We start from the raw sequence: 288,358 nt of genomic DNA on the forward strand, positions 1-288,358 counted from the left end.
CCTTACAGTACTGTCTCCAGGTCCTTGGGGCCAGATTCTGCCCACTTGTTCCCATTCCCTGTTAAGCTTTGAGAATCTTTGTGTTATCCTGTGAAAATTGACCACCACCTCTTCCATTGAACAAAAACAAAGTTGCTGGAAAAGCTCAGCAGATCTGGCAGCATCTGTGGAGGAGAAAACAGAGTTAACTTTTTGGGTCCAGTGACCCTTCCTCAGAACTCATTGTTCCTCTCCCATTGACTTCCACACTATGGTTTTCCACATTGTATATGTGAAGAGATTTTTCTCTTCCTTGGCATTATTTTTATGGCTGCTACTTGCGACTGGTGTCTTTGTATGCAGTCCCCCTTTAAAAGGGAACAGCTGCCGTTAAGAAGAGTAGACTGTCTGCACCGGATGTTGCTGAGTGCACATCCACTGTGATGATTCTATGGCTTTCAGAGGTGTATGTTATCCTGGTTTTTTTGAAAAGAGGTTTTAAGACAACATTGCCAAGCTATTTGAATCTGATAATGTAAACTGCTTATGAGGCATTGTGTCTTTTTACTAAATTGGAACAAAAGATGCGGCCTAAATGGGTGAGGTCAAGCTCCCTTGAGCTAGGAGTTTTAGTTTTAGTTTCTCAGCAGTAGCTGCTGGGGTCTTTAAGCTGGGTTTGGAAACTGTAGTACATCTCTCCATGCTACTCTCTCTCCCAGAGTTTTCTCTTGATCATTTTTGCCTCCTGCACTGGAGAACTGCCTGTGAGGCAATCTACTTTACTGAATTTGCCTTTGTCAAGAGTGCATTTATGAATGTTACTATATTGGAATATTTACTAGTTAACAGTAAATAATCTATTATTCTTTAAGTTTTCCAATAGAGATATTCTAATTTCTTCTTTCTTTTGTTGTGTTTTAACTATCGAGTATGAATAAAGTGCATTTTTATTAATATTAAGTAATTTGAATAATCGAATTGCATCTGGATCACAACACCTCATACTTACATTTGAATTAAAAAACATTCCAAGTCCAGACTATCTTATGAATATGTTTTGAGGGGGTTTGATCTAGTCCATAACACCATGAAGCTGCATGGGCTCTGTTTGGTTGGCCCAACTGTATAATCTTCCAATTGAGAATCCAACACAAATAACAGAAGAGGGAAAAAGCAGTCAGTGCAGGAATCCCCTGTGGTCGTTCCCCTGGTAAACAAGTATACCGTTTTGGATACTGTTGGGGGGAGACTTACCAGGAGCATGCACTAGGGTGCAGGTCTCTGGCACAGAGTCTGTCCCTCTTGCACAGAAGGGAAGGGGGGAATAGGAAGAGAGTGATAGTCATTGGGGACTCAATAGTTAGAGGGACTGATAGAAGGTTTGCCGGGAACGAAAGAGACTCATGGTTGGTGTGCTGCCTCCCAGGTGCCAGGGTCTGTGATGTCTCGGATCGTGTCTTTGGGGTCCTGAAGCGAGAGAGTGACCAGCCCCAAGTCGTGGTCCACATAGGCACCTACGACATAGGTAGAAAGAGGGATAGGGATGTAAGGCAGGATTTCACGGAGCTAGGGTGGAAGCTGAGAGCTAGAACAAACAGAATGGTTATCTCTGGTTTGTTACCCATGCGACGTGATAGCAAAGCAAAGAACAGGAAGAGATTTTAGCCGAACACGTGGCTACAGGGATGGTGCAGGAGGGAGGGCTTCAGGCACATGGATAATTGGGGCTCATTCTGGGGAAGGTGGGACCTGTACAAACAGGATGGTCCCCACTTGAACCAGAGGGGCACTAATATCCTGGGTGGGAAATTTGCTAGTGCTATTTGGGTGGATTTAAACGAGCTCAGAAGGGGGATGGGAAACTGAGGTGTAGTTCTAGTACACAGGAGGATGAGCGTAGGGAGGACATGGATAGGACCTCACTGTCACAGGAGTGTGCTGGCAGACAGCAAGCTGGATTGAAGTGTGTCTACTTTAACGCCAGGAGTATCTGGAATAAGGTAGGTGAGCTTGCAGCATGGGTAGGTACCTGGGACTTCGAAGTTGTGGCTTTTTCAGAGACATGGATAGAGCAGGGTCAGGAATGGATGTTGCAGGTTCCAGGGTTTAGATCTTTCATTAAGGTCAGGGAAGGTGGTAAAAGAGTGGGAGGTGTGGCGTTGTTAGTCAAGGACAGTATAACGGTGGCTGAAAGAACTTTTGCTGAGGACTCGTCTACTGAGGTGGCATGGGCTGAGGTCAGAAACAGGACAGGAGAGGTAACACTGCTAGGAGTTTTTTTATAGGCCTCCGCAAAGCCTCAGCAAAACTATTCTGGGCAGGAGTGAAAGGAACAGGGTGGTCATTATGGGAGACTTTAACTTCCCTAATATTGACTGGAAATGCTATAACTCCAGTATGTCGGATGGATCAGTTTTTGTCCAATGTGTGCAGAGGGTTTCCTGACTCAGTATGTCAAAGGGCCGACAAGAGGGGAGGCCACACTGGATCTCGTACTTGGTAACAAACTAGGTCAGGTGTTTGATTTCGTGGTAGGTGAGCACTTTGGAGAGAGTGACCATAATTTGGTTATGTTTACTTTAGTGATGGCAAGGGATAGGAACATGCCACGCGGCAAGAGTTATAGATGGGGGAAGGGCGATTATAATGCGATTAGGCAAGACTTAGTAGCCATAGAACAGGTTAGCAAAATGCAGGGGATGGGGACAATCGAAATGTGGAGCTGGTTTAAGGAACAGATATTGTGTGTCCTTGATAGGTATGACCCTGTCAGGCAGAGAAGAAGCGATAAGGGAACCGTGGCTTACTAAAGAAATTATATCTCTTGTTAAGCGGAAGAGGGAGGCTTATGTGACGATGAGACGAGACGGTTCAGATGAGGCGGTGGAGAGTTACAGATTAGCTAGGAAGGATTTAAAGAGAGAGTTAAGAAGAGCAAGGAAGGGACAGGAGCAGACATTGGCAGGTAGAATAAAAGAGAACCCTAAAGCTTTCTATAGGTATGTGAGGAATAAGAGGATGCCTAGGGTAGGAATAGGGCCAGTCAAAGACAGAAGTGGGAAGTTGTGTACGGACCCTGTGGAGATTGGAGCGGTGCTAAATGATTATTTCTCATCTGTTTTCACTGAGGAACAGGAGAATATTGTAGAGGAGATGAGTGAGTTACGGGCGACTAGAATTGAAAAGATTAAGGTGAGTAAGGAGGAGGTGTTATCAAATTCTAGAAGGTGTGAAGGTAGATAAATTCCCTGGGCCGGATGGGATTTTTCCGAGGATTGTCTGGGAAGCTAGGGAGGAGGTGGCGGAGCCTTTGGCCTCGATCTTTGAGTCCTCATTGTCTACAGCTTTAGTTATCAGAGGACTGGAGGATTGAAAATGTTGTGCCCTTGTTCAAGAAGGGCAGTAGGGATGGCCCAGGTAATTATAGACCTGTGAGCCTTATGTCTGTTGTAGGAAAAGTTTTGGAAAGGATTATAAGAGATAGGATTTATAATCATCTAGCAAGCAACAATTTGATTGGAGACAGTCAGCATGGATTCGTCAAGGGCAGGTCGTGTCTCACAAAACACGTTGAGTTTTTCGAGAAGGTGACCAAGCATATGGATGAGGGAAGGGCAGTTGATGAGGTCCACATGGGCTTCAGTAAAGCCTTTGATAAGTTTCCACATGGTAGGCTATTGGAGAAAATACAGAGGCATGGGATTGAGGGAGATTTAGCAGTTTGGATTAGAAACTGCCTTTCTGTAAGAAGGCAACGAGTGGTGCATGATGGAAAATATTCAGCCTGGAGTCAGGTCACTAGTGGTATGCTTCAAGGAACTGTTTTGGGACTACTGCTGATGGTCATTTTTATAAATGACTTGGACGCAGGCATAGGTGGGTGGGTTAGTAAATTTGCAGATGACACTAATGCGGATGGAGTGGTGGACAGTGTGGAAGAATGTTGCAGGTTGCAGGGAGACTTGGATAAACTGCAGAATTGGGCTGAAAGGTGGCAAATGGAGTTTAATACGGAAAAATGTGAGGTGATTCACTTTGGGAGGAATAATAGGAAGGCAGAATGACGGGTCAATGGAAAGATTCTTAGTAGTGTGGATGTGCAGAGGGATCTTGGTGTCCATGTATATAGATCCCTGAAAGTTGCCACCCAGGTTGATAGTGCTGTTAAGAAGGCTTATGGTGTGTTAGGTTCTACTGGTAGAGGGATTGAGTTCCGGAGCCGTGATATCATGCTGCAACTGCACAAAACGCCAGTGCGCCCTCATTTGGAATATTGCGTGCAGTTCTGGTCGCCCCATTACAGGAAGGATGTGGAAGCATTGGAAAAGGTGCAGAGGAGATTTACCAGGATGTTGCCTGGTCTGGAGCGCAGGCCCTATGAAGAAAGGCTCAGGGACTTGGGTCTGTTCTCATTGGAGAGAAGGAGGCTAAGAGGGGATTTAATAGAGACATACAAGATGATCAGAGGATTAGATAGGATGGACAGTGAGAGTCTTTTTCCGAGGATGATGACTTCAGCTTGTACAAGGGGGCATAGCTACAAATTGAGGGGTGATAGATTTAAGATAGATGTCAGAGACAGGTTCTTTACTCAGAGAGTGGTAAGGGCGTGGAATTTCCTGCCTGCCAATGTAGTTAACTCAGCCACATTTGGGGCATTTAAACAGTCGTTGGATAAGCATATGGATGATGACGGGATAGTGTAGGGGAGGGGCTTAGATTAGTTCACAGGTCGGCGCAACAACAAGGGCTGAAGGGCCTGTTCTGCGCTGTATTGTTCTATGTTCTATAACATGATTTGGCCATTAATTCCCAAATCTGGTGAGACATTATAAACCTCTTTTTATAAGTTTACAGCATAATTTTGAGACTTTTTTGCCAAAAATAGCTTACTATTCCATCTAAGGTGCAAAGATGGTAGTTACATGGCTCTCAGTGAAAACACACACGGTCATGTAAAATCCAGGTCTAAGGGTGTTTTACAAGGATAAATTGGTGAACAACTCACATCACACATCTGTATGTCCTTGTTTTCTCTGATCTGTCTGTACTGCTCACAAACGAAGCTCTTCACTGTACTAAGGTGCATATAGCTACAATAAGTCAAATCAAATCAAGCCAAATTTCCATTAAGTATGGATCTGTGCATCAGACAGATATTCTCCAAAGACCAAATTTAAAATCATAGGCAAAAAGAACCATAGAAATATTATCACACATAAGGAGGTCACTCAGCCCATTGTGTCTGCACTAGGTGAATAAACCATTCGCTTATTCTCGTCCCACTTTCTGACACTTGGTCCACAGCCTTTCAGGTTGCAGCACTTCAAGTGCAGATCCAGATTCCTTTTAAATTAGTTGAAGGTTTTTGTCTCAAACACCAATTGTTTGATTGGCAGATTGTTAAAAACTACTCAATATAACCAACATCAATATTACTACTTGTTAATGCAGAAGCATTTTAGCTATTGCTGTAAAATACCAGATAAAATTAACTCCCAGATGTTCACAAACCGTTTTGTTTATGGTATAGCATATGATTCTATCCTTTTAAAAGGATGTAAACATCAGATTGGGCATGATATTTGAAATAAAGTAAACTAGAACCCTGTTTAAACCTTTCAGTAAGCTTATTGTGTTGTGAACAGGTAGGATATACGCTTTCTTGTCTTTTTGCTTTGAAAAAGATATCACCTAAAATATTTCTACCTTATGTCATTCTTACAGCATATTAAATAATTTTTTCTGCTCAAAACAAATGCCAATGGCTAGTCGGTCACTGCCTACGCCGCAATGTTCGAAACAATCTGATGATTACATGCCTAAATGAAATCCGTAATATCTTGATTGGTAATGGCCAGTATGAACTTACTGTTAAAGACCACTGCAATTAATCTTTCCATTCAACCTGGAATAGTTAAATTGTTAATTATAAGAATTCAACTGAGAAATACATTTTGAGGTACCAAGATCCAAATCCTGACTGTAAAGAGTACCAATCTACTGAAGAAAACCTTTAATGAATAGAAATATGTGTATTACCATTTCAAAATCCTCAAGTAACAGTGATACCAATTTAAATATGATGTGTGCATTTAACATGGTTTTTATTGGACAACATCTAAGATTAAAATAAATTTGTTCAAAATTAAGCATTTTAAATAATACTTTAAAAGTTAACCATCTTATAAAACAACTAAAAGAACAATGAATATAATTCTTTTTTTCTCTATTAAGTATGTTTGCCTATTGGCTAAGAATTTTATATCTTTAGCGAAATAAACAAGTAGTTTGCTGATTAAAATATAATCAGGAAAATGAAACACGCGATGATACTTTTAGATGAACTCTATTGTTCAAAAATGAGTATACTCCCACTTGGGCAAAACTGTTTTTCTCTTTAATAAATTGTGCAAACACAGAATATTTCTGACTTGAATGAAATGCAAAATTTGTTTGTAAATGCTGTAAACCATTATAAACATTGCTCAAATTTTCTATTATGTATATCTTTGCTTATTTTTACTGTCTTTTTAAGTAATATTTGAGATTCTGCTGCATATTTGTATGTCCTTATTCAAATACACGGTCAGATAACAATTTAAAACGAAATAAGTTTCATTTAAAAGCAAAGGACTCTCGATTTACAGAACAGACCCCTTAAAAACAAACTTAAACTTACAGAAAATAATAGCTTTTCTGGATTTTAAAACTAACAAACATTCATCGTATTTTGGTTTTTCAGAAAATAATGCATTGAGGAATTCAACTAACAATCCTAGATAATTTACTTTCACAGGAAGAAAAGGTGATCAGCCAATCCTAAGTCAGGTTCTCTATGAACATTCTGAGCCACCAGAGTTGTAAGTTTGAAGGCATATTGGCATGGAGCTGGCACACGAATTACACCCTATAAAAGAACAAAATATGTGCATTTTAAAATGGGAAAGATGTGAAGGGGCAAAACACTGTTAAAACTGGCTACAGTACACAAACTTTCTTCAGCAAGTGGATAGGGATGATTGTTACTGCGGTGCTCAGGTAATCCAAAAAGATCGTAAATGAAATGAATGCTCTACGTATTGATGAGGAAAGAACCAAATAATTCCATGAACCTCCAGATGAGTAATATTGTTTTTCTTTAAACAGAGTTCATTCATATTGACTCAAAGATGAGAGTATAATTACCAACAAGAGAGGGATAAGCTTTGACAAATCACAAAATGGACATTACACAAGCCATTGGAGTGATAACTTGTTTCAGAATTGCATGACTTTGTGGTAATCTCCCATGGTATTAATTTAAAAGGAAATGAAAAGTAACGAACACTTTTTAAAACAGAATGCCTTCGAGTAAACTAATTTCAGCAGCAGGTAAATCTATGGACAAAACTGCAATTGCTACCAGTGTAAAATTGCATTTTGCTTCATTATTAGGTCTCCAAGACGAATTCTGTTATTGACAAGAGGGGGTTTAATTTAACTTATGCATCAGAATATATGTATAATTGTTGAATGAGGGAGGGGTTCTCTTGTTCTAATCTTGGCTTCTTTCCAGAAATTTGTAGCCGTAAGTAATTTTAAAAAAAGGTAAGGAAAATGTCTATAGAATGGTGTAGTATGAAAGACAGTAAGAAGGTATTTGGCTGAAGTGCTTTCACATTTTCTTAATTCTATATTTTCATTAAGGAATACGGTGTGAACCATATACACATATATATAAAAACTCTGTTTTATACTATGCTTAAAACATAATAGAAGTTACATCGTTCTGAAGTGATATACCTCATATCAACTGCTTGTCATGTAGGAAAGTACAAACGCCAATTCCCATTCTACAGAATAGCACCCAGGACTTTAAAAATAAAAATCCTTGTGTTGTCACTTTAATTTAATTGCAGTAATTGCCCTATTTTTAACTCCAAACTGCTGGTAGAAAAATGGCAGGAGAAGGCAGTTAATATTATCCTACTGGCCACCAACCAGCTTCTGATAGAACATAGAAAATACAGCACAGTACAGGCCCTTAGGCCCATGATGTTGTGCTGTGGATTAATCCTAATCCAAAAATAAAATAACCTAACCTACATTCCCCTCAATTCACTGTTGTCCATGTGCATATCCAGCAGTCGCTTACATGTCACTAATGACTCTGCTTCCAGGACTACCACTGGCAAAGTATTCCATGCGCTCACAACTCTCTGCATGAAGAGCCTCTCTCTGACGTCTCCTCTATACCTTCCTCCTAACACTTTAAAACTCTGACTCCTCGTGGCAGTCAATCCTGCCCTGGGGAAAAGTCTCTGGCTATCGAATCTATCCATGCCTCTCATTACCTGGTACACCTCGATCAGGTCACCTCTCTTCCTCCTTTTCTCCAGAGAGAAAAGTCTGAGCTCAGTCAATCTCTCCTCGTAAGATAAGCCCTCCAGTCCAGGGAGCATCCTGGTAAACCTACTTTGCACCCTCTCCAAAACCTCCACATCTTTCCTATAATAGGGCGACCAGAACTGGACACAATATTCCAAGTGTGGTCTCACCAGGGTTTTGTAGAGCTGCAGCCAAACCTCGCATCTCTTAAACTCGATCCCCCTGTTAATGAAAGCCAAAACGCTATATGCTTTCTTAACAACCTTATCCACTTGGGTGGCAACTTTAAGGGAGAAATTGGTCAACATCTTTAAGTAGATAACTTAAACTAAAAATATGACATCTGGTCACAATTGCATTTTGAATCAGTGACTAAACTGTGAAATAGTGACAGCTCCCATTTCGGGTAACTTCAAGTGGGCGATGAATTGTGATCCAGAAAAAGCTAAGGCAGATTAGGCAACATTGTGGGTTGGGAGAGGAGGATGTGTTTGTCTGAATCGCTCAGGCCTCAGAGGCTTTGGACTCTGTTGCTCCATATTCTCTGTTCTTTCCCAATTATGATCAACATTTCCAGCTCATTCCTCCTTGACTTATCTGACTATGGAGAACACAGCCATGCATGCTCAGCAGTAAATGGCGTCTGAATTCCTGCTCCCATTTTGTTAGTGGATTGTGTTGATTTTGGCTGGGCATTTGAGTACTTGCAATGAATGAAACTTCACCAATACCCGGTAATGATTTTGAGACTTACCTGGTTGACGTATTAAACATTTTTGCATGACTCCCTGCACAACATAACTAGAGCCCAGCAAGTTGTTTCGAGGGAAACCTGAGGGACAAAATTTACATGTACTTGGAAAGCAGGGACTGATCAGGGATAAGTCACATTGTTAAGAGCATGGGAAATCATGTCTCATCTGACTTAATTTGAGTTTTTTGAAGGAACAATGAAGAGGATTGACAAATGAAGAGTGGTGGATGTGATCTATATATTCTTCAGGAAGGCGTCAAAAAGATTGCACATGGTAGACTAGCTGGCGATGTTAGATCACGTGGAATACAGGGAGAACTAGGCAGTTGGATATAGAATTGGCTCATATGTAGAAGACAGAGGGTTGTAATGGAGGGCTGCTTTTCAGATTGGAGGCCTGTGACCAGTAGTATGCCACAAGCATCGGTGCTGGGTCCACTGCTTTTTGTCATTTACATAAATGATTTGGATGTGAACATAGGAGTTGTGGCTAGTAAGTTTGCAGATGACACCAAAATTGGTTGTGTAGTGGACAGCGAAGAAGATTATCCCAGAGTAGGTGGCAGGTGGAGGTTAATTTAAATAAATGTGAGGTGCTGTATTGTGCAAAGTCAAATCAGGGCAAGTCTTATATACTTAATGGTAAGGTCCTGAGGAGTGTTGCTGAACAAAGACCTTGCAGTGCAAGTTCACCGATCCTTGAAAGTGGAGTTGCATGTAGATAGGATAGTGAAGACGATGTTTGGTATGCTTGGCTTTATTGGTCAGTGCATTGAGTATAGGAGTTAGAGGTCATGTTGAGGTTTTACAGGACATTGGTTAGGCCATTTTTGGAATATTGCATCAAATCTAGTCTCCCTGCTGTCAGAAGGATGTTGTGAAACTTGGAAGTGTTCAGAAAAGCTTTACAAGGGTGTTGCCAGGGTTGGAGGGTTTGAGCAATAGGGAGAGGCTAAATAGGCTGGGACTATTTTACCTGGAGTGTCGGAGGCAGAGGATGACATTATACAAGTGTATAAAATCATGAGGGGCATGTATAGGGTGAATGTCCAAGGTCTTTTTCCTAAGGCAGCAGAATCCAAAACTACAGGGTGAGAGGGGAAAGATTTAAAAGGGGCATGAGTGGCAACTTTTTCATGCAGACGGTGGGGTATGAATGCAATGAGCTGCCAGAAGAAGTGGTGGATGCTGGTAAGATTACAACATTTAAAAGGCATCTGGGTCAGTATATGAGTAGGAAGTGTTTAGAGGGTTACCAGGCGCATGCTGGAAAATGAGACAGGATTAATTTAGGATATCTGGTTGGTATGGATAAGTTGGACCAAAGGGTCTGTTTCTGTGCTATATAACTCTTAAGTAAATTTTCAGGTGGGAACATCGGGCCCAGCAAATTAAAATGGAACAAAACTCGACATCTCATTTAATGAGGGTGTGCTGCATGCTTTACAGCCTAAACTTTGTATCCCCACATGTCACCACTGCTCCCCTTTTTATCTTAGCACTGAAACATGAGACGATAGCAGTAACAATCTGTACGTCTGAGTGATATCAGTCAAGCCTTATAAATCTTTGATTTTTGAAGCTGCTTTAATTTAGTTTCATTTATCATGGGGAAAATTCAAATTCAGCTTCTAATATTCGATTTCAAACTATATTAAAGAATTGTATTATTCTCACAAGTTATAATTATCCTGACAGATTTGAATTAATTGACCAAGTCAACAATAAGAAAGTCCTGTTCAGAGGGTCAAATAATTCAATATATTAAGTGGCAATTTGCATGCACCTATAAAATGTACGGGCTAAATTTTACAAAAATCAGCTCAGTATCAATTTTGGAACATTCCATAAAAGGATTCTTTCAGTGTACTATCTCACATAATCCTTCACTGCTCACTCCATTACGTATGCACCTTGCCTGTATGGTGCTGTGCTCACGGGCAGTAGACGGAGTCGCCACTGCTGGGACATTATGGGATTTCCAGTACCAGTGCCAGATTTAAAGTCCAGCTATGCACCAGGTCAATAATGGCCAGCCACAAACAGCATTTCACAGTCCACAGAGTGGAAGCTAATGAAAAGGTGCAGTTTGTGAGGGAACTTACATGGCATGAATGAGTCTTCATCGTAAATAAAAGCTCACACTTGGATATGTATGTCTAATTTACATCACCATCTGTCTGATTGACAGCTACAAAGATTGAGCTTTCATGGATTACCGTTCCTTAGCATTTATGGAATTGCTACTCCTTCCATAATACCCAGTGTAACATAACATCTTCTCACTGTTCAACATAGAAGCTTTCAAACTGTGGAAAACGTTAAATTGCTCTCAACAACAGGAAAAATAAAGAAAAAGGAAACAGAAAACACTGCATTCACTTTTGGAAACAGTGTAATATTTTAGCAGAGAGAATATTCAGTTTAGAATAGAATCCTTACAGTGTGGAAACAGGCCATTAGCCCAACAAGTCCACACTGATTCTCCAAAGAGCATCTTATCCAGACTCACCTAATCCACCTACCCAGGAATACTATGGCCAGTTTAGCGTGGCAAAGCTACTAAACCTACACATCTTTAGGCTACGCAAGAATGTGTAAACTCCATACAGACAGTCAGCCAAGGGTGGAATTGAACCCAGATCCCTGGTGCTGTGAGGCAGCAGTGCTAACCACTGCGCAACGTGTCAAAAAGCTACATAGATTGACAAATCCAATTGCTGGAAACTGAGACAGTGTCAGATTTATCACGAGTAACAGTTACTGAAAAATAGAGTTTTATGCAGAAAAGCATGAGGTGATTCACTTTGGAAAGAGTTAACAGGAATACAGAGTACTGGGTTAATGGTAAGATTCTTGATAGTGTGGATGAGCAGAGAGATCTCAGTGTCCACGTGTATGGATTCCTGAAAGTTGCCACCCAGTTTGATGGGACTGTTAAGAAGGCATACAGTGTGTTAGGTATTATTGGTAGAGGATTGAGTTTCGGAGCCATGGGGTTATGTTGCAGCTGTACAAAACTCTGGGGCCGCAGCTGTTCACCTTATATATTAATGATCTGGATGAAGGGACTGGGGGAATTCTGGTGACGTTTGCTGATGATACGAAGATAGGTGGACAGGCAAGTAGTGCTGAGGAGGTGGGGGAGCTGCAGAAAGATTTAGACAGTTTAGGAGAGTGGTCCAGGAAATGGCTGATGAAATTCAATGTGAGTAAATGTGAGGTTTTCCACTTTGGAAAAAAGAATATAGGCATGGACTATTTTCTAAATGGTGAGAAAATTCGTAAAGCAGAAGTACAAAGGGATCTGGAAGTGTTGGTCCAGGATTCTCCACAAGTTAACTTGCAGGTAGAGTCCATGATGAAGAAAGCAAATGTAATGTTGTCGTTTATTTCAAGAGGGTTGGAATATAAAAGCAGTGATGTGCTTCTGAGATTTTATAACGCTCTACTTAGGCCCCATTTAGAATACTGTGTCCAATTTTGGGCCCCACACCTCAGGAAGGACATACTAACCCTACAGAGTGTCCAGCGGAGATTCACACGGATGATCCCTGGAATGGTAGGTTTAACGTATGATGAACGGCTAAGGATTCTGGGATTGTACTCATTAGCGTTTCAAAGGTTGAGGGGAGATCTAATAGAAACTTACAAGATAATGTATGGCTTAGAAGGGGTGGACGCTAGGAAGTTGTTTCCATTAGGCAGGGAGACTAAGACCTGTGGGCACAGACTTAAAATTAGAGGGGGTAAATTTAAAACAGAAATGAGACAAAATTTCTTCAGGCAGAGAATGGTGGGCTTGTGGAATTCATTGCCACCGAGTTCAGTGGAGGTCGGGATGTTAGATGCCTTCAAGGCAGAGATCGACAAATTCTTGATCTCACAAGGAATCAAGGGCTGTGGGGAGAGTGCAGGGAAGGGGAGCTGAAATGCCCATCAGCCATGATTTATTTGGCGGAGTGGACTTGATGGGCCGAATGGCCTTACTTCCACTCCTATGTCTTATGGTCTTATGGTGTGACCGCACTTGGAGTACGGCACACAGTTCCGGTCACCACATTATTGGAAAGGTGTGGAAGCATTGGAAAGGGTGCAGAGGAGATTTACCGGTATGTTACCTAGCATGGAGGGAAGGTCTTAACAGGAAAGGCTGAGGGACTTGAGGTAGTCTTCGTTAGAGAGAAGAAACTGAAGAGGCGACCTAATAGACACATACAAGATGATCAGAGGATTAGATAGGGTGGACAGAGAGAGCCTTTTTCCTCGGATGATGATGGCTAGCACGAGGGGATGTAGCTTTAAACTGAGGGGTGATAGATATAGGATGAAAGTCAGGGGTAGGTTCTTTACTCAGAGAGTAGTAAGGGCGTGGAATGCCCTGCCTGCAACAGTAGTAGACTTGCCAACTTTAAGGGCATTTAAATGGTGATTGGATAAACATATGGATGACAATGGAATAGTTTAGGCCGGTTGGGCTTCAGATTGGTGTCACAGGTTGGCACAACATTGAGGGCCGAAGGGCCTGTGCTGCGCTGTAATGTTCTATGTTCCAATAAGTAGACATTGCAGAGTTGAACAGAAAAAATGAGAACAGTCAGAAAATAATAATCAATTCATTTGTTCAAAGTCTACTCACTGGCCAGTTGTAATAGAGGTGACACATCTTGTAAGTTAATCTCTGTACATGATCTGGTTTCATGCTACTATTGTCATATACAACATGGTAGTATGTTGGAGAAACAGTGCCTTGGTGTGCACATTGGTTGATTTGGAAGAAGTCATACCTGTCAATATGATACAACAAATTTAGTTCACATTTCAGAACACTTATCACCTCAGAGAGGGGCGATCTACAATATTTGATTTTTTGTAGGTAATGTATCAACTTATTACGAGTCATTTTTGACTTTGTGCTTGTGCTTAAGTGGCAAAATTTCCATCTCTTGACAAGAATGCACCTAATGCTCTAGAATCATGGATTATGACTCCCTAAATTGGTAGACCCTAATTCCATGATTCATAAAGCACAGAGTTTGGTCCTGGAGGTTTCAATGCCTTGAAAAAGGTCCAACTCAATTGTATATCGTCATAGACACGTATAGCATGGAAACAGACCATTATATCCAGCTTTTCCATGCCAAACATAATGCCAAACTAAACTAGACTGCTCCTTGCCCTTATCCCTCCGAACCTTTCCTCTTCATGTACTTACCTAACTGTCTTTTAAACATTATGTTGTGCTCACATCCACCACTTCCTCTGGAAATTCATTCCACACGTGCAGCATGCTATTGCCTCCTAATATGCCCCTTGTCTTGAAATCTCCCAACCTAAGAAAAAGACACCTGCCATAAACTCTATTTTTACCCTTCATGATTTCATGAACCTTTTTAAGATCACTTCTTAAGCTCCTGTGCTCCAGTGGAAGAAGTCCCAGTCTACTCAGCCTTTGTTTATAACTCAAACCTTCCATACCCAGTAACATCCTGATAAGTCTCTTTTGAAACCTCCGTAGCTTAAAAATATCCTTCATATAACTGGCCGACCAGAACTAGACACAGTAGTCCAGAAGAGGCCTCACCAATATCCTGTAAAACCTCAACATGATTTCCCAACTCTTATCATCAAAGGACTGAGCAATGAGGTCAACCATATATCTATATCTGATGCAAACTTCAAAGAATTATGCACCTGAACCCCTAGGCCCCTCTTTTCTACAACACCATCCAAGGCCCTACCAAATATTGTGTAAATCCTCTGATTGTTGTACCAAAATGCAATATCTTACATTTATCCAAATTGAACTCCATCTGCCATTTTTCAGCTGATTGACCCATTTGATCAAGATCCATTTGTAATCTTAGAAAACCTTCTTCACTCTCTACTATGGCACCAATTTTGCTGTTGTCCACAAACTTACTAACCATACCTTCTACATTCTTATCTAAATCATTTATATAAATGACAAAAAAGAGGACCCAGAACCATTCCCTATGGACCAATGTAAGTGATGGGCCTCCAGTCCGAAAAACAATCTTCTGCCACCACTCTCTGTGTCCTGTTGTCTAGCCAACTATGTGTCTAAGTGGCAAGCTCACCCTGAATCCCATGAGACCTAATTTTACTAGTTAATCTACTATGTGGAACCTTGTTAAAGAGGTTATTAAAGTCCAAGTAAATAACTTGGCAAGGGGATGGCAGGGACATGGTATCTCAGAGAAGAGTACCAAAGTCTTTTTCTGGAAGCTGCCTAAATTATGACTGTTTAACATTAACAGAAGGAGGTGCCCACAGATGAGTCTGTATCCAGGTAAATCCTCCAATCCCAATAGTCTTACACACATTTGCTCTCATTCCCTGTAATGTCAGGTGGACTTTCTTGACATTTGCAATCCTTGTATAACTGGATTTTCAGTGACAGTTGTTTAACGTGAAAATGTTATATATTCATATATAATTTTAACAAACCGTTCAGGATGGGTAGCCTCGCTATCAATCACAGTGCCAACTGGTGGATTTTGAAGCAGTCCATTCACATTAGCAAAAAATCGGCAGGTACCTTTCTTCCGAACTACAATGATTGTTACTTTGGGGCTAAAAGAAACAAAAGTTCTCATGAGAACTGAGGGAGTGCTATAGTTAAATGATTATTGTCTATTTTTGCTCATTAAAGACTTTATCAAAGGTAATTAAATTTTACATCACACTCCAGCAGATTACAAAATCGACCATTCCTTCTACCGCAGCACTGGAATTTATACATAGAAGTGAATTGAAATTTGCCTCACAGTTATACTAAGAATGGCAGCATTCCAGAAGATTATGCAAAGTGTAAATTACAGGCAGATCAATGAACACTCCAAAAGGAAGTGTTCCAAACTGAATTTACTTAAACTGGAAATCAGCAAATTCAGACATACTTCGGACAATCTGTTACATCAAGATAATTTATGAAGATTTCTCGAACAAGAGTTTCAGATGGTAGCTGCTGTGTAGAGTGTTTGGGAAGTGATAGCAGCAGAGGCAGCAGTGGTGACTTTCTGTCAAGGAAAGGGAATATAGAAATGTTAAACCTGGACTCTCAGACCAATTGGTTCTCCAATAAGTTTAAAGCAAGGCTTTCTCTGGGGAAAGGCAAGGGTTGAAATCCTGAGAAAGCCTCTCAGGAAGTAGGCTTAACAACTAAACTGCAAAGCTGGTAACATTCCGATCCCTCCCTAAGTCATACACTAAAATAGATATAAATAATGAGATTAGGAACTAAAAGTGAGAGAGTAAGGCTAAGAAAAATGGAGTCACACATGTGTTTAATAAATTTCGATCTAATGCAAAGCTTTTTTTTTACACTTCTTTTCATTTGTTAATACTGTCACCTCTGATACAGGGGGCTATGGCTCAAGTCCTGCTCGAGGGCTTGATCACAAAACTCAAGGTTGACATTCCTGCGCGGTATTGAGAGAAGAGCATCCATAAAACACATTAGAGGACTTTTAAATTAAACTGAATTTATTTCAATGTGAGAGCCCTAACAGGTAAGGCAGGTAAACTCAGGGCATGGTTGGCAACATGGGACTGGGATATCATAGTGATTATAGAGGTGTGGCTCAGGGATGGACAGGATTGGCAGCTTAATATTCCAGGGTATAGATGCTCTTGGGAGGATAAAAGGGGAGAAGATAGGAGGGAGAATGGCGTTTTTGACTGGGAACAACATCATGGCTCTATTTAGGGTAGAACTGTGAAATAAGATAGGGATGATGACCTTGTTGGGATTGCATTATAGACCCCAGAATAGTCAGCAGGAAATTGAGAAACAAATTTGTAACGAGATGTCAGTTATCTGTGTGAATAGGTTAGGTGGATTGGCTATGCTAATTTGCTCATAGCTTTCACGGATGTGAAGCTGACGTGGGTTATAGGAGATGGGTGGGATGCTCCAAAGGTCAATGTGGACTTGTTCAGCCGAAGGGACTGTTTGCACATTGTAGGGATTCCATATCTATGCCTATGTCTATTTCTAATAATAGGGTTATGGTAGGGGATTTTAACTTTCTAAACTTAAATTGGGACTGCCATCGTGTTAAGAGCTTGGATGGAGAGGAATTTAAGAGAGTGTACAAGAAAAGTTTCTGACTCAGTATGTGGATATACCTAGTAGAGAAGGTGCAAAACTTGACCTACTCTTGAGAAATAAGGCCAAGCAGGTGACTGAGGTGTCTGTGAGGGAGCACTTTGGAACCAGTGACTATAAATGTATTAGTTTTAAAACAGTGATAGAAAAGGATAGATCAAATCTAAAAGTTAAAGTTCTAAATTGGAGGAAGACCAACTTTGACGGTATTAGGCAAGAACTTTCAAAAGTTGACTGGAGCGGATATTTGCAGGTAAACGGATGACTGGAAAATGGAAAGCCTTCAAAAACGAGATAACGAAAATCCAGAAACAGTATGTTTGTGTTAGGGGGAAGGGCAAGGCTGGTAGGTGTAGGGAATGCTGGATGACTAGAGAAATTGATGCTTAGGTCAAGAAAAAGAAGGATGCATATGTCAGATATAGACAGCAGGGATCAAGTGAACATCTGGAAGAGTATAACGGCAGTACAAGTATACTTAAGGAGGGCAAAAAGGAGACATGAGATAGCTTTGGCAAACAGCACGAAGGAGAATCCAAAGAGATTCTACAAATACATTAAGGACAAAAGAGTAACTACAAGAGAGCATAGGGCCCCTTAACGATCAGCATGGCTGCCTATGTGTGGAACCCTAGGAGATGAAGAGGATACTAAACAAATACTTCGCAACAGTATTTACCGTGGAGAAGGATATGGAAGATAGAGAACGTGGGGAAATAAACAGCCACATCTTGAAAAATGTCCATATTACAGAGGAGTAGGTGGTGGACATCTTAAAATGCATAAATGTGAATACGTCTCTGGGACATGTTCAAGGTATCATGATTTAATGAAGGTCTGTTGCTCAGGTGGTGGTTGGAGTTGTTGGTTGGGTTACTGAGCTGACTGGTTTTTGTGCAAACGTTTCTTCTCCTTTCTAGGTGATTTCTTCAGTGCTGTCTAGCCTTCATTGAAGTGCTGTTGTTCTGGCCCGCTTTGAATTTATCTGGTCCAATCTGTCATGGTGGATAGTCTTGTGTCCAGTTTTGTACCATAGTGGTATGTAGGTGGGGTATATTTCAACATGTTTGTTTATTGCACCAGTGGTTGAAATCCGGGTCTCCAGGAATTCTCGTGCTTGTCTTTGCGTTGCTTGTCCTAGTACTGTAACTTTGCCCCAGTTAAACTGATGTCCTTCTATGTCGGAGTGTATTGAAATGAGGGAGAGTTGGCCACACTCTACCCTATATTAAATCACATCAGAACTGACTACAAGACTCCTACGACCTCTTAGAATAAGGACAGCACACAAACCTACAACCACACTTCGCCAGTTACTGTTAAAAATGAAAGACCTCCAACCCATAATGAGCAGGACAAATGTGGTATACAAAATACCATATAGCAACTGTGAGAAACACGACATAGGACAAGTGGGCAGGAAACATGCCACCAGGATTCATTAACACGAACTCGCACCAAAACAACATGACCAACTCTCCCTTGTTTCAATGTACTCTGACATAGAAGGACATCAATTTGACTGGGACAAAATTAAAGTTTTAGGTCAAGCAAAACAAAGACAAGCACAAGAATTCCTAGAGGCCTGCTTGCAACCACCGTTGCGATAAACAAACATGTTGAAATAGACCCAGTCTGTGCACCACAATGTTACAAAACTGGAAACAAGGCTACACATATATCTAGTAAGAGAGTATGGTGGAGACTGGTATAATTACAACATTTAACAGGTGTCTGGATGGGTAGATGAATAGGAAGGGTTTAGATGGATATGGGCCAAATGCTGGCAAATGAGACTAGATTTATTTAATGTATCTGTTCAGCAGGGATGAGTTGGACCAAAGGGTCTGTTTCCATGTTGTACAGCTCTATGAATCTATGACTCTCTGACATTAGTCACGAGTGACATTATCAAGTGGCTAATATTTCCCAGACTGTTTTCCTAGCATAAGTAAAACATTTACAAAAAATCTGTAAGAAATGTAAGTTGGAAGTGGCATCTTTCAGATGAGAGGTTAAACCAGTTTGCCACTTGTTCATTCATTTGGATACAAAAGATCACATGGTATTTATTTTGAGAAACAGAAGGGGAGTACCCTATCCCTTGGACAACATGTTCATAGTCTGTTCATCATCTGTTAAATTCTGTTCAATATCATATTGCTGTTTGTGGGAATTTTCTTACATCACAACTGCTTGACATTCAATTGCAATTACAAACCCATATTCATCACATACATTTTATTCTTCAAAAGTAAGATTTAAATTTAGGAAATCAAGAAATATTAAGAACACATAATTCCTTTATGTAAGGTGACTGTGCACATATATTTTAGCGCCTTTAAATGGATATTGTGTGATTTCAATAACTCACTGCTTACATGTGTAGCACTTCAGGAAAACAAATTTATACACCTTACCTGTAGGCTGAGTGAACCATCTTGAAGCTGTCCAATATTTGGGGCACTTCATAATCAACTAATGTCATTAGTTGCCCATCCCCTACACCATCACGATAAATAACAATACGGCTAGGCAGTTCATGATTCACTTCAAGCCATTTGTTTAGAGCACCTATAAAATAACACTTTAATCATCAAGAGACATAATCAAGGGAGTAACAATTCCAGATCCTTTTACTAACACATGTAAAATATTTAAATAAAGAGTCATTGATTTATACAGTATGGAAGCAGACCCTTTGGTCCAACTCAGCCATGCTGTCCAAGTTTCCCAAACTAAACTAGCCCTGTTTGCCTGCATTTGTCATTTTCCCCTTGAAATCCAACCTGTACATGTACCTGTCCAAAGGACTTTAAACTGTTGTAACTATACCTATGTCTATCAGGTTCTCCGGCAGTTCATTCCAGATATGAACCATTCTAAGTGAAAAAGTTTCCTCTCAGGTCCCTTTTAAATCTTTTTCCTGTCACCTTTAAATTATTCCTCTTGTTTTGAACTCCTCTACCCTAGGGAAGACCTTTGCTTTTCACCTTATTTATGTTTCTCATGATGTATGGGCCATAAGTTCATGATTTTTTGTGATGAACGGGACACTTGTGTTACTTGCTATTCATTACATGGGAATCCAGTGTTAACACTAAGAATTCCCAGAGATAATGCACTTAAAGTTTAACATAGATCATGGCCGAATTTATACTGCAGCCTAAATGTTCATGATCAAAGTTCACAAATTAGGTCTCTTTATTAACATTCATATTTTGACCCTTACATGAGGCTTAAAGGAAAGAAGACAGAAAGAAACTGAACTTCATTTGCACAATATGGATTTCCAAGGTGGTTCCAGAAATGGGCACCACTCCATGCAGTCAGAGTGCAGATGACTGATCATGATCACTTGACTGGCAGTCAATTAATGAGTTGAACATGTGAGGCCCATCCAATGTTGACAGACAATGGGCAACAAGGCATCAATCTTAGCAATACCTGATGAAAAGGCAGACTCTGGGTTATCTCTAAAGGACTGCACGCTGTACTACCTTATTCATCAGGATCTCAGCAGCAATAACATTGAATATCCACTTGGCTGAAATCTGAGCTAGTCCAGCTTAAATTGCATTGAGGAGTCGTAGATCTCAGAAAGCCAACTGAGGAACTAAGGAATGGACAAAGGGGTTGCTGACAACTTGCTGGAGAGAAGACACCATGATCTGATGGCTCAGGGATGTCTCTTCACAAATTCGCCTTTAGGCTGCATAGGAGATAAAAAGCTCTTTCCAAGGGATGACAAAAAAACACCAATATACCTAACCAAGGGAGGACGAACATGTTCTAAGTGACATATGTTCAATGGTTTCCACAGATCACGTAAAAAAAAGGTTTTCGCTATAGAGGTAAAGGTAATGTGATTATGCCAAGGCAGCCATTGCAAAATTGTAAACAAAACCTTAAAAAAACTACAGATACTGGAAATTTGAAATAAAAACATAAATTGCTGGAGCATCTCAGTGGGTCTGAGAGCACCTGTGAAGAGAACATTTCAGGTCCTTTGACCCTTCTTCGGAACTGAGGTCTGGAAGGAGGGTCACTGGAATGGAAAACTTAAGTCTGCTCTCTCTCCACAGATGCGGCCAGACATTGAGTTTCTGTTTTTGAAATTTTTGTTTTTGTTTCAGATTGCCAGCATTTGCCTTTCTTTGTTTTATATTACTGCAGTTCTGCAAATGTCCCAATCTTCATTAAAGTAAACAAATAAACATTCTACGTACTCTCATTTGCAGTTATTATACACATTATCCAAAATACATTGTTATGAAGCAAACTATCATTAAGAAACTGCATGTTAACTCAAATCAGTTCCACTTCTGACAGTCTCTGCATGTATGGTATGCATAGTCTTTAAATCATGCAAGCCTCCTAATGGCTCTTATGCATGTTTCCTCGACTGTTTGTCTGGGATCCGTTCTTTGAGTGATTCTCATTCCTGTGGCAAGTGCTTTTACCATGTGAGCTTTGTTGCTGATTCATTTCTACTGCTGAGGAACACTGGAATTCTAAGACTGGTGGTTGTGCTGTACCTTGGGCAGATAGTGAGATGACTTCCCCTGATCCATTACCTGCATTGAAAGCACAGATCTAGGCGTATCTAAACATCTGCATTGCAATGGTATTTCCAGTCATTCACATTCACCATGTATGATTATATCAACCACTATTCCAATCAGGTCTCAAGTTCCCAGAAGAGGGCAGCAGAGTGGTGACGCTGATTGGCTGATGTGGGGAAGATTTGCATCAGTGTTGTCACTGCTTCCAGAAGGTGGTTTGCAGAGGGGCTGTTATCAAGTGACAGGTCAACTCTAAGTACACATACCACAGTGAGAATTTGACGTAAGTGTAAGGGAAAGATTCAGAGAGCATCCTGGGAAGCTGTGCGAGGTAAGATCTACCTTGGGTATTTGCAGTGATAAGTAAGGGTAAGTGTTGAATAAATTTTCTCAAATAGCTTAATTGGTGATAGAAATGTCAGTCAGCTGCATATGCGGGATGCGGGATGCGGGATGCGGGATGCGGGATGCGGGATGCGGGATGCGGGATGCGGGATGCAGGATGCGGGATGCTTCCGGCATCTCGGATGAAAGTGAATGCAGTTGCAGCTCCTCACAGACCACAAGTTGGTGTGGCAATTGGATGCACTTAGGAACATGTGGGTGGAGGAAAGCATCATAGACAGAGTAGTTTTAGAGATGCCAAGGTGCAGGCAGATAGTTGGGTGACTGCTGTCAGGGGCAGGCAGCCAGTACAGGAATCCCCTGTGGTTGTTCCCCCTCTCTAACTAGTATACCATCTTTAGATACTGTTCGGGGGGATGACATGTCAGGGGATAGCAACAGCAGCAGACTGGTTGCACCATGGCTGGCTCTATTCTTAAGAAGGAAAAGACAAACAGCACTGGTCATTCACAGGTATTGCTATTTAGAATGGATAGCCAGAGACATTTTCCCAAAATGATGATTATGAGGGGACATAATTTTAAGTTGACTGGAGGAAGGTATAGGGGAGATGTCAGAAGTAGGTTCTTTACACAGAGTGCTGGGTACATGGAATAGGCTGCTGGTAGTGGTAATGGAGTCAGATACATTAGGGGCATTTAAGCGACTCTTGGATTGGCACATGGATGATAGTAAAATGTAGGGTATCCAGGGTAGTTTGATCTTAGAGTAGGATAATAGGTTGGCACAACATCGTGGGCCATACAGCCTGTACTGTTCTATGTTCTAGCAGTAGTTATAGGGGACCCTATAGTTAGGGGTACAGATAGGCCCTTCTATGGACATACAACAGACTCCAGGATAGTATGTTGCCTCCCTGGTACCAGGGTCCATGATGTCTCTGAACAGGCAGAAAGCATTCTGAAGGAAAAATGTGAACGGCCAGAGGTTGTGGTACATATTGTATCAAGCCATTAATGACATTGAATGATGAGATTCTGCAGCAGCAGTTAAAAAGCAGGATATCCAGGGATCACTCCCTGTGCCACGTGCCAGTGAGGCCAGAAATAGGAAGATAGTACAGCTCAACATGTGGCTAAACAGATGTTGTAGAAGGGAGGGTTTCAGATATCTGAACCTTTGGGATCTCTCCTGGGACAAGTTGGAGCTGTACAAGAAGGACGAGTTGCATCTAAACTGGAGGGGCACAAATATTCTGGCTGGGGGATTTGCGGGTATCACTCAGGAGGATTTAAACTAGCCTGGCAGGGGGTTAGGAACCATAGCAAAGGAGAATTGACTGGAAGGGAACTAGAGAATAAGGCCAGTAACACTGAGGAAGAGCAGGCAGGGTGGGCTTGTTGATCAAAGTGGGTCTGGTGGACTGAAGTGTATCTGTTTCAATGCAAGAAGTGTAACTTGTGAGGCAGTTGAATTTAGAGCTTGGATTAATACTTGGAACTGTGACGTTGCTATTACAGAGACTTGGTAAAGGGCGGGACAGGATTTTCAGCATAACGTTCCAGGATACAGATGTTTCAGGCAGGATAGAGGGGGATGTAAAAGGTGTGGGGGAGTTGGAATACTTGTAAAGGAGACTACCACAGCTCTACTATGGGAGGGCACCTCAGATGGCTCTTACAGCGATGCAATACGGGTAGAGCTCAGGAACAGGAATGGTGCAATCCCAATGTTTGGGGTTTACTATAGGCCTCCCAACAAGGCCAGAGGGAGATAAAAAGACAGGTGTGTCAGCAGATTTTGCCAAGATGTAAAAGTAACAGGATTTTGTCGTGGATGATACTAACTTCCTTTATTGACTGGGACTCAATTAGTGCTTGGGGTGTGGAAGGGGCAGAGTTTGTAAGGAGCATTCAGGAGGGCTTCTTGAAGCAGTATGTAGATAGTCCAACAAGGAAAGGGGCTGTACTGGACCTACTATTGGTGAATGAGCTTGGTCAGGTGGTCACAATTCAGTATGTTTTAAAGGTACTGATGGATAAAGCTAAGTGTGGTTGTCAGGTGAAGGGGTAAGGATAATTACAACACTATTAGGCAGGAACTGAAGAATGTAGATTGCAGACAAATGTTTGAGGGGAGCTCAACATCTGGTATGTGGAAGGCTTTCAAGTATAAGATCATAGGAACTCTGGACTGGCACATTCCTGCAAAGATGAAGGATAAGTAATGGCGAGTTTAGGGAACCTTGGATAATGAGAAATATTGTGAGCCTAGTCAAAAAGAAAAAGGAAGCATTTGTCAAGGCTAGGGGGCTGGAAACACATGAAGCAAGGGTGGAATACAAGGAAAGTTGAAAGAAACTTAAGCAAGGACTCAAGAGGGCTAAAAGGGGTCATGAAAAGTCATTGGCCAACAGGATTAAGGTAAATCCCAAGTCTTTTTATACATATATAAAGAGCAAGAGGGTAGAGAGGTAGAGGATTGACCTACTCAAGGACAGGGAAAGGAATTTGTGTGGAGCCAGAGGAAATGGGCAAACTATTAAATGAGGTTTTTTTGCATCAGTATTTACCAGAGAGAAGAACTTGGTGGATGATGATTCTGGGGAAAGGTGTGTAGATTGTTTGGGTCATGTTGAGGTCAATAAGGAGGTGGTATTGGGAATCCTGAAAATCGTTAAGGTAGATAAGTCCCCAGGGCCTGATGGGATATACTCCAGAATACCCCAGGGACAAGGGAGGAAATTGCTGGGGCCTTGAGAGAAATCTTTGCATCCTCATTGGCTACAGGGGAGGTCTCAGAGGATTAGCGAATAGCCAATATCTTTACTTTGTTAAAGAAAGGTAGCAAGGATCATCCAACTAATTACAGGCCAGTGAGCCTTGTGTCAGGGATAGGAAAATTATTGGGAAGGATTCTTCAAGACAGGATTTACTCCTACTTTGGAAATATGTGGACGTACTAATGAGAAGCAACATGGTTTTGTGAAGTGGAGGTCGAGTCTCTCTAACTTGATTGATTGAGTTTTTAACAAAGTAGTGGATATGATCAATGAGGGTAGGGCAGTGGATGTTGTCTACCTGGGCTTCAGTAAGGCCTTTGACGAGATCTGTCATGGTAGGCTGATACAGAAGGTAAAGTCACACAGTATGAGAGGCTATAAGCAGAGGTTGAAGAAACTTGGGTTGTTCTCACTGGAATGACAGAGGTTGAGGGGCTACCTGTTGCAGGTCTACAAGATTATGAAGGACATGGGCAGAGTGGTCAGTCAGAAGCTTTTTCCGAGGGTGGAAAATTCACTACGGGGCATGGGTTTAAGGTGCAAGGGGCAAGGTTTCATGGTGATTTATGAGACAAGCTTTTTAGAGGGTGGTGAGTACTTGGAACTCACTACCAGGGGAGGTATTGGAAGCAGATACGATACTGACTTTTAGAGAGAGACTTGACAAATACTTGAATAGGATGGGAATAGAGGGAAATTGTCCCCGGAAGGGTAGGGGGTTTTAGTTGTGACTGGCACACGTTGGTGCAGGCTTGGAGGACCGAAGGGCCTTTTTTTTTGTGCTATAATTTTTTGTTCTTTATTCTTTGCCGGGCATGGTGACTTTTGACAGCACAAATGTTTGGATGCTTTCTGGTTTGCCAATTCTCAGTTTTGGCAAGTGCTTGGCCATTTTCTTAATGAATTTGGCTTTCTATCTTTTTACACTGAATTTGTCACTCACATTTAATACTACTTCTGGCTTCAGGCTTTTAATTATCAGAACAGTCGTTTGCACGCAGTATGGCATTAATCTTTGTAATGGACTACATTCCATGCATTCAGTGAGTGTATTTCTCTACAGATCTAGCTTCTCTTCCCTTGTATTCACCTGTGCCAGATATGTTTGATTCTTTTATGATCACTTTCACTGCTTTATCAACTCTTCTATTTGATAGAAGATACTGTGGAAATAATTGGCGATTTTGATTTTCCCAGTTCTTTAACAAGTGACCACATTTCTCATGGATTATGGGCCATGGTAACTCATCACCATGTAAAAAATGTAATAACTGAAGTATGCTTTCATGCATTCTACAATGTCACTGGATGTCACCTAGTCTAACTGCCAGTAGTCTGAATCGTAATTGATAGTAATAATCAGCTTCTGCAAGAGTGCAGAGACATGCACAAAGCTTCATCTGAAGTGGCATGCTTCATAAGTGGCTCTTTAGTTTGCTTAGCTTGGTCTCTGTTACACATACTGCATTAGCTCACTTGGTCCTTGACTCATTGCTCATGTTTGGCTGATTGAGCACCTTGACTTCTTCGTAGCAGACTCAATACCTTGATGGCTTGCGTGGATGTGCTTCAGCATTTCTTTTCTCATTTTGTGAGAGATGATAATCCTACTTCTTTTAAGAAAGATGCCATCTTAGGATGTCATTTCATCTCTGCCCAGCACTCATATGATAATGGGTGTAACCTTGCTGCTTTCAGGCTATCCTTTCATCGCTACTTCCTGCAGCACGCGGAGCGTTGTATATTGTGTTGTTTGCACAATTTGGGCAAGATGTTTCTCTGTCAGATTCAATGTCTCTGCTGAGTTGATGACATCAATAACACATTGAGTTTTTACTTTAATTGAATCTGAAAAATGTTACACTCTGTCTTAGCATCTGCAATCACCTTCATAGGAACTGTCACTCTCAACAGAATGTCTGAGAACACTGCAGGTCTGATTTCCTTGCTTGGATGTACTGGGTGGATGATACCTCTTCCAATGAAGCAACACTGTTACATGAAGTAACATAGAAACAGTTTGCGGAAGATGTTTTGAACTGGTTGTAGTTTGATTCCGCATCAATTTGTCACTCCCATTTATGTCATGATTAAAAATAGCCACAATTAAAGGCCACAGCCTGGTAATTTGTACTGCCTGAGCGTATGACATTGGGTTTGAGTTAAAATGTAGAATTCAGATGCAGCTGTCTGCTCTTGCTGTGTTTAGGGTTGTTTCAAGTCCTGTCTTGCAGTCATGATAATCCTATGATGACGTAATTATTGACATGATACACTCTCTCTCTCTCTCTCTCTCTCTCTCTCTCTCTCTCTCTCTCTCTCTCTCTCTCTCTCTTCCCCCCCCCCTCTTCTCTCTCTCTCTCTCCCCCCCCCCCCCCCCAAGCATGGGGGGGATCACCAGTTTATTTAGATTCCCTTCAGTGTGGAAACAGACCCTTCAGTCCAACAAATCCACACTGACCCTTAGAGCATCCCCCCTCCTAATCTAGGCATCCCTGAATACTATGAGCAATTTAGCATGACAAATCCACCTGCCCTGCACATCTTTGGGCTGTGGGAGGAAACCCATGTAGACATGGGGAGAATGTGCAAACTCCACACAGACACTCGCCCAAAGGTGAAATCAACCCTGGGTTCCTGGCGCTGTGAGGCAGCAGTGCTAACCACTGAGCCACCGTGCTTTGAATCTTCTGAGAGCTACTTCTTGTTCTGTGTTCCATTAGCACAACACTTCCTTAACAGTGAGCTTGTGTAGATGTTCCTATACTGACCATAAATTAGGCAAGAACTTTGCTAAATAATTTACAAAATCAACAAATCCCTGCATTGCTTTTACATCTGTTGATCACTGCTCTTCGCACCTTATCAGGATCTGTTTAAATTCTTGTCACTGTCAGTACACAACTTACATAGCCATTTTCAAGCATCTTTAATTGCAGCTTGTTTTTTCATTCATCTTTTGGATCATCTGTGAGCAGTCACACAAGATTCTGATCATTGTACACGACGACTCCCTTCATTATGTCTCCACATCCATACCACAAGCAAATCATTCACAGTTGCTTCCATTCTGGGAAGACTACTATCTCATGCTGTCCATGTTGATACTTTCCTGGAGTAGCAAGTGGAAATGTCAAACAACATGTGCAACCATCTGTATCTCTCGAAGAGCATCCAGAATGTAATTCGAAAACCGAAGCTTTCATCTAGCTTCATTTGCCATGAAACATAAAGACAAATGCAAAAACTTCTGGAGGTGTGTAAAAAGGTGGCCGGGGGCGGGGGCGGGAACCAAGTCAAATGAAACCATTAGAGGGGAGTTTATATTTAGAAACAGAGAAATGGCAGAAAAGCTATAAATAAGTATTTTTCACAAAGGAAGACACACAAGCTGTCCCTGAAATAATTAAGATCCAAGGATCAAGTGACAGTGTGGAACTAACAAATTAGTATTATTAGAAAAAATCGCATGGAAGACCTTAATGGGATAGAAGGTTGACATCCCTGAGACCTAATAACATTGATAGTGTTGAAAGAGCTAACTACTGAAATAACTGATGTATTCGCTATTATCTTTCAAAATTCTATTAATTCTGCTACAGTGTATGATTGGTGTAGACTGAAAGGTCACAATTGTAACTATACTGTTTTGAGAGGATGAGGAGAGAAAACCGAGAACTACAGACCTGTTAGCTTGACATTAGCTGGGAACAGGGAAAGTATTAGAACCTACTGTTGATGAATGTGATAACAGGATATTTAGAATACGATTGGTTGGACAGAATCAACGTGGATTTCTGAAGGGGAAATCATGTTTGACAAAAACAGAAATTGCTGGCAAAACTCAGCAGGTCAGGCAGCATCTGTTTGAAGAAAGTGGAGTTAATATTTCTAGTTTGGTGACTCTCTTCTTCAGGAATTTGGAACTTTAACTCTGTTCTCTTTTCTCAGGTTCTGCAATTCCTGTTTTAGTTTCAGGTCTCCAACATATACGGTTTGTTCTTTTATGTTTGACAAATTTAACAGAATTTTTTGGGACATTACTAATATAGTCAATAAGGAAAACTGGTGTACATGACTTATTTGGATTTTCTGAAGGCTTCTGATGAAACTCTACACAAGAAATTAGTAAAGAAAATTTTAAAGTGTGTTGGATTGAGGGTAATATACTAGCATGGATTAAAGATTGGTTAATAGGCAGAAAGGAGAATCTAGAGAAAAAAATGGATCTCTCCCACATTATTAGGTTTTGACCAATTGGATATCCTCTCGAACAGTGCATGGGCTCCAGCTATTCACAATCCATACCAATAGTTTGGATGTGGGGACCAACTGTAACATTTAACCAATGAGAGCATGTAAGAAAAATGGAGAACAGATATAATGTGGTCAGTTTCTGAAATGACTGAACTCGAGTGTTGAGAGCTTCAGGCCTTGGAGTGCCTAAGCAGAAAATAAGGTGTTGCTCCATTGGAACACTGCAGTAAGTCCATGCAGAAACGTTAGCATGAAACAAGGACTTTTTTTTTGAAACGGTGAGCAACTGAGAGGTTATTCTTATGAACAGAATAGTCATGTTCCTCAAAATGGGCACTCAATCTGCATTTGGTCATGCCCAAATAAAGGGGACTTCATTGCTGGAGCCATGTCTAGGCCAAGCCAGGTAAAGATGGCAGATTCCTTCCCTAAAAGTGAACCAGGTGCATTCTTATGAGAATCAGTAGTGGTGAGGCTAGTTTTCCAGATTTTTACTGAATTCAAACTGCACCATCTGCTATAGTGGAATTTGGACTCATTGTTGTACACTAGACCAAAACACTCAAAATATATCAAGGAGACAGATTAGACCCTAATTTTTGTCTTAAAGGCAAATGTAAAGTGCTATATTCAAGAAGTGACTTGATTGGTTAAACTAACAGGCTTTAAATAAAACACACTTTTCTTTTTAAACACACTTAAAATACAAAGAAAGAAGAATTGGCTTAACTTTAACTCTATCAAAATACTTAACAATAATGTATATTTTAACTATTACTCATCAACTGTTCCAAAATAGCAGCATCTTACAAACAGACCCTTGCTAAAGGCAAATTCAGAAAAACAGACTTCCATCTCTTGCCAACTCCTCCAGTCCAAGAGAAGGAATACCAAAAGAATGAATGAATGAATCTAGCAGCGGTGACAGAACTCTAACTCTGCTGCAGCAGCAGCAGCAGAGACGGCTATATCTAGCAGCTTCAACTCCAAAAAAACTTCACTTCAACAACTGAAAGCAAAACTAAAACCTCGGGCTTGTGTCAGCCTGATTCCATCCACTCTGTTGCTTTTGTTCAGATGACGTCAACTTCAACAAGGGAGCCTCTGAAATGTCCATCTTCTGCCTCAACTGAGGATTCCCCAGCACCATTATCGACAGGGCCCTGGTGTTTAACCCAAGTGAAACAATGATTTTCCTACACTTCCTGGAATCTAGCCTGCTGTATTTGCTGCTCAAAATGTGGCCTCCTCTACACTGCGGAAAATGACACAAAATAGGTGACTGCTTCACAAAACTTCTGCATTCTGCTCACCAAAGAAGACCCTAAGCGTCCAATTGCCTGCCACTTTAACACACCAACCTGTTCCCAGGCCAACATCTCTGTCTCAGGCTTGCTCCAGTGTTCCAGCAAAGCTCAGCGCAAGCTGGAAGAACAACACCTCATTTTCTGCTTGGGAACCCTGCAGGCCTCTGGGCTCAATATCAAGTTCAGTAACATTACGGCCTAACCTCTTCCCTATATTAGTCCCCTAGCCCACACACCAAGCCTTGTCATCACACAGCTTGCCATTACATACTACCTATTGTTAGTCACTAAAAGTCCCTATTAACAGCTATTCACCCTCCTAGATCGTTATCAACTCCTTTTGTCTGTCCAACTGCTCTTCTCTCTCTTTGGGCTCTCTCCCCACATATCATTTACTCCCTCTCCCTACCCCCACCCCCTCCATATCTTCTGCACATAAACCAACATTTTTTTTAGCTACGATCAATTCTGAAGGGTCACCAGGCCCGAAACATTAACTGATTTTTTTTTTCTTCACGAATACAGCCAGACCCGCTGAGATTTTCCAACAACTTCTGTTTTAGTTTCTGATCTACAGCATCCAGTTCTTCCAGTTTTTATTTAGTATTCCACCCACCCCTGTTTCTTTTGTCTAATCTTTTAAAAAGAAAGATATTTACAATGCTTTCCGTACAGCAGACATGGCAGCACCAGATTTACAAAACCCTTCTTCAAGAGACACATAAGGAACAAATCCTGCTTAAAGGCATATATTGTTACACCAGATCCCCAGAACATTTTGCCTGGTTACTAAACTACTAGTCCAATGATGTTCCCACGATATGTATATCCTTTACCAAGCAAAATTTACAGCACTTATTTTTATGGGGCTAAATAAGTAAAAAGGAACAAAACTCTGTACCTTTCATGCAAATCTTCAAACAATCAGCTACCTCTTCACTGGAAGACTGGAAGACACAGCGAGACAACCATCTACAGAAAGCCATCCATTCAGTCAATAAATTTAATACTTACTTCAAATTCTTTCTGAACCATTCTGATTAACCCATTGATTCAACAATAGGAAAATGGGATAAAATCTACTTTAAATGGTTGAACTTTGTATCAATGTTGATGCATCAGACAGTGAACTGTGAATTAACTCTTTAATGGCACAAAAGAAATTCAAATGTCAAATTATATCTGGAAGTCAAGCCATGTCTTTTTGGATTAAGGAATGCTCATTAATGTTCCTTTACATTATACTAAATGACAGTGGAAATGTACAAGCAATATAAAAACAGGACAATCTTCATTACAAATCTTTCATCAGACATTTGGTAGTAAGTCACTGTCAACAACATTATTGCTGGTTTTCCGTATGTTGTAAACATTTCAGCAATGTTAGATTGTAGGATAATCCCAATAAACTAACCAGGTAGACAGAAGACAAATGGAGTTCAGTCTAGTGAAATGTGAGGTAGTGCACAATAAATGGTTGAATACTGAGAAGTATGGAGGTAGAGAGGCTTGGGAGTTAATTTCTACAGAATTTTGAAGGTGGCTGAACAGGTTGATAAAAGTGGTTCAGAAGGCCTATAGAATAGCCAAGGTGTAGAAGGTGACCTAAAACAAATAACCGACTGCTGAAGATCTGAAACAAAAACAGAAATTCCTGCAGAAACTCAGGATAATAAAATGTGAGGCTGGATGAACACAGCAGGCCCAGCAGCATCTCAGGAGCACAAAAGTTGATGTTTGGGCTTAGAGAAACTCAGCAGGTCTGGCAGCATTTGTGGGCAGAAAGCACAGCGAACACCTCTGAAGGGTCATTGAATTGAAATGTTTAATTCTGCTTTCCCTCCACAAATGTTTCCAACTGGTTGAATTTCTCCAGCAATTTCTATTTTTTTTTGGTTTCAGATCTTCAGCATCCACAGTTCATTATCTTATTTTCTATACCTACATTTTTACATAGAAATTACAACCTGGGAGGTTATGCTGGAACTATATAGCAGTTAGGCCACAGATGGAGTAATGCATGCAATTCTGGTCACCATACTGTGTCAAAAAAAGTGACTTCATTTCACATTATTCCTGCTGTCCATTTCCTTTATTGCACACCATGTTTTACCACTGGCTGCAACATCTCTTTTTATCTTGCAGGTTCTGCCAGCCTCCCATGAGCTTTGCAGACAAATTCTCCAAGAAGCACCCTCCTGATCTCTGACATCAAGAGTATCGAGGCCACACAGTAAGCATCAGCAAGGCTGTTACTTACACTCCCCACCAACCCAGACGCTGATGCCTTGGGAAAGTCGTCATAGCAGAGAGTGAGGTTACACAATCTGGTGAGTGTTGTGCTTAAAAATTACATGTTCAAACCAGACCATTGTTGCCTGTCTCTGTCTGAGACAACAGTTAACCGCTATGGAAATGAGGATAGAATGCACAGAGCACACTTTAACTTAACCAATTCTCTGTTTCATTCTCAAAAGTATCAAGTATCAAAAATATTCCCAAACATAAATCGTAAACAGCTAGTCTGTAAACTTGGTGGGTTTGATTGCGGACGTTTCAGCACCCTGCCAGGTAACAACATCAGTGCACTTCCAGTGAAGTGTTTCGTCCTGCTTACTATTTGAGTTTTCATTTATCTCTAGTATATATTATGTAGATTAAAGTAATAAATTTGCATTATATTCAAGTGCTCGTCATCTTGTAAACATTTTGCTCAGACCTTTAAAGAACTCAATTTTCAGCCTAACGATACAGTGAAACATCTCACAGCAACAGTTCTGTAGCTGATTGAAGGAGAAATGACTCGGGCTGCTGGCACTCAGAAGAATGCTGTACACCAAGCACCTGGCCAGGACCAGGCAAGAGATATAGGATGAAATGGCCCTCACTGTTACAAGGTACATCAGTGCAATGAGTTATGCGACTGTTCCCATTGACAGACAGGCAGCTGCCATGGGGAGCTAGGTCCAGCACCCTCGGGGCTGCTAGTGGGATGCACACCTCTCCATTCCACGGCCCTACTCATTAATTCACAGGACCAAAGGCATGGCAACAAAGGGTTGAGAACCATGACCCCAGTCCAGGTGACTCCTCCTCACAAGGACAGGGTGGTACCAAAAGGCATTCAATCAGATCTGGAGCCAACACAGAGGTGCCTCCACTGAGGACACTATGACAGTGATTGATCCTCTGCCAATGGCTTATAGTGTCTGCCTGTGTGTCAGAGTCCCCAAATGTCCATATTCCCTCCCTATTGGCTCATCCTACATACTGCACACACTTCATACTTGCCCAGGTCCTGACCCAACACACCTGAATGTACCTACAGCTGCTTATCTTGCCCAGCCAGCTGTTGATACAAGAAAGTGTGTCTGAAGTGATCATTCACTGCCCTTCCTAGAATTTGTGTGGGAATAGTATGGTAAATGGACCGCAAAGGTTCAAGAAGGCAGCTGACCATGGCTTCTCCAAGCAGGTAAGAATGGGTGAAAATGCTGATTTCATCACTGAATAAATAAGAATCTGCAATCTTAAATTTGCATAATAAATGCAATACCTAATGTAGCAGAATTTTGGACACAGAATTAAAACTGAACTTACTTTGTGACTGTACTGTTGATACTTGCAACAAATCCAACATATATCCCTTTTCTGAGGGTGTCATAGTTAATGTCAATGCCAATCACCATCAAAAATTTCATCTATAAAATAAAGTTTAATTTATGTAATTATGACAAAATCCTCATTACTCAAGTGTGTATAAATACTAATAATCAGATTAGTATTTAAGAGCATTTTTTTAACACCAGTGTATAAAATGGGCAGTAAGCTTGAGTTTCCTCCCTCTAAGTTCTGAATCACACTGTCTTTCTGTGCATCTAGGAGTACGATTGAAACAAATATAGGATTGTAAGCAAGCAGAGTTTCTAAACAGACAGCTGATGGCACCTAAATACTTGGAAGTTCTGAGAATGGGTCACCGGACCCGAAACATTAACTGTTTTTTAACCTTCACGGATGCTACCAGACTTGCTGAGCTTTTCCAGCAACTTTGCTTTTGTTCCTGATTTACAGCATCCACAGTTCTTTTGGTTTTTAATTACTTGGGTGTTTGTGATAGATGCCATGAATTTCTTTAGCTACATGTATAGTGGCACGATATGCCCCAATTCGCAAAAAAAAATGAAACTTGAATAAACAATCCAAAAAGGCACACATGATGTACTGGAAACAGAATGTAGGAGCAGGAAACTTTCCCAGTGAACCTGCTCCACCATTCAACACAATCATGGCTGATCCTCCAGTTCAATGCCACAATTCTTCTCTCTACTTATACATAGAAACATGGTGGGGGGGGGGGGGGGGGGGGTGGGGGTGGGGAAGCAGGAGCAGGCCATTCAGTCCTTTTTAGCATGGCATGCACTGCCATTAAATATGATCATGCCAGATGATTCAACTGATAGCATGTTCCTGCTTTTCTCCCATATTCTTTGATCCCATTAGACCCCATACCCAAATTTTAGAAATCATACAATATATTGAACTTGACTGTGCTTTGTAGTAGCAAATTCTACAGGTTCACTACTCTAGGTGAAGAAATTTCTCCTCCTCTCAGTCCTAAATGGATTATCCCATATCCTTCGACTGTGGCTTATCTGCCAGGAATATCCTTCCTGCATCTACCCTGTTCTGTTCGAATTTATAGGTTTCTCTAAGATCCTGGCCTCATTCTTCTTAACTGCAGCGAATAAAATCCTAACCAATTCATTCTCACATTATACATCATCCCAGGTATCAATCTGGTAAACCTTTTCTGCACACTCGATAATAACAATATCCTTCCTCAGGTAAGGAGACCAAAACTGCACACAATATTCCAGGTGTGGTCTCACTAAGGCAAAATACCCCTCCGTTCTGAGGACAGATCACCGGACCCAAAACATTAACTGTCTTTTTCTTCACGGATGCTGCCAGGCTTGCTGAACTTTTCCAGAAAATTTTGTTTTTGTTTTTTCACCCCGATTCTACATCCAAATCTTTTTACTATGAAGGCAACGTGCCATTTGCCTTCTTTGTCACCTGCTGAACCTACATGCTTAACTTCCTCAACTAGTGTATGAGGACATCCAGGTCTCATTGCACATTCCCTTTTCTTAAATTTTAGCCATTCAAATAATTATCTGTTGACTCCATCTACGTTTCTTGATGCTTTGGAAAAGCGCCCAACATCAAAGACCACACCCATCCCAGTTATAATATTTTCCAACCTTTAATCAGGCAGAAGATACAAAAGCATAAGCGCACGTACCAACAGGTTCAAGAATAGTTTCTTTCCCACAGTTATTAGACTTCTGAATAGACCTCTCAAATTTCAAATCTAATGTTGATCTTGCTTTTTGTGCACCTTTGCAGCTGTAACTTCATATTGCTTGCTCTGTTCAATCACCCTATGGTCTTTATGTTATGATCTGCAGGTAAAACAAAATTTCACTGGGGGATTTTAGCTGTGAAGACAGGTGGGATAGACTGGGTTTATTTTCACTGCAATGCACCAGGTTGAAGGGTGTAGAAGTTTAAAAGATTTTGTATGTCATGGATAGAGTGGCAATAATGAAGCAAATCAAATACTGTCAAAGTGGCTAATTTCACATTTATCCACATTATCTTGCATCTGCTATGTTACCACACTCTCAGCTTGTGCAAATGACAGCGAAGCATCCCTGCTACCTCCTCACAATTCACCCTCCAACCCAGCTTTCTATCATCAGAAAATTTGGAGATATTGCATTTAGTTTCTCCATGCAATTCATTAACATATATTGTGGCTATCTGGGGTCCAAGCACTGCAAGTCCCAAAATTTGCTGGCTGCCATTCAGAAAAAGGCCTCACGTTCCCACACCCCGCGCTTTCCTGCCCTCCAGCCCGGCGCCCCGCGCTTTCCTGCTCGGGGCCTAGCGCTGCGCGGCTTCGCTTTCCCACCTCACTATTCACACGTCCACATAGCTTTGTGCCATCAGAAAACTTGAAAGTACTCCCCTTTATTCCCTGACGCAAATCATTGATATGTAATGTGAAAAAGTGGAGCCTGAGCACTGATCCCGGAGGTATCCCACACAGAAAAAGTTTAATTTTTCCTCCTTGCTTTGTCCAGTGTGCCATTCAGCTCTTCATCCAAGCCAGTTTATTACTACTCTATGTGGATCTCTTGATCCACAGTCAGAGTTTACATTTCTAATATAGCTCTTTTTCAGAATATGTTTTCATTTGCTGTCTTTTGATACGTTAAAGATCTGTAGTCAGGTACATTTCAAGAGATGAATTATACTTCTCAAAATATATAACACTGCCACGTGATTAGATTGTTTAATGCAGCTTAAAGGATCAATGAAGACTTTGAATTCAATGAAACACGAATAAAAACAAAGTCTTCAGCTTTAGACAAGATACAGAATTGAATACTCACAGGAATCTCCACCATCCACAATTCTCCCCCTGTTTTGCAAGCCATCTGCAAAGCAATTTTGGTCACGATACTCATCATATTTGCCTTGTTCAGTGTACGGGCCACCACACACTGACTTGGAATTGGCTTCTCTACACACAAGAATTTCTTCATACAATCATAATAATTCTTCTGATTTGAGGGTAGAATGCACAACACCTACAATTCAAGAAAAAGATCAATCAATTGGCCAGAGCGCATAAAAGAAATTCTGAAAATCAAATAAATGAGATGAAAAATCACCTCTGTCTACAGATGGACAGCATCTGTGGACATCAGAGCATTGCGTTCCCAGAATGTTCTGTTTTGATTTGGGGTAGAAATTAATGTGTTGTTGCCCCTTAGCAGGCACAAAAAGGGAACAAAAGCATATCAGCTTAGCCGTGAGATAGCTTGTACATTGTCGGGGCAGATATTGGGCTCACTGTCAAAGTTGTGGAGTTCCTTTTTATGTGCCTAGGCTGCCACTTAAACTAAGCAATGGGCCTTTTTAATATCTATGTTAGGTATCTAAAGACTGTAAAAGGATGCCTTTGGCAATACAGACATTTCTTTTGTTGAAGCTTTACCAATCCTTCTCAAACGAGGCTGGCCAAACTTTTCTAATGAGGTCAGTGGGATACATTTCAATTCTTCTCCTTCTGAAGCTAAATTAGCAAATTTCAGAAAGATAAGGGTTGCCACAATGGCGAACATAGAACATTACCGCACAGTACAGGCCCTTTGGCCCTCTGTTGTGCCGACCTGCCATACCGCTCTCAAGCCCATCTAACCTACGCTATTCCATGAACGTCCATATGCTTGTCCAATGACGACTTAAATGTACCTAAAGTTGGCAAATCTACTACTGTTGCAGGCAAAGTGTTCCATTCCCTTACTACTCTGAGTAAAGAAACTACCTCTGACATCTGTCCTATCTTTCACCCCTCAATTTAAAGCTATGCCCCCACGTGCTCGCTGTCACCATCCTAGGAAAAAGGCTCTCCCTATCCACCTTATTTAACCCTCTGATTATTTTATATGTTTCAATTAAGTCACCTCTCAACCTTCTTCTCTCTAATGAAAACAGCCTCAAGTCCCTCAGGCTTTCCTCGTAAGACCTTCCCTCCATACCAGGCAACGTCCTAGTAAGTCTCCTCTGCACCCTTTTCCAAAGGTTCCACATCCTTCTTATAATGCGGTGACCAGAACTGTACACAATACTCCAAGTGTGGCCGCACCAGAGTTTTGTACAGCTTCACCATAACCTCTTGGTTCCGGAACTCGATCCCTCTATTAATAAAAGCTAAAACACAGCATGACTTCTTAACAGCCCTGTCAACCTGGGTGGCAACTTTCAAGGATCTGTGTACATGGACACCGAGATCTCTCTGCTCATCAACACTACTAAGAATCTTACCATTAGCCCTGTACTTTGTTTTCTGGTTACTCCTACCAAAGTGCATCACCTCACACTTGTCTGCATTAAACGCCATTTGCCACCTCTCAGCCCAGCTCTACAGCTTATCTATGTCTCTCTGTAACCTACAGCATCCTATGTCACTATCCATGATCTTCATCAAAAAACAAAGTAACAAATTGATCATTAAAAAAATGAGCCATTGATAGAAATGATCCTTAATAATTGCCAAGCAGCTGAAGAGAACAAAATGATCAGTATTGACTCATGATCACCAGGGAAGGGGATGAGTTCTCGAGCCGGGCTCGGAAAAATTGTTTAATTAACACTAACCTTGGTTCCTCTAGTGGGGCAAGCTTTGAGCTGGCCTCAGCTGAATTTGCTCTAAAGTATGGTCAAAAGTAAGTGACTTTTGACTTGGATTTTCCTTCTTGAATTTCCTGTTTTCCTTCTTCCCCTTTTCCTGTCCTACACTCTTCCTGTGTGTATGTGTCTCTCTGTCTCTGTCTGTCTCTCTCACCTTTTTCCTCCTCACTATACCCCATACTATCTGTTACCCCTCTTACCCTCCCCACTTTAACGCTAAGAAAATAATCCATAGGATTTTGTGCTCAGAGTTTGCACCAGCAGTATTACCTCACCACCACCTCAAAATGAAAGTAGTCAAATCGGTGATTTTTGCAGACGGATGCAAGAGGAATTTCATAAAAGGTGTTTTTTTAAAAAAAAATGAAACAATAAAACAATTATCAGTTACAACCTAGCACCTGACTATCATTCTCTCCTCATTATCTCTCATCAGCATGACCTGAGTCACAGGCCGCCTCTGTCACCTGGATCTCATTGCCTTTTCCCTGTGGTGTGACTCTCATTTCCTTCCCCTTACGAACAAGACATAGTCTCTCTGAAAACCTTTTATTCCCAGACCCAATTGCTTCTCCAATCACAGACTGGTAACATACTGGAGAGAAAGAGACACTGACTGGAGGAGCAGTTCCTTGCAAAATCTTCCACTTAAACTTACCTGTATTTGAAATTTCAACTAAAAAGAAACATAAATGCAAAGAACAAAGAAAATTGCAGCACAGGAACACGCCCTGCGGCCTTCCAAGCCTGTGTCGATCCAGATCCTCTATCTAAACCTGTTGCCTATTTTCCAAGGATCTGTATCCCTCTGCTCCCTGCCCATTCATGTATCTGTCTAGATATATCTTAAATGATGCTATCGTGCCCGCCTCTACCACCTCCGCTGGCAACGCGTTCCAGGCACCCACGACCCTCTCCATAAAGAATTTTCCACACGTAATACTTCAAACTACTAAAATATTTTTAAAAACAACAACCTTTCACTTTGTATTTTTGTTTCCTGGGCTATGATCCTTCTCATGAAAAGGTATGTAATTATTACAGGAATCCTGTGAATGAACTATAAATTCATCTATCACTAATGCTGATGCCAGGTGCTATGAGATGCTCTGGCTGTCCATATGTGTTTGAGGGGTCCTAGGTTGTCTATTCAATCTGAAACAATAAATACTGGCAGTCTAAAAAATTACCAACTGGGTACTGGACTCAATATGATGCCTCAGAGCTTGTATGAAGGATGTAGGGCGTTCATTTACTTGTATCCTGTAAACAAATGACAAGCCATCAGGAAATAATTAACACAATTGGTTTAACAACTCAAAAGTTATGGTATTATAAAGCATGCAAAACTGAGAAATGACGATAGATTGGTGAAGTTGAGACAGTTTTCCCGGGAGAGGAGAAGGCTAATAGGAAATTTGATTCAATTGTTAAAATCATGATATGTTTGGGCAGAGATGTAAGAAGAAACAATACCAATTTTTAAAAGGATTAAAAACAATTGCACACACATTTTCACTGATTTTTAAAAGAAGTAAATGTGATGTAAAAAAATGTTATCACACAATGAATGATCCAACTCTGTAATACAGTGCCCAGTGTGTGCTGGAAGCAAGTTCAATTAAGGCATTCAAAAGGACATTGGAGAGCTATTCAAACAGAATTCATGTGCAGGATTACAGAAACCATAATCCATAACTGAGCAGCTGGCTAGTACATGACCTGCTATGTGTTTTTGGTAGGAGGCTATGCAATATAGACCTGCTATCCAGCCCAAACAGCTTCGCACCCACCCGTAAGTTCATCTCTATAATACCAGAGCTTGAAGAAGGCATAGGCAAGTGCTGAAATTAGCAGAATGCCCACCTTATGTAAATAAATAATTAATTAAAGATTAAGGTGCTTCTTATAAACTCACCTGACCTTGACAGTACACTGCCAACACTAATATACAGTTGTGATAACAAGGTGTTCAGAACAACCCTTCAGAAGAGGAGCAGAAAAGCTGACCTTTCTGGCCTGGACCCTCCTTCAGAAGAGGAGCAGGAAAGCTGACGTTTTGCGCCTAGACCCTTCTTCAGGGTCTAGGCCTGAAACATCAGCTTTCCTGCTGCTCTTTCGAAGAAGGGTCTAGGCCAGAAATGTCAGCTTTCCTGCTCCTCTGATGCTGCTTGGTCTGCTGTGTTCATCCAGCTCTACACCTTGTTATCTCAGATTGTCCAGCATCTGCAGTTCCTACTATCTCTAATATACAGTTGGCCTGGATAGGTGAATGGCATTGTGATTCCCAGTTTTTAAAAATAAATTTATGAAGTGGTGGGAATGAGGAAGTGCATAATATCTTCCAAGTGTGCTTTGTGTATTTTATGCCCATCCTCAAAGATAGTACTCACCTTTCTTTCCATACACCTGCTCTGCAAAGCCCTGAACAAATACCCTGCCTTAACCACCTATCAAATTCCACTGCAGCACCTCACGGATCTGCCCGCAAAGGAGCAGTTCCCACCATTGAGTTTGTGGTGCTGTTGGCCAATCATATTAGTCGTCATTTCCAAAGAGCAGGGTTTGCTCTGCAGCGAGGTCGTAAGTCTCACAGTCAAGCAATTTAGCCTGTCCACAGTGTCTTATTAGTTTCGAGGCTTCCATTAGGTAAACAGGCTTCTGGTCAACTTTGCTTTAGAGAGGTTGGTGGGGTGGCAAGAAGTTTGCCATAGCCCCCACACCTACCTATAATTTCAGCACCAGGATGAAAATGATGATCACTTTGAAAACATGAAATGATAAATGATGACCAACATGAACTTGTTAAAGTCAAGTCATGTCTGGCAAACCTGATGGAATTTTTTGTTAACCTGGCCTAATCAGGGAGCCCTTGCTAAGAGACATTAGCAGGAATACCAGAGGTTATGCTCACACTGAGAGCCTGCTGTGAGGATATAGGCCAGTGTCAAGTACTTTGCATGTTAAATAAAGAGTGACTTGGTGATGGAATACCACCCTCTAGAGTTATTTCAATTGCGTGAACAGAAACAAATATGCTCTTGAAGAAATTCAGCTCGCAACAGTCATCTTTGACTTGGGTTAATTATTTCTAGCATTATGCCACTATTTGGCAAGCTTGATTCATGCCATCCTGCCATCAAAGACAGGACCCAGCAGGGGGAAAGGATGCATTACTTTCTCTGGGCAAATGACACTGGGGGAGATGAAATGCAATGAGTAATTCTGCCTACTTATGGACCTGCAGTATTTTCGGTTATTAGAAGCCTAACATTCTCGAAGGCACCAGACACGAAAACCGTTCAAGAGTTGGCAGGTTTAATTAAGGAATGTTACATCCCCAAGCCTTCTCTATTTCTGATATGCTATCGTTCTCTCAGTTTCACTCAGCAGTTTGAGAACTGAGGAATCCGTATTAAAATTTTTGATGAGGTTAAGATGATTTGCAGAGGCATGTGAGTTTGGGTTAATCCTGAATGAGATGCTGCGAGGCTGTTTGGTGTGTGGGATTAACGACATAACCATGAAAAAGCACATACTAGCTGAAGTCCAAATGGACTTCAAACATGCTCTACAACTGATTTTGTCATTAGAAAATGATACAAATGGAGCATGTAAGCTACAGAGTATCCCAATGGATGTGGGCATCCTTTCCTGTCCAAGTGAGCTTGGGGAACACCACTTGAGTGTAAGCAGTCAGATACCCTCATGCAAAACATATCCTGAGCAGAGCGGCTCTAGATTAGCCCACAGCAAAATCTCAAAACAAAGCCAAGCCTTGACCAAATGGTAACATGTTCTTCAGAATCAAGGCTGGCAAGCCATTGTAGATGCTGCTGGTATGCAGACTCCAAACAGCAAAGGAGTTCTACAAGACCTGACTTAAGTAAAATAACTCACAAGGCCAGTATCCAGGATAGCGCACTCCCTGGGAAATGGTTTGGAACAGTTAGATTGCTTTGTAACATCAGAATCAATGAAAATAAATGTCTAGTTAAGTGACCACGCGGTTCTAATGAAGGTCAACACTAGCACATCTGCATCAGTCAATGCAGAACCAGTCTTCAACAACATTCGCTGTGGACTCCAACCCTTAAGTTTGTGCAAGATCTCAGCCAGACTGAGAATATTTACCAGGAACCGTTACAGATTTAGGGTATGATTTCAGTTCTGGTCACCCATGAGGAGCAGTTGATGCAGTTCCACTGACTGTAGTAGAAGTCTCAGGCTCAAGCATGATGAGGTGGAGCTGGTTGAGAAAGATTCACCTTGATTGTCTCAACATTTCTTGATTGGAAAATAGTTTCCTGAGTGAAGTCCTGATTAAATATGCAGAGGTTTTTTAGGAAGATCTCGGGACCATTAAAGGAGCTAAGACCTCCTCACATGCTCACCAGGAACAAATTCTGGTGCAAGGCCTGTTCAGTGTTATTTGCCTTATAAACAAAAGCAGAGGGAGAAATCAGGAGCTGGAAAGCAAATAATCATCAAACCTGTACACTTTGCAGAATGGGCTGCACCAGTCATACTGACTGAAAAGCCCGACGGGTCAAATTCGCCTTTGTGGAGATTTTAAGCAAATGATAAACTCCTTCCTGCAGCTGGATAAGTATCCAATCCCACAGATACGGGACACGTATACAAAACTGGCGTGGGGGTGGGGGCAGGGAATCATGTCTTTCATGAAGATGAACATGAGCCATGCTGGTATGCAGACTCCAAACAGCAAAGGAGTTCTACAAGGCCTGACTTAAGTAAAAGAACTCACAAGGCCAGTATCCGGGATAGCGCACTCCCTGGGAAATGGTTTGGAACAGTTAGATTGCTTCGTAACATCAGAATCAATCAAAATAAATGTCTAGTTAATTGACCACGCGGTTCTAATGAAGGTCAACACTGGCACTTCTGCATCAGTCAATGCAGAACCAGTCTTCAACATAAGGAGCCTACATAAGGAGTCCCAGAAGTACGCCATTATGGTATACCAATAACAAGACTGCCATTTGGGGAATCATCAGCCTGTGCCATTTTCCAGCAGTTGATGGAAAACATTTTATTAGGTCTACCCCAGGTTGACATTTATCTGGATGAGAACATAGAACAGAACAGTACAGCATGGGAACTGGACCTTCAGCACACAATATTGTGCTGAACATGATATCAAATTAAGCTAATCCCTCCTCCCTACCCTTGGTCCATATTCCCTCCAATCCGTGTATTTTGATATGCATATCTAAAAGTCCCTAAACACCCCTATCATATCTGCCTCCACCAATGCTGGCAGCATATTTCAGATTCCTACCACTCTGTGTAAAAAATTACCCCTCACACTTCTTTGAACTTTCTTCCTCTCACCTTAAACATATGTATGCCCCTAGTTTTAGACATTTTAACTCTGAGAAAATGATTCTGACCATCTACGCTATCTGTGCATCTCATAATTTTACAGACATCTATCAAATCTCACTTCAGCCTCCACTGTTCCAGAGAAAACAATGCGGGTTATTCTAGCCCTTCCTTGTAGTTCATACCCTCTAATCCAGGCAGCATCCCATTAAGCCTGTTCTGCATCCTCTCCAAAACGTTCTTATCCTTCCTGTAATGTGGCAACCAGAATTTCTTTATTTATTTATTCATTAACTCTGAGAATATCGCTGACTAGGCAGCATTTATTGTCCATCCCTAACTGCCCAGAGGGCAGTTCAAAATCAACCACATTTCCATGGGTCTGGAGTCATATGTAGGTCAGACCAGGTAAGGATGGCAGTTTCCTCCCCTAAAGATATGACTGAACCAGGTGGTTTTTTCTGGCAATCCACAATGGGTTCATGGTTATCATTAGATTCTTAATTCCAGATATTTTTCTGAATTCAAATTCCACCATCTGCCATGGTGGCATTCAAACCCAGGTCCCCAGAATGTTATCTGGGTCTCTGGATTAACAGTCCAGTGATAACACCACCAGGTCTTTGCCTCCCCTTTTTTTTTAAAATGAACACAATACTCTAAGTGTGGCTTAACCAAAATCTTATAAAGCTGCAATATCATGTCCTGACTCTTGTGGTCAATTTGCCAAACAATACAGGTAAGCATGCCACATGTCTTCTTTACCACCCTATCTGTTCACATGACAATTTTCAGGGACCTATGGACTGAACCCCAAGATCTCACTGTACATCAATGCTATTCAGGGTCCGGCCGTTAATTGCAAACTTTTCATTAATATTTGATCTCCCAAAGTGCAAGGCCTCACACTGACCCGAATTAAACTCCTTCAGCCATTTATCCGCCCATATGTTTAACCAACCTGTATTCCACTGTATCTTTTGACAACCTTCTACACTATTGACAATGCCAATGATCTCTGTATCATCTGAAAACTTACTAACCCACCCATCTGTAGTTTCATCCAAATCATCTGTATATATCACAAACAGCAAAGGTTCCAGTATGGCTCCCAGCAGTACACCACTGGTCACAGGCCTCCAGCCAGGAAAACACTCTGCCTTCTATGGGCAAGCCAATGCCGTATCCACACAGCAAAGTCACTGTGGATCCCATGCAGCTTGAGCTTCTGGATGAGCCTGCTATGAGGGGCATTGTCAGAAGACTAACTAATATCCATATAGATGACACTCCCTCCTTTACTCTCATCGATCACCTTTGTCACCTCCTTGAAAAATTCAATCAAGTTTGTAAGACATGGCCTGCCCCGCACAAAGCCATACTGACTGTCCCTAATTGAGCCATGCTTTTCCAAATGGGTACAAACCATTTCCCTAAGAATTCTCTCCAATAGCTTGCCAACCACTGATGTGAAACTCACTGGTCTATAGCTTCCTGGGTTATTCTCATTTCTCTTCCTGAACAGAGGAATGACATTAGCTACTTGCCAGCCCTCTGGGGCCTCCCCAATGGTTAGTGAGGATACAAAGATCCTGATCAAGGCTCTAGTAATTTCCTCTCTTGCAATGAATAACCTTGGGAGGCAGATGGAGTTCAACCTGGATAAATGTGAAGTGATGCATTTTGGAAGGGCGAACTTAAATGCTGAATATAGGATTAAAGGCAAGATTCTCAGCAGTGTGGAGTAACAGCGGGATCTTAGTGTTCAAGTGCATAGCTCCCTCAAAGTTGCCACCCAGGTGGATAAGGTTGTTAAGAAAGCATATGGTGTTTTGGCTTTCATGAACGGGGGGATCGAGTTTAAGAGCCGTGAGGTTATGCTGCAGCTATACAAAACCTTGGTGAGACCACACTTGGAATATTGTGTCTAGTTCTGGTCACCCTATTATAGGAAAGATGTGGAGGCTTTGGAGAGGGTGCAAAGGAGGTTTACCAGGATGCTGCCTGGATTGGAGGGCTTGTCTTACGAGGAGAGGTTGACTGAGCTCGGACTTTTCTCTCTGGAGAGAAGGAGGAAGAGAGGTGACCTGATCGAGGTGTACAAGGTAATGAGAGGCATGGATAGAGTCGATAGCCAGAGACCTTTCCCCAGGGCAGGATTGACTGCCACGAGGGGTCATAGTTTTAAGGTGTTAGGAGGAAGGTATAGAGGAGACGTCAGAGTGAAGTTCTTCACCCAGAGAGTTGTGAGCGCATGGAATAGTTTACCAGTGGTAGTCGTGGAAGCGGAGTCATTAGTGATATTTAAGCGACTGCTGGATGTGCACATGGACAGCAGTGAATTGAGGGGAACGTAGGTTAAATTATTTTATTTTTGGATTAGGATTATTTCACGGCGCAACATCGTGGGCCGAAGGGCCTGTTCTGTGCTGTACTTTTCTATGTTCTATGTTAGGAAGATACCACTGGGTCCTGGGACTTATCCACCTTAAAGCTCTTCAAGAGAACCAACACCACTTCTTTCTTGATCTCAAAATGCTCTAACATGTTAGCATACTCCATACTAATCTCACTATCCTCCATATCCTTCTCCTGGGCAAATACTGATTCAAAGTACTCATTTAGTATCTCACCCATATCCTCTGTCTCCGAACGCAAGTTTCCACCTTTTATCCTTGAGTGGTCTCACCTCTTCCCTAGTTATCCTCTTATTTTTAATCTATGTATATCATGTGCTAATAATTGGACAATGGGCATTTGGAGAATTTGGACATAGTGCTTAAATGTTTCTCCCATACAGGTGCACAGCTCAGAAGGGAAAAAGGTGTGTTCCATACACCCCAAGTGACCTACTTGAGCTACACATTGACAAGACTAGGTGACACCCGTTGGAAGATAAAATGAGAACGATCAAACGTTCCCTGTCTTCCACATTTGTACTGGAGCTTAGGTCTTTCCTTGAGTTGGTGAATTACTGTGGAATAACTTGGCATCCATCTTGGTACCTACTGAAAAAGGATCACCCTTGCAAACTGTCACATTGCCAAGAAACAGGTTTCAGGGAAGTGAAGATGCTGCAAATGTTTATGGAAGCATTAGCTCAATACCAGCCAAAGCGAAGTGTGGTGCTGACATGTCATACCACCCCGTGTGGTATCAGGTTTATGTGGATTCACCAGTGACCCAGTGGGGAGGATGACCTGCAGCACATGCTTCCCAAACTTTGGCTGATTCTAAATGCAAGAATGCCCAGATAGAGAAGGAAGGTTTGGTGGCCAACTTTGGTATGCGAAAGTTCAACCAATACCTTCATGGATGTAAATTTGTAATAGTAACAGACCACAAATCCCTGCTACTGTGATTCAAAGAAGACTAGGCTGTACAGCACATAGGGAGAGAGGGGGAGGCAGACTGAAGATGGATAGAGGAGAAGAAAGGTGGAGAGGAGAGAATGGGTGGGGAGGTGGGGAGGGGATAGGTCAGTCCGGGGAGGGCGGACAGGTCAAGGGGGTGGGATAAGGTTAGTAGGTAGGAAATGGAGGTGTGGCTTGAGGTGGGAGGAGGGGGATAGGTGAGAGGAAGGACAGGTTAGGGAGGCGGGGACGAGCTGGGCTGGTTTTGGGATGCAGTAGGGGGACGGGAGATTTTGAGGCTGGTGAAATCCACATTGATGCCATTGGCATGCAGGGTTCCCAAGCAGAATATGAGTTGCTGTTCCTGCAACCTACTGGTGGCATCATTATGGCACTGCTGAAGGCCCAGCATGGACATGTTGTCTAAGGAATGGGAGGGGGAGTTGAAATGGTTTGCAACTGGGAGGTGCAGTTGTTTACTGTGAACCAAGCATGGGTGTTCTGCAAAGTGGTCCCCAAACCTCCGCTTGGTTTCCCCAATGTTGAGGAATGCCACACCGTGTACAGCGGATGCAGTATGCCACATTGGCGGATGTGCAGGTGAACATCTGCTTGATGTGGAAAGTCATCTTGGGGCCTGGGATGGGGGTGAGGGAGGTAGTTAAGGGGGGCAGGTGTAGCACTTCCTGTGGTTGCAGCGGAAAGTGCCGGGTGTGGGCACCTACACTGGCCCAAAACCCCACCTCTTCCTCCGTTACATTGATGACTGTATCGGTGCCGCCTCATGCTCCCAAGAGGAGCTTGAACAGTTCAGCCATTTCACCAACACCTTCCACGCCAACCTCAAGTTCACCTGGACTATCTCCAACACATCCCTTAACTTCCTGGACCTTTCCGTTTCCATCTCAGGCAACCACCTACAAACCGATGTCCATTTCAAGCCCACTGACTCCTCCGCCGCATCTGCTCCCAGGATGAGACATTCCACTCCCACACATCCCAGATGTCCTCGTTCTTCAAGGGCTGCAACATCCCCCCTGCAGTGGTCGAGAACGCCCGCGACCCTGTCTCCTGCATTTCCCGCAACTCATCCTTCACACCCCGCCCTCGCAATAACTGCCAAAAGAGAATCCCCCTCGTCCTCACATACCAACCCACCAACCTCCGGATATAACGCATCATCCTCCGACACTTCCACCATCTACAACCCGACCCCACCACTAAAGACATTTTTCCCACCCCACCCTTGTCTGCCTTCCGGAGAGACCACTCTCTCCACGACTCCCTTGTCCGCTCCACACTCCCCTCCAACTCCACCACACCCGGCACTTTCCCCTGCAACTGTAGGAAGTGCTGCACCTGCCCTGATGGGTGTTTTCCTGGTGATGAGAAATATAGAATAAAGTGCTTTTTTTTTAAACTGAGTCATTACACGTACATACACAGCTACAGGAGATGTGAAGATAAAATTAGCAGAAATAAAAGACCAAAAGAACAGGAGCCTCAGATATTCTTTTCAACACTAGGGACTGGCTCCTAGCTAGCTGGTCAGAATCCACTTACTATGCATGTGTAAATAAAGGGTAACCTGGTGACAGGATACCAGCCTCTGTGGAGTTATTTCAGTTACATAGCTTAGAGGTCCAGATCAAGGCTTCATATTAACCTCTTTGTGAAGGCAAAGTGAAACCCAAGCTTGGAGGCATCCTTATATGATAGATCAACAATGTTGAAGAAGTCAGCATTTACAAAATTGTCACTAAGCATAGCACGAACAGAAACATGCTGCACAGCCTGCAGTGGAAGAAATCAGTGAAGATCCACCAAGGAGATGAAGAAGAATAACTAGACCCCAAATATACCAAATATAATGTTGATATTATCTGTAGCTCCCCACAAACCAATTGGAGGAGAAAACAAAGGATGCCCTGGGAGGCCATCATTGAACTGTACCATCTGCTACAGCAGGGCTTACGTTCAGATATATTGAGTCTCTATCCTGTGCTGGTGGCCATCAAGGTTACAAGCAGCTTGTTCCAAGGAGCAACTGGGGACCTGTTTGGCAGCTCCAAATTGTTGGTTCACAAATGCATCTGCATTATCACTACAGATGCCATTTTCTCTGGATTAAGGCAGGTTATATCCTTCCTTGATGACAAGGAAAACCAATCAGCCAACATCACTGGCTTCAATCAGCTGCAGGATGTTTTGACTGTATCCACATTGCTTTGAGAGTATCCTCTCACCAACCTGCAGAGTTCATCAACCAAAACGGCTTTCATTTGATTAATTAAAAGTATACTACCTTTAATTGTTGGAAATTTGCCCTTGAAATGTTAACATGCTTCTCCAGCCCCTTCTGTTTTTATTCAATTTTGTGAATGTCCAACCCACCTGGGTGCCAGATTTTGGAGCAATGCACGAGATATCCTCGGAGCTGCCATGATGTGTATATGCTCATGAACTCACAGGATCATGTATTTTTCTAAGATCCTTTAGCTGCTGGGAGACAAGTGCTATTTCATCCAAATGTAGCTTATGACACTTTTTAGGAAACCCTCAGGCTGATGCAGATTAGGAGTACAATGCTGCCCATGCTTCCACCAGGGCCATAGCAGAACAGATCATAGGCCTCCTTAAGATGACTTTCATCTGGTGCCAGGTGATTTTTGACCTCCTTAAGATGAGGTTTCGATATCCAGGTCACACTATTAGGGTTGTGCAGCACAGGGGGTTCTGCCATAACACTATAGTTGGGTTCGTGCACAACACTGCATTATAGAAAATCAGGTTATAGAAATGACAGGGGCCTATGGGAAAAGTAGGGATACAGGCAGACTATCAAAAAGAAATCACTCAAAATCGATCAAAACTCACTCAACAGCCAACACAAAAGACACAATAAACGTTTGGATAAATGTTTAATCCATATCTAATGATGAAATAAAAGTAAATATACACCTTATGTTGAAAAAATGTCAAGATGACTTGATGGGAGAGGAGGTTTTGAGTTGTTCTGTTGTTAATGCAGGGCTGAGGGTCTTCATCATCATCATCATCACATCCAGTTGTGGTTGCAGGGACAGGGTGAAAAAATAGTCACCCAGATGTGGATGGTTATAGTTCATTGTCTTCTGACTGTTTCTTGAGAGTTGGCTTAAAAAAGCATCCAGTTTTGGCTGCTTTACCCTATTTCCTCTTTCATGAAAAAGGTGTTCATAGGGTCCCAAGTAAGATCTTATTCTATGAACTGTTAGTCTTCTGTGTTTTGCATTTTAATCGTTGTCCTCCAAGAGCTGCAACTGCTTCTCAATTTCCCACAGGACAGAAGTCAAAACAGCAGTGGGAAGTTCTTGTGGTGCTGCATCCTAGACTTCATCTTCTTCATCTCCAGCTTCCACTTCCATCTCAGCAACAAGATGTTGTAGATCAGCTGTAGAGAGGTCTCCACAGTGACACTCAAGCAGCTCTTCAACATCCTCAGTCTCCACTCCTTCAAATCCACTTGCTTTACAAGTGGTAAAGCACTCCTCTGATAGATCAAAGGTTTTAAAATTTTGAAAAAAATCTGGCAGAAGCTTCTGCCAAACTGCGTGTAAGCAGTCCTTACTGACATCACCCCAGGCCTCCATGATACAGGTAGTTTTCCTATAACGTGACAGTTGTGTTCTTGTGTGACCTGAGACCTACAATGCAGAACATTGTACTACAGAAAATCACGTTATAGGGAAATTGCTACAGAAAATCACTATACCTCTACAGCAGAAAGTCTGTGTTATCCAAACATTGTCCACTATTCATCAATCACGTTACAGCCAATTCATATTAATGAAACGCACATTATAGCAGAACTACTTGTAATGTCAATTGCATTCTTGATGTTAAAGCTCTTCCAAAATTGAAGAATACTCTCCTCATCCCCCTCAGTGGCTGCAATCAGTCTCTTAAATGTGCATCTGAAATAATAAGCTTTAAAAGTAGCTATTGCACCCGGGAAGGAGAGAGGTTGTGTTTGGGGGCAGAAATAGCAATTTGATCTTTTCAGAAAGCTCACCAATGGTGGGAGGAAGGCTTGGTGCATTATCCTGGACAAACTTTTCTTTTGACCACCTAGCCCATGAGCACTCTAAATTCACTGTAGGCAAAATGAGGAGCTAAGTTCCCTTCCTACACCATGATCTCCATGACAGTTGAACAGAACACTGTCAAGAATGGAGAAATGCCTGAAATGCTGTGGAGCTGAAGTTTTAATAAAGTACCAACGATGCAAACATTGCAAAATCCCAGCACAGTTACGGGCTACTAGAATTGAAAGGATTAAGGTTAGTAAGGAGGAGGTGTTATCAAATTCTAGAAGGTGTGAAGGTAGATAAATTCCCTGGGCCAGATGGGATTTTTCCAAGGATTATCTGGGAAGTTAGGGAGGAGGTGGCAGAGCCTTTGGCCTTGATCTTTGAGTCCTCATTGTCTACAGCTTTAGTTATCAGAGGAATGGAGGATTAAAAATGTTGTGCCCTTGTTCAAGAAGGGCAGTAGGGATGGCCCAGATAATTATAGACCTGTGAGCCTTATGTCTGTTGTAGGAAAAGTTTTGGAAAGGATTATAAGAGATAGGATTTATAATCATCTAACAAGCAACAATTTGATTGGAGACAGTCAGCATGGATTCGTCAAGGGCAGGTCGTGTCTCACAAAACTCGTTGAGTTTTTCGAGAAGGTGACCAAGCATATGGATGAGGGAAGGGCAGTTGATGTGGTCCACATGGACTTCAGTAAAGCCTTTGATAAGGTTCCACATGGTAGGCTATTGGAGAAAATACAGAGGCATGGGGTTGAGGGAGATTTAGCAGTTTGGATTAGAAACTGGCTTTCTGTAAGAAGGCAACGAGTGGTGGTTGATGGAAAATATTCAGCCTATAGTCAGGTGCCTCAAGGCGTGCCTCAAGGATCTGTTTTGGGACCACTGTTGTGTGTCATTTATATAAATGACTTGGATGCAGGCATAGGTGGATGGGTTAGTACGTTTGCAGATGACACTAAAGTCGGTGGAGTGGTGGACAGTGTGGAAGAATATTGCAGGTTGCAGGGAGACTTGGATAAACTGCAGAATTGGGCTGAAAGGTGGCAAATGGAGTTTAATATGGATAAATGTGAGGTGATTCACTTTGGGAGGAATAATAGGAAGGCAGAATACCAGGTCAGTGGAAAGATTCTTGGTAGTATGGATGTGCAGAGGGATCTTGGTGAGCATGTACATAGATCCCTACAGTTGCCACCCAGGTTGTTAGTGCTGTTAAGAAGGCTTACGGTGTGTTAGGTTTTATTGGTAGAGGGATTGTGTTCTGGAGCCATGATGTCATGATGCAACTGTACAAAACGCTATTGCAATTTGGAATATTGCATGCAGTTCTGGTCGCCCTATTACAGGAAGGATGTGGAAGCATTGGAAAAGGTGCAGAGGAGATTTACCAGGATGTTGCCTGGTCTGGAGCGCAGGTCCTATGAAGAAAGGCTGAGGGACTTGGGTCGGTTCTCATTGGAGAGAAGGAGGCTAAGACGGGATTTAATAGAGACATACAAGATGATCAGAAGATTAGACAGGGTGTTCAGTGAGAGTCTTTTTCCGAGGATGATGACTTCAGCTTGTACAAGGGGGCATAGCTACAAATTGAGGGGTGATAGATTTAAGACAGATGTCAGAGACAGGTTCTTTACTCAGAGTGGTAAGGGCATGGAACGCCCTGCCTGCCAGTGTAGTTAACTTAGCCACATTTGGGGCATTTAAACAGTCCTTGGATAAACATATGGATGATGACGGGATAGTGTAGGGGGAGGGGGTTAGATTAGTTCTCATGTCAGCGCAACATCGAGGGCCAATGGGCCTGTTCTGCGCTGTATTGTTCTATGTTCTATGCAAAGGGATCTTAGAATATAAACGCAATAGCTATAGTAACAGAAGTCAACGAGAAGTGGAAAAAGAAGCTATGCTAAATTTGCATCAAACATTGGTTAGGCCACATCATGAGAATTAGATCAGATTCCCTACAGCGTGGAAACAGGCCCTTCGGCCCAACAAGTCCACAGTGCCCCTTGAAGCATCCCACCCAGACCTCACACACGCCTGAACATTACGGGCAATTTAGCATGGCTGATCCACCTAGCCTGCACATCTTTGGAGTGTGGGAGGAAACTGGAGGACCTGGAGGAAACCCATACAGACACAGGGAGAATGTGCAAACTCCACTCAGATAGGTGCCCGAGGCTGGAATTGAACGCAGGTCCCTGGTGCACTGCTAACCACTGAGCCACCGTGCTGCGCCTAAATTCTGGGATGAAAATGATTCACAAAGATGATGTCAGGAATGGGAGATCTGCTCATCCAGAAATGAACAATTTGGGTCTCTTTTCTCCTGAAAATAAAAAACTGAGGGACTGATCTCAAAGTCTTTAAAATTATGGAAAGTTTTGAAAGAAGGGGTACAAAAAAAAATTCTATCGGAAAGCAGAAAATTAGAGGCCACCAAGAAATAGTCCCCAGGAAATGTAGGGAAATCATAAGAAACTTCATTGCCTGATAATTGCATGAATGTGGAAATTGCTGCCACAGAGAATGGTTGAGGTGAACCATATTGATGCATTTAATGGGACACTGACAAGCACATGTGGGTGAAGGGAATTTATAGATGATAAGGTTTAATTGGGAAAGAGTAGGCATCTGAAGTGGAGCATAAACACCGGCACTTCCTGGTTGGGCTTAATGCCTGTTTCTGAGTATTTTTTTATTCTGTGTGTCCAGGAAATTGGAACTCAAATTGGCGACCCAATAATAATGCAATATCTCCATCATCCTAGCAGAGAGAAATGGTGGTGGCTTAACCTGAGGGTCACCATGCCTCAGATGATGGGAGAGGACAACTCCTTCATGGTAAACTCAGCCAGTGCAGGAAGTGAACCCATACTGCTGACATCACAAGCAGTCTGTCCAGCCTTCTGAGCTAACCAAGCAATCTTGTAGTCTGGTATTTACTTCACATTAAAGAACCATTGATAACCTTGAATAATAAATGAACATGTTAACTAACAAAATCTGAAACCTAAAACTATAGCTGAAAATATTTCTAATGGCTGATATTTTGTTTCCAAAGTGTTTATCCCTCACTCATAAAGCAATAAATAGTTTCAAAGTTGACAATATACCATCTATTTTTAATCCATACTTACATTTTTGGATTGTCAACCAAAAAGCCCATTGGTGGTCCCACTTTCCTAAGACATGCCAAAAGCTGACCAGCAACTTCATAATTTCTGTGACTGAAAACCATCAGCCAGTCTCGGAGTGGCCGACTGCCAATAATTCTTGATTTTCGAGTATCTCTAAACCAGTCTACAGGTGACCCTGGCTGACACTGCAAATGGGGAACAGAAAGGACAAATTGTTTATGTTAAATGGCTATTGCCTTTTATTAAAATGACACGGAATATGCAGCCCTTAGACAGCCATTTGGTCCAACCAATTCATGTGAGTATTTATGTTCCATTTGAGCCTCACCTCATTCTTCTTTACCGAAGAAGCACTAATGTCAATTCCAAGCACTCCTATATGTTTACTTAGTTTTTGATTAAAAGCACCATTTACCGAAGCACATCAAGTTATGTGCTCTTGAAAGTCATGGTTAAGTGAAACAATTTTAGGTGACTCAGGTGTTCCAAGAGGAATTAATGTTGATACTAGAACATAGAACATAGAACATAAAATAGTACAGCACAGGCCTACGATGCTGTGCCGAGCTATTATCCCACTCTAAGATCAAACTACCCTGCATAACTTACATTTCACTATCATCCAAGAGTCACTTAAATGTCCCTAATGTATCTGTCACCTCTACCATTGCTGGCAGCACATTCCACACACCCACCACTCTCTGTGTAAAGAACCAACCTCTGACATCTCCATCCTACCTTCCTCCAATCACCTTAAAATTATGACCCCTTGTAATAGGCATTTCTGCCCTGGGGAAAAGTCCGTGGCTATCCACACTATCTATTGAGGTTGGTTGGCTCGCTGAGCTGGTTTGCTGTTCCGCAGACATTTCGTTACCGTGCTTGGTAACATCCACAGTGCAGTCTCTGATGAAGCGTCAGCGTGTTTTCCCGCCTGGTTTTTAAACTGTGGGGTCCGTTGCAATGGATTGCCCCACTTCCAGGTTTCCTCCATAGTGGAATGTATATGGGGTCGAGTTCAACGTGTTTATTAATAGCATGCTTCGTGGAGTGCCATGATTCCAGGAATTTTCATGCTTGTCTCTGCCTGGCCTGTCCCAGGATCTTGGTGTTGTCCCAGTGGAAGTGATGGTTCTCCTTGTCCAATGTGGATTGAGATGAGTGAGTATTGGTTGTGTCTTTTTGTAGCCAGTTGGCATTCATGTACTCTTGTTCTTTGTTTCCTTCCTGTTTGTCCGATGTAGTGTTTCTCGCAGTCTCTGCAGGGGATCATGACAATGACATTGATCCTGTCCATGGCGGGGAGTGGGTCTGTAGTTTGGGTGAGCACTTGTCATAGGGTTTATGTGGGCTTGTGTGCCACTCTGATGTCTAGCAGTCATAGGAGTCTTGTGGTGAGTTCTGACGTGTTCCTGATGTAGGGTAGTGTGATGGCTGTGTTGGGGTGTGTAGAATCTTTTTGATGCTGTTCCTGTAGGCATCTCCTGACTCAGTTCTTTGGATATCCATTATCTTTGAACATTCCTCTTGGCGTAGTTCCATGTTGCTGCAGTATGTTGTTGCCCTTTTAAATAATGTTCGCATGCAGCTTTGTTTGTGTGTGCTGGGATTGTTACTATTGAACTTCAATACCTTGTCTGTGAGTGTGGCTTTTCAGTGTACTTTCATTTGCAGTTCTCTAATTGTCTTGTGCTCTACCATGGCGTCCAGGAATGAGAGTTGTTTGTGACTATAATAAAGGTCAGGGAGTTGTGATCATTATCACCGAAATGTTCTCCCACTGAGAGATATGACATCTGGCCTGGTTCGTTGCCAAGCACTAAATCTAATATGACCCCCTCTAGTTGGCCTATCTACATATTGAATCAGAAATCCTTCCTGGGTACATATGGCAAAATCTGCTCCATCCAAACTATTTGCACTTAGGAAGTTCAAGTTGATATTGAGGAAGTTGAAGTCACCCATGACAAAACCACTATTATTTCAGCACCTGTCCAAAATCTGCCTCTCAATCTGTTCCTCAGTGTCTCTGTTGCTATTGGTGGGAGGGTCTGTAGAAAATTGCCAATAAAGTGATGCTCCTTTCCTGTTTCAGACTTCCACTCATACTGACTCAGTAGAAAAACTCTCCTTGACGGCCTTCCTTTCTGTAGCTGTGATACCATCCCTGATTAGCAATGCCACTCCCCCACCTCTTTTACCTCCCTCCCGGTTTCTTTTGAAACATCTAAATCCCGGAACATCCAACAACCATTCCTGCCCCTGTGTTATCCAAGTCTCTGTAATGTCCACAACATCATCGCTCCAAGTACTGATCCATGCTCTAAGTTTGTCACCGTTAAACCTGACACTTCTTGGGTTCAAATAGACACACTTCAACCCATTGCACTGACTTCAACTTTGCCCTATCAACTGTCTGTCCTTTCTCACAGACTCTCTGCACGGTGTATCTGCCTGTACACCAGCTACCCCATCTCTGATCTGTAGCTCCAGTTCCCATCCAGAGTTAGGCTCCTTGGACATTACTCGGTCAGAAAATAGGTACCAAATATGTGCAGCAATGTCCATTCCAGCTAGAGTAACTTGCGATAAAAAAAATGCATCACTAAATATGTAGTAAAAGAAATACAATAGTTACAGCTCACAGAACAAATAAAATAATTGCTCAACACACACGTGTATTTTTAGATTGCCTAGGCTCCATCTAGTGATATAAATTAGTCAATGTGGCTATCAGTTGGAGTCCTTGAACTGTCTAAACTCTGCCACTGGATTGAGCCCAATCTAGATTGAGTAAATTCAAAAATGAATGAAGTCAGGACTTAAGGCCAGAAGAGAGGGTGAGAGACAAGGTTGAGGGTTGGACAGCATAAGGAGCAAGGACAAGACCTGGTCTAGGAGACACGCAAGGTTCAAGGAGCCAGGGCTGGAGAAGAAGCAAGATCAAGAAATAAGGCCTGGGGTTAGGTGAGGCTAGAGTGTGCAGTGAAGTTGTCAAAGCAGGAGCCAGGGCAGGATACAAGGGGTTGTAGAGGGATGGAGGGCTATAATGGATGTAATGGGGCAAGAGGTCATCTGGGCAGGCAGACCACAGAACGGGTATTCTGCAAATGGCATTAAGGTGAAACTGACACTGTTAATTAATGATATTGATACTAACTTATTTATAACTTGAAAACGAAAAACCATATGAAATGAATCAACTTTTAGCGGAGACTTACTGTAATGAGTTCCACATTTTCAAACCAGAGTAAAGATTGGTGATTAACGTATATTGGAGGCCTCTAGTTATGCACTTCTCTATCAGGGAATAATAGTCTTTGCTGGTAAAATTAAGCTTGGTAGCGCTGTTGGTGCTGTGAAGATCTAAAATGGCAAGAGAGATAGCAAGAACCGCAGATGCTGGAGTCAGAGACAATGCAGTATGGGCCTGGAGGAACACAGCAGTGTCCTGACCCAAAACGTCAACTTTCCAGCTCCTCTGATGCTGCCTGCTATGTTCTTCCACCTCCACACTGTGTTAGGCTGCTATCTGAACAGCCCACATGGGTCCATTCAGTTAAAACATGTGTGTGGTGAATATATACCAGGAATTACAGTAGAGCTCTTATCATGTCCCATTTGATGTGATATTTGTTTCACTTACCTGGTTTATGCATGCCCACTGATTGCATGTTGTAGCATGAGAATCTTCCCAAATCAGTTTTATTTAAGATGTTAACTACTAACTTGTACATGCAGCCCTTTTGGTTCAATGATACTGTATAAGATAGTTAACCCCCTCAGGTTCTCATGTATTCTTTCTCCTCTTGCCTTAAACTATTGCCCTCTAGCCCTCGACTCCTCAGTCCTGGGAAAAAGACTGAGTGCATTCACCATATCATTGCCTCTCATGATCTTATACACTTCTATAAGACCCTCCCTCAGTCTCTTACACTCTAAAGAATGAAGTCCTAACTTGTCCAACCTCTCCCTTGAGTCTTGGCAATATCCTTCTAAATTTCTTCTGCACTCTTACCAATTAATAACATCCTCCCGAACAGGTGACCAAAACTGAACACAGTACTCCAAGTGTAGCCTCACCAACATCCTGTACAACTGCAACATAATTTCCCAACTTCTACACTCAATGCCCTGACTGATGAGGGTCAGTGCGCTAAAAGCCATCTTCACTGCCCTCTCTATCTGTGACACCATTTTCAGAAAACTGTGTACCTGAACCCCAAAGTCCCTCTGTTCCACTACACTCCTTAAGGCCCTACCATTCACCATGAAACTCCTATCTCGAATCGATTTTCCAAAATGCAACACCTCACACTTACCTATATTAAAATCTATTTGCCACTTCTCGGCTCACTTCCCCAGCTGATCAAGATCCTGCTTCAATTTCTGATAATGTTCCTTGCTGTCCATGATACCCTCATTCTAGTGTCATCTGCAAACTTACTAATCATGCCTTGTACATTCTCATTCAAATCATTGATATAGATAAGCAATATGCTAATTCATCTGAACTTCATGCCTCTATATTAATTTACACATTGTTTGGGCAATAATTCAGTGATTATCACCCTTTAGAAATGTTGTCCATGCTTTGAACATTTTGATCAGTTGAAAAAACACTTTACTCAAGTCCTCTTGTCAGTGAGGTGGACAAAATGAAACAGAATTCAGTTTGCAATTCAACTTGATTTTATCAACAAAATAGTCCTGTTTCTTGTGCTTAGACTGTTACTTCAAAGACCCATAGAATGTTCTGGCGACCTGGGTTCAAATCCTGCCATGGTAGATGGTGAAATTTGAATTCAATTTTTAACATCTGGAATTAAGAAGCTAATGATAACGATGAATCCAGTGTCAATTATTAGGAAAAACCCACCTTGTCCACTAATGTCCTTTAGGGAAGGAACTGCCATCCTTACCTGGTCTGGCCTACATGTGACTCCAAACCCACAGCAATGTGGCTGATTCTTATCTGCCAACTGGGCAATTTGGGATGGGTGATAAATGCTGCCAGGCCAGCACACCCTATCCCATGAAAGAATAAAGGAAAAAATAATGCAGCGCGGTGGCACAGTGGTTAGCACTACTGCCTCACAGCACCAGGGACCCTGGTTCAATTCCAGCCTTGGATGACTGTCTGTGTGGAGTTTGCACATTCTCCCTGTGTCTGCGTGGGTTTCCTCTGGGTGCTCTGGTTTCCTCCCACAGTCCAAAGATGTGCAGGGTAGGTGGATTGGCCATGCTTAATTGCCCATAGTGAACAGGGAGGTGTAGATGAGGTCAGTTAGAGGGGATTGGGTCTGGGTGGGATGCTCTGAGGTTTGGTGTGGACTTGTTGGGCTGAAGGGCCTGTTTCCACACTGTAGGGATTCTATGAAACTGCCATGTGAGTATTTCTCAAATGTTGCCACATTGAGGGGATGTAAAATGATTGCAGTCATAGCATCAGGAAAGTTTGATCAACACTTCTCCAATGCATAACCTCTTTGACCCTGCTTTCCACTGTTCTCTGTAGCCATGAGCTGCTGTGTGCTGTTTAATTTGGCCCATTTTCTATCATTCCCAATTTCTCCAAATGTGGATCAATTTAGGAATACCAATTTTAGGCCCATGGTCACGCAATCACAGTCAATATCATAATAGTGAAGATTGGAATTTAAGTTGAGTGCCCTAAGCAAATGTCGGATAATACCTCAAAGGGTAATTTCAACTCTCTTGTCTTAATGCTTTTGATGTATAATGTAAATATCAAAGATGTTCTTTAGAAAATGTACAGGACTGCAGAATTTCAAATAAAATATGATTGTTACATGCAATATTACATTTTGTACAAATTGAATAATCCACTGGAATTCTGATTTAAATGCATAACTTATGATAACAACGGATGAATACTCACCGAATGATCAAGCATTTGAATTTTCTCAGGAGGAAGGACACGGCCTACCAATGAAATCTGCTCATCAAGGTGTAAGCCCCAACCTTCCAACTCAGTCCGTGTTATTTTATTTCTGTAAAAAGACAGTCAGAATGTTATGCCTTTTTTGTACTTCTGCTATTAAATAGACACAGTGCCAAGATGGGAGACAGAAATCAGCTTGTTTTTATTTCAGCAACGTACCTTTAGCAGAGCACAGTTTCAGATTTTCCTAAATATAATCGCTTCAATTGATTGGAGCTACATATCCTATCCAATTACAGCTTATTAAGTCAGGATTGGAGGAAGTTTTCAGATACCCAAAGCAGCCATATCAAAGGTTACGAGCTGTCCTGAGGAAGGATATTTGTGGCAGTGTGCCGCATGGGATCTGAGCTGTTACAGTGGAACCACAGACCTGTCATGAGCAAGGGATTGCAACAATATTTTCCTCCTGGAAGATATCGGGAAGAGGCCACCTTATCCTCAGTCAAGGCATCATCTATTATCTGTGTGAGGTACCAGTGTGCAATTGCCTGTGAGCAGCTGCAGCAATTCACAGCTGACAAGGATACAGATATCTGTGATTCTCTTCCTCGAATGTTGCAATTGCCTTCAGCACTAGTTCTCAAGTATCTATAGATCTTTGCCCGTTCAAATCAGGTATTGTGTCCTTTTCCATCATCCCCTTTGTCCTTCTCCTCTGGCCTTCTAATGTCAAGTGAACTCTTTCCTCTGTGAGCTGCTGCTCCTCATCTCTAATAATTTCCATTTCTGGAGTAAAACATCTACTTCCAGTTATAACGTTTCCGTTGCTACAAATGAGTCCAAGCATCCTTGCCGACGGCCACGAACCCCGCCCACGGCCGACGGAACCCCGCCCACGGCCGACGACCTCATCGCTCCGCCCACAACCTCCACAGCCAGCAACCCCAGAGAAGACAGCCACACTGAGCCCTGCCGCATCTTCACCATCCCCCCAGACCTCCCACTGACTGAGGACGAACGGTCAGTCCTTAGTAAGGGGCTCACCTTTGTCCCCCTACAACCACACGTCAACGAATACCAGTCACGGTTGGACATAGAGCAGTTTTTCCGCCGTCTTCGCCTCCATGCCTACTTCTTCAACCGGGAACCTAACCCTCCTTCCACTGACCCCTTCACCTGCTTCCAACACAAGTCCTCCTCCTGAACACCACCCCCAGGCCACCTACCCTCCCTCGACCTCTTCATCTCCAACTGCCGTCGAGACATTAACCGCTTCAACCTCTCCACCCCTCTCACCCACTCCAACCTCTCCCCCGCAGAACGGGCAGCCCTCCGCTCCCTCCGCTCCAACCCCAACCTCACCATCAAACCCGCAGACAAGGGTGGCGCAGTGGTAGTATGGCGCACTGACCTCTACATCGCCGAGGCCAGACGCCAACTCTCCGACACCACCTCCTACCACCCCCTCGATCATGACCCCATACCCGAGCACCAAACCATCATCTCCAACACCATTCACGACCTCATCACCTCAGGGGACCTCCCACCCACAGCCTCCAACCTCATTGTTCCCCAACCCCGCACGGCCCGTTTCTATCTCCTTCCCAAAATCCACAAACCTGCCTGCCCTGGTCGACCCATCGTCTCAGCCTGCTCCTGCCCCACCGAACTCAGCTCCACCCATCTGGACTCCATTTTCTCCCCTTTGGTCCAGGAACTCCCCACCTACGTCCGTGACACCACCCACGCCCTCCACCTCCTCCAGGACTTCCAATTCCCTGGCCCCCAACACCTCATATTCACCATGGACGTCCAGTCCCTATACACCTGCATTCCGCATGCAGATGGCCTCAAGGCCCTCCGCTTCTTCCTGTCCCGCAGGCCCAACCAGTCCCCCTCCACCGACACTCTCATCCGCCTAGCTGAACTCGTCCTCACCCTCAACAACTTCTCTTTTGACTCCTCCCACTTCCTACAGACTAAGGGGGTGGCCATGGGCACCCGCATGGGCCCCAGCTATGCCTGCCTCTTTGTAGGTTACGTGGAACAGTCCCTCTTCCGCACCTACACAGGCCCCAAACCCCACCTCTTCCTCCAGTACATTGATGACTGTATCGGCGCCGCCTCTTGCTCCCCAGAGGAGCTCAAACAGTTCATCCACTTCACCAACACCTTCCACCCCAACCTTCAGTTCACCTGGGCCATCTCCAGCACATCCCTCACCTTCCTGGACCTCTCAGTCTCCATCTCAGGCAACCAGCTTGTAACTGATGTCCATTTCAAGCCAACCGACTCCCACAGCTACCTAGAATACACCTCCTCCCACCCACCCTCCTGCAAAAATTCCATCCCCTATTCCCAATTCCTCCGCCTCCGCCGCATCTGCTCCCACGATAAGACATTCCACTCCCGCACATCCCAGATGTCCAAGTTCTTTAAGGACCGCAACTTTCCCCCCACAGTGATCGAGAACGCCCTTGACCGCGTCTCCCGTATTTCCCGCAACACATCCCTCACACCCCGGCCCCGCCACAACCGCCCTAAGAGGATCCCCCTCATTCTCACACACCACCCTACGAACCTCTGGATACAACGCATCATCCTCCGACACTTCCGCCATTTACAATCCGACCCCACCACCCAAGACATTTTTCCATCCCCACCCCTGTCTGCTTTCTGGAGAGACCACTCTCTCCGTGACTCCCTTGTTCGCTCCACACTGCCCTCCAACCCCACCACAACCGGCACCTTCCCCTGCAACCGCAGGAAATGCTACACTTGCCCCCACACCTCCTCCCTCACCCCTATCCCAGGCTCCAAGATGACATTCCACATTAAGCAGAGGTTCACCTGCACATCTGCCAATGTGGTATACTGCATCCATTGTACCGGTGCAGCTTCCTCTACTTTGGGGAAACCAAGCGGAGGCTTGGAGACCGCTTTGCAGAACACCTCCGCTCAGTTCGCAACAAACAACTGCACCTCCCAGTCACAAACCATTTCCACTCCCCCTCCCATTCTCTAGATGACATGTCCATCATGGGCCTCCTGCACTGCCACAATGATGCCACCCGAAGGTTGCAGGACCAGCAACTCATATTCCGCCTGGGAACCCTGCAGCCTAATGGTATCAATGTGGACTTCACCAGTTTCAAAATCTCCCCTTCCCCTACTGCATCCCTAAACCAGCCCAGTTTGTCCCCTCCCCCCACTGCACCACACAACCAGCCCAGCTCTTCCCCCCCACCCACTGCATCCCAAAACCAGTCCAACCTGTCTCTGCCTCCCTAACCGGTTCTTCCTCTCACCCATCCCTTCCTCCCACCCCAAGCCACACCCCCATCTACCTACTAACCTCATCCCACCTCCTTGACCTGTCCGTCTTCCCTGGACTGACCTATCCCCTCCCTACTTCCCCACCTATACTCTCTCCACCTATCTTCTTTACTCTCCATCTTCGGTCCGCCTCCCCCTCTCTCCCTATTTATTCCAGTTCCCTCTCCCCATCCCCCTCTCTGATGAAGGGTCTAGGCCCGAAACGTCAGCTTTTGTGCTCCTGAGATGCTGCTTGGCCTGCTGTGTTCAGCCAGCCTCACATTTTGTTATCCTTGCCCAATGCTCTGATGTCCTCTCAATACCTTGTGATGCTAGAAGGGTGAGGAACCCCTGAAATGGCAGAGCTCTTAACTCTGTTTCTTCCCCTGATTTATGATGTGCTGCTGCAAATTTAGCTTTCAAAAGGATAATTTTCCTGCATTTTGGAAAGGCAAATCAGGGCAGGACTTATACAATTAATGGTAAGGTCATGGGGAGTGCTGTTAAACAAAAGAAGCCTCGGAGTGCAGGTTTATAGTTCTTGAAAGTAGTTTCACAGATGATAGAGCTGTACATCATGGAATAGACCCTTCAGTCCAACACTTCTATATTGACCAGATATCCTAAATTAATCTAGTCCCATTTGCCAGCATTTGGCCCATATGCCTCTGAACCTTCCAATTTGTATATGCAACCAGATGCCTTCTAATACTGTAATTGTACGAGCTTCCACCAATTCCTATGGCAGCTCATTCCATTTGCGCACCACCTTCTACGTGAAAATGTTGCTTCTTAGGTCCCTTTTGAATCCTCTCTGCTCACCTTAAACATATGCCCTCTAGTTTTGGACTCTGCTACCTTGAAGAAAAGACCTTAACCCTATCTATGTCCCTCGTGATTTTATAATCTATAAAGTCACCCCTCAGCCTCCGATACTGCAGGGAATCAGCCTCAGTCTATTCAGCCTCTCCCTACAGCTCAAAACCTCCAACCCTGGCAACATTCTTGTAAAGCTTTTCTGAACCATTTCAAGTTTCACAAAATCCTTCCTACAGTAGAGAGACCAGAATTCAACACCAAATTCCAAAAGTGGCCGAACCGACGTCCTTTACAGCCTCAACATGACCTCCCAACTCCTATACTCATTGCACTGACCAATACAGGCAAGCAAACCAAACACCTTCTTCACTATCCTGTCTACCTGTGACTCTATTTTCAAGGAAATATGAACCTGCACTCCAATGTCTCTTTATTCAGCAACGCTCCTCAGGACCTTTGCTGATTTGCCCTTCCAAAATGCAGCACTTCACATTTATCTAAATTAAACACCACCTGCCACTTCTCAATTCACCAGCCAATCTGATCAAACTCCGGTTGTGCTCTGAGATAACCTTCTTGGCTGCCCACTACACCACTAATTTTGGTGTCAGCTGCAAATTTACTAACCATATCTTCCATACTCACATCCAAATTATTTATATAAACGACAAAAAGCAGTGGATCCAGCATTGATCCCTTTGACAAACCATTGGTCACAGGCCTTCGGTCTGAAAAGCAACCCTCCACCGCTACCCTCTGTTTCCTACCTTTGAGTCAGATCTGTATCCAAATGGCTAGTTCTCCTTATATTCATGTGATCTAACCTTAGTCTACCGTACAGAGCCTTGTGGAACGCCTTACTGAAGTCTACAATGATCACAGCCACCACTCTGCCTTCATCAATCCTCTTTGATTAGTTTAGATTCCCTACAGTGTGGAAACAGGCCCTTCAGCCCAATAAGTCCACACCGCCCCTTGAAGAATCCCACCCTGACCCATCCCCCTATAACCTACATACCCCTGAACACTATAGGCAATTTAGCATGGCCAATCCACCTAGCCTGCACATCTTTGGACTGTAGGAGGAAACCCGAGCAGCCGGAGGAAACCCACACAGACACTGGGAGAATGTGCAAACTCCGCACAGACAGTTACCCAAGGTTAGAATTGAACCTGGGGCCCTGGCACTGTGAGGATGAAGTGCTAACCACTGAGCCACCGTGCTGCCCTAAACGTTGTTACTTCCAAAACTCAAACAAGTTAGTGAGACATGATTTACCACACACAAAGCCATGTTGACTATCCCTGATCAACCCGTGACATTTTAATACATGTAAATCCTGTTCCTCAGGATCCCTGACACCACCTGATCTCGGACTCATTGTTCTATAGTTCCCGGTCTTTTCCTTACCAACTCAGACAGGATAGTGAAGAAGGTGTTTGGTATGCTTGGTCAGTGCATTGAGTATAGGAGTTTGGAGGTTTTGTTGAGGCTGTAGAGGACATTGGTTAGGCCATGTTTGGAATACTGCATTCAATTCTGGTCTCCCTGCTATAGAAAGAATGTTGTGAAACTTGAAAAGGTTCATAAAAGATTTACAAGGATGTTGCCAGGGTTGGAGCTATAGGGAGAGGCTGAATAGGCTCAGGTTAGTTTCCCTTGAGTATCAGAGGCAGAAGGATGCCCTTAGAGAAGTTTGTAAAATCATGAGGGACATAGATAGGGTTTGCCCAAGGGTAGAGGAGTCCAAGACTAGAGAGCATAGGCTTAAGGTGAGAGGGGGAAATTTTAAAGGAACCCAAGGGCGAACTGCTTCACACAGAGGGTGGTGTGTGTATGAAATGAGCTGCCATAGGAAATGGTAGAATTACAACATTAAAAGACACCTGGATAGGTGTATGAATGGGAAGGGTTAAGAAGCATATGGGCCAAATGCTAGCAAATGGGACCAGATTAAATTAGGATACCTGGTCGACATGGCCGAGTTGGACCAAAAGGTCTGTTTCCATGCTGTACAGCTCTATGATTCTATAATAGTCCAGTGTTAACTACTGCATTTCCCAAATTAGTCTGCTCTATTCATACCCACTACTCACATAACACAGTGCTGTAATAATTCAGTTTGCATGTTCATATTAGAACACTTAGTTGATGGGTTAAAACCTTATGTGGAACTGGGAAGGTGTGGACAAGTCCATTGATGACTCAGATTTTGTTCCATCTTCATTTGAGGGCATGCCCCATCTCTGTGCATGGCCTGCCAATCAGAAGGCTGGCAGATTTCCATGCCCAGCAGCACCACCAGAAGCAGAGGCTACTACTGGGACTGCAGCCAGTCCCCCACATGGAGGGGTGCTGGAGGCTGAACAGCAGGTTAAGTGGACAGTTTCACTGGGGCCAGTTAAGTACGGGTAGGGGAAGAGGACGTGGGAGAGTTTAGGCCCTAAAATTATTGAACTCGAAATTGAGTCCGGAGGGGTGCAGGGTCCTCAAACAGAAAAGGTGTTGTTCTTCCAGCTTGTGTTGAGCTTCACTGGAATACTGCATCAAGCCAGAGACAGAGATGTTGGCCAGGGAACAGGGTGGTGTGTTAAAGTGGCAGGCAACAGGTAGTACAGGGTCTTTTTGTGAGCAGAGCATTGATGTTCTGCTAAGCAGTCACCCAGTCTACACTTCGTTTCCCCAATGTAGAGGAGACCACGTTGCGAGCAGCGAGTGCAGTAGACTAGATTCTGGGAAATGCAGGTGAAGTGTTGCTTCACCTGAAAGGTATGTTTGGTTCCTTGGACAGTGGGGAGGCAGGAGGTAAGTGGGCAAGTATTGCACCTTCACTGGTTGCAGGAAAGGTGCTGTGGGGCTGTCAGGGGGTGTTGGGGGTGAACGAAGAGTGGGCCAAGATGTCCCGGAGGGAACAGTCCCTGCAGAAGGCAGACAAGGGAGGGGAGAGAAATATGTATTTGGTGGTGGCATCTCACTGGAGGTGGCAAAAATGGAATCTGCTGATCTTCTGGGTGTGGATACTGGTGAGATGATAGGTCATGACAGGGGGAAACCTATCACTGTTGCAGTAGGGAAGGGAAGGGGTGATGGCAGAAGTGCAGGAGATGGTTTGGATTCAGTTGAGGGCCCTGTCAACAATAGAGCTGGAGTACCCTCGGTTGAGGAAGAAGGTGGACATTTTGGAGGCTCCCTTGTTGAATTTGGCCTCACGTGGCCACATGTGACAGAGATGAAGGAACTGAGACAATGAGATGGAGTTTTTACAGGAAGCAGGGTGTGAGGATGCATAGTCCAGGCTGCTGTGGGAATCAGTGGGTTTACAGTGGACATTGGTGGACAGTCTAACTCCAGAAATGGAAACAGAGATGTTAAGGAAAGAAAGGGAGGAGCCATAATTAGAACAGGTGAGTGAGGGCAGGGTGGAAATTGAAAGCGAAATCGATGAACTTTTCCAATTCGAATGAGACAGGGAAGCAGCACCGATGACATCATCGATATAGCTGAGAAAGAGTCGTGGGTGGGGACCAGAATAGAACTGGAACAAGGAATGTTCCACATACCCCATGAAGAGACAGGCATAACTGGGGTCCATGTGGGCACCTATGGCCACCCCTCTGGCCTGAAGAAAATGGGAGGAGTTAAAATAGAAGTTGTTGAGGGTGAAGATGAGCTCTGCTAATTGGAGGAGTGTGGTGGTGGGTGGGGACGGTTCAGGTCTTTGCTCCAGGAAGAAGCGGAGAACTCTAAGACCCAGGAAGTGGGGAATGGACGTGTAAAGGAAATGCATGACCATGGTAAAGAAGAGATGGCTGGAACCCGCAAACTGTAAGTTTTGAAACTGGTGTAAGATGTTAGAAGAATCACAGATGTATGTCAGCAGGGATTGGACTGGGGAGAGAAGACTGAGTCAATGTAGGAAGAGATGAGTTCTGTGAGGCAAGAGCAGGCTGAAACAATAGATCTGCCCAGATAGTCATGTTTGTGGACTTTTGGAAGGAGGTAGAAGCAGTTGGGGAGAGGTCACCAGATGAAATTAGATCAGTTACTGTGGTAGATACAGTGGCCTGATGCTTCATGGTGGGGTCATGGTCCAGGGGAAGATAGGAGGAGGTATTTTAGAGCTGGCGCTGAGCCACTGCAATATAGAGGTCAGTACACCAGACTACAACAGCACTACCCTTATCAGCAGGCTTAATAATAACGTCAGGGTTTGGTGTAAGTGCATGGAGTGTAGTCTGTTCGGAGGGAGATAGGTTGAATTTGGTGGCAGGAAGGGAGGGGTGGGGGGCAGAAAAATATCACTTCGATAGCTCTCAAAGAACAGATCAAGTGCAGATAAAGGCCAGAGGGAGAGATCCAGGTGGAGGGAGAGCGTTGGAACGAGGCAAAGGTGTCCGTGGAACAAAAACAGAAGTTGCAAAAGCAGAAGAGTTGTGCATGGGGGTCGCAATAGGATTGGAACAAGGAATGTTCCATTTATCCCGCGAAGAGACTGACATAACTGGGGCCCATGTGGGTACCAATGGCCATCCCGCTGACCTGAAGAAAGTGAGAGAAATTAAAATGGAAGTTGTTGAGTTTCTTGTCCAAAGAAATGGTCAGAGGCAAAGTCGGCAGAAGAAGAGGTCGCCTCTGCTGAGTATAGAATGTTCAGCATCAGACAGCGGAAAGTTAGGGGGGATGGTGAACATCTGACAGGAAATGGGGTTGACAGAGGGGATGGAGGCAGAGGGAAGGGGAGAAGAACAAGGTTCCAGAGATCCATGGGTATCTTTGAGTTGTTGGATCTTTTTGTGGGCTTTGATGCCTGAAAGGAAAAGAAAAAGTTTCTTGTTAGCATGGTGAACGAGGGGTGGCATGGTGGCTCAGTGGTTAGCACTGTTGCCACACAGCGCCAGGGACCCAGGTTCAATTTCACTGCTGGGTAACTGTCTGTTTGGAGTTTGCACATTCTCCTCGTGTCTGCGTGGGTTTCCTCCAGGTGCTCCACAGTCCAAAAGATGTGCAGGCTGGGTTGAATGGCCATGCTAAATTGACCGTAGTGTTCAGGGGTGTGGAGATTAGGTGAGTTATAGGGGAATGGGGCAGTGTGGAATTGTTGCGTTGAGAGGCCTGTTTCCACACTGTAGGGATTCTGTGATTCAATGAAACCTTTACTTTGTTATTAAGCCTGCCAATAAAGGGTGATGCTGTTGTAAACTGACCTCTACATTGCAGTGGCTGAGCGCCAGCTCTCAGATACCTCCTCCTATCTTCACCTGGCCCATGACACATCAGGCCATTGTATCTACCATGTTAATTTATCTCATTTCACTTGGTAACCTCCACACCCCCACCCCCACCACGCCACAGCTTCCAAGCTGACAGTCCCCCAGCCCTGCACAGCTCACTTCTACCTCCTTCCAAAAATCCACAAACAGGACTGTCTGGCAGACCCATTGTTTCAAGCCTGCTTCCTGCTCCAAAGAACTCATCTCTTCTTACCTTGACTCAGTCTTCTCCCCCCGGTCCAATCCCTGCCCACGTACTTCCATGATACCTCTGACACTTTATGCCGGTTTCAAAACTTCCAGTTTGCAGGTTCTAGCCACCTCTTCTTTACCATGGACATGCAATCCCTTTACACGGCCATTCCTCATCTCCTAGGTCTTAGAGCTGTCCGATTCTTCCCGGAGCAAAGACCTGAACTGTCCCCACCCAACACTACACTCCTCCAATTAGCCGAGTTCATCCTCACCCTCAACAACTTCCATTTTAACTCCTCTCACCTTCTTCAGGTCAGCGGGGTGCCCATAGGTACCCACATGGGCCCCAGTTATGCCAGTCTCTTTGTGGGATATATGGAACATTCCTTGTTCCAAACCTATTGCGGCCCCCATGCACAACTCTTCTGCTTTTGCAACTTCTGTTTTTGTTCCTGATTTATGGCATCTGCAGCCCTTTCAGTTTTCGCTTACATATTGCTGTGACTGCTGAGGTGCTCATGGCCAATGAACTCTGGGCTTGGAGCCCATGAGTGCAGCAGCAAAGATTACTTCACTTTTGGTTTTGCAGGAATAGAAATAAAAAGAGAAAATGCTGGCCAACATCTGTGAACAGAGATAATGGGAACTGCAGATGCTGGAGAATCCAAGATAATAAAATGTGAAGCTGGATGAACACAACAGGCCAAGCAGCATCTCAGGAGCACAAAAGCTGACGTTTCGGGCCTAGACCCTTCATCAGAGAGGGGGATGGGGTGAGGGTTCTGGAATAAATAGGGAGAGAGGGGGAGGCGGACCGAAGATGGAGAGAAAAGAAGACAGGTGGAGAGGAGTGTACAGGTGGGGAGGTAGGGAGGGGATAGGTCAGTACAGAGAAGACGGACAGGTCAAGGAGGTGGGATGAGGTTAGTAGGTAGGAAATGGAGGTGCCGCTTGGGGTGGGAGGAAGGGATGGGTAAGAGGAAGAACAGGTTAGGGTTAACAGGTTAGCCTGTTCTTCCTCTCACCCATCCCTTCCTCCCACCCCAGAACAGGTTACGGTTAACAGGCTAACCTGTTCTTCCTCTCACCCATCCCTTCCTCCCACCCCAGAACAGGTTACAGTTAACAGGTTAACCTGTTCTTCCTCTCACCCATCCATTCCTCCCACCCCAAGCCGCACCTCCATTTCCTACCTACTAACCTCATCCCACCTCCTTGACCTGTCCGTCTTCCCTGGGCTGACCTATCCCCTCCCTACCTCCCCACCTATACTCTCCTCTCCACCTATCTTCTTTTCTCTCCATCTTCGGTCCGCCTCCCCCTCTCTCCCTATTTATTTCAGAACCCTCACCCCACACCCCTCTCTGATGAAGGGTCTAGGCCCAAAACGTCAGCTTTTGTGCTCCTGAGATGCTGCTTGGCCTGCTGTGTTCATCCAGCTTCACACTTTATTATCTGTGAACAGAGAAACAGGTTTAACTTTCAGATCAATGGCTCAATTGTGAACCACTGGGTGAAAACGCAGTTATCTTCCCAAGGAATAAAAATTATAAGTAAAATCATTATTAAGTCACCATGTTGAAATTGTAAGGAAATCATCTTGAAGTTGTTTCTGGGATAAGTAAATACGAAATCAAGCATTTTGGAGCTTCTCCTGCAAATTTGAGACTTTTACTATGGATGATTGGAAGATTTTACACAATATTAAACTGTGCTAAGCCTGAGCTATAAGTGTCCAGTTCCTCAAATGCGAGTGTTCAATTCCTAGGACTAACGTAACTCACCCTTCTCCATATTAACATATAAAGTAACAAACTAATTCACAAAATACCACCTGGCTGCTGTTTTTCAAAATTTACAGAATTAAATGTTTGTCCTATTTATCTGTTTACCTTTGAATATTATCTATTAGTTCATGCAGCCTCTTCTGTCTTTTTTGAGGAGACAGCTGTGTTTCTGCAGCCAAATCCTTCATTATTTGAAAATCAGAGCGAGCCTGGCTGCTTAGGCCTATGGACAACACATTACAGCAAAATGAATTGACATGGTAATTTTTACAAGGAAAACAAATGTCAGTTTCAATTTCATTTCATGGTAGGTTTTTCTGAAAATATCAGTCACGGTAAATATGCTCCAGAACAAGTGGTGAGGATATCTTAATCGGCCGGGAACCACACTGAACCATTTTACCCAAATCCCAATCATCTTCCCTACTGTGACATTCCTGATCCACACAACTACCTGTTGAGCAATATTTTGATCTTACAATTCTCATCCTCGTTTCTAAATTTTTCCATGTCCTCATTTCTTTGTATCTTGTCTTTTCCACCCTCTTAACCATCTGCAGTCCTCTATTTCTGGCCAACTGAGCAATCCCAATTTTGATCTCCCCACCACTGACGATTATGGCAACATTTGCCCAACACCCAAGTTCTAGGCCTCCCTTCCTCTTTTCCTCTCTACCTCATTTTCCTTCCTGAAGCTATTTTTTGAAAGCACCCTCTTTGACCACACTCGTATCATCACCTGATATTTACTTGTATGGTCGGAGCTGTGCCCTATTTTATTTTGTAATTTTCCTTTGAAGATTCATTTTGCCTGTCTTTTGATTATGAAAATTAACAGTTGGCCAATGCAAAGGTAGGCAAATCAGGTTAAAACTGGGCAACCAATGGGTCTCCCATTCAAGCGTGGCTGCCTCCTGGCCTAGCAGAATAAGAACTGATGGAACTTTGGATGCTGTAAATCAGGAACAAAAAATGGAAGTTGCTGCAAAAGCTCAGCAGGTCTGGCAGCATCTGTGAAGAAAAAAATCAGAGTTAACGTTTATTGTCCAGTGATCCTTCCTTGGCCACTAGACCCAAAACATTAACTCTTGATTTTTTTCTTTACAGGTGTTGCCAGACCTGCTGTGCTTTTTCAGCAACTTCTGTTCTTGTTCCCGGCCTAGCAGGGCAGTCTCTCGGCCCAGCGTGATGGTCTCTCAGGCGAGCATGGCTTCAGTGTGGATTTCAGTCTCTGGGTGGTTCCAGAACAGTCTCTCAGCCTTGGGCCTTGGGGTGAAGCCTGGTGCAGTCTGGAGTCAAGTCCCAGTGCATAGTGGGGGAAAGCTGCCAATCTGGACTGGGTTGGAATAACAGTTGTTATGAACTTTTTATTTCCCTCTTTTCTAATTTATTCCTACAAGCTACAATGTTGGAGTTATTAATTCTTTATTTTCTAATACTTTTTCCTAAGAACTGAAGAATCTGTACCTTGGTACCTCTGTACTTAAGATGGCACCGCACGTGGTAATTTGTAAACTACACACTGTTCTCTTCTGAGTATGTGACAATAAAATTAATACAATTCAGATGCAAGAATAACTTTAATAAGTATGTGCTCAGCACATGTGTGAAGGATGACTATTTGGTTGGAAATCTTTTGTTTGTTACCTGTGAGGAAGCAGAACTCTGGAACAAGGTGAGCCAGACGTGGGGCCATATCCTTGAAACGATTTTTACTTTTTAACTGGCTGACTAGCATTGGCTGCTTCAGATCAGTGATGGAGGCATTATATTGCTGTACACACAAAAATTAAAGACATTATTGAACAAAATATATTTAACACTAGAAATAAATATATACTGGGAAAAACTTGCAATGGTGACAGTTCAAAAGGTTCGATAGTAAATCTGCAACCTCTTCCATTACCTACACTATGTTAAAATTTTAACCTCTATCATTCCAGAATATTTAGCAACAGTAACCCATTCGTATTTAATGACTTTCTTTTTGGAAGTGGCTTTCTGTATGGCTTTGATGCAGATTTCTGGATATATACTTGTAATACCGAACTTTGTCCAGCATCAGAAAATCATTATTAGTTGCTGATGAGTTACTGACCATTTGAATTAAAAATTACGGGCAGTTCATCAACAACTATCAAAATGTGCTAACAGCAGTTGAGGTGCACATTTGGAAAATATGATTTCTGTGTTCTCAGTTACAATAATTCTGAACTAAATGTATATTTTAATAAGGGTACTAGCCTTCAAACGACAGTTGTAAAAGATATTGTTACTAAAAACAAAACTCAGGTACCATACAAACATACATACATGCAGGCATACAAATTAGGAGCAGGTGCAGGCTATTCAGCCCCTGGAACCTGCCCCCCATTTGATAAGATCACAGATCTGGTGTGACCTCAAATCTACTTTCTTGTCTCCCCATGAAACTCCTTTTTAATCAAGCAGCTATCTACATCAGCCAAAAAAGATTTTAAAAAGATATGGGGAGCAAATTTATCTTAAACACAGAGAAGTTCGTGTGTGCAATGAACATCCATCGATAGTGGTGGTTATGGGTACAGTTACAACATTTAAAAGTCATTTACATAATTTATCATGGAATCATAAAATCCCTACAGTTTGAAAAAGGGCATTTCGCCCATCGAGTCCACATTGACCCTCCGGAGACCATCCAACACAGACCCACCCATCCCTGTAAACCTGCATTCCCATGGCTAATCCACCTAGTCTGCACGTCCCTAGACATTTTGGACAATTTAAAATGGCCAATCCACTTGGCCTGCACATCTTGGACTGTGGGAGGAAACTGGAGCGCCCGGATGAAACCCACTCAGATGCTGGGAGAATGTGCCTCTCAGCAGCACTGCTAACCACTGAACCACTGTGCCACCCTTCTAATTCACAAGAACAAGAAATGTTCAAAGGGATATGGGCCGAGTGCAGGCAGGTGGGGCTAGTTTACTTGGGGATTATAGTTGGTCACGAACTGATTGAACTGTTGTCTCCGCGCTATATGGCTCTATGAGTCTATGTCTTAAATGGAGACTACTTACTTTTAAATTGTCTTCTAGTTCTTGTCTCTTCCTCAAACAGAAACATCTTTCCAGTATCCATTTTGTTATAAAGATTGTATCAGTTTATTTTCTTGTATCTTTGATTATGAGCCAAGTTGGAAAAGGACTCCTTTAAAAACCAAGGATTGTGAAAAGCATTACAGCACTTTGCCAGTGCGGTTTACACTACTATTTGTTCAAGCAATGAGCTACGGGACAGGCAGATTGGGAAAGTCTAGTTTCAGACAAGCTTGACTCAAGAGTTGTATATGAAGGAGCATTTGGCTGGCGTGAAATAGCTGATTGATCTGCGGAGTTGTGACTGCTTATTGATAACAAGGGCCTTCTGTCTGTTAATGATTATGTAATTGGCTCACAGGTAGCTGAAAAGCTCACAAGTGTGAATGCCTGAAGCAGAAGTCATCAAACCTGCAAAAAGGAAGGAGCTGTTCTTCTTCCTCAGCATTCAAAAACAATGCAAGCTTGAAGAAAGTCATTTCTTTTCCTCAGCAGTTGCTGTAAGCAGTAACTTTTAACTAATAAGTCAGAGATTTTATAAGTGTAGCAGCGCGCGACTGCTCAAGTGATATAAAAATCATTAAGAAGGGAGGCCAGAAGTACAGGTACAGCAACTGAAATAAACAGGGCATCAAAACTGGCCAAAAAGCGGTGTATGCTGGGAATGTCTGAGCCAAGATAACAAGGTGTAGAGCTGGATGAATAGACCAGGCCAAGCAGCATCAGAGGAGCAGGGAAGTTGACGTTTCGAGCCTAGACCCTTCTTCAGAAATGGGAAGGTGAAGGGAATTCTGAAATAAATAGGGAGAGAGGGGGAGGCAGATAAAAGATGGATAAAGGAGAGGATAGATGGAGAGGAGACAGACAGGTCAAACAGGCGTGGGTGGAGCCAGTAAAGTGTAGGTAGGGAGTTAGGGAGGGGATAAGTCAGTCCAGGGAGGACGGACACATCAAGGGGGCAGGATGAGGCCAGTGGGTAGAAGATGGGGGTGGGGTTTGAGGTGGGAGGAGGGGATAGGAGGGAAGAAGGGCAGGTTAGGGAGGTGGGAATAAGCTGGTCTGGTTTTGGGATGCGGTTGGGGGAGGGCAGATTTTGAAGATCGTGAAGTCCACATTGATACCATTGGGCTGCAGGGCTCCCAAGCGAAATATGAGGTGCTGTTCCTGCAACCTTCGGGTGGCATCATTGTGGCACTGCAGGAAGCCCAGAATGGACATGTTGTCTAAGGTGCAGGAGGGGGAGTTGAAATGGTTCATGACTGGGTGGTGCAGTTGTTTGCTGCGAACCCAATGTAGGTGTTCTGCAAAGCGGTCCCCAAGCCTTTGGAACAGCGGATACAGTATACCACATTAGCAGATATGCAGGTGAACATCTGTTTGATGTGGAAGGTCTTCTTGTGGCCTAGGATGGGGGTGAGGGGGGAGGTTTCGGGGCAGGCGTAGCACTTCCTGCGGCTGCAGGAAAAAGTGCTGGGTGTGGTGGAGCTGGAAGGGAGTGTTGTGTGAACAAGGAAGTCACGGAGAGAGTGGTCCCTCTGGAAAGCAGATAAGGGTGGTGAGGTAAAAATAAGTTTGGTGGTAGGGTTGGATTGCCTGAGCCAAGACAGCCACAACAGACAATACTGCTGAGGGGCATGTCCTTGCAAGATCCAAGTTCAGACAACTGGAGCCAATTGAGAGCCACCAGAACACATCAGAAGTTTGAAACAACAGTTTAACCTTTCCTGACAAACAAGCAGCACTAGATGCGTGGGGCAGACATGCTTCATTAAGTCAAAAGACCACGTGAACTTTCTGGGATAAAATCAGACATCCAGGTCCCATTAGCAGATGCATCAAAGGGATCACTGTTAAGCATGGCATCAGCAGCATTTCAAGGTGATAAAGCAAATTATGACAGAATCCCTACAGAGTTTTGAGAAGATTTGTAGCTCAGGTTGACGTTCTGGATGTGAGTTTGCTCGCTGAGCTGGAAGGTTCGTTTTTAGATGTTTCATCACCATTCTAGGTAACATCATCAGTGAGCCTCCGACGAAGCACTGGTGTTATGTCCCGCTTTCTATTTATCTGGTTAGGTTTCCTTGGGTTGGTGATGTCATTTCCTGTGTTGGTGATGTCATTTCCTGTTCTTTTTCTCAGGGGATGGTAGATTGATTTGGAGCCAATGTGTTTGTTGATGGAGTTCCGGTTGGATCTGGGATCTCCGATATCAGGGTTCTTAGCAGAGGCAGTAATGCAGAGACTCGAACAAACAGCTCTGCCAATCATCCAACCCAAACTTTGGGTCCGCTATGTGGATGACACCTTTGTCATCACTAAACAAAACAAAGTAGAGGAAACCTTCAAGACCATCAATAACACCCTTACTGGCATAACATTCACAAAAGAGGAGGAAAACAACAACAAACTGCCATTCCTAGATGTCACAGTGGAGCGAACAGCCAATGGGGAACTTCAAACCAGCATCTACAGGAAAACAACACATACGGACCAAATACTGAACTACAGGGGCAACCATCCCAACACCCACAAACGAAGCTGCATTAGAACATTATTCCAACGAGCCACCACACATTGCAGCACAGAGGAACTACGCAGAGCAGAGGAAAATCACCTATACAGCGTATTCAAAAAGAATGGGTACTCTATGAACACAGTCCGCCGATTCCTCAGCAATAAACCCAAACAAACAGACAAAATGGGCCCAGAAACCATAACCACTCTCCCCTACATCAAAGACATTTCCGAAATGACTGCCAGACTACTCGGACCTCTTGGCATCAGGGTAGCCCACAAACCCACCAACACACTAAAACAGCAGCTAATGAACTTAAAAGACCCTATACAGACAACAAATAAAACGAACGTCATCTACAAAATACCTTGCAAGAACTGTGACAAACACTACATTGGACAAACTGGCAGAAAGCTAGCCACCAGGATATATGAACATCAACTAGCCACAAAACGACACGACCCACTATCACTCGTATCCTGACATACAGATAAGGAAGGACGCCACTTTGATTGGGACAACACATCCATCCTAGGACAAGCCAAACAGAGACATGCACGAGAATTCCTAGAAGCATGGCATTCCAACCGGAACTCCATCAACAAACACATTGGCTCCAAATCAATCTACCATCCCCTGAGAAAAAGAACAGGAAATGACATCACCAACCCAAGGAAACCTAACCAGATAAATAGAAAGCAGGACATAACACCAGTGCTTCGTCGGAGGCTCACTGTTGATGTTACCTAGAATGGTGACGAAACATCTGGGAACAAACCTTCAAGCTCAGTGAACCAGCTTACATCTGGAACAAATGTAGGACCGAGAGGAGGAGAGTGCTGTGTTGGAGGTGCAAGGAAGACGTCGGGTCGGCTGTGCACCCTTGCGACCAGTGGATCTTAATGCTGGCTTCGGCCTAACGCTGGTTCACGGGAGCAGCCAACCTGCAACGATGACTGTGGCAAGTGCTCGTGCCCCAGGTCAGGGGGTCCGGAACACCATCCGTGTTTCCGTAAAGAAGGTGGGTGAAGGTGCACCTGTGGACCGCACCTTCTTCGTGAAGAGGGTCCTGTTGGATTGTTGCGGGTTCGCTGCTGCGGACATTTACTGCCTGCAGGATTTCCCCAGAGGAGGTTTTTACGATGTGACCTTCAGGAGTGCCAAGCTTTGCGAGCGCTTCCTGGAGGTTTTCAAGGAGAAAGGAGGTGAGGGCCCCCTCTCTGTATTGACCACTGTCCCGCTGTTTGTGATGCCAGCGCAGAGGAGCCGTATGGTGACTGTACACATGTACAACCCGCATGTGCCAGCAGTTGATGTCCTGACCTTCCTTGGAAGGTACGTGAAGGTGGAAGGGGATCTAACTGACATCATGGACCCCTTTGGCATCTGGACCAGTAAGAGGCAGGTCAAGGTGACGCTGAGGATGGGCGCGGACGGGAATGTCGTACACCCACTGTCCAGCTTCGCGATCGGTGGGAGCAAGGGCTACCTGACCTATGCAGGGCAACCTAAAGTCTACCATGCCTGTGGTAGGTCAGGTCACGTGGCGGTCGACTGCAAAGCCACCATCTGCAGGAACTGCAGGGAGGAGGGACACCTTGCAAAAGGATTGCCCATAAGAGAAAAGCTGCAACCTTTGCGGGGAAGCGGACCACCTCTATAGGGCATGCCCGCAGCGGGGGACCACCTACGCCCAGGTCGCCGGCAGAGGCAATGCGGGGCCAGCCCACCCGGAGGAGAGGAAGGCACCAGGGCCCTGCAAGGACCCCAATAATGTGCAGGAGGGCCAGGTCGTGCAGGAGGTCCCAGCCCCGCAGGATGGGCCCGAGGCCAGCAAAGCGCCCCTCCAGGCTCCGCTCCCCCCCGACAACCCGGAGTCGATGGAAGTGGCGACAGGCAACCCAGGGGAGTGGACAACGGTCCGGAAAGCGAGGAGGAAGGTGCATCGACGGGCCCAGGAACCGCAACCATCAGGCGGGAAGAGGCAGCTACAGGGGGGCTATAGGAGCTCCTCTGACGAGGGGGATTCGGAGAGGGCCCGCCCGAAGCAGAAGTTAAAGCTCTCGAGGGAGAAGGAAAGCAGCACCACGCTTCCAGGTGACGGGAGGCGTCCTGAGGCTCCTTCCAACACCCAGTCACCCTGGAGGGCCCCCCGGAACTTCCAGGCGGGAAGGAGGAAACAGCGCGTCCCCAGTCTGACCCAGAGCCGGACCCTCCTGCCTCTGTACCCCCGATGGGGGGGATGCCACCCGGAAGGCAGCACGGACAGTTTCCTGAGCCCGGAGAGCGTCCAGCAGTTAGCCCGGGAAATGGGCATGAAGGGACAGATGGAGGGGCTGGACCTTGGACTTGGGGAGGGTACTGCGGTCACTGCCCACAATGGGGGTACGAGTTGCGAGCATTAATACGCGCAGTGTCAAGTCCACCGCAAGATGTGTATCCACGTTGGCCTACCTGACCACCATCAAGGTGGACCTCCTGTTTCTGCAGGAGTGCGGGATACTGCACCTCGGCAGATACAGGAAATGGTTCGGCGCATGGACCTGTGGGCCTTCGATCTGGTCGGGGGGTAACGACTGTCGCTCCTCGGGCCTGGCTATTCTGCTGCGGAGGCGCGACTTCACCATCTCTCAAGTTCAGGAGGTGGTGGGTGGGTGCCTCCTAGTGGCTGACATCACCTACAGGAACGCTCCCCTGAGGCTGATCAACGTGTACGCCCCAGCGGTACGGAATGATCGGTTGGCCGTCCTGCAGCGGCTTCCACTCCTGCTGGCTACTTCCAGGCCGGTCATTCTAGGCGGAGACCTGAACTGCATCATCAATGCAGATGGAAGATCCAGCGTGGGGACAGCTGGTGGGGGGAGTCAACTGGACGTCACATCCAGATTCCTGATGGGCACGGTGAAGGACGCCAAGCTGCTCGACGTCTTCAGCACCCCTGCAGACGGAGCGCAGCGGAGGTACACCTGGTCGCGGCCAGACAGGTCTATTCGCTCAAGGATAGACTTCCTGTTTGTGTCACGGGCGTTGAACCGGTGTTCTTCTCTGACCACTGCCTCCTGCTGGCTGACTGTCACTTACAGGACGACCAGCCGGCCGGCAAGGGGACGTGGAAGCTCCACACGACTCTGTTGACCCCAGAGAACGTCGAGGAGCTTAAGAGGGAGTACGCCGGTTGGAGAACTGTGAAACCCCTCTTTGAGTCTCCGGGCGACTGGTGGGAGACGGTGAAGGAGAACATCAAGAGGTTCTTTGTCCTCAAGTGTGTTCAGAAGGCGAGAGAGAGGCGGGGAAAGCTGTCGCGACTCCAGAAAAGGGTGCAGAACCTGCTCCTTCTGCAGTTGATGGGGGTCGATGTCACGGAAGACCTCCGCGAGGTGAGGGGCCAGCAAGCCTCGCTCTTCGCCGCGGAGGCCTCCAGGATAATCTTCCGGTCCAGGGTCCGCTCCGTGGAGCAGGACGAGACGTGCTCGCGTTTCTTCTTTCAGAAGGTGCACAAAGAGAGCTCTGTGCTTAGCTGGCTGAAGGAGGACAACGGCTTGGTGACGTCGTCTCGGCCCGACATTTTGAGGATCAGCAGATCCTTCCATGCCGGACTGTACGACACACAGCCCACGGACAGCACGGCCTCCGAGTCATTCCTGTCGTCTATCACGGAGGTCTTAGACGACAGCACGAGGGAGTGGCTGGACCGGCTGATATCCCTGGATGAGCTGACCAGAGCCCTCAAGTCCTTGGAGAGGAATAGGACTCCCGGGAGCGACGGCTTACCGGTTGAGCTGTATTCCGCTCTGTGGGACCTGGTCGGCCAGGACCTGCTGGAGGTGTACGATAGTGCGCTTCGGGCAGGAGAAATGTGCAAGTCCATGAGGAAGGGGCAGCGGGAAGAAATTAAGGATTGGCGTCCCATTTCACTATTGAAAGTGGACTACAAAATCCTGGCCAAGGTCATAGCCAACCGGGTCAGGTCTGTCCTGGAGTCGGTGATTCACCCTGACCAAACCTGTGCTGTGCCGGGCAGGAAGATCGCTGAGAGCCTCGCGCTCATCACGGATACGATCGCCTACGTGCAGGACAAGCGGGTGGACACCTGCCTCATCAGCCTGGGCCAGGAGAAGGCCTTCGACAGGGTCTCTCATGCTTACATGGGGGACGTCCTCTCCAAATTGGGGTTCGGGGTGGGCATCTGCAATTGGATCCGGCTGCTCTACGCCAACATAGTTAGCGCAGTCTCGATCAACGGGTGGGAATTGGACAGTTTTCCTGTTAGATCTGGTGTCAGGCAGGGCTGCCGCTCTCTCCTGCCTTGTTCGTGTGCTATGTGGAGCCCTTCGCCGCATCCATCAGGAAGGACGTGAGCCTGAAGGGTGTGACTATCCCAGGCAGCGGAGGCCTTCAGGTCAAGACCTCCCTGTACATGGACGAAGTCGCCGTCTTCTGCACCAATCGTTGGTCGGTGAGTAGACTATTGGACATCTGCGGCCAGTTTGAACTGGCTACGGGTGCCAAAGTCAAAAGGGGTAAGAGCGAGGTCATGTTCTTCGGGAACTGGGACGACCGCTCCTTCATCCCCTTCACCGTCAGGACAGACTACCTGAAGGTGCTGGGTGTTTGGTTTGGTGGAGCTGGGGCATGCACTAAGACTTGGGAGGAGCGTATCACCAAATTGAAGCAGAAGCTGGGCAGGTGGACGCTCCGGTTCCTCTCCATCGCGGGTAAGAACCTGGTTGTCAGGTGTGAGGGGCTTTCGGTACTGTTGTATGTGGCGCAGGCCTGGCCTATTCCCTGGACCTGCGCCGCTGCAGTCACCCGGGCCATCTTCCACTTCATTTGGGGGTCGAGGATGGACCGGGTCTGCAGGGACACCATGTACAAAGACCTGGAAAATGGGGGAAAGGGCGTACCGAACGCCACCCTCGCCCTGACGGCTACCTTTGTGTGCGGCTGCATCAAGCTGTGCGTAGATCCTCAGTACGCAAACACCAAGTGTCACTACTTACTGAGGTTCTACCTGTCCCCGGTGTTGCGAAGGATGGGCCTGGCCTCGTTGCCGCGGAACGCTCCGAGTAGTTGGACTGTTCCGTACCACCTGTCCTTCGTGGAGAAATTTTTGAAAGGAAACACCTTTGACCACAAGGCCGTCAGGCAGTGGTCTGCACGTAGTATCCTCGAGACCCTTCGGGAAAAGGAGAGGGTGGATCCCGTCGTGTGGTTCCCCACGCAGACTGCCAAAGTCATTTGGCAGAATGCCTCATTGCCAGAACTTTCAAACAAGCACAAGGACATTGCTTGGCTGGCGGTGAGAGGGGGTCTGCCAGTGAGATCCTTTATGCATGCCCGGAATATCTGCGCCACCGCACGCTGCCCTCGAGGTGGCTGCTGGGGGGACGAGACTATCGATCACCTCCTTCTGGAGTGTGCCTATGCGCAGGAGATCTGGAGGCGGATGCAGTGGTATTTGTCGAGGTTCGTCCCGAGCAGCTCCGTGACGCGGGACTCCGTGTTCTATGGGCTGTTTCCCGGGATGCACACCGAGACCAACATCAACTGCGCCTGGAGGACCATCAATGCGGTGAAAGACGCTCTTTGGTCTGCCCGCAACTTGCTTGTCTGCCAGCTGAAAGAACTGACCCCGACCAAATGTTCCAGACTGGCGCACTCCAAGGTCCAGGACTACGTGCTGGGGGATGCGCTCAAGCTTGGGGCAGCCGCCGCCAAGGCGCGGTGGGGTAAGACCACGGTATGAAACCCCTCGTCCAGAATAGAAAAAAGGACCCTATCTGGTACCTGGGCCCAGCTGGCGCCTTCCCCAACTGGTCAGGGGGCCAACTGGGACTGTGCGGGATGACAACTGCCAGGGTATTTTCTTTGCTTTGTTTTTTTTTTCTTCTTTGTTTGTTTTTTTCCTTTAGTTGATGTATGTACCCCCTGGGTAACCCGGAGCGGCTTGCATGACTGGGTAGGTGTATAAATATGTTTTTTTTTGTACATCTTATGAATAAAGTATATGTTTTCAAATTTAAAAAAAACGGTGATGAAACATCTAAAAATGAACCTTCCAGCTCAGCCAGCAAACTCACATCCAGAATCCCTACAGTATGGAAACAGGCCGTTCCACCCAATGAGTCCACACTGACCCTTCGAAGAGTGTCCCACCCAGACCCACCCCCAACCACTTCCCTGTAACCCTGCAAACACACCTAACCTTTTCTGGAGAAGGGTCCAGATCCAAACATCAACTTGCCTGCTCCTCTGATGCTACCTGGCTTGTTGTGTTCCTCCAGCTCCAACATTGTTATCTTATACCTAACCTACACATCTCTGAACTCTGTGGGCAATTTAGCATGGTCAATTCATCTGCACATCTTTAGAGTGTGGGAGGAAACCAAAGCACCCAGCAGAAAACCACGCAGACGCAAAGAGAATGTGCAAACTTCACACAAACAGTCACCTGAGGGTTAAATCAATCCCAAGTTCCTGGCGTGGTGAGGCAGCAGTGCTAACCAGTGTGCCACCATAAAAGCCAGTTCATTAACTGAATTTAACTTACTCTAAGTGCTGTTGTGGAATTTGAACCCACATTTCCTGAAGCAATCGGCTGGGCCTCAGGATTTACCAGTCCAGTGACATTACCATGACATCACTATTCCAGCAGTTAATTCGATATTTTTGATTTGTCAAGACCTTAGAAAGTTCTGCCAGGTAACCAGAAGAGTATAAGAACCCAGCCCAGCAGGACTTAGTCCACCCCACTCTCCCATTTGCCTAGCAGCATCTCAGAATGTGACTGCAGCAGCTCACCATCCGGCCAGAGAGACAGAGGGAGAACCAATGAGGAGAGGAATGGACTGAACAATTTGTCAGACCAGCACAGTTATGAGTATCTAGGAAGTATTTCAAACTTCTGAAGTATCGGTCGCAGAATAAAGTATCGGACAGTTTGCAGTAGAGTTGTTAAAAGTGTAAAGTTTAACTCTTCACCTTTGTTGACTTCAAATAATGTTGGGACCTGGTTCATTGACTGCCGACTCCTGCTGTGTACTGCTTTCCTGAGGTAAATTAATATCATGCACACTGGTCGAGGAGTCTATGGGGTCTTAGAGATATCCTGTTCAAGGCAACATCTGGTGACTCTGTTGAGAGGCTTCGGTCTGAAGTGAACCTTCAGGTCCGCCAAACTCAAACTGCCAACCTGGCCTGCTATCTTGCACTTTCAGTCTGAGCTGGTTGTTCAGAGTGAGTTGCTCCATGCAAAGGCCAGGATAAAAACTGAACAAGTGAGATGTTGGCACTCACTACAGTTGAGCCGTAAATCAGGTACCTTAAACTGTGACAGGTACAGTATGACCCAGGTGTTGTATTGAATATGCATCAGATCCTAACAAGTAGCATTGGAAGTGCCAGGAACAAATTACAGTCTCCGTCCCTAGAGAAACAGGTCACTGCCCAGAATGGGATAATGTGTGCCTTTGGGGTTCTATCTCCCCATGGAGATAGCAGGATGCTCTGCGCTGACATATCCAATACACCTCTGCCCCACAGATGGGGACCCCCACACCCTTCTCCCTGGTGGCCACACTTCCAGCACCCACCCCTGATCCATACCCCGACCTATACCCCGACCCACACATGACACCACAACCCATAACTCCTGTGGTCCACCTAGCAACACACAGCTGATGATCACGCTACATGTACCAGCACCTATTCCAGCCATCCAGCTGGCGGACATTACCAAAAAAGTGACTGCTTTTGATTCCACCTCAGACCTGTATACACTTTTTGATGAAATCTACCAACAGTCTGTCATACACAGACTGGACACAGAGGAGGAAACCAAATTAATCACCGTGTGCCTCAGTCCAGCAGAATATTCAGCCCTTCCCGAGGACCAACAGCTCAGGAGGGGGACCCCTGATGACATGAAGGCAGCAGTCCTTACTGCTGTAGGGCAGGATAAGGCAGACCCCAAAAAGGCTCTGCATAAGTGCCGAGAACAAAGAGGGGAACACCTCTACAGTTTTGCCCAGAGACATTGGGTCCAATTTGTCCCCGTTTTCAGGACATCGCACCTCTCTTACCGATGAACAACAGACCAATCAGGTCCGCACCCTCATCTCCATGCCTCAGGAAGGGGGAGGGATCCATGTGTGGGATTCAACCCCTCTGAAGTCTCCTGTAATGAGACTTGGGTCCTCCGCAAATTAACTGCTGTAAGGAGAGGCACTTGACTACACAACAGCCATCTGGAAAGTCAGTCCGTATAACTGCAGTCCAGACTTCTTAGAGCCCCCCTCCCCAACTTGGAGACATTATTCACAGAATCTCTACATTGTGGAAACAGGCTCTTTCAGTGCAACATGTATGCAATCAATTGCATCCTGCACCTGGGTGAAGCCAGCTATATTTCCAAATTATCTGCCTAGGTTGCAGCACTAACTACATCATAAGAAAATGAAATGAATCACTGTGCTTTTACACAGAGGGCAGAAGTCACTGCCCTAATGCATCCGTGGGCGCACAACTAAGAGATCCCTCGCAGGTCACCCATCACCCTGGAAGGAGCAGATTGCATAGACTTTGAGTGACTGTCAAGTTCTGAACTCAGAGAACTCTTGCAGCCCTAAGCTCCCCTACCTGCATCTGACATAGCTCGATCACCATGACCTGAGATAGAAAAGTCTTGGGAAAATTATGTTTAGAGAGATCTGGGTGTTCAGGTCCATTGTTCCCTGAAGGTGGCAACGCAGGTCAATAGAGTGGTCAAGAAGGCATACATCACGCTTTCCTTCATCAAACGGGATATTGAGTACAAGAGTTGGCAGGTCATGTTACAGTTGTATAGGACTTTGGTTGGGCAACATTTAGTGTACTGCGTACAGTTCTGGTTGCCACATTACCAAAAGGATGTGGATGCTTTGGAGAGGGTGCAGAGGAGGTTCACCAGGATGTTGCCTTGTATGGAGGGTGCTACCTATGAAGAAAGGTTGAGTTGGTTAGGATTATTTTCATTAGAAAGACTGAGATTGAGGGGGGACCTGATGGAGGTCTACAAAATCATGAGGGTATAGACAAGATGGATAGCAAGAAGCTTTTTCCCAGAATGGGGGACTCAATTACTAGGTGTCATGAGTTCAAAGTGAAAGGAGGATAGTTTACGGGAGATATGCGTATAAAGTCCTTTATGCAGAGGAAGATGGGTGCCTGGAATGCGTTGCTAGCAGAGGTGGTAGACACAGACAAGATAGCATCTTTTAAGATGTATCTGGACAGGTACATGGATGGGCAGGGAGCAAAGGGATACAGATCCTTAGAAAATAGGTGACAAGTTTAGACAGAGGATCTCCATCGGCACAGGCCTGGAGGGCCGAAGGGCCTGTTCTTGTGCTGTAATTTTCTTTGTTTTTTTGTATGGAGGCTGTGACAGTACTGGGGAGTGGGGTTTGGGTCAGAAAACTGTGGGTCTTGTGTAAGACTCATTTGTCCTGAGGGGCCATGCACCTGTGATCTCTTGTGGAGCTCAATGCTCCTCATCGTCTGCACTGGGCTGCTTCTGCTCCTGGGTTGAAATTGATCCTGCTCCTCCTGCACGCATTTTCATCTTCTTTAGGTAGTCAGCCACAGCAATGAAAGTGCCAGCAGCAGGACCCACACTTTTGGTGGAAAGGACTTAAATTGGGTACAGGAGTGAAAAGCATCAACGGCTTACCTTGCAGATGAGGGTGGTGAGGCAGGTGTTGGGGGTTGTGGGAGATTGGGAGGATGTTGGGAGGGAGATGGTGTAGGGAGTGGGGAACGGAGAGGGAAGTGTGAGAGAGGGGGAGGGAGTGAAGAAAGGGAGAGTGGCCTGAGGGAAAGGGAAGGGGTGAGGAAGAAGAAAGGAGAGGGAAGGGGTGGAAGGGGAGGGTGCGAAAAGGAAAGGATGCGAGGTGCAGAGAGGGAAGGTGTGTGAGAGGGAAGGGAAGGAGTGAGAGGAAGAGGTAGGAGGGAGGGAAGGTGATGAAGGGGGAAAGATAGATGAGTAAAGAGGGAAAGAGAGAAACGGTGAGGGAGGAGGTGAAATGAAAGGGAGGATGGACAGGAAGGATGAAGAAGGGAGCAAGAGGAAAGTGGGGAGACTGAAGGAGTGGATAGGGTGAAGTGGGAGGTATGTGGCAGTATGGTGGCTCAGTGTTTAGCATTGCTACCACACAGTGCCAGGGAACCAGGTTCAATTCCAGCTTCAGGCAACCGTGTGCATTCTCCCTATGTCTGCGTTGATTTCCTACGGGTGCTTCTGTTTCCTCTCACTGTCTGAAGATGTGCAGCTTAGGTGGAATGGCCATGCTAAATTGCTCACAGTGGCCATGCTAAATTGCTCACAGTGGCCAGGGATGTGCAGGCTGGGTGGGTTAGCCATGAAAAATGCAGGGTTACAGGGACAAGGCAGGGGGTTGGGTTTGGGTGGGATACTCTTCAGAGGGTCAATGTGGACTCGATGGGCCAAATAGCATGCTTCCATGCTATAGGAATGCTATGATTCTATACTGACGGCTGAGCACACCTTACCGCACAGTTAGACATGCTGTTCACAGTTGATGGGGCACATGTCTGCATAATACAATGATATTCAGGCTCAGCATGTGCAGCAAATTGGTGTAGGTACCATGTTGCTGATCAACCACCCAATGTCGAGCACAGAACATCTGCCATAACATTACCCTTCCAAACTGGACCCATGTCAAATACTAAACCTTACGCTGCACTGAGCAAAATTATTCAACTTGCACAATAGATGTGGGCTTAAAAGTAGTATGGCTAAGTTATATGACTAGTAGTTCCAATTGAACTCCTTTTTGCTGTTATTGTTGATAACCTCAATATTATGGAGATGTTCAAATTCAATTTGCAAGCACCAATGACATATAGCAAATCGGCTTTGACCAGCATCTGACCCTTAGAAAACAAAGGGTGGTAGTGGACAGAAAATAATCAACATTGTGCTCAGTTACAAGTGGTGTACCACAAGGATCTGTTCTGGCTCCTCTTCTGTTTGTGATTTTTGCAAATTATTTGGATGTAGGCGTGGAAGGGTGGATTAGTAAGTTCGCCGATGATACGCAGGTGGGTCAAGTTAATGGTACTGCGGAGGGCTGTTCTAGCTTACAAAGAGACATTGATAGGTTGCAGAACTGGGCGGAGAAGTAGCAGATAGAATTTAACCTTGAAAAGTATGAGGTGATTCATTTTGGAAGGACAAACTTGAAAGCAGAATACAGGGTTAACGGAAAGATTCTTGGCAGTGTGGAGGAGCAGAGGGATCTTGGGATTCATGTCCACTGTTCCCTGGAAGCTGCCACCCAGGTGGATAGAGTTGTTAAGAGGTGTATAGTGTGTTAGCTTTCATTAATAGAGGGATTGAATTCAATAGCCGTGAAGTTATGCTCCAGCGATACAAAAGCCTGGTTCAGCCACATCGGGAGTATTGTGTCCAGTTCTGGTTGCCTCATTACAGGAATGATGTGGAAGTGTTGGAAAAGGTGCAGACGAGATTTATCAGGATGTTGCCCAGAATGGGGGGGAAGGTCATATGAGGAAAGGTTGAGAGAGCTAGGGCTTTTCTCTTTAGAATGATGAAGGATGAGAAGTGACTTGATAGAGGTGTACAAAATGATCAGAGGTATAGATAGAGGGGACAGTCAGAGACATTTTTCTAGGATGGAAGTAGCTGTTACGAGGTCACATAGTTTCAAAGTGAGTGGAGGTAGATATAGGGGAGACGTCAGAGGTAGGTTCTTTACTCAGAGTGGTAGGGGCATGTAATGCATTGCTGGAGAGGGTAGTGGAGTCGGCCTCATTAGGGGAATTTAAGTGGCAATTAGATAGGCATATGGATGATAGTATCAAGTAGGAGTGGAGGTTAGAAAGGCCTCAGGTTTAGGGTAAAAGTTCGGCACAACATCATGGGCCAAATGGCCAATACTGTGCTGTATTGTTCCACGGTCTACGTTCTATGTTCTATGCATGCTATAGCAAGTAAGTGATGAAATTATGTAAATTAAATACAACCTCCAAATCCAATGCATTTACGCCATCTGCAATCTGACCCCACTACCAAAGACATTTTTCCCTCCCCATCCTTCTGTGCTTTCCGGAGGGACCACTCTCTCCGTAACTCCCTTGTGTGCCCCACACTGCCCTACAGCCCCACTACCCCCGGCACTTTTCCCTGCAACTGAAGCAAGTGCTACACCTGCCCCTATACCTCCACCTTCACCCCCACCCCCGCCCCTGAGAATACCTTCAACATTAAACAGATGTCCACCTGCACCTCTGTTAATGTGATAGAATGTATCCACTGTTCCCGTTGTGGCCTCCTCTACATTGGGGAAACCAAGTGGAGGCTTGGGTCTGCTTTGCAGAACACCTACGCTCAGTTTGCAACAAATAACTACACCTCCCAGTCGTGAACGGTTTCAACTGGCCCCTCCACTCCTCAGCTGACATGTCCATCCTGGGCCTGTGTCACAATGACGCCAGCCGAAAGATGCAGGAACAGCATCTCATATTTCGCTTGGGAACCCTGCAGCCCAAGGGTATCAATGTGGACTTCACAAGCTTCAAAATCTCCCCTCACTCGACCACATCCCAAAACCTGCCCAGCTAGTCCCCGCCTCCCTAACCATTCCTCCCAACTCAAGCCCCACCCCTATCACCTACCCACTAATCTCATCCCTCCTCCTTGACCTGTCCGTCCTCCCTGGACTGACCTATCCCTTCCTTAACTCCCCACCTACATTCACCTTCATGGCTCTAACCCTGCCTCTTTGATCTGTCTGTCTCCTCTCACCCTATCTTCTCCTTTATCCATCTTCTATCCGCCGCGCCCTCTCTCCCTATTTATTTCAGAATCCCCTTTCTCTCCCCCATTTCTGAAGAAGGGTCTCCACCCAAACGTCAACTTTCCTGCTCCTCTGATGCTACTTGGCCTGTTGTGTTCATCCAGCTTCACACTGTGTTATCTGCACTTCGCAAATGTCTGCTTCATGTTCTTATCACTATAATATTACGGAATCAAGCAAAGTGGATCCTGTGCCTTTTCTCAACCAACTGACACTCCACCCATGTTTGGTGTTGTTTCAGCCATTTTCTATTAGTACTTCATCTCCAGAGCAGACAAAGTGATGGTTGGGAATGTAAACTGCAGTGGCTACCTTCAGCACTTCTGCACAGTCAACAGGTAACCCACCTTGCCCCAATATTCCCAATCCTTCTACCACATACTAACCCAACAGTCCGTTTCAAACTATTCTGCCTAAGTACAGACCCAACACAATGAACTTCACCTACAACTGTGCTTTCTGCCCATGAACCCTGGCACTTTGATGATGCTACCCTGCTCATCTATAGTCCTCCTTTGGAAGCTGTAGTGGTCACGGTCAATAATCTCCCCTTTTTGTAGCCTACTATTCCCTCTGATGCTGTTCCTCAGTCCCCCATTCACATTAGCTTCGCCTGTCTGTCCTTATCCCCATTTCTACAAATGTCTCTATTTCTGCTCGTCCCACCATTCCCCTTCCCCTTCTGTAACGAAGCCCTTTGTTACCTCTAAAGATTTTCGTATTAAGCCTCCTGCAAGACTGATGAACGGTTGGACACCCAGGACTGTATTCATCCATGGCCTGTGAATGACTTTGAAGAACAGCTACTATACATGACTGACCAACCCCAACAGCTTCCTTAGATTCCCTACAGTGTGGAAACAGGCCATTTGTCCAAGAAGTCCACACTAGCCCTCCGAAAAGCATCCTACCCAGACACATCCCCAACCCCATCCCCCTGCATTTACCATGGCTAACACATCTAACCTACATATCCCTGAATACTATGGGCAATTTAGCATGGCCAATCCACCTAACTTGCACATCTTTAGACTGTGGGAGGAAACCTGACAATCAGGCAGGGTCCCACACAGATACGGGGAGAAAATATAAATTCCACACAGAGAGTGGCCTGAGGGTGGGACTGAATCCAGGACCCTGGCACTGTGAGGCAGCACTGAGCCACTACACTGCCTGTGCTTTTTTCACAATCCCTTAATTGACAGCATGCAACTGCCATGACTGCTAATACTGGCCAAACAAGGCCAACTACTGAGGTGTTCCCCTGACTGTGGACATCCCAAGGTCAATGACTGACTTGGTTGAAGCCCCTACTACACACCATGACCAACAGCACACCCCTCCCCTGATTGTGCTGAAGATTGTACCCAACAATTTCAAGATGGCCAATTGGTTGAAAACATATGCAGTATGTCTGCTATATGGGTTGCTAGAACATGTGGTAGGTGTTAGTTTGTTGTCTTGGAGAGCCATTTACAAGGATGCTGCCCCCAACTTCACTAGACAGTTCGCTACTAGCAAAAATGACAAGTGGATGATAAACAATCTCTGACTGAAGCACCAGTACATAACAAACATGGCAAGACAAGGATTTTGAGAGTGTGGAAGTAGGCTCTATGTGAGCAAAATCTAAGATGGCAAGCATGTAGTCCTGAGGTGCAGGATCTCTAACATCCAAATATTCATTCCATATATCTGTCTGTGTGTACAAAGTATCCCTGTCATAGTCTTTTCAATGCTAATAGCCAGTGTGCTCTGCACAGCAAGGCTGTGCTTCCTAAACAGCCTGTCACTGTATCAGAGAGGTGCCATGATGGTTGCAATGGGTTGTCAGTTGCTGGATGCCAATGCTCATGAATGTAAAGGTGCCTGCCCAGTGGATCATATACTGAGATGTTGTTGCCCAGTGTCCAACATCGAGCATGGACAAAGTGGTGAGCTGAATCAGCTAGGCACACATTCTGGCACCTTCGTTAAGTTTTTCCAACATCAAGTTTGTTTGGCAAGTTTGTTAAGATGGGAGATTAAATATTAGTGAGGTGAGTTGTGCCATTAGCAAGGCATTTAGTAGTGTTAATCACCTTCAACGTGCTTGTGCCCAATGAGACTGCCACCACACCACTTGTCAAAATCATAAAACATTGCTCAAGTTACTCCCATTGTTGAGATGGGTCTCATCGCACTCGTCACCTAATTCTGACACACATCTTGCCATAGCCCATGTTGCCCAGATTGCCTTAAGATTACACCTTTTATGGCCAGAAAGTCTAAAAGAAAACTGGAAATGTTGTAAGAACATAGAACATTACAGCACAGTACAGGCTCTTCGGCCCTCGATGTTGTGCCGACCTGTCATACCGATCTGAAGCCCATCTAACCTACATTATTCCATGTACGTCCATATGCTTATCCAATGACGACTTAAATGTACCTAAAGTTGGCAAAACTACTACCATCGCAGGCAAAGCATTCCATTCCCTTACTACTCTCTGAGTAAAGAAACTACCTCTGACCTCTGTCCTATATCTTTCACCCCTCAATTTAAAGCTATGCCCCCTCGTGCTCGCCTTCACCATCCTAGGAAAAAGGCTCTCCCTATCCACCCTATCTAACCCTCTGATTATTTTATATGTTCAATTAAGTCACCTCTCAACCTTCTTCTCTCTCATGAAAACAGCCTCAAGTCCCTCTGCCTTTCCTCGTAAGAAGTTTAGAACTCTGGAGTGATCTTGACACTCTGGAGTGTCATGACCTTGCTTCTCACTGGACATTAGCAGTATGGTACAATTAGAAATAAGAGCAACTGTAGGAATGTGGAGAATGAGGCAGAAGACTATAGTTTAGCTTGAGAATATTGGAAACACATGGAGAGATGCATGTGGACCAGAACAGCATGCATGAGTCAGTAAAGCTAACTGAACAGTCTTTCAATAATGCAACAGTCAAATTAGAAGATACCATATCTTGGAGACTCTAGGGATTGCCCTCCGGCGATGTGGATGCCCAAGAAACTTTATCACAATCTTGTAAAATTGCTATGTGATGATATTACCGCAACTGGTTCGAGCAGGAGTTATGAAAGAGGTACTTTCAAAGTCCAGACCATTGTCAAACAAGATTATATGATGGCCACGCACTATTTACAATCTACCTGATGGTAAATATTCACCTCATTAAATATCAATTGCCCTTTTGTGAAAGCACTTCAATTGTCTAGAAGGAAAATTCTAACTGCTGCCTCTATGCCAAAACTAAACTAACCAACACAGATATACATGACCTACAGTTTCTGGATGACAGCAATATCGTTGCCTGCTCTACATCAGATTTGAAGCCACTCTCAATCTCATCACCTCTGCATACTAGAAACTCAGTCTCTTCTGAAATTTGCCAAACAAAACATACATGCATGCAAATATTTCACTCAAAGGTTCCAACGCCCATATATGTTGAAGAAGTGTCCCTAGAATACGTTGAGCATTTCCCACACCTCATCAGCAACCTAAATCAAATGGCCATCATTGACTAGGTGATCCACCACTGCATCAGCTGTGCTGCCTTAGCCTTAAAAACTGTGTAACTAGTGACTGGCAACAAAGGCCTCTGCAAGTCAACAAAATAGCAATGTGCACAGTAGTTGTCATCTCATGCTCCTGTACTGCAGTGAGATCTGAAATGTGAATCAGTGATATATGATAACCGCATACAAATTCCACCAGCAATGTCTCAGCTGCATTTTCCAGATTCAATGAAGGGACATTCAGATAAATCTTAATGAATTTCATGAAGCCAGCACTGCAAGCATTCAGGCATAACTCCTGCAAAAACAACTGCAATGGAGTGGGGATAGCATCCAGGTGACTAAAAAGTGTCTCACTCTACCCAATTGTTTTCTCAATTCTCCAACAGTCAGCATTCCAGGAAAAGACAAAAAAAAGTTCAAAGTCAGTCTCAAGTTCTCGGGTGCAAGGAGCTTGATACCAATTGTTGAAAATTGCAGTAACTTGTTCATTAAGCCGCACTATGCTTTGAGAACAAAGACCTTAATGCTGAGGTAGAGTGACAACACAGCCGGAAAATAGAAGAAACAAAGGAGGCAGCATAAATGCAGGAAGGATGTTTCTGATGACAGAGGATTCCAGAACCAATGTTCACAGTTTACACATACAGGGTAGGCCATCTGGAACTGTGATGACAATGAATTTCTTCACCCAGACAGTGTTCAGCCAGTGGAATTTTTTGCCACAGAAAGTAGATGAGGCCAAAATTTAGAATGTTTCCCAGAAGGATTAGAACAAAGAACAAAGAAAATTACAGCACAGGAACAGGTCCTTCGGCCCTCCAAGCCTGTGCTGATGGAGGTCCTCTGTCTAAACCTGTCACCTATTTTCTAAGGGTCTGTAACCTTTTGCTCCCTGCCCATCCATGTACCTGTCCAGATACATCTTAAAAGACACTATCGTGTCTACGTCTATCACCTCCGTTGGCAACACGTTCCAGGCACCTACCCCACTCTGTGTAAAGAACTTTCCGCACATATCTCCCATAAACTTTCCTCCTTTCACTTTGAACTCATGATCCCTAGTAATTGTGTCCCCCACTCTGGGGAAAAAAGCTTCTTGCTATCCACCTGTCTATATCCCTCATGATTTTGTAGACCTTAATCAGGTCCCCCCTCAATCTCCGTCTTTCTAATGAAAGTAATCCTAACCTACTCAACCTTTCTTCACAGCTAGCGCCCTCCATACCAGGCAACATCCTGGTGAATTTCCTCTGCACCCTCTCCAAAGCATCCACATCCTTTTGGTAATGTGGCAACCAGAACTGTAAGCAGTACACTAAATGTTGCCGAGCCAAAGTCCTATACAACTGTAACATGACCTGCCAACTCTTGTGCTCAATGCCCTGTCCGATGAAGGAAAGCATGCCGTATGCCTTCTTGACCACTCTATTGACCTGCGTTGCCACCTTCAGGGAAAAATCGACCTGAACACTCAGATCTCTCTGAACATTAATTTTCCCCAAGACTTTTCCATTTACTGTACAGCTTGCTCGTGAATTAGATCTTCCAAAATGCATCACCTCGCATTTGCCTTGATTGAACTCCATCTGCTATTTATCTGCTCAACTCTCCAATCTATCTATATTCTGCTGTAATCTCTGACAGTCTCCTTCACTATCTGCTACTCCACCAATCTTAGTGTCATTTGCAAATTTGCTAATCAGACCACCAATACCTTCCTCCAAATCATTTACATATATCACAAACAACAGTGGTCCCAGCACAGATCCCTGTGGAACACCACTGGTCACAGATCTCCAATTTCAGAAACCCCCTTCCACTACTACTCTCTGTCTCCTGTTGCCTAGCCAGTTTTTTATCCATCTAACTAGCACACCCTAGACCCCATGCGACTTCACTTTCTCTATCAGCCTGCCACGGGGAACCTTATCAAACGCCTTACTGAAGTCCATATATATGACATCTACAGCCTTTCCCTCATCAATCAACTTTGTCACGTCCTCAAAGAATTCTATTAAGTTGGTAAGACATGACCTTCCCTGCACAAAACCATGTTGTCTATCACTGATAAGTCCATTTTCTTCCAAATGGGAATAGATCCTATCCCTCAGTATCTTCTCCAGCTGCTTCCCTACCACTGACGTCAGGCTCACTGGTCAATAGTTACCTGGATTATCCCTGCGATCCTTCTTAAATAAGGGGACAACATTAGCAATTCTCCAGTCCTCCAGGACCTCACCCATGTTTAAGGATGCTGCAACGATATCTGTTAAGGCCCCGGCTATTTCCTCTCTCACTTCCTTCAGTAACCTGGGATAGATCCCATCCAGACCTGGGGGCTTGTCCACCTTAATGCCTTTTAGGATACCCAATGCTTCCTCCCTCCTTATGCCAACTTGACCTAGAGTAATGAAACATCTATCCCTAACATCAACATCCATTATGCAAAGTACGTGTTAAGAATATCACCCATTTTCTCTGTCTTGACACATAACTTTCCTTCTTTGTCCTTCAGTGGGCCAATCCTTTCTCTAGTTACCCTCTTGCTCTTTATATATGAATAAAGGGCTTTGGGATTTTCCTTAACCATTTTTGCTGAAGATATCTCATGTCCCCTTCTAGCCGTCTTAATTAGATACAGTTCTTAGTGCTAAAGGTATCAGAGGGGATAGGGTGAAAGCAGGTACGGGATACTAAGTTGAATGATCAGTTATTGAATTGTAAGGCAAGCTCAAAGGGTTGAATGGCATACTCCTGTTCCTATTTTGTCTGTTTCCATTTATTTTTCTAAATCCTGCATTCTGAATTCTACTACCTTGCGACACATCTTGCACTATGGGCCCAACGATCTGTGAATCAAGATATGGTCCATGCAGTCACATGATAATCATGGCAGAAACTCACAACCCTGAGTATCAGCCATTCTTGAATGAAGACTAATGAAAAATATGATCTATTTTCCTCTTCCAATACTTTTGGTCTCTTTTCAATTAAATTTTAAATGGCACTTTCCTTTATTTTCCATCTGAAGCACAATTCTCTGCTTTTTCATAATTAGTCTAGCTCCTTCTGACAGCCAAAACTGGACCAGAAATAATGAATAATGCAAATAATCCGATAATGGAAAAAATGTACATTAAACGGTTGTACCTTTGTCCAGCACCAAGTATTTTCATTTTCAAATGAACTTTGCCTGGTCAAAATAGCTATCTGCAGAATAAATTAATTACAAATGATAGCCACTTTGTTCAACTTTTATCCACTACTGTTCCTTCTTCTGGTAAATTTCCTTCTCTTGTGCTGAATTTGAACTAGCACATATTATCAACTACAATAAAGCTGTAATGGGCCTTGATAATATCATACAACATGCTGGCAAATTCTACTACCAGTAAGATTCACGTAACTTCCTCATATATGCACAATATATTCCTTTGTATTATATTTTTAATCTTGTACTAACAAGTTCACTGACCTTGCTGTTCAGAAAATGTATTTTACTTTAATTATGGCTCAACTTCCCCACCTGTGAATAATAATCAACATAGGTGATTTCAGTTCCATCTGCTTTTTTGAATTTGTTGGTAGGTTTCACAGACCAGTCAATGTCATTGATGCGATATGTCTTGTTATTGTATCTAAGAGAAACAAACAGCAAAGTAATGTAAAAACCTCACATAAAAATGAAACCTAGATTTTTCTTCAAGCTAGATAAGCTTTGCTGGATAATTCAATAAATGTGTAGCTGCTCCCAAATAGCCCTTATACTTTTGCATTTCCATTGAGCTACCATTGAGCGTACATCTGTACGAAAATGAGTTTACCTATTATAATTACTATAGCTACAACTGAGAGAAAACAACACGTTTTACTTATACTTGAGCAAAGTTGAACACAGAGGGGATTTGGTCGTACTGAAATTCAGTGCCGTTAAGAAGGGCAGAAGGTTTTCTTTCATATTTAGATATTCTAAACGATGGCTATTTTAAGTTTACAATTCTGCATTTCTTCAACTGACTAAATTCAGGACACTGGCCATGCAAAACTGCAGCAGAACTCCAAGTCTTTGAATAGTTCAACGCAGAGTCAAATGCCAAGGTCAAGACACATCCTTAAAGTGGGTAGGGGACTCAGTCTTCTACATCTCCATTAACACTTAAGCTAAATGGAAAGTCAATATTCATGTGTGGTAACATGACAGGGCCAGGGCTTTAAAAGATGTATTTTGTCCTGGTTTTATTTAAAATGAAGAGAAGTTCAGTTAAAGGTAGAGAGTGGTCTGTTCCCAACCAATAACGTAAACAGCCTGTGAGGCCTTGGAGTTTTCTTTAAAAAATGTTGGAACAATAGAAGCAGCATGAAGGGATGTGGTCAAGCTCCCACAGAACCAATGTAGATGTGTAGATTTTTGTTTAACTTTCAGCAGATTTTAGGGTTTAGAAGTTGCTAAAAAGCTTCAGTGGCTCAGTGGTTAGTACTGCTGCCTCACAACACCAGGGGCCTGGGTTCAATTCTGTCCTCAGGCAACTGTCTGTATGGAGTTTGCACATTCTCCTCGTGCCTGTGTGGGTTTCCCTCCCTGGTCCAAAGATGTGCAGGTTGCGTGGATTGTCTGTGGGGTTCAGGGATGTGTAGATTAGAGGGATGGGTCTGGTGGGCTGCTCTGAGAGTTGGTGTGGACTTGTTGGGCTGAAGGGCCTGTTTCCACACTGTAGGGATTCTAAGGATTTCTCCCTGCTACAGTAAAACACATGTGTGCTCTTTCTCATACACATAGCTTTTTCTTGATGTTTTTTCTTCCCAGACTGGGGGTATTGTATATGAGACAATCTATTTAACTGATTTTGTCTTTGTCAAGAGTGTGTTTACAGGATGTTACTACATTGGGACAGTTGCTGTTTACTTGTTAAATATTATTATTCTGTTGGGTCTTCCAAAAGAGTTAAGTTATTCCAATTCTTCTTTGTTTGTTTGTGTTGTTACAGATGTGTAAGGATAAAGTGTGTGTCACTTCAAGCCTGATAGCTTGATCAATTTAAAAATAAGAATAAGTTGGGATCCAGGCTATCTTCTCAATATATATTGAGGGAATCTGTTCTGGTCCATAACAGTAAGAACAATGTAGCAATGTTTCTGTAACAATGTTGTTAGACCGAGAGAACTGAAATTGTCTTGAATCTTTACCATGCAGGCAACTGAGCCCAACAGCAAACAATCCAAATTTCTGTATTGCTACAAGATCAATTCATCGTCAATAATGGAATGAAAAGAAAATGAAAAAGATGTTGAAGAATACTAATATTTTGATTTGAGATTGTATTACAGCCTTTCAAAGACCATTCAATTGACTTGGCCTAAAAGCAGTTCATTAACAACTGGTCAATGGCATGTTCTCAATTAACCTTCTTTCTTGTACCTCTAAGCCTCATGTGCAAGCACATTGTGTAAGGTTGTCTGTGATCCTGTGACATTACTGCTAGTTGTTTTACAACAAATAATTTGAAACAAAATACATGAAAATACAACGGCAGTTACTCAATTTTGAAGAATTATACTTTTAGTATCATTATATTTTTATAGGTGAAACATCCACTGAGCTTCTTTTTCAGAATATAACACAGAAAAAGCAAACAGAATTTACAAAATTGCATGAACAAAAAGACAAATAAAACTTCTAACTCAGAACCTTTAACTGCACAATGTTAACTAATGAAGTTAAATAGAATGTTGCAGCATTAGCTGGAATTATTAATTACAATTTCATCAAATAAGTGAACAGCCTGGTCCACCATTAACTTTAAAGATTTCAAATACTGTTTAGTTTTGACTTTTGTTTTGCTGATTATAATTTTTTTCAATGTTGAAAATATTTTCATCTTTGTTGTTATGACCAGTAATCACAACAAAAGATGACAATAAGCAATTATATGCTGACCAGCAATTGTAGCTGTCCCAGATTGTTTGTTTACCTTGTAAGGACAACGAATCCCACTAATTCTTTCATACAGGTATCACTGAAATGCTGGTCACCAACTCTGTTGTACAGCTCAATCATGAAGTCTAATACAGTTTCATTGCGTAGAATTTTGTGGCTTATGTCAACAGACAACAGGATCTTGGTCTCATATCTCAAGACTGAAGTAGAAAAGCCTGGCCATAAAATCAACCTGGAATTAGAAAAACACCTAAAATGTAAATACATGGCTGTTGAGTATTTAGGCACTTTCCAAATACAACCAAACTGAGATGAATTCCAATTCTGGTGATTTCAGGATGGAAGAAGAAGAGAAATCAAATATTGGTCGATGAGGCATTGGATGAGCAGAACATAGATTCAAGAACTTGATAAATAATTAAAGGACTGCAAATTTTCTATTGACTGAAACTGATTTCAATTGGACTACCTATTTTCTACTAGCTGTCTATATACCTCTTCTAGACTCAGTTCCTGCTTCTGAGATATTTCACTCTTCTCTGGACTAGTTGTGATTTGTTCCTGCTAGTTTCATACTGCCGTGAATACAACTCCCAAGGACTAAACACACACAGTTTTATTGCAATTTACCTTCTGTGACTGCTGACTGTGACCACTCAATTTCCACTCATCCTTTAAAATTCCTCAACTGCCTTTGAAGTTTTCTTTGAACCATATTATGATCCTTCCAATAATGTTTGTTCCTAACCACCTTACAGACAATCCTTAGGCCACTTTACCGTGGTCCCATGGACTCTCATTGGCTTTTGGAGCTGTTGGTTAATGAGTTTCACTTACACTACACCAACGTTTTGCTGGTGCAATGGGTCCCACCTCAGCAACACTTGAGTCCACTATACAGTTCCACTTAACTCCAAGATTAGTCTTTCCTGACACAAGATCAATTGCCTATTTTTTCCTTTGCTCTCTATTTCTACAGGAATAACTTTCTCCAATGCTACCATTGATAATTTGCCCTACTTATTTCCTAGATGTAGTCTTGCACCATAAGTAAATCTGAAGTTAAAAGGACACAGCATTTTATTTATTCTTTCTTGAGTTGTTGGCATCACTGGCAAGACCAGCATGGAGAGCAGTGTAGGGCAGACTAGGTACAGTTGACTAAGGTTATTTCAAGAAGGGCATTGGTGCATCAGATGGGCCTTTATGACAACTGATTTTAGTTTCATAGCCACCATTACTGAGACTACCTTACAATTCGAGAGTAATTGCATTTAAAATCCATCCAGGTGCCATGATGGGATTCGGACTTACAGCATTAGCCTGGTGCCTTTGTGACATTACCACTACACCATTACCTCCCAGCTAGCTGACTCCATGCAGGTATTTTTGATATCTGATTTCAAATTTTCAGATCATAGCTTCATAGTATTTTACATTGTCTTCTCAGCCGACTTTATTTATGTTCCACCTAATCTCTACTATGTATTTCCTTTTGTGGCCGTTAATAGTTTTGATGCTTCAAGGCCCAAGTCCACTACTTACACCTCTGTTTCTGTTCTTGAGTGCAAAGACTTCTTCACCTCTCTGGTCTCTTCCCACAGCACTGGGAATTATCACCTCAGGATGACAGGTCATCTATTTAGGATTAGGAAGGGAAATTTCCTCACCCAGAGGGTGGTGAATATTTATAATTCTCTACTGGAGGACTGCGGCTGCTCTGTTGGTAAGAATGTTAAAAAATTAAACAAATATATTTATGGTCAGTAATGGTATCAAGGAATATGAGGCTAAGGCAAAATGGTGATGTTGATGAAAGAGTTAATCAATGATCTTAATAAACTGCAAATTATGCTCAATTGATGATATGGTAACTTTTCTTGCTAATGTTCTGATTAATCACCAATCTCAGGTTGAATTTTTCTTGAATATTCCAAATGATCCCTACTGTGTCCTTCTCAACATTCTCTCAAAGGCTTTTTGATGTAATTATCATTGTTTCATTACCAGAAGCACCTAAAATTGGTTGATTCTGCAACTTTTCTGTCCAACACATCCACTGAGTGGTCACCTCACCAATCTCTTCCCTACATCCCTCTTCCTCCTATGTAATTCTGTCCATTGAAAAACACTAAGCTGAATTTAATAGATAAGACAAAGGTACATTCACAATGCTGTTGTTAGTGGGTTTCACAACTGTGAACTAGCAACAGAGTAGCAGTAATATACATCCTGAGCGAGTCAACATAACTTGGAAATGAAGAAGGCAATGACATCCTCATATAGAGTGTCCTTCCCAGTACTGCAGTTTTGGGAGGTGCTGCCAAAGATGCTTTGGCTACAAATTTGAAGTCTTATAAGATGGTAATGGTGGATATATTTTAAACCATCTCTTGAAATTCATGACTACATAATCTTACACAATTTGAGTATTGCCAAAAAAAGACAGCAGTCAAATTTTTCCAACTTGCATTCATCAGGACAAACTAGGGAACAATTTACAGTGCATGAGCACAGGGCACTGACTGATTAACAAGTGGACTCTGATTAGTAAAGATATTGTCACAGAGAATGCACCAGGAAATGGCCATCTTCAAGCTCTGGTTCAGATGAAAAAGGTGGATGTGCGATGGTGCTGGTCTTTCTGTCTGCAAAGGATAGGGCTGTGTGTGAGAATATATGGGATTTCTAGCACCTGTAAGTGAGTAGCTCTGTGCCCTCATACAGTCAGAGTAATTGAGTAACACAGCATGGAAACAGCCCCTCAGGCCCAAACTGGTCCATGCTGACCATGGTGCCCATGCAGCTAGTTCCAACTGTCCACATTTGGTCCATATCCCTCTAAATCCTTACCATCCATGTACCTATCCAAATGTTTTTTTCAATGTAGCTGTTGTATCTGCATCAACCACTTTCCCTGGCAGCCCTTTCCATACATGCATGACTTTCTGCATGAAGAAGTTGCCCCTTCGGCCCTTCTTAAATCTTTCCCCTCTCACCTTAAACCTATGCGCTCTAGTTTTCAATTCCCCATCCCTGGGAAAAAAAAGACTTTATGCATTCATCCTATCTATGCCCCTCATGTTTTTATACACCTCAACAAGGTAACTCTTCATTCTCCTATGTTCCTAGGAATAAAGTCCTATCATGGCCAACCTCTCCCTATAACTCAGGCCTACTAGCACTGGCAACATCCTCGTAAATCTTTTCTGCACACTTTACAGTTTAACCAAATATAAACTGAAAGAACTGCAGATGCTACAAATCAAGAACAAAAACAGAAATTACTGGAAACTCAGCAGCATCTGATTCTTTTTCTTCACATGCTGCCAAACCTGCTAAACTTCCAGCAACTTCTATTTGTGTTCTAGTTTAACTAGTCCTTCTTATGACGGGGTGACCAAAACTGTACACAATATTCCAAGAGCAGCCTTACCAACAACTTATACAACTCTAACATAATATCCAAACTCGTGTGCTCAGTGTCTCGACCAATGAAGGCCAGCATGCTAAATGCCTTCTTTGCCAACCTGTCTGACTGAGACATCTCTTTTAACTATGTACTTTACTCTCCTCAGGACCTTACCATTTACCGCATAAGTCCTATCTTGGTTTCACTTTCCAAAGTGCAGTACATCACACTTACCTGTATTGAACTGCATTTGTCAATCCCTAGCCCACTTCACCATCCGATCACAATCCCTCTGTAATTTTTGATAACCCTCCTCACTATCAACAATACCTCCTAATTTTGTATCATCCACAAACTTACTAATCATGCCATGTACAATTAGATCCAACTCAACTGACAATTATGAATTGGTAAAATATGATATGAATTAAAGTGCTGCTGTGATTTTAGGTACAATAGGCCAAGTGAACTGTATCTGTTTGACTAACAAACCAAATCAAATCCAAGGCTCCATGTAACATGACCACGGCTCAAACTTGCAAAACCCAGAACAAAATGCCCAACATTCGATTTAACTTTGTGATCAGACAACAATCACTAAGAATTACTCTAACTACTAATGTGCAACATAAGTCTCTCTAAGAGACTCAACAGGAACAGAGAGGGAAGGAAAACAGCAGCTGTGACAGTCCAAACAGGGAAAAGGCTGTTTTCATTGTTAACTTCCATGCAGAATGCTTAAGGAAGCTTGTCCATCAGCTGAAGAAAAGGAACCCTTGCACTTTAACAATGTTGAAAGTTGTGCCCTGGAGAGACTGACAGAAGAAATCACCAGAGTGGACTTGCTGCTGAAATTTGAGTCAGAAGATAGCAGAAGGACAAGGGAGAGGATAGAGGTTGTTATTGATGCTATGACTCAGCAAAATGCAGAGAAATGAACCAATTGGAAGCTGAGAATGATTTTGGATTATTTCTTGAAAAGACAACAATTATGTGCATATATGTAGGCAGCGTGTGGTTATTAGTTACATTAAGATATTCATAACAATTAGCTTTTCTAAATCTTTGCTGCCTGCCAAACAATGTTTAGATGATATTGATTATAATTCATCTGTTGCCACAGATATCTTAAAATTTGGAATTCAAAACTATTTTTAAACAAGTTATTGGTGTCAATGGAGATAACATATTTGTAACATATTATCATATTTGTTGCATAGCACACACTTCAGCCATGGTACAACACTGGCAGGGTTTTGGGCGAGTGAATGAAACAGCAGGCTTTCTTACCCATCTTAGCAAACTTGCCTTGTTAACTACCCATGCCAGTCGAACAGCATCACTCAGATTTCATTATAACCCCAATCTAAAACTTAACCTAGAAAAACTCACCAGATATTACGGAATGGATCAAAATACCTGGCACTGATACCAACTTTAAAGCCAGCTTTGCCCCCTAACTAAGTATACTTAGTCTGAGGCTACCTTGCACCACTCTTGATATTTGGCCTGCACATGGCAGAGAAAGGAAAATTTGCACCTCATTTTGTGGCAGGGACTTGGAGGTCCTGCTGGAAAAGTGGTGGAGAAGTAAGGCATCTTCCCCCGGACAGCAACGGCAGCCACAACATCAGCCATCTGGAGCAATGCACAGCAATGTAGGAAAAAGGTCTATTATTTTCTCCACTCCCAGCTTCAGTGCTACCTGGGATGGCACAGTGCCTCAGTGGTTAGTGTTGCTGCCTCATTGCACCAGGAATTCAGATTCAATTCCACTCAGGCAGCTCTGTGGACATCTCCCTGTGCCTGCATGTGTTTTCTCTGGGTGCTCCAGTTTTCTCTCACAGTCCAAAGATGTGCAGATTAGGTGGACTTGTTGTTCCAAAATGCCCATAGTGTCCAGGGATGTGTAGTTTAGGTGAACTAGCTGTGAGACATACTCTTCAGAGGGTTGATGTGGATTCAATGGGCCAAATAGCCTACTTCCACGCTGTGGGAATTATATGATATTCTCTCTCTGCTACTGTACTCACGTCCACTTCATGCTCTACTACTTTTATTGTCTGTAACATTTTCCCTCATTTGATCTCACCCACCCTAAACCCTGACATCACTAACATGCCCGGTACACTACCTATTCATTCCAGACACATTCCCTTCTGCAATGAAACAGCTCTGCCACTTACTTCAATTGCCCATTATATCTGCCTCTCTCTCATCCCAGGAAGAAAACAGCCCAAAATAGACCACAAGAAGTCTAGACAAATGGTGGGCTGCCTGACATTCAGCTCCTCACCCCTCACGAGGACAGTACCCTGATGCTATCCACCTTAAGCAGCTAATTAACCATAATTTGGACTGGATCAGAGGCTGCCCTTGACTTACTGTAATGGGACCACCTAACTGAAGGCTATTTCCCTTGCTACGACTGAGGACTGCTGACAACAATGAAAAGTCTCCTGGTTTTCTGTGTGTACCAACGAGCATAGCATTACAGCAGCACTATGAGCCTGGTATCTCTGGCTGAGGGGCAAGATGCAAAAACGCAAGGCAAGATGCAAAAAGGCAAGGCAAGACAATGCGGGAAGCATCCAGGTGAGTTTAAAGTGAGTCAGCACTGAGAAAAAAGGCAAACAGCCCAGAGATGCTTGTCATTGCATCCCAAGGTGCAGCACAGAAGTTTGGAGGCATCCTGCAAGTGGACTGGCGATGAGTCATGAGGGTTCTAAGAGGCTGGCACAAGTCAGGTGCCAATATCTGTAGACATGGGTGCATGTCACCACTCCCCATGCATCATAACCTGTAATATTGGTGCCTTGTGTCCAAAATGGAGATTGTTTGGAGAAAACAGTCAGTTGAAATTACTAGGTGCCCACTTGTGATTTCTTGCCATGCAGTTTACGCTCGGTACAACAGAAATCTACATAGTAATGAAATTAGTCTGCAGTTATTAAGGTCAATAACAAGCAATAATCCCCCCTTAATAGGCAACCTGCCTAGCAAGGCTCATGCCTCAATAACCAAAACCTATTTAAAACAGGCAGCATGCTTTTCCTGATGTCAAGATAGGCTTTCCTAAACATCTGTATGATTTTGCTACATCTCTCATCATAATCTATGATGTTCAGACCCCTCTAAGACTCCATCCTCTATTTTTGCAATATAATGATTGCCTATTTCCAATGCTGTAATCATACCTGGCTGACATGTTACTCACCCTTTAGAAGCTATGACTCAATTCCTGTCTGCAGATTATTTATTCATCATTGTCAGTTCCCAATACAATCAAAATATAGTTAACAAATATTGTTACATTGCCTCAGATTTCATTAATAGCTTATGGAGACGCAAGCTACAGTTCTGACTGATGGAAGTTGTTTTTCCTTTCTGCTTTGATACAGCAACTCTTCAAAACTGAAGCAGTAAATTAGGTTTACCGATCATCTCAATTTGCTGTTTGAAGGCATTACAATTTCTTACAGTCAATATGTGCATTCATTATATTTTCATGGCTTATACCAGATAAATAGATTATTGTTGCTTAGTAAATGCAAAAAGATTATTACAGATGCACTAATATTAGCTGATTTATTGGCATTCCTGCTAATTAAGTTGATTTTTTCAAAACAGCTAAGGGCAAAGTGTTAAAACAACAGTGATAAACTTCAAGAGAAATATGACTGCTGAAAATGACAATTTATTGAAGATCTGTTGTGTATTCATCAGGACCATTAGCAAGAATACCAGTTCAAAGGGAATAGTACCATTCTACCACATGTGAGGAGAATGTTGATTGGTTAGCAATTAGATTTTGATTTGTAGAGGCACCGCCAAGAGTGAACCAATTAATGATGGATAACAGGTCTGAAACATCAGCTTTCCTGCTCCTCCAATGCTGCTTGGCCTGCTGTGTTCATCCAGCTCTACATCTTGTTATCTCGTTAATTGCAAGGCTCTGTTTAAATTTTAAACTAGGCAGGTTGATTCTGTTTGGCTATTTTTCAGATATCTTCCTTTATAATCTCGATAAACATTAGTGCACAAAAAATTCAAGTGGCAACTAATTTAAGATTGTCAGTCAGGCTCACAGTGTGGAACACTTACAAATACTGGAGACTACATATATTAATATATAGCCTCCTGTTTTTCAGGCAGAAAGAACAATGGTTGCAATATGCCTGTTTCAGCTCAACCAAATAGCTAATAGTCATTTGCTGGCTTCCTTCTTGGGGAAATGCTATAACCAATCGCAGTGAACCTGCCTGCTTTAAAATTTAAACAAAGCCTCACAGATAAATATCAATAATCATTCATGGTGCATTCCCCATGGAAATGCACTCCCCCACCCCATCAGTATTCACTTTCCAAGTAATTAGAACTACTGTAATAAGATGTGCTTTTAAAAGGGATTTGGTGCCGTCCTATTTCTCTTGAAGAGGAGTTTGTGAATTTGGTACTGTGGTGTCGGCTCCATGGAAAGCAAATAACTTTGTATTTTCTTTAATTAGACAAATGATGCACAAGCGGGTAGACACAGCCTCACACAGACCCAGGGCTTTAGTTTTTCTTTCAACTGTTGTTGAAGTTAGTGTTTCGGAGTTGAAGCTGCTATGTACGACTCTCTCTTTGTTGTTGCAAAAGCTCAAGTGCTCTCTATGCTGCTAGATTCACTCTGTTGGCATTCCTTGTTCTGGGCTGGAGAAGACAGTTAGTGAGGGAAATCTGTTTTGCTGAATTTACCTTTGCCAAGGGGGTATTCATGGGGTGCTGCTCTATTGCAACAGTTAATGAGTAGTAGTTAAATCATGTAGTATTTTGTTAATTATTTCAATAGAGTTAAAGCCGCATCAATTCTTCTTTTACTGTTTGTATTTTAGTGGCAGTGCAAGAATAAAGTATGTTTTGCTTATAGCGTAACAGTTTGACCAATCAAACCACTTCTGGAATGCCTTTAAATAAAATTTAGAGTCTAGGCTGTGTCCTTGATTTGTTTTGAAGGGATTTGGTCTGGTCCATAACATTATACTCTAAAGCAGAATGCTACTGGTTTTCCCTTTTAATTGGTATCCCTGTGTAATGTCCTGATCACTGCTTTATGAAAGCTTCACAAAATGTGCCTTTTAAAGTGATACCAAAGCTCCCTACTACCATGACTAAAATGACTAAAAATAGCATTATTGGCTATTTTTAACCAAGAAAAGAAAATTGGTTTTGAATATCAGTAATTCACTGTATATCACAAAGTAGGAATAATTACAAAATTTTTCAGAAAATTAGAACTATAATCAAAGAAATGACATACCTATGTTGAGGAATGTGAATTGGAGTTGACGTGTTATAGAAGTTCTGCCCAATTTGGTACAAAGACAGCATTTTCATAACTCTGTTCAACAACATAACTGTCTCAAACATTTCATTTATTTAAAAATATTGATCTATTATGTAGAAAAATCACATTATTTGCACTATAATATTCATTTGAATACATCAAATACAATTTCAAAGTATTTTAAATTATTGGAACAAAAATAATCTTATTCACATTATGTGTTCGTTTTATGACAATTCTTGCAAAATGTAACAGGTTAAATAGGTCCATTTGGAGCTCCATTCTGCTCACTAGATCCCTGTCCTTTTCCTTTTTTTTTCTCTTCATCTTCTTCTCTCTCCACTCTGCAGTAATTCTATCTCCCATCCTCCCCTGCCCTTTTTTAATTACCAGCCTAAGGAGTTGGGTTGCGACTGGGAGCTGTGTGGCAGAAGCCGAACGCACAGGCAATGTCCTGTAGCAATAGCGGCTTGAGTGTGGGCCCGTGTGATGGCGTTGGATCGAGAGCGCGCCTGTACAGCAGTGAGAGCAGGCTAGTGAGGCAGTGGCAGTCAGCAGCGACAGTGGGCCCTTAAAGTAGCAGCAATCAGCGCCAGGAGCAGGCTGGTAAAGCAGCAGCAGTCGACAGCAAGAACAGGCCTTTTTTGCATGGTAGCAAGAGCGGCGGCCTCCTGCGTGTCTTAGTGATTGCAGCAGCACCTGCACCTTTGTGGAGATGAGACTGTTCTTTTTATCTTGCTTACGTTTTGGCTCTGTCAAAATCTTTGGTTCTTGTTTTTTGTAGCCAGTGGGCACCAGTGAATGCTGTCTTTGCGCACTTTCGCTGTACTTACATATTCCTATGCTTAGGACATGTCACAAATGAGTAAATAAATCTAAATTCATTACAATATTCCTAAAGTGACAAAACATATTAAGGTATAAGAGCAGAGATAGCTTGAACTTACATTTGATGAAACAGTAAATGAACTAGATCTCAGAAGACTTTCTTTAAAGTCCTTTTTAGATAAGGTGAAATCTTGTCTCTACATGGTCATTAGAGTGTGGAACTCTCTTCCCCAATAGGTAGCAGAAGCCAAGTGTTTAAATTTACTCAAGGCTGAGTTAGATCTTTCACAGACAAGGCAGTCAGTGGTTACTGGGTTAAGATAGAAAATTGGGGCTGTGACCACAGTCAGATCAATTATGATAGTATTGAATAGTGAAGAGAGCTTTAAGGACCAAATGGCCTATTCCTGTACCTACACCCAATGCTCACATTAATGATGTGAAGTTTATTTTGTATCATTAAGAATAAACTCACTTTTTAATGATGATATTCAAGAACTGGACACACATTGGAGAATTCTGCGGAAATTCACTTGTCAGTAGAATTGTTATATTCACCATCTGACCATCTTTTATCATGCTTGTCACTTCTGTAACCTAAGAAGATGATATTACTTTAATATCACACTTGAAATCAAAACAAACAAAATTCACAATGTTCTTGACCTAGAGAACTATTTTACCGCCTAAAACAAAAGTTTTGTTTTGCATCTAAAACTACAGCACCATAACTATCCACAATAATTTCATAATATTGCAGGAACTGAAAAAAAACTTTAAAACTGTCTCCAATACTAATAGATAGATGCTAAGGCAAAAAAAGCCCGTTGATATTATAAAACGAAGAACTGTACATGCTGGAAATCCTAAAGAAAACAAAAAAAAACTGTAACTGCTGGAGAACCTCAGCAGGTCTGGCAGCATCTGTGTGGAGAAAATAGAGATGAAAGAAAGAAGTGAGATGACTGGTAGAGATGGAGGCCAGACAGAGAGAGAGAGAGAGAGAGAGAGAGACAGAGAGAAAAAAACAGGAACAAAGGGATTATTGACAGTAAACAAGGGCAGAAGTAAAGTGAGAAAGGTGATAATGGGGGCTACAGGTGGTTCAAAATGAATTGGCATGTCAGGAGGTGTGAAGATAGGCAAAGACATCGAAGTAGATGTTCAGGACACAAAACATTAACTCTGAGATTGTAGGAACTGCCGATGCTGGAGAATCTGAGATAACAAGGAAGGGTCTAGATCAGAAGGGTCGAGACCTGAAATGTCAGCTTTCCTACTCCTCTGATGCTGCTTGGCCTGGTGTGTTCATCCAGCTCTACACCTTGTTATCTCTAAAACATCAGTTCTGTTTTCTTTCCACAGATGGTGCTAGACCTGCTGAATTTCACCAGCACTTTCTGTTTTTGCGGCGGGCCATTGACATCACTTGGGATTAAATACCTATGGATATCGAGGAAATGTATCAACAGAGCTTTTTTCCATAGAACATAGGTTTAATAAAGTTTGAATGCAAACAAAGGAGGTGAACACTTTCAAATCCAGATTTGGGTGTAAAATCCACCTAAATTAACAGGAAGAAACTGTCGACTGCCTACTTACTGCCATAATCCTAAATGAAATAAGCTTGGACAGTCTCAACCTAGTCGATAGTAAATGCAAGCCTATAGTCCAAAACTGAACCTGATTGTATATACAAACGAAATATGTTTTAAGGATGGCTAATGCCAAAACAAATCTCACTGGTTATCAGAGGTTACTCATATTCAACAGGATGGGGATATGCAAGTTTGACTAGCTATGACTCGAGATGCTTTTGTTAGCAAGGTGTCATTTTTCATGCAGCAATGTGTGAAATAAAACATTCCAGGGAATTTAATAGCTTATAATCAAAAATGATGTCAGATTACAATAACATAAAACATAAAGACTGCTTCCAGTGGAGACAGAAGTCTGAAAGTTTATTAACATCACTAACATAGAATCCCTCTGCGCTTACTTTTTCAACTGTGAGCCTAATCCTCCCTCTACTGATCCCTTCTCCTACCTCCAACACACACCTCCTCCTGGACACCACCACAAGGCCTCCTACCCTCTCTCAACCTCTTCATCTCCAACTGCTGTTGTGACATCAATTGCCTCAACCTCTCCACCCCTCTCACCCACTCCAAACTCTCCCCCACGGAACATGCATCCCTCAGCTCCGATCCCAACCTCACCATAAAACCTTCGGACAAGAGAGGCACAGTTGTAGTATGGCGCACTGACCTCTACATTGCTGAGGCTGGGTGCCAACTCTGACACTTCCTCCTACCGCCCTCTTGGTCATAACCCCACCCCGACCACCAAGCTATCATCTCCCAATCCGTCCACAACCTCATCACCTCAGGTGGCCTCCCACTCACAGCCTCCAACTTCATTGTTCCCCAACCCTGCACCACCTGCTTCTATCTCCTTCCTAAATTCCATAAGCCTGACTGCTCTGGTTGCCCCGTTGTCGCCGCCAGCTCCTGCCCCGCTGAGCTTAACTCCACCTATCTTGACTCCATTTTCTCCCCCTTGGTCCAGGAACTCCCCCACTATGTCTGTGACACCCCCTCACCCTCCACCTCCTCCCGAACTTCCAATTCCCTGGTTCCCAACACCACATCTTTACCATGAATGTCCATTTCCTATGGTCCGCATTCCCCATGCAGATGGCCTAAAGGCCCTCTGCTTCTTCCTGTCCCGCAGGCCTGACCGGTCCCCCTCCACTGACACCCTCATCCGATTAGCTGAACTCATCCTCATCCTCAACAACTTGTCTTTCAATTCCTTCCATTTCCTACACACAAAGGGGGTGGCCATGGGTACCACATGGGCCCAAGCTATGTCTGCCTCTTTGTAGGTTACGTGGAACAATCCCTCTTCCATAACTACACTGGCCCTAAACCCCACCTCTTCCTCCGTTACATCGATGATTCCCACAAAGAGCTCGAACAGTTCATCCACTTCACCAGTGCCTTCCACTCCAACCTTAAGTTCATCTGGACCATCTCTAATACCTCTCTCTTTCCTTCCTGGACCTCTCTGTTTCCATCTCTGGCAACCACCTAGAATATCCATTTCAAGCTCACCGACTCCCACAGCTACCTAGAATACACCTCCTCCTACCCACCTTCCTGCAAAAATGCCATCCCCATTCCCAATTCCTTCACCTCCGCCGAATCTGCTCCCAGGATGAGGCATTCCACTGCCATATATCTCAGATGTGCTCGTTTTTCAAGGACCACAATATCCCACCCCCCCCCCCAAGTGGTCAAGAACGCCCTCAACCATGTCTTCCGCATTTCCCACAACTCATTCCTCACACCCCCTCCCGCAATAACAACTAAAACAGAAACCTCTTCGTCCTCACATACCACCACACCAACCTCCACCACACTTCCGCTATCTGCAATCCGACTCCACTATCAAAGACATTTTTCCCTCCCCACCCTTATCTGCTTTCCGGAGGGACCACTCTCTCCCAGACTCCCTTGTTCGCTCCACACTCCCCTCCAACCCCACCACACCCGGCACTTTTCCCTGCAACCACAGGAAATGCTACACTTGCCCCCACACCTCCCCCTCACCCCCATTTCAGGCCCCAGGAAGATTTTCCACATCAAGCAGATGTTCACCTGTACATCTGCTAATATGGTATACTGTACCCACTGTTCCCATTGTGACCCCTCTACATTGGGGAAACCAAGCAGAGGCTTGGGGATCGCTTTGCAGAACACCTACATTCGGTTCGCAGTAAAGAACTGCACCTCCCAGTTGCGAACCATTTCAACTCCCCCTCCCAATCCTCAGATGACATGTCCATCCTGGGCCTCCTGCAGTGTCACAGTCATGCCACCCGATGGTTGCAGGAACAGCAACTCATATTCCGCTTGGGAACCCAGCAGCTCATGGTATCAATGTTGACCTCACTAGCTTCCAAATTTACCCTCCCCAACCACATCCCAGTTCGTCCCACCACCCTAACCTGCTCTTCCTCCCATCTATCCCCTCCTCGCACCTCAAGCCCCACCCCCATCTCCTACCTACTAACCTCATCCCACCCCCTTGACCTGTCCATCCTCCCTAGGCTAACCTATCTCCTCCCTAACTCCCCACCTACACTCACTTTTACTGGCTTCATCCCCGCCTCTTTGACCTGTCTGTTTCCTCTCAATCTGTCTTCTCCTCCATCCATCTTCTATCCGACCCTCCCCCTCTCTCCCTATTTATTTCAGAACACCCTTCCCCTCCCCCTTTCTGAAGAAGGGTCTAGGCCTGAAACGTCAGCCTTGCTGCTTCACCTGCTGTGTTCATCCAGCACCACGCCTTGTTATCTCAGATTCTCCAGCATCTGCAGTTCCTACTATCTCTGTAGATTAGGGGGAATGGGTCCGGGAGGGATGCTTTGAGTGTCAGTGTGGACTTGTTGGGCAAGAAGAGTTTCAAAAATATGTCTCTTACTTGATTTTGCAGTTTGTTTGGAAGGAATAACGTAGCTCCATCAAATGCCCTGATTGTTCCTAGAAGATCACTGTGGCAGAACAGCAATGCCATTCTTAAACGTTTAGATTCAATGTCAGGCATAAAGGTCACTTGGTACTGGTACAGATACCATTTTGTGGGTGATCTGAAAGCAAAAAGATTTGGAACAATCTTCACTGGAATCCCACTGGAACCTGCAAGTATCCAAATGAATTAGTCAGTCACATTATCAAACTTAGAAGAAACTTGAACTAGTACTAGAAAGCACCAAACAGTGAGTTATATCCTATAAGACCACACGGCAAGCACGAGCCTATGACTGACCCTGTCCTCAATTTAAACAAAGAGCTCAGAAAGTCAGGGGATTCATCAGGAAATACTTTCAAGGCAAAAGCAGAGTCACAAAGGTCAAAAGGACAGAAAAAGGCCCTTCCGCCCACTGAATCGGCACCAAACAAAAACAAGCACCTACCTATTCTGATTAAAATCAGTCTTCCCCCTGTTTAGAACTTTGATTTCAGACCCATCCTTGCTCTCTTCCAAAACAACGTTGAATCTCAAGGAGTTACGATCGCTGTCTGCAAAATGCTCACCCACTGACACGTCATTTTAGATAGTGAAGCCAGGTAAGTGGGTGAGGTTTAGAACCATATGCCCCTCTCTTGTCATGCCTTCTACACACTTAAAATATCTCTTCTAGGTGCATTTTAAAGATTTTGCACCCTCTAAACCTTTCACACTATGACTATTGGTTGATGTTTAGGATGTTGAAATCTCCGACCATATTTACCCTATTATTTCTACACTTCACAAAGTGTGGAGCTGGATGAACACAACAGGCTAAGCAGCATCTTAGGAGCACAAAAGCTGACATTTCGGGCCTAGACCCTTCATCAGGTTCTTTTTTTACCCCAAAACTTAGGAGGCTGATAGTACAATTCCAGGCATGTGATTGCTGCTTTTGGCTTTAACGTTCTACTCCTATGACTTCGCTTGAGGAGCCTTCTAAGATGTCATCCCTCCTTGCTGCCATATTGATTCTTTGGGATTAATTTCTCCATAGACAGTCATGTGGAAATATTATACAGAACCTGAATAAGCTAAAGCCTGAGTACTGTGCAAACTTCTGGTTTTCACATTACACAAGCGAGGTAGGAATTCTGGAGAAACTGGAACTTGAATGTTTTCAGCCATTTGGAAATGGAAATTATACAAGTACAGGGAAAGAATAGAAATATGGGCTGAAAGTTTATGGTAGATCAAATAAGAGGAGGCTTGTGTGCTGTAGAAGCATCTGTAAGGCATTGTTGAGCCAAATGACCTGTTTCTGTGTTATAGAGTCAGAGAGCTATACAGCACAGATACCAGTCCTTCGATCCAACCAGTCCATGGCAACTTTAGTCCCAAACTAAACTAATCCCACCTGCCTGCACTTGGTCCCAATCCCTCTAAACATTTCTTATTCATGTACTTATCCAAATATCTTTCAAATGTTGCAATTGTACCCACATTCACCACTTCTTCTGGAAGTTCACTCCACACATCAACCGCCCTCTGAGTAAAAAAAGCTATTCCTCAAGTCTTTTTAAAATCTTTTTCCTCTCACCTTAAAAATATGTTTCCTCATCTGAAATCCCACCATAGGGAAAATAAATCTGCCATTCAATTTTTAAAGCCCCTCATGATTATATAAATCTCTATAAACCTCAACTTCTTAAGCTCCAGTTAAAAAATTCCCAGCCCATACAACCTCTCTTTATAAATTAAACCCTCCATTCTCAGCAATATCCTGGTAAATCTCTTCTGAACCGTCTCCAGCTTAGTAATATCCTTCCTATAACAGGGCAACCAGACCCAAGAAGAGGCCTCAGCAACATCCTGCACAACCTCAACAAGATTTCCCAACTCCTATACTCAAAGGTCTGAGCAGCGAAGGTAAGTGTGCTAAACACCTACTTAACCATTTAACTACATGTAATTTAATGTCTATTTTCTAAGTAACTACCACTGTCAACATTTGAATATGTTAAAGTGAGTGCATCAAAACACCTGTTTTACCTTAGATAACAAGATGTAGAGCTGGATGAACACAGCAGACCAAGCAGCATCAGAGGAGCAGGAAGGCTGATGTTTTTCTTTTTCCTCACTACAATATTCCATCTTACCTCCAGCAAAACGCCCACAAATGTGGAGATAATTTACAGATCATGGGGAGGTGACAGCCTAGTGTTATCATGACTGGATTGTTAATCCAGGAAACCAGGTAATGTTTTTACCTCATCTGACCTACACCTGACTGCAGACTCACACCCACAGCAATATGGTTAACTCTTAATTGCCCTCTAGGTAAAAAATGCTGGCCTAGCCAGTGACAACTTCATCCCATCAATGAAAAAAAAAGGGAATTGTTCAACCTATATCAACCTCATTCTAGGACTAACATAATTCAACTTCAGCCATTGTATGTATTTATACACAACACAATGTGCCAGGGAATGACAATTTCATGCACATTGCCAGCCTGTTGTTTTACAAAAGAAGGGACCTCTGCATTTCTGTGGGATTCCATTCATGCCTCCCTTAGAAATGCAGAGATGTACTTCCATTCTGACGGTTCTTTCATACAGCAGAACTGTCAGGGAATGTAAACCATGCACCACTTTCATGTCAGCAATGATGACTGTCTGGTAAGCAGAAAATCCACTGCAAATGTGTACAGTATCCTGGGAGCTCAGAAGTGCAATCATATTGCTCAAACACTACTTGCCCCAGTATAACTCATGATTAATTAAGTTGGTGCCAAAGTTATGTTATCAACAACCTACCTGTTCTCAAGTAATTTTTGATTATTTCATCTGCTGCCAAATAATAAAGCTGCTAGATAATAAACATGCAATCATGATCAGGAATATATTAATGATTTCTACAGTAGCTGACTGAAAAATTAAAATATTTATGCTGAAAATATTTTTTCACCTGATTTAGTATTTTCCACATGACGCATTGTTTGCCTGATATTTACACCAAAATCAAAGAAATTGCTTCTCTTGGAATATCGTCTCTCCATTATTAATTGTTGTTCAAAATAGCAGGTACTATCTGTTAAACAAGCAAATGATTACTATTATGCCAGATTTTATGAATCTCTTGTCCACAGAACGTTGTGCACTTGGAATCATGCATTTGTAAAACTGCTCCTGAATGTAAAAATGAGCAAACAAAGGTTCATAAAATTCCAGTAGTTCTCCTGTTCTCCTAATAATATTTTGGCAGCTGGCAGGGAAAGGGAGTAGATTTAAGTCAAATCTTGAAGAAATTGAACACGGCTGCAGTAAAACTGGCATGTACAGAAACATTAAAAACCATTTATGTCTATCTGGTCAGCAATGGAGTTCAGAAAAATAAAGTTTGCTATTTATAGCCCTTAATTGATTTTCTTACTACAACAGGTTATAGTCCAACAGGTTTATCTGAAATCACAATCTTTCACAGTGCTGCACCTTTATCAGGAAAGAGCAGCACTTCAAAGATTATGATTTCAAATAAACCTGTTGGACTATCGCCTGGTGTTGTACGACTTTTGACTTTGTCCAAGCCAGTCCAACACTGACACCTCCACATCATGATTTTCTTACCAAATATCTTTTGAAAGTTCTGACGTTATCAGCTTTATTGTACTGTGAATTCCAAACATTTCCTCGTGCAAACATGAACACTGCCCTGTTATCTTGAACAGCGAACTGAACAATTTATAAATTACGCCAGTTCATTCAAATACTGTAGGATGGTAGAGGGTTGATTAGGTTAACTGGCTGGTTAGCAATGCAGCACAGACACCAACAGTGCAAGTTCAATTCCCACACCAGCCAAGGCTACTATGAAGATTGCACCTTCTCATCATCACCCGTTACCTAAGATATGGTGACCCTCAGGTTAAACCAACATTAGGTGTCTTTTAATGGGTGAGCAGCCCTGTGGTCCAATAGAATGATGGCAACTTTATGTTTACCTTTTAATGTGATTAATTCTAGACGTGCACTACTGCAATTTAATAGTTATTAACACATTACAACATAATTGCTATAAATTTTGTACAACATAATTCTATAAATATTTGGCAATGTTAATAACATTTTTATGAGTGGAAAGTACAAAACGAATGGCTATCATATCTGATGGTGAGCTCTAATAGTTCAATCAATACTAATAACATTTAGTATGAGTCATGAATAGCAGTTTTACCAAAATACTTTCAATAGCCAATAACTGAATTGTGAAATAAAAAAAGAGGGAGGAGAGGGTGTGGAATATTCCAGTAGTACTTCATCCAATATTGCGTACAGAAGTCACAAACTGAGAACGGGAGGGGTTTGTAAAGGCCCTGGTAATAAGCCCAGCACTGAGTTAATTCAAACCACAGGCCCATAATTTGAGGAAAGGCAGTAAAATGCAACACAGTGGCATGGAAGAGCTGAAAAACTCACAAAACCACAAATGCGGAGGTTTTGCTCTATTTAAAAGTTGATCATTAACATTGTTTCCAAGTTCCTTTTCTGAAAACAACAGAAACGGATAGACTGGCTGTCAGCAAGGAAAACCAGTGGCAGGCAGCTGAAGGCTTGAGACTAATGCGATGAACCAGTGTAATCAAGAAGGAACAGAAATCTCAGCAAACTAATGCTGCAGTAAAAAAATATAAGCTGGTAGGTGGTCAGATAAGAAAGAGCGGTCAAAAAACAATAAGAAGGTGCGAAAAGAAGCTTAACAAAGGACTGGAAACAGGAGGAAGATGTGGAGCAGGTTGGAGAATAAGTCCAATGGTCAGGATTGGACTTAGCTAAAAATGTCCTCAAGTGGCTTATGATGCACGCCTTTAATTCCTGGCCCACAGTGAATACTCCTTTCCCTCTTCTGCTGCCAGATGTCACAATTGCTGGAAAACCCTTAAAGTGAAAATTCATTTTATATCGGCTCCTGTGAAAGCACAAACTATGTTAATTAACTGAAATTGCAAGAAAAGCTTAGCAGGTCTGGCAGAACCTGTGGACAGAAGTCCACGTTTTGGGTTGAGTGATCCTTCCCCAGAACTGGGTTCTTCTGAGCTTTTCAAGAAATTTCTGTTTTTTGTTCCTGACTTTCAGCATCCACAGTTTTTTTTTGGTTTCCATGTTAATTAACTGTCCTGCCTCATGCTGTTTAAATGCTACGCAATCCCACATCTGTACCATGTGCCAGCAGCTTACACAGAAAACACACTGCAGGTGCAGCAAGCAAACAGTCATGTCTTAGGATGTAGTTTTCATCAACCTCAAGGGAGGCAGCCATCAATCAAGGTTCCCAGTACAGTAAATCAAGGGCAACCTCCAATATTAGCCCAGGGAATTGCCCATGGTCAGGCAACTGATTGTGGTATTTTTCATCAGGGAGTCGATTCCTCTGTAGTCCGGGGAGTAGGTTACGGTCAATCCAGGCATTCCATTACGTCATTCAAGGGGATAGGGCACCATCAATCTGTTGGGTCTGCCCACAGAAACTAAAGGGAAAAAGAGTGGTGGGAGGTACAAAGGGATCTGCAGCCAGGAGAAGGAGACTCAGGAACCTCTTCACTGGGATTGAGGGGTGCAGGCTGGGGGCAATGGCAATTGTGAAGCAGTGCAACAGTATTTCTTTGGGCATAGAGCAAAGCATGGATGGGAATGAGGTTATGTGGGAGAAGGCATCATAAATGGTTGGGAGCAGCTTGATTTCACAGGGGTGACAGTATATGACCACACCTGGCATGGTGGGCAGCCGCAAGCTCAGACAGGTTAAATGGAAATCTGGGGAGATGCAAAGCCTGTGGAGTTCACAGGTAGGGCTGACGGAAAGGTGATCTGGATGTTTAAGGTCTTGCTGACATATTGACAAATGTTGGAAGCTAGTGGTTGGAGTGCTCATTGCCACCTTTCATCGGTGCTGGACATCAAAAGTATACAATGGGAAAGGAAAGGGCTACAACCTCAAAGTGAGTAGGCAAAGCGAGAGTGTTGACCTGTGAGAGGGCTGGGAGAACCCACTAAAATGAGGCCCCTTGAATGGGAAAAAAATTGCACAAATACACAAGCATTGTAGAAGACACAGACCTGAGAGGTCTTGGCTATCCTAATGCCTTCTGTTTGCTATGCACCTCTCTGCCTCAAACATCAGTGATCATCTCATTCACATTATCACTTTTGGACCCAGAGACCAAGTAAAGAACAGGGATGCTGCAGAACAAGGGGCAATGTTGTCATCAGGACATCATTCTTAATCTTGTTTATGTATGCTACAGCAGGCTCTCAACATACACATTGATCCATTGTGCATTGTGTGTAGACGTGAACTCAGGAACCACATTGGCACCGCGTACCCACAGTTACAGGAATTCAGATAAACAGATGTAAAGCAAAACAGTGAGGGCTTTGTGTGTGGTTCATCCCTAAGATTCATGCCTTCTGGTATTGCCCTGTCTCCTTGCAAGGGAGGGGTATTTGCAGTATTCATGTCTGCATCATACATGTCTGTTTGGCATTCCTGTCTCTATCTCTGCATTGTGACAAAGCCCCTGATTGCTAACACTATTGGGTCCTCTCCTGCCTGGAACTGAGCAGTTGCCCTACCTCTGGCAGTCCACCAAGTCCCACTGCCTGGAAGTTTCTTCCAAGTGCAGAACTGTCACAGTGCAGTTCTTCCAACTTTCTAAGGCTAACATTTCCACCAAGGTATCAGTATCTGTACTGGTGAGGGCTGCAGGATGCTTTCTCTGAAGTCTCTGTAATCTCATCATCAGATGTTGAGGACAAGGCTTCCAGCAAAGCTTCCTTGGAGGTGATAGATATGCCAGTGGTATGTGTAAGACAAAAGAAAGAGGGGGAGTGTAGTGGTCAGTGATTAGACATGGTATGCAATGAATGACTCTTATGGTTATATGTACATCAACTGTTGATTTTCTTTTTCCTTAAAAGTTCTTAGGAACTGATTCACAGTCATATCGTATGATGAGTAGCTATGCTTTAAAAGAATTCCATAATTTTAGTAAATTCAGATAAAACCTGTGATGCAATGGCAGTAGTTCTAGTTAAGGGGCTCTAACAGCTAGTAGCTGTAATGTCTCGTTTTTTCTCTTTATGATTCATTGACAAGATCAGTTGAATTCCAGTATTTCTTTATCTGTTTTAGTGGATAAAATGTAAATGTATGCATAACCTGTGTGGGCATGCTGATGGATTATTCCATACCAATAATTAACTTGTAATATTTCAAAAGATGAACATGGTAATTTAGCCTATCTTAAAGAAGGACTACATATTACTCCATCTCAAATTTTGTGACTGGTTCTACAGTTTTAATTGCAATACTCCACCCAGAGTTCCATACATTTATTATGCTGCATGTGAAGAAGTTCTGAATGTCAATAATAAAGTTTCCATGTGTTGTTTGAGATAATGTCCCTTTCTCTCAGTTTCAGAGTTTAGTTTAAAACAATGTTTAGTAAATTGCATATTCTGTACCTCTACAAGTTCACTTCAGTCACTTTCATGAATAAATAGTAGCCCCTCAGAACTCTTACAATATTGTAATTAGATTGTCTAAGATTTTTGCACCCTATGAGCTGCATGTACTTGCTTATTATTATCTGCCATATTGCTCAAAACAAAGCATTTTGCTGTACTTAGGTACACTTGACAATAAACAAATCAAATCATATCAAAATAAATGAATGCCTTCTCATATGATGAGCAGTTGAGAATTCAAAATCTGAACTCAATGGAGTTTAGAAAAATGAGGTGATTTGATTGAAACTTTTAAGATACTGAAAGGTTTAAATAGAGTGGACACGCATGAGATGTTTACACTAGTGGGAAATTCCACTGTGTACAGTAGGGGGCACAGCCCCTGGAGGAAGGAACGACCCTTTAGAACTGAGCTGAGGAGTAATTTTTTTCAGCCAGAGGGTGATGGCTCTGTGGAACTCAATGCTGCACAGGGCTGTGGAGGCCAAGTCATTGAGTGTATTTAAGACAGGGACAGATACGTTCTTGATTAGTAAGGGAAACAAATGTTATGGAGAGAAGGCAGGAGAATGGGGTTGAGAAGCATGTCAACCTTGATCAAATGTTGGAGCAGATTCACATGACTGAATGCCTAATTCTGCTGCTATATCTTACTGTCTTATTGTGTTATGTAATTCAGTTTGAAAACTGATTGTCCACCTGAAGAAGCCTGGAAGACGACGATACTGTTTCCTGAGCTGCCTTCATGAGTTGCTGGAGTCCACCTGATGTAGGTCAATGCATGATGCCCCTGGGGAGGGAATTCCAGGATTTTGACCCAACGACTATGAAGGAATATTTCCAAGTCAGGATGGTGATTTGGTTTGGATGGGAACTTGGTGGGGACAGGTGGTGGTATTCGCATTCATCTGCTGCCCTAATCCTTCCAGATGGATATGATCATTGGTTTGGTCAGTGCTGCCCAAAAGATCTTTGGTGTTTTTCTGCAGTGCATTTTGTACATAGGACACATTACTGCTTCTGAGTGTTGGTGGTGGATGCCAATCGGGAGGGCTGCTTTGTCCTGGATGATGTCAAGCTTCTTGAGCACTGTTGAAGCAGCAGCCATCTAGGCAAGTGGGAATACTTGTACCTTGTAGAATGTGGTTAAATTTTGGGGAGTCAGCAGGTGAGTTGGTTGCTGCAGTACTCATTGCCTTTGACTTGCTGTTGTAGCTACTGTGTTGACATGGTGAGTCCAGTTAAGTTTCTGTTCAATAGGATTTTGATAATGTGGTATTTAGTGATGGTATTACAATGAATTTCCAGCGATAGTGGTTAGATTCTCCCTTATTGGAGACAGTCATTGCCTGGCAAATATTACTTGCTACAGGTCAGCCAAGCCTGGATATTGTCCAGATCTTGCTGCATTTGAGTTTCTGGGGAATCACAAATAGTCCTGAACATTGTGCAATCATCAGCATATGTCCCCAATTCTGATTTTTTATGATAGAGGGAAGGTCATTGGTGAAGCAGCTGAAGATAGCTGTACCTAGGACACGACCCAAAGGAACTGGATGTCCTGGAGCTGAGATGGCTAACATCCATGACCATAACTATCTTCATCTGTGCCAGGTATCACTCCAATTTGGGAACAGTTTGCCGATCCTCTCTGATTCCACTTTGCTAGGACTCCTTGATGCCACACTTGGTCAAATGAAGCCCTGATGTTAAGGGCAGTCACTCTCACCTCACTTGTGAAATTCAGCTCCTTAGTTAGTACTTGAACCAAGGCTGTATTCAGAGCAGGAGCTAAGCAGCACTGGTGAAACTTGGTATCAGTGAGCAGACAGTGGGTAAACAGTTGCTGTTTGATAGCACTGCTGACACCTTCTATCACTTTATTGATGATCGAGAGTAAACTGATGGGGCGATAATTAGCTGGATTGGCTTTTCCTTGCTTCTTTTGTCTACATAAAATACCAGGACAGTTTTCCACATTGTCAGGTAGATGCCAGCATTGTAACTGTACTAGAAGAGCTTGGCTAGGGGAGCAGTAAGTTCTGGAACTTGGTGTAGAATGAGGCAGGGGAGGTTTTGGGGCAGGGGGTACGCTCAGTGGTTAGCACTGCTGCCTCATAGAGCCAGGAACCTGGGTTCAAATCTACAGTCAGGTAACTGTCTGTATGTTATTTGCACACTCTGCTTATATCTACATGGGTTTCCTCCAGGTGCTCCAGTTTCCACCCATAGTCCAAAATGTGCAGGTTAGGTGGATTGGCAGTGCTAAATTGCCCATAGTGCCCAAGGACATATATGTTAGGAGGATTAGCCATGGAGAATGGGGTACAGGGATAGGGTGGGGAGCCTGGGTGGGATGCTCTTTGGAAGGTCAGTGTGGACTCTGAACTGAATAGCCTGCTTCCACATTCTAGAAATTCTTTGATTTTATCAATCTATGCGATCAGGGCCCAAAACCTTTGCATTATGCAGTACCTCCAACTATCTCTTATTTCACGTGGAGCAAATCAAATTGGCTGAAGACTACTATCTGTGACTACTGAAGGCAGCCAAGTTGGATCATCCACTTGGCACTTCTGGCTGAAAATTGCTGCAAATGCTTCCGCCTTATCTCTTGATGTGTCGGCCTCTTCCCTCATCGATGATGCAGATGTTTGTGGACCTCCTCCTCCGGTCACTTACTTAATTGTCCAAAACCATACATGACAGATGTGGCTGGACAGCAGAGCTTAGATCTGATACACTTAGCTTTGCCGATCACTTGCTATTTATATTGGTTAGCACACAATGCTGCTAGCTTCACCAAGTTGACAGCTTGACAAGTTGACCTTAACACACATTGGCAGGTGCTGCTCCCTGCATGCCCTCGTGCACTCTCCTCTGAATCAGGATTGATCGACTGGCTTGATGGGGACATACGCGGACACAAGGTTGCAGATTGTGCAGGGGTCCAATTCAGCTGCTTTTGATGGACCAAAATACCAGTCTTGAGTTTGTCCCATTTAGACACACAACATGAGGGAGAGGATTCGCAATGTGAAGACGGGACTTTGTCTCTATAAAGACTATGCAGTGGTCACTCTCACCAACTGTGTTATGAACAAATGCATCTGCACCCAGCAGATGTGTAAGAATGAAGCCAAGTATATTTTTCCCTCTTGTTGGTTCTCTTACCACTTGCTGCAGACCCACTATAGCAGTAAGGTCCATTAGAACCCAACTAGCCTGGTCTGCAGTACTGTTGCCAAGCCATTCTTGGTGTTAGACTTTGAAATCCCCCACCCAGAATACACCCTGCACCATTAGCACGTACAATCCAAGTACTTCATCCAAGTGCTGATTCATTAGCCATGGGAGGACAACAAGTGGTAATCAGCCACAGGTTTCCATACTCATATTTAACCAGAATCCATGAGACTGTTTGGGATCTGGAATTTGCTGTGTCTGTCCTGCCAGTTGGACAAGGTATATCCAGGGATGGTGATGGTGGTCCCTGGGACGGTTTTTGTAAGTTATGATTCTGTGACTATAACTCTTTCAGACTATTACTTGACTTGTCTATGAGACAGCTCTCCAATTTTGGCATTAGGTAAATGTCAGACGGTCCATCGGTTTCATTTTTTTGTTGAGACTTCATAGCAATTGATACAACTAAATGGTTTGCTAGGCTACTTCAGGTGGGAGTTAAGAATCAACCACATTGCAGTGATCTGGAGTCACATGTAGGTCAGGCCAGTTGAGGATGGTAAATTTCGTTCCCTGAAAGCCTCAAGAGTGAGCTAGATGTTTTTCTTTCTGACAATCAACATTGGCTTAATGGTCATCAGCAAGTTTTCTTCTTAATTTAAATTCTACCATCTGTCACGGTGGATTGAAACCAGGTCCCTGAAACATTAGCTGAGTTTTTGGATTAATAGTCTAGCAATAATACCATTAGGGCATCACCTCTGCTTGATGGTGAAGTAGATTTTGACTGTAGGGAAGTTAAAAAAGATGCATGGAGAATTCTGTTTTGCATCTCACACAAAGTCAGGACATACAGGTGGAGGCACTGGCCAGAATCTTTCAATACTCCTTCAGTACAGCAGTGGTGCTAGAAGAATGTAGAAATGCAAACATTACATCCTTAATCAAATTATAGACTAATCAATTTAGCTCTGGTAGTGGGGAAGCTTTCAGAGATGAAAATCCAGAATAAAATTAGGGAAAGTCATCATAGATTTACTATAGGCAAGGTTTATTCAAATATCTTAATTGAATGTTTTTTATGGAGTAAGAGAAAAGATTGATTAGGTATTAGGCGGTGCGCTTACAAAAAGCTTTTAATAGCACCACATAATGGATGTATAAACAATGGTGGAGTCCATAGAATAAGAGAGAAAGTGACAACATAGATCTGGATGCCAGGAAACAGGGAGCACTGGTGAATAATGAGATAACAAGGTGTAGAGCTGGATGAACACAGCAGGCCAAGCAGCATCAGAGGAGGAGGAAGGTTGACGTTTCGGCCTCAACCATTCTTCAGAAAAATGAATGGTACAATTACAACATTTAAAAGGCATCTGGATGGCTCCATGAATTAGAAGGGTTTAGAGAGATATGGGCCAAGTACTGGCAAATGGGATTAATTTAGGATGTCTAGCCAGCATGGATGAATTGGAGCAGAGTTTTTTGGACTGGGGAAGGCGTATGGGGTGGAGTTCTCCAGGAGTTGGTACCAGGACTTCTTTGGAGTCAGAGAGATGTACTACACAAAAACAGACTCTGTGGTCTAATTCATCCATGCTGGCCAGACATCCTAAATTAATCCCATTTGCCAGCACTTGGCCCATATCTCTCTAAACCCCTCTAATTCACATAGCCATCCAGATGCCTTTTAAATGTTGAAATTGTACCAATCTCCAACACTTCCTCTGTCAGCTTATTCCATAGGCACATCACCCTCTGCATAAAAAGGCTGCCCCTCAAATCTCTTTTAAATCTTTTCTGCTCTCACCTTAAACTTATGCCCTCTAGTTTTAGACTCCCCTACCCTGGAATAAGGAGGTTGGCTATTCATCCCATCAATGCCCCTCATGATTTTATAAATGTCTATAAAGGTCACCAGTCAGCCTCCGACACTCCAGGGCAATAGCCCCTGCCTATTCAGCCCCTCTCTATAGTTCAAACCCTCCAAACCCTCCTTGTAAATCTTTTCTGAACCCTTTCAAGTTTAAGAACTTCTTTCCTATAGCAGGGTGACCAGAATTAAATGCAACATTTCAAACCTAACCAATGTGCTGTATAGCCACAAGTCCTATATTCAATGCACTGACCAAAAAAGGCAAGTGCACTACCCCGTTTACCTTCAAGGAACTATGAACCTGCACCCAACAACCCCTTTGTTCAGCAACACTCCCCAAGACTCTACCATTAACTGTATTAATCCTGCCATAATTTGCCTCATCAAAATGCAACTCTTCACATTTATCTAAATTAGATTCCATCTACCATTCCTTGGCCCATCAGTGTATCTGATCATGGTCTCACTGTATTCTGAGATAACTTTCTTCACTACCTATTATACAACCAATTTTGGTGTCTTCCGCAAACTAACTAACCATTCCTCCCATATTCACATCCAAATCATTTTATATAAATGACAAAAAGCAGTGGACCCAGCACCAATCCTTGTAGCAGACCGCTGGTCACAGACCTCTGGCCTGAAAAACAACTCTCCACCACTATTGAGATAGCAAGAACTGCAGATGCTGGAGTCTGAAGGAGGGTCCTGACCTGAAATGTCAGCTTTCCTGTTCCTCTGATGCTGCCTGGCCTGCTGTGTTCCTTCAGCTCCACACTTTGTTACCTCCACCATCGCCCTTGAGTTGCTACCTTCCAGTTAATTTTGTATCCAAATGGCTTTCTCTGGATTCCATGTGACCTAACCTTACCAACCAGACTATCACGTGGAACCTTGTTGACCACCTTGCTGAAGTCCATACAGACATCCACTGCGCTACCTTCATCAATCTTTTTTGTCACTTCTTCAACAAACTCAAACAAGTTTTTTAATAAGTTACTCTTAGACTTATGCTTTAGTGACGTTGGTGTCATGGTCTATCCTGACTCCCTCAACAAATATATAGGTTATGCCAGTTAAACTAGTACAGCCTACTAAAATGGTAGTCCTGGTAATTTATTTTTATTCATGCATGGGATGATCCAACCCTAGTTGATCTTAAAGAGGTGGAGCTGCCTTCTTTAACCATTGCAGTCCATTTGGTGGAGTTGGACCAACATGCCATCAGGGTGGGAGTTCTAGGATTTTGAACCAGCAAAGCTGAAAGAATGATAATACATTTCCAATTTAGTATGGTGAGTGGCAAGTAGGGTACTTGGTGAAAATGGTGTTCCTATGTATTTGCCACCCTTGTTCTTCTTGATGGTAGTAGTTATGGGTTTGAAGGATGCTGTCCAATGAGCCTAATGGTTGAAGGTGGCAGGGCCAGTTAAGAAAATGGCCACAAAGGCATAGGGAATCAAAGAGTACAGAATTAAAAAAGAATGTTATGAAGAACGTACATAAAACATTCATTTATCTTTGAGATCTGTGGTCATTCAAAAGACTATTTTCTTAAGTCCTTCTATCACAACAGTCATTATGGTAGAATCTCCACAGAGCTTCGTCAAATTAGTCACTGTGACGCACATAAGCACAATCATAAAAATGGACATGAAAACAAAAGTGGGTAATGCATAAAAAGCCAAAGGAAGCAACCTCACACAGGCTGTTGGGACAAGATTCAAACAAAGATGAGTATAAACATTTTAGTTTGTGGTGATGAGAGCCTGGGAATCAATACAGGTAAGCACAAGCAAGAATGATGGTAGGCCAGTATTTGGAACTTGGTTGTGTAAAAACTGCAGAATTTTGGTGAACTTAATGTTATCTCATCTAGACTGCACACCAAATAAACATTCTGACCATTCAAAGGCAGCAGGAGATTACAGGAGATGTTACAGTTACAATCTTAAAAAAGAAAAACGTTTGTTTTAAAATGCAATGTAAGACTGAGTTTGTTAATTTGGGAGTTGAATTTAGTACTTCCATCTTTATTCGTCTCTTGTACACTCAGCGAGCATATAAGATGTTGCAATGTTGCACACTTGAAACAAAAGGTTCCTCAATTATAGCAACATGTCACAATAACTTCAATGCCTTTGTATTCCAATAAAATCATCCCCGTTTTTCACTTTTAATGCTAAATCCAGAGTATTGTAACCTGCTAGCAAGCGTATTTTTAATGCTTAAAGTTTACACAAGTTTCTAGTCCTTCATGATCTGTTCATTAAATAGAACTGTGAGAAGATTACACATTTTAGTCTGTTCTAAGGAAACGTATTTAAATTTGTTAACATTTCTGCTTCCTCGAAAATATTTCATAAAATCCTTTTGATAATTGCCGAAAATAGCAACGTTCAACGTCTTTCAAATATTGTTCGACACGTTACTTCGCACCAACCATTACTTACATTGGTGAATGTTAGATTTTGTACCGCACTAAAACTGATGAAAACTTTACAAGTTATCATCCACTTTGCAGCAAAACCTGAATAAGCTAGTTCTTCATTATACATTTTTTTTTACAAAAAAGACGCCCATTAATACATGTATCGGTTCTGCAAACAAACCAATTGCAAAGAACCTCAACCAGCTTTCTCTCTATCTGTATAACAATTTAGGGGCAAAAGTCACATTTGCTCACTTTTATCAACTTCGAAACTATTGCCTAGTTATGTGAAGGAAAAAAACTGCTCCAGTTTCACCTACTGTTAACTACGCCACACTCTCCCCCGATCAGCTCACTGACACTGTAAGCTGCAAAGGTATTGAGAAATAGTTGAAGGATAAAGGGAACTTGTGCTTGGAGGCAGAGCATGTGGGCAAGATCCTAAAAGGGAACTTTGCATTGGTAATCACCAAGGAGAAGGACATGGAGGATAATGTGATTAGTGCAGAACATATGAGTTGAGAGTTAACCTTAAAGAAGTTTATAAAATAGAGGGATATAGATAGAGTTAATGGTATTTGTCTTTTCCCTAGGAGAGGGAATTTCAAGGCTAGGGAACACATTTTAAAGTAAAAAGTTGGAGGTTTCAAGAAGACATGGGAGCAAATTTTTTACACAGAGGGTGTTTCATGTATGGAATGAAAATCCTGAGGAGGTGGTGGATGTGGGAACAATTACAGTGTTTAAAAGGCATTTGAATAAGTATGTGAAAAGGAAAGGTTTGGAGGGATATGGACCAGGAGACGGCAGGTGGGACAAGTTTAGTTTGGGATTATGTTTGGCATGGATTGGTTGGACCAAAGGATCTGTTTCTGTGCTGTATGACTCTATGCTAATATGCTATGGCATTTTGAGATCAAGAAAGAAGTGATATTGGGTCATTTGAAGAGCATTAAGGTAGGTAAGGCTCTAAGGCCTGATAGTATCTATCCCAGATTATTGAGAAAGGCAAGAAAGGGGAATGATGGAGCCTTTACAAAAGTTTAATTCTTCTCTAGCCACTGGAGGTATCCCAGAAGACTGATGGATAGCTCATGTTCAAGAAGCAAAATGGGGATAATGCAGGAAAGTATAGAGCAGTGAGTCTCACATAAGTAGTTGGGAAGCTGTTGCAGAGAATTCTTAGGGGATACGATTTTGGTGCATTTGAAAAGGCATGACCTAGTTAGTGACAGTCAGCACGGCTTTGTGAAGGACGGGTCATGTCTTACTAACTTGTCTGAATTTTTTGTGAAGGTGACAAAGATGATCAATGAGGGTAGAGCAGTGAATTTTGTCTGCATGGATTTTAGTAAGGCTTTGAACAAGGTTTGTCATGGTAGGCCAATCCAGAAGGTTAAGATGTATGGGATGCATGATGATGTGGCCGCTTGGATTTAGAATTGGCTTGCCCATAGAAGACAGAGAGTGGTGGTGGAAGGATGCTTTTCTGGGTGGAGGTCCATGATTTGTGGTGTTCCGCAGGGATCCATACTGAGACCTCTGATGCTTATATAAAAATAAATGACTTTGATGAAAATATAGATAGGTGGGTTAATAAATTTGTAGACAGCACAAAGAATGGTGCAGTTGTGGATAGTGTTGAAGTTTGTAAAAGGATTCAATGGGATATAGATCAGTTGTAGATATGGGTGAAGAAAATGATAGATGGAGTTTCATCCAGGCAAGTGTGAGGTGTTGGACTTTGGGAGATCAAGTGTTGAGGAAAAGTATATTGTTAATGACAGGATCTTGAACAGCATTGTTGTACAGAGGGATCGTAGAAACATATAATCTCTATATTGTGGAAGACTTGATTTGGCCCATCAAGTTCATACCAATCCTCCGAAGAACATATCACCCTGACCCACCCCATATCCCTGAATCTCCCATGGTTAATCCACCTAGCCTGCACATCTTTGGACTGTGGGAGAAAACGAGAGTACCTTGAGGAAACCATACAGTCATAGGGAGAATGGGCAAACTCAACACAGACAGTTGTCCGAGGCTGAGATTGAACACAGATCCTTGGTGCTATGAGCTAGCAACACTGACCACTGAGCCACTATGCTGGAAGGGTAGCAAAGTGTAGAGCTGGATGAACACAGCAGGCCAAGCAGCATCTCAGGAGCACAAAAGCTGACGTTTCGGGCCTAGACCCTTCATCAGATGAAGGGTCTTCACCTCTGATGAAGGGTCTAGGCCCGAAACGTCAGCTTTTGTGCTCCTGAGATGCTGCTTGGCCTGCTATGTTCATCTAGCTCCACACTTTGTTATCTTGGATTCTCCAGCATCTGCAGTTCCCATTATCACTGATACAATTTTAACCTCACTGCGGAGCCTCTTCCAGGGATGACTGCTCTGATGAAGGGTCTAGGCCCGAAACGTCAGCTTTTGTGCTCCTGAGATGCTGCTTGGCCTGCTGTGTTCATCCAGCTCCACACTTTGTTATCTTAGATTCTCCAGCATCTTCAGTTCCCATGATCACTGATACAATATATGCTGGAAGGATCTTAGGTTTCAAGTCCATAGCTCCCAGAATGTAGCCATACAAGTAGATAGGTTGGTACAAAAGGTGTACAGCATGCTTGCCCTTACTGGTCAGGGCATTGAGTACAAGAGTCAAGATGTCATGTTGCAGCTTTGTAAGATTTTGGTTGGGCTGCACTCAGAGTATTGTGTTTAATTTTGGTCACCATGTTACCGTAAGGATGTGTGCAGGCTTTGGAGAGGGTGTAGAAGATATTTAACCAGGATGCTGCCTGAATTAAGGGATATGAGCTGTAAGGAGAGGCTAGAAAAACTTGGTTTGTTTTCTCTGGAGTGGCAGATGCTGAGGGGTGATTTGATAGGAGTCCACAAAATTATGAGAAGCATAGATAGGATTGATGTTCAGAATCTTTTTCCCAGTGTTCAAATGTCTAATACTAGGGGCATGCATTTAACATGAGAGGTGGAAATTTCAAGGAGATCTGGGGGCAAGTATTTTACACAGAGTGTGGTAGGACCTGGAATGTGCTGCTGTGGTGGTGGTGATGGAGATGCATACGATAGGGCTGTTTAAGGATCTTTTAAATAAATACATGAATATGCAAGGAATTGAGGGATAAGAATGAAGGCCATGCAGAAGGGATTAGTTTAATTTAGGCATCTTATTCAGAACAATATTGTGGGCCCTGTACTATTTTATGTTCTATTTAAATACTGGGGTACCATCTGAGTGTACGTAATGAAATAAGAATGACAATTTTGGTTAGACATTTCCTTCTTAGAAATATAACATTCATGTTGACTGAGCCAACCAAAGTATCTGATTTGAATGCATTTATCCCTTTCTATTAGGATAATATTGGTTATATTACCCACTATTAAAGTCTTTCTTTTGGAACAGTGAAGCCCAGAAAATACAAAATATAATTGGCAATATTAATAGACGTATATTCATATGTGGATTGAAAATAAATGGAGTAATCATTGTTTTAAAATATAGGATCTAGAATTCAAAGCAACCTATAACTGCTGACTTTTGTATTTGTAGTTAGTGCTGTTTCTCTCTGCGTATGTGTACGTTTGCAGCTTTAGAGTGCTCAGAGGTGTTCTCTGTATTTATTCTGACATATAATTGTAATTTTGCAAAGCAATGTGACTTGTAACAATATCTTGCAATATTTTCACAGAAATTCAGGCTCATTATTTAACATTACGTCAGGAAGTTTGCATCTATAAGACTCAAGTTAGGGGAGCAACATATGCTCCTCACTTGCCTGAATGCAGTTTCAACAGCAATGAAGAAACTTGACGCCATCAAGGACAAATCAGTCCGATTGATTGGAGCCTAGTCCAAAATCTTTAAGATACAGTCACTCCACCACAGACGTACAGATTTTACAGTGTGTAATATGCCCAAGATACCCTGCAGCTACTCTTGAAAGCTCCATTGATAGCAATTTCTGAACTTTTGACCAATCTCAGAATAAGGGATAGAACATTTAAGACTGAGATGTGGAGGAATTTCTTCATTTAGTAGCTGTTGAATCAATGGAATTTTCTACCCAGAGGGTTCTAATTCAATCATTGAATATGTTCAAGACAGAACCGATAGATTAATGGAGATAAATGACAATGAAAGGATTTGGTGATAGTTTAGGAAAGTAGCATTATGGTAAATGATCAGCCACAATCTAATTAAATAGTAGATCAGGCTTTATGGACTGAATGGGCTAAACACCTGGAGGAATAAAGGCATCAGGAGCATGAAAATGTCACCACCTTCAAATTTTCTTTTAAGCCACTAAAAACAAATCAGTCACTTGATCAAAGACCTGGAACTCCCTCTCCAACAGAACTGTGGGTGGTCCGACACCATGTTGGCTGCAGAGGTCCAACAATAGGGCTCACTACCACCTTCTGAAGGGCAACTGGGGACTGACAACAAACACTGACCTTACTGGCAATGCCCAAACCCTATGAATGATTTTTTAAAAATTGATTCAGGGCTGTGGGGCTTCACTAGCTAAGTGTTCAGCTGCTTCTTAAATGACTGGTATAGATACAGGTACCTATTGGACTCTAACGGAGAAAGATCCAGGATTTTGACTCAGTGATACTGAAGGAATAACAATATATTTTCACGAAAGAATGGTGAATGGCTTGGAAGGGAACTTGCCAGTCGTGGTGTTTCTGCTGTCCCTATCCTTCTAGATGACAATAGTTGTAGATTTGAAAGATCTTGATAAATTCTTGCAGTGCATCTTTTGTATCTGTTACATACTGGTACTATTGTGTATCAAATGTAGAGGAGTCAACGTGGTGCTAGTCAAGCAGACCGCTTTGTTCTGAATGGTTTTAAGCTTCTTGGGTATTATCAAAACTGCACTCAATAAGAGAAATAAGGAGTATTCCATCACACTCGTGATCAATGGTCCTTCTGGATGGCCATGTGTGTAGCCACTCTGGCTATTTGGTTGGTACACCAATTGTGGCATTGTTTTTGCCTCCAAAAGACATTGGCACATGTGGACTTCAAAGGTCTACACAGCCACAAAGGAAAATTAAGAGAGAAAACTAATTCCTGACTCATGTCTTGTCGATGTTTAATGGCTTTGGGAGGTAAGTTATTTTTTGCAAGATTACTAGCTTCTGACCTGCACTTGCAGCCACATTATTTCTATGGCTAGCCTGGTGCATTTTCTGGTTCATTATAACTCCCAGAACTTTAGTAGTACGAGACTCAGTGATGGTGATGGCATCTACTGTCAAGGTGCAATGGTTAGATTTGATTTTATTGGCGATAGCCATTGCCTAGCACTTTTGTGACACAAACATCACTTGCCACTTGTCAACCTAAATCTGGACATTCTCTTGGTGCAATTGGGCATGGACTTCTTCAGTATCTGCAAAGTCACAAATGTTGCTGATCATTTTGCCATCATCAGTGAACACCTCAACTTCTGACCTTATGTTGGACAGAAAGTAATTAATGAAGCAAATGAGGATGGTTGGGCCTAGTATCCAGAAAACCTGTGGTGCAGTGGTAGTGTTCCTACCCTGACTCTGGAGGCCTGGGTTCAAGTCCTATTTGATCTTGAGGTGTATAATAACATCTCTGAGTGAGTTGATTGGGATATACCAGGGCTAAGAGATTGAGCTCCCAACACCTTCCTTTTCCTATGACTCTTGTTGACTCCAGTTTTGTGATTCCAGGGTATTATTTCAAAGAAGGTCATGAGAGTTACCTCTGATATCCTGGTCAATATGTATTTGTAAAGCAACATCACAAAAAGTCATTACAATAGTTCTGATGATTTGGGTTTGCTGTTAGGATACTTACTGCTGCGTTCCCTAAATTATAAAAGTACTTCACTAATTGTAAAGTACCTCAGTGTGCAGGGAGAAAAATTTATTTCGATTGCAGTTTAATTATTAATCTGAAATGTTTTGCTCTTGGGCTGCATGTCTGATACGTAAGATATATTCCCTAGATTAAGACTAATACAACTGTACTGTGACACCTTAAGCGTGAAAGATGCTAGATTTAATTGCAAATTCAACAATAGTCAAGCAGAAGTGTTTGTAATGTATGTTTATTAATGTTAAGAATAAAGTATATTTCAGAGGAAAAGTGTAAAGAGCCTTGCAACATCTTGTAGTGCTGAGAGGTGCTATATTATTGCAAGGCTTTCTTTCATTTTTATTATTCCTTTATTGTCATAAAGCCAATTTTCTAGAACTTTCTACCAGATAATATTGTGAGAGCATGGCCATAAAGACAACCAGGGGACAAGAAAAATCACAATTCTTCATGTCTGAGTCTTGAGAGTGTGCTTTGGCAAAATATTCAACAAGTTTACAGGCTTCAGCGAGACATTGACAGAATGCAGAGCTGGGCTGAGAAATGGCAGATGGAGTTCAACCTGGATAAATGCGAAGTGATGCATTTTGGAAGGTCGAACTTAAATGCTGAATATAGGAATTAAAGGCAGGATTCTGGGCAGTGTGGAGGAACAGCGGGATCTCGGTGTTCGAGTGCATAGCTCCCTCTCAAAGTTGCCACCCAAGTGGGTAAGGTTGTTAAGAAAGCATATGGTGTTTTGGCTTTCTTTAACAGGGGGATCGAGTTTAAGAGCTGCGAGGTTATGCTGCAGCTCTACAAAACCCTGGTGAGACCACACTTGGAATATTGTGTCCAGTTCTGGTCGCCCTATTATAGGAAAGATGTGGAGGCTTTGGAGAGGGTGCAAAGGAGATTTACCAGGATGCTGCCTGGACTGGAGGGCTTGTCTTACGAGGAGAGGTTGACTGAGCTTGGACTTTTCTGTCTGGAGAGAAGGAGGAAGAGAGGTGACCTGATTGAGGTGTACAAGAGGCATGGATAGAGTCGATAGCCAGAGACTTTTCCCCAGGGCAGAATTGACTGCCACGAGGGGTCATAGTTTTAAGGTGTTAGGAGGAAGGTATAGAGGAGACATCAGAGGGAGGTTCTTCACCCAGAGAGTTGTGAGCGCATGGAATAGTTTACCAGTAGTAGTCGTGGAAGCGGAGTCATTAGTGACATTTAAGCGACTGCTGGACATGCACATGGACAGCAGTGAATTGAAGGGAGTGTAGGTTAGGTTATTTTATTTTTGGATTAGGATTAATCCACGGCACAACATCGTGTACCAAAGGGCCTGTACTGTGCTGTACTTTTCTAGATTCTAGGACAAGTGGGGTTGAGGCAGAATTTTCCAGTTGACCCCAATCTTCACCTAATGTCAATGCACTTTGCAACAGGGTCACACTGACTATTAAAATCTATAGTAAATATGGACTATAAAGCTAGTCTCATCAATATTGATCATGACAATAAAAATAAAAATTGGGAATTCTGGCTAAGTTTCTTCCTTTCTGTCCTCAGGTACTTGTGCCAATTATGATTTTTCCACTGAAATTATGTAGTTCAACAAAGATGAGTTGTCTATATAGCTTGGGTGCAAAAGATATTTTAAACATTTAATAGAATTTGATCTAATTATTTTCACTTAAAATGAAATTTTAATAAAACCCAAATTAATTGATTTTTTTAAATTTAAAAAGATACTAAAATGGCAGATGTATTTGCATAAAATCTGATTTATTAAAATAAATATTTTCTTCAATTACAAGTTGAATTTGTTTCTTTTTCTAAATTAAACTTAAGGTTTCACAAAAATTCTGGTTCATATTTATGTATTATACTTTAATAGTATTTCCACACATTACAACACAGCTTGCATACTATAGACCTAAGCAGATTATCTGGAAGCCTACAAGTATTAATCACTACAGCACCCCATATATCAGTCATTACAAATAATAACTTGTTTTTCTTTTTTCCAGGGCAATGTTATACACTGGTATACACACAATTGGTAGTAAAAGTGCTAATTTCATTCAGAATGCTAACTGGACAACATGCATAGGAATAGTTCTGATCACAGTAACATTTTCCAGTGACTCTGTGATTTCTTCAAAATTTTTTGATATTTTGTTGCCTGTAGTGCAACAGAAGTAAATAAATAAAAGGGAAACTTTCTCTCTCAGTTACTTGAAAGCGGGACATAACACCAGCACTTCGTCGGAGGCTCACTGTTGATGTTACCTAGAATGGTGACTGATTGTCTGGGAACAAAACTTACAGCTCAGTGAACCAGCTTACATCCGGAACAAAATAAAGACCCACTCTTTTGTGGACCGAGAGGAGGAGAGTGCTGTGTTGGAGGTGGAAGGAAGACGTCGGGTTGGCTGTGCACCCTTGCAACCAGTGGATCTTAATGCTGGCTTCGGCCTAACGCTGGTTCAGGGAGCAGCCAACCTGCGACGATGGCTGCGGCAAGTGCTCATGCCCCAGGCCAGGGTGTCCGGAACAACATCCGTATTTCTGTGAAGAAGGTGGATGAAGGTGCACCTGTGGACCGCACCTTCTTCGTGAAGAGGGTCCTGTTGGATGTTGTGGGTTCGCTGCTGCGGACATTTACTGCCTGCAGGATTTCCCCGGAGGAGGTTTTTATGATGTAACCTTCAGGAATGCCAAGCTTTGCGAGTGCTTCCTGGAGGTTTTCAAGGAGAAAGGAGGTGAGGGCCCCCTATCTGTATTGACCACTGTCCCGCTGTTCGTGATGCCAGCGCAGAGGAGCCGTATGGTGACTGTACACATGTACAACCCACATGTGCCAGCAGTTGATGTCCTGACCTTCCTTGGAAGGTACGTGAAGGTGGAAGGGAACCTAACCGACATCATGGACCCCTTTGGCATCTGGACCAGTAAGAGGCAGGTCAAGGTGACGCTGAGGATGGGCACGGACAGGAACATTGTACACCCACCGTCCAGCTTCGCAATCGGCGGGACCAAGGACTACCTGACTTACGCAGGGCAACCTAAAGTCTGCCATGCCTGTGGTAGGTCAGGTCACATGGTGGCCGACTGCAAAGCCACCATCTGCAGGAACTGCAGGGAGGAGGGACACCTTCCCAGGGATTGCCCACAAGAAAAAAGCTGCAACCTTTGCGGGGAAGCGGGCCACCTCTATAGGGCATGCCCACGGCAGGGGACCACCTACGCCCAGGTTGCCAGCAGGGGCAATGCGGGGCCAGCCCCTCCCCGGAGGAGAGGAAGGCACCAGGGCCCTGCAAGGACCCCACAAATGTGCAGGAGGGCCAGGTCGCGCAGGAGGTCCCAGCCCCGCAGGATGGGCCCGAGGCCAACAAAGCGCCCCTCCAGGCTCCGCTCCCCCCGACAACCCGGAGTCGATGGAGGCGGCGACAGGCGACCCAGGGGAGTGGACGACGGTCCGGAAAGCGAGGAGGAAGGCGCGTCGGCTGGCCCAGGAACCGCAACCATCAGGCGGGAAGAGGCAGCTACAGGGGGGCTATAAGAGCTCCTCTGACGAGGGAGATTCGGAGGGGGCCCGCCCAAAGCAGAAGCTAAATATCTCAAGGGAGAAGGAAAGCAGCACCCTGCTTCCAGGTGATGGGAGGCATCCTGAGGCCTCCTCCGACACCCAGTCACGTGCCGCTGGGGCCCTGGAGGGCCCCCCAGAACTTCCAGGCGGGAAGGAGGAAACAGCGCGTCCCCAGTCTGACCCAGAGCCGGACTCTCCTGCCTCCATACCCCCGACGGGGGGATGCCACCCGGAAGGCAGCACAGACGGTTTCCTGAGCCCGGAGAGCGTCCAGCAGTTAGCCCGGGCAATGGGCATGAAGGGACAGATGGAGGGGCTGGACCTTGGACTTGGGAAGGGTACTGCGGTCACTGCCCACAATGGGGGTACGAGTTGCAAGCATTAATGTGCGCAGCGTCAAGTCCACCGCAAGATGTGTGTCCACGTTGGCCTACCTGACCACCGTCAAGGCGGACCTCCTGTTTCTGCAGGAGTGCGGGATACCGCACATCAGCAGATACGGGAAATGGTCCAGCGTATGGACCTGTGGGCCTTCAATCTGGTCGGGGGGTAACGTTTGTCGCTCCTCGGGCCTGGCTATTCTGCTGCGGGGGCACAACTTCACCATCTCTCAAGTTCAGGAGGTGGTGGGGGGGTGCCTCCTAGTGGCTGACGTCACCTACAGGAACGCTCCCCGAGGCTGATCACCGTGTACGCCCCAGCGGTACGGAGTGAGCAGTTGGCTGTTCTGCAGTGGCTTCCACCGCTGCTGGCTACGTCCAGGCTGGTCATCCTAGGTGGAGACTTCAACTGCATCATCGATGCAGATGGAAGATCCAGCGTGGGGACAGCGGGCAGGAGGAGTCAACTGGACGTCACGTCCAGATTCCTGATGGGCACAGTGAAGGACGCCAAGCTGCTCGACGTCTTCAGCACCCCTGCAGATGGAGTGCAGCAGAGGTACACCTGGTCGCGGCCAGACAGGTCTATTCGCTCAAGGATAGACTTCCTGTTTGTGTCACGGGCGTTCTCGGTCAGGTCCATCGGCGTCAAGCCGGTGTTCTTCTCTGACCATTGCCTCCTGCTGGCCGACTGTCACTTACAGGATGACCAGCCGGCCGGCAAGGGGACGTGGAAGCTCAACACGACTCTGTTGACCCCAGAGAACGTCGAGGAGCTTAAGAGGGAGTACGCTGGTTGGAGAACCGTGAAACCCCTCTTTGAGTTTCCGGGCGACTGGTGGGAGACGGTGAGGAGAACATCAAGAGGTTCTTTGTCCTCAAGGGTGTTCAGAAGGCGAGAGAGAGGCGGGGAAAGCTGTCGCGACTCCAGAAAAGGGTGCAGAACCTGCTCCTTCTGCAGTTGATGGGAGTCGATTCACGGAGGACCTCCGCGAGGTGAGGGGACAGCAAGCCTTGCTCTTCACTGCGGAGGCCTCCAGGATAATCTTCCAGTCCAGGGTCTGCTCTGTGGAGCAGGACGAGACATGCTCACGTTTCTTCTTTCAGAAGGTGCACAAAGAATGCTCTCTGCTTAGCTGGCTGAAGGAGGACGACAGCTCAGTGACGTCGTCTCGGCCCGACATTTTGAGGATCAGAAGATCCTTCTATGTCGGACTGTACGACACGAAGCCCACGGACAGCACGGCCTCTGAGTCGTTCCTGTCGTCTATCACGGAGGTCTTAGACGACGGCACGAGGGAGTGGCTGGACCGGCTGATATCCCTGGACGAGCTGACCAGAGCCCTCAAGTCCTTGGAGAGGAATAGGACTCCCGGGAGCGACGGCTTACCGGTCGAGCTGTATTCCGCTCTGTGGGACCTGGTCGGCCAGGACCTGCTGGAGGTGTACGATAGTGCGCTTCGGGCAGGGGAGATGTGCAAGTCCATGAGGAAGGGGATCATCACCCTCATTTACAAGAGGAAGGGGGAGCGGGAAGAATTAAGAATTGGCGTCCCATTTCACTATTGAGAGTGGACTACAAAATCCTGGCCAAGGTCATAGCCAACCGGGTCAGGTCTGTCCTGGAGTCGGTGATTCACCCTGACTAAACCTGTGATGTGCCGGGCAGGAAGATTGCTGAGAGCCTCATGCTCATCAGGGATACGATCGCCTACGTGCAGGACAGGCGGGTGGACACCTGCCTCATCAGCCTAGACCAGGAGAAGGCCTTCAACAGGGTCTCTCATGCTTACATGGGGGACGTCCTCTCCAAATTGGGGTTCAGGGTGGGCATCCGCAATTGGATCCGGCTGCTCTACGCCAACATCGTTAGCGCAGTCTCGATCAACGGGTGGGAATCGAACAGTTTTCCCATCAGATCTGGAGTCAGGCAGGGCTGCCCGCTCTCTCCTGCCTTGTTCGTGTGCTGTGTGGAGCCCTTCGCCGCATCCATCATGAAGGACGTGAGCCTGAAGGGCATGACTGTCCCAGGCAGCGGAGGCCTTCTGGTCAAGACCTCCCTGTACATGGACAACGTCGCCGTCTTCGGCACCGATCGTCGGTCGGTGAGTAGGCTGTTGGACATCGGCGGCCAGTTTGAACTGGCTTCGGGTGCCAAAGTCAATAGGGGTAAGAGCAAGGTCATGTTCTTCGGGAACTGGGACGACCGCTCCTTCATCCCCTTCACTGTCAGGACAGACTACCTGAAGGTGCTGGGTGTTTGGTTCGGTGGAGCTGGGGCGTGCACTAAGACTTGGGAGGAGCGTATCACCAAACTGAAGCAGAAGCTGGGCAGGTGGACGCTCCAGTCCCTCTCCATCGGGGGTAAGTGCGAGGGGCTTTCGGTACTGTTGTATGTGGCGCAGACCTGGCCTATTCCCTGGACGTGTGCCGCTGCGGTCACCCGGGCCATCTTCCACTTCATTTGGGGGTCGAGGGTGGACTGGATCTGCAGGGACACCATGTACAAAGACCTGGAAAATGGGGGAAAGGGCGTACCGAACGCCACCCTCGCCCTGACAGCTACCTTTGTGTGCAGCTGCATCAAGCTGTGCGTAGATCCTCAGTACGCAAACGCCAAGTGTCACTACTTACTGAGGTTCTACCTGTCCCCGGTGTTGCGAAAGATGGGCCTGGCCTTGTTGCCACGGAACGCTCCGAGTAGTTGGACCGTTCCGTACCACCTGTCCTTCGTGGAGAAATTTTTGAAAGGAAACACCTTTGACCACAAGGCCGTCAGGCAGTGGTCAGCACGTAGTATCCTCGAGACCCTTTGGGAAAAGGAGAGGGTGGATCCCGTCGTGTGGTTCCCCACGCAGACTGCCAAAGTTGTTTGGCAGAATGCCTCATTGCCAGAACTTTCAAACAAGCACAAGGACACTGCTTGGCTGGCGGTGAGGGGGGCTCTGCCAGTGAGATCCTTTATGCATGCCTGGAATCTCTGCGCCACCGCATGCTGCCCTCGGGGCGGCTGCGGAGGGGACGAGACTGTCGATCATCTCCTTCTGGAGTGTGCCTATGCGCAGGAGATCTGGAGGGGGATGCAGTGGTATTTGTCGAGGTTCGTCCCGAGCAGCTCCGTGACGCGGGACTCCATGCTCTATGGGCTGTTTCCCGGGACGCACACTGAGACCAACATCAACTGCGCCTGGAGGACCATCAATGCGGTGAAAGACGCTTTTTGGTCTGCCTGCAACTTGCTGGTCTGCCAGCTGAAAGAACTGACCCCGATCGAGTGTTGCAGACTGGCGCACTCCAAAGTCCAGGACTACGTGCTGAGGGATGCGCTAAAGCTTGGGGCAGCCGCCGCCAAGGCGCGGTGGGGAAAGACCACCGTATGAAACCCCTCGTCCAGAATGGAAAATAGGGCCCTATCTGGTAACTGGGCCCAGTTGGCGCCTTCCCCAACTGGTCAGGGGGGCAACGGGGACTGTGCGGGGTGACGACTGCCGGGGTATTTTCTTTGCTTTGTTTTTTTCTTCTTTTTTTTTTCCTTTAGTTGGTGTACGTACCCCCTGGGTAACCCAGAGTGGCTTGCATGACTGGGTAGGTGTATAAATATGTTTCATTTTTTGTACATCTTATGAATAAGTGTATTTTTTCAAATAAAAAAAGTGACAAAACATCTGAAAACTAACCTTCCAGCTCAGTGAGCAAACTCACATTCAAATTAATGTTTTTGAAATCACATTTAAAAATAACTTATTATGGTTCTTGCAGCAATTTCATGCGTAGCATAGAATTACACTTAACAAATACAGTCATTGAATGTGCATTCCACAATTTGGCAGCAGATTATACAACCTAAAAAGATCAGTTAAATATGTAAAAAACTTTCATTTCCTGGTTTCCTTATAGCAGTAATATTGAGGCTGATACTTTAATCATTGGAACCAACTGGCCAGATTTGAGATGGTCTTGCAATCAGCCTTGGCACTTTTGACCGCCTGGCATACTTTGCAGTAAGGCTCCTCCCAAAAATTTGCCAGATGCACACTGTATCGCCTTTTCCAATCGAAATACTTCTGATAACGACTTCTGTTTTTATCCAGAAATAACATATACTCAGCCAGCTTTTTGGGAGTCGTGAAATCATTTACATGGATAAAAGAACCGGGCGGTATATACTGTTCATAATTGGCTCTGCTGGGCCCTAGGACTATTGGCACAGTACTAGACATGAGGGCATTTCTCCAGAGCTTTTCAGTTATGTAGTCCACGTGTTGCGAATTTTCAAAAGCCAGATAAAATTTATAAGATGATACAGTCTGAATAACGCTGTTATTCTGCAGACTCTGGTGATATTTTCCATACACATCGATGTGCACATATTGACTGAGTTTGTGATAATATTTAACCCGGGCATGGTCCTCATTCCAGTTGCTGATGACCCAAACTACTAATTTAGATTTGGCGGGTAGCACTACTCTCCTTCCTTCCGTGTTTTTGGGATAGAGGTATCCATAAGGCATAAAGATGTCAGAGTCCCGTTTGTATGACAAAGTCCAGTTAAAGACGCCATTAAGTTTTTCTAGACCTGAAGTGTGAGTGGGAGACTCGAAATTCATCCAAACCCACCTCTGGAAAGAGGGTCTCCGCACTACAGGGAGCTGGCTCACATTTCCTGCTAAGTCTCGATCGTGTATGATCACAGCCTGCGAAACGGGGTAGAATTGCCGGTTTGCTGTCAATCGACAGCCCCCGATGTTGTACACAGTATCACAGTCCCGTATATTGGTTTTCTTGCCGAATGGATACCACCAGATTAGCACAATCACGGACGCTGGCGTTTTACTGACTCCGATTTTTTTCTGTAAAGGATACGGAAGAATGACCTGAGGAAGCTCTTGTACAGATTTGTAAAAACTTAGCAGGATCGCCACAGAAAGAACCAAAGACAGCCGCCGACAAAAGCGTTTACGCATAATTTATGCGCATAATCTCGATACCTTGAGTCACTTTTGTGAGCAACATCAAAAATTCGCAACTGCTCCAGAGGTTCAAATAGAAAAGCTTTCTGCAATACCAACTATTGCAGTCAGCTCTGTTTGACCAGCTCTGTTGCCGTACACATCCCCGCCATCTGAGGGCAGTTTTCCGAGCAAGATACTGACGTGGCACACATTGAAGAAGTGTGGGTGGGAGGAGGCTTGTGGCAATTAACAAAGAGTTATTTTGTTCAGAGGTGGCTGGGCTGCATCAAGTTTACCGGATGGTTCCGGCGTTTCAGTTTCGTATCATTTACTCCATTCAACAAACAGTGGTCATTTAATTCATTTTCGAGTACAAATAATACAATTGCTTTAATATAATTGTTCTCATTCGCATCAGCGGAACATTTATCTCTAATACTACATTCAATGATTGCAATAACCAAGTTTGTTTGGGGGGGGGAATTACGAACCAATTTAAAGCTATTTCAAAGCTCAACGTTAAAAGTTGATAATTTTCATAAAATGTCCAGCAAATATCCAACCTTTATGTTCAGAAACATATATATATCATTGATTGTTAAAATACTTTGGCAACCTATACGTCATATTGCGACAAAATTACACACAGTTTTGCAACTTTTCACAGTTTATCTTTTCTAGACAATTGTAATTCTTTTCTGGACGAAGCAACGCTTCAATGGCTAATTTAAAAAAAAGCACAGTAAATGATATCGTGCCCAATTAAAGCTTTCAGGTTTTTAAATTAATTCGCAGGATTTGGACAGCTAACTCGTCCCACAATTATTACCTTCCGCAATTCCCCTGGAGGAGGCGGTAAACCGCCTTCCCGAATCACTGCAATCCTCGTGGTGTAAGTAAGCACACAGTGCTGTTAGGTAGGGTATTTTGGGATTTAGACTGCGTGACGGAGGTCGTAATATCGTTCCAAATCAGGATGGCATATAGTTTAGAAGGACTTTACAGCTGTGGTGTTCCAATATATTTGCTGCCCTTGCCCTTCGAGGTAGTACAGATCATAGATTTGGGTGGTGCTGTTATAGTAGACATATTAAGTTGTTGCAATGTATCTTGTAGATTGTACACTGCTACTATTCTTCATTGGTGGCAGAGGAAGTGAACGTTGAAGATGCTAGAAGTTTAGGTGAGCTACGCCGAAGTCCCACATCAGACACTGCTTTAACCAAATCATATTCACTCCAGTACTATATACATCCATCAAGTAGGCAGCCAAGAATCCTCATCGCTGTCATTTGTGCATTGTCTGCTACAATGTGTTTTACGTGTTTTTAGAATGCTATGAGTACCCTAAGAAATTCAAAATGATAGTAGTAGAGTGCATGCACACCTTTAGGATCCAATGTACCAGACAAGATATTGGCCAGATATTAACTGGCACTTGCAGAGTGATTTTTGGTCAGCAATATGCAGGTCAGGTAATTCCTGAGTTCAATCAGCATTGTTCCCTCAATGCTAGCAATCCCAATGTGAAGCTCTATTATCCATCTAGTGCTCTGTTATTTTAACATCCCACTGCAAGGAAGGCCCTCCCATCTATGCCATTTAGAGACATCATTCACAGAGATTATATTTTGGCTGTTACTCAAATACAAGTGTGCATGAAATGTCCCAACAGAGGCTGGTATTCTATCACATTTATCTAAACATGAGCAGTCCTTGACTATAGTACTGCCTAAGTCAGAGTATCACTGACACTCTCCCTTCTTATACATCAGCCAGATCCCCATGACTGGACCAGATTAACAGCCCTAATCAAGGAACTAATATTCTGTGAGGTCTAATTGGCTGACCTTGTTACACTCACTACCGTATGATGCTTTGTGCACTCATGACTTCTGCACAAATCAGTTGCTTTCAGTCATGGGTTCACTGGCAAGCCCTTGAAAAAAAGTGACCCAGAAAATGAGCTGAGGTCAAGCAGATTAGAACAAACTGCCGGAATAGGTGGGGGTTTTCAACAGGTGTTCTGGAACAACTTTCATACCTGAACCCCAGCAAGAAACTACATGCAAGAAATCTGTGTTTCAGTAACAAAGTGGTCACGCAAAATTGTCATCTTTTGCAGCCACAACTGCAAACGCCTGTGGTTGTGAAGGTGATTATGGCCATGAACTGGTTGCTGGTCCCTTCCAGTTTGGAGGTAATGATATTTGCAGCATCTTGCAGTTTTCAATTTACTGTTGCAGTAGAGAGGTCACTATGAATTTCAAGCACGTTGATTCACCAGGATAAACAAACCACTTTGTGGCAAAGGGTGTGATATGTTTTGAGGGAGTCACATGATTTTTTTTCATAAAACTGGATTCAAAATGGTTTCCATTCCCTCAATGTCAAGCTGGTTTCTGATCACAAAAGCAAATAGAGCAGGATATTGCCCAGTATTCTGGCTGTAGTCATGCTGCTTTCATTCTGTGGCATCCTGAGACCTCTTACTTTAGCTGAACACCACAACAAATTAAACAATGGCCACTGGGCAACAACAATAGTCTACTGATGATGTAGCTGATATCTGCAGAGTGAACACATGCAGATGTATGCACATTTCATTCTGCCACACAAAATTAGATTGAACAGGTTTGCTGAAAAGATGCTTCAGCAACCAGGTATGCTCTGAAAGGACCTTGCAATAACTCAACATAGTGAGTATCAAGACTCATCATGGTCAGTTTCACTACTTTGCCATTATGAGGGACACACCTTGCTACCAGTTTGGTTAGCAGTTGAGAAGCAGGACATTGAAAAGCATGTTAACCATAGCGATTTTGACTTTGTCCCACTATCATCCTCACCTTTCCTCTGTCCTGAAGCTGCCCTTGTTGACGTTCCTTCACAAATCCAACACATAATCATTCAACTCCACTTGGTTTCATACTGAAACACAGCAATATTCGGTAATTACATGAACTACTTACTTCACCACGTGACTACTATATAAGTTGTTGATTTCACAAAGAATCTGTAATCACTTATTTTTAATGGTTTTTCTTTGCAAAATTAATTTTGTAGAAGTTAAGATGTCCTATATATAATATGTTTAACCTCAGGAATGTTTGCGCATTCAAGCCTTTTTTTAAATGAAAGTCACATGCAAGTAGCATACATCATGAATCCAAGGCCTGATGTTAATTAGAATGTGGCATCTGGTATCTGTGGTAGTGTCGGTGTCTAAGGATTTGTGCAATTTGACAATATGTAGGTGAAACTTACAAGTCACAGGAGAATCAAAATTAATTTTGACTTTGATTCCCCAAGCTGTGCAGCAGGCCTGATGTGAACCCAGAAAAATTAATTTCAGCCACAATTAATGTGTCACTGCACATATGGAGGTGCTTAGAATGAATGGTACATATAGAATAATGACAGCAACCAGACTTAATGATCGCTGCTGGAATTATTATTGGGTAAAACAAGAGGAATAGGGCCATTTTTGCCGACAATGGAAGGAAAAGTGCTGCTGCTCTCAACAAGAAGTTGTGACTGAATTTAGGTGGGAAATTGAGCAACAGAGGCATTGAATCCATCTCCCAAGTATAATGTAGACAGCAGATGAATGATACACTTTTTATTAACTTCATCATCTTTTCTATTATCAATCCATCACTAACTCCGGTCATTGTACAATATGACATACCACTTCCATTGAAATATCTCACCAGGCATGGGCTGGCTCAAAAAAAGGTCTCTAATGGAAAGGAAGATCCTCTGGAGAAAAATTGTACATCGACAACTTTCTCAGTTAGCAGTAGAGAGACTGGGGGCTCACAGATAGCTGGTTGCAGAATTAGAAATATCTGTGACATGAAGGTTTATAAGGTACTAAAATATAAAAACTGAATGTAGTGAATGGAAGGATGTTCTCATTTACAGGTAGTGTTGCATGACATTCCTGAGAATGACTCCTCAAAAGAATACATTCCTTCTGAGGATGAACAGTCATTGAAACGACAGCCGTGCTACAGCATAAATACTCACACAGTGGATGACCAGTGTGGGTAATCAATGGGCTTTCAGATCATGATTCACACCCAATAAATGTGCACAATCAGACATTAGTTGCAAGGGCAATATAAAATCCATGATAGTAGATGCACTGCTCTCCAAACTCTGCTAAACCGGACATGAATGTTAAAATCCAGGGGCTATTGTTATGAAGGAGAATGCAGCCCTGATGGCCTGAACAAAGTTATTCTGTCTTTATAGCAGAAAGTAAGAACAAATTGCAGGCTGGAGAGCATTACGTCAGTGGTAGGAAAATTATTGGACAAGATTTTTAGGGACAAGGTTTATTTGCATTTGGAAAAATATGGAATTATTAGTGACAGGTAACATAGATTTGTGCAGGAAGATCACGTCTCACAAACTTTATTGAGTCTTTGAGGAGGTGACAAAGATGACTGTTGAAGGCAGGGCAGTAGATGTCTAAATGAACTTTAGCAAGGCCCTTGACAAGATCCCTTATGACAGGCTGATACAGAAGATAAAGCCACACGGGATCTGCAGTGAGCTGGTAAGATGGATTCAGAACTGGCTTAGTTGTAGAAGACAGAAAGTCGTGGTAGTAAGATGGTTTTAGATTGGAGATATGTGACAAGTGACATTCTGCAGGGATCAATGCTGGGACCCCTATTTTTTGCAATACACATAAATGATTTGGAGGAGAATGTAGATGTCCTGCCTAATTAGTAAGTTTGTGAATGACACAAAGATTGGGGGAGCCGCAGATAGTGTGGAGGATTGCCAGAGTATAGAGCAGCTTGTGAATAGGCTGGAGACTTGGGCAGAGAAATAGCAGATGAAATTTAGTACGGACAGCTACAAAGTGTTGCACTTTGAGAGATATAATGCAGAAGGTAAGTATACAGTAAATGGCAGAATGCTTAGAAGCATTAACATACAGAGGAATCTAGGCATACAGGTCCATGGTTCCCTGAAAGTGGCAACACAAGTTGATAAAGTAGTCAAGAGACATCTGGCATAGAACATAGAACATAGAACAGTACAGCACAGAACAGGCCCTTCAGCCCACAATGCTTGCTTTCATTGCTGGGGGCATAAACTATAAAAATTGGCACATCCTGTTGCAGCTGTATAGAATGTTAGGCCAGATTTGTATTGTTGTGTACGGTTCTGGTCGCCATACTACAAAAAGGAATTGGGGGCTTTGGAGAGGGCACGGAAACAGTTTACTAGGACGAGAGGGTATTAATATGCAGAGAGATTGGAAGTTTATTCACTTGAACATTGATGGATGAGGAGTGACCTGATAGAAGTTTACAAAATTATGGGAAGCTTGGATAGAATGGATAGTTAGAATCTTTGTCCCTAGGTAGAAATGTCATAGATTTAAGGTAAAAGGAGGTAAATTTAAAGGTGATGTGAGAGGCAGGTTTTTTTTAACACAGAAGGTGGCGAATGCCTGGGATGTGCTGCCGGAGGTGATGTTGGAGATGATACAATTGCAACACTTAAGAGGCATCTTGACAGACCTATGAATAGGCAGAGAATAGAGCAATCTGGACAGCATAGAGAAGTTTGCATTTGTCCCATGACTGCATGGCATTACTCCAGGTGCTCCAGTTTCCTCCCACAGTCCAAAGGTATGCAAGCTAGGTGAATCGGCCATGTTAAGTTGCCCAGGGATGCACAGGTTAGGTATGTTAGCCATGGGAAATTCAGGGTTATAGGCAGGAGAGTGGGTCTGGTGGAATACTCTTCAGAGGGTTGGTGTGGACCCAGTGGGTTGAATGGCCTGTTTCTGCACTTTAGGGATTCTATGAAAATAAAACCCACACCAGCATTACTGGAGTTAACAGCCATTAACATCTCTCAATTATAAAAGCAGTGGAATTGCCAGAAAGGCTTTCAAAATGTCAAAGGCACTCTGATATACTTTTGGCCATTTAAATTTTTTGCCTTTCTCTATTAAATCCATGGCAGCCTTATTTTTAATTCTCCAGATGCTACCCGACTCTCCCTGACAGTATTGCCCAAGTAAGTCACTTATGCTCTAGCAAATTCACTCTAAGCCGTACTTAATGACCAATTTGGCTCTTCGTGGTGGCTTTAACAATTCATTCAAATGGTATGACTGTTATTCACAGGTTTGGTTGAATACAGCCAAGTCACTTCTGTAGACAACACAATTACACCACGCTTCTACAACCTCGATAGTTAGTCGCTGGAAATTCACTGATGCATTTCTCATTCCAAATGGCAAGACGGTAAGATCAGTATGATCGGTATGACAGGTCGGCACAACATCGAGGGCCAAAGGGCCTGTACTGTGCTGTAATGTTCTATGTTCTATGTACTTTATGTTAATAAACTCCACCTGAAAAAATCATATATTGCTTATGTTCTATCAGTCATTGCAACTTGCTATTATTCTTATTGTAAATCACGTTTGGCGACAAATCACGTGTCCAGTTCTTTCAATGCAGTCTTCAAGTCATGGTCCTGGAGAGGAATTTGCCTTTGTTACCATATTTACTTTGTGATAATGCATAATCTTTGTGACTTCATCATCCTGATAGGTGAACTCCCGCATTAAGATGCAGCGTGATAACATAAGTTTCCATCATGAACTAAATCCCTTCCTTTACTTGAGCTAATGTCTCTCTGTTGAATCCATAACAATGTTTTGTTATGGGTAGTGCACCCCCCACATTACATCATGTATAAATAAAGATAATTTTCCTGGCTATTCACATAAATCAATACATGACATTGCAGTCACTTTTGTATGTAGCTTTAATAGCTTTTTGGAAGATGACTTAATATTTAACTTTGAAGAAACTTTGCAGCATCCAATCTGATTACTGTAAAATCAACCTTTGAGTTTTCAATTTCTGGTAAATTCACCCAATGTTCGGCCATACTATTTTTACACCCTATGTGTTTCACTATCATAAATCCATTGCTCTCTAGATTAACCTCCTTTTCATGTCTTGTTAATGTATTAGAAAAAACATGTTGAGTTTTGCTCCTTTCTCGCGTAGTGTTCATCCTAAACAAGAACAAAGGAGGAAGTTACTGCTGCAAATGGTGTTACCACGCCAGTCACCATGCACTTGGAGTGGCTGCGCAGCTTAACAGGAACATTGGTGTGGAGTTAGTACATAATTCATATTATTGAGTTTCTTTTTGATTTGATAAAGTCCAGCAAACTTTGCTTTTAATGGTTCTCCAGAGACAAGTGATAACACCAATACCTTATCTTCAAAAGTAAAATTTTAAACTTGGCCTTTCTATCTGCTCTAGATTTTTCACTTGCAAGTACACTTTTGGTCAATCCAATCATTTTGGTTAGTTTTGCAGCTGGAAGTATAGCCTCTTAGCTTTATATGATTTTTTTCTTTCTCAATTTAATATATCTCATGTCCGTATATCTTTTTGAAAGTACCAAATCCTGTGAACCCATTAGAAAGTGTTGCCGGACCTGAAATGTTAAACTCTGAATTTTCTTCACAGATGCTGCCAGACCTGCTGAACTTTTCCAGCAACTTCTGTTTTTGTTCCTGATTTACAGCATTCGTAGTTCTTTTGGTTTTTATCAGTATAACTTTCTTGGCAAAGAGCTCTAATCATGGTTGCAACACTTCAATGCCACCTTTATAATTCTTCTGAAATTTGTGGATGATAAATTGAAGACACAAGTTGTTTTATTCCCAAATTATTAATTATTTCCCTGAGTATTACAAATTAATTTTGTTTTAGAAGAACCATAGAAAGCATCCTATCTGGATGCATCACAGCGTGGTGTGGCAACTGCTTTTCCCAAGATTGCAAGAGACTACAGAGAGCCGTGAACACAACCCAGTCCATTGCACAAATCTGCCTTGCATCCATTGACTTCATCTATACTTCCTGCTGCTTCAGGACAGCAACCAACATAATCAAAGATCCCATTCGGTCATACTCTCTTCCACTCTCTTCCATCAGACAGAAGAATTAAAAGTTTGAATATATGTATGAACAGATTCAAGAACAGCTTATTCTATACTGTTAGCAGACTTCTGAGTAGAACTCATAGATGTTAATGTTAATCTCCGTCTCTGCACATTCTCAGCTGCTGTAACACTGAATTCTGCATTCTGTTCAGTTACCCTGATGCACTTGCATAGCACGATCTGCCTGTAAAGCACATAAGATAATACTTTTCACTATAACTCAGTACATATGACAATACTAAATCAAATCAAAATAAATATCAGCAACTTGAAACTTGATCTGCATATACTTCTTTGTGCAATCTCAAAAACAGATGAAGAAAATTTCACACCTCATATTTCAGGTATTTTCCCCAAAGGCACCAGTTCCTGAAATCTGATCTACACGTCTATAATTGTTAAAGCACTACGGATTCCTACATATAGTTTTGTATCGGGGCTTATACAATCTATTAAGGACTTGATATGTGGTTCTGCAAAAACTGTTGACAGAATTAAAGGCACAGCTATTGATGTTAAGGATTTCCTCACAACCTGACGTGCATGGCACGCTTGGCAATGTTTGATTATGTTTTTATGTAATCATGGGCGATAAAAATGTGTCAATATTTCTCTGTGTTTCCCTCATACCTAAGTGACCTGCCATTGGAATTTCACGAGCTAGTCATAAAATGGTATTGTGTTACTCAGGTGGGGTTACCATATGATGGACCACTGCACATTCCTATCAGCTATTACTTGAGGTGGTCTCCATTTCCTCAATAATAATTTGTCTTTTAAATTATAAAGTTCAGTATTGATTGGTTCTAAATCTATCAATTCAGGACCCATTTGTTAAGTTTTTATTAAAGAAGATAGACTAAACATGTCAGCCTTAATCTCTTTTATTTCATACTTTTGTTCATTTTAAGTTCTGAAAATTGATCAGATAATTGAATTTCCCTTGACCTTTTCATAGACACATCTTCTTCATGTCTGAGTCTATGAGCCTGAGATCTAGGCACAATAAGCACAGAAACAATCTAAAATGTTCCCCTTGTAAATGAAACTAAGATTCCATTTACTTCTACTGGTTGTTATATTACCATTGCTGAGACCGATATTGTTGAACCAGTCATGTCATCTCCCAAGATAAGATCAATTCCTCCTATAGGTTTTTTTGCTCTATTCCAAATACAACTTTTCCATGTACTGTATCACTTTTTAATCTGACTTCATAAACATAGGACAGATTTGTAACATCACCAAGTAATATTTTCTCCTTCTTTAACTGCAGACAAATTACATCAACAGCCAGCAGCAGTGGCTGACTTGCTCCTATGTCGATTAATATTTTTTTGGCTTCCCTTGTTGATTTAAAGAATAAGGAAAACCTCTCCCTGTGAAACACAATATTCAGAACTTCCAGACGTCTGATTCATTTTGTAAATAGTTGAGGAAGAATTTTCTTGACTCGAGTCACTTTCCCTTCACGATAGATTGTAAGAATCTTGGTAGGTTCTCAACCTACAAAGTATACCAGTTATGGATTTGGTTATGTCTAGTCCTAATACAATGGAAGATATTATTTTCTTTCTATCACATTTAAAACATAGAACATAGAACAGTACAGAACGGTACAGGCCCTTCAGCCCACGCTGTTGTGCTGACGTATTATCCTACTAAGATCAAACTACCCTGCACACCCTACATTTTACTATCCTCCATGTGCCTATCCAACAGCCACTTAAAAGTCTCTAAAGTACTGACTCCACCACCACTGCCAGCAATGCATTCCACATGCTCATCACTCTGTGTAAAGAATCTACCTCTGACATCTCCCCTCTACCTTCCTCCAATCACCTTAAAATCATGCCCCCTTATTATAGCCACCTTGGGAAGAAGTCTCTGATTATCGACTCTATCTATGCCTCTCACCATCTTGTACACCTCAATCAAAACACCTCTCATCCTTCTTCACTTCAAGAAAAATGCCCTAGCTATCTCAGCCTTTCCTCATAAGACCTGCTGTCTGTCCAGGCAGGATCCTGGTAAATCTCCTCTGTACCCTCTCTAAAGCTTCCACATCTTTCTGATAATGAGGTGACCAGAACTGAACACAATATTCCAAGTGCGGGCTAACCAGGGTTTTATAGAGCTGCAGCATAACCTCGCGGTTTTTGAACTCAAGGCCCCTACCAATGAAAGCCAACGTACCATATGTCTTCTTAACAACACTATCAACTTGCGTAGCAACTTTGAGGGATCTATGGATGTGGACCCTAAGATCCCTCTGTTGCTCCACACTGCCAAGAATCCTGCCATTAATCCTGTATTCTGCATTCACATTCAACCTTCCAAAATAAATCACTTCACACTTCTCTGGGTTGAATTCCATCTGCCACTTCTTCACCCAGCTCCGCGTCCTGTCAATGGCCCGTTGCAATCTACAACAGCCCTCCACGCTGTTCACAATTCCACCAAACTTCGTGCTATTGGCAAACTTACTAACCCACCCTTCCACTTCCTCATCCAAGTCATTTATAAGATTCACAAAGAGCGGAGGTCCCAGAACAGATCCCTGCAGAAAGCCACTTGTCGCTGAGCTCCAGGCTGAGTACTTTCCATCTACTACCACCTTCTGTCTTCTATTGGACTGCCGGTTTTGTATCCGGACAGCCAAATTTCCCTGAATCCCAAGCCTCCTTACCTTCTGAATGAGCCTGCCATGTAGAACCTTACCAAATGCCTTGCTAAAATTAGGTTCTAAGTCTTTGTCTTTTATTATTTTGGTATCTTTCTGCTTGTTGCCAAGCTGATATCTTTTCCATCAGCAGGTTTTCTATTCCTCCAATTTCCTTGTAGTTTCCTGTTTGACCATTTCCCATAAATAATGGCCTGTGTGAGATATCATTAGGTATCCACTAGAATTTCTGTTTCTTGAATTTAGATAATTGTCAAACAATAAAAATTAGTCTTATGGTCTACATGAATACTAGTTCAGGATTTTTCTATGATCATTCACAGAATCTTTTCTTTAGCTTCTGTGATTAAACCCCAGATCCTACAGTATTTCATTTTCTCCTGCAAATTCTACAAAATATCTGATTCGGTCTCTTTCTTTTGCTGTTAAATTTTAATTGACTAGCTTCAGGAATAAGCTCATACGCGTTGAGTAATTTTAAATAGCTCCACAGTCAGCAGTTTGCTCATGTGATTAACCATGTACGTTTTCATTGCTCTACCTGTCAAAACATTCTGTAACATTAAAGGGCAATATCGACCTTTTCAATTATGGAGAAATATCTTTCAACTCCAATCTCTGTAAATTTAGGCATTAGCATAGATTTCTGGTTAAATCAAATCTTTCACTGGAATCAGAATCATCCTTAGAGCTGTTGCCTCTATTTTCTTCATTTATCATAAGATTTCCTCTACACTAGCCATATGTTCGATTTCTTTATATCTTTGGAGTTTGAACCTTATTAATTAAATTTCCATGTTTTACTTTTTCTTCTACTTATGTAGAATATAATGTGGATAAATGTGAAATTTTCCACTTTAGTAGCAAAAACAGGAAATTGGATTATCATTGGAATGATAGATTGAAAATGGGCAGATGCCACACGACCTGGGGTGTCCTATACTCCAGCTGCTGAAAGTAAACATGCAGGTACTGGAGGCAGTGAAGATGGCAAATGGCCTTCCCAGAAGTGAATTCAAGTACAAAAGTAGAGATGTCTTGCTGCAGTTTTATTCATCTTTGATGAAACTGCACCTTGAGTATTATGTGCATTTGTTGTCTCCTTATATGACAAAGGATATTCTGTCAATGGAGGGAGTGCGGCAAAGGTTCAACAGACTGATTCGAGGCTGCCAGCACTGATATATGAAGAGAGACTGGATCAGTTAGGACTATATTCATTGGAGCTTAGAAGAATGAGGGGGGGAGATCTCATAGAAACTGATAAAGTTTGAACAGGATGGGACAGGGTAAATGCAGGAAGGATGTTGCCGACGGCCAGGAAATGACCAGACTCATGTTACGCTCCTCTTGCTCAATGTGGGAACTCAGGGATGTGGCTGATGTCCCTGACTCCTGCACATGCAAGAAGTATGTCCAGCTGCAGATCCTGTTAGACTGCATAATACCTCTGTTGCTGTGGATGGACTCACTTTGGAGCATCTGCAATGCTGAAGAAGTCGTGGATAGCATGTTCAGCAAACTGGTCACACTGCAGATTAGGAAAGATGACGGAGAAAGGGAATGGGTGACAAAAGGCAGAAAAAAAGCAGGAAGGCAGTGCAGGTGTCCCCTGTAGTCATCACCCTCCAAAACAGCTATAACGTTTTGGATACTGTTGGGGGAAATGGCTCACCAAGGCAAGGCAGCAACAACTAGGTTCATGGCACCGTGTCTGGCTCTGCTGTACAGAAGAGCGGGAAAAAGAGTGGACTGGCTATAATCATAGGGGATTCGATTGTAAGGGGAGTAGATAGGCAATTCTGTGGTCGAAAACGAGACTCCCGAATGATATGTTGCCTCCCAGGTGCACAGGTCAGGGACGTCTCAAATCGACTGCAGGACATTCTGAAGGGGGAGGGTGAACAGCCAGCTGCTGTGGTGTAGAAAAGCACCAATAATGTAGGTAAAAAAATGGGATGAGTTCCTACAAGCAGAATTTAGGGAGTTAGGAGCTAAGTTAAAAAGTAGGACCTCAGAGGTAGTAGCCTCAGGATTGTTACCAGTGCATGTGCAAGTCAGAGTAGGAATGAAAGAATAAGCAGGATAAATGACTGGCTTGAGAGACGGTGCATGAGGGAGAGGTTCAGATTTTTGGGACACTAGGACCGGTTCTGGGGGAGGTGGGATTATTACAAATCGGACAGAATAGAACTAGATAATGAAGTCAGTGTGACTAAGGGGAAGAGTAGGTAGAGAGCAAATAATGAACACAAAGGGATAGGTGGTCTGATGTGCATTTGTTTTAATGCAAGAAGTGTAGTAGGTAAGGCAGATAAACTTAAGGCTTGGAATAGTACCTGGCAGTATGATGTTATTGCTATTACTTAGACTTGGCTGAGGGAAGGGCAAGGTTGGCAACTAAATATACCAGGAGAGAGATGCTTCAGGTGGGATGGAGAGGGAGGTAAACAGGTTGGAAGAGTTGCCTTACTGGTCAAAGAGGATATCACAGCTGTGCTGAAGGAGGGCACTATGAAGGACTCCAACAGTGAGACAATATGGGCAGAGCTCAGAAATAGGAAGGTTGTAGTAACAATGTTGGGGCTGTACTACAGGCCTCCCAACAGTGAGCATGAAATAGAGGCACGAGTATGTAGATGGATTATGGAAAGATGTAGGAACAACAGGGTGGTGGTGATGGGAGATTTTAATTTTCCCAACACTGACTGGGATTCACTTAGTGCTAGGGGTTTAGATGGAGAAAAATTTGTAAAGAGCATCCAGGAGGGTTTTATGGAGCAGTATGTAAATAGTCCAACTGGGGAAGGGGCCATACCGGACCTGGTGTTGGGGAATGAGCCCACCCAGGCGGTTGAAGTTTCAGTAGGGCATTACTTTGGGAAAAGTGATCACAATTCTGTAAGTTTTAGAATACACATGGACAAAGATGGGAGTGGTCGTAAAGGAAGAGTGCTGAATTGGGGGAAGGCCAACTATAGCAAAATTTGGCAAGAGCTGGCGAATGTGAATAGGGTGCAGCTATTTGGGGGTGAATCTACATTTTGATATGTGGGAGGCTTTCAAAGAGAGGTTGATTAGAGTTCAGGACAGACATGTCCCTGTGAAAATGAAGGATCGAAAAGGCAAGATTAGGGAACCATGGATGACAGGTGAAGTTGTGAGACTAGCAAAGATGAAGATGGAAGCATGCATAATGTCTTGGCAACTGAAAACAGATGGAGCTTTGGAAGAATATCGGGAAAATAGGACCAATCTGAAATGAGGAATTAAGAGGGCTAAAAGGGGTCATGAAATATCTTTAGCAAACAGGGTTAAGGAAAATTCCAAAGCCTTTTATTTGTACAAAAGGATCAAGAGGGTAGCTAGAGAAAGAGTTGGCCCACTCAAGGACAAAGGAGGGAAGTTATGTGAGAAGTCTGAGAAAATGAGTGAGATTATTAATGAGTACTTTGCGTCAGTATTCACTAAGGAGAGGGACATGATGGATGTTGAGGTTAGAGATAGATTCATTACTCAAGGTCAAGTTGGCATAAGGAAGGGGGAAGTGGTGGGTATTCCAAAAGGCATTAGGGTGGACAAGTCCGCAGGTCCGGATGGATCTATCCCAGGTTACTGAGGGAAGTGAGAGAAGAAATAGCTGGGCCCTTAACAGATATCTTTGCAGCATCCTCGAGTACAGCTGAGGTCCCGAAGGACTAGAGAATTGCTCATGTTGTCCCCTTTGTTAAGAAGAGTAGCAAGGAAAATCCAGGTAATTATAGACCAGTGAGCCTGACATCAGTGGTGGGGAAGCTGCTGGAGAAGATACTGAGGAATAGGATCTATATACATTTGGAAGAAAATGGGCTTACTAGTGATAGGCAGCATAGTTTTGTGTGGGGAAGGTCACGGTGGCTCAGTGGTTAGCACTGCAGCCTCACAGCACCAGGAACCCCGGTTTGATTCCAGCCTTGGGCAACTGTCTGTGCGGAGTTTGCATGTTCTCCCTGTGTCTGCGTGGGTTTCCCCCGGGTGCTCCTGTTTCCTCCCACAGTCCAAAGATGTGTAGAGTAGTGTGTAGTGTTCAGGGTGTGTGGGTTATAGGGGGATGGGTCTGGGTGGGATACTCCAAAGGGCAGTGTGGACTTGTTGGGCCAAAGGGCCTGTTTCCACACTGTAGGGAATCTAATCTAGTCTTGCCAACTTGATAGAATTCTTTGAGGAATTGACAAAGTTGATAGATGAGGGAAGGGTTGTAGATGTCGTGTACATGGAGTTCAGTAAGGCACTTGATAAGGGTCCCCATGGCAGGCTGATGGAGAAAGTGAAGTCGCATGTTGTTCAGGGTGTACTAGCTAGATGGATAGAGAACTGGCTGGGCAACAGGAGACAGAGTTGTAGTGGAAGGGAGTTTCTCAAAATGGAGAACTGTGACCAGTGGTGTTCCACAGGGATCTCCCCACTCTGGGAAAAAGCTTTTTACTATCCACCCTGTCTAGACCCCTCATGATTTTGTAGACCTCAATCAGGTCCCCCCTCAATCTCTGTCTTTCTAATGAAAATAACCCTAATCTACTCAACCTCTCTTCATAGCTGGCACCCTCCACACCAGGCAACATCCTGGTGAACCTCCTTTGCACCTTCTCCAAAGCATCCACATCCTTTTGGTAATGTGACATCCAGAACTGCACACAGTACTCCAAATGTGGCCGAACCAAAGTCCTATACAACTGCAACATGACCTGCCAACTCTTGTACTCAATACCCCGCCCAATGAAGGAAAGCATGCCATATGCCTTTTTGACCACCCTATTGACATGTGTTGTCACCTTCAGGGAACAATGGACCTGTACACCCAGATCTCTCTGTTCATCAATTTTCCCTAGGACTTTTCCATTTACTGTATAGTTCGCCCTTGAATTTGATCTTCCAAAATGCATCACCTCGCACTTGCCCGGATTGAACTCCATTTATCTGCCCAACTCTCCAGTCTATCTATATTCTGCTGTAATCTCTGACAGTCCCCTTCAATATCAGCTACTCCACCAATCTTAGTGTCATCAGCAAACTTGCTGATCAGACCACCTACACCTTCTCCAGATCATTTACATATATCACAAACAACAGTGGTCCCAGCACAGATCCCTGTGGAACACCACTGGTCACAGATCACCAATTTGAGAAACCCCCTTTCACTACTACCCTCTTCCTCCTGTTGCCTAGCCAGTTTTTTTTTATCCATCTAGCTAGCACACCCTGGACACCAATGTGACTTCACTTTCTCCATCAGCCTACCATGGGGAACCTTATCAAACGCCTTACTGAAGTCCATGTATATGACATCTATAGCCTTTCCCTCATCAATCAAATTTGTCACGTCCTCAAAGAATTCTATTACGTTGTCAAGAAATGACCTTCCCTGCACAAAACCATGTTGCCTATCACTGATAGAAATGAATAAATCTGCAGAATGAGTATTTAAATGGACAATTGAATTTCAACAAGTATTAAGTATAAGTTATCATATTTCAGGAAAAAGGATATAAGGAGGTTATTTACTGTTCCTGTATTGTGAAAGCATAAATTGCTGCAGAAGCAAAAGGGACATGTGGGTAATACCAGAACTGGAATTGGAAAATGCATCATTAACGCCAAGGAAGAATGCGACAAAATATGTAAATATCTTTGTAACTTTCTTAGTTAATGGGTTCTGACACATTATGACAAGCCTCTGTGGTATGTGAGACTTGAACCCAAACCTTCTGGATGAGAGGTGGAATGCTATGACTGCACCACAAGAATAAAGTAACTCCACAGATGCTGGTATCCATCACTAAATCACCCATTATTTACACATAAACAGTCCTCAACTTTGGTATTGCCGTTCAGAGAGAGGTACCAGTATGTCAGTATCTTTGACATTCACCATTTTTATATGTCAGCCAATGCTCCCCGTCTGGAGCAGATTAACAGACCCAATCAGGGAACTCATATTCTATGCGGTCCAGCTGGCTGACATCATTACAATTACTACATCCCTCCACCTCTGAGTCTCAGGACATAGGCCGGTCCTATTTCTTGCATAGCCACCTGGGCATCTTAGCACTGGGTCAGGTTCATCTGACTTGGCATTGGATATGGGCTACATGTAATGCATTGGAGCTCAATTTTTGTGCCAGGAGCACCTTGGCAGAATTTGACTCTGTTCTTCTGGGGGCAAAGTCAGAATGACATGACACCAAATTATACTCCAATAGGTTTATTTGAAAACACATGCTTTCGCACTCTCAGTCATCCTTCATGTGTTAGTGACAGAGGTGGTATCAGACACAAACTTTATAAGTAAAAGGTCAAAGATTCACACCATTGATGAGGATGTTCTAAACAAACCTAAAATGCCTTTAAATCTTTAATCAGTTAGAAGGTTTTAATTGATTAATACGTATATGTAAATCCCCAAATTCCTTTCAAGTCATGGTCTTGAGAAAACTAAAGGTTTTATCAGTGTAAAGAACAGGTGACATTTTAAATCAGACAATGCAAGATAGGTGTAAGACCTTGTTTAGGATCAGTTTGTGTTTTAGTTTGGAGTCAGACTGGCTTTATTTCTAAAGTAGGAATTTATAAAACACCATATTGACTGACTGTCTATAAGCTGTGTTTTTTGAAAAATGTATCTGTAAATACAAATTCACCTCATTGATTCTCGTGTGTGTGTGTGTGTGTGTGTGTGTGTGTGTGTGTGTGTGTGTGTGTGTGTGTGTGTGCGCGTGCGCATAGGTGAGAGAAAGACGGGCAGAGTGTGTGCGTGTGTTTGTGCATGTGTGTGTGTGCATGCATGTGTGAGAGTGTTTAATGCAATGGGATAGTGTGGTGCGACATAAATGCAAGGTCCTGGTTGAACTTGGCTATCAGCCTCTAGTTGGCGACTCTGCATTGTTGTGCATCCTGAAGGAGGACGTTTTCCTGAAGATCTGAGGCCAAATGTCCTTGACCACTGAAGCATTCCCCCACTGGGAGGGAAAATCCCTGTCTGGCAATTATTGAGTGGTGTTCAATCACCCTTTATCATTGTGTCTGCATGGTTTTGCCACTGTACCAAGCCTCAAGCTATCCTTGCCTGCAGCATATGAGATAGAAAACATTGGCTAGGTCACATGAGTATCTGCCGTGCATGTGGTGGGTAGTGTTCCCATGTGTGATGTCCATGCTGAAGATCTGACGTGTCTTGCGGAGGTTGCCATGACAGGCTTATATGGTGTTGTGGTTGACGTTGTCCTGAAGGCTGTGTAGTTGGCTGGAAACAATGATCAGTTAAGGCTTGGCAGTTGTTTGAAAGCAAGAAGTGGAGGTGTAGGGAAGATCTTGGCAAAGTGTTCATCATAATCGATAATGTGTTGAAGGCTGTGAAGAACGTGGTGTCTTTTCTGTGCTCCTGGGAAGTAATGGACAATGAAACACACCCTATCGGACATATCACGTGTCTGTCTTCTGAGGAGGTCATTGCAGATTTATGCTGTGGCACATTGGACTGGCGATCAATGAGTTGAGGCATCATATCCTGTTCCTGTCAGGGTTTCCTTCAACACTTTCAGATATCTGTCCCGTTCCTCCTCATCTGAATAGATTGTGTGTATGCCTAGGGCTTGTATGCAGAGGATTACTGTTTTAATATGTTTCGGTTGAAAGCAGGAGCAGTGCAGCATCGTGAGGTTATCCGTGGGCTTACGGTAGACTAATGTGCTGAGGTGTCTGTCCTTGATGGAGATGCATGTTTCCAAGAATGAGACTGATTCTAGAGAATGGTGCATGGTGAGTCTGTGGGATGAAACTTGACAACACTTGACAGAGAGGGTGACCCCATGTATTCCACCAGCCTTTCTAGCTATTCTGATCACAGGGCACTGCTCCTGCACTGCTTGTGAATTTGTGGCCTTCATATACGTGTTACTTATGCACATCCACACACTTGTTCAGAACTGGAGGACCTACGCAAATTTTAGATGTCACTGGTCCTGATCTCCTGTTGACAATGGCCCTAACCCATGCAGCACCATTTCTGTGATTCTGACATCAAACTTTGTTCCCTGCATCAAACTGTCTCTCTTGATTGGCAGAGTCTTGGGACCAGCATTGGATTTTCTGCTGCCATTTTGCTCTCTCCCAGGACAAGGAAGATCAGATAGATAACAAGGTGTAGAGCTGGATGTACACAGCAGGCCAAGCAGCATCAGAGAAGCAGGAAAGCTGACGGTTCGGGTTTAGACCCTTCTTCAGAAATAGGGGAGGGGAAGGAGGCTCTGAAATAAATAGGGAGAGGGGGGAGGTGGTTAGAAAATGGATAAAAGAGAAAACAGGTGGAGAGGAGACAGACAGGTGAAGGAGGTGGGGATGGAGCCAGTACAGGTTAGTATAGGTGGGGAGTTAGGGAGGGGATGGGTCAGCCCAGGGAGGTCAGACAGGTCAAGGAGACGGGACAACAGTAGGTGGCATCATTGTGGCACTGCAGGAGGCCCAGGATGGACATGTCGTCCAAGGAGAGAGAGGGGGAGTTGAAATGGTTCCTAACCCTATCGCAGGTGCAGTCGTTTGTTGCCGACTGAGCATAGATGTTCCACAAAGCGATCCCCAGGCCTCCACTTGGTTTCCCCGAAGTAGAGGAGGCCACATTGGAAACAATGGACACAGCATGCCTCATCAGCAGATGTGCAGGTGAACATCTGCCTGATGTGGAAGGTCTTCTTGGGGTCCTGGGATGGGAGTGAGAGGGGAGGTATAAGGGCAGGTTTAGCACTTCCTGCAGTTGCAGGGAAAAGTACCTGGAGTTGTGGGGCTGGTGGGGAGTGTGGAGCAGACAAGGGAGTCATGGAGAGCACATAAGGATGGGGAGGGAAAAATGTCTTTGGTAGTGGGGTCAGTTTGCAGATGGCGGAAGTGCTGGAGGATGATGTGTAGAATCCGAAGGTTGGTGGGATGGTATGTGAGGACAAGGAGGATTCTATATTGGTTGTTATTGTGGGGGAGGGAGTTTGAGGGATGAGTTGTGGGAAATGCGAGAGACTCAGTCGAGGGCATTTTCGACCACTGTGCAAGGGAAGTTGCGGTCCTTGAAAAACGATGACATCTGAGATGTCTGGGATTGGAAAGCCTCATCTCGGGAGCAGATGCAGCGGAGGTGAAGGAATTGGGAATAGGGGATGTCATTTTTGCAGGAAGGTGGGTGAGTAGAGTTGTATTCTAGGTAGCCGTGGAAATCAGTAGTCTTGAAATGGATATCGGTTTCCGGGTGGTTGCCAGAGATGGAAACAGAGAGGCCCAGGAAGGAGAGAGAGGTATTGGAAATGGTCCAGGTGAACTTAAGGTTGGGGTGGAAGGTGTTCATGAAGTGGATAAGCTGTTCAAGCTCCTTGTGATGTCTTACTCCAACCTCTCCCACACAGAACGTGCAGCCCTCTGCTCCCACTGCTCTAATCCCAACCTCACCATAAAACCTGCAGATGAAGGAGGCGCAGTTTGAGTATGGCGCACTGACCTCTACATCACTCAGGCCAGATGTCAGCTCTCTGACACCTCCTCCTACTGCCACCTTGATCATGACCCCACCCTGACCACCAAAATAGCATCTCCCAAACCATCCACAACCTCATTTCATGTGACCTCCCACCCATAGCCTCCAACTTCATCGTTCCCCAACCCCGCAGCACCCGCTTCTATCTCTTTCCCAAAATACATAAACCTGACTGCCCTGGTCAACCCATTGTCTCTGCCTGCTTCTGCCCCATTGAACTTTCCTCCAATGATCTCAACACCATTTTCTCCCCTTTGGTCCAGCAGCCCCCCACCTATGTCTGACACCACCCATGCCCTCCACTTCCTCCAAAACATCTGATTCCCTCGTCCCCAACACCTCATCTTTACTATGGATGCCCAGTACCTATACATTTGCATTGCCCATGCAGATGACCTAAAGGCCCACCGTTTCTTCCTATCTCACTGGCCCGACCAGTCCCCCTCCACTGACACCCTCATCCGCTTAGCTGAACTCGTCCTCACCCTTAACAACTTCTCTTTCAATCCCACCCACTTCCTACAGACAAAGGGGGTGGCCATGGGTACCCACATGGGCCCAAGCTGTGCCTGCCTCTTTGTAGGATACGTGGAAAAATCCATCTTCCAAAGCTACACTTGCCCTATCCCCCACCTCTTCTTCCGTTACATCAATAGCTGTATCGGCAGCCGGAAGGAGCTTGAACAGTTCATCCACTTCACTAACACCTTCCACCCAACCTTAGGTTCACCTGGACCATCTTGATTCCTCTCTCTTCTTCCTGGTTCTCTCTGTTTTCATCTCTGGCAACCACCTGGAAACCAATATCCATTTCATGCCTATTGGCTCCCATGGGTACCTACAATATACATCCTCTCACTCACCTTTCTGCACAAATGTCATCCCCTGTTCCCAATTCCTTCGCCTCTGTTGCATCTGCTCCCGAGATGAGGCATTCCATTGCCAGCATCTCAGATGTCCTCGTTTTTCAAGGTCTGCAACCTCCCCTGCACAGTGTTCAAAAATGCCCTCAACCGTGAATCTCGCATTTCCTGCAACTCATCCCACATACCCCCTCCTCGTAATGACAACCAATACAGAATCCCTTTCATCCTCATGAACCTCACCACCAAACTCCAGATTCAACAAATCATCCTCCGTCACTTCCGCCATCTGCAACCTGACCCCAAAACCAAAGACATTTTTCCCAGCCATACCTGCTTTCCGGAGGGACCACTCTCTCCGTGATTCCCTTGTTCACTCCACACTCCCCACCACCTCGGCGCTTTTCTCTGACTCTTACTCCTGCCTTTATATGTCCCCCCTCAACACCATCCCAGGCCCCAAGAAGACCTTCCACATCAAACAGATGTTCACCTGCACATCGCTAATGCATTGTATCCGCTGTTCCCATTGTGGCCTCCTCTACGTTGGGGAAACATTGGGCTTAGTGACCACTTTGTGGAACATCCACGCTCAGTTTGCGACAAACGACTGCTCCTCTCAGTCGCGAATCATTTCAACTCCCCCTCCAATTCCTCAGACGACATGTCCATCCTGGGCCTCCTGCTCTGCCACAGCAATGCCACACAAAGGTTGCAGGAACAGCACCTCATTTTTCGCTTGGGAAACCTGCAGCCTAGTGGTATGACTGTGGACTTTACAAGCTTGAAAATATCCCCTCTCCCAACTGCATCCCAAAACCAGCCCAGCTTGTTCCTGCCTCCCTAACCTGTTCTTCTTCCCACCTATCCACCTCAAGCCCCCCGCCACCATCTCCTACCCACCAGCCTCATCCTGCCTCCTTGACTTGACTGTCCTCCCTGGACTGACCCATCCCCTCTCTAACTCCCCATCTACACTCACCTTTACTGGCTCCATCCCTGCCTCTTTGACCTGTCTGTCTCCTCTCCACCTGTCTTCTTCTTTATCCATCTTCTATCTGCCTCTCCCCTCTCCGTATTTATTTCAGAATCCCCCTCCCCTCCCCCATTTCTGAAGGCTCTAGACCTGAAGGGTCAGCTTTCCTGCTCCTCTGATGCTGCTTGGCCTGCTGTGTTCATCCAGCTCTACACCTTGTTATCCAAGTTATCTCAGTGTTCCTATGAGATTTCCCTATTATTTGGACATCATCTAGGTAAATGATGACCTTTCATCATCCGCTGAGAAATTAAACAGGCTGACAACACCCCAAATGGCAGTTTCATACATTGGCACAAGCCGTTATGGATATTAATTGTAACATACTTCTGGGAATCCTAGTTTAAAAGCATATAAGTCTGGCTCATGTCCAGCTTTGTGAAGGACAGCTCCTCTGTCAGTTTTGCACATAAATCCTCTATACAAACGTTAGGGTATTTATCCAGCTTGTGAAAAGCAGTTTACCATTTGTTTAAAATCTCCACAAATGCAAACCGTCCTGTTAGGCTTTAAAATGGGTATGGCCAGTATGGCCCATTTTGCAAATTGAACTGGTTTGATGATTCTTTCAATTTCCCGTCTCTTGACTTCTGCCTCTACTTTTCCCCATGTGGAAAATGACACTGTGTGGACTTTGTAAAATCATGAAATTACTCCCTGGTCAACATGCAAGGTAGCCTTGGCTTCTCTGATAGTCCCTAGGCGTTCCTGGAAGACTTCCAGGAATTTAGTCAGGAATTTATTCAGGCAGCCATTTTGTAATTGAAAAATGTTGAGCCAGTTTGGGTGAATCTTTCACAACCAATTTTACCCCACCAAGCTTGGGCTGAACCTTTCACTACAATCACCTGTAAGCTGCTTTTCACACCAAAGTTGTACCCTTAATCAGGAAAGGTTCCTCAGAAAAGGTTCTCAGCCTATCCGATGTCTTGCACAAAGTAAAGGCTTGGACTCCAGAGTGAATTTTATTAGAAATTGGTTCTAAAATGACTAATGCAGCCCTGCTGGTATCAACCTCCATTAGAATCAGATGACAATTTAGCCAGACATTTATCTGGACTGGGATAATAAAGTGTGGAGCTGGATGAACACAGCATGCCAAGCAGCATCTCAGGAGCACAAAAACTGACGTTTCGGGCCTAGACCCTTCATCAGAGAGGGGGATGGGGAGAGGGAACGGGAATAAATAGGGAGAGAGGGGGAGGCAGATCGAAGATGGAGAGAAAACAAGATAGGTAGAGAGGAGAGTATAGGTGAGGAGGTAGGGAGAGGATAGGTCAGTCCAGGGAAGATAGACAGGTCAAGGAGGCGGGATGAGGTGGTAGGTGGGAAATGGAGCTGCAGCTTGAGGTGGGAGGAAGGGATGAGTGAGAGGAAGAACAGGTTAGGGAAGCAGAGACAGGCTGGGCTGGTTTTGGGATGCAGTGGGGGGAGGGGACGAACCCACAGACTCCCACAGCTACGTAGAATACACCTCCTCCCAACCATCCTCCTGCAAAAATTCCATCCCCTATTCCCAGCTCCTCCGCCTCTGCTGCATCTGATCCCAGGATGAGGCATTCCGCTCCCGCACATCCCAGATGTCCACATTCTTCAAGGGCCGCAACTTTCCCTCCGCAGTGGTCGAGAATGCCCTTAACCGCGTCTCCCGCACAACCCGCAACACATTACTCACACCCCGCCCCCACCACAACCGCCCCCAGAGGATCCCCTCATTCTCACATACCACCCCACCAACCTCCGGATGCAACGTAAAATCCTCTGACACTTCCGCCATCCACAATCCGACCCCACCACCCAAGCTATTTTTCCATCCCCACCCTTGTCTGCCTTCTGGAGAGACCACTCTCTCCACGACTCCCTTGTCCGCTCCACACTCCCCTCCAACCCCTCCACACCCAGCACCTTCCCCTGCAACCGCAGGAAGTGCTACACTTGCCCCCACACCTCCTCCCTCACCCCTATTCCAGGCCCCAAGATGACCTTCCATATCAAGCAGGTGTTCACCTGCACATCTGCCAATGTGGTATATTGTATCCATTGTACCCGGTGTGGCTTCCTCTATATTGGGGAAACCAAGCGGAGGCTTGGGGATCGCGTTGCAGAACACCTTTGCTCGGTTCGCAACAAACAACTGCACCTCCCAGTCGCGAACCATTTCAACTCCCCCTCCCATTCCTCAGATGACATGTCCATCATGGGCCTCCTGCAGTGCCACAATGATGCCACCCGAAGGTTGCAGGAACAGCTACTCATATTCTGCTTGGGAACCCTGCAGCCCAATGGTATCAATGTGGATTTCACAAGCTTCAAAATCTCCCCTTGCCCCACTGCATCCCAAAACCAGCCCAGTTCTTTCCCTCCCCCCACTGCATCACAAAACCAGCCCAGCTCGTCCCCTCCCCCCACTGCATCCCAAAACCAGCCCTGTCCATCTTCCTGGACTGACCTATCCCCTCCCTACCTCCGCACCTATACTCTCCTCTCTACCTATCTTGTTTTCTCTCCATCTTCGGTCCGCCTCCCACTCTCTCCCTATTTATTCCTGTTCCCTCTCCCCATCCCCCTCTCTGATGAAGGGTCTGGGCCCAAAACATCAGCTTTTGTGCTCCTGAGATGCTGTTTGGCCTGCTGTGTTCATCCAGCTCCACACTTTGTTATCTTGGATTCTCCAGCATCTGCAGTTCCCATTATCACTAATACAATTTATCTGGACTGGTTGTGATTTGATGTTGCTGGGCAAGTTAACTGCTCCAAAGCAGATGTAGGTGGACTTGCTGGGGTATAAACTCTGGATACCAGCCTATGAGTTATCTTACTTAATTTAGATCAAGTAGGGCTCTTTGGTTGTATCAAGTCTGCATACAGGTAACAACTACAATAGATTGCCTGCCAGAATCTCAAAGAAAATTTTAACTGTTTGGCCGAAGCTTGGTTCAGTTGTGGAGTTTTGCTGTTGGTAGACTGAGAGTCCCTCTAATTAGGATATGTCCTGGTTGAGGCTATGCAATTACTGCACTCAAGTGGTGTGTCCAAAGGTCAGACAGACTGGTGAATGTGTCCACTTCCACTGGAATACCCATAACTAGTGCTCCCTTAACTATGTCCAAAAATCCTTGAAGGGTTTTAGTATCTGGTGCCTCAAGAAAAGTTAGATTCCTCATAACAGAAAAATCTGCATCTCCACAGGCTATCAGAAGAATTACTCATTGCTTTTCACCCACTACAATGTCTTTGTCCTGGAAAAAATAAGGCATTCTTTCCACATACTGGGCCCAGTCCTTGATGGCAGGTTTGAGTGAGTTATTCTTTCTAAATAAAGGCATGATATAAAAAATACTTACCCCAACAAGATGACTATTAGAAGACAGAACATAGAACATTACAGCACAGTACAGGCCCTTCGGCCCTCGATGCCGCGCTGACCTGTGAAACCAATCTGAAGCCTATCTAACTTACACTATTCCGTACCATATATATGTTTATCCAACAACCATTTAAATGCCCTTAAAGTTGTCGAGTCTACTACTGTTGCAGGCAGGGCATTCCACGCCCTAACTACTCTCTGAGTAAAGAGAGTACAGCAGAGTATGGGCCCTTCGGCCCACAATGTTGTGCCAACCACTATTTCACTCTAAGTTTAAACTAACCTGCATTCTCTTTATCTTACTATCATACATATGACTCTTCAAGAGTCACTTAAATGTCCCTAATGTATCTGACTCTACCACCACATCTAGCAGTGCATTCCTTGCACCCACCACTCTCTGTGTAAAGAACTTACTTTTGACATCTCCCCTATACTTTACTCCAATCACCTTAAAATCATGCTGCCTCATGATATAACAAGGTGTAGAGCTGGATGAACTCAGCAGGCCAAGCATCATCAGAAGAGCAGGAAAGCTGACGCTTTGGGTCTACAGCCTTCAGAAATGGGGGAGGGGAAGGGGATTCTGAAATAAATACGGAGAGCGGGGAGGCGGATAGAAGATGGATAAAGGAGAAGACAGGTGGAGAGGAGACAGACAGGTCAAAGAGGCAGGGATGGAGCCAGTAAATGTGAGTGTAGATGGGGAGTTAGGGAGGGCATGTGTCAGTCCAGGGAGGACAGACAGGCCAAGGTGGCAGGATGAAGCTGGTGGGTAGGAGATCGTGGCAGGATCTTGAGGTGGATAGGCGGGCAGAAGAACAGGTTAGGGAGGCAGGGACGAGCTGGGCTGGTTTTGGGGTGCAGTTAGGAGAGGGGATATTTTGAAGCTTGTGAAGTCCACATTGATATGATTGAACTGCAGGTTTCCCAAGCGAAATATGAGGTGCTGTTTCTGCAACCCTTGTGTGGCATTGTTGTGGCACTGCAGGAGGCCCAGGATGGACATGCCATCCAAGGAGAGGGAGGGGGAGTTGAAATGGTTCGCGACTAGGAGGTGTAGTTGTTTAGTGTGAACTGAATGTAGATGTTCTGCAAAGCGGTCCTCAAGTCTCTCTTTGGTTTCCCTGATGTAGAGGAGGCCACAACGGGAACAACGACTGCAGTATGCCACATTAGCAGATGTGCAGGTGAATATCTGCTTGATGTGGAAAGTCTTCTTGGGGCCTGGGATGGAGGCGAAGGTGTATGTGTAGGGGCTGGTGTCGCACTTCCTGTGGTCGCAGGGGTAAGTGCTGGGAGTGGTGGGGCTGGAGGGGAGTGTGGAGCAGACAAGGGAGTCCCGGAGAGAGTGGTTCCTCCAGAAGGCAGATAAGAGTGGGTAGGGAAAAATATCTTTGGTGGTGGTGTCGGATTGCAGATGGCGGAAGTGTCAGAGGGTGATGCGTTGGATCTGGAGGTTGGTGTGGTGGCACGTGAGAATGAGGGGGATTTTGTTTTGGTTGTTATTGCGGGATAGGGTGTGAGGGATGAGTTGTGGGAAATGCAGGAGACACAGTCGAGGGTGTTCTCATGATAGCCATTCCCGCCCTGGGAAAAAATCTCCGGTTATCCACTCAATCTATGCCTCTCATTTTCTTGTACACCTCTATCAATTCACCTCGCATCCTTATTCACTCCAATGAGAAAAGTCCAAGCTGCCTCAACCTTTCCTCATAAGACCTACCCTCCATTCCAGTCAGCATCCTGCTAAAGCTCCCCTATACGCTCTCTAAAGTTTCCACATCGTTCTTATAATGAGGTGACCAGAACTGAACACAATATTCCAAGTGAGATAGTAAGAGCTGCCGATGCTGGAGTCAGAGATAACATCGTGTGGAGCTGGAGGAAAACAGCAGGCCAGGCAGCATCAGAGGAGCAGGAAAGCTGACGTTTCGGGTTGGCACCCTACTTCAGAAATGGGGGAGGGATAAAGGAGCTCTGAAATAAATAGAGAGGGTAGAGGTGGGGTTGGGGAAGGTAGGTGGGATGGTAATAGGCGAGTGCAGGTAGGCAATGATGGGGTCTGGTCAGTGAAGTGGGAGGAGCAGATAAATGGGAGAGAAGATGGACAGGTCAAGGCGACGGGGATGAAAGGGACAGTTGGTCATGGGATGAGGCTGAGAGTGGAGACATTTTGAAACTGGGTTGTAGGCTCCCAAAGTGAAATATAAGGTTCTGCTCCTCCAGTTTTTGGGTAGCATCGTTGTGACACTGGAGGAGGCCCAGGCTGGGCATGTCATCCAGGGAGTGGGAGTAGGAGTTGAAGTGGCTCGTGACTGGAAGGTATTGTTGTTTGTCGTGAACAGAGTGCAGGTGCTCTACAAAGTGGTCTCCGAGCCTCTGCTTGTTCTCACTGATGTACAGGAGGCCAAATTGGGAGCAACGGAAGCAATAGACCACATTAGCAGATGTGCAGGTGAACATCTGTCTGATGTGCACGTTTTGTTTTGGGTCCTTGGATGAAGGTGAGGGTGGGAAGTGTAGGGGCTGGTGTAGCGCTTTCTGTAGTTGCAGGGAAAGGTGCCGAGAGTGGTGTGGCTAGTGGGGAGTGTGAAGTGGATAAGGGAGTAGCAGAGAGAGCAGTCCCTACAGAAGGCAGATGGGAGTGGGGAGGGAAATATATCCTTGGTTCTGGGGTCAGATTGCAGGTGGCAGAAGTAGCAGAGAATGATACACTGAATCCAGAGGTTAGTGAGGTGATACGTGAGGAATAGGGGGATTCTGTCTTTGTTTTAATTGGGGGTGTGAGGGCACAGGTGCAGGATATGCAAAAGATCCAGTCAAGAGCATTTTCAACCACTGAAGGGGGAATGTGGCGGTCCTTGAAATAAGAGGACATCTAGAATGTTCGAGAGTGGAATGCCTCACCTTGGGAGCAGATGCGGCAAGAGGCAGAAGAATTGGGAGGACGGGATTGGATTCTTGCAGGAAGATGGGTGAGAAGAGGTGTAATATACATAGCTGTGGGAGTTGGTGGGCTTGAAATAGATATCAGTTTCGAAGTGGTGACCAGAGATGGGGACAGAGGGGTCAAGCAAGGAGAGAAAGGTAATGGAGATGGCCCAGTGGCCCATGTGAACTTGAGGTTGGAGGTGAAAAGTATTGGTAAAGTTGATGAACTGTTCAAGCTCCATGTGGCAGCAGGAGGCGGCACAGATACAGTCATCGATGTAACAGAGGAAGATGTGGGGGTAGTGCCAGTGTAGCAGCGGAAGACCAACAATATTTCAAGTGTGGTCTAACCAGGGTGTTATATAACTGCAGCATAACCTTGCCGATCGAAAACTCAATTCCCCTACCAATGAAAGCCAACACACTTTATGCCTTCTTAACAACCCTATCAATTTGGATGGTAACTTTGAGGGATCTATAGACCCGGACCCCAAGATCCCTCTGTTCTTCCACATTGCCAAGAACCCTACCATTAAACCTGTATTCTGCATTCACTTTCAACCTTCCAAAATGAATCACATCACACTTTTCTGGGTTGAATTCCATCTGCCACTTCTTTGCCCAGCTCTGCATCCTGTCAATATTCTGTTGCAACTTAGAACAGTTCTATTCACAACTCCATCAATCTTCATGTCATTGGAGAACTTGTTAACCCATACTTCCACTTCCTTACCCAAATGATTTGTAAAGATTACAAAGAGCAGAGGTCCCAGAACAGATCCCTGCAGAACACCATTGGTCACAGAGCTCCAGGTTGAATATTTCATTGACTACCACCCTGTGTCTTCTATTGGACAACCAGTTTTGTATCCAGACAGCCAAATTTCCCTGAATCCCATGCCTCCTTACTTTCGGAATGAGCCTACCACCTTTTAAAATGCTTTGCTACAATCCACGTACACCACATCCACTGCTCTACCTTCATCAATGTGTTTTGTCATATCCTTTAAGAATTCAGTAAGGATTGAGAGGTATGATCTGCCCTTCACAAAGCCATGCTGACTATTTCTAATCAAACTATGCTCATCCAAATAATCAAAAATATGATCTCTCAGAATTCTCTCCAATAATTTGCCCACCACAGAAGCAAAACTAAAATACAAGGTCTATAATTCCCAGGATTAGCCCTGTTCCTTTTCTTGAGCAAGGGAATAACAGTTGCCACCCTCCAATCATCTGGCACTACTCCAGTGGACAGTGAGGATGCAGAGATCATCGCCAAAGATGCAGCCATCTCTTCCCTCGCTTCCTGTAGTAACATTGAGTATTTCCTGTCTGGCTGAGAGGGCTTACTTATGCTCACGTTTTTCAAAATTTCTAGCACATCCTCCTTCCTAATATCAAACTATTTGAGCATATTAGCCTGTTTCTCACTATCCTCACAAATCAGAAAGTCTCTCTTACTGGTGAATAATGAAGCAAAGTATTCATTAAGGATCATCCCTACCTCCTCTGACTCCAGGCACAAGTTCCCTCCACTATCCCTCATTGGCCTAACCTCATTGTGGCCATCCTCTTGTTCCTAACATAGGTATAGAGCACCTGGGGGTTTTCCTTAATCCTATCCACCAAGGTTTTGTCATACCCCCTTCTAAATCCCCCAAGTCCACTCTTCTTCTCCTTCCTGGCTACCTTGTAGCCCACTAGAGTTCTGTCCAATTCTTGCTTCCTCAACCTTAAGTAAGCTTCCTTCTTCCTCTTGATTAGATGCTCCACATTCCTTGTCATCCAAGGTTCCTTCACCTTACCATCCCTTCCTTGCCTCAGAGGTACAAACCTCTCCAGTTCTTATAGCAAATGCTCCCTAAACAACATTAACATTTCTGTTGTGCATTTCCCTGCGAACAGCTGTTTCCGATTTATGCTCCACAGTTCCCCCCAATAGCATTATAATTCCTCCTTCCTCAATTAAATACTTTCCCATACCGTCTGCTCCTAGCCCTCTCCATGACTATAATAAAGGTCAGGGAGTTGTGATCACTATCACCGAAATGCTCTCTCACCGAGAGATCTGATACCTGGCCTGTTCTGTTGCCAAACACCAAATCCAATATGGCCTCCCCTCTGCTCAGCCTATCTACATATTGAGTCAGAAATCCTTCCTGGATACACCTGACAAAATCTGCTCCATCCAAACTGTTTGCACTTAGAAGGTTCCAGTCGATATTCACAAAGTTGAAGTCACCTATGACAACAATCCTATTACTTCTGCACCTTGTCACAATCTGCCTCCCAATCTGTTCCACAGTGTCTCTGTTGCTATTGGTGGGGGGGGGGGGGGTCTATAGAAAACTCCCAATAAAGTGACTTCTCCTTTCCTGTTTCTGACTTCCACCCATACTAACTTAGTAGACAAACTTTCCTCAATGACTTTTCTTTCTGCAGCTGTGATACCATCCCTTATTAGCAATGCCACTCTCTCACTTCTTTTACTTCCTCTCTATTTTTTTTGAAACATCTAAACCCTGGAACATCCAACAACCATTTCTGCCCCTGCGAGACCCAATCTCCGTAATGCCCAAAACAATGGTAGCTCCAAGTACTGCAGCATGCTCTAAGTTACTAACCCTTCTTTCTGACACATCTCACATTAAAATAGACACACTTCAACCCGTCACACCGACTGCAACTTTGCCCTACCAACTGTCTGTCTTTCCTCACAGACTCTATGCATGCTGTATTTGCCTGAACACCAGCTACCGCACCCTTTGATCTGTAGCTCCATTCGCCAACCCCCACCAAACTAGTTTAAACCCTCCTGGAGAGCTCCAGAAAACCTCCTGCCCCTCCTGTTCAGGTGGAACCCATTCTTTCTTTACAGGTCCCATCTTTCCCAGAAGGTATCCCAATAATCCACATATCTGAAGCAATCCCTCCTACACCAGCACTGTAGCCACATGTTCAGCTGCACCCACTCTCTATTCCTAGTATCACTAGCCCATGGCATGGGCAATAATCCAGAGATTACCTCTTTGCTTGTCCTGCCTTTTACCTTCCAAGCTAACTCCCTGTGTTCACTTTTCAGGTCCTCATCCCTGCCTAGTTCTGTCATTGGCACAGGTGTATGAGTCATGTGTACCACAACTATTACAAGTGTGTTTCTTCAAGATTGACGTTTATTCCTTTCGCCACTGAAATAATTCTACAAAGGCCAATATTTGCCACCAAATCACCATTTAATTACGCATGTTCTGGCCTTGACTATGGCACTGCCTCATTCAGTCAGGTACCAGAATATCAATAACTCTGACACTCACCCTTTTTGTATGACAGCCAGCATTCCCTGACTGGTCCAGATTAGCAACCCCAATCAATGGCATTTCTTATCTCTAAGTCACAATATACAAAGTCTCTGATAAATATCAGAAATGTTCAAATACATTGCTGAATCTTAAAATAGTGAAGTTTCAGCTTCAAATTATTACTACTGTGAAGCACAAAGTTACATACTTTACATGAAGACAGAGTGGAAGTAAAGATTAGAAATTAAGTTTATCTAATTTTTTCAAATAATAGTTACCCTATTGAACTGCTTTTAATTTTACATTGAAGACCACTTCATTTCAAGAGTTGTATCTTTTCACAGGTTGGAAGAAAGCATACTTATAATGGATATTTTTACAACTTTTAGGCACAAAGAAAGAATATTCTTGTCATTATTCTTGCCCTACTGGTGTAAATATACTCGTGTGTAAATGCACTTTTCACTGTCTACCTCAATAATTAAGGTCATGGAGCAAAATTGGCCTTGCCAACATATCTGTAATAGAGCTCACCAAATTATATTTGAGATTGTTTACTCTTGTTTAATTTCCTGCTTTTTGACTGCCTCCCTTTTTGAACAGAAGAAATAGGAGCTCCTCTTCTGTTTAATAAGATCAAGTATCATCTATTTGTTACAAACTTCACATTCCCATCTAAACCTGATAAATCAAACCTTGATTCTCCTGACATGAATTTATCAACATCTGTCTTAAAAATATTCAATAATGCCCACATTCACTGCCTCCTCAGGCAGAGAGTTCCAAATTTACACAACATGTAGAGAGCATCTCCGTCATCTCAGTTGTGAAAAGGCCACCCCTAATTTTAAAATAGTGTTCCCTAGTTCAGGACTGATCTGAAAAAAGAAATATCCTTTTCATAAAGTTATTCCAGATCTTAACACTTTAATAAAGTCACTTCTTACTCTTTTAAACTCTAGTGGAAACAAGTCCAGTCCATCCAATGAACTTCATAAGACACATTCCAGGTATTAATCTGGTAAACTTTCTCTGAACTGCCTCCAATGCATTTACATTCTTCCTTAAATAAGAGGACCAAAACTGCACACAGTATTCAAGGTATGGTCTCACCGAAATCCTGTACGCCTGAAGAGTAACATCTTATCTTGGTGTCATCTATGAATTTAGCTATGATGTCACTCATCTAAATCATTGATGTCACTTGTAAAAGTCCGAAAGCCACTGGCCTCTGTAGCTCTGTACTTATCACATCCTTCCAATGAGGAAAAGATTCATTCCTGCACACACTGTTTTCTAACAGTCAATCTTTTATTCATCATAATGTTCCATGAGTTTTAATTTTCTGCAATAATCTTTGATGTGACACCTGATCAAAGGCTTCCTGTAAATACAAGCATACTACATTTACAGGCTCCTCTTCGTCCATAGTCAATGTTATTTTTTGACATAACACCAATAAATTGGCTAATATCGGTTGCCTTTGATGAAACTGTGTTGACTCATCCCAATTGTTTGGACTTTTCCTAAACAGGCAACTATAATTTCTTTTAATGATAAAATCTAACTCATTCCCCGTGATAGACATTGACCTAAATAGCATACAGTTTCTGGTTTTCTCCTCTGTTTTTTGAATATAAAAATATTTATTACAGAGATCATGGGAACTGCAGATGCTGGAGAATCCAAGATAACAAAGTGAGGAGCTGGATGAACACAGCAAACCAAGCAGCATCTCAGGAGCACAAAAGCTGACCTTCGGGCCTAGACCCTTCAGCAGAGGTCTAGGCCCGAAACGTCAGCTTTTGTGTTCCTGAGATGCTGCTTGGCCTGCTGTGTTCATCCAGCTCCACACTTTGTTATCTTGTATTTATTACTTTCCTGTCTGATGGAACTTCTTCTGAATCTAGACAATTTTGGAAAATTAACACCAATACATCAATTATCTCCTTGGGCCTCCTCCAGTGCCACAATGATGCCTCCTGAAGGTTGCAGGAGCAGAACCTCATATTTTGCTTGGGAACCCTGCAGCACAATGGTATCAATGTGGACTTTACAAGCTTCAAAATCTCCCCGTCCCCACCACATCCCAAAACCATCCTAGCTCATCCATGCCTCCCTTACCTGCCCGTCCATTCTCCCACCTATCCACTCCCCCCACCTCAACCCCCACCCCAGCCACCTACCTACCAGCCTCATCCCCACCTCCTTGACCTGACCATCTTCCCTTGATTGACCTACCCCCATCCTAACTCCCCATCTACACTCACCTTTACTGGCTCCATCCCCACCTCGCTGACCTTTCCGTCTTTTCTCCCACCTAGCTGTGCCTCACTCCTCGACCCCCACCTCCACCTCCTACCTACCAGCCTCATTCCCACCTCCTTGACCTGTCCGTCTTCCCTTGACCTACCCCTATCCTAACTCCCCACTTACACTCACCTTTATTGACTCCATCCTTGCCTCCTTGACCTGCCTGTCTCCTCTCCACCTATCTGCTCCTTTATCCATCTTCCATCAGCCTCCCCCTCTCTCTCTATTTATTTCAGAATCCTCTTCCCCTCTCCCACTTCTGAAGAAGGGTTCATACCCGAAACTTCAGCTTTCCTGCTCCTCTGGTCCTGCTTGGCCTGCTGTGTTCGTCCACCTCTACACCTTGTTATCTTACTAGCCAATTTTTTTTTGAGAGAACCTAGGGTCATTTACCAGGACCTGGGACGTTAGCCACATCTTCAACAACTTTCTCAGTATCACTCCCCTAATGATTGTAATTTTTTTGAGTCCTCACTCCTTTCTAGTTCTTGATTTACAGCTTTTTTTTGATCATTGAAGATTTTGTCCCATGCAAGGATGGCAGTTTTCCTTTCCTATGGGGCATTAATGGACTGGATGGAGTTTTATGCCAGCTGATTCATGGTCGTAGAGCCACGGAGTAATACAGCATGGAAACAGATCCTTTGGCTCAAACTAGTCCATGCTGACCATGATGCCCACTCAGCTAGTTTTAATTGCCACATCTGGTCCACGTCCCTCTAAGGCCTTCCCATACATGTACCTATTCAAGTATATTTTAAGTGTTGCCATTGTATCTGCCTCAACCACTTTCTCAGGTAATTACTGAAACTAACTTTTAATTCCAGATTTTTTAAATTCGATTTAAAATTCACCAGCTGCCCTAATGGATTTGAGTCCCTGAGCCCAAAGTTTTAATGCAGGCCTCATGATTACTAGTCCAATGACATTACTCCAAAATCATCACATCCTCTTAATGCAACAAGATGTTCCTCAACTGAACAATATGCGGAAGATCAGAGGTCTCTTTGGTTTCCCCTTCCAATGCATGTTTCAACACCTACCTCTCCTTTAAATTGCTGCATCAATAAATAAAGCAGAGAGCAATACTTACTGCCAAATTTTAAGATTTTTCTAGTTCTGACACATCTTCACTTACGTCCTTTGCAACTGCTGTTTCCACATACCGTAGCTAAAAACAATCTTCTGCAACAGGCCTTGGCTCTGCTGCTCCTGCTAGCTTCTAGGTATGCTGAAACCTTTTTGATCTTGCTCCTCTGCTTCTCCTCCCTATCAACCGGGCCTTCTGAGTACTGGCACAACTGATGTATTCCTGCAAAGCCACCAATGACTTCCCAAATCTGGCTCTGTTTCTCCCTTTCTATCATCTCCCTTGGACCTTGAAAACACTGGTTCAATTTCTCTCTCCTGATCATCCAAACCCTCATTCTACCTCATTCCTTCTGTCATCCCTAGATCTTTCAAACTGGTTCTGTATCTCCATCTTACACTTCCCCACCTTGGGCTTTCAGAAAACCAGTTCTTCTCCCCACTGACTTCCTACATCCTTTTTTCAATCTTCCAAACCTCAAGGCTTCTCTAAGCTTCACTAAGCTCTTGTTTTCGGCTGCAGCAGTGAGAGCCAGAGTGCTGACAGGAAGGTAAGGTCATTTTTTTTGGGTATAAAAACTCACCTCGTGCAGCAGGAAGTAATATATTTGGGTGGTTGCTTTACCTGAAACACTACTTTGGTAGTGTCTCCCACCCCTCCTCCTCTAACCAAAAAAAAAGGATCTGAGTGCTGATTTGGTAGGATTACTGTTTTATTTTTCTTTTTCAGTAGTCTGTATGTGAATTTAGAACAAAGGAATGGGTGCCAGGGCAGTTGCATGCTCCTCCTGTAGAATGTGGGAGGTAAGGGTCACTACTAGTGACCCCACTGACTTCATCTGCGGGAAATGCACCCAACTCCAGCTCCTCGGAAACCACATTAGGGAACTGGGGCTGGAGCTGGATTAACTTCGGAGCATTCGGCAGGCTGAGGGGGTAATTGAGAGGAGTTACAGGGAGGTAGTCACACCTCAGGTACAGGAAAAAGGTAGATGGGTTACAGTCAGAGGACAGAAAGGGAACAGGCTGATAGTGCAGGGATCCCCTGTGGCCATTCCCCTCAATAACAACTATACCGTTTTGGATACTATTGTGGGGGATGACTTACCAGGGTACAAGTCTCTGGTGCAGGATCTGTCCCTGTTGCTCAGAAGGGAAGGGGAGAGAGGAGGAGAGCATTCGTCATTGGCATCTCCATAGTTAGGGGGACAGGTAGGAAATTTTGTGGAAACAAGAGAGACTCATGATTGGTGTGTTGCTTCCCAGGTGCCAGGGTCCGTGCTGTCTCGGATCATGTTTTTGGGATCCTTAAGGGGGAGGGGGAGCAGCCCCAAGTCCAATAGGCACCAATGACATAGGTAGGAAAAGGGATGGGAATGTGAGGCAGAAATTCAGGGAGCCAGGGTAGAAGCTTAGAGCTAGAACAAACAAAGTTGTTATCTTTGGTTTGTTACCTGTGCCACGTGCTAGCGAGGCGAGGAATAGGGAGCAGGAACAGTTGAACACGTGGCTGCAGAGGTGATGCAGGAGGGACGCTTTCAGATACATGGATAATTGGGGCTCATTCTGGGGTAGGTGGGGCCTCTACAAAAGGGATGGTCTACACCTGAACCAGAGAGGTACCAATATCCAAGGATGTGGAAGCTTTGGAAAGGGTGCAGAGGAGATTTACTAGGATGTTGCCTGGTATGGAGGGAAGGTCTTACGAGGAAAGGCTGAGGGACTTGAGGCTGTTTTCATTAGAGAGAAGAAGGTTGAGAGGTGACTTAATTGAAACATATAAAATAATCAGAGGGTTAGATAGGGTGGATAGGGAGAGCCTTTTTCCTATGATGGTGACGGCGAGCACGAGGGGGCATAGCTTTAAATTGAGGGGTGAAAGATATAGGGCAGATGTCAGAGGCAGTTTCTTTACTCAGAGAGTAGTAAGGGAATGGAACGCTTTGCCTGCAACGGTAGTAGATTCGCCAACTTTGGGTACATTTAAGGCGTCATTGGATAAGTATATGGATGTACGCGGAATAGTGTAGGTTAGATGGGCTTCAGATCGGTATGACAGGTCGGCACAACATCGAGGGCTGAAGGGCCTGTACTGTGCTGTAATGTTCTATAATTCTATAATTCTAATGCTATAATTCTATAATTCTAAAATCCTTGGGGGGTAACTTGCTATTGCACTTCGGGAGGGTTTAAATTAATTCAGCAGGGTGATGGGAACCTGAATTGTACCTCTAGTGTCCAGGAGGTTGAGAGTAGTGAAGTCTCAAATAAGGTTTTGAGGTCACTGGAGTGTACCAGCAGGCAGGAAGGTGGTTTGAAGCGTGTCTACTTCAACACCTGGAGCATCTGGCATAAGGTAGGTGAGCTTGCAGCATGGATTGGTACCTGGGACTTCGATATTGTGGCCATCTCGGAGACATGGGTAGAGCAAGTGCAGGAATGGTTGTTGCAGGTTCCAGGGTTTAGATATTTCAGTAAGATCAGGGAATGTGGTAGAAGAGGGGGAAGTGTGGCATTATTAGTCAAGGACAGTATTACGGTGGCAGAAAGGACGTTTGATGAGGACTCGTCGACTGAGGTAATATGTGCTGAGGTTAGACACAGGAAAGGAGAGGTCACCCTGTTGGGAATTTTCTATAGGCCTCTGAGAAGTTCCAGAGAAGTAGAGGAAAAGGTTGCCAAGATGATTCTGGATAGGAGCGATGGTAACAGGGTAGTTGTTATGGGGGACTTTAACTTTTCAAATATTGACTGGAAATGCAATAGGTCAAGTACATTAGATGGGTCAGTTTTTGTCCAATGTGTGCAGGAGAGTTTCCTGACCCAATATGTGGATAGGCCAACAAGAGATGAGGCCACTTTGGATTTGGTTCTAGATAATGAGCCAGGCCAGGTGTTAGATTTGAAGGTAGGTGTGCACTTCGGTGACAGTGATCACAGTTCGGTTACATTTACGTTAGCAATGGAAAAGGGTAGGTATATACTGCAGGGCAAGAGTTGTTTTTGGGGGAAAGGCAATTATGAGGCGATAAGGCAAGATTTAGGATGCATAGGATAGAGAAGGAAACTGCAGGGGTTGGGCACAACTGAAATGTAGAGCTGGTTCAAGGAACAGCTAATGCGTGTCCTTGATAAACATATACCTTTCAGGCAGGGAGGAAGTGATCAAGCAAGGGAACCATGATTTACTAAAAAAGTTGAAACTCTTGTCAAGAGGAAGAGGGAGGCTTATGTAAAGATGAGGCGTAAAGGCTCAGTTAGGGCGCTTGAGAATTACAAGTTAGCCAGGAAGGACCTAAAGTGAGAGCGAAGAAGAGCCAGGAGGGGACATGAGACGTCTTTGGCAGGTAGGATCAAGGAAAACCCTAAAGCTTTCTATAGGTATGTCAGGAACAAAAGAATGATTAGAGTAAGATTAAGGCCAGTCAAGGACAGTAGTGGGAAGTTATGCGTGGAGTCCGAAGAGATAGGAGAAGCGCTAAATGAATATTTTTCGTCAGTATTCACACAGGAAAAAGACAATGTTGTTGAGGAGAATACTGAGATACAGGCTATTAGACTAGACAGGATTGAGGTTCTTAAGGAGGAGGTGTTAGCAATTCTGGCAAGTGTGAAAATAGATAAGTCCCCTGGGCCAGATGGGATTTATCCTAGGATTCTCTGGGAAGCTAGGGAGGAAATTGCAGAGCCTTTGGCTTTGATCTTTATGTTGTCATTATGTTCAGGGATAGGCCAGAAGACTGGAGGATAGCAAATGTTGTCCCATTGTTCAAGAAGGGGAGGAGGGTCAATGCTGGTAGTTACAGACCAGTGAGCCTTACTTCAGTTGTGGGTAAAGTGTTGGAAAGGATTATGAGAGATAGGATTTATAATCATCAAGAAAGGAATATTTTGATTAGGGACAGTCAACATGGTTTTGTGAAGGGTAGGCCGTGCCTCATAAACCTTATTGAGTTCTTTGAGAAGGTGATCAAACAGGTGGATGAGGGTAAAGCAGTGGACATGGTGTATATTCCCAAAATTTTCAGCAGCAGGAGAGGTGAGAGTGCAAGCCGGGGGCAACCATGACAGTAAGGTTTCCTTATTAAAAACTTGCTTCGTGAGTCGGTGGGCTTCTTGCATTCAGCAGCAGGAGAGGTGAGAATGTGAGCCGGAAAGTAAATTGTTATATTCGGGCATTGGCCACGCCCAAAACACTACACATGCAGTGTCTCCCACTCACCCTCCTCATCTAACCAAAATAAAGTCTGCGTGGATGGTCAGAAAGGTAAGCTTTTTTTTCTTTGTTCTTTTGGCAATCTAGAGTAGAGGGAATGGAAGCTAAGGCAGTTGCATGCTCCTCTTGTAGGTTATGGGAGGTAAGAGTCACTACTAGTGTCCCTCTGACTTCACCTGAGAGAAGTGCACCCAACACCAGCCCCTCACAGACCGCGTTAGGGAACTGGATCTGGGCCTGGAGCTGGAGCTGGATGAACTCCGAAACATTCAGGAGGCTAACGGAGTGATAGATAAGTGTTATTGGGAGGTTTTCATTCCCAAGTTATAGCACAAAGGTAGCTGGGTGACTGTCAGGAAGGGGAAAGGGAATAGGCAGGCAGTGTAGGGATTGCCTGTGGCTGTTCCCCTCAATAATAAGCATACTGCTTTGGATGCTATTGAAGGGGCCTACCTACCAGGGAAAGGCCATTGCAGCCAGATCTCTGGCACTGGGCCTGGCTGTGTGGCTCAGAAGGGGAAGAATAGGAGAATGATAGTGAGAGGAAATTCAATGGTTAGGGGAACAGAGAGGAGATTCTGTGGTAACGAGCGAAACTCTGGGATGGTATGTTGCATCCCGGATGCCAGGGTCAGGGATGTCTCGGATTGAGTCTACAGGATTCTTAAGGGGGAGGCTGAACAGCTAGAAGACATGGTACACATTGGTACCAATTCCTACCATAGCTAGGAAACAGGATGAGGACCTGATAAGTGAATATAGGGAGTTGGGATGGAAGCTAAAAGCCAGGATGAGCAGGGTAGTAATCTCATGATTACTACCCATGCCACAGGCTAGTGAGGCCAGGAACAGAGAGTGAATCTAGCTGAGCACGTGGCTACTGAACTGGTGTAGGAGGAACAGCCTCAGATATGTGGGTCATTGGAACACCTTCTGGGGAAGATGGGACCTGTACAGGAAGGACAGGTTGTGCCTGAACTGGAGGGGCACCAATACCCTGGGTGGAAGGTTTGCGAGAGCTCTTTGGGAGGGTTTAAACTAGTTTGGCAAGGGGGTGGAAACCGGGGCTATCGATCAGAAATTGGGGTAGTCGATATACAGGCAGACAGCATGCAAAGAATCTGTGAGGTAAGATAAACAGTTGATAGGGCCAAGTTGCAGTCAGTGCGAAAGGTTGAAATGTGTCTACTTTAATGCAAGAAGTGTTAGGAATAAGGATGACGAACTTACAGTACTTGACGCTACCATGTTATGCGCATTACGGAGATTGGGTAACAACAGGGCCAAGAACGGTTGTTGGATGTTTCAGGGTTTAGATGTTTCAAAAGAAATAGGGAGGGAGGTAAAAGAGGTGGGGGAGTGGCATTGCTAATCAGGTATGGTATCACAGCTGCAAAAAGGGAGGTTGTCGAGGAGGGTTTGTCTACTGAGTCAGTATGGGTGGAAGTCAGAAAGAGGAAAGGAGCAGTCAATTTATTGGGCATTTTCTATAGATCCCCCCCCCCCCCCATAGCAACAGAGGCATGGGGAACAGATTGGGAGACAGATTATGGAAACATTCAGAAATAATAGGGTTGTTGTCATAGGTGACTTCAACTCCCGCAATATAGACTGGAACTTCCTAAGTGAAAATAGTTTGGATGGAGCAGATTTTGTCAGGTTTGTCTAGGAAGGATTTCTGACTCAACATGTAGACAGGCTGACTAGAGGGGGACCATATTGATTTTGGTATTTGGCAATGGACCAGGCCAGATGACACATCTCTCAGTGGGAGAGCATTTCGGCAATAGCGATCTCAACTCCCTGACCTTTACTATAGTCATAGAGAGAGATAGGAACTGATGGCATTTGATTAGATTAGATTCTCTACAGTGTGGAAACAGGCCCTTTGGCCCAACAAGTCCACACTGTCCCTTGAAGCATCCCACCCACATCCATTCCACTATATCCCACACACCCCTGAACCCTACGGGCAATTTAGCATGGCCAATCCACCTAACCTGCACATCTTTGGACTGTGGGAGGAAACCGGAGCACCCGGAGGAAACCCACGCAGACATGGGGAGAATGTGCAAACTCCTCACAGACAGTTGCCTGAGGCTGGAATTGAACCCGGGTCCCTGGCGCTGTCAGGCTACAGTACAGTGGAAAACATTTAACTGGGGGAGGGGGAATGACAATGCTATTAGGCAAGAACAGTGGAGCATTAATTGGGAACGGATATTCTCAGGGAAATGCACAACAGAAGTGTGGAGGTTGTTTAAGGAGTAGTTACTATGAGTGCTGGAGAGGTTTGTCCCACTGAGGCAAGGAAGGGATGGTAAGGTGAAGGAATCTTGGGTGACAAGACTTGTGGAACATCTAGTCAAGAGGAAGTAGAAAGCTTACTTAAGGTTGAGGAAGCAGGGATCAGACAGTGTACTAGAGGGCAACCAGGCAGTCAGGAAGGAACTGAAGAATGGATTTAGGGCAGCTAGAAGGGGGCATGAAAAAGCCTTGGCAGATTGGATTAATAAAACGCCAAGGCGTTCTATCCTTGTGCGAGGAACAAGAGGATGGCCAGAGTGTTAGGGCCAATCAGGGATTGTGGTGGGAACTTGTTCGTGGAGTCAGAAGAGATAGAGGAAGTCCTTAATGAATAGAACATAGGAGAACATAGAAGAGTACAGCACAGGACAGGCCCTTGGGCCCACGATGTTGTGCTGTGGAATAATCCTAATCCAAAAATAAAATAACCTAGCCTATATTCCCCTCAATTCACTGCTGTCCATGCGCATGTCCAGCAGTTGTTTAAATGTCACAAATGACTCTGCTTCCACGACTACCACTGGCAAACTATTCCATGCGCTCACAACTCTCTGGGTGAAGAACCTCCCTCTGACGTCTCCTCTATACCTTCCTCCTAACACCTTAAAACTATGACCTCTCATGGCAGTCAATCCTGCCCTGGGGAAAAGTCTTTGGCTATCGACTCTATCCTTGCCTCTCATTACCTTGTACACCTCGATCAGGTCACCTCTCTTCTTCCTTCTCTCCAGAGAGAAAAGTCCGAGCTCTGTCAACCTCTCCTTGTAAGACAAGCCCTCCAGTCCAGGCAGCATCCTGGAAAACCTCCTTTGCACCCTCCCCAAAGCCTCCACATCTTTCCTATAATAGGGCGACCAGAACTGGACACAATATTCCAAGTGTGGTCTCACCAGGGTTTTGTAGAGCTGCAGCAAAACCTTGCGGCTCTTAAACTCAATCCCACTGTTAATGAAAGCCAAAACACCATATGCTTTCTGAACAACCTTATCCACTTGGGTGGCAACTTTGAGGGAGCTATGCGCTTGAACACCAAGATCCCGCTGTTCCTCCACACTGCCGAGAATCCTGCCTTTAAGCCTATATTCAGCATTTAAGTTCGGCCTTCTAAAATGCATCACCTCGCATTTATCCAGGTTGAACTCCATCTGCCAGTTCTCAGCCCAGCTCTGCATTCTGTCAATGTCTCACGGAAGCCTGCAATAGCCCTCGATACGATCAACGGCACCTCCAACCTTTGTGTCATCAGCAAACATACTAACACACGCCTCAACCTCCTCATCCAAGTCATTTATAAAAACTACAAAGAGCAGAGGCCCAAGAACAGAGACCTGTGGGACACCACTCAGCACTGACCTTCAGGCAGAATACTTACCATCTACAACCACTCTCTGCCTCCTGTCAGCCAACCAATTCTGAACGCAGGCAGCCAAATCACCCTGGATCCCATAGCTCCTGACTTTATGAATGAGCCTGCCGTGAGGAACCTTATCAAATGCCTTGCTGAAGTCCATGTACACCACATCCACTGCTCGGCCCTCGTCAACCTGTCTCGTGACCTCCTCAAAGAACTCAATAAGATTTGTGAGGCATGACCTGCTCCTCACAAAGCCATGCTGACTCCCTTTAATCACGCTATGCTTTTCCAAATAGTCATAAATCCTATCCCTCAGAATTCTTTCCAAAACCTTGTTGACCACAGACGTAAGACTGAGTGGTCTGTAATTTCCAGAGATTTCCCTATTCCCGTTCTTGAAAAGAGGAACAACATTTGCCTCCCTCCAATTTTCCGGCACGACTCCTGTGGAGAGTGAGGATGCAAAGATCTTTGCCAGCGGCTTAGCAACCTCCTTTCTCGCTTCCCGGAGCAACCTAGGATAAGTCTGGTCTGGCTCTGGGGACTTATCAATCTTAATGTTCGCTAAAATTTCCAGCACATCAACTTCCTCAATCTCGATCTGTTCAAGCCTGTTTTCCTGCTCCTCAAAGTTCTCATTCACAACAAGGTCCCTTTCCTTCATGAAAACTGAAGCAAAAAACTCATTTAGGGCTTCCCCTATCTGCTCAGATTCCACACACAAGTTCCCTACGCTATCTCTGATCGGCCCTACCTTCTCCCTGATCATTCTCTTATTCCTCACGTATGAGTAAAATGCCTTCGGGTTCTCCCTAATCCTTCCTGCCAAGCCTTTCTCGTGCCCCCTCCTGGCCATCCTCAGTCCACTTCTGAGCTCCTTCCGAACAAGCCTGTAATCCTCTAAAGCTGTGCTAGACCCTCGCTTCCTCCACCTTACGTAGGTTTCTTTTTGACGAGAAGCACCTCTGTTCCCGTCATCCAAGGCTCCTTAACCTTACCCCTTCTTACCTGTCTCAGAGGAACAAATTTATGCAACACTCGCAACAACTGCTCCTTAAACAGTCTCCACATGTCTGTTGTGCCCCTTCTGTGGAACAATAGCTCCCAATTTGTACTTCTCAACTCCTGCCTGATAGCGTCATAGTTTCCTTTTACCCAGTTAAATATCTTCCGCTGGTAACTGCTTCTTTCCCTTTCCACGGCTATGGTAAATGTGAGACTGTTGTAGTTACAGTTGCCAAAGTGTCCTCCCACCACGACATCTGACACCTGTCCTGGCTCATTTCCGAGCACCAAATCCAAAATGGCCTCCCCCCTCGTCGGCCTGTCCACATACTGAGTAAGGAAACCCTCCTGAACACACTTGACAAAAACGGCTCCATCCAAACCATCTGCACTAAGAGGTTCCGATCAATATTGGGAAAGTTGAAGTCACCCATAAGAACAACCCTGCTATGCACTTTTCAACAATCTGCCGGTCTATGAGTTCTTCGATCTCCCTACTGCTATTTGGGGGTCTGTAGAAAACCCCCAATGAGGTGACTGCTCCCTTGCTGTTCCTAAATTCCACCCATACTGACTCAGTCGACAAACCTTCCTCGGCAACCTCAGTAGACGAGCCCTCATCAAAAGTTCTTTCAGCCACCGTTACACTGTCCTTGACTAACAAAGCCACACCTCCCCCTCTTTTACCACCTTCCCTTACCTTAATGAAAGATCTAAACCCTGGAACCTGCAACATCCACTCCTGACCCTGCTCTATCCATGTCTCCAAAATGGCCACAACATCGAAGTCCCAGGTACCTATTCAAGCTGCAAGCTCACCTACCTTATTCTGGATACTCTTTGCATTAAAGTAGACACACTTCAACCCAGCCTGCTGTCTGCTAGCACACTCCTGTGACAGTGAGGTCCTGTCCATGTCCTCCCTACACTCATCCTCCTGTGTACTAGGACTACACCTCAGTTTCCCATCCCACTTCTGAGCTAGTTGAAATTCACCCCGTATAGCACTAGCAAATTTCCAACCCAGGATATTAGTGCCCCTCTGGTTCAAGTGGAGACCGTCCTGTTTGTAGAGCTCCCAGCTTCCCCAGAATGAGCCCCAATTGTCCATGTACCTGAAGCCCTACCTCCTGCACCATCCCTGCAGCCACGTGTTCAGCTGAAATCTCTCCCTGTTCTTTGCCTCGCTATCACGTGGCACAGGTAACAAACCAGAGATAACCACTCTAAGATAATAAAATGTGAGGCTGGATGAACACAGCAGGCCCAGCAGCATCTCAGGAGCACAAAAGCTGACGTTTCGGGCCTAGGCCCTTCATCAGAGACTCTGGGCCCGAAATGCCAGCTTTTGTGCTCTTGAGATGCTGCTGGGCCTGGTGTGTTCATCCAGCCTCACATTTTGTTATCTTGGATTCTCCAGCACCTGCAGTTCCCATTGTCAGAGATAACCACTCTGTTTGTTCTAGCTCTCAGCTTCTACCCTAGCTCCCTGAAATCCTGCCTGAAATCCCTATCCCTCTTTCTACCTATGTCGTAGGTGTCTATGTGGACCGCGACTTGGGGCTCATCACCCTCTCCCTTCAGGACCCCAAAGACACGATCCGAGACATCACGGACCCTGGCACCTGGGAGGCAACACACCAACCGTGAGTCTCTTTCATTCCCGGCAAACCTTCTATCAGTCCCTCTAACTACTGAGTCCCCAATGACTATCACTCTCTTCCTATCCCCCCTTCCCTTCTGGGCAAGAGAGACAGACTCTGTGCCAGAGGCCTAACCCTAACCCTACTGCATGCCCCTGGTAAGTTGGCCCCCCCAACAGTATCCAAAACGGTATACTTGTTTTTCAGGGGAACAACCACAGGGGATCCCTGCACTGATTGCTTTACCCCCCTTCCAACAGTTACCCAGCTTTCTTCACGCTTAGGAGTAACTGCTTCCCTGTAACTCTTATCTATCAGTGACTCTGCCTCCCGAATGATTTGAAGTTCATCCAGCTCCCACTCCAGTTCCCTAACGCGGTCTTGGAGGAGCAAGAGTTAGGTGCACTTCCTGCAGACGTATTTGGATGGGGCACTAATGGCGTCCCTCACCTCATACATCATGCAGGAGGAACATTCCTCTACCTGCACTGCCATCCCTGCTAATCCCCTAAACAGAAAGTGAAAAAAAGAGAAGCTTACCTTGATTTGTCCCTGGTGTATAAGGTTAGAGGAGGTGGATGGGTGGGAGGCCCTACAAGGGTAGGGTCGCTCCCTTCCCAGAAACCTCTGCTCCCGCTCACGCTGCTGCTTCACAAAGAAATGGAAGGCTCCAATGCTCGAGGTAAGCTTTTTAAAGATTTAAAATCTCTGACCCAAATTCAAAGATTATAAAAGTGAAAGAGAAACACTAAGATACATTTTTGTTTGTACATGTAGAATGCCAGAATAAGAACATAGAACAGTATAGGCCATTCGGCCCACGATGTTGTGTTGACCAATTATTCTACTGAGATAAAACTCCCCTGCATACCCTCCATTATATTAACATCCATGTGCCTATCCAAGAGTTGATTAAAAGTCTCGAAAGTATTTGACTCCACTGCCACTGCCAGCAACACATTCCACATGCCCACCACTCTCTGTGTCAAGAACCTACCTCTGACATCTCCCCTGTACCTTCCTCCAATAACCTTAAGATTATGCCACCTTGTAATAGTCATTTCTGCCCTGGGGAAAAGTCTCTGGCTATCCACTCTATCTATGCCTTTCATCATCTTGTACACCTCTATCAAGTCACCCCACATCCTTCTTCATTCCAATGAAAAAAGAGCTAGCTCCCTCAACCTTTCCTCATAAGACCAGTCCTCCAGTCCAGGCAGCATCCCGGTAAATCTCCTTCGCATCCTTTCTAAAGCTTCCACATCTTTCCTATAATGAGGCAACCAAAACCGAACACTATATTCCAAGTGTCATCCGGCCAGGGTTTTAGAGAGCTCCAGCATAACCTTATAGCTCTTAAACTCAGTTCCCTTGACAACAAAAGCTGACACACCATATGCCTTCTTTATAACCCTATCAACTTGGGTAGCAACTTTGATGGATCTTTGGACGTGGATGCCAAGATCCCTCTGTTCCTCTACACTGCCAAGAATCCTGCCATTAACCCTGTATTCTGCATTCAATTCAACCTACCAAAATGAATCACTTCACACTTTACTTGATTGGATTCCATCTGCTACTTCTTTGCCTAGCTCAGCATCCTGTCAATGTCCTGTTGTAACCTTCAATTCTACCGACCTTCGTGTCATCAGCAAACTTGATAACCAACCCTTCCACTTCCTCATCCAAGTCATTTATAAAGTTCACAAAGAGCAGAGCTCTCAGGACAGGTCCCTGCGGAACACCACTGATCACAGAGCTCCAGGCTGAATACTCTCCATCTATTACCACTCTCTGTCTTCTATTGGACAGCCAGTTTTGGACGGCCAAATTTCCCTGAACCCCATGCCTCCTTACTTTCGGAATGGGCCTACCATGGGGAACCTCATCAAATGACTTGTTAAAATCCATGTACATCACTTCCACTGCTCTACCTTCATCAATGAGTTTTGTCACATCTCAAAGAATTCAATAAGGCTTGTGAGGTATGATCTGCTCCTTATAAAGCCATGTTGAATATTTCTAATCAAATTGTGTTTTCCCAAATAATCAAATATTATCTCTCAGAATCCTCTCCAATAATTTGCCCACCACAGATGTAAGACTGACTGGTCTGTAATTTCCAGGATTATCCCTATTCCCTTTCTTCAATAAGGAAATAACATTTGCAACCCTCCAATCATCTGGATAGTGAGAATAGATCATTGACAAAGGTGCAGCAATCTCTTCCCTTGCTTCCTGAAGTAACATTGGGTACATCCTGTCTGGCCCAGGGGACTTATCTATCCTCACGTTTTTCAAAATTTCTAGCACACCTTCCTTCCTAACATCAACCTGTTTGAGCATATCTGTCTGTTTCATGCTGTCTGGTGACTACTGAAGCAAACTATTCAAACCATTTCTTTGTGAAGCAGCAGTGCGAGCGGGAGCTTGGACCAGGGGCCTGTCGGGAAGCCGGTGAGTCAGAGATTTTAAATCTTTAAAAAGCTTACCTTGAGCGTCGAAGCCTTCCATTTCTTTGTGAAGCAGCAGCGTGAGCGGGAGCTTGGACCAGGGGCCTGTCAGGAAATGTGTCTCTTGTTGGACATCATCAGCATACACATTTTCCTATTCTCTGCATTCCCTCTGTGACAGCCTGTGATGCTCTTCAGATCACACCTAAAATCCTGTCAAATTCCAATGGTGTTTTCCATACAAATGCAGGGAATGCAACATTTGTCCTTTTAATTCTTCTCAGCATTGAAGGCTCCAAACCCTCCATCCAAATTACATCAATGAACGAATTCTCCTTTCAGTTTAGTAGTTTTTACTCATGCACACGTTATTGTATGCTGGGGAGACCAAATGCAGATCAGGTGATTGATTTGTAGAACACTTCTGTTCAGCACACAAGCTGGGGAGATGGGGGGAAGTGAGCGGTGGTTGGGCACAGAACTAGTGGTATTATTACTGGGCTTTTAATCCATAGGCCTGGGTAATGTTCTGGGGACCTGGGACTGAATCCCACTGTGACAGATAGTGGAATTTGAATTCAATAAAAATCTGGAATTAAGACTCCAATGATATCCACAAGTCTATTGGAAATTGTTGGAAAAGCCCATCTGACTCAGCAATGTCCTTCAGGGAGGAATACTGGCAGCCTTACCTGGTCTGCTGCACATGTGACTCAAGACCCACAGGAATGTGGTTGACTCTTAATTATCTTGTGGGCAATTAGGGCTGTGGAAGCCATTCTTGATTAGCAAGGAGATCAAGGGTTATGGGGAGAAGGTGGAGAATGGAGTTGAGAAGTATGCCAGCCATGATCGAATGGCGGAGCAAACTTGATTGGCTGTATGGCCTAATTCTGATTCTATATCTTATAGTCTTATGATATTTAAAGTATCTGGTCCTTTACTTTCCCCCCACAGTGGCCGAGAACGCCTTTGACCGTGTCTCCCACATTTCCCGCAACACATCCCTCACACCCCGCCCCCGCCACAACCGCCCAAAGAGGATCCCCTTCGTTCTCACACACCACCCTAACAACCTCCGGATACAACGCATCATCCTCCAACACTTACGCCATCTACAATCCGACCCCACCACCCAAGACATTTTTCCATCCCCACCCTTGTCTGCCTTCCGGAGAGACCACTCGCTCCGTGACTCCCTTGTTCGCTCCACCCTGCACTCAAACCCCACCACACCCGGCACCTTCCCCTGCAACCACAGGAAGTGCTACACTTGCCCCCACACCTCCTCCCTCACCCCTATCCCAGGCCCCAAGATGACTTTCCATATCAAGCAGAGGTTCACCTGCACATCTGTCAATGTGGTATACTGTATCCATTGTACCCGGTGCGGCTTCCTCTACATTGGGGAAACCAAGCGGAGGCTTGGGGACCGCTTTGCCGAACACCCCCGCTCGGTTTGCAATAAACAACTGCACCTCCCAGTCGCAAACCATTTCAACTCCCCCTCCCATTCTTTAGATGACATGCCCATCATGGGCCCCCTGCAGTGCCACAATGATGCCACCCGAAGGTTGCAGGAACAGCAACTCATATTCCGCTTGGCAACCCTGCAGCCCAATGGTATAAACGTGGACTTCAGCAGCTTCAAAATCTCCCCTTCCCCCACTGCATCCCAAAACCAGCCCAGTTTGTCCCCTCCCCCCACTGCATCACACAACCGCCCAGCTCATCCCCTCCCCCCACTGCATCCCAAAACCAGCCCAGCCTGTCTCTGCCTCCCTAACCTGTTCTTCCTCTCACCCATCCATTCCTCCCACCCCAAGCCGCACCTCCATTTCCTACCTACTAACCTCATCCCACCTCCTTGACCTGTCCGTCTTCCCTGGACTGACCTAGCCCCTCCCTACCTCCCCACCTATACTCTCCTCTCCACCTATCTTCTTTTTTCTCCATCTTTGGTCCACCTCCCCCTCTCTCCCTATTTATTCCAGAGCCCTCACCCCATCCCCCCCCTCTGATGAAGGGTCTAGGCCCAAAACGTCAGCTTTTGTTCTCCTGAGATGCTGCTTGGCCTGCTGTGTTCATCCAGCTTCACACTTTATTATCTTGCAAAAGATATATGTTTTGTTTCTTGAGCCTTTGTAGCTCTGGATCATAGGCATATCTTGTGAATTCTTTGGTGGACCATTCTATAAAAACAGCTTTAGCGTGGAAAAGTTCAGAATTATGGATATAAATTGCACCAACTAAAGAAGCATAATTTAATGATACTTTTACTTTGCTCAGCCTTAAAGTCAAAGACCATGAGATATGATTTCTCCAAAACTATATTACATGTCTGGAAATAACCTTCATCCTTCCATAAATTAAGGGAAAGAAAACAAGAAACAAAACCATCTTATCACAGAATAGAATTTAGTTTCAAATGGAACACGGGGTCCGAAGTTTTATTTGTAATACAATAGACGATTAGCAATCAGGTTTCACGTTTATATTCAGCTGTTAGAAACTATACAATGTTCTTTGAAACCGAATGTTGAATTCTGTAATTTGACCCCGAACATTTGTAAAGCTGTGAATCAGCTTAGACTCAGAGATAATGGGAACTGCAGATGCTGGAGAATCCAAGATAACAAAGTGTGGAGCTGGATGAACACAGCAGGCCAAGCAGCATCTCAGGACCACAAAAAGTTGACGTTTCAGGCCTAGACCCTTCATCAGAGAGGGGGATGGGGAGAGAGTTCTGAAATAAATAGGGTGAAGGGGGAGGCGGACCGAAGACGGATAGAGGAGAAGATAGGTAGAGAGGAAAGTATAGGTGGGGAGGGGATAGGTCAGTCTGGGGACGACGGACAGGTCAAAGAGGTGGGATGAGGTTAGTAGGTGGGAAATGGAGGTGCGGCTTGAGGTGGGAGGAGGGGATAGGTGAGAGGAAGAACAGGTTAGGGAGGCGGGGACGAGTTGGGCTGGTTTTGGGATGCAGTGGGGGAGGGGGAGATTTTGAAGCTTGTGAAGTCCACATTGATACCATTGGGCTGCAGGGTTCCCAAGTGGAATATGAGTTGCTGTTCCTGCAACCTTCAGGTGGCATCATTGTGGAACTACTTCTTTTGCCAGTATCTTAAGTTTGTGCTTCTGCATCTTGATCCTTCCACCATAAGGACCAGACTTTTGCTACTTCTTAAAATTCATTTTGTGGGATGTGGGCGTCCTTGGCTGGCCAGCATTTATTGCCTGTCCCTAGTCGCTGGGGAAGGTTGTCATGAACTGCCTTCTTGAACTGCTGCAGTCTACCTGCTTTAGGTTGACCACAATGCCATTAGGGAGGAAATTCCAGGATTTTGACCCAGCGACAGTATAGGAGCACTGATATATTTCCAAATCAGGATGGTGAATGGCTTGGAGAGGAACTTGGAAGTGATGTCTAAGGGTCTTTGGTGAGTTTCTGCAATACATCTTGTACACAATACAGATAGTACACATTAATGCTACTAAGTGTCAGTTGTGGAGAGTGAACACTTGTGGATGCAGTGCCAATCAAGCTGGCTGCTTTGTCTTGGGGCTTTGTCAAGTTTGTTGGCCTGCTGTTGGAGCTGCACTCATCTAGGCAAGTGGGGAGTACTCCATCGTTCAATTGAATTCAAATTCCACCATCTGCCATGGCAAGATTCAAACCCAGGTTCCCAAAACACTATTTCGGTCTCTGGATTAATTGTCTTGAGACTAGAAAAATGCCTTTCTTCTACATTTGCCAGATACTTATTATTCGCACACCTGTACCAAATCTATATTGAAATATGATCTGATAATGCCTGTTTAAAATTTGAATAAGATGGCAAGTGTGCCATAGTTGGCTAATAATACATACCTGAGACTATTTCAGTGATATAGGCTGCATTTGGTGTTTCTTTAGCCCTTGAAATTTCCAAGGGATGATGACCTAAATTCTGCAAAGGAGGGAGGGAATATTGCGCTATTTAAACCATATGCCACTTCTAGCTCCAAACAGGCAGGGCCATGGTGAGAGACTGAACCAGGTGCTCCAACGTTCAGCAAAGCATTGGGTGGGTGGGGAAGAAGAGTCAGATGAAGGCACACAAGAGAAATGTTTCAAAACTCTGTAAAGGTCAGCGAGTCATCACTGAGGAGTTAAAATAAGAATAACAAGAAATGCACCATTCCCCCTCAAAATATTTCTGAGGTTGAATATTTTTGTACTTCAAGAATTACCACAGAAAACCTCATACCAAATTTGGTAACATTTTGTTCACTGAATGAACGAAGAGCGTTCCTTTGTTGAATCCTAAGAAATGTGACAAACAATTAAAAAATTGTGTAAAAGTCAGCTCGCAGAGGGTATTAAGTTGTGGAGCTAGGCCGTAACGTGTCTTTATGTGGCGTAGGTGATATGATCTTCCATGTTCGCTAGTGGCAAGAAGAAACCAATTGTATTTGCCTCACTCCCTCAGAATCTGGGAATGAAATTACGTGCAGCTGTAATGTGAAGCAATTGTCCTTCATTTTTGGAGTAAGTAGATTTCATAAGTACTTTAACCATCATCGTTTACAATCATAACAGACCATAAGACCATTTCTGTTCTATTGATGATTCTCTATTGATAATGGATTCTTATAGGCCCCTGATGGGTGTTTGGAATTCAAAAGGTCCAGCACCCATCTTTAGCTGCAACCTCTCTGTAGACCTGGGTTTTGATTTTCTTTCCGTCTTGTGCAAGACATCAAATGCAAACATTTGGAAAATCATTGCATTAACAGTGTAATTTCTGGACCAAAATGGTTGGCTCACAGAGATTAAAAAAAATTAACCTATGTGCCAGGATAATAGTTATTAAGGGTTATGTCAATGATGGAGTCAGAGGAGTAATCTCTAGAAAGTATAGATGTAAGGTGCTATTTCAGCTCCATAATCAGTACCTAGGGATGTGTTTAATGCACAACCAACAAGCTACTGTCTTTGGTGGCTCAGGTTGTTAAAGACATGGAAAACAGTGACACCATGTCTCTAGAAAGGAAACTGCTATCAGCACCTATGCAAACAGTTATCTAGAACGTGGAAACATTGCATCTAGGTTAGAAAGGAAACAGCTACTCATTGTGGAAAAATAACCAAAAAGTAAGCTGACAGTAATCTCCTCATGACTTGATTCCCTGATTAAAAATCCATCCATTTTAACCCATAAGACCCACCTTTGAAAGCTTTTGGCTCAAAAAAAATTCCACTAATTAACTACCCTCAGAAAAATATTCTTGTTCATCTGTATTAAACGAGTGACCCCTCACTTATTCCAAGTGAGTAATAATTGTTTTTAAAAAGTGTAGTAGGCGAGACCATTTTATTTTGATGTTTTGGACAGGTTTGATTCTCCAGCTGCATTTTTCAAACTCCCAAATTTTTCAGGTTTTGATGTTGAAGTATCACATTTTACTGAACTTTGTCACTCACTTTCCAATATTTAGTCACAAGTTTTCTTATTTTACTAGAAGATACTTTGAAAAATCCAATGATAAATAAAGCATCTCTTAAAGGGTTTAAAAAAATTACAGCATTTTTAAGTCAGTTTCAAAAAAAATGACAAATAGGATTTTAAAAAAAGAGCTGCTATTGAATATTCCATTTATTTCACTACATTTCAACACTGACAATACTTCAAAAATATACCATTTGCTTGGAGGTGGTCAGTGGTAAGCATGGCAACCCCACTTTTGAAAGAGCACCTTTGAGAACCAGAAAATGTTCCCACACCAGCAACCTTACAGTCTCTTAAAGAAGATAATAAAAGAAGGTCATTTAGTCCCTTGAGCCTTCTCCATCAGTCAGATCAGCCATTGCCTTACTTGGACCTTAAATTTTACTTTCCCAATTAACTTAAACTTTCTCTATTTTCTATCCCTGCGAAAGGGAGTGAGATCAAAAGTAATACCAAAGTTTGCGTTTAGGTGGTATCTTTCACAAACACAGGTCATAAAATGCCTTAGTCAATTAAATACCTTTGAAACAGTCACTGTTAGAATGTAGATATGCATCTGCCATTTTATACAAGTGAGATCCTTTAAACAGCAATGTGATTATGACCAGATAATCTGATAGTATAACACTGAATGCAGGGGTACTCTCCCCAGCTGTTCTGAGATAGTGCTACGTGCCACTTAATGTCCAGCTGAAGCAGGAAAACAGGATTTCAGCTGAACATCTCACGAGATGACAACTGGTTGCTATCCCTCAGAACAGAAAATGTAAGCATTGATGAAGAAAAAGGATATTTGCATTCTTCCACTGAAAATGGTATGATATTTTCTGAAGTTACAACTAATTTGTATAAATAAAAATTGTCATCTTTAACAAAGAAATACTGCTTCAAGTTTCAGAATATATCCTTAATTTCTGAATCAAATATGTTTCTTGGCACTTAATAGCCATACATTTTGGTGAATGGTACAGTTGTACTATAGATCTACATTAAACTAGATCATTGAGACTCAGGTACAGAATTTGTGCAGTGTTCTGTAATTTCAAAGAGGCAGTAGTAAATACTTGACCTACAAGCAACGTCATATGCTTTCTCACCCAAATTATTATTTAAGTCTGAATTAATGTAGCGATTCATTAATAACAATTCAATTGTTTCCTTTGTGTCTTTACTTCCTGATGCAAGATGCAATGCAGTCTGCAAGCCATTTGTCTGGGCATTGATATCTGCATCATGCTGTAGAAGAAATGAGGCTATTGCTGCATTGTTCCATTTACAGGCGCTGTGCAAAGGTGTCCAGCCATCGATAGAGCGAGCATGCACATCAGCTCCACGAGCTATCAGTTCACGAACAACCTCTATATGATCACTATAGGCAGCCCTATGCAGTGGTGTATAGTTGTCATCATCTTTAACATTCACCAGACTGGGATTTTCAGAGAGAAGTCCGCTTACTATTGAAACCTACAATTAAAGATAGCAAGAAAATAAAGCAATTTTAATATCTATTCTTGCACATTTAAAGATAAGCTTCAGAATATATCCTTAATTTTGGAATCAATTGTGTTTCTTGTCCATTAATAGGCCTATGTTTTGGTGTTCAGGTGAATGATGTGACTGTATTATACATCTAAATTAAACTAGATCAGAGGCTCAGGTACAGAATCTGTGGTATTCTGTAACTCTAAAAAAGCTTTGTGAATACTTGTTCTCCAAGCAGCATCATAGGCTGTCTCACCCAAGTTATTTTTTGTAGAGTCCACCCAACCTGTACATGGTTAGACTGTTTATCCTACTTAAATCTTTGATTAATGAGATCATCTTGCATATCATGGACTGTAGAATATTAAACAGTGGCTGTCAATTTGGCTTCTTGACTAGCAAGCCCTTTAGCATCGTTAGAAAATATCCATGCTGCAAATCGAAACAACTGATGGCAATAAAGTACAGCAGAAAAATAAAAGTGAATTAGGCTTCCAATACATTGATTTCAATTTGAATTTCATATCAATAATGTACCGGAGGGATTTGACCTGAGACCTCATGTACTATTTGTACAAATTAGTTTGATATAACAGCAAAAACAGAACAATATTGAAATTAGTTGTAAATAGCATGAAGTGTTAGTAAAATGCAAGAGGAGATCATGTAGATTACTAAAGAAAATAGTTAATTCAGGGGATGTGGAAAAAGCGTATTCTTTAGAGAAATATGAATCAGGGCACACTGAGTTAGAGAACCACATTCTAAATACTAGAAACAGAAAAGCAGGTAGTTCCAGCAGTGCAACTATATAACCTAAAAACAAAAGAGTCCATGAAATGGAAACAGAATTGTGTTTTATTCAAAGGATAATCAAAAATAAAAATAAGGAAGTGATACTGAATTTGTAGGTCATATTGGTTCAGGCACAATTAGTGCAGCCCTCCACTCCAACCCTAACCCCACTTTCAAACCCACAGACAAGGGAAGTGCAGTTGTATTATGCCACACCGACCTTTACATCGCTGAGGCCAAGTGCCAACTCTGACACCGCTTCTACCAGCCCCTTGATCATGACCCCACCCCAAACCACCAAAACATAATCTCCCAGACCATCCATAACCTAATCACCTCCAGTGACCTCCCACCAGTCTCCGACCTCATTGTTCCCCAACTCCACACTACCCATTTCGATCTCCTTCCCAAAAATCCATAAACCTGACTGCCCTAGTCGACCCATTGTCTCTGCCTGCTCCTGCTCCACTGAACTTCAACTACTTTCTTCCCCCATTGGTCCAGGAACTCTCCACCTAAGTCCAGGACAGTACCCATGCCCTCCACCTACTCCAAAACTTGTGATTCTCTGGCCCCCAAAACTTAATCTTCAGCATGGATGTCCAATCCCTGTCTACTTGCATTCCTCATGCAGATGGCCTAAATGCCCTCTGCTTCTTCCTCTCCTGCTGGCTCACCCAGTCCCCCTCCATCAACAACCTTATCTGCCTAACTGAACTCATCCCTACCCCTCAACTTCTCCTCAACTCCTCCCACTTTCTACATATGAAAGGGGTGGGTATGGATATGCGCATTGGCTTAAGCTAGGTCTGCTGTTTTGGAGGGTACGCTGTACAGTGTCTCTTCCGCAGCTATACTGGTACTATCCCCCCACCTCTTCCTCCATTACATCGATGACTGTAATTGGCACCGCCTTGTGCTCCCACAAAGGAGCTTGAACAGGTTTCGGCTTGATTAACATCTTCCACCCCAAACTCAAATTCACATGGACCCTCTGATGCCTCTCTCTCCTTCCTGGACCTCTATCTCCATCTCTGGTAACGATCTTGAAACTGATATCTATTTCAAGCCCACCTGACTCCCACAGCTACCTAGACTACACCTCCTCTCACCCACCTTCCAGCAAGAATGCAATTCTCCACCCCCACCGCCCACCCATTCCCAACAGGTGTTTCACTCTCAGACATCCCAAATGACCTTGTTTCAAGCACTGCAGTCTCACACCCCCCCACCCCACCATTGACTACATCTCGTGCCTTTCCCGCACCTCAGCACTCACCCACTCCCTGCAATAGAAATAAAGGCTAAATTCCCCTTGTCCTCACGTGACCCCATCACCCCCAGATTCAATGCATCATTCGCCACCACTTGTAATCTGACCCCATTATGAAGGCTACATTTCCCACCCCACCCTTATCTGCCTTCCAGAGGGAGTGCTTTCTCTCCATCGTTCACTCCACACTCCCAGCACATTTACCTGTAACCGCAGGGGGTGCTAAGCCATCTCTCCCGCCTGCACCCCCCCACCCCCCCCCCCCCAACCCCCACCTCCATGTCAGCCCCAAAAAACCTTCCACACAAGAACATAGAACAGTACAGGCCCTGCAGCCAACAATGCTGTGCTGAACTTTCATCCTAATCTTAAGGTCTATCTAACCCCCTTATGCTCATCCATATGCCTGTCGAATAGCCACTTAAATGCCTCTAATAAGGCCAACTCCACTACGCTCTCCGGCAATGCATCCCACACCCTGAGCACTGAATAAAGAACCTACCTGACGTCTTCCCTTTAATTACCTCCACTCACTTTAAAACTATGCCCCTCACTACAGCTACCTCCACCCTCAGAACAAGTCTCTGGCTGTCTACTCTATCTATACCTCTGGTCATTTTGTACACTTCCAGCAAGTCACCTCTCATCCTGCATCATTTTAAAGAGAAAAGCCCTAGTTCTCTCAACCTTTCCTCAAGACCTACACTCCATTCCAGGCAACATCCTGGTAAATCTCCTCTGCACCTTTTCCAATGCTTCCACATCCTTCCTGTAATGGGGCAGCTACAACTGGACACAGTACTCCAGATGTGGCCCAACAGGGTTTTGTGTCGCTGGAGCATAACTTCACGGCTCTTGAACTCAATCCCTCTATTAATGAAAGCTAACAAGCCATACACCTTAACAACTCTATCCACCTGGGTGGCAGCTTTCAGGGAACTGTGGACATGAACCCCAGATCCCTCTGCTCCTTCACACTGCCAAGGATCTGTCTGTTAACCCTGTATTCTGCTTTCAAGTTTGTGCTTCCAAAGTGAATCCGCTCACGCTTTTCAGGGTTGAACTCCACCTGCCACTTCTCAGCCCAGTTCTGCATCCTGTTGATGTCCCTTTGTAACCCAGAACAGCCCTCTGCACTGTCGACACTACCCACCTTTGTATATTCTGTGAACTTACTAACTTGCCCTTCCACTCCTTCATCCAAATCATTTGCAAAACTCACAAACAGAAGACGACCCAGAACAGATTCTTGTGGTACACCACTCGTGACTGAGCACCATGTTAAAAATTTTGTCCACTGGTACCCTTTGTCTAAGGACCAGCCAATTCTGAATCCAACCTGCCACATTTCCCCCATCCCATGTCTCCTTACCTTCCACATGAGCCTACCACGGTGAATCTTATCAAGCACCTTACTTAAATCCATGTATACCACATTCACTGCTCTACCTTAATCCAAGTGTTTGGTCACATCTTCAAAAGAATTCAATAGCGTTTGAGAGGCATGGTCTACCCTTCACAAATCCCTGCTATCACAAATCAAACTGTGCCTTTCCAAGTGATCATAAAGCCTCTGAGCCCTTTCCAATAATTTGCCCACCACTGGCGTAAGACTAATTGACCTGTAATTTCTGGGGTCATCTTTATTCCTTTTTTGAACAAGGGAATGACATTTGCCTCTCTCCAATCTTCCGGCACTATACTCGTGGACAGTGAGGATGAAAAGATCATTGCCAAAGGCCCCGTGATCTCTTCCCTTGCTTCCCATAGAATCTTTGGATAAATCCCACCAGACCTGGGGGGAACTTATCTGTCTTCAAGTTCCTCAAAATTCCTAGCACATCTTCCTTACTAACAGCAACCTCCTCTAGCCTACCAGCCTGTTTCACCCTGTCCTCCTCTGTAACTAGGTCCCTCTCAGTTGCGAATACTGAAGACAAGTAATTAAGGACCTCTCTCTTCAGGCTCCATGCACAAATTCCCTTTACAATCCTTGATCAGCCCTACCCTTTCTCTGGTCATTCTCTTATTCCTCATGAATGTGTAAAAAGCCTTGGGGTTTTCCTTGTTCCATCTGCTAAGGTTTTCTCATGCCCCCTTATAGCTCTCCTAAGCCCCTTTCTGGATAATTTGTATCCGTCTGGAGCCTTTTCCATTCCTTGTTTCCTAAACCTTATATAAGCATCTCTCAATCAGTCATTCAACCTCTTGAAAACCAAGGCTCCCTCACTCAGCCGCATCTTTCCTGCCTGCTAGCGACACACATAATAGAGCACATACAGTACACATTCCTTAAATGACCTCCACAGTTCAGTACTGCTCTTCCCTAAGATCTGTTCCCATTTTGTTACCCAATTCTTGCTTAACAGAATTATAATTACCCTTTCCCCAATTATAGACCACACCCTGCTGTATGCACCTATCCTTTTCCATGACTATTGTAAAAGTAACAGAGTTATGATGGCTACCGCTAAAATGCTCTCCTACCAACAGGTCTAACACTTGGCCCAGTTCACGGCCAAGCACCAAATCCAAAGTGGCCTCTCCTCATACTGTCAGGAATCTTTCCTGAATGCACTGGACAAAATATGCTCCATCTAAACTATTACAACTAAGAGGTTTCCAATTAATATTTGGAAAGCAGACGTCACTCATGATTACAACCCTGTGACTTCTGCACCTTTCCAGTATCTGCTGCCCAATGTGCTCCTCCACTTCTCTGCAACTATTAGGGGGTCTGTAAAACAAAAAGTGACTGCTCCTTTCTTGTTCTGGACCTCAACCCTAACTGACTCTGGACATATTCTCGAACTGCCTTTCAGTAGCTGCTATACTAGCTCTGACTAACAATGCCACTCTCCCACCTATTTCTTTTAAAGAAGATAAATCCTGGAACTCCCAACTATTCCTGTCCCTGAGTTACCCAAATTTCTCTAATGGCCAGAACATAGTTCCAAGTACTGACCCATGCTCCAAGTTCATCCGCCTTATTTCCGATAATTCTAGCATTGAAGTATACACACCACAAAACATCCGTGTCCACAATTGCATTCTATCAACAGCATTTCTTTATTAACAACCTCACTCCCTGTTGTCTGTTGGAAGGCTGACTACTTCATGCTCTAAATTACAAGTGTGGTTCCTCACCCCCTGCCAATCTAGTTTAAACCATCCTGTACAACTTGAGCAAACCTCCCTCCCAGGATATTTGTGCTCTTCTGGTTCAGGGGCAACCCCATCCTTACTGTACAAGTCTCACCTTCCCCAGAATGTGCTCCAATTATCCACATAACGGAAGCCTTACCTCCTGCACCAGCCCTGTAGCTGCACGCCCTCCTTATTTCTTATCTTGTTATCACATGGTACTGGTAGTAATCCAGAATAACTACCCTGTTTGTCCAGGACTTCAGCTACCAACCTAACTTTCTGTACTAGTTTTTCACATTCTCTGTCCTTTTTCTGTTATTGGTACCAATGTGTGCCATGACTGCTGGTTGCTCACCCACCCCCTTAAGGATCTTGAAGGCATGATCCAAGATATCACAGACTCTAGCACCCAGGAGGCAACATACCATCTGTTATCTCATTCGTGTCCACAGAACTGCCTGTCTGTGCCTCTTACTATTGAATCCCCCACTACAATTGTTCTCCTATTCTCTCCCCTTCCCTTCCCTCTAGTCCTGGCTGTGTGGCACAACATCAGTGACCTGTCCGCTGTGGCCTTCCCTAGTAGGTCATTTTCCACCCCCACAAAAAAGTACACCATTTTGGATACTGATTGAGGGAGAAAAATTGACCACAGTGCATCCTTGCACCAGCTGCCTATTCTCTTTCCCCTTCCTGACAGTCACCCAGCGACCTTTGTCTTGTACCTTGGGTGTGACCACATCCAAATAACTTCACTCTATCACCCCCTCAGTCTTTCCAACAATCTGGAGTTCATCCAGCTCCAGTTCCCTATTGTGGTTTGAGGAGCTGGAGTTGGGTGCACTTCTCGCAGGTAAAGTCAGAGGGCCACAGCAGTGGCCTTTACCTCCCACATCCTGCAAGCATGCAACTGCGCTAGGTGGTGTTCACTTGCACACCCGCTCATGTAGTCAATTGTACTTGCAGTTCCTGATGTGACCTCCTCTAAATCAGGGAGGCCAAGAGACCACTTTGTCCAGCACCTACATTTAGTTTGTGATGAACGACAACACCTCCTACTCCCTGGACAACATGTCCATCCTGGACCTCCTGTGTCACAATGAAGCCACCCATGAAGTGGAGGAATAGCGCCTCATTCTGCCTTGGATGGCGACAACCCAATGGTTTCGATGTGGACTTTACTGGTTTCAAAATCTACCCCCCCCCCCCGGTCCTTTCATCCCCGCATCTTTGGCCTGTCCATCTTCTTTCCACCTATCTGCTCCTATCATCACCTCCCCCCTCTCCTTTATTTCAGAGCACCCCCTGCCCTACCCCCATTTCTGAAGAAGGGTCCAGATCTGAAATGTCAGCTTTCCTCCTCCTCTGACGCTGCTTGGCCTACAGTATTCTTCCAGCTCCACACCTTGTTATCTCAGACTCCAGCATCAGCAGTTCCTATTGTCGCTTACAGTGCACTACACCTCATTTTGGGCATTTGTATAGAAATATAAATGGACTAATGCCATGGAAAGATTATAGCAGAAAAGAGGAAATTTTGGCTAAAGTTAAAATTAAAAAGCTCAATTTCCATAATGCTTAAGAAAAACAAAACAAAGCTGGAAAATCTAAGAAAGAACAAAAAAAAGCTTGAATTTGCATACTACTTTAGCACATCTTCAATTAGTCCTAATGAGGTTCACAACACTGTAGTGATTTAAGTGGTATGCAGACAAAGTAAGAGTTTTTCAAAATGATAAGAGGAAAAAATAAAATTCTTTTGCTGGACCGTCAGAGACTGAGGGGTAACCTTAGCGGTTTAAAAGGTCATACAGGGCATGGGTAGGCTGAATAGCCAAGGCCTTTTTCCTAGGGTGGAGTCGTCCAAAACTAGATGGCAGAGAAAGATTAAAAAAAGGACTAAAAACAGTAACTTCCCCCCCCCCCCCCCCAAGCAGAGGATGATGCATGTAGGGAGTCAGTTGCCAGAGGAAGTGATAGAAGCAGGTAAAATAACATTAAAGGCATCTGGACAGGTAAAATGAACAAGGCTCAAGACGGGACAAGGCTCAAGACGGGATATGGGCCAAATGCTGGCAAATAGAATTAGGTCAGATTGAGATGTCTCATTGATGCAGATGAGTTGGACCAAAAAAAAATGTTTCCATACTCTGACTCTGTTGTATAACTGGGTCATTTTGGTAAAGAGTAGTTCATTTACATACTCAATGTCCCATATTACTCTGTGCTTAACTTGAATCCAATATAGTTTGCTGTATATTAAAGCATACTTTGCATGTTCTTTCTCCACATACACATCTATATGTCTCTCCTTTACCATACACCTTCTCCCTGCAGATGGGAGAGATGTTAGAAAAGCACCTTTCAACTTTAGCGAGTTTCACTACGCCCAAAAAGTGCCTGTATGGTAAAGCACTCGAGACCTTAAGACAAATTGTACCTGTATTTTGTTCTAAAGATCAAAATCTAAGTAAACACAGTCTTCTCTTTGAAGGAATACAATTCTGTCTGCTAACATTTCAAGACAGACTCCACTAGCAGGAACATAACAAAAAGAAAAAAAAAACAGTTCCAAGAAAGGGTCACTGGATGTGAAATGTTAATTCTGGTTTCTCTTCAGAAATGCCATCAGACTTGCTGAGCTTTTCCAGCAGCTGTTTGATTCAGAATCTTCCATGATGGCCAAAACAAAAAGTCAATTCAGTAAATTACTGTATCACGTATATTCTCGTCATCACTTTTAAAAAAAGGTGCATTTGAATAATCATAGGGAAAGCAAGCTATGACCTAAAAATTTAGGGCGAAAGAGAGTACCATTACAACAGTATATGTTGCATAGGTAAATTATTTTCCTGCATTAATAGGTCTTTCCATCAAACTGTATTTTCCCTTTCTCTTTGTTCCTTACAAGAATGCAGCCTCATAGCTCTTTGCTACCTTCCGAGACGAGCAATTCACCTATTGTTTCAGTAGGAATTTTACCAGGGTTGCTGCTGATCTTCCACAAAAAAAAATTGGAGAGCTGTGTACAAATTCTCCCACAATGAACACTGCCAAATATTTACTGGACATAATTTTCAAGATTGATCCTTAATAATTATACACAAGTCTGCTGGAAACAGTACTGGATGATGACCATGGTATTTTTTTTGAACTGAAAAGTGGAATCCAAAACAGGGCTGACACATTTAATTGCTCTGCTGCAGCAATAGGAAATCATGTAAATCAGTCTTGGTGAGGACTAACCAAAATATTCCTTGGCTGTAATTCATCTTGAGGCCTCATGGCATATTTACCCACTAAGGCAGCAAGAGCCTATTAAAAGTGTTTAAAAATATAACTTTTAGAATTAAGATGTCATTTAAATGCAGAAATGAGAACTTTTAAATGGGAAAGATAAAACCATGATTTGGATTTTTCATTTCAAGGTGAACTTGTACCGATGTGATGACATACACAATGTCCTGGATAAAGCATTCTTGCCCTTATTTGTCACCGTGGGAGAAGACGGGAAAGATCGGGTTACAGGATCTCCCTGGTATTTCCTCATAGTTACTCATTTCAAACATTTGCACAGCTTTAGCAGGCTTGGGAACCTGGAAGGCAAATCCCTGCATACTTGGTAGATGCAACAAAATGACACAGCAGGATGGCAAGCATGTTTTTGAGAAGCCTGCTACTTGAAGGTATGCAGGAGCTGCCAATTCCTAGATTAGAGAGGGGTGTCATTGAGGGAAAGATTCTAAATTGTGCATGGAGGGGTAATTTGTTTTATTAATTCAGGATGTGTGCAAAATTGACAGCGCGGAATTATTATCCAAACCAAATTGCACCAGGTAAAGTGGTAGCAAGATGCCTTCTTGAGCTTCTACCTGGTCCATGTAGTATAGATATACCCCTGTGCTGTTAGGAATTTTCAGAGTTTGAAAATGTGATACAGAGGAACAGAGACAGGTTTGAACCTTAGATAGTGAGAAGCTTAAGGGAACATGTAAGTGCCAGTGTTTGCATGCCACTTCTGCCTTGTTCATTTAGGTAGCAGCTCAAGGGTTTGAGAAGTGCTGTCAACAAAAATCTGTGGGTTGTTTCAGAAATCCTGTAGATGGCGCACAGTGTTTTATGGTGATGGGTGGGGTTCTAATCAAGTGATCTATTCTGTCACTGATGATGTAGAGATGTTTGAGTAGTGAAGCCACAATTATCTAGGCAAGCGGAAAGTATTCCGTCACAATCCTGACCGGTGCTTTGCTGATGTTGGAAACATCTTGGGGAGTTAAGTCCACCACTCACGACAAAGTATCTAACCACTGGCCTGTTCTTACATGCGTTTTATTTAAATGTAAAATAAACAGCAAATGCTGGAAATTAGTCTGAAATAGTACTAAATGTGTTTGGTCCAATTATGATGGATCCCTATACATTGATGATGGTGCAGTGACAACATGTATGGAATAACAAGGGATGATAATGTGCTCAACTGCTTTCAACATGGAATTGGCTGCAAACTGAAGTGACATTTTAGGAGGTGGGTGGATCATTCACTCAGCTCTTTGCCAAAAATATTTGCAAATGCTTCTAACTTTTCTTTTGCAATCCCATGCTGGACGTGGAAGGAAGGTGGTAGGCAATCACAGTCTTTTCCCCTAGTGTACATGCTACATCCAGGGAGGTGTAAAGGCTCGCGATCTGGAACAAGTGCTATTTGTATCAGTGTGACAACCAGTATCTGACGGCTCCAGAAGTGTGACAATTATAATTGAGTTGAGTTTTGAAATGCTGAATGAAGCTTGCAACTTCATCGTACTAAAGTGCCAACCTAAATGCTTGGGCTTCCCTGCCTCAATTAAAACCAGAAGTGAGTAAAAGAGGCAGGTGTGGTTTTGGATCTGGTCTTGGAGATCCAATACTTCACTTGATCAAACCCCACCTTATTTTATGGTCAAGCATCTCCATGTTGTTATGTTTATAACCTACCTGATTTTTCTGAGATGCCCAGAGTAACAGACCTGCTGGGTCATTTTTCAACTCTATTTCTTTCTTTTTAAAATCCAAATCACTTTCAGCTTCACCATCTTCCTCCTCTGATTCTCCAGGCCACATACTGTGTGTTCCCATAGGTATCAGATGTCCATGTGTCTCTAATAGGTCCAACTGATTGAAGTAATCTGCAAAGTCCACCATCCCTTCAGTGGTGGACTCTAAATAGGCATTTTCTCCAGATGGGAGTCTCTCTCTCAAAGGTTTTGCAACAAGTGCTTTTGTATTATTTTTCTCTTGTCTGTCTGTCATCTGAAATACAACAAATTAGGAAAATATGGCAAATGAGAAATAAGAAAGTTGTTAACAGGGAACCTGATGGATCAAATCTTCAATAGATAGATTTTTTTAAAAAAAAAGCAGGAAACTGTCAATACCTATGCCTGAAAAGTTCTCTAAACTGGAACATCAAATTCTAAGTACAGGTATGAGATGCAATGAAGCCAGACACTGATTAAGATTGAAGCCATTTTTCATTTTTTAAAAAAAAGTGGATCAGAGTCAAAACACAGACGTGAGGGTTTAGGTGAACAATGCAGGAGTAACTTCTAAGCCCAGAAGCTTTACCAGCTAGAGGGGAAAAAAAAAAGGGTACCAGGTGCATGGGAACATCAAGCTACAGACAATCCTAACAGAACTATTATTGAAGGAACAAAAGAACAAAGGAAGTTCCAACACAGGAATAGACCCTTCGGCCCACCAAACCTGCTTCCGACATGCTCTTGTAGGCCTCTATCAGGTCGCTCCTCAACCTCCATCGTTGCAGTAAGACAGCTCAAGTTTCTCCAACCTCTCCTCATACAGAATGCCCTTCGTACCAGGTAACATCTGGTAAATCTTGCGTTCCTTCTCCAAAGACACCACATCCTTCTGGTAGCGTGGTGACCAGAATTGAATACCATACCAGGATGCTGCCTGGACTGGAGGGCTTGTCACATGAGGAGGTTGACTAAGCTCGGACTTTTCACTTTGGAGAGAAGGGGGAAGAGAGGTGACGTGATCGTGATGTACAAGGTAATGAGAGGCATGGATAGAGTCGATAGCCAGAGACTTTTCCCCAGGGCAGGACTGACCGCCATGAGGGGTCATAGTCTTAAGGAGTTAGGAGGAAGGTATAGAGGAGATGTCAGAGGGAGATTCTTCACCCAGAGAGTTGTGAGCGCATGGAATAGTTTACCAGTGGTAGTTGTGGAAGCGGAGTCATTAGTGACATTTAAGCGAATGCTAGACATGCACATGGACAGCAGTGAATTGAGGCGAATGTAGGTTAGGTTATTTTATTTTAGGATTAGGAATATTCCATGGCACAACATCGTGGGCCGAAGGGCCTGTACTGTGCGGTACTTTTCTATGTTCTATATTCCAAATGCGGCCTAAGGTTCTAGAAAGCTGCAACATTACCTGCCAATTTTTAAAACATGATGCCCTAGCCGATGAAGGCAGGTATGTCATATTTCTTGCTGACAAGCTCCTCCACTTGTGTTGCCTCTTTCAGTGAGTTGTGTACCTGTACACAGATCCTTCTGCCTACTAGTATTCTTAAGGGTTCTGCCATTTACTGCCTATTTTCCAACTGGATTAGACCTTCCAAAAGGCATTACCTTATTTTTCCTAGATTAAACTCCATCTGCCATCTCTGTCCAAGTCACCAACCGATCTACATCTTGCTACATCCTCTGACAGTCCTCATCACTATCAGCGATTCCACCAATTTTTGTCATCGGCAAACACATTAAGCAAGCCAAAGGTTGCAACACAGATCCCTGAGGAATGCTACTAGACACAGCCGTCCATTCAGAAATGCTGTTGTGTCAATGTCCTGGAACTCCCTTCCGAATAGTATTATTGTGTACTTCATGCCCAAAGACAGCAGCAGTTCAAGCAGTTAGCTCATCACCACCTTTTAGGGGGAAAAAAAGAGATTAAGCAATAAACGCTGGCTCAGCCAGCAGTCTCCATATCCCATCAAATGAATGAAAGAAAACCAAGCTTTTCACAAAGGGGGTGGGTCAGGTAATGATTTCTTACCCTTAGTCATCTAGAGAAATCTTTTCCACATTCAAAAAGGGTGCTCCATAAACAGTCTGAAGCCAATTCTAAGCCTTTTTGGTGACATCTGAACAACTTTACAAAACCTATGTTACTGCCTTTCTGGCATTGTTACCTCTTTCTCCAAGAGAACACTGCATTTACACCTAACCTAAAGTATGATGTCAATACAAGTTATTGGAAACTTTTAATTAAGCTATACTTAGTCATGGTTCCCTAGAGTGTCAGGTAACATATTTGAACTTCCAGTAGCTGACTGACAAGATCACACAAGATTTCAGATCTTTACTGTAAGAAACTAAAAGAAATATTGTATAATTGCTATTCAGAAGCTAATTAATACTGAAAAATTAGAGGCAAGAAAGTTCATTACCTAACTTTTAAAAGTCTCCAATATGGTTATGCTTTTCCCAATCTGAGTGGACACTTCATTCTCAAGAAAGTAATTTTAAAGTTAGAGCTCCCAATGACTCACTTCAAATTTCCCCCCCCCCCCCCCACTTTCACACCTGGAAAGTTTCTAATCCTAGAACTGACTTTCATTGAGGGTTACATTGCAGATTCCTTACATGTGCCCATCCTAGGCAAAAATTTTCTAGACTCTACTTGAATTCAGTCTTTGCAATCAGAGCACATAATGATGAAGCGCTTCACGAGATTGAGTTGATGTGAGCCATGACTAATTTGCCTACCAGCAAAATAGGTCCACAGCAGACACTATTTTCTGATCCTACACAATTGCTGGGACATCTTGATAATAAAGGATACGCAAGGCTATTATTTATTGACTACAGCTCTGCCTTCAATATTATCCCAAAAAGATTAAAAATCACCAAACTCAGACCTAGGTCTATGCACGACCCTCTGCACCTGCATCTTGACTCCTTGATCCACAGACAACAGTGAAGATAGGCAACAGCACCAGCTCCAAATTCCTCAACATTGGCACCCGACAAGGATGTGTACTCCCTGTACACTCAGGACTGTGGCCAGATTTCATCCAAACTCCAACAAGTTCACTGATGATACTGTTGTAGGTTGGATATCAAGCCATCATTAGGACTGAAGGGTCTGTTTCTATGCTGTACAGCTCTAGGACTCTGACAAGACAGAATATGGGAAAGAGATACAGTGCTTGGCGACATGGTGCCAACGTAACATAATCTCTCCATTGATTTAGTAGAACTAAAGAGCTGATCAGTCTTCAGGAAGCAAGGGCGGCATGACCCTATCTACATCAATAGACCAGAGGTGGAGATGACAGTGTCAAGTTTTTAGAACTGATGATCACCAATCTGTCTTGGATCATCCAAATTAATGTACAGTAATGCCTTTTACTTCCGCAAGATCCTGAAGAAATTCGGCACGTCCATAAAGAACCTCACCAACTTTTATAGATGCACCACAGAATGCTTTCTATCCAGATGTATCATGGCTTGGTAAAACAGCTGCTCTGCCTAGGATTGTAATAAACTGCAGAAAGTTGTGAACCCAGCCCAGGCCATCACACAAGCCACCCTTCCACTCGTTGACTCCTTCTACACTGCTCATTGCTGCAGAAAGGCAGCCAAGACTGTGCCCACCCCAGTTAAAGCTCTTCCAACCACTTCAAAATCAGGCAGAAGATACAAAAGCTTAAGACAGGCATACTAAAAAAGGTTCAAGAACATCTTCTTCCTCCCCCTTCCCCCAACACTGGACTTTAAATTTAAAGTCTCCTTATCTTGCCTTTGGGCACCTTCTTTGCGGAGGTACCTTTCAACATAGTGTGGAATATTACCACCCTCTAGTGTCATGATCTGCCTGCACAGCAATTTTCCACTGTATCTAGGTACATGTGAGAATAATAAATCAAATAAAGGAAATTCTCACCCACGTTTTACATGATCACTAGAGACATGTTTTTCTCTTTTAGCACAGGATTAACTGTATTTTTGCTCTTGCTCAGATTCTTGCAGGCTGAGAGGTGTCCTCAAATTTCAGTCATACAATGACTTTTCATGGGAATGGACATTCCCAACACTCGGGCACACAGCAATGTGAGCCGCATGAACTTTGCATCAAGACAAAAATGCTACTTATCACTTGAACCGAACTCTAAACTACCTTGGAAACAGTTTAAAGGCTTAATCGTTTATAAAGCATGACATTCCTAAAACCTTTTTTGTGTTATTGAAAACCAACAGCTTACCCATGGATAGCACAGCTGCTCATACAATTGTCTAAAGATGTGACTGTCCAACATTTTCTTCCCACTAAGTTAAAGTGGTCCCGCTTAGTACCATGACAAGCAAATTACCCAAGTTGCTTACTGTGTCAAATTCAGAGGCCATCACTACACAATTCTTAGACAGTTAACTCTTTCAATTTATACTCTGTATATTGATATTTTAAGAACTCTTTACGTTTGCACAGTGAATCCGAACTGAAAAGGCAGTGCTATTTTAAAACAAGTGTTTGAAAGGGTTGCTGCAGTTTTGAAAAGCAAATAGCCTGAAACTCATGGCAAACATTGTGAACAAAAGAAGTTGGAGACCATTGAGTTTGGGTTATTGGGGCAGGGGAACAGGATCATGCAGTTTTTGCAAGTTTAAAAAAATAGTGAAGCTGATTAGCCAGCGCTATGCCTCTAAGGATGCCTATCTTGAAGTTATCCTCCTCTCTCCAGAAAGGCCTTAGTGGAACTCTCTGCCATGCGACCCTCTGGTAATTTGTTTAGTCCAGAAACTCTTCAAACACATATTCAAGCACTCCTCTATCATCATCCTACCAAACTTCTCCAGCCCCACCCCTCCTCTCTATTTATTTGAGCTTTCTTCCCTCCCCCCACCCCCAAATCATTTTTGAAGAAGGGTCCCAACCCAAAATGTCAACTTTCTTGCCCCTCTGATGCTGCCTGGCCTGTGTTCCCCCATCTCCACCCTTATCTGACACCAGCTTCTGCAGTTCTTACTGTCTCTTCATTGATCAATAGTCCATAGACCAATCAAAGACCAAGATCTCCTACCAGCCAACACCTTTTTAAATATCAGTTCAAGAAACTTATCAGCTTGGAGTCAGTGGGACAGAAAGAGACTGAGAGTGGAATGTTCAGGTTTCCCCCCAGCTTGGGATCAGCCTTATTTTCTAGAAAAGAAAACTTCGCGCAAATCTAAAAGAAAGTCAGTTTATTTCCTGCAACAAGTTGTAAGCTAGGATTTTCAGCTGATGTTTAATGTAGCTAGATTTACTAAAGATTACAGGTAATTAGATTTTTGTTCAGTACAGAAACTGAGTTCATGCTTCCTACCAACTTGGGTCTGAAAGTTAGCCAAGTTAGGTAATTTGGTGTCCTTTTAAAAACCTTAACTTTTGTGACGACTGCTGGAATAGCAGGGCTCGATTTCCAGCGTGCTATCGCAGTCAGTTGTAATACTATCCATCTTATAGAACATAAGAGAGCGCAATACAGGTCCTTTGGCACTCTGTTGTGCCAAACCGAAGCCCATCTAACCTACACTATTCCATTATTACCCATAGATGTTTATCGAGTGACCATTTAAATGCCCTTAAACTTGGGAAGTCTACTACTGTCATTTTCGACCATAGCACAGTTCAGGCCCTTCGGCCCATGACATTGTGCCAAAATTTTACTCTAAGCCTAAGGTCTATCTAACCTCCACCGCTACCTTATAATATCATCCATATGCCTATCTAATAGTCACTTAAATGCCCCTAATGAGACTGACTCCACTACCCCCTCCAGCAGTGCATTCCACACCCCTACCACTCTGGGGAAAGGACCTACCTCTGACGTCTCCCCGATATCTACCTCCACTCACTTTAAAACTATGTCCCTCGTAAAAGGTACTCCCACTCTCGGAAAGAGTTTCCGGCTGTTCACTATCTAGACTTCTGCTCGTTTTGTACGCCTCTTCCACATCTTTCCTGTAATGGAGGCGACCAGAACTAGACAATACTCGGCAGTGTGGCCACACTGCCAAGAATCTTTGTTAACCCTGTATTCTGCTTAGGTATTTTAGGTGTCGGTTGGGGTTTAACAATGCCTGACAACAGTTTTATTAATGGAGATGTGAGTGTCACTGGCTGGCTTGCATTTATTCCTGTCTCTCGTTGCCCTTGAAGGTGCAAGACCTGCATTCTTAACTTGAGCAGGTGCTGCTGGTTGGCTCAATGTCCTTAAGGAAATTCCAGGATTTCCATGTTTAAGTGTGAAGTCAAAACATCAAGCTACCATGGCAGTACCAGCTCAGGTCAAGAAGGCAGGTCTTGCACCTTCAAGTTCTCTCAATTAATAAAACTGTTGTCAGGCATTGTTAAACTCTAACTGATACCTGAAATACCTAAGCAGCGTGGAGGAGCAGAGGGATCTTGGGGTTCATGTTCACAGTTGCTGGAAAGCTGCCACCCAGTTAATACCTAATACCCCGGTCATAGCTAGCACCCTCCATACCAGGCAACATCCTGACGTACCTCCACTGCACCGTCTCCAAAGCACTCACATCCTTTTGGTAATGTGGCAACCAGAACTGCACACAGTATTCCACGTGTTGCCAAACCAAAGTCCTATACAACTGTAACATTGCCTGCCAATTCTTGCCCTCAATACCTCGTCCAACAAATGAAAGCCTGCCATATGCCTTTTTAACCGCTCTATTGAGCTGCGTTGTCACCTTCAGGGTACAACAGACCTGATCGCTCAATGCAATCTTCCCCAGAGCTTTTCCATTTACCATATAGTTTGCTCTTAAATTGGATCTTCCAAAATACATCAGCTCACATTTACCTTGATTGAACTCCATCTGCCATTTCTCTGCCCAATGCTCCAATCCATCTATATTCTGCTGCATTCTCCAACAGTCTTCTTCACTATCTGCTACTCTACCAATCTTAGCCTCATCTGAAAACTTGCTAATCAGACCATCTATACCTTCCTCCAGGTCATTTACGTATTTCACAAACAGCATGGCCCTAGCATGGATCCCTGTGGAACACCACTGGTCACAGTTCTTCATTTTGAGAAACTCCCCTCCACTACAACTGTCTCCTGTTGCCCAAACAGTTCTCTATCCATCTAACTAGTACACCCTGAACTCCACGCAACTTCACTTTCTCCAAAGCCTCCCATGGGGAGCCTCAAATGACTTACTCAAGTCCACATACATGACATCTACAGCCTTTCCCTCATCTATCAACTTTGTCACTTCCTCAAAGAATGCTATCAAGTTGGTAAGACATGACATCCCCCCACACAAAACCATGCTGCTTATTAGTGATAAGCCCATTTTCTTAGAAATGTAAATAAATCCTATCCCTCAGTATCTTCTCCAGCAGCTCATTTTCTCTGACTCCTCACGTAACTTCCCTCCTTTATCCTCAACTGGGCCAACCCTTTCTCTAGTTACCCTCTTGCTCCTTATGTACGAATAAAAGGCTTTGAGATTTTTCCCTTAACCCTGTATGCTAAAGATATTTCGTGACCCCATTTAGCCCTCTTAATTCCTTGTTTCAGATTGGTCCTACTTTCCCCGATTTTCTTCCAAAGCTTCATTTGTTTTTAGTTGCCTAGACCTTATGTATGCTTCCTTTTTCCTCTTTGCTAGTCTCAATTTCACCTGTCATCTATGGCTCCCTAATCTTGCCCTTTCTATCCCTCATTTTTACAGGGACATGTGTCCTGCACTCTAAATCAACTTCTCTTTAAAAAGCCTCTCACATATCATAATGTGGATTAACTCTCAAAACAGCAGCTCCCAATCCAGATTCCCCAGCTCTTGCCAAATTTTGCTATAGTTGGCCTTCCCCCAATTCAGCACTCTTCCTTTAGGACCACTCTCATCTTTGTCCATCGGTATTCTAAAGCTTGCGGAATTGTGATCACTATTCCCAAAAGTTAAAGTTTCCTACTGAAACTTTAACCTCCTGGCCAGGCTCATTCTCCAACACCAGGTCCAGTATGGCCCCTTCCTGAGTTGGACTATTTACATACTGCTCCATAAAACCCTCCTGGATGTTCCTTACAAATTCTGCTCCATCTAAATCCCTAGCACAAAGTGAATCTCAGGTGTTGAGAAAATTAAAATCTCCCATCACCAGCACCCTGTTGCCGCTACATCTTTCCATAATCCATCTAAGTGTTTGTGCCTCGATCTCATGCTCGCTGTTGGGAGGCCTGTAGTACAGTACAGCTCCAAATTGTTACCACACCCTTCCTATTTCTGAGCTCAGCCCATATTGCCTCACAGCTCAAGTCCTCCATAGTGCCCTCCTTCAGCACAGCTCTTTGACCAGTAATGTCTCTGTCTGTCACTCTTGCTCTCTCACCTGAAGCATTTATAATCCTGGGATATTTAGGTGCCAACCTTGCCCTTCCCTCAACCAAGTCTCAGTAATAGTAATCCAAGTCCTAAGTTCATCTGCCTTCCCCACAACACTTCTCGCACTAAAACAAATGCGCCTTAGACTACCTGTCCCTTTGCATTCATCATTTGCTCCCTGCCTACTCTTTCCTTTAGTCACACTGACTTTATCATCTAGTTCCTTACAGGCTTTAGTTACTACCTTCTTACTGTCCACTAGCCTCCTCATTTGGTTCCCACCCCCTTGCCACATTGGTTTAAACCATCCCCAACAGCGTTAGCAAAAGCAGCCCCAAGGACATTGGTTCCAGTCCTGCCCAGGTGTAGACCATCTGATTTGTAATAGCCCCACCTCCCCTAGAACCAGACCCAGTGTCCCAAAAATCTGAATCCCTCCCTCCTGCACTCTCTCTCAAGCCATTCATTTATCCTACCTATCCTTTCATTTCTACTCTGAAAAACAGGTGACACTGGTAACAATCCTGAGATTACTATCCAAGGTCTTACTTTTTAAACTTGGCTCCTAACTCGCTAAATTTTGCTTGTAGGACCTCATCCCACATCCTGTGGTGCATACAGGCAGCACAACAGCTGGCTGTTCACCCTCCTTCAGAATGTCCTGCAGTCAGTCAATCTGAAACATTCCTGACTTGTGCACCTGGGAGGCAACATACCATTGGGAGTCTCGTTTTCGACCACAGAACCGCCTATCTACTCCCCTATGACTATGGCCCTTCCACTCTTTTTCCCCCCACCCTTCTGTACAGCAGAGCCAGACATGGTGCCATGAATCTGGCTACTGCTGCCTTCCCCTGCTGAGGCATCTCCCCTAACAGTATATCTGCTTTGGAGGTATATGACCTCAGGGGACACCTGCACTGCCTTCCTGCTTTTTTTTCTGCCTTTTGGTTACCCATTCCGTTTCTCCCTCATCGATCCTAATCTGCTGACATGCTATCCACGACTTCCACAACGGTCCAAAGGGAGTCCACTGGCAGCTCCAAAGCCATCATGTAGTCTAACAAGACCTGCAGCTGGACACACATCTTGTACGTGGAGGAGTCAGGGACATCAGCTACGTCCCTGAGCTCCTGCATTGAGCAAGAGGAGCATATTATGGGTCTGGGATCTCCTTCCATTTTTACTTTTAAGCTTAACTTAGTCCTACTATAATATCAAATATTAGATAAATGAAAAGAAGAAAATTTGTAATAAAATCACTCCTTACCAGCACACATTAGAAAAAGAAAAACCACTTACCTTAACACACCCAGAGTCTTTTCTTTTTGGTCAGAGGAGGGAGGCCCGTGGGAGACATTACATATGTGGTGTCTTGCGTTTAGCCTCTGCCCAAATATATCAGTTCACTCATGTTCTGAGAGCGCAATTCGACCGCTCCCACTCAGCTCTGCTGCCGAAAAAGAACTTACCTCCCAGCGGGTGCCTGGTCCTTGGTCTCACTCTCACTGCTTGGGGGAAAAAAAGGTTGCACATCATGTCCGAGTGGGTTTCCTCCCACAATCCAAAGATGTGCAGGCTAGGTGGACTGGCCATACTAAATTGCCCATAATGTCAGGCGATGTTTAGGTTAGGTGGGTTAGACATGGGGAACTGCCAGGGTAGGGAGATTGTGGCATTGCATTAATATCATTGGTTACTAACCAGAGGCTGAGGCTAACACTAACACTATGGGAAATAAACCTGCTTGTGAAGTCCAGCAGGCCTGGCAGATTCTGAAACTTTGTTTCAAAAGAAGAAAGCCATATCAAACTATTATACTGGGCTCAAAAACATTATCACTACTTTGGTCTCCACAGATACTGCCAGGTCTGAGATGCCACAACAATTTTGTTCTTTCCAGCATCTGCTGAATTTTATTTCTATTTAATAGTGTGGGGCAAGAACTCAAATCCCACCACAGCAGTTATGAATTTACATTCAGTTAATAAATCTGGAAAATAAAGATATTTCCATGATCACTATTCCTGAGACAATTACTGAGTTTTGTTAGCAATACTAGATCTCCTTTAAAGCGGAAATTTTGCTATTCTTACCTGGCCGTCATTCCAGATCCACAGTAACAGTAAGTGCCTTCTGAAGTGTCTTAGAAAGTCAGCAATTTTAAGACTAATTAAAGATGTACAAGCACAAGTTACTGTATAACAGGAATCCATACTGGAAAAAATGCTGGAGATCAGAGGTCAGATAACAAGCTAACATTCCGAGTCTAGGTGACTCTTCAGAGCTGAAGTGAAGTGTGAAAGGGGCAGCAATTTATGCTTTAGTTTGGTTGTGGAGTGGGGTGGGAGCAGGGGGGGGACGACAAAGGTGGAAGGTGTAGGGTGCTTGTGGAGAAGTGGTGCTGATAGCTCAGATTAAGTGGCTGGAACATGACAATAGCGTGTCTCCTCCCAGACTCGAAAGGGCATACAGTCCCAGTAGAAGTTGGGGGGTGGGGACAGAGGACCTAACAGAATACATAGGATGAAGATGACAAAGACGATAAAGATAGAGTTTGCTCACAATCTGAAACAAAAAAAAAGTGTTGAACTCAGTATTAAGTCCAGAAGGCTGTAAAACGCTTAGCTTGAAGACAGGATGTTGTTCCTCCAGTTGTGTTGAGATTCACTGGAACTCTGCAGCATGCCAAGGACAGACAAGTGAGCATGCAAGCAGGATGCTGTGTTAAAATGACTGGCTACAGGAAGGTCAGGGTCATGCTTATGCTTATGCACAGACTGGAGGTGTTCTGCAAAGCTGCCATCCAATCTGCACTTGGTTTCTCCAATTTAGGGTCAGCCACATCGGGTGCAGTGAATACAACACAAAAGGTTGGAGGTGGTGAGGGTGAAATGTTGCTTCACCTTGAATGGTGGGCAGTTTGGAGGTGAAGGGACGGGTGTTGCACCTTCTGCAGTCACATGGGAAGGTACCATGGCAGGGGAAGAGGTTGTTGTTGATGGTTATGAAATGGACAAGGGACTGACCCTGAGAAATGCAGACAGGGAGAGAGAGAGTGAGGTGTTTGGGGGTGGCATTCTGCTGGAGTTGTCTGAAATGACAGAAGGTGATCATTTGAATGCAGAGGCTGGTGGGATGAGCAGTGAGGACAAGGGAAACCCGATCACACAGTGATGGGAAGGGGCAAGGACAGAAACAGGTGATAGGTCAGATGCGTTTGAGGGCCTTGTCAATCACAGTCGGTGGAAAACCACTGTCATAGAAGAAGAAAGCATGTCAGCAGTGTTGTTTTGGAAGGCAGCTTTATCTTAACAGATACGATGTAGCTGAAGGAACTGGGAGAATGGGTTGGAGTCCTTGCAGGATGCGGGATATGACGAGCTGTACTGAACACAGCTAGCTTTAGCTTTGTGGTGGATGGCAGTGGACAGTTTATACCCCAAAATGGAGACAGAAGTCAAGGAAAGGGAAAGAGGTAGGTAAGTATTAGAACTGTATGATTTAAAAGTTGAGGGGTTTGGAAATTGGAAGTAAAATGAACAAATTTTAGAAGGTCCTGGTGAGAGCATGAAGTGGCACTGAAGCAGTCATCCATGTAGCAAGACGAGCATTTTGGAATGGGGGGGGCCAGCGTAAGACTAGAACAAGGATCGTTCCATGGACACCATAACAAGGCAGGCATAACTGAAACCCATGCAGGTGCCCATAGCCGGTCCTTTGACTTGGCAGAAGTGTGATGAATTAAATGGAGAAATTGCTTAGTGACAGAACAAGTTCAGCCAGGCAGAAGAGTGTGTTGGTGAATGGGGATTGTTCACTCCTCTGATCAAGGGAGAAGCCAAGAGCTCTCAGACCATCATGGTGGAGAGTGAAGGGATTGGACATCCAAGGTGAACAGAAGGCTGTTAGGGTCAGGGAACTGGAAATTGTCAATATGGTGGAGGGCATCAGTGGATGCATGGATGGTTGGGAGGGTCGGGACAAGTGGAGACAGGTTGGAGTCAACGTAGTAAGAAGTGAGCCTGGTGGAGGCAGGAACAGGCTGACAGTGGGTTTACCAGAGCAGCCCAGTTAGTGGGCTTTGGAAAGGAGGTAGAAGGGCTGTCCAGGGTTGGGAGATTATAAAGTTAGAGGCAGTGGAGGGAAAAATCTCCAGAGGTAATGAGGTCAACAACAGTCCCGGCAACAATGGCTATATGTTCAGATGTGGGGATGTGGTCCAGGGCAATTGGAAGACATGTCCAAGAGCAGGCATTGAGTTTTTCAAGGTAAAGATCAGCATGCCAGATTACAACAGCAGCATTTTTGTCAGCTGGTTTGATAATAAAGTTAGGACTGGACCTAAGAGAACAAGGCACAGCAATTTCCGAAGGGGACAGATTAGAGTGGGAGAGAGAAGCAGAGAAATTTGAGACAGCCAGGGTCACTTCAGCAGTTTTCAATGAAGACTGCAAGACTCCTCCAAACTACAGCATAAATGCTGTCTCCACCACACCACCGAAGAAGGATTATCGAGACTCAGCTCGCTCTCTTCACGCATGCGTCTGAAGTCCAGCATTTGATGTTTTCAGTAAAGATGTGTAACATTTGCTGGCCTGCTCAGTGTCACCCACACGCCGTAAGTTACTAACGGCAATACACAGGCATTAAAAAAACCTTAACTCTTTAGAGATATTATTACATACCTCTGGAACCCGGCGTCCTGGATCAAAGGCAGGGTTATTTCCGCTGAAGATCAGGCATAAACCGGCCCGGTTGACTCAGCCACAGTAATCTCACAAACCACTCAACTATACGGAAGAACAAAGAATGATTGACAGAAAATGGTGCAAAAAACACAGGAACGATTCAGTTTCCAATCATTCACCAAAACTAAATTTAAAAAGCTATACTAATACCTTAGACTCTGTCAATCGAAGCGTTTTCACCACCCATTAAGCCTCCGTTAAATACAGGCGTTATTCCGCCTTCTGGTGGCGCAGCGATTGCTCAGCTCCGACGGCTATGATTGGTCGGTTTCTGGGGCGGTGAATGCCCGACGGTTCAGAGGAAGGGTCACTACGTTACGTGTTTTTTGAAGCGGCCAGATCTGCTGAGCTTTTCCAGCGACTTCTGTTTTTCCGGTCAAAGGGTGGTTTTGATCGATCAATTCTGGGAGCGTTGATTGTTTGGCTCGGACGGTCGTTTTGACTGGTCGGCTCTGGGAGCGTTGATTGATCGATTTGGGCTGTAGTTTTGATTGGTCAAAAGAGGCAGCTGGGCCGCCTGCCAGTTTCGGGTGACTGAGCATTTTGTTGTGTCCAACGTGTGCGGCCTAGGACGGGGTGAGTCTCGGTGGTTGATCTCCGGCTGGGGAATTACTGGGGTTTATTCGTGAATGTGTGGTTGTTGATTATTGGTCTTACTGTTACCTTAATTCTGCTTTTCCGCTTTCAGAAATCTACCCCTTTGCCAGATCTCTGTGAAAACGTTTTAAATCGAGCACTGTTTGTTTACTTTAAAGGAGTCGAGCAGAATGAGTGCTGAGCGTAATCTGTAAGTTATGGAGCGAAGTTTGCAGCTCAGTCTATATTTCAAAATCTGGTTTTGTTCGTTAGAGATTTTGGAAAGTCACTAGTTGAAAGAGATTAAAGGGGTTTTGCAGGGCTTGATGGCTCCTTGAGCATCTCTGGGGGAAACCATCCGCATCCTTGCATCTCTCCAGTTCTGGCAATCGTTTCCGCCCATTGAAGAAGTAGGTTGCTGTTATGCGTGAATGTTTGTTTTCTATGCAGAGACTCTATTTAAGACGAATTAGATTGAGACATCACAACCTCGAATTTGGCATTGCCTGGATCGGCTCAGTTGCATGCCTGAATTCTGTGTTTGGTCTGATATGATGGACTTATTGACGTTAAGTTTTAAAGTTGTTCAGTTACTTTAGTGATCTTGTTAAATTGTAAGTTATTGATCAGAAGTTATTTTAGATTACCTACAGTGTGGAAACAGGCCCTTCGGCCCAACAAGTCCACACTGCCCCTTGAACCCCACCCAGACCCAACCCCCTATAACCCACACACCCCTGAACACTACAGGCAATTTGGCATGGCCAATTCACCTAGCCTGCACATCTTTGGACTGTGGGAGGAAACTGGAGCATCCGGAGGAAACCCACGCAGACACGGGGAGAATGTGCAAACTCCACACACACAGTTGCCCAAGGCTGGAATTGAACCCAGGTCCCTGGCGCTGTGAGGCTGCAGTGCTAACCACTGAGCCACTGTGCTGGTATGGGGCTGGGAAGTGTTAAGATTTGGTAAAGTAATTGTCCACCCTTCTCAAATATGGGAGGGAATGAAAAGTAATTGTGGACTTGAACTAATCTTAGATTTACATATTACAAACCTAATTGTTCAACATAACTAAGTCATTATATTAAGAAAAACTGTCATTTGATCCCATGGATTTCTCTACTGTGAATTAATTTAATGTTTTGTAATTGCAGAGATGATGAGGATACTTTTAAGATTTTGATTGCAACTGACCTTCACTTGGGCTATTTGGAAAAAGATGCCATTAGGGGAAATGATACCCTTGTTACTTTTGATGAGATTTTAAGATGTGCACAGGAAAATGAAGTAAGTTTCCACTTACTGTGTGAATGTGGCATAATAATACCAGATATCATTTCAAGCAATTTTTGCTACATCTCAGTCTGAATTCCTAACCTGTTTGAAGTCTATAGTTTATTTGAAATTCAAGTATATTAGTGCTGTTAGTACTATGATAATTTTAAATGAGCTGAAAGAACATTTTAATTAAGAGAATTAAAAAATGGCAAGTTACACTCATGTAGCGGAGATATGAGGGACTGGAAACAGAGTTATGGATAGAGAGATTGAGAGGTATAAGTATGGAAGTCAAACCCCCAGGCTGCTTGAGGCTACAAAAATGGAGCATGTTGAAGAAGTGAAGCAAATGAGGCATTTGGTTGCTTAAAGCCAGTGTTGATTATTGAAGCTGAGATGCTGCCAGGAATGGGTATAGAATGAGTAGGTTTGAGATGATAGAGTTTTATATGAATTAAATTTATGAATGGCCAGCAGGGAATAATAGACCTTCAGTGTGGCAGAAATGCATTTGACTACTTTGAGTTTTACACTTGCTGTTTCTGTTATAAATGGTAGGAGAAATTTCTTCCCCCAGAGAATGGTGAGCCTGTGGAATCCTCAGCCACAGAAAATGCATAAGGCTAAAACAATGAATATTTTAAAGGAATTAGATTTAGCTCTTGGGGTTGATAAGGATCAAAGGATATGGCAAAAGAAGGAACAAGGTACTGAGTAGAATGATCAACCATGATTCTATTGAATGGTGAAGCAAGCTGAAAAGGTCAAATAAATCAATTTAACACATTAAGAAACAGTATGTCATAGAATTGAAAGTAAATCAAAATCTGCATAGTATATTCTTTGAATATAAATTTTATACAGCCAGTTGATCTTTGACCAAGTATATGGTCAATCCACCTTTAATCACGCTTCGGTTTGTAGTGTATTTTGACGTTTTGTTCTGTTTTAAAGATGCTAAATAGGTATAATTTGTTAAATTTTGCTGACTTTGACCACTGGCCCATTAATGAAAATATTGTTTTTTTTATTGGCATACTTGGCTTGTCTGTCTTGCTACATTTAAAATAGATCTCCCAGAGTTGTGAATTTGTTTATAAAATTCAATAGTTTTTGGGTTATTCACATGACCTTCTGTCGACCATACAGGTGCTGATTGTGAATTCTGTCATATTTACTTTAGATTTACTCCGAATATTGTGTGTAATATTTTTGTTCACATGACCTTCATGCTTAATTTCTTGAACGTAACAAAATGGGGCAGGCAGGAGATCATGGTTGGAAAAATTGTAATTCAAAGTTAACAAAGTGTGAAGCTGGATGAACACAGCAGGCCAAGCAGCATCTCAGGAGCACAAAAGCTGATGTTTCTGGCCGAGACCCTTCATCAGATGAACGTCAGCTTTTGTGCTCCTGAGATGCTGCTTGGCCTTCTGTGTTCATCCGGCTTCACACTTTGTTATCTTGGATTCTCCAGCATCTGCAGTTCGCATTATCTGTGTAATTCAAAGCTGTTTTGTTTTCTTCACTGCCTGAAAAAAATAATTGGCTTGACTTTACTAGAGCTGCTTTGAAATTAGCTGCTCAAAACCAAGGATATAGCTTGGTCCAGAGAGCTGTTTTTCTGAGAAGCCATAGAAGTTCTGCTGAGCAGTTGAATTGAGAATTTTCATGATCATATTACTGCTGAGTGCATTTGCGCATACTGCTTCAGTTGCAATATGCCATTTAATTAATCTGATATTTAGTGTGGGTTATAGTTATTACAGCGAAACTGAAACTTTCTATTTATTTTACTTTGTATCTGCCAGAATTTAGACAGAAATGTATTTTGTTCTATTTCTGTCCAACTCGTAGGTAGATTTTATACTCTTGGGTGGTGATCTCTTTCATGACAACAAACCCTCTCGTAAGACATTGCATATCTGTATGGAGCTGTTGAGAAAATATTGCATGGGTGGTAATCCAATACACTTCGAAATTTTAAGTGACCAGTCGGTTAATTTTGCTTTTAGCAAGTAAGTACTTCTTGATTTGTGTGTTTTAAGGTTATGGATAATCGAGTTTAGTTTTGCTGGTGTCTGATATAACTAAATTACCATTAATGAAAGGAATTATAAGTATTGAGAATCTTATGGCAGTTAAATAAACTTTGAAATCTAAGTGTTCTCATCATCTGTTAAGGCTTTTAACTTTTGAATTATGATTTTGTCACAGAATAGTTTTAAGTACAAACTATCGTGGGTTGTTTTGGTAAAATAATCCAGTGTAGGATCTGGGAATGATTGAAACCTCCTGGGATGGTGCCCGCTGATTGTATTTTTGCTCATGTACCAAAATCCGACAACAATTAAATTGTTGGCTTGAACAGGTATATTAAGCCAAAGTGCTTATTTTTGCTGAGTGGCATGACAATGTCCTTTTAGGGTACTCTTAGTTTCATCATAGAATCCCTACAGTGTGGAAACAGGCCATTTGGCCCATCAAGTCCACACCGCCCCTCCTAAAAGCATCCCACCCTATGCTCCTACCCTGGCATTTCCCCTTGTCTAATCCACATAACCTAAACATCCCTGGACATATCAAGCAATTTAGCATGGCCAATCCACCGGACCCGCGCATCTTTGCACTGTGAGAGGAAACCGGAGCACCCGGAGGAAACCCACGCAAACACACGAGAGAATGTGCAAACTCCACACAGTCACAGGGTGGGATTGAACCTGGGTTCCTGGCGCTGTGAGGCAGCAGTGCTAATCACTGAATTATCGTGCTGTTAGAGCTGAGTTTGCTGAATTGGTTGAACAGGTGGGTTGAAAGTTTGCATTTCTAAATATTTAATCTTCCATTTTGGTGTCTATTTGGTTTTGTTCAATTTTGCTACATGTTTGCTCAACTTTGTGTCCCATGATTCGCCAGTGCTTCATGGGCAGCAAACTATTTCACATTATTACAAGGGGGCCATGAAAGTTTCCTCTCTTAGTTTAAGAAGTAGCTTCTTAATGGTTTATACACCTAGCTAAAACAAAATATGTTCGTGAGACAATTAACTTCTTTTAGTCTGCCTCTTATTTTTCTGTAATTAAATCTGTAGCTGGAATTTAACTTTCTTTCGAGGGCTTAACTCTTGATTTCTGGTCAGGATCACTTCATCTGCCCTGTATAATTAGTGTGAATGAAATCAGCATCTTCGTTGCATTGGGGATGTCATTTTCCTTTCCACACTGATGAAGCACTCTGTTGATGCTGCATGCTTTTGGCAGCATTGATGGTATGCTGCGTTGTACTATACAGTATAGTTGACTGAGATAACCAGGTGTAGAGCTGGATGAAGCTTCTGAAAAAGGGTCTAGGCCAGAAATGTCAGCCTTCCTGCTCCTCTGATGCTGCTTGGTCTGCTGTGTTCATCCAGCTCTACATCCTGTTATCACAGATACCTTAGCATCTGCAGTTCTTACTATCTCTGAAAGTATAGTTGACTCGCAGGTGCCATTTGAAATGGCCTGGCAAGCCACTCAATTGTACTAAAACTGCTGAAAAAAACTTTAAAAGTAAGAAAACTGAATGGAGCATCTGGTAGCATCCTAAACACAGGAAGTGATAAATACATGCTTTTCGCAACTGATCCTATAAAGTCATCCTTCCTCACATCTTGCGATTCATTGCAAAATTGGGACAAATGTCTTGCAGGCCAGCCTAGCAACAGGCTAACGTAGTCCTAATGACTTAATCATATCTTTCGGCTAATGTCCCAGACATCTCTGTCACCATCTGACAGTGAGATGGTGTCTCACTGGCCTGTATCACCAGCAAGATAGATGCAACAGAGGCACAGTGATCTTCAGGACAGAGTGACCCTGCGGTTCTCAAATTGATTCTGGATCCATTGAGTTTCACGGCATCAGATCAAAAATGAACAGTGAAACTTCCTAGTGATTGACTCTTGCTTCATTTAGATTAGATTAGATTCCCTACAGTGTGGAAACAGGCCCTTCGGCCCAACAAGCCCACACCGCCCCTTGAAACATCCCATCCAAACCCATTCCCCATAACCCACACACTCCTGAACACTACGGACAATTTAGCATGGCCAATCCACCTAGCCTGCACATCTTTGGTCAGTGGAAGGAAACCGGATCACCCGGAGGAAACCCACGCAGACACGGGGAGAATGTGCAAACTCCACACAGACAGTTACCCGAGGCTGGAATCAAACCCAGGTCGCTGGTGCTGTGAGGCTGCAGTGCTAACCACTGAGCCACCGTGCCACCCCAGTGCCTTAGTACTCCATCTTGAGCATGAATTGGAAGAAGCAGAGCAAGGCATAGGATGTATTTCCGATGGCAGGCTTTAACCAAGAGGAGATATTGTTGCTAGACTGTTAATCCAGAGACCCAGGTAAAGTTTTAGGGAATGCATTTGAAGGCAGCCATGGAAGATGGTGGAATTTGAATTCAATTTAAAAAAATGGAATTCATTTAATCTTAATGGTGCCATGAAATCATTGTCGATTGTCAGGAAAAACCCATCTGGATCACTAATGTCCTTAAGAGAAGGAAACTGTCATTCTTACCTAATCTGGTGTACAGGTGACTCCAGAACAACAGGAATATAGTTGACTGTTAAGAGTTAGGGATACTGTAGATGTAGCCAGCGACACCCACATCCTGTAAATGAATGGATGCCACCTCCAAGATTAGCTCAGATGTATCATTGCTAACCAAGTTGGCTGTGTTCTGAAGGGCATATGTTAAATTAAGCTAAATTGGTTTCATTGGATTGTGAGATAATAAAGTGTGAAGCTGGATGAACACAGCACGCCAAGCAGCATCTCAGGAGCACAAAAGCTGACATTTCGGGCCTAGACCCTTCATCAGAGAGGATTCTCCAGCATCTGCAGTTCCCATTTATCACTGACTAATTAAGTGTCAGTGTTCTAAATATTGGCGTGTGCCACATCTAGGTCTGCAACAACTTCAATTCTACAACTGGGATGTTGTCAGGATGCTTGCAGTACTCAGTGCCTCAGAAAAAAATTTAAAGGTGCCTTTGATGGGACTATTACGTAGCACAGCAATAATCTCACCAGTTGCTGGAAAAGCTTAGCAAGTCTGGCAGCATCTATGAAGAAAAAAACCAGAGTTAATGTTTTGGGTCTGGTCACCCTTCCTCTGAGGGAATGTTAACTCTGATTTTTTTTTTCACAGATGCTGCCTGACCTGACCTTTTCCAGTAACTTCTGTTTTTGTTCCTGATTTTCAGCGTCGAAGTTCTGTTGGTTTTTATAACCTCACCAGTGTTCAGTTTGGGTTCTGCCAGGACTACTCAACTCTTGGCCTCATTATAAACTTATTCCAAGCATGGATGAGTGTGTTGAATTCCAGAGGTGAGATAAGAGTGACTGTCCTTGACGTCACAGTCGTAGGTGTTTTAAGTGTGGTATCAAGGAGCCCCAGCAAAACTGAAGACAATGAGAATTTGGTTGGCAGGGGTATAGAAATTCATCACTGGTTGGGATCACAGCTAAGACAAAGATGATTCTGCTTGTTGGTGGTCTGTCCAGCTCTTGTATATATCTATAAGAGTTCTTCAGGGGAGTGTCCTAGGCCCTGCCATTTTTAACTACTTCATCAAGGACTCTCCCTTCATCATACATTCATAAGTGGCGATGCGCATCCATGATTGTACAGTACTGAGCTAGTTCAAACACAAATGCAGCAAGAACGAGACAATATATTCACGCTTGAGCTGATAATTGGCAAGTATCATTCAAGCCATACAAGTCCCACGCAAGTACCATTTCTATCAAGAGAGCCTCTGACCATCACTTTGTAACATTCAATGGCAATACCATTGCAGAATCCCCCACTATTGACATCCTGGCCTTACCAAGGATCAGACAGGTAACTGCACCATTATAAATACTGTGGCTACACGATGCTGGGTAACAGCGAGAAACTTGTCTCCTGAGTTTCCATAGTTGTCCACCACATACAAGGCAGAAGTTAAGAGTGTGATGGGACGCTTTCCACTTGCCTGGATAAGTGCATTTCTAACAACATTCCAGAGTCACAGCACAGTCCAGGACAAAGAAACCAGCATGATTTTGTACTCTACCCACCAACTTGAACATATACTTTCTCTACAACCAGCGTGCCAACAAGCGTGTATTATTTATAAGTCGTACTCCAGCAACCTGCCAAGGCTCCACTCAATAAGCATATTGAAACCCAGGATTCATTTCAGGATAATAATCTACAGAAACAGAGGTTGTAGGAACTGCAGATGCTGGAGAATTTGAGATAACAAGGTGGCGAGCTGGATAAACACAGCAGACCAAGCAGCATCAGAGGAGCAGTAAAGCTGACGTTTTGGGACCCATCCTCAGAATGGTCTACAGAAACACTATTCACTATTAAACAGTTGACTTAATTCCCTTCCAATACTCCTTGATAAGGTGGAATACTAATAGTATCATTTTGAAAATGAGTCTTGATGAGTGCAGTGAATTTGACCTCATGGGCATCACAGTTGAATGTGATTCTATCCTCGCTCAACTTGAACCTCATTAACTAACCCAGGAAATTGAGGTCAACTGCATTGTTCCAAATATCACACTAGCTGAGATTAACTAATTTAGCACAGATGGGAAATTGAAGCTGGGGCTCTTCGCAAAAATTAAATGCCAACTGTATAAAGTAAAACATAGTACAGCACGGCCAATATTTCTTGCTTAATCTTAGCTGGTCTTGTGAGGAGCTGTTGCCTTGAACTTCTGTCAAAGGTACAGGTAGGTACAACCGCGGTGCTCCTAAAGAGTTCCGGGACTTTGCATGACAGTGAAGGAACAGGGACATGTGTATTGCTGAAAAAAGATACATTTTATTGAAGCTTTTTATTTTACATTTGTCAGGACCATTGACTAACATCAGAAACACCATTTATACTGCAGAGACTGTGGATTGGTTGGCAAGTGGACTCTGATAGAGGTGTTGTCAAGAAAATGCGCCAGTTAATAATTATTGACAGTTAGCCCCCAGGCTGTGATAGCAGATATATGGTTCCAACCAAAGTTGATGTGTGACTTGAAGGGCAGCTGCTGTAGTGCCTATATTGTTCTTGTCCTTCAAGAGGCCAAAATTGGTGTTTTGGTTTTTTTTAAACAAAAACTAAAACTTTGCTGTCTTAATTTCTTCATTACAGATTTCCATGGGTAAATTATTATGATGGAAATTTAAACATCTCTATTCCGGTTTTCAGCATTCATGGTAACCACGATGATCCTACAGGGGTAAGATTCATTTATTTTCCAAATTGAAGTTACAGAATCATAATGTTATAAGGAGGCCATTTGGTCTTTCTGATCTGTGCGGGCTGTTGTAGACCAAAGTTTAGTGCTTGACTGAAAGACACAGTTTAACTAATGCGTAAAAGTTTGTGTACAAGTTGATGCCTTTTACCGAAAACTTGTGGAATTTGACAAGGGACATCCCGTGAAAGGGAAGAAGAACTAGTCTGCTTCATTATTTGAATTATAATGAGGAAAGATTTCATGAAATCTCAGCATAATGACAGTACAGTGGAGGCCATTTGGCCTGCTAAATCCATACAGGCTCTCTGCAAGAGCAAAAGAACTAGTTCCACTTCCTTGACTTCCTTCATAATCCTTGAAATTTGATTTCTCTCTGCTACTTTATGAAATTGCATGTGGCAACGCCACGTTTGCTCAGTAGAATTTGCTTTTAGATTGAGGAAAAGTAATGCCTAGAGCAACAGTTTTAACCAACCTTGCAAAGACTTAAGTGATTCACAAAGGTAAGGGAATGGTAGCATTCCTGGGACCCCAAAAACCATACTAGAGAGACATGGGCCAGGTGAAGGCTCGGACAGTCAGCACCTCCTGAGGATCTGGCGAACTGAGGGACCAGAAGCAGGTAGACGGAACTGTGATTGACTTGTGAGCAAGGTTAGAAGGAGCAGCAGGAGTACAGAGTTCTCAGAAACAGGCAACCCAGCAGTGGAGCTGCTTCTACAAAATCAAAGTGTAATGCCATAAAAGAGCAGCTGGGAGATTGGTGGTTATTTCTATCTTGTTCCTTCTGATTGAATTTAAAACCATAAGTATAGTTGATAGACTCTACAAAGATCATTAATATTTTAGAACTTCAAAACTGAATTTCTTCATTTGAGAGTTAAATTCTTCTGGTTACTTGTTTGATACTAACATGAATAAGATTTTTCTGGCCTTTCCAGAAACTGTTGTAACATTTAAGCAGTACCTGTATTTAGGTATTCGCTTGTGTTGCCATTGCTTCCAGGCCTGTAGGCCAACAGCTGGAAAATGGGATTAGTGTAAAGTGATGCAGACATGACAGATCAAATGGCTTCCTGTGCTATAAACATCTATGAGTCTGTGATAAGGTAATAGCATGCTGGTAAGTTATTGAATTTTCCAATCCCAAGCTACAAAATTGTAAGAGAGATGTAGTGTAGGAATTGACTTAAGAGCTGTACCTAGAAGAAGGCCGTATCCCATGTTGGTGCCAGAGGCTGAGGATCAGCTTCACAAACCTGTTGGAGTAGTAGGCTGTACTGTCTAGTCACGTGGTTGCTAACCTGTTGATCCTGGCTGAGGATGACCTAATTAGGCTATTAGAATTTGAATTGTATATGGTCATCATAATGACTTTTACGTGTCTTGCTTATTTCAGGGTTCAGCCATAAGTGTTCTTCAAATTTTGCAATCAGCTGCCCAGAACAGTCAAATATCATCTATCAAAGAGCATTCTAGGATATCAAGTTCAAAACATGCAATTAAGCTGTGAGGCACAGAGGCTTTGTGACCAAGGTGTTATCAATTGCACCCATGTTGCAATCCATGTGACTACAAGCCAGCCAGGTGTATTGTTAATCATAAGGGCTTTGACTTTCCAGGGTGCAACTTGTACATAATCACCACGAGGCAATTCTGCAAGCATGTGCATGAAGTTTCCGAAAAGTTGACTTAATCACCCAGTCTCCACTGCCTGGACTTTCCCTTGTTTTATCCTTCGGGTGCTCCTTACACTAAGGAATCACCTAGTATGAAGAACGTGAATGTATCACTGCGGCATGTGAGAGGTTATGTAGATACTATCTACTAACTACCTGCAGCACAATCCAGTAATTATTTCATTCACAAAATGTGGTTCAGGTGAATTGCTGGACCAGCATTTATTGCCCATCCCTAGTTGCCCTTGTGAATATGCTGGTGGGATGCCTTCTTGAACTACTGTAACCTGTTTCGTGTAGGTAGATCCACAATGCTATTATGGATTCTGTTCTAACATCTTGACCCAGTGACGCTGCAGAAATGATGACGTATTTCCGAGTCAGAATGTTGAGTGGCTTGGAGCGGAACACATATTTGCCAACCTTCTGTTTTTAGTTGGTAGTGGTCGTGGGTTTGCAGTGAATTTCTGCAGTGCAACTTATAGATTGTATACATTTCTGCTGCTGAGCATCAGTCATGACTCCATGATGGAGATACTGAATGTTTGTTACATAGTGTGAACCAAGCAGCTAGCTTTGTCTTGGGTGTGTCAAGCTTCTTGAATGTTGTTGGAGGTGCACTTATCCCGGTACGGGGCAATATTCTATCATACTCCCTGATGTTTTGTACATGGTGGACAGGCTTTGGAGAGTAAGGAGGTAAGTTACTTGCTGCATGATTCCTAGCCTCTGACCTGCTCTTGTACCTACAGTACTTAACTCCTCTTGAAAGTCATACTGCAGAATCACTGCTTGGCCAATTGTAATTCTTTGTAAGGAGAAAGGCACGAGTATTGTTCCAATGGATGCAGGGTGGTAAGGCAAGAGATAATGCTTTACTATCTGTAGTTTGTAAATGAGAAGAAATTGAATTAAAGTTAAACTCACTTTAAGTACAAAGACGGTGTTATGGACCAGATCAGACCCCCTCAAAATATTTTAAGAATATAGCCTAGCATTTTCTTATTTTAAAGGCAAATATAACCTGTTGTGTTCTAGGTGAAATTTGATTGGTCAAACTACTTGACGTCAAGCAAACTACAATTTATTCAAACACTGCAGTTATACAACACAAGAAAGAAGAACTTAGAATAACACAAATCTATTGGAAAACTTAATAGAATAAAATATATAGTAACTATTACTCAGTAACTGTTCCCGTATGGAAACATCCCATAAACATACCCTTTGTGAAAAGGCAAATTCAGAAAAATAGATTTTGTCTCACATGGAATCTAGCAGCCGAGGAGGGGAACCCGCACGCTCATCTTTTGGCTGTAATGGAGACAGGGGGAAAGAGCTTCCAATTTCTTCAAGCCCACAAAGCCACTGCTTATAGCTAAACTTAAAAACTAAAGAAAACAAGAAATCCTGGCCTGTGGGAGCTGGCCACACCTATCCAGGCTGCTTCGCTTGTGCCAACTTTTTAAAAAGAAAACCAAGACCTCACAAGCTGTTTACTGTAGTGGTTTTGGTAGACTGCTTTGCGCCTTCGCCTTACATCCTCTCTCCCAAAAAATAGCCAAGACCTCTTAAAGCCATAGTATTGTCACACTTCCCACCCCTTAAGAAAACTATCAATATTCCAATATGGCTTCATTTTTAAACATCTTTAGTCTCATCAGTGTATGTATATATATTTCAATATATATACATTACATTGACTCTAAGCGTACAAACATTCTCTATCACAGTTGATTTCAGTCTGTTTATTGCCCCATCAAATGTGTCAGTTTTTCTTCATCAAAGTTGCGACAGCACATTGGCAATTATATTCTCTTGTCCTGCCATATATATAATTTTCAAATTGAATGCCAATTATAAGCCCCATCTCAACAATCTGGAATTCTTGTCCTTAAATTTCTCCAAAACTTTAATGGGTTATGATCACTATATACTATTGTCTCAGACACTAATAAATGTTGTGAAGCCAACACCAAGCTCGAGGTTTCCTTTTTCAATCATGGAATATTTCCATTGATGATTATTCAATTTTCTGAAAAAATACTCAGTAGGTCTTTGTATCTTCTCATCATCTTTTATAAAAGTACAGCACTGACTCCCATATCAGTCACATCAGTAGTCACCTTGGATGGCTTTGTTTAATTAGATGTGGCTAACACTGGGGCAGTGGCTAACAGAGCTTTCGAGCTGTCAAATGCCTTCTGACAGCCCTCCGTCCACTGAAATTTTCTGAAGTTCTGAATAAGTCAGTCATTGGAGCAACCATGCTGCTAAGATTTGGTGTGAAGTTCAACTAGAAACCACTCCATCGTAAGAATTGTAGTACCACCCGCTTTGGTGATGGTATGGGAAACTCAACAGTAACCTTTGTTTTCGCATCCTTTGGGGACCATCTGTCCATACCCAATGACATGGCTCTAAAAGTTGACTTGGGCATTCAAGGCTTTTGAGAAGATTTGTAGCTCGGGTTGTTTATGCAGTTGTTGATTTTCTCACCAGCTGGTAAGTTTGTTTACAGACATTTTGTCACCACCCTAGGTAATATCATCAGTCCGGCTTGTTATTATGTGTCTTGGTTTGTTGGGGTGGGTGACATCACTTCCAGATTTGTTTCTTAATGGTTGGTATATGGGGTCCTGCTCTACATGTTTGTTAATGGACTTCTGGTTGAGTGCCAGGCCTCCAGGGATTCTTGTGCGTGCCTTTGGTTGGCTTGTCCTGGGATGGCTACTTTGTTCATGTTGAACTGGTGTCCCTCTTTGTCCATGTGCAGTGAAATGAGTGATAGTTGGTCATGTCTCTTGGTAGCTAGTTGGTGATCATGAATCCTGATGGCTAGTTTTCTTCAGGTTTGCCCTATGTAATGTCTTTGAGAGTCTTTGCATGGTATCTTGTAAATAGCGTTGGTTCTGTTAGTTGTGGTTGTTGGATCATTTATTCTCACCAGTAGCTGTTGTAGTGTAACTGTTGGTTTGTAGGGTACCATGATTCCTAGGGGGTGGAATAGTCTGATGATATTACCTAAAATGGTGATGAAACGCCTCTAAACAAACTTATCAGCTTGGTGAGCAAGTCAACAACCACTTGACTTTGGCTTTTGTGAATTCACCTGTAGACAGATTTATCACCAAGCCTGCCTCTCAAAGTCAATCGAATGATTCCGATGGATGCTGCAAATATCCTTTCCACGTGTGACTAAGAATCACAGGTTTTCAATGTACAGTATACGATTGGTTCGTCTTTGAAATCTGGTTGGTGCAATTTTCATGCCAGATGGCATGATTTTAAATCTATATAGTCCATTTGGTGACATGAAAGCTGAAATTGCCTTCGCTGTTTCAGATAAAGGTACCTGCCAGTATCCTCTGAGTATGTCCAACTTGGAAATACAAGTTGCTTGTCCCACCTTCTTAATATTGGCTTCCAAATGTGGAGTAGGACATGAATCAATCTTTGTAACTGCATTGATTTTGCAATAGTCCATACATAATCATTGGTAACCATCTGGTTTAGTCATCATTATGATGGGTGGGCTCCAGTTACTGCAACTCACTTTTGATTATGTTGTTATTGAGCATGAGTTCAATCTCTGTTTGTACCAACTATAGAGGATGAAGCCTATAAGGATATTGCTTAATTACAGCAGCATTTCCTACATCTATATTATGTGTAATCAGTTTAGGACTTCCCAGCTTTTTCCCACATATCTTCCCATGTTATTATTGTAACACTTCAAGTCATTTTGCATTTTGTCTGGAAGATAACTCAATAAACAATCCCAATTTTTGAAACCTTTCTCATTGTCCAATTTAATTGGAGGAATGCCTAATTCAGAATCCTCTGATCTTGGTTCTTCAGTCATTGTTGTAACCAGTAATACATTCTCCTTTTGCTTTCCTTCCCGGTCAAAGTATCTTTTGAGCATATGCACATGATGCACTCTGCAGGTTTTCTTTCTCTCTAGCATTCTTATCAAATAAATTTACCTCACTCAGTCTCCTTTCGATTTGATCAAGTCGACTAAAAATTGCTTTTGAAGGCTGACCTACCACTGAAAGTAACACTGACACTTTATCCCCACCACCACCAACCTTGCAGATTTTCAGTGCCACCTTTCTAATGCTCCCTACAATCCCGGATGGTACACAGTGGATTTGAATGGTTTTATTCCTAGGGTGGCACGGTGGCTCAGTGGTTAGCACTGCAGCCTCACAGCGCTAGGGACCCGGGTTTGACTCTGGCTTCGGGCGACTGTCTGTGTGGAGCTTGTGCTTTCTCCCCGTGTCTGCGAGGGGTTTCCTCCGGGTGTTCCGGTTTCCTCCCGCAGTCCAAGGATGTGCAGTTTAGGTGGACTGGCCATGCTAAATTGCCTGTAGTGTTCAGGGGTATGTAGATTAGGCGAATTATAGGGGTATGGATCTGGGTGGGATGCTCCAAGGGGCAGTGTGGACTTGTTGGGCCAAAGGGTCTGTTTCCACACTGTAGGGAATCTAATATCCATAACTGCCGTGAATAATTTTGATGCAAAGTTTGACCCTCTATCTGATTGCATCTCTGTGGGTAATTCATATCTAGTGAAAGGTTTGAGTAACTCTTCTTAAATCCCTTTAGTTTGATATTGTGTAATGGTATGGCCTCTGGAAATTTAGTAGACACATTCAGTATTGTTGGGTGGTTTAAACTAATGTGGCAGGGGCATGGGAACCAGAGGAGTAGGGCAAGAAATGCAGAAATTGAAGGAGATGTAGAAACCAGAGAAAACATTACTAAGAACAGGCAGTGAAGTGCTATTTTAAAGAGCAGAGGAGATTGTCTGAAATATACGTGTTTCTTTGCAAATTTAATTGGCAAGGTAGATTAACTCAGAGCATTTATTAGTTCTTGGAACAATGACATTATTGCGATTACAGAGCCTTAACTAAAAGAGGGATAGGACTGGCAGCTGAATGTCTTAGAATTTAGATCTTTCTGGTGTGATAGAAAGGGTTGTAAAAGCAGTGGGGCAGTTGCATTATTGGTAAAGGAGTATTTCACAGCTATACTGAAGTAGGATACATAAGAGGGCTTCATGTAGTGAGATGGTATGATGAGAACTCAGGAATAGGAAAGGTGAAATCACAATTTTGGACGTATACCACAGACCCCCCAACAGCCAGTGGGAGTAGAGGAGAGAATGGACAGAGAGATTTATGAAAGATGTAAAAACATCAGGGTTTGGAGGAAAATGTAACTGGTCTAATCAATACGTTGCGGACAATTCAAAGATTGGAGGAGTTGTGGATATTGAGGATGACTGTTGGAGGATACAGCAGGATATAGATCAGTTGGAGTCATGGGCAGAAAAATGGCTGATGGAGTTTGATCTGGCCAAATGTGAGGTGATGCATTTTGGAAGGTTAAGTACAGTTGGAAATTGTACAGTGAATTGCAGAACCCTTAGTAGTATTCATATGCAGAGAGATTTGGGTGTACAGGTCACTGAAGGCAGCAGCACAGATAGATAAGAGATTAAAAAAGGCATATGGCATGCGCTTAATTGGAAGGGGCATTGAGTATAAGGATAGACAAGTTGTGATGCAGCTTCGTAGAACTTTAGTTGGGCCACCCTTGGAATATTGTGTACAGTTCTGATCACCACACTACCAGAAAGATGTGGATGCTTTGGAGACGGTACAGAAAAGGTTTACCAGGATGTTGCCTGGTATAGGAGTTTTTAGCCATGAAGAAAGGTTGGATAGACTGGGTTTGTTTTCACTAGAATGCAGGAGGTTTAGGTACAACCTTATAGAAGTTTATAAGATTGTGAATGGTGTGAATTGAGTGGAAAGTATGAGGCTTTTTCCCAGGGTGGAGGGGTGAATTACTAGGGGACACAGGTTTAAGGTGCAAGGCGAGAAGTTTAAAAGAGATGTGTGAGGCATGTTTTTCTCACAAAGGGTGGCGAGTGTCTGGAATGCTTCTCTAGAAGAGATGGTGAAGCAGACATAAAATCAGCATTCAGACAGCTCCTGGATGAATACACGAATAGGAAGTGCATAGAGTGGTACGGATCCTGTAAGTGAATATAGTTTTAGTAGGGAAGGGTATAATGTGTTGACGCAGGCTTGGAGGGCCGAAGGGCCTGTCCCTATGCTGTTTTGTTCTCTGTTCTCGCCATCAAAGATTGACATGCTCCTGTATCTCTTAAAATTTTAATTTCTTATCTGCTCTTCCTAGCATATACGACTAAATCTTACACTCACGAATAAATTCTTTAAGGAGATCTGGCACTTCGTCCTCAAACAATCCCTGATCAAGTTTTACATACCACTGCAGCTTTCTAGCTTCCACTGTGCTTTCCTTTACCACTTGAACAAAACTCATTGGCTTATCCTGTTTTCCCATGCCCGTCTTCCCAGTGCATTTTCTAAATTACCAACACTGTGGCTTCTTGTGGCCCACTTGGTTGGCAGTGAAAACACCTGAGCTTTTTTGCTTCTGTGTCCCACCACTGAGTTTCCTCCTTATCCTGTGGTAAACTATTTTCAATGAGACTTCCTTTTCCGTTAGCCCGTGAGGATTTCTCTTTTTCCCCAATTTCTACTACTCACAGAATGAAATTGATGTTGAACCAAATATTGATAATCATCAGCCATTTCCAGTGCTGATCTTGCCGTTTTAACTCTCTGCTCTTCCACAAGGCTACTTCAGGAAGTGATTTTTTATTTAATTCTTCCACAATAACTGGTCTCTAAGAGTATTATATCTTTGATCTATTTTCAATACCCTTATCCACATATCAAAATTATTTGACCAGGTTTCGCTCCATAGATTCTTGAAATGTTGTCTGTAGGCTTCTGTCACTATGTTGTATGCGCTCTAGATGATATTTTTTTAACTCATTAGACTCCCCAGATACCTTCTCCGACAGAACTACTTCATTAGTTCTGCTTACCAACTTTGCTTGAATCAAAAATACCCACATGGTCACCAGCCATTTCATTTGTTTAGCCACTTTCTCAAATGAAATGGAAAAGGTTTCCACACCCTTCTGGTTGAACTTCAGTAATGCTTGGACATATTTAAACAGATGCCCGCCAGGTCTTTCAGCCACTCAGCTTTCTGGAGGTAGAAGATGTCACTACAGGAGTTTATAGGAAGTGACCAAGGCAAAGCTATAGGAATTGACAGACAAGCTGGACCTGGGGTTGCCTTTGTCCACGTAGAAAGGGTAGATGGGTTTGCTCGTCATCACTATCCTCCTCACTAAGCCTACCATCTACCTTCACCAGAGCCCTTTTGAGTCAACTTTCCTCCTCAATTGTCAACTTCTGAAGATCAAACTCTCTCTGCTTTTCATCACTCCTTTTCTTGTGAAAGGGCCTTCCTTTCCTTTTCTTTTGCCTCTGCTTTTAGTTTTAATTCAAACTGTTTCATTTCCTTTTTCTTTTGCCTGTAATTCAAGCAGATTCATTTGCAATTGAATTTTAGCCTTTTTCAAAGATTCCGATAACATTTCCAGCAACTGTAACGTCGAGCTTTTGCTGCAGTTATATCTCCTGTTCACACAGACAAAAGCGACCCTTCTCAACCTTACCCTTCATCTGAGGCATGGTGACCCTCAGGTTAAACTCGCCACCAGCTGTTCTCTAATAGGAGAGCAACCCAATTGTCTGAGAGGACTATTTTAAGAAGGTAGTGTAGATCTAACATTTTCATATTTTAAAGATGAATGTAACATGCTGTTTTCCCGATGCACGGGGGTGACACGGTGGCTCAGTGGTTTGCGCTGCAGCCTCACAGCACCAGGGACCTGGGTTTGATCCCAGCCTCGGGTAACTGTCTGTGTGGAGTTTGCACGTTCTTCCCGTGTCTGCCTAGGTTTCCTCCGGGTGCTCCAGTTTCCTCCCACAGTCCAAAGATGTGCAGGCTCAGTGGATTGCTTGTGCTAAATTACCCGTAGTGTTCAAGGATGTATGGGTTATAGGGGGGTGAGTTTGGGTGAGATGCTCCAAGGGGCGGTGTGGACTTGTTGGGCCGAAGGGCCTGTTTCCACACTGTAGGGAATCTAATCTAATCTAATCTTATCAATTTTATTGGTCAAACTACTTGACATTAAGCAAAATACAAGTTATTTAAATACTATAGTTAAAATGCCATACAAGAAGGAAAAACCTAAGTTTAACAGGTACAGTAACTACTACTGTATCAGAGATAATGGGAACTGCAGATGCTGGAGAATCCAAGATAATAAAATGTGAAGCTGGATGAACACAGCAGGCCAAGCAGCATCTCAGGAGCACAAAAGCTGACGTTTCGGGCCTAGACCCTTCAACAGAGAGGGGGATGGGGAGAGGGTTCTGGACTACTACTACAGTAACTACTACTGTTCCAGTACAGTAATATCACGTAAACACATCCTTTTGCAAAAAGGCAAATTCAGAAAAACAGATTTTGTCTCACGTGCAATCTAGCAGTTAAGGAAGGGAACCCTTACCTTTCGGCAGTAATTGAGAGAGGAGAAAGAAGCTTCTACTTCGTCAAGCCATCTCAGTAACTGTTTAATTTTAAACATAAAAAATAAATAAAAACTAGAAATCCTGGTATGTGAGAGCTGGTTCTGTTGTTCTAACATTTTAAAAAAAAAACCTCAAGGCTCACAAGCTGTTTACTGTAGTAGTTTGGGTAAACAGCTTGCTGCTGATGCCTTACAATCTCTCTTCTTAAAAAAAAAACCAAATCAAAATAATCTGTTAAAGCCATAGCATTGTCACAATGCTGACAACTAATGCCAAAACAACCTTGAACGTAAACCCAGTTGTGATTGCTTCAGTGTTGGTGAGCATGGCCTTCTGCAAAAGGTTAAGCAACATGCATTCATGTTTGTTCCGACTGGTTAGGATGCTGCTGCCTGAAATTATGCTTTACCTTGGCTGCAGAAAGGACCAAATGTGTCATTCAATCTGATGCAACGTGCCTGAGTGATGTGTCTGTTGCAGTTGCAAAGCTGGCAGTGTGTAAAGGTATGGGATGTTGGTGTCAAATGTTAAAGGGTCAGGTGAAGCCACAGTTTGCACGTTAGTTATCAGTTGTAATTAATCAAAGGTGTTGTCAGGAGAGCGAGAGGGCTGTGGTGCACTAAGCTGTGCCTAAGACTAAGGGTTCATTTGTGGATTTGAGGATACACCATTTAGTGCGTTGACTTGTGTGACATCGCTGAACTCCTGTGGTACCCTGCTCAGTTCTTTTGGTTTTACTGTTGACATTTATTGTGATGTGTCCATTCATGTTGCATTTGCTGTGTTTACTTTGAAGGGCTACTTAATCTCTTGAGGATAGAGAACCAGTCTCCTATATCAAGACCTCTTCCGCTGTATCCAAAATCCTTGTTTGCTCTCTAGCACCGTCCTGTTCTTTGTGCTGTTCAGACATGTTCCTTAAGCTGCTTATATTAAATGCTACAACCTGAAATACACCTCTTCTTATGGAGGCGCAATATGACTTTAAAAGCTCAGTTGGCTGGTTTGCGATGGAGAGTGACAATAGACAATAGACAATAGGTGCTGGAGTAGGCCATTTGGCCCTTCGAGCCAGCACCACCATTCATAATGATCATGGCTGATCATCCACAATCAGTATCCAGTTCCTGCCTTATCCTCATAACCCTTGATTCCACTATCTTTAAGAACTCTATCTGTCTCTTTCTTGAAAGTATCCAGAGAGTTGGCCTCCACTGCCTTCTGGGGCTGTGCATTCCATATATCCACCACTCCTTTGGTGAAGAAGTTTTTCCTCAACTCTGTTCTAAATGGCCTACCCCTTATTTTTAAACTGTGTCCTCTGATTCTGGACTCACGCATCAGCGGAAACATACATCCTACCTCCAGAGTGTCCAATTCCTTAATAATCTTATACACCTCAATCAGATCCCCTCTCATCCTTCTAAACTCAAGCGTATACAAGCCCAGTTGCTCTAATCTTTCAACATATGGTAGTCCCGCCATTCCAGGAATTGACCTCATGAACCTACGCTGCACTCCCTCAATAGCAAGAATGTCCTTCCTCAAATTTGGAGACGAAAACTGCACACAATACTCCAGGTGCGGTCTCACCAGGGCCCTGTACAGCTGCAGAAGGACCTCTTTGCTCCTATACTCAATTCCTCTTGTTATGAAGGCCAGCATGCTATTAGCTTTCTTCACTGCCTGCTGTACCTGCATCTGACGCTAGCCGCATGGGTCATTTTCTGTATATGCTGAGGTGACCATGAAGGTTCACCTTCTCAATCTTACCCCTCCTCTGAGGCATGGTGATCCTCAAGTTAAACTTGCCACCAGCTGGTCTCTCTAACAAGACAACAGTCTGGGAGGTCTATAGCAACTTCACCTGTGATTTTAGCAGTGCAGACAAACTCCAGACAGTGCTCATCTTGCATGAACTGGTCCACTGCAGGTAGTCAATAGTGCATGTAGCTCTGAGCTGCAGGTTATGATTGTTAAAAATAGCAGACAATGACCATACAAAATACAAATTAGAGTCACAAGTAGGCCGTTCGGCTCCTCAAGCCTGCTTCTTGTTTTGGGTGATCTATTTGTTTCGACTTCCACATTTTCACCTACTCCTGACAACTCTTGATTCTGTTGCATTACAAATTCTGCTTAGACTTAAAAATGTTCAGTGAATTCTTCTCCCTTTTACATTCCATTTGCCTTCTCAATTACTGCTGTATCTCCATGCTGTTTTTTCTGTGACTTGTGCAGTAGAACAACTAGATTCAGCTGCAGCTTGGAATTCTGCAATTGTTCTCCACTTCGGTAATACTCTTCCTTATTTGTCATGACAAAGAGAACAATTTCATCTTTTCTCAAACTTAAGCTCCATTTGCCCGCTCGCTTATCTATTTATATTTGGCTGCAACTTCCTTCTATCCACGTCACAACATAATTTCTAACTTTGTGCCATTTGCAAATGTAGCTACCACGCCTTTGTTACCCTCAGCTAAATCTGTGAACATAGAATAATACACCACAGAAACGGGCCCTTCGCCCCACGATGTTGTGCAAAAAATGATACCAAATTAAACTAATCCCACCTGCCTGCCGTTGGTCCATATCTCTCAATTCCTTGCACATTCCTTGCAATCCCTTAAATGCCCCTGTCATATTTGCCTCTACCACTACCACCCTTGATGGCATATTTCAGACTTGTACCACTCTGTGGGGGGAAAAAAACCTTATCCCTCACATTTCCATAGATCTTTCCCCCTCTTACCTTAAATGCATGCCCCCTAGTAACTGGGTAAAATGATTCTGACCATCAGCCTTATCTATGCATCACATATTATAGACTTGTATCAAGTCTCCCCTCAGCCTCTGCATTTTTCTAGCCTCTCCTTATAGCTCATACCCTCTAATCCAGGCAGCATTCTGGTAAACCTCTTTTGCAACCTCTCCAAAGTCTCCACATTGATTCTGTAATATGGCGACCAAAATTGAATGCAATATCTGAAGTGAGGCCGAACTAAATTCTGATAAAGCTGCAACATGACATTTTACTCTTGTACTCAGTTCCTCGACCAGTAAAGACAAGCATGCCATACACCTTTACCAACCTATCTACACTACTGCCGTTATCAAAGGAATAGGCACTGGTTCCACATATCTGCTTTTAAGCCTTTTCTAATTTTTTTCCATTTTTGTAATAATTGGTTACATCTTGAATGTTTGCCACCTGGAATTAGACATTTCAACTCTGGGGAAAAATATTCTGACTGTCACCTCGATCTATGCATCTCATAATTTTATAGACTTCCACAAATCTCTACTCAGCCTCTACTGCTCCAGGGATAACATTTTTTTTCAGTCTCCTTATAGTCTACAATGAGAGACTTTGTTAAAAGCCTTACTAAAATCCATGTAGACAACATCGACTGCTCTACCCTTGTCCATCACCTTCATCACCTCCTCAAAAAATTCAGTTGAGTTAGTAAGACATGACCTGCCCCACACATGGCCAAGCTGACTGTCCCTAATTAGGCCATGCATTTCCAAATCCATATAAATCCTATCACTAAGAAGTCTCTCCAGTAGCTTCCAAACCACCAATGTGAGATTTATCGGTCTCTATTTTCCCGGGTTATCCCTGTTTCCTTTCTTGAACATACCTACATGCCAGTCCTCCAGGACCTCTCATGTGACTAGCAAGGATACAAAGATCATGGTCAAGGCCCCACCAATCTTCTGTTTTGTCTCCCTCAGTAACCTGGGGTAGATATCATTGGGTCCTGGGGACCTATCTACCTTACATGCTTTTTAAGAAAGCCAACACCACTAATTTCTTGACCCCGCATTCACCACTTCCTCGGAGTGTTCATTCCACACGTGAACCACCCCTTTATTGAGAAAAAGTTTGCCTCTCATGTCTCATGTTTACATTACTCTACTCTCACCTTTAAAATGTGTCCCCTAATCTTGAAACCCCCGTCCTAAGGAAAAGACAACTACAATTAACTCTCTACCTCTCAATATTTTATAAACTTCTATAAGGTTGCCTCTCAACCTCCTGTGCTCCAGTGGAAAAAGTACCAGCCGATGTGGTCTTTCTTTATAACTCAAACTTTCCATACCCAGCAACATCCTGGTAAATCTCTTCTGAACCCTCTCCGGTGTGGTAATATCCTTTCTATACCTGGGCGACCAGAATTGGACACCATATTCCAGAAGTAGCATCACCAAAGTCCTGTATAACCTCAACATGACTTTGCACCTCCTATACTCAAAGGATTGAACAATGAGCACAAGCATGCCAAACACCTTTTTAACCACCCTATCTCTATGTGACACAGACTTCAAAACATTATTTACCTGCACCCATAGGTCCCTTTGTTCTCCAACACTGCCCAAGACCCTGCCATTAATTGCTCTCCTAATTCTGCTTTAGTTCTTTCCTGTTTTCTTAATATTCCACTTAGGCCCAGCTTCAAAAACTTTATGCTTCTTTTTCCCTTTTGAATAAATTCACAACCTCTCTCGTCATCCAGTGTTGCCGGACTCAAAATGTTTACTTTGATTCTCTCCACGTATGCTGCCAGACTTGGTGAGTTTCTCCTAAAATTTTTGCTTTTGTTGCAGATTTGCAACAAATGAAAAAGTGCAGTACAGGAACAAGCCTTTCAGCCCTCCACGCCTGTGCTGACCATCATGCCCTGATTAATCTAAAAACAAACCTGCCTTTTTTTTATCCGTATCCCTCTAATACCTCCCTATTCATGTATCCACCTAGGTGCCTCTTAAATGCCTTCAGTGTGCCCACTTGAACCACCTGTTCTGGTAGTGCATTCCAGGCTGCTGCCACTCTGTGTGGAAAAAACTTGCATCACATATCTCCCTTAAAACTTTCTCCCTTTGACCTTGAACCTGTGCCCCCTGTAATCGAAACTTCAATGCTGGAAATAAGCCTCTGACTATCCACCTTATCTATGCCTCTCATAATTATGTAGACCTCTAACAGGTCTCCTCTCAGCCGCTGTCTCTCCACTGAAAACAATCCTAGTCTTTTTTTATCTTGCCTCATACCAAATAACATCCTGGTGAACCTTCTCTGTACTCTCTCCAAAGCTTCCACATCCTCTGCCACTGTGGCCCAACAAGGGTTTTATAAAGCTGCAACATGTTTTGCCAACTCTTGGACTCCACGCCCTGCTTGATGAAGGCAAGAATGCCAAATGCCTTTTTAGTCACCTTGGCTACTTGAATTGCCACTTTCAGGAAACTGTAGAACTGCACGCCCAGATCCATCTAAATGTTAATGTTCCTAAGGGTTCTGCCATTTACAACATAACTCACACCTAAATTTGATCCTCCAAAATGCATCACCTCATATTTATCTGGATTAAACTCCATCTGCCGTTTGTGTGTCGAAGTCACCAATCTATCTATATCCTGTTATATACTTTTCACCATCCTAGGTACGATCAACAACTTGACCAATCTTTGTGTTATCAGCAGGCTTGCTTATCTGACCACCCACATTTTCCTCCAGTTCATTATACATACACTACAAGCAACAAAGTACCTAAGACTGATCCCTGTGGAACACCACTAGTTACTGGTCTCCATTCTGAAAAACATTCTTCACCACTGTCCTCTGCCTTCTATGACCAAGCCAATCTTCTGTCCATCTGGCCAGGCTACCCTGAATCCCTTCAGATTTTAATTTTTGTACCAATCTGCCATTTGGGACTTTATCAAAAGTCCATAGAAACTACAACAGCCCTTCCTGCATCAATTATCCTGGTTAGCTCTTTAAAAAATTCAATCAGATAGTGAGACATGACCTTCCCTGGAAGAATGCTGCCTGTCACTTACTAGTCCATTTTCCTCCAAATGCGCATATATCTTATCCCTCAGTATCTTCTCCAAGAGCCTCATCACCACAGATGCCAAGCTCACCGGCCTATGGTTTCCTGGATTATCCCTGCATCCTTTCTTCAACAAGGGAACAAAATTTCCTAATCTCCAGTCCTCTGGAACTTCACCTGTGGTCAGTGCAGATGTGACAATATCTGCTAATGCTCCAGCTAATTCCTTCCTTACCTCTCTGAGAAACCTGTGATAGGTTACATCTGGTCCTTGGGACTTGTCTATCTTAATGCAGTTTAGGATTCCCAAAACTTTAGAATGTCAACATTTTGAAAGAATAAGAGTATTCAAACACTCATCCCTGACCTCAACATTAGCCATGTCCTTCTTTTTAGTGAAAACTGATACTAAGTACTCATTCAGGATCTCCCTCACTTCCAGTGGCTCTGCGTATAACTTCCCTCCTTCGTCATTGAGTTGGGGGTACTGTTTCCCTTGTTATCCTCTTTCTCCTAACATATGTAGATAGGTCTTGGGATTCTCCTTGACCCTGTTTGCTGAAGACATGCCGTGGCCCCCTTTTGCCTTCCTAATTGCTCATTTAAGTTCCTTCCTAATTTATTTGCACTTCTTCAGGGCTTTGGCAGTTTGTAGCCGCCTAGACTTGTCGTTTACTTCCCTTTCTGTTTTGACTAACCTTACAATTTCCCTTGTCATCCTACATGTGGCATTCTTTGTTTTCAATGTATCCCTATACTGCAGAAGGAAGCGATTCAGCCAATCATGCACCAACCCTCTAAAGAGCATGCCACCAAGACTTGCCCTCCATCCTATCCCCATAACTGGTACCATGGCTAAGCCACGAGCCTGCACATCCCTGGCAACTATGGGGCAATTAATTTAGCATGGCCGGTCCACTAAACCTGCATATCCTTAGACTGTGGGAGGCATCTGTGGGGGCAGAAACCGAAACAGCCACAGGAGATTGTGCATACTTCACATATGGATGTCATGTTGTGACTGTACAGGACATTGAGGCCAGTTTTGGGATCCTGCGTACAATTCTGGTTGCCCTTCTGTAGAAAGGATGCTATTAAACTAGAGAGGGTGCAGAAAAGTTGTTGCTGGGAATGGAGGGTTTGAGCTATAGGGAGAAGCTGAATAGTCTGGGATGTTTAACCCTGGAGCACTAGAGACTGAGGGGTGATCTTATGGAGGTTTATAAAATCATGAGGAGCATGGATCGGCTTATTAGCCAAGATCTTTTCCTAGGGTGGACGATGCCAAAACTAGTTAAGTTTAAAGTGAGAGGGCTAAGACTTTAAAAAGGATCTGAAGGATAACTTTTTCACACAGAGGGTGGTGTGTGTCAGGAGCGAGCTTCCAGAGGTAGTGGTGGAAGCAAGTACAATTACAGCATTTAAATGGCATCTGGATGGGCATATGCATAGGGAGGGTTTAGAGGAATGTGGCCGAAATGCTGGCAAATGGAACAAGGTCATATTGTGATGTCTGGTCAACGTGGATGATTTGGACCGAAGGGTCTGTTTTTGTGCCATATGACTATGAGCTTGGAATCGAACCTGAGTCCCTGGCACTGTGAAGCAGCAGTGATCACTATTATGCTGTCCATTATTTACCTAACTACATTTACCTGGTATGTAAAAGAAGCGTACAAATAAAAAAAAATGGAGGAAGCCATTAGGCCCTTATATTCTGCCTTTAAGAACTTGATTCCATATCTATCACATTCTAATTCTACTGGACATCTTCATTTCTTTTAGGCAGATGCTCTTTGTGCCTTGGATCTTTTGAGCTGTGCTGGATTAGTAAATCATTTTGGTCGGTCCATGTCTGTGGAGAAGACTGACATTAGCCCTGTTCTGATGCAGAAAGGAAATACTAAGCTGGCGCTCTATGGTTTGGGTGAGATTCTTGAGTTTGGTATAAATACAAGACTTTGTTTGCTCTTGTCTACCTAAACAGCATGCATTTTTATGGCTTCTTTTGTGTTTTCTGCAATACCAAAATTTTGAAGCGTTGTACCTTGCTACATAAATGCAGCAGAGAATTTCTCATAAATAGTAAATTAATGATATATAAATCTTTGTAATTATGTTTATTGAGATGAGCAGTGCCTCACACCAGCAGGTGAACTTTGTCATTGCAAAGAAGACGTTCAGGAGAGATTATAGGAAGAACTTCTACACAGAAAGGGTGGTTAATGTTTTGAATACTCTTCCACACATGGCTGTGGATGCTGAATCAGTTGTTAATTTTAAATCTGAGATACATAAATATTTGTTAAGCAAAGGTATTAAAGGATATGATCCAAAGGCAGGTACATGGACTTAGGCCTCATTGGATCTCAAAAGACTGAATGACCGATTCCTGTTCTTCTGGTGCAAAATGTACCTGGTTGGCCAAGCTTTTGTTCACCTGACCTACAAGCTCATTATGCTTCATTTTAGAGGGATCTGTGTGTCCTCATGCATGAATTGCATTTAGCTAGTATGTAGGTGCAGGAGGTAACAAGGAGGGCAAAGGGAATTTTGACAGGTTTTCTAAAGGAATGTAGCATGAAAGAAGAGTGTTGTGGAAATTATACAAGGTTTTAGTGAGACCACGTCTGGAACATTGTGTACAGTTATGGTCCCTTACTTAAGGAAGGGTGTAATTGCATTGAGGGCAGTTCAGAGAAGCTTCACTGGATTAATTCCCAAGATAAAAGGCTTCTCTTATGAGGAGAGATTGGGCTGTTTAGGTTTGGAGGGATATGGGCCAGGAGCAGGCAGATGGGATGAGATTAGTTCGGGCTTATGTTCAATATGGACTGATTGGACTGAAGGCTCCATTTCCATACTCAATGACTATACTCGTTAGAGTTTAGAAGGATGAGAGGAGATGTAATTGAGGTAAATAAGATGCTAAAGGGGATTGATGAAATAGATGTAGAAAGAATGCTTCCTCTTGTGGGGCAATCTAGAATGAGAGGTCACAGTTTTGGGCTGAGTACATAGAACATAGAACATAGAACAGTACAGCACAGAACAGGCCCTTCAGCCCACAATGTTGTGCCGACCATTGATCCTCATGTATGCACCCTCAAATTTCTGTGACCATATACATGTCCAGCAGTCTCTTAAATGACCCCAATGACCTTGCTTCCACAACTGCTGCTGGCAACGCATTCCATGCTCTCTCAACTCTCTGCGTAAAGAACCTGCCTCTGACATTCCCTCTATACTTTCCACCAACCAGCTTAAAACTATGACCTCTCGTGCTAGCCATTTCTGCCCTGGGAAATAATCTCTGGCTATCAACTCTATCTATGCCTCTCATTATCTTGTATACCTCAATTAGGTCCCCTCTCCTCCTCCTTTTCTCCAATGAAAAGAGACCGAGCTCAGTCAACCTCTCTTCATAAGATAAGCCCTCCAGTCCAGGCAGCATCCTGGTAAACCTCCTCTGAACCCTCTCCAAAGCATCCACATCTTTCCTATAATAGGGCGCCCAGAGCTGGACGCAGTATTCCAAGTGCGGTCTAACCAAAGTTTTATAGAGCTGCAACAAGATCTCACGACTCTTAAACTCAATCCCCCTGTTAATGAAAGCCAAAACACCATATGCTTTCTTAACAACCCTGTCCACTTGGGTGGCCATTTTAAGGGATCTATGTATCTGCACACCAAGATCCCTCTGTTCCTCCACGCTGCCAAGAATCCTATCCTTAATCCTGTACTCAGCTTTCAAATTCGACCTTCCAAAATGCATCACCAAATGCATTCCAAAATGCATCAGTGATGACAGATTTATAAGAGAGGGTGAACAATTGCTTCTCTCTCTCAAACGATTGTGAATCTGGAATTCACTACACTGTCTAGTGCAGTGGATGTCAGGACATCAGATGTTTAAGGAGGGGATCGACAGACAGGTTTTCAGTTAGTAATGGGTTGAAGGGTTATGGAGAATGGGCAAGAAAGTGGAGTTGAGACTGAGATGAGATCAGCTATGATCGTACTGAATGACAGAGCAGGCTCCAGGGGCTGAATTGACGACTGCTGCTCCAGGTTTTAATTTTCTTATGGTATGTCTTTTAACGTCATATTTTGTTCTATAATGTTCCTATGAAGCATTATGAGATGGTTCTTTTCATTTAAAGTGCTATATGAAGAGAAGTTGTTGTTGCTATCCATACAACAAAACAAAGGAGCTGTTTAGTTGACACCACACAATGTAAAAGCAACCAGGTGTTTGTCATAAAGACAGAACTCTGCCCCGTGTCCAATACCCAGTCCTGCGGCTCAAACTAACCCAAGGAACAGGGAGGTAAAATATGGGTCATCTTGTGAACTTTAAAACACTTTTTCTTGTGCATCACAAGATTCGTTAACAGGTAGAGCCAGCAGGGAACCAACTGCATTCATTTTCAAGTGTAAATGTGTGAGCAGGAGAGATTGTGATTACACTGCAGTGAATGTGGATCGGGAATGATTACAGGGAAATTGCAAGAACTGTGTAAGTAAACTACAGATCCCCACTTCCCACGACCTCACCCAGCCCAGCTGCATACAGTTCAAAAACAGGGTCCAAAAAAACACAGACAGAAAGTCTTGCATTCATCTGGCATGCTTCCAATCTCAGTCAATAAAGTACCTTTTTTGTTTGAAGTGTAGCCTCCTTGGTGCTGCAGGATAACCATTTTTGCTGCTTGCAGGAGGTGACCAGTTTCCTGAGCAGCCGTGTTGTACGGCATTAACTGAGGTACTGCAACAGGATGGAGGTAGGTCCCCTCCCCAGTTTCTCAGTCCCACTTAGTCCTCCCAACAGGAGATTGCACCTCTGGTCAAGTGGCTCTGCAGCATGTTCCTGCTTCTGAGCAACCTTGCCAGATGTGTGGACAGACCAGCATAGACTATCCATCTGACGAGCATGTGGCTAATTGGATTTTGTTGTGTCCTCACTTAGGTTCCGGTTAGTGACATTGCTGGGATGTTCTGAACAGTGAATAGGATCCCCATTAAGGCAACATCTCCTCTGAACCTTAGTCTGAAATCTTAAAATTTAGCAGATGCTGACGTTTAGTCAAATTATGATTGTGGAGGGGGAAAATTAGCAAAATACTTCTAACGAACATGTTTAGTACAGTTGTTTGAATTCAGTACAAGTAATGCTAATCATGCAATATAGTTGCAGGATTTTAAGAATCGTGATTTAGAAAGGGATGTGTCTTATTTAACTTGATGTCCATTTGGAATTTTGGTAAAATGCTGTGTGTGCTCTATGAATTCACAGGAGCCATCCCCGATGAACGACTCTACCGAATGTTTGTAAATAAGCAAGTTACTATGCTTAGGCCAAAGGAAGATGAAGATAGCTGGTTTAATATATTTGTTATTCATCAAAACAGGTAAAAAAAATACAAATTAGTGATTTGGTGGAAAATAACATTACCAAGCAATTTTAATTGGAAGGCTGGATGAGGGGAAAAAAGGAATTACATTGCTGCATCTGCAGAAATTTACAAATTCTGGTGCGATATTTGAGTTTTTTTAATGCACTTTATTTATAATTGTATACTCCGAGAAGTTGTCAGGTGTTTTTAAAAAAATGTAATGCCAAATCTTTTGTAAAGAGAGCAGGAAAAACTTTCTCTCGGTGCTGCTTTTATTATTGCCCTGTTGTGATGATATTTGGAATGTAAGTCACTGAACCATTAGAAATTCTGCAATAAAACTCTCTGCAAGATCACATTTTTAAAGAAACTTGCTATTAGTAAATTCTGCCATGATCTGTTTAAGAAAATTAGCTGTTGAGGAGCTAATGAGACAGTCATTTCTCATTCAATCAGAGGAAAATTTAAAAATGCAAAAATGTTTACTTTTGTGTCAATAGTGCTTCTGAAGAAGTGAATCAGAAGTTTTAGACTTGGTGTTGAAAATGTTTGCATTCAGAAATATCTTTTATAATTGAATATGACATATTTGAATGTTTATACAATTTGTTATTTCTTAAACAGGTACAAACATGGAGCTACCAATTACATTCCTGAGCAATTTTTGGATGATTTTTTGGACCTTGTCATTTGGGGACATGAACACGAATGTAAGATAGCTCCGACAAGAAATGAACAGCAGCTCTTCTATGTCTCACAGCCTGGAAGCACAGTTGTTACTTCTCTTTCTCCAGGAGAAGCTGTGAAGAAGTATATGCCTTTTTAAAGTCTATCTTGCTAATTTTGTTCTAACACAATTGTAGAGTTAGTTGAGAGGCATTTCTTACTCTTAGCAATATATTTTTAAAAGTTTGATTTTGATGAACCATCCTTGTACTCTTTGTCAAAGGTGGAGTTGTTGGCATCTAATATGTGTTCTCATTGTAGTTTAAAGTAAGAAATTTCAAGATAGACTCTCAGTTATGATGGAAGAATCATGATATATGTCCAAATGAAACTGGTATGATATGGCTTGGGATTTTGGAGGTGATAATGCTCCTAACACTTGACTTTACCCTTGTCCTACTAAATTAGTACTTTGACATGAGATTCATCTATGCTAAGTTAGAAGTTTCTTCACACTGCAAAGCAGACAATATATTAAAATATACTGGATCACTTGCTATGCAGAGTGAATTTTTCAATTTCCTTTTAAGAAATTGTGAGAGCTATGATGTAGACAAGCTGCTATTTATTTAGTGGCTAGATAAAACAAAATTCCTCAGCAATAAAATCACTGTCTAGTAAACTGCTTGTGTGATACATGGACTAGAGGGTGGTACGGTGGCTCAATGGTTAGCATTGCTGCCTCACACAGCGCCAGGGACTGGGGTTCGATTCCACCTCAGGTGACTGTGTGGAGTTTGCACATTCTCCCCGTGTTTGCGTGTGTTTCCTCTGGATGCTTCGGTTTCCTCCAACAGTCCAAAGATGTGCAGGCTAGGTGGATTGGCCATGCTAAATTGCCTAGCATTTTCAGGGATGTGTAGATTAGGTGGGTTGTAGGGGGATGGTTCTGGGTGGGATGCTCTGAGGGTCGGTGTGGACTTGTTGGGCCGAAGGGTCTGTGTCCACACTGTAGGGATCCTGTGATCTAAGTATCATTGAAAAAGATAAAAATTATCCATAGTTTTGATGACTTGATCAGAGGTATAGATAGAGTAGACAGCCAGAGACTTTTTCCTAGGGTGGAGGTAGCTGTTACGAGGGGACATAGTTTTAAAGTGAGTGGTGGTAGATATAGGGGAGTCGTCAGAGGTAGGTTCATTACTCAGAGTGATAGGGGCATGAAATGCTGGAGAGAGTAGCGGAGACGGCCTCATTCGGGACATTTAAGCAGCTATGAGATAGGCGTATGGATGATAGTATAAAGTAGGGGTAGTGGTTAGATAGACCTTGGGATTAGGGTAGAAGTTTGGCACAACATTGTGGGCTGAAGAGCCTGTATTGTGCTATACTGTTCTATGTTCTATGTTTCCTTCCTTGTCAATTTTTCATTCATCCCATTGATATTTCTGGGTTTGCTGTTTGCTTGCAGTAACTAAATTGCACTCTGAAACATATTGAGTTTTAAACATGTTGAGTTTTAAGCATATTCCACTTTTTAAACATCTGATTGTCATCCAGAACTTCTTTAAAAAGTGCTGATGTGGTACTACTAGTACAGAGATTTGTGCACTGGGTATACAAGTAATTTGGACATCGAGGTCATCTTACCAATCCTGTCAGATTTATGTGCTGAGTTGCTCGGCATGGATTTTAAACATTCACTTCAATATCTCTGATGAACTCCTTTAGAACTTGCACAATTGAGTTACAATCAAGTGAGATCAATATGGATGACATTATTGCTGATATTTAAAATGTTTTATTCTTCCTCATCTGTAGACATGTTGGGCTGTTACGAATTAAAGGAAAAAAAATGAACATGCGGAAGATTCCTTTGAAAACAATTCGCCAGTTCTTTATTGAGGATGTTATCCTTGCAGATTGTCCTGATATATTTAACCCAGATCACCCCAGAGTCACACAGAAAATAGAGGCTTTCTGTGAAGAGAAGGTAAGTCAATAGAATACAATAAGTCATTTCTCGACCTAAATCAGAAGATGGTGCTGAGCTTAGTCTAAGCACATTTCTCCCAAGATTGCATATTGGTGAGGGTGCCGTTTGCAATGCTTGCATCGTTCCTAATTTCCTAATGGTTTTAGCAGAAACCTTTGGCTCGCTTACTACCTACTTAGCAATGTATGATGCCTGCCATTGGACATCTGGAACTAGAACAAAACATGATTAAAATATTTCAATGAGCTTGTACTCTTATTTCCTTCTTTTTATGATCAATGTGAATAGTTGGATGACTGTCATTTCACTCACAAAATCAGTTTACAGGGAAGTTGATCAACCAACTTAACACATTATTACAAGTGTAATATTCTAATTTAGAAAATAGGAGCTGAAGGGTTTGGAATTGATCTTTGATGTATTCTTACTTATCATACTTCTTTAGAGTGATTCCGTTCTCAATGTTTTTGAGTTGGTTCTGTCAAAAATCATTCATGTTTAGTTAAGGATACTTTGTTTTTCTCTAAATTCCACATTCATTTGCAATAATAACATAATGTAATCATATGGAGCCTTAAGTATTTAAGCATAATTAAGCTGAATTCTTTCATCGATTAAATTACTCACTTTAATTTGTTTGTAGCTATTGCACTTGTAATGATTTGTTAAGCTGGTTGATCAACTTCCCTGTAAACTGATTTTGTGAGTGAAATGACAGTCATCCAACTATTCACATTGATCATAAAAAAAGGAAATAAGAGTACGAGCAAAGAATCTTTTTAGGGATATAGCAAACTGCAGGGCAGTGTCGATTCAGCAATGTTAATTCACCTGGAAGCAGCAGTTTTCTCTATAAAGGAGCCCTGGCAGTGATGCGCAAAATTTTCACATATTCTTATGTTCTAAGTATAAATAGGTGGACTTGATACTTGAATTGCCCGTTCAGTAATCTCTGTTGTAATCTTGTTCAATCAAAGTAGCAAGAAGTTGTAAATATTTTAATAAATTACAACAAACATACCATGGTAACAGTAATGCATGAAAATAGATTTTGGAACCATCTAATGAACTGTAGGGCAGGGGTGAGTGCTAACACAGCACATTAAGCAGTTTGCAATCATAAATTGACCTGTATCAACACTTAAGAAAGACAACAGATTCACCTACAAAATGAACTTATTCATGTTGGACACCGTAAGCATGCAGCTGTCTCCACTCTTCCAGAGAATGAATTTTTTCACAATTGACAACACAGTTCTAAATCTATCCCTGCACTTCTAGAAATGCTGTGCTGCTGTAGCTTGACAGCATTGAATTCTGTATAACTTATTTACACTTATGTCATCATGTTTGCGCTATGGGTCATACAGGTATGCTCAATAATTGTGTACTTCTTTTATGGTTTGTTTGAGAATGTTATAACTTACTTAAGTAGAATACGTGGTAAATATCTACAGAATGGAGTGACTATTGAGATTGTTGCAATGAATAGAGACTCTGAACTAGTTTGTATTGAACAATAGTTCTTTCCAACTAATTAAATAATAACACATTTTGTTTGTTATCTCTAATTATTTTGTAGGTGGAAGGAATGTTGGATGTTGCTGAAAGAGAACGTATTGGAAATTCTCGTCAACCAGAAAAGCCTCTAATAAGATTGAGAGTCAGTGTTGTTTTTTTATTGGCTTAGCCTTTTTTTAAAAGTTGCAGGTAAAGTGCGTAAGCCGGAAAATGAAACTAAAGTTAATTTTGAAGAACTGAGATGATAAAAGTTATTTCTATCATGGTAGAATATCAGGAATAGATATTATTTTGAGTCGTGTCACAAGTATATTCACAATTCTGTCTGAAGTACATTCAAATCCTCAAGGCTCCAACACAGGATAAGGTTTTGGGAGTGGTAGTGAATGAATCAGTTGAAGGTGTATAATCAATGCCATAAAGATTATCATTAAAGGGAACGGTAAAGCAAATCCATTATAGTATAAAATCGACTGCCAATTTAATATTGCCATTGTTCTATCATGGCTCAAGCCAACCTTAGCCTTTTTTTTAATGTGCGGCAACTTGGTCAAACCACATTTTGAGTTCTGTTTTGACCTTCTTAAAGTTGGGAATATAGATGCCTTGGTAAAGGCTCAGTTGTGGGTTCACTAATTTTAGGCACTTTGACACTCGGACAAGAAATCTGCGCCTTTTAACGTGGGGATGCGGTATAGTGGTAAAGAAGTAATTATGGCACAGACGAGATCATTTAGCCTGTTGAAAATGTACTGGACTTCTTCCCTGAAAGAGAAATTTAGTTTCCCCTATTCACAGCCCTTTCTACAGAGCCCTTTGGATTTGTTTTCAGTCACTTAATGAGTTCCCTTTTGTGAAAGCTACAACTGAATCTGCCTCCAGCATCCTCAAGCAGTATATTCTAGATATTAACCACATGCTATATAAAAATGACTTTTGTCATCTAGCCACTGTTGCTCTTGCTAACGGCTTTAAATGTGTGTCCTCTTGTTTTTGAATCTGCTGCCAACAGAAACGTTTTTGCACTATCTACTTTGTTTAGACTCCTTGTGATTTTGAACACCTTATCAAATCATCCTTTAAATTTGTTAATTATAGCAACTCCTGCTTCCTCAGTCTATTGATGTAACTGAAGTCTTTGAATTCACTTGAAATTCACGTTTTGCATGCTTTCTAACGCTCTTTTATTCTCTATAAATCGCCGTACCCATTAGTCCAGTTGAGGCCAAAGCACTTTGTTGCTTTTGTATGCTGTTCCTATACTTATAAAACCCAAGATCCTATATGCCTTTCTCGCAACTTTCTTCACTCGCACTGTCACCTTAAGACTCGTACATGTGCATTCTGCACTCTCAGAAGAATTTTACCTTTTATTTTCCATTACCTTTCCTTATTACTGCAATAAACATCTCTGCACCTCTCGTTACTCTACATAAAATTTCATGCATCATGTGTCTGCCTATTCCGCAGTGTACTTACTTGTTTGTGCTGAAGTCTATCCTCTGCCACAGTTTGCAATACATCCAGAATTTTTGTCATATTTCAACTTTGGAATTATGCCCTATATCTCCATGCCTAAGCCATTGAGACATACATAAAGCAAAATATTGTTCCTTGGAGCAGTTCTTCGAGAACACCACCTTATCTCCAATCAAAAACAGCCATTCACCCTGCTTCCAGTCTTTTCTTCCAGTATAGCAACAATATTGGTTTTGGTTGTTGGAGGACAGACATCTTGGCTTCAGGACATCTCTGCAGGAGCTCCTCAGGGTAGTGTCCTAGGCCCAACCATCTTCAGCTGTTTCATCAATGACTTTTCCCTCCATCAAAAGGATTGTGAATGTATACAACAGGATACACATAAATAGGTGATTTGGGCACAGAAATGGCAGTTGGAGTTTAATCCAGACAAATGCAAGCTTGGAGGATCAAACTTAGGTGTGAATAATGTTGTAAATGGCAGAACCCTTAGGAACAGTAACATTCAGATGGACCTGGGCATGCAGGTCCACAGTTCCCTGAGAGTGGCAATACAGATAGCCAAGGTGATTAAGAAGTCATTTGGCATTCTTGCCTTCATCACCCGGGGCGTGGAGCCCAAGAGTTGGCAAAACATATTGCAGCTTTATAAAACCCTTGTTAGGGCACAGTGGCAGAGGATGTGGAAGCTTTGGAGAGAGTACAGAGAAGGTTCACCAGGATGTTGCCTGGTCTCCAGGGCATTGACTATGAGGAAAGATTAAAAAGACTAGGATTGTTTTCAGTGGAAAAATGGTGGCTGAGAGGAGACCTGTTAAAGATCTACAAAATTATGAGAAGTGTAGATAAGGTGGGTAGTCAGGCCTTTTCCCAGTGTTGTAATTTCAATTACAAGGGGCACAGGTTCAAGGTCAGAGGGAGACAGTTTAAGGGAAATGTGTGAGGCAAGTTTTTCACAGAGTGGTAGCAGCCTGGATTGCACTCCCAGAAGAGGTGGTGGAAGTGGGCACACCAAACCCATTTAAGAGGCACATAGATGGGTACATGAATAGGGAGGTTTTAGAGGGACACGGATCAAAAAAAGGCAGCTTTGTTTTTAGATTAATTAGGGCATGATGGTCAGCACAGGCATGGAGGGCTGAAAGGCTTGTTCCTGTGCTGCACTTTTTCATTTGTTCATTTTGTTCAAAACGTCAGAAGTGGGGATGTTTGCTGATGACTGTGTAACATTCAGCACCATTCATGACTCTTCAGATACTGAGGCTGTCTGTGTTTAAATGCAACAAGACCTAGACAATACCAAGGCTTAGGCTGACAAGTGCCATACAAATGACAGACAATTACCATCTCCAATAAGAGACATTCTAACCACTGCCTCTTGAATTCAGTAATGTTACCATCACTGAATGCCCCACAATCAATACCCTTTAGGTTGCCATTGACCAGAAACTCAGCTGGACTCACTATGTAAACACAGTGGCTATAAGAACAGGTCAGATGCTAGGAATACAGTGGCAAGTAACTCACCTCCTGACTCACCAAAGCCTGTCCATTATCTACAAGACTCCACACTTGCCTGGTTGGATGCAGGTCCAACAACATTCAAGAAGCTTGACACCTTTCAGAGCAAAGTAACCTGCTTGAGTGGCATCACATTCACAAGTATCCAGTCCCTCCACCACTGACATTCAGCAGCAGCAGTGTGTGCTATCTACAAGGTGCACTGCAGAAGCTCACCAAAGACCTTTATACTGTACCTTTGAAACCCATGACCATTCCCATTCAGCAGGACAAGGACAGCAGATAAATGGGCCAGCCTACAGTGCAGCAGTTCAAGAAAGCAGCTCATGACCACATTCTCAGTGGTAACTAGGTACAGGAGATAAAGGCTGGCCAACTAGCAATGCCCATGTCCTACAAATGAGTGAAAGAAAAGCTAAGTTTGTATATACAGACACTGTCCCTTTTATTTGTGGGCTTTAATATTTCTGGCAAGCCTGCTATATGACATTTTATCAAATTCCTTTTGAAAATCCAACACGTACCACAGCAACCATATTTTCCTTATGTTACTGCTCCAATTATCTCAGTTTAATAAAAAGCTTACTCAATTTTGTTAATGAAGTTTTACTTCTAACAAAAACATACTTGTCCAAGTACAGTAAATCCTCTCGCAAAATCAAAATTCACGAAATCACATATCCGTGCCAAAAATTAAGTAGCAACAAAGAATCAACATCTGCAGACAAAAATCATGTATCTGTGATTTTTAACCTTTTTTAGGTTAAACTGATTACACTGTTACATCCTTTTTTAAAAAGTGATAGACGTAGCTGAGATACTGGATGGACTAAAAATTGCTGAAGAGATGCTATTGGAAAGCCTAGCTGTACTTAAAATTGATAAATCAAATTTTAAAAAGGATTTAATCTTGCGGTGCTCATCTATTGAAGGAGGAAGGCTTGTTCCTTTGTAAATTCTATCCTTGCTTCCCTTTGCATCCTTGGATACATCTTCTGGTGACTTATAAATTTTAGATATAACCAGCTTCCGTAAACTATATTTTTTTTCATCTAGTATCTCAACTACCTCATTCACTTTGACTTCAGCATCTCGTTTGGTAAGCACAGATTCAACAGCATATTTAGTATATTAACTCAGCTCTCAGCTTCCATATGTAGATTTCCTTTTGGTTCCTAATTGCCCCCACTCCTCCGATTACTGCCCTTTTCCTATTTCACTGATTACAGACAACTTTTAGAGCCTTACTTTACCTTCATTTGCTTCTTGTGTTCTCTCCTAAGTCTGCCTGTTACTTCACTGAGGAGGTATTTTTCCATCCTGGTTCTCACTTCTATTATAAGCCTAATATTTATCATGTCAGCTCTCTTTCTGCTTCTTCTGACTCTATCACTTTCCTCATCAGGCTTAGTTTGTCTTTCTTTTTCACATTTGTGAGATTGTGCCTCAACTGTACCTGATCCATCAAGTCCTTTAAAGGCAGTTCATTGTTCAGTTATGATTACGCTTGCTAATCGCACAATTCAGTTCCCCTGTGTCAGACCCATTCTCAACCTGTGAAATTGGCCTTTCTCCAGTTGTGTTTTTAAACCCCGAGGTTGGATTTGTTTGATGCCTTCTTAATCAAAGATTAAAGGATTATCTTGGTCCAGTTGTGCAGGCGATTTCAGCTATATGATTTAAGGAAGACTCGAGCCATTATATGTGAAATCACAGAACTAGATACTGAAAGGTTCTCCGTTATGAAGAGTCTTTTACATTAAGTAGTGAAAATGTGGATTGAAATTTCTTTTTCTAAATTGAAGATTTGTTTCAACCTAGATGGCTGTATGAAGGATGGACAAGTAGCAGTGATAGTATATTAAGATAGGGCAGGGATGATTGACAAAATGATGTGTTAATTGATGTAAGTATATACATTAAGGAGATTAATCAAGTGAATTATTTCCCATGACTCTAATTATATTTCAAATGTATTTAATTTCTGTAAAACTTAATGCAATGTCCTGTGATTGTGAAAAATGCAGTCTAAACGCATGTCTTATTTTATAAGGCTTTAACCATGAAAATGAGTCAAACATGTTGTTTGAAATCAAATTTAATGTCAAATTTCAGAAACTACAGCAAATTGACATGCTGAATTGTCCTGCAGTAGACTAATTTGAGTTCTTCAGAAAATTTTATTTGGTAAATTTTTAAGCTGTTTATATTTGGCTGTTGGATACAAAATGTTCTGGACAGTTTGCATATTAGTTTGATCATAGTTGAGAAAAATACTACGAGCACAATTGTCATGTGCAGATTTCAGTTGTTATTTTTATGAGTAACAACATGCTTTGAATTCTAGGCAAATTAACATCTCTGTGAATCTAAAAAATACCAAGAGAGTTGTTGAACATGAAAACTTCTGACTTTGTTCACAAATGATTTGAACCATATTGAAATATAAATTGTGATCAGTTTTATGATTCCTTTCTTTGAATTGGTTCAGGTGGATTATAGCGGTGGTTTTGAACCTTTCAACACTCTTCGATTTAGCCAGAAATTTGTTGAACGAGTTGCCAACCCTAAAGACATTATTCACTTCTTCCGGCATAGACATCAGAACGATAAAAAAGGTAGGCCTGAGTTGTTTGGTCAGCAACACACATTTGTTAAATTTGCACCGTCCCAGAAACATTCTATGGACTTTTGTACTGCAATTTCATGAGGAGGCAGTAATGGAACGTCACTGAACAACTAATGCAGAGCCCCAGGCGAATGGGCAAACAAAAACAGAAGATGCTGGAAACGCTCAGCAGGTTTGACAGCATCTTTGAAGGGAAATCAGAGTTAACGTTTCGGGTCCAGTGACCCTTCCTCGGAAGTGGTTTTTTGGATTTTTTAGTTTTTATCTAATTTCAGGGACAGGAGTTTGAATCCCAGCGTAGCAAATGGCGAAATTTGAATTCAGTAAAATCTGGAATTAAAAGGTGGTGACTCTGTAATTATTGTTGATTGTTGGAATACCCATCTGGATTACTAATTCATTTACCTAATCTGGTCTACGTGTGACTCCCAACCCATAGCAATGTTGATGGCTATTAACTACAACTCTGAAATGCTCTAGCAAGTCACTCAGATGTACTAAACTGCTACAAAGTTAAAAGAAAGTACTGAAACTGGTTGGGCCACTCGGCATGATCCAGGCATTGGAAATGACCACAGCAAACCCAGACATGTTGACCCTGCCAAGTGGTCAGTACTGGCACCTGGGGCTTTGTGCCGGAATTAGGAGAGCTATCCAATAGTCAAGTGGAACAACAGTCTGACATTATCTGTGAGTGCAACTATACATGACTCTCCCTGGATATGTCCTGTTCTATCAACAGGACAGACCCTTCAGAGGTGAAGGCACAGTGGTTTAAATTGTTAGGAGGGTGTTGCTCTGGGAGTCATCAATATGACTTTCAATGAAGTCTTATGGCATCATGTCAGATATGAGCAAGAAAAGATCATGCTGATTACCACCCAACACTGCCCTCCACTGAATGAATCCGTAATCCTCTATATGGTCGGTGACAGGACATAGAAGCACACTTGGGTGAAGGATCCCAATGTCCATAACCAAAATTAACTTAGTAGTACCACTAATGATTGAGATGGCTGAGTCCGAAAGGATGTAACTGCCAGACAGTGTCAGCAGGTGGTTTGAGAATCAAATGGAAAAGCTAGCTTGACTATGTCTTCACCAATCTAACTGCCATAAATGTCAGCCCATGACAACATCTGGGGAATGACCATTGAAAGCCACAGTTGAGACAACATATATGCCAAGCAATGTCCATTCCTAACAAGAGGGAATCTAAGCATTGTCTTTGATGAATAGGGGGATTAACATTGTTGAATTCCCTATTATCAAAATTCTGAGGTTGCCATTGACCAGAAACTGAACACTCCCAGCCATATAAATACTGTGGCTACAAGAGCAGGTCAGAGATGGGAATCCTGCAGCAAATTATTCACTGATATCACAGGGCGTAGAGCTGCATGAACACGGCAGGCCCAGGAGCATCAGAGTAGCAGGAAAGCTGATGTGTTGGGCCTAGACATTTCTGAAAGAGGAGTGGGGGGAGGCTGGGCGGGTAGGGCAGGGGGCAGGGCTGTGGGTGTAGGACAGGGTGAGATGGGGCAGGGCGGGGGGGGGGGGGGGAGGTGGGACAATCCGGGGGGGCTGCGAGACTGCGGGCGGGGCAGCGGGGAGTGTATGTGTGTGTGTCCACATTACTTCTTTCTGAAGTCAGTGATCAGTTCTCTAGTTTTGCTGACTTTCAGAGAGAGTTGTTCTTATTGCCCCACGGCACCAAGCCTTTCTTTGTTATGACTTGTCGCTGTTTGATATCCGCCCTGCCAGGGTGGCGTCATCAGGAAACTTAGATGATATTCATTCCGACTTTGGCAACATAGTCATGGGTGCACAGGCCGTTCAGCAGGAGGGCTGACAATGTACCCTGATGTCTCCAGTGTTGAGTATTATCATGGAGGAGCTGCAGTTATCTGTCTTCCCTGATTGCAGTCTGAGAGTCCGTTAGCTTAGTATCCAATTGCAGAGGCCCCAGTACCTAGGTCTCGGAGTTTGGAGATCAGCCAACAAGTGATAATGATGTTGAATGTGGAGCAGTAGTTGATGAGTAGGAGTCTGATGTAGGTATCCTCGTTGCCCAGATGTTTCAGGAATGTGTGCAACGCTATGGAAATGACGTTTACTGTGGACGTGTTACCTCGGTCGGTAAATTGTAGAGAATCAAGGTAGGCCAGGAAACTTGAGTTGATGTGGGCCATGACCAGACTCTTGAAGCACTTCATGATTACAGAGGTCAGAGTCATTGGGCAGCGGTCATTAAGGCATGTTGCATGAGCTTTCTTACGTACTGGGACGACGATGGTCTTCTTGAAATAGTGTGGGATCTTCGGTTGTTGGAGGAGAGGAGAGGTAATAAACATGTTAAACAGGGTACTTGACCTTCCAATGCCAAGGATTAGATTTCCGAAGCAAGTTGTGTTTGCAAATAATGAAGAAAATGCAACTAGTATCCCAACAGAAAGTGGAGGCAAAGGGCAACATGTTATTCTTGGCAAAGCTAATGGTGGAGCAGTGCTACTCGAGCAGTAATATTTGGGTGTTTATACTTCTGATCTCTTCCTGAATTTTTTGCACCATTTACAATGGTCAGTGCCAGCCAATTATTTTGATGGATAGATTGTACCGTAACTTTGTGATTGACAGTTTGTTGACTTGTTTGATTTTCACAGATGATGTGCAGATTAATTTTGAAAAAATTGCAAATAAATCTACAGAAGTATTAACATTAAGAGTGGAGGATCTCGTCAAACAGTATTTCAAGACTGCAGAGAAAGTAAGTTATTGATATTTTGGAAGTTTGAACTAATTAGTTATGTACATCATAAGTTCCTCTTCATATATGTGAAAACAAGTTTGAAGAAAATTCAAATTCCATAAAATTGGCCTGTAACATTCAAGGTTTGCTTTATTTGATGTGTGATGCATTTTCAATATTAGTCTGATTTTAAAAAATACATGAATGCAATTGCTGTCTTTAACTCCACTTATGTATAATCTTAAGTGCAGCATTTTTATTTCAACATAATCACATTGAAAGTTATTTGGTTATCTGCGTTTTATTTCAATTTTAGAATGGAAAATGAGAAAATTTGGTACAGTATGAAATAAGGACAGTGTAGACATTAGTAATTCAATTTTCCATCAGATGTTCTAATCATTTAATAAATTTACTTCTACACATTTGCTGTATTTTAGTTGATAAATATTAGACTTAAGAATATAAACTAGAATATTTTATTATTATGATATAGCTGCAGAATAAAAATAACAATGTCATAGTTAATCCATATTATTACTTGTTGAAGTATATCATTTTGATGATGGGAAAGGAAGATATGAGTGGAAATCATGATCATGTATGAAGAAATTAGGAAAGAAATTTTGCTCAGATTAAATTATTTGAACTTTTATTAGTGCATTTAATGGTGTATTTTAAAAAGCTATTGTACTGCATGTCTAAACTGCTCCAAATAAGACTATAACATAAAGGAGCAGAACTATGGCCACTCTGTCTATTGAATCTGCTCTGTCATTTGATCATGGCTGATATGTTTCTCAATTCCCATTCTCCTACCTCCTCCCTATAACTCTTGATCCCCCTTACTAAACCAAGAAACTGTTCAACTCTGTCTTAAATACACTCAGTGACTTGGCCTCCACAGTTCTCTGTGGGAATGAGTTTCACAGAGTCACCACCGTCTGACTGATGAAATTCATCCTCACCTCAGTTTTAAAGGATTGTCCTTTCACCCTGAGGCAGTGCCGCTGTGTCATAGTCTCGCCTGCTAGTGGAAACTTGCCCACTGTATTCAGGCCTCTCTGTATCCTGTAAGTTTCAATCAGACACCCCCTTCAGCCTTCTAAACTCCATTGAGTACAAACCCACAGTCCTCAACTGCTCCCTAAGTGACAAGCCCTTCAAACCTGGGATCAATTTTGTAAACCTCCTCTGAACCCGCTCCAATTCCAGCACAACTTTCCTTAAATATGGGGCCCAAAACTGTATACGGTATTCCAAATGCAGTCTGATCAGAACCTTATACAGCTAAGCAGTATATCCCTGCATTCTAGCCATCTTGAAATGAATGCCAACATTGTATTTGCCTTTCTAACGGCCTACTGAGTTTGTTTGTTAACGTTAATAGAATCCTGGACCAGGACTTCCAAGTCCCTTCGTACTTCAGATTTCCAAAGCCTTTCCCTGTTTAGGCCATGCTCTACACTTCTGTTCTTCCTACCAAAATATATAACTTCACGCTTTGCCACGTTGTATTCTATCTGCTACTCGTATGCCCTGTCAACTAGCATGTCTAAGTCCTTCTTCTGCCTTCTTGCTTCTTTAACACTACCCGCCCCTCCGCCCATCTTTGTGACATCTGTAAACTCGGCAACAATGGTCACTGTTCCTTTATAACAAAGTGTGATGCTGGATGAACACAGCAGGCAAGCAGCATCTGAGGAGCACAAAAGCTGACATTTTGGGCCTAGACCCTTCGTCAGAGAGGGGATGGGGAGAGGGTGCTGAAATAAATAGGGAGAGAGGGGGAGGTGGACCGAAGATGGAGAGAAAAGAAGATAGGTGGAGAGGAGAGTATAGGTGGGGAGGTAGGGAGGGGATAGGTCAGTCCAGGCAAGACGGACAGGTCAAGGAGGCGGGTTGAAGTTACTAGGTAGGAAATGGAGGTGTGGCTTGAGGTGGGAGGAGGGGATAGGTGAGAGGAAGAACAGGTTAGGGAAGTGGGGACAAGCTGGGCTGGTTTTGGGATGCAGTGGGGGGAGGGGACGAGCTGGGCTGATTTTGGGATGCAGTGGGGGAAGGGGAGATTTTGAAGCTTGTGAAATCCACATTGATACCATTTGGGCTGCAGGGTTCCCAAGCAGAATATGAGTTGCTGTTCCTGCAACCTTCGGGTGGCATCATTGTGGCACTGCAGGAGGCCCATGATGGACATGTCGTCTAAGGAATGGGAGGGGGAGTTAAAATGGTTTGTGACTGGGAGGTGCAGTTGTTTATTACGAACCGAGCGGAGGTGACTCTATTTCATTTTTGAAGGCCTTCCACTTTCCAACTGCCCCGTTTGCCTGCGAATAGACACTTCCCAGTCTTCTTTTGAAAGCTCTTGCCTAATATCATCAAAATTGGCCTTACTCCATTTTAATTTTTGGAACAGGCCTATCCTTTATCATGACCATTTTAAAACACATAGATTATTACCTCTTTGGTTCTGCTTTTTAATTTAGTCCTGTGTTGCTCATTTTCTCTCTTTAAACCTAAAACTTTGGTGCCTAGATGCATCATGACAACTGGATCTTTCTCCTCCCAATCCAACTCCCTGTGCAGCTCAGATGAGATCTCCTGAACCTGGCCACCAGGCAGCAACATAGCCTGTAGACCCTAGACCCTGGCCATAGAGAAGAGTGTCTGTTCCTTTGACTGTGCTATCGCCAATTACAAATACATTTTTCTTCACCTTCATGATTGGGTCTCTCTACCATCGTGCTATACAGCCCCCACCCTCAACCACACAGGGAGCAGGGATCTCAAACCTGATGGACAAGCTTAAGGGCTGAAGCTCCTTCCACGCTGCCTCCTGGATCCCTCTACCTCCCTCTTTTATAGTTACGCCCTCCTGTCCTGTGCCTGTCAGATGATTGATTGATTGAATTTGAGATACAAGATGAGTCTGACTGCTTTCTGAAGCGCAGCATCCAAAAAACACTCTCCTTCTCTGATGTACTACAGTGTTCAAAAATCAGACTTTAACTCATCAACTCTGAGTCAGAGTTCCTCAAGTGAAGAACTTGCTACAAATGTGGTCACTCTGAATCACAGTGGGGCCCACCAGCTCCGACATCATGTTGTTACAACACATCACCTGACCTGGCATCTCTTCCGAATTTCTCAGTTCCTAATTTGATTTTTTTAAAAAGTTTACACTGGTCTTTAGTTTGTAGGCCTGCAAATATTTCCCCTAATTTACCTTCAATCTGAAAATAACTTACAATACATAGCCAAGTCAATGGTTATTACCAACCAATGAACATACAGTTTACCTGTGATGTCGCTTTTATGCTGGGCATCTGAACCTGGGCTCCAATTATCCTGTTAAAAATCCTTACAAGTTTTGAGACAAATCAATGCAAACAAAAATCATCTTGTTCCTCTCTGCACCAACTTCCTGGATTGCCACCAAATTCCTTGAACTATATATTCACTCGGACTGTGTGTCTCACTGTAGTTGGGATCTCTCTTTCCTAACAATGCTTCCAACAGGGCCTTTTTTTAATTGGGCCTATTTTTCTAATCCACCTGTTCAGAGATGTTGTTACATATGTCTGGACCAGTGGGACTTGAACGCAGGCCTTTAGGACCCGAAGTAGGGACACTACTCTGTGCAACAATAAGACGCAACGGGACCTTTCTTAATTGTTTTTAAATTGAACCTATTTTTCTATGCAACTGATTCCGAGATATTGTTGCACACCTCTAACAGCAGTTGAGATTTGCACCCAGACCTCCAGGTTCAGAGGCAGCTACAATACCCCTGTCCCACAATAGAGTCCCAACAGAGCAGTTTTTGTTCTTTGCTATTTGCCTAATCAACCTGTTCAGAGAAGTCAGTGCATACCTCTGGAGCAGGTAGGACTTGAATGCAGGCCTCCTGGTCCAGGGATAAGGACATTATCACTGCGCTGCAAGAGGGGCCCCTCCTGCTCAATTTTTATTTTCATTTTTTTTTCTCTGAAATCACCTATGGCTGTGCATAAAATTCTTTTTTAATATACAGTCATACAGTAAAAAGACATCATTGTGCATAGGCTTTATTATTCATATTTTCCACCAGCAGAAAACACCATTTGGCTAATTAACAAGAAAGCCTATTAAGACCAATGCTATCACCTAAAAAGTGAGGGGAGTGTTAGGGAGGGAGAGAGGGACCTAAAATCAAAATGGAGTTGGATTGAGAGATAAAGCACTGTCTCCCCCATGGTGCCCACTCTCCCTAAAGGCATCAAGAGTATTTAGTTAACACTGTGTACTCCTTCTACAAGGACACCCAGGCTCAAACAAACTGCAAAAGAGGGGCAGGCAGTCAGCAGAAATGACCATCTCCATAGCCTGCTACCTGGAGCTGTTTACTGCCAGCCTGGCCAGGCCCAGAAGCAGACACACAAGGAGGTTCTCTGATCTGACCATACCCCTCCACACCAGTGCCTAAAAACCAGGAGCATGGGGCCGAAGTGCAACCAAGAACACAACAGAATGTTACAGAATGTTTTCAAATAACTAGAAAGTGAGTGCTAACACCCACAACTGATATATACATGGTTCATGGACAGAACAGCGCTGCAAAATGAACGATTGGGCTGGGAGTCCATGATCTGCCCCAATCTGCAGTTATATGGGACTACTACATGTGACACCATCCATCCCAGGTCCCTGAGGGAAAGAGGGAGGACTGCAGCGTAGATAGTCCACAGGGGTTCCCTGCATCCCCCGCCACAACAAATAAGAACACCAAGGCATATCCAGGCGGCAGGTGTAAGAGTCGTGGTGGATGGTGTGCAGCAGCAGCCTATACACGAATTGTTGTTTTGCCTCCCTGAAAGACACAGAACACATATTCAGGAGGTGGCTCAGGTTGTGGGCTACAGGCACCCGAGGGAGGTTCAGGACCTTGGGGCCAAATGAAATTCTGTTCAATCGGGTACACAGAGATGGGAATTTGATCACATGCCTGAGCTTCCTGTAACTGGTGCACAATATTGGGTCCATGCACCGTCGTTTTCAGGCAATGTATGACATGGCCACAAGCTACATGTCTACTGCCACCCTGCTTGTCAATTCCTGGGCCTCTATCCAGGCTAGGCCTCTTCCACCAGCAATTCGCTGATTCTGGTCACCCTCGCTGCCATGGCCCTCCCCTTCGCCACCTACTTAAATTTGCAGGGTGAAGATGCAGATTCATGACAATTGCTGCTTGTGATAGTGGGAAGGCCTAGTGTGAGTCAACCATGTTCCAGACATTGATAGGTCCTGTTGACAGGCAACGTCCTCGGGGCGACTTGCAGACCTCACTGTCAATAAGCAGCAGCTGCGTGTCATAATTGAGGTCACACACCTGGCAGAAAAATGTTTAAGTATCACTACAAGGTCTGAAGGTAGAAAGCCATCTCCTGGGTACAGAAGCACACCTGCAATTGACCATCCTCCTTAATGGAGACACAGGCCTCTGCTGCAATGTAGTGCATCTTTTTGTCTCAGAAAAAATGAACCAACACTTTATGGACTTTTGTGACAAAACTAGGACAAGGGTCAAAAGGACCAGCTGGTACAATGGCATGGAGGCCATCAGTTGGTTTATGACCAGTGCTTGGCTCCACTAAGGTAGCACATGGAGCAGTCCTATCCAGCAGCCTAGGCAAGCCAAGAGTTTGGCCTCCAGCTCCTGCCAATTTGCCAACCAGGGTTCTTCTGCTGGGCAAAGGTAGACCCCCAAATAGCAGAGATGGCTAGTGCTCCAGGTGAACCCTCATAATGCCTCCAGCAAGCAATCCACCCACCACAGACTGGGTGTCCGGAAAGTTTGGCCCAGTTGATCCTGGCGGAAGACACGGCCAAATACACTGCTTGTCATTCGTGCATCTTCCCCAGGTCAGCCTGGCCATGAGGAACATGTGATCAGTATAGGCTAGAAGAACATCCCAGTGCTCAGGAATGTTGAGTTAACCCCAATAACCTCCACTACAAGAGGCATCAGAAAGGCTACACACACATGGAATAAAGCTGGCTGAGCAAAGGACAGCCCTGATTCATTCCTCTCTGAAAGCGAAGGTACGGTGTCAGAGACTGGTTACCTTTACTCTGACACTCCCAGGACAGTGTACAGAAATCAGTTCCAGGCGATGAACTGAGTCCTGAACCAAAATGCTTGCAAAGTCCCAAGTAGGTACTCACGATCAACTCTGTTGAATGCTTTCTCCTGATTGATGGGAAGGCACCCTACAGACCAGTCTCCTGAGGAAAAATGAATCATCCAGCCTTGGACGGTGTACAGCTAGTCAGGGTGGATCATATGATCACAGATGCTGGATGAGATGAGAACACCCTGGTGAAAAGTTTCTAATCTGTGCTGGGGAGGGAGAGTGAATGCCAGCTGTTAAATAGGTGAAGGGCTTCCAATTTTAGCAGCAGGACCTTGAACACACTGCATCAAGAAAGAGGTAGCTGTCCAGTCGCAAAACATTCCTCTAGGACCCATGCATAGTTGCCTCCCTCCCAGGATGTCCCAAAACACCCAGAAGAACTCCAAGCTCAGCCCATCCAGCCCAGGGGTTTAACCCTTGAGAGCCAGGTAAGGGCACCAGTCAGCTGCTCTAAGGTGTTGGGAGCATTGAACATCCCCTGGGCTGACCTGCAGCAGCTTGTCTCACAATGATCTGAGATTCCTTGCTGGACAGATACAGGAAGAACAGAGCTGTATAATAGGCTTTGATCTGCTCTGATGCCCATTAGATTTGAGACGAGAGACCAATTGTTGGCCAGCAGCACAAGGAGCTGCTGATGGACTGTATGGTTTCTTTCCAAAGAATAGAGGAAGGGGAAGTCGTGGTCCAGATCCTCAATGTTTTGGATCTGTGACCTCATGTATGTGCCTGGGAGCTGATGAACTGCAGGTATCGGAGCTTGCCTGTTCTTACTTCGTCCAAACCCCCACAAGAATGGATTGCAGAATGATGACTGAGGCATGACTCCAGGTCAAACACCATCTTCTCCAAGTCCTCGATCCTGGATTTCCGCCTCTTCATTGACCCCCTTGCATATTCCTGACACAAGATGCGGAAGAGTCTTGACCACATCCCACCGTCATCTCAAGGAGAAGAACCTCCTCATTTCCTTCTCCAGCAGGCCCAGAGCCAACAAAATGAATCACCGAAAAAGAGTGCGTTCAGCCCACACACGTGACGGCCTATGCATGGCTCCTCCTGCATGAGGCCCCTGGACAGCAGAGACGTATGCCTGTGAAACAAATAGGCGATTGATCCTTGATTCTCTGACCCCACTCATCACTAAGGTGAACGTCATGGAGTCAGAAAGGAGAATTCACCAGACGTCCATCAGGTTGAAGAACTTGGCCCAGTCCCTCAACCACCTCCTCCACACGAGACCAGACTATGTATCACTGCAGCCCCCCTCCTTGAAGGTGCAGCCAGAATCCCCACTGAGGATAATACATTGGCCTTAACACTGGGGGTGAAGTGAGTGTGCACCTCTTCAAAGAAGTGCATTTGCCTTGGCCTCACCAGAGGAGTGTGTTCATTCATAAAGTGAAGTACCGAAGGACCGAAAAGTTGTGGAATCTGCTGCAAGACTGCTACCTTCAACGTTGAGACTGGCTATGGTAATATTTATGTTGACAGTGCTGTACAGCCATCACTAAAATTTTAAAAAGCTCAGTACAAGGAGGATAAAGGCAGCACAGGTCCTTCTTGTCCATCCCAAGTCTACCAAGGAACATCCTGAGCTGCTTCCGGTCATTCTGGGCAAACCTGGGTGTGGTGAGAGCTTCCCGGTGAACCAGAAGACCAGTTCAAACCATTACAACAGTCCAGGGCCCACTGAATTCTATCACTACGACGGAGACTTTTGGCAGAAAATTCAGGAATTCCTCAATGGGGAAGATGAGAGGAAATTCAGTGAGGGACACACAAGGAATCTGAAACCTCACTGGAGAAAGACTCCATGTCATTCCCAACGCCCAGAACTGAGCTGGGGTCCACTTCCCAGCAATCATCCTTGACCACTGGACCTTCCCCTTCTGTGAGAGTTGGGGGTAGCCTGATGCCACAAGCTGGCTCTGTTCTCCCAGCGACGTCACCAGCAGGGTCTTCCTCAGTGGATTCTATCAGGGGATTTTCCAGCTGTGGGCCATTGGGACCCAGTTCTTCTCTTGACACAGGGTCACCTGGCCTCTTGAGGAAAAGCTCCTCCTCCAGGACCAAGACACCCGATAAAACAGTCTGGGAGGGAGGAGTGAGGAAAACACTTCCTCCTCTACACCATCCAGTGACACAGCAAGATTTACAGTACCTGCGCCATGGGCTTTGCAGGGTTCAGGCTCACTGGGATTTCAGCAGCGGGAGGAAGAGCAGTACCTTACCCTGCTGACAAGAAAGTCCTCCCTTGCTAGGAACGGCACCTCTTTGTCATGATGGCGGTCTCTTTTTCCCCACTTCCCCCAGTGTTCTTAGAGTATGGTGCCAGTCGACAAATACTATTAGCTGGGAGAAGGCCAGTGTGGGCGGTTAATGAGGTCAGGAATGGCTGCCTCCAGAATTTCTACCCCAGAATATCCATGATGAGGGTGGGGCAAGGGGACAGTGAAGGGATCAGGATTCCTATGTGAAACCAGGGCCGGAATCTTAGGGCTCAGGTGAACGGGACCAGGGATCGGGTTTACTGCTGTTAACGGATGGGAAATGACCAAATGCCTCTGATAATTAAACCAAAATACAAACCCCAATCTTTTGACAGGAGTAGAGGTTCCTTTCAAGTAATAACCCCTAAAACACCCTGAAAAACTTGCCTTTCCCCTGGTAATCTGTTAAAAGAGTAGTTAAAAGAAAGAAAATCCCTGATCCCCTTTACAGTTAACAAGGAACAATTTATTTAACTGTTACAATGAACAAATTAACAGAATTACTAACAAACCAAGCAATTCCCGCCTAAGTACTGACTACTCCCTAACTGGTCTAAATTCTGCTGGAATGCAGTTTAGATAAACACAACTCCTACTTATAGAAACCCAATTAGTAAGACAACGATAAATTAAAACTTAATCTCTCCAATTTCGCACACACCATCTTCCGAAACACACTGTCTTCAACATTTCTCCTGTCAATCCCATGTCACAAATGTCTTTCTTCTGCTGATTCTCCTGTCAAGGATGTTTTTCTCTGTAATTGCTACTATGAAGACTTTTAGCTAGAACTGCCGTGGTAGGATTTTAATTAGGTGGTGCTTTTTCTGAGAGCTAAAAGACGTCATCTGTTGGCAGTTGGCTTTACCCAATTTTCCAAATGCCCTCATCTTTATACCTGTGATGACACAACAATATTTTTTATGTAGGATTGTTTTGAAGTTGTCAACGCCATCAGAGGTAAATTTAATAGGTCTTTAGTATCTAAGGGCTTGGTTTAAATTGGTTGCCTAAATTTGAAAAGACTTGTGGCCTCCAGGAAATCCCTGGCATGTCTGTATTTGGCTTGTACTATTATGGATGTGTTGTCCCAGTCAAATTGATATCCTTCTTTGTCCGTGTGTATTGAGAGCAATAAGATGTGCACTGAGATATTACCTAGCAGGGTGACGAAAATGTCTGCAGTCAAACACAACCAGCTCGGTGAGCATGTCTGCAATCTCATCCACAGCCTGAGCTACAAAACCTTTAAAATGGTGCCATTCAGGTGCTCTCTCTGTGCATTTGCATTTCAAGCTGCTGGTCAGACGTCCATTTTAACTGTATACACTGACAAAAACACCGTCTTTTAAAGGGACGACACACTGCTTTATAGCGCTTTCATTTTCTTCCAACAAATTCTAACTCCCTGCCTTCCAATTCATGAATCATTTATGCAACTTTGTAACACTGTGCTCCAGCAATGAGGGGCAGTGTCGGACTCAGAGTTCCTGCGCCGGCGCAATGCAGGTGTAGCTACAGGGGCATTTTCACACCAGGGAGGAGCAGGCCAAGATTCCATCACTGGGCTTGCGACATCCAGTGCCGCAACACAAGGGGATGTGTCCAGAGGGACAGCCTCAACGTGCTTCATCTTCCTCTGCACCTTTGTTCTGTTCACACCAGAGACTGTGGTCATGGCAATCTCCAGCTTGAGACCTGCTTGTGGATCTCCAGGTATTATCTTTGAGACCGGGGAGTAAGAATAACAGCCCTCTCCTCCAGGCTCCTCCTCCTCCTCCTCCCACTGTTGTCGTCGTCTTCTTTCTGTGTTGTCTGGCTGACCTCATATACTACAATTTCTCACTGTCAGTCCAGGGGTAGGCACGCTACCAGTGCACCACAATGGGGCCCCAACAGGGCCTTTCTTAAATAGAGCTGAAATGATTCGCATTAGGCCAGCTTCAGCAGTGAATTAATACTTATGAAGATCTTATTCAGGCTTCAGGTGATTGATTACTGTACTCAGTCAGCTAGTCTACTAGATTTTAAACTTTAAAATGGATGAAGAAATATTCATAGGAACTTGATAAGATAACTTTTCTGTAGTAATTACTCTGAAACTTGGCTTGACCTGCTCTGTGTGACCGTGTGTATTGTTGTGCTAAGGGAAATGTGGTATTGAGGCTTTCCATCAAATGCCTTCACTTTTTAATTTAGAAAAAATCGTGCAGTTTCCAGTCAATGAGTTTGTGGTAGAGACATGGTTGAGGGAGTGGTAGGTTTGACAACTCAACATTCTAGTTGTGGGATCTTCAGGCAGGACAGGGAAGGGTATAAAAGAGGAGGTGGTGTTACCTAATTAATTAAAGAATTAGCTACTGCAGTATGAAGGGATGATATCTTGGATGTGTCTTCAACTGAGCCTGTGTGGATAGAGTTTAGTTATAAAAGGGGCAATTACTCTGCTGGGAAAGTGGTATCCCAGGCTGCTGTGGAAGATAAGAGAGGAAATATGGGCTCTGACCCAAATTTTTAATTCGTTGGCCACTTAGGACTGGAGGACAGCTAGTGTGGTTTCCCTTTTCAAAACTATTGTGGAGCTAAATCTGGAAATTACAGATCAATGAGTCTCCTATCAATAGTAGTGAAACTACTGGAGAAACATCTGAAGGAGAGACTTTATCTCTAAGTAGAGATAAGGTTTGATTAGGGATCGCCTGCATGGTTTTGACAGAGGGAGATCATTTGATTGATTTTTTTTTTCGACGATGAACAGATATGTATGAGGGCAGTGCAGTTGCTGTGGTTTACATTGATTTCACATAGGAGACTGTTTAAAAAAATGAAAGCAGATGGGATCCAAGTTATGATAAGTTGGATTCAAAATTGGCTTGATGAGAGGAAGCAGAGGGTGTTCGTAGAAAGTTGTTTATATGACTTGATGATGCTGTCCAGTGACATACCGCAGGCACCAGTGCTGGGTCCATGATTGTTTGTGATATGTTTCAACGATATAGAAGAGAATGTGGACTTGATGATAAATAAGTTTACAGATGTCACAAAGATTGGCTAGGTGGTTGACAGTGAGGAAGAAGGTCTTGGATTACAGGAGAATATACAGATTGGTCAGCTGGATGTATCAGTGGCAAATAGAATTTAACTCTAAGTGTGAGGGTGATGCACATTGAAAGAAGTAACAAAACAAAAGAGTATTGAATGAATGACAGGACCCTAAAAATCTCAGACGAGTAAAGGGATCTTGAAGTGCTTGCCCACAGATCCATGAAGGCAGCACATTAATGGGGCACTTGCAGCACTTGCCTTTATCAGTCATGGTATAGATTATAAAAGCAGGGAGGTTATTATTGGAGCTGTACAGGAACATAGTTAAGCCACAGCTGGAATACTGTGCAGTTATGGCCACTGCACTACAGGAAGGATATGATTGTATTAGAGGAGATTCACCAAGATGTTGCCTGGGATGGACCAGCTCAGCTGTGACGAGAAGCTTGGATAAGCTTAGGTTGTTTTCCTTAGAGCAGAGAAAGCTAAAGGAGGACCTCATGGAAGATTGAGGGACATGTACAAGGTGAAATGTAAGCAGCTGTTTCCCTTAGTTGAAGTGTTCATAATAAAAAGGTATTATTTTTAAGTGAAATGTGGGAAGTTTAGAGTGGATTTGAAGGGAAAAAATTCACCCAGAAAGTGGAGGGAATCTGGAACACACTGTCAGTATGAGGGTAGTTGAGTCAGGAAACTTCAACCTTTGAAGAGCAGTACTTGGATGAGCACTTGAAACATCATAACATTCAAGGCAATGAACCAAATACTAGCAGGACGGGCAAGTGTAGATTTAGAGTAGTTTTTTGTCACTGCAGACTCGGTGGGCCAAAGGGCCTCTCCTGCACAGTATGATTCTATATTCAAGATTTATTTTGCAGGAAACAGAAAGGACTGCAGATGCTGGAAACTGGAGTCAATAAATGCGAAGCTGGAAAAGCATAGCAAGCCAGACAGCGTTTTGACCTGAAACGTTGACTTTCCTGCTGCTCGGATGCTGTCGGACCTGCTGTACTTCTCCGACTTTGCATTTATTGACTTTATTTTGCAGGAGCTTTTGCTTGACTGCTTGCAAGTCTCGCTTCAAGGAAGATGCTGGCATTTTTTCAGTGGTCCTCTGGTTGAAACTAGAAGTGCAAGAGGCATTGTTAATAGAATTCCAACATGTTCTTATGTGCACCTGTATATAGATTCTCGGTGAGGGATCCCCAGGCTCATAGTTCTCTCCCTGCCACCATACCTCCTTGCCATAGGACTTGGCAATTGGGACCTGGTAGAAGCCTGCAATGTAACATTATCCCTGTAATCCTGATGGTTTGGAGGTCAGATGTCAAATCACAATGAGATCATCTCGATGTTGTCGCCATCTTCCACATTCAGATGAGCAATTTTTTTTATTCTGCCATTGAGATATTTTGGGCCACACTTTCGTCTGGCATTTTCTTCCAACTTGCTGCCATGGGTGACTCTACCAGGAACAAGGAGTCCCCACCAACACGGCTCAAGGCATCATCAGAATGCATAAGTCTTTTCAGCATTTCAGTGTGAGGATACATCTTCACTTCATAAGGAAACTGTTATCACCGCTTGCGTTTCATGTGCTGTCTTATTGTGATTGTTTTCAAGATTGGACCCTTGGCATCTGAAGTGTGTAGATGTGAGAAGTCACCCTCATGAAACAATTTGATCTTGCTATTCTTTTCCCTTCCCGCTAGTGTCTCTGTTATTTTCTGATCCGCTCAGGTAGATGCAACTCCACTACTGTTCCAATACATGAAATGTCACAAGAGAATTTTTGATTTTGCTAGAGCTTCTGAATAGATGTAATCAGATTCAGAAGATCCTCCTGTTGAACAAAGAAAAAAAAATTAGGCTGACTCATGAATCATTTTGGCAACATTGCAGCTAAACACTAGAGCTTTGTGGCAACAGACTATACCAAAATCACAGGTTTTAGTAGCTATTCTCCATGTGTTAGTGTCCTATTGTCATGTCTCTGCAGTCTTTTTGATGCTGCCTTCTTGTACTTACTATTGTCGCCCTCTGTGTCTGAACAAGAAAATTTATAGTACAGGAACAGGCCCTTCGGCCCTCCAAGTCTGCATGAACATGCTGCTCATCACAAGTAAAATCCCCTACCCTTCCGGGGACCATATCCCTCTATTCCCATTCTATTTGTATATTTGTCAAGACGCCCTTTAAAAGGGAATTTGTGTGTTGCACTACCTCTGCCAGCAGCGAGTTCCAGGCGGCCACCACTCTGTGTGTAAAAAAAAAAACTTGCCTCGTACATCACTTTTAAACCTTGCCCCTCGTACCTTAAACCCAGGGCCCCTGATAACTGACTGTTCCACCTGGGAAAAACTCCTGACTGTCCAGTCTGCCCGTGCCCTTCATAATCTTGCACACCTCTATCAGGTCGCCCCTCAACCTTCGTTGTTCCAGTGAGAACAACCCAAGTTTTTCTTCATATGTAATGTCCACCTTATCAGGAAACATCCTGGTAAATCTTGTGTACCCTCTCCAAAGCCACCACATCCTTCTGGTAGTGTGAGGACCAGAATTGAACACGGTATTCCAAATGCGGCCTAACTAAGGTTCTATAAAGCTGCAACATTACCTGCCACTTTTTAAACTCACTGCCCCAGCAGATGAAGGCAAGTATGCTTTATGCCTTGTTGACTACCCTTTCTACCTGCGTTGCCACTTTCAGTGAATGTGTACCTGGACGCCCAGATCCCTCTGCCTATCAGTACTCTTAAGGGTTTTTACTGTATATTTTCCATCTGGATTAGACCTTCTAACATGCATTACCTCACATTTTTCCAGATTAAGGTCCATCTGCCATCTCGCTGCCCAAGACACGAACCGATCTATATCCTGCTATATCCTTTGATGGTCCTCATCACTATCCGCAATTGCACCAACCTTTGTATCATCAGCAAACTTACTAATCAGGCCAGTTACATTCTCCTCCAAACCATTTATATGTGTATAGGCCCCAACACTGATCCCTGAGGATCACCCATTCAGAAATGCACCCTTCCATTGATACCCTCTGTCTGACCCTGTGCGACTTTACCTTCTGTATCAGCCTGCCATGAGGGACCTTGTCAAAGGCTTTACTGAAGCCCATGTAGACAACATCCACTACCCTACCCTCATCAATCAACTTTGACACTTCCTGAAAAATCTCAAGCAAGCTAGTGAGACATGACTTCCCCTTCAAAAAAACCAAGCTGCCTCTCACTAATATGCCCATTTGATTTCCATGTGGGAGTAAATCCTGTCTCAAAGAATCCTCTCCAATAATTTCCCTACCACAGACGCACAGCTCATCAGCCTGTAATTAGTTGGATTATCGCTGCCTCCCTTCTTAAACAAAGGAACAACATTGGCTATTCGCCAATCCTCTGGGACCTCCCCTGTAGCCAGTGAGGATACAGAGATTTCCCTCAAGGTCTCAGCAGTTTCTTCCCTTGCCCCTCTCAGTATTCTGGGGTATATCCCATCAGGCCCTGGGGACTTGTCTACCTTAATGTTTCTCAAGACCCCCAATACCTCCTCCCTTTTAATCTCAACATGACCCAATCTATCTACACACTCTTCCCCAGACTCATCATCCACCAAGTCCTCTCTGGTGAATACTGACACAGAGTACTCATTTAATACCTTGCCCATTTCCTCTGGTGCAACACACAAATTCCCTTCCCTGTCCTCGAGTGGGCCAGCTCATTCCCTGGCTACCCTCTTTGCTCTTTATATATGTATGAAAAGCCTTGTGATTTTCCTTAATCCTGTTGGCCAATGACTTTTCATGACCCCTTTTAGCTTTCCTGACTCCTTGCTTGAGTTTCTTTCAACTTTCCTTGTATGCCACCCTTGCTTCATGTGTTCCCAATCTCCTAGCCTTGATAAATGCTTCCTTTTTCTTTTTGATTAGGCTCACAATCTTTCTCGTTATCCAAGGTTCCCTAAATTTGCAATACTATCCTTCATCCTTAAAGGAACATGTCAGTCCTGAGTTCCCAGCAACTTACACTTGAAAGCCTCCCACATAGCATATGTCAAACATCTGCCTGCAATCTACATTCTTCAGTTCCTGCCTAATATTGTTGCAATTAACCTTCCGCCAATTTAACCTTCACCTGACAACTACACCTATCTTTAACCATCAGTACCTTAAAGCTTACTGAATTGTGATCACTGTTCTCGAGCTGTTCACCAACTGAGACATTGAACACCTGGCCAGGCTCCTTCTCCAGTACAAGGTACTGTACGGCACCTTTCCTAGTTGGACTGTTTCATACTGTTTACAAAGTCTGCCCCCATCCGAGTCCCAAGTACTAAGTTGAATCCCAGTTAATATTTGGGAAGTTAAAATCACCCACAATAACAACCCTGTTACTTTTACACCTTGCCAAAATCTGCCTGCATGTCTGTTCTTTTATCTCCCACTGGCTGTTGGGAGGTCTATTGTAAATCCCAAACGTTGTGATTGTTCCTTTCCTATTCCTGAGGTCTACCCATATTGCCTCGCTGTATGAGCCATCCAAGGTGTCCTCCCGTAGTAGAGCTGTGATAGTCTCCTTAATAAGTAATACAACTCCCCCACCCCTTTTATATCCCCCTCTATCCCACCTGAAACACATGTATCCTAGAACATTAAGTTGCCAATCCTGCCCTTCCATTAACCAAGTCTGTATAATAGCAACAATATTATTGCTCCAAGAACTAATCCAGACTCTAAGTTCATCTGCCTTACCTGTTACACTTCTTGCTTTGAAACAGATGCACCTCAGTCTACCAGATCTGCTTTGTTTCGCAACCACACCCTGCCTGCTTTTCCTGAGCCTTACTGGCCCTATTCTGTCATTCCCTTTCAGTCCATTCACCTTTGCATTGCTTCCCAAGCTCCTGCCAAGCTATTTTACATCTTGAGTGACACCAGCAAACCTCCCAGCCAGAATATTTGTGCCCTTCCAGTTTAGATGCGACCCGTCCTCCTTGTACAGGTCCCACCTGCCCTGGAAGAGATCCCAATGGTCCAGATATCTGAAACCCTCCCTCCTACACCATCTGTTTAGCCATGTGTTGAACTGTACTATCCTCCTATTTCTGGTCTCACTGGCACGTGGCTGTTCATTACTACTTGTTTAGGCAACCTTTCCCTTTACAAGTGGTAATTGGACAGACAGGAATTTGATCATGGAATCCCTACATTGTGGAAGTAGGCCATTCAGCCCATCAAGTCCACACAGAGTTTCTGAAGTGCTTACCACCCACACCTCTACCCTACCCCTGTAACCCTGTATTTCCCCTTTACTAATTCACTAAGCGTGCATATACCTGGATACTGGGCAATTAAGCATGGCCAGTCCTGGCCTGCACGTCTTTGGACTATGGGAGGAAACCCACACAGATGCGGGGAGAATGTGCAAACTCCACACAAGTAATCACCTGAGGGTAGCCTCAAACCTGGGCCCCTGGCACTGTGAGGCAGCAGTGCTAACCACTGTGGTGCCCAACCCTGATCTGCAACTACATGTGCTTTTTCACAGATGGCTGCATAGTTCTACTGTGAGTATATTAAATTTAATCATCTCTCCTTTGACACAAGCTCCTGTCTCATGCTTGCTAATTTACATAACCACATTGTGCACAAAATCTTTTTGGTTTGGCGGGTGATTTAATCAATACTGCTGAAGCACCGAGACACTTCTCAGGATGAAAGCCAACTGAAATCTTCCCATCAAGCACTAAGAGGGTAATGGTTCAACTTGCCTAGAATCAAATACTTAAAGGGGTTGAAATCCCTCATGGCTACCAATCAGAGACCAGCAGCTCTGATGCTAAGTAGTGCCCCAAAAGGCCACAGCTGCTGCTGAGAATGAAAACCTAGGCCAAGGTGTTTAATTTTTAGGGACCTTGGAATGTTTCTTTATGGGTGCAGATCAGACAGTGCAGGCGAAGGGTATCAGAAGCAAAGACAATAGGGTGCTGTCAACAGCCAATTACCTACTCTATGTAAATATCCTCAATCACGCAGTGAGTGCCTTTGGTTGAAGCCCCCTTACACCACAAGCTCATTGCTCACTCGTAGCAGCCATGTTTTTAGCTGGTTTTCTTTGAGACAGGTTGAGGCCTTTAAGTGATTCCTGATTGGGCAACTAATGGCTTCAGCAGTGGCAGGGTGGTCATCTATAAGGCTTCTACCCCAAATTTAATTCTCATGGAGGTGGGAAGGGATTAGGAATTAGGTGTGCCTCCTCTCAAGCTTATTTAATGCATTTTCCACTTCTTACTCTGCCTCTTCTTGGATGGGATGAATCCACCCCTTAAAGATGTAATGTATATGAAAGTAAGTTACGTCTTATCAGCCTTACACAATTTTCATGGGAACCTGTGGTTTCCCCTCATTGGCCACGCTTGTAATGTCTTTATATATCGGCAGGCATTGTGTGACAGTACATGGAAATGAGGATATCATTGACTGCCTCAGCCAGCTCTCTATATCCCTCAACTGAGTAGTCACAACATTTTTAGTATCAAGGTAGACTTCAATGAGGCAAGCAGTTCCACAGCACACCCACTTTTTATGTACGTCACATTTACTTACACTTGCTATTGGTCCAGCTTTACTTGAGATGTTTGCACGATTGTGCATACAACAAGCTAAAGAAGCATCATAGGCATTAATGTTTCAAATTCACCTGCAAGAAATATACCATTTTCAACTGTGAGCAAAGGCACGTTTTCAAACTCCTGTGAACTCAACTATTACTAACTATTCATGAACAATGCATCAGAGCTAAATGCAAAGAATAAATTGCAATTTCCCGGTTAGTGGGGGGAAAAAACCTGCCGGTATGCATGGTGCACACATGATCCGGGGAGGGCTACCTGCAAATGTTGCTCCAAAGCGTTATCTATTTTTTTTAGAAGCTAAGAATTGAATCAGTGGAATCGCAAAAAAAAATCCAAAAATATTCACTTTAAATTCCATGTTAATGTGTAAACATATCCAGACCGCCTCACCCTATCTTCCTATTTATTTCAGAATCCTCTCCCCATCCCCCTTTTCTGATGAAGGGTCTAGGCCCGAAACATCAGTTTTTGTGCTCCTAAGATGCTGCTTGGCCTGATGTGTTCATCCAGCTCCACACTTTGTTATCTCGGATTCTCCAGCATCTGCAGTTCCCATTATCTCTGATATCCAGACAGGCAGATCAATTTAATGGCTGTTTCACTTGTGCACCTCTTTCATGTGCAGCTTCTTCTGATAGTGCAAATATACAATCCGTGTGCTTGCTCATACTGTATGTTTGGTCCTGCATATGCGCAAACCAGATGTTAGTAGATACTGCCTTCAATAATTGACACTAGGACTCCGGAGGAGATCGAAAACACAGATGAGGCCTTGGTGCTAAGTGAAGCAGCACTGCCTCCCAAAGTTTTTAAGGTGCACTTCTCATCTTGTTGTGGCTCACCAGCATACTATGGCACACTGTTTGAAAACCATTTCATTCTGGCACTGCAGGAGGCCACAATGATGCCACCCGAAGGTAGCAGGAACAGCAACTCATATTCCGCTTGGGAACCCTGCAGCCCAATGGTATCAATGTGGACTTCACCAGCTTCAAAATCTCCCCTTCCCCCACCGCATCCCAAAACCAGCCCAGTTCGTCCCCTCCCCCCACTGCACCACACAACCAGCCCAGCTCTTCCCCTCCACCCACTGCATCCCAAAACCAGTCCAACCTGTCTCTGCCTCCCTAACCTGTTCTTCCTCTCACCCATCCCTTCCTCCCACCCCAAGCCGCACCTCCATCTTCTACCTACTAACCTCATCCCACCTCCTTGACCTGTCCGTCTTCCCTGGACTGACCTATCCCCTCCCTACCTCCCCACCTATACTCTCCTCTCCACCTATCTTCTTTTCTCTCCATCTTCGGTCTGCCTCCCCCCTCTCCCTATTTATTCCAGAACCCTCACCCCATCCCCCTCTCTGATGAAGGGTCTAGGTGTGAAACGTCAGCTTTTGTGCTGCTGGGCCTGCTGTGTTCATTCAGCCTCACATTTCATTATCTTGGATATCCAATCCAATGTTTCTTTACAAAATATGTATAGATTTTTGAAAATGAGATGTTACTTTTCCTCTAGAATGCCCAGTTATCACTATTAACTGAAAGAGGGATTGGAGAAGCTGTGCAGGAGTTTGTTGACAAAGAAGAGAAAGATGCTATTGATGAGCTGGTAAAATTTCAGTTGGAAAAGACGCAGCGGTTTTTGAAGGACCAGCGCATTGAAGCTACTGAAGATAAGATTGATGAAGAGGTACATTGAATGCTTTTCAACATATATCTGTATCACGAATACTAGGTTTCAATAAAATATTGTTTTGTTAATGGAAAACAACTTTAATTTTCCAAGGGTCTTCATAGATGAGCAATCAAAATAAATAAATGCTGAATCATGAAGTGGCAAGTTAATACCATTGTTCACCATCTGTGTCGAAGTCTGTGCCCATTGTTCAAAAATAGTAGTTGAGAAAAGCAGGATGCCATAGCATTTCTAATTACCAGATTGAAACAGAGTTGGAGACAAAGGTATCAAGGTATGGATGAGGAAAAATTCATCTTTTTGAAAAGTGAGCCTCTTTATCAGATGATGGCATACAAGAAATTTAATAGTCAACCATTGCTATTATTCTATATATTAGCCCCTTAGACTATGGAAGGAAAAGAATGAGTGGACTTTCCTAGTCCCAGTTCTTATCTGCTAACTTCTAGAAAGTACATTTGTATAAATATTGTTTGAAAACAGGATAAGGATCAATTGCAAAATCCTTTTCCAAAGATCTTCTTAAGAACTTCAAAAGAATGACTGATGAAAATGTTTCTGTAGCAAATCCTCGAAAAGCCAGTTGAGTGGACCCGTAGAATAGGGTGCCATGTAATCTGCCACTGGCTGCCTGCCTGATGCCACCCAGAATGTGATCTGATGAACAATAATGGGGTCCAATGAGTCAGGTTGTCTACCTATGGCCCAATTAAAATCCTTAAGTGACCAATTAAGGGAGAGGCAATGGCCTAGTGGTGTTATCGCTCGACTGTTAATCCAGAGAGCCAGATAATTTTCTGGAGACCTGGGCTCGAATCCCACAATGACAGATGGTGGAATTTGAATTCAGTAAATATCTGGAATTAACAACCTAATGAGGGCCACGAATCCGTTGCCAATTGTCGCAAAAACCCATCTGGTTCACTAACGTCCTTTAGGGAAGGAAACTGCCATCCTTACTTGGTCTGGCCTACATGTCAGTCCAGACCCACAGCAATGCGGTTGACTCTCAACTGCCCTCTGAGCAATTAATGGTGGGCAGTAAGTGCTGCCGAGCCAGTGAGGTCCTCCTCCCATGAATGAGTAAAGAAATTAATGTGCAATTAAGGGCCTCACCCTACCACTGTTCTGGTTCTAATACACAATATATGGTGCAGTAAGTTTAATCCTACAGACTGCCGATTACAGTGATGATGTGGAGGTGCCAGTGTTGGACTGGGGTGGACGAAGTCAAAAATCATGCAACGCCGGGTTATAGTTCAACAGGTCTATTCGAAATCACAAGCTTTCACATTGCAGCCCCTTCATCAGGTGCAGTTTATAGGCAGAAAGATTAACATAGAACAGTACAGCACGGTACAGGCCCTTCGGCTCACGATGTTGTGCCGACTTATTATCCTACTCTAAGATCAAACTACCTTGCATACCCTACATTTTACTGTCATCCCTGTGCCTATCCAAGAGTCACTAAAGTGTCCCTAATGTATCTGACTCCAGTACCAGTGCCGGCAGTGCATTCCACACACCCACCACCCTGAAGGCCGGAGAGATCAAAAGATCATGCTGTGATTGGACAAACGTAAAATGGCGGATTGCCTTCTGTTGAACCTTTAATCATTCATGCATTCCTGCATTCTAGAAATTGCAGAAATAGGAATAGGAGAACTCTGTTAGAAAGAAGACGCAAGTTTCGATTGAATCAGTGCAAATTCCAGAATCTGTTTCAAGTTGCTGCCCTGAGATAATTAAAGGTTTCATCAATGTCTGCCTAACTTTCCAAGCTTTAAACAGACAGATTGATGGTTATATACAAAAGGTGACATCTCAGTTTAGAGATAGTAGGAACTGCCAATGCCGGAGAATCTGAGGTAACAAGGTTTAGAGCTGGATGAACACAGCAGGCCAAGCGGCATCAGAGGAGCAGGAAAGCTGACATTTCGGGTCGAGACGTTTCTGAAGAAGGGCCTCCTCCCGAAACGTCAGCTTTCCTGCTCCCCCGATGCTGCTTGGCCTGCTGTTTTCATCCAGCTCTACACCTTGTTATCTCAGGTCAGACACGGAATTGTATGTGTGAAGCCTTGTTCAGAATTTGTCTCAGAGTTTTAACCTCTAATCAGGCTGGTTTTATTCCAAAAGCAGGAATTTACAAGATGCCACACTAACTGCGACTACAAATTGTGTGTTTCTTGAACAAAATAGAATGTATCCGCAAATAAACAAACATCTTGGATGAAATGATTCTTCCCCATAGGGTGTGTGCGTGTGTGTGTGTGTGTGCGCGTGCGTGCAAGATCTCTGTACCCCTCATTTCTCTGCTGGTGCATGCCTGTGTGCTGTTCTCTCATTGCACCCGACAAAGGAGCTATGCTCCGAAAGGTTGTGATTTCAAATAAATATGATGGACTATAACCTCGTGTTGTTTGACTTTTGACTTTGACCATTTAAAGTGAAATGCAGTTTTTCTTGTATAGAAATTCTTATCACTGATGTTCTGCTAACATGTAAATGAAGTGAGAGCGAATTCAAATCTAGTTGTGATGTTTAAATGTGGTCATATAAGCATATTGTTCATATTCTCACCCGAGTTACTCATCCTTGGGGAAGATGTCAAGTCAATGATCAATTCAAATGCAACCATACCACAGTATGTACCATAGAATTTATGTTACAGCACAGAAAGAGGCCATTCAGCTCATTGTGCTCACACTGACTCATTAGATAAACATCATTACCTACTGCCAATCCCTTGCTTTTTCCCCGTACCTTACACATTATTTTTATACAAGTAATTATATAGTTCCCTCTTGAATGTCTCAGTGGAATCTACCTCCGCCCCACTTCCAGGCATACTTCCATTCCCTAGCCACTCACTGATTGAATATGCTTTTCCTCCCTTTATCCTGGTTTCTTTTGCCACTCACTTTAAACCTCTTGTTCTTGCTCCTTTTATGAGCGAGAGCAGTTTCTCTCTATCTAGGCATGCTCATGATTTAGAAAACTGCTTTCGGATTTCCTTTTAGTCTTCACTCCAAGGCAGACAGTCCCAAGGTCCTAAGTCTTTCCTCGACCGAACTTCCTCAGCACTAGAACCATTCTTATAAAAATCTCTTCTGT

General features: G+C 43.5%; 4 protein-coding genes across 7 annotated transcripts in view; 1 reads left to right on the top strand and 3 right to left on the bottom strand.

Annotated features, from left to right (window-relative positions):
• Positions 1 to 6,414: 6,414 nt before the first annotated feature.
• Positions 6,415 to 134,347, bottom strand: LOC125453245 (piwi-like protein 4). The gene is made up of 21 exons (XM_059646964.1): positions 134,183 to 134,347; positions 133,821 to 134,079; positions 129,331 to 129,378; positions 113,965 to 114,179; positions 109,952 to 110,073; positions 108,622 to 108,702; positions 99,942 to 100,139; positions 97,499 to 97,610; positions 73,624 to 73,750; positions 72,082 to 72,199; positions 60,584 to 60,695; positions 54,682 to 54,866; positions 39,952 to 40,024; positions 36,958 to 37,155; positions 34,094 to 34,194; positions 31,395 to 31,465; positions 19,658 to 19,811; positions 16,027 to 16,146; positions 15,575 to 15,700; positions 13,743 to 13,890; positions 6,415 to 6,889 (listed from the first exon to the last, which is right to left on the bottom strand). The coding sequence occupies exons 1-21, from the start codon at positions 134,345 to 134,347 to the stop codon at positions 6,773 to 6,775; spliced, it is 2,850 nt and encodes a 949-aa protein (XP_059502947.1). The 3' UTR covers positions 6,415 to 6,772.
• A 7,887-nt stretch (positions 134,348 to 142,234) lies between these two features.
• Positions 142,235 to 143,970, bottom strand: LOC125453478 (alpha-(1,3)-fucosyltransferase 4-like). Its single transcript, XM_048533139.2, has one exon. The coding sequence runs from the start codon at positions 143,810 to 143,812 to the stop codon at positions 142,772 to 142,774; it is 1,041 nt and encodes a 346-aa protein (XP_048389096.2). The 5' UTR covers positions 143,813 to 143,970; the 3' UTR covers positions 142,235 to 142,771.
• A 53,575-nt stretch (positions 143,971 to 197,545) lies between these two features.
• On the bottom strand, positions 197,546 to 222,729 carry ankrd49 (ankyrin repeat domain 49). 3 transcript variants are annotated; one of them, XM_048533549.2, is made up of 4 exons: positions 222,418 to 222,727; positions 222,205 to 222,309; positions 209,088 to 209,402; positions 197,546 to 198,880 (listed from the first exon to the last, which is right to left on the bottom strand). In XM_048533549.2, the coding sequence occupies exons 3-4, from the start codon at positions 209,400 to 209,402 to the stop codon at positions 198,416 to 198,418; spliced, it is 780 nt and encodes a 259-aa protein (XP_048389506.1). In that variant the 5' UTR covers positions 222,205 to 222,309; positions 222,418 to 222,727; the 3' UTR covers positions 197,546 to 198,415. The 3 variants fall into 3 exon arrangements, with proteins under 3 accessions (XP_048389506.1, XP_048389507.1, XP_059502523.1); XM_048533550.2 differs by lacking the exon at positions 222,205 to 222,309 and having other exon boundaries at positions 222,418 to 222,729; XM_059646540.1 differs by lacking the exons at positions 222,205 to 222,309; positions 222,418 to 222,727 and adding an exon at positions 210,752 to 211,419.
• mre11a (MRE11 homolog A, double strand break repair nuclease) overlaps positions 222,535 to 288,358 on the top strand; it is a 100,382-nt gene continuing 34,558 nt past the window's right edge. The window contains exons 1-13 of one of the 2 annotated variants that reach the window (XM_048533545.2): positions 222,535 to 222,843; positions 222,956 to 223,054; positions 224,004 to 224,136; positions 225,985 to 226,145; positions 231,328 to 231,415; positions 249,242 to 249,383; positions 252,753 to 252,867; positions 253,477 to 253,662; positions 255,340 to 255,511; positions 257,097 to 257,177; positions 262,527 to 262,653; positions 265,328 to 265,431; positions 285,065 to 285,238. In XM_048533545.2, coding sequence (XP_048389502.1) covers positions 223,035 to 223,054; positions 224,004 to 224,136; positions 225,985 to 226,145; positions 231,328 to 231,415; positions 249,242 to 249,383; positions 252,753 to 252,867; positions 253,477 to 253,662; positions 255,340 to 255,511; positions 257,097 to 257,177; positions 262,527 to 262,653; positions 265,328 to 265,431; positions 285,065 to 285,238 — 1,503 coding nt within the window. In that variant the 5' untranslated portion in view covers positions 222,535 to 222,843; positions 222,956 to 223,034. Of the gene's footprint in view, positions 222,844 to 222,955; positions 223,055 to 224,003; positions 224,137 to 225,984; positions 226,146 to 231,327; positions 231,416 to 249,241; positions 249,384 to 252,752; positions 252,868 to 253,476; positions 253,663 to 255,339; positions 255,512 to 257,096; positions 257,178 to 262,526; positions 262,654 to 265,327; positions 265,432 to 285,064; positions 285,239 to 288,358 lie in introns of those variants that run through there. The other variant, XM_048533547.1, reaches the window with a different exon arrangement.

The sequence above is a fragment of the Stegostoma tigrinum genome, chromosome 6 (assembly GCF_030684315.1).
Source record: "Stegostoma tigrinum isolate sSteTig4 chromosome 6, sSteTig4.hap1, whole genome shotgun sequence".
NCBI lineage: Eukaryota > Metazoa > Chordata > Chondrichthyes > Orectolobiformes > Stegostomatidae > Stegostoma > Stegostoma tigrinum.

Coding starts and splice junctions, on each gene's coding strand:
- ankrd49 (XM_048533550.2), bottom strand. CDS start 209,402: ATGACAGACAGACAAGAGAAAAATAATACAAAAGCACTTGTTGCAAAA. Junction 198,881..209,087: donor GGGCATCTCAGAAAAATCAG/GTAGGTTATAAA, acceptor CTTTAATTGTAG/GTTTCAATAGTAAGCGGACT.
- LOC125453478 (XM_048533139.2), bottom strand. CDS start 143,812: ATGCGTAAACGCTTTTGTCGGCGGCTGTCTTTGGTTCTTTCTGTGGCG.
- LOC125453245 (XM_059646964.1), bottom strand. CDS start 134,347: ATGGCTATCGCCAATAAAATCAAATCTAACCATTGCACCTTGACAGTA. Junction 40,025..54,681: donor TTGGTTGACAATCCAAAAAT/GTAAGTATGGAT, acceptor ATTTGTTTACAG/GATACAAGTAAATGAACGCC. Junction 13,891..15,574: donor GAGGCTACCCATCCTGAACG/GTTTGTTAAAAT, acceptor TCATATTGACAG/GTATGACTTCTTCCAAATCA.